At 37.8% G+C, this 259293-nt stretch overlaps 1 protein-coding gene across 4 annotated transcripts; it reads left to right on the top strand.

The window, feature by feature from the left end:
* Positions 1-88842: 88842 nt before the first annotated feature.
* LOC121394257 (muscular LMNA-interacting protein-like) lies at positions 88843-220688 on the top strand. Of its 4 annotated transcripts, XM_041564728.1 has the most exons (13): positions 88939-89010; positions 124883-124996; positions 148793-148939; positions 152857-153243; positions 157460-158887; positions 164797-164868; positions 166295-166363; positions 166438-166521; positions 166743-166808; positions 168176-168220; positions 176828-176872; positions 179040-179159; positions 203444-204351. In XM_041564728.1, exons 2-13 carry the CDS (start codon positions 124991-124993, stop codon positions 203483-203485), a joined length of 2511 nt encoding a protein of 836 aa, XP_041420662.1. In that variant the 5' UTR covers positions 88939-89010; positions 124883-124990; the 3' UTR covers positions 203486-204351. The 4 variants fall into 4 exon arrangements, with proteins under 4 accessions (XP_041420661.1, XP_041420660.1, XP_041420659.1 ...); XM_041564727.1 differs by lacking the exons at positions 124883-124996; positions 203444-204351 and adding an exon at positions 220510-220688 and having other exon boundaries at positions 88843-89010; XM_041564726.1 differs by lacking the exon at positions 124883-124996 and having other exon boundaries at positions 88843-89010; positions 203915-204351.
* The last annotated feature ends 38605 nt before the right edge of the window (positions 220689-259293 follow it).

Raw genomic sequence — 259293 nt, 5'->3', positions numbered from 1 at the left:
CGAAGCAATGCTAGCGTCTATCTCCGACGCCTGCTCCCGTTAGGGAATCGGCGTAGTTACAAAATGGTGTTTCACTGGTGAATTTTCGCTAGCGTTAGTCACTTCGCCCTTTAGGGAATCTGCCACTATGTATGGTCCAAAAGGCCATGGTGGTTATTCACCGAGTAAGAGAGTCAAATAGTCATGAAAAGAGTCACATGAAAAAAAGCATCACTACAGTTTAATTATTGCATCATTTTTATACCATATAGTGTCATTCCATGCACCAGTTTTATAAATTCACTGTACCAGTTACATATCACACATATCTGTCAACTTACAACAATTAAAGCAATTAAAGTCAGTTGCAGTTTTGCTACTATGAGCAAATTATTAGCATTTTTCGCCCAGGTTTTGAAATTAAAAAACATTTTAGCATAAGGGTGGTGTAAAACAAAATGAAACTTGGATTTGGCCTTCAGTGATATTCTGATGTAAATGAGCATTTGACTTCACTACATCAATCTTCAATCCAAGTTTATGAATTCAACTCCCCCCCTCCCATGACTACCTTGATATTCTACATCAATGATACATATTCTGTAGATTGTACTAGGTTCTACTAAGCCAAGTAATCAATTAAACCAACTGGTTACAAACCAGCCAATATATTGATTGCTGAACTGTGGATCCGCCCATCCGACCAAGGTTTTAAGGGGCCTTTACAAATGTTGAATCACAAAGGGCTTTTAAACTGAAAGAATATATTCGTATCGTCTAAAGACTTTTATCATTGCCTCGCTAAATACTGTATATAAGTGATATGCCAAATCTAAAATTTTAGAGAACTGGATATAAACTGTTTGATTTGTGTTCATTGGAAAGAACATTACATTTCACTATGCTATAAACATTCTTGGGTGGAGGACCACCCTTTAATCATCAAAGACCTAGTACAAGTGGAAAAGCAATAAACCACACCTTGTTCTCTGGTTGCCTGAAATGGACAAAATAATCTTCTCAAACCAATATTGTGATGCAGAAGTCTGGCAGATGTGTCATTTTTAATATATCTTCTAATCTAACTATTTATAACCATAAAGAGGAATTTAAAAGGGCAGTTAATTCTTAAATTAGCTTTATAATCTAGACCAGTGATCTCCAACCAGTGGCTCTTGAGCAACATGTTTCTCACCAACCCCTTGGATGTTGCTCCCAGTGACCTCAAAGTAAGTGCTTATTTTTGAATTCCTGGCTTGGAGGCAATTTTTGGTTGCATAAAAAACACGTGTACTGCTAAATATAGTATCCTGTAGGCTGCCAGTCCACATAGGGGCTATGTATAGTCAATCACAGGCCATATTTGTCACCCCGGGAATTTATTGCATGCTTGTGTTGCTCAACAACTTGTTTCTACTTTTGAATGTGGCTCACATTTTGGGGAGCCCTAATGTAGACAGTCACAATTTGCGTTCAGTTTTCAAATTACATTTTTTGTGGTTTTTAAATAATTTAGGATTTTTTACAGCAACTCGGAACAGTTATCTGTTTGCTAGGAACCAGTTGAATGAAAGACTGAAAAATGGATAGTCGAGTTACTACAATATGATGTAAAGACACAGAGCGATAGTTTTTTTTTTTTGCTGCCGGGGTGACAATAATGAAAAAAACTACGAAGAAAACAACCAAATGAAAAGCTGCTAATAAGAGGACATGTTCTAACACACTGAAAGTTGACTTAAAGGTGAACTACTCCTTTATGACAGAAAGAACGACATTCAGATTTGGCAGATTTGGCATAATGTGTAAAGTAGAGTAGTAGTGTTACATGATCATTTTCAGCTGCAATCTTTATTTTAAATTTTTCCGGATTTCAAATGATTTCTAACGTTTTGTTGTCCAGCTCACTGGTTTATCATTTCAAATGCTACCCGGTTGCCTTTTGAAGTAGACGTATATCTCAAAAGTCCCAAGATTAAAATGACACTTTCAGAACAACAGCAAAGTAAGGTCATGTTCAGCTGAATAAAGTTCATTCAAAGGGAAACAGCTAAATATACTTCTTTATTATTCCTCAGATCCCCTTTATACTGTAATTCAATTTATACAGGATGTGTACAGAACCTGCAGTACTGCTCTAATCTACTCTACTGCCGTAATCTTCTGATTTATGAGTTCTTTTCATCGCAGCCATATTTAGGATTTGTTTCTTGTTCTAAAGATGGTACAGCTTGCCATATATTATTGTTTGGTAGAAATGCAGACACATTTCCATAGTACGTACAGTATCATAAGCAATTGGTGCAATTATAGCTGTTGCAGAACTTTAACTCCACTGCTTCCCTCCAATTTCTTGGGGGATGGGGGTTGTAGCATTTTATTGAAATGCCTATAATTGTACAAGCTGCTCTTACAATGTTTATCCTTAAATGACAACAATAGCATTTAGTATATGGTGATTTTGAATTGAAAATTTTGAAAGGGATGTTGATCTGTTCATGCAATGTATATGACTTAACGTATATGATTCCTCTGCTGCCTTTACCTCATGATGGGCAAAAAGTATTCCCACAGACAGATACAATTATAATTAAACATTTCTGAGCCATCTTATCTGTAATCAGTTAATGGATTGTAGCCACATTATGGAATAAAAGCAAGACATCTCAGTATCCAGAGGGGAAATGAAAAGCATAAACATAATACAATTTAATTTAAAGAAGGCTTCTTTCAGGTACTTGTAATCTTGAGCCAGTCATGTAGAATCCCAGGATACCTCTGTGTTATGTAAAAAATGTAAGATTTACCGGTCAAAGGGAAGTGTAAAAATATATCAGAAATTATAATTTTTTTGCATGACTTCATTTTCATTATTAAATAGTATCTAAGTAACATATGTTACATAGCCTCATATTCCTTGCTTATCTCTGGGATAACCCAGCGGACACTATGTATAAATGTACTGTGCAGTGATTCATTATTTAGTTTATGAGATGATCAGTGCCAGGTCGGTGGTGCCATTTGGATAACAGGTCCCATACATATATTACAATAGTTAAAAAGTATTGTATAAACTTCACACAGGGCAGATTGGGTCGCACAGTGAATATATTTGCCCTACACATGGTTATATTTATAAAGCTGTATAAGAGTGTGCAAACAGAATTGCAAATTTTTTTTTACACTGCGAATGTCTATAAGAGCTTTTTAAATATGGCAAAAATCGCAAACTGCGAATACTATGTGCACACTCTGCGTTTGAATTTGGTGGCGGAGAAAATATTCGCAAAACTGGCAACGATATTTTTGCGCACAACAACCTTGCATAGTGGGCTCACTCACGCAAACACCCGTCTGATTTGCAAGCCATTTGCTGAAATCTATTCTCAATGCGATTTCGCAAAAAACAGAAAGACGGGCACACCAGTGCAATATTTTAGCGTTCAGGAAAAAACATGGGCAACACAACCATTTGCAAATAAATATGCACTGCACAAACCTTATAAATGACCCCCAGTGTATATGGATCTCTGTAATCAAAATTTTTCTCAATACAAACCCTCTGTAGCTATAATATCAGGGCTCTATCCTTTGTTTATCATGAAGGAATCAACTGCCTCCGCTTCCTTGCCCAAATGGAATGGCTTTGAATAGTCTTCTAACATCTATTTGAATTGTCTTCTACCCCCCTGCTTGAGTTTCTAATTAAAGGGGGTCTTTGTGAACCTGAGACCAAATGTTTTTTGTAAACAGGTCAGTTCCAAAAATTCACCCACATTACACAATTTTAGGAATTATATCTCTCTTCTTGGGATCAATAACCACATAATCCAAGGCACTGGAGTGGTATAGGCTGTGCACCATTCTACATAGTAATATAGTAAGTTAGTTAGAGACACATGTCCATCAAGTTTAACCCTTTAAATAGATTTATAACCTGCTAGTTGATCCAGAGGAAGGCAAAAAAAACCCTGTTTGAAGCCTCTCCAATTTGCTTCAGAGTGGGAAAAAATTCCTTCCTGACTCCAAAATCGGACTAGTCCCTGGATCAACTTGTACTATGAGCTATCTTCCATAACTCTGTATTCCCTTACTTGCTAAAAAGCCATCCAACCCCTTCTTAAAGCTTTCTAATGTATCAGCCTGTACAACTGATTCAGGGAGACAATTCCACATCTTCACAGCTCTCACTGTAAAAAACCCCTTCCGAATATTTAGAGGGATCCTCCTTTCTTCTAATCGGAAGGGGTGACCTTGTGTCAGATGGAAAGACCTACTGGTAAATAAAGCATTAGAGAGATTATTATATGATCCCCTTATATATTTATACATAGTTATCATATCACCCCTTAAGTTCCTCTTCTCAAGCGTGAACCACCCCAACTTGGCCAGTCTTTCCTCACAGCTTAGATTTACCTTCCTTTGCCCACTTCCTCATATAACTTGCCTTCCACTCTCAATCCCTAACTGGCAGTCTTTAACCCACTTTATGACCCCTTGTCTCCATTGACCTGCTCAGTCCTAACAGAAAATTATATCGTAGTCACGGAGCATCAAGCAGGTTAAAACATCCTTTTATTGAAAAATGATTAAAATATAACAAGAGAGCATAGAGAGCCCATCGGCTCTATGGCTTTGACGCGTTTCGTGGACAAACCACTTCCTCAAAAAGCTTTTTGAGGAAGTGGTTTGTCCACGAAACGCGTCAAAGCCATAGAGCCGATGGGCTCTCTATGCTGATGCTCCGTGACTACGATATAATTTTCTGTTCGAGACAACGCTTCGGGGGCGTACTTCCACGTGTAGCACAGCTGTAATTCATCGTGGGCCGGTGAGTGCTCCCAACTCTCTTTTGTTTACCTGCTCAGTCCTAGACTGGCATAACCTACTTGGATCTACCCAAATAACCAGGTTTGTCTAGTTGCTATATGTCTTGGAGACAGCGCCATCCTGTACTATGACCCTACTCAGAGCCCTCACCACCTGTCCCCAACACTCATGCACTGACTCCTGAGCCTGGTCAATCTGCTGACTCTCACTCAACACCTCAGGCAGTTTGGGTACAGGATCAGGGATCTCATGCTAGAAATCCGTCACTGCATGAACTCTACCTGGCTGCACTAGGGAGACACCTACGGGAAAACTCTACTCCCTCCATTGGGACACCACTGTTCAGGCATTGATTGACACTGTCTCTTGTCTCCTAGTCTTCCTTCCAAGTGAGTTTGCTGTATTTTATGTTTGGCAGTAACCTGTTTAGCCAAACTATATAGAAGTACAAGAACTGTGATTAGGACCAAGTAACTTTAGAGGACAAATCATTTCAAATACACTCGCTCAGTGGTAACATGAATCTGAATGAATAGACTGAAAGAGATCTTCAGAGACTGAACGAATCAGCACAACTTGATATCCAAAACGAGGTCATGGTAAAATAAGGTGATGAAATTGGCTGAAAAATCAAGAACACTTAATAAATGAAAGTTACTGGGCTGCACTGATTACAATATGGATTTTCTAGAAGTGTCCTAAATTTCTCATAAGCCAGCAACTTTATTGTCAAAGCATTTGTGTATTATTGCTTAATTTAGTTTAAAGCTCACCATACAGAAAATGACTGGTGAGGTTGACAAACAAACAGATTTTTCTTCAATTTACCCACTCGTGCTCTGCATCATACAGTGAACCGATTGGCACCTGTCAGACAAGGACCAAATCAACATGTCTATTGATACAGTAAATGTTACTTGTTTCTTATTGTTACTTATGCTGAGGTTGCAACTTGCAAAAAGATTTCTTTTTCTTGACTTGCTTGTATTTCCTTCCTCTCCTGAACTGGTACCCTCTTCTTAAACAGATTGATATCTGTTATCTGTTGATAAACCACTGATTTCATAAGCCTAGTTATCAAAGTAATTTATTTACATGACTTTATCCTATATAGGAATGTAAAAAGTTTCTTAAGTCTTCCAAGAACGGTACAGGACACAATCGGAGTATTGCAGACTTCCAAAGACAGCCACGGCCAAGAAAGGATTGTTACAATTCCACACCTCTTTGTAAGCCAAGTTCAACTGTGGAAAGTCAAAGGGAAGGACGGGTCAGCCCTGAGCAGGAAGCTGAGGAAATGAAAGATCAGTACGATGAAGTAGGTTTTCCATCTGGAGAGAATAATATGTCCAACATAGTGAACCAATTTGAACATAAAACACTACTAAAATACATATTTTGAGCCAAAGTCCAACCTCAAGTATATTTATATGAGTCTAATTTCAATAGCTTTAACGCTGTGATACTGTTGATGGTTCTTAGAGATTGCTGGCAACTGGAAGGACATAATTTAGACATTCATAAATATCCTTAGTTACTGCATAATCACATAATCATTCCACTTTACCCAGTACTGCCTCCTCCATAAATAAATTGAACTGTGCCACTAAAAGCAGAGACCCATAGACCAGAAGCTTGCGTGAACCTTTGTTGAGCTGACAACCACTCCAGAGGAAGCCAGCTGCTCTACCATCTAGGGGCTGGACTCCCATCTGTGTGGGTATCCAGTTTATGGGTGCTCTAGAACAGCTAGTGTTTGGTGGGTGCCATTCATAATTGGTTTGATTCAAAATAATCTATCAAATGCTAGCTGTTCCAGATCATCTGACATAAGTGCAACCAAGGGCTGAGCTAGTGTTACACTGGAAATCAGGTTGGTCTTTTATTTTTACCAAATAGTTCAAACATAGCTTCATGTATGCCCATGGTTAATGTCTTTATGAACAATTAGCATCCAGTTGAATCAGACTATAAAAAATAGGATCTGAAAATATTGATACTGGCAGAGGTTATGAGGTTAGCAAACCAGTTATTGCTAGGGACAATTCTTCCATACTTCTATTCCAATCTGAATGTTGGTTTTTTGGACAAAACAATTAAGTCATACAGAAACAGTAATATGGTGTATTCCTTTTGAACAAATAACAAAGTTACTGATGCAACCATTACAGCTATAAAAAAATAAATATGATAAAATAATTGTATTACCCTTTCTACAGAATAAGAAAAATGCATTGTAAAAAAAATGTTGTGTTGTGCATGTTCATATAGTACAAATGACAGCAATGATTAATGATCTAAAACAATAAGCAAAAGATTGCAATACCATATATATATAGTAAATGTACCTATTGTACATCTTTTCTGCCTGGAAAATGTCATTACTGAGCTTTTTTTATATCGATTCAAAGCAGCACTGCTTTGTGCCTTTCCAAGAATTCCTCTGACTATTGTGATTATGAAGCTCATCTGCAGAATAATTATTACAATTGTGCCAAATGTAAGGCACCTTGCAATGATTGTATTCACTTACCTGATACCCCCTTGGATACATTGCTCCTGTTAGCAGGGTGTCAGGTAAGGGGTTTGCAAACCGAAACAAAATTGGTACTGCTTGATTGAAAATAAATGAGTACTGCCTTACAAAATGTGCCAGACAGTGTTCAAATGGTCTTTCTGTTTTAGCTTCTATAATATACAGTATCATACTTACTTGATAATAAGTGATCAAACCTGGTGCATACTGCATTTGATTCTATTCATATGGTGCTCATGATGAATTTAGTTTGAAGCTGTAGGGCGATGATGGGTGCAGAATTTCAACATCTCTAGGGTATAGAAAACAAAGTGCTACACGCTACTCATTTAATCTACATATATGTCTTTCTATTATGTGCAGGAGCCAATATCCAGTTTTCCACGCAGACTTTTGGGGTCTCAAAATAATGTTAAGGATGAAAAATGCCCTAGTACAATTCGTCATGAAAATCATAAGGATGCAAAGCTAAAGATGATAAAAGTGAATGGCAATCAGCAGAACACTCTTTCAAGGAAAACACTCCCCGGAGAAAACAATAGACAACCTGAAGTAATGGAAGAGAAAGCACAAGAATCTTCCATTCAGACTGCAGCACCACTTAAGGTAAGATTTTGTAAGAAAGGAAAATGTTGTCACATGATCCTAGTTATGTAACACTGCTAGTCATCCTATGATTGCTTTTAAAATATCTCAGCAAGGAAGTAGGCCTGGGACTTCCACAAGACAACAAAACGGCATTCACCCTAAATCTCACTCTTAAGCTGTGCGAACACTATAAGATTTGCTTGTTGCCCAATGATCTGATACTTGATTTGACCACAAACACACTCGGCCAAACAGGATGATCCAGTTGTCTGTACCCTGTGCTAATGATCAGACTATAATGGGGACTCACCTGCGGGGATTTTATAACCTGCATAATAGATCTGTAAAATCTCTTCTGTAAAGTCACTTCTGCAGGGGCATACATTTAAGAGAAACAGGACCCTGTTTTATTTATTTGACTAATAATATTGCCAATAACAATAAGAAAAGGGTCTTATAACATTTCAAATCAACTGGTGGTGCAGATCAGATTTTATTTTTTATTTTTTTTATTTTAGTGTTTTTGCCAGAACTTTACAGGCCTTGCTTTTAGAATTGGTCACTTTATAAAGCAGACACATGTTACAGTACATACCTCCCAACATATTGGAAACAGAAAAAGGGATAAAAAGATTTGCTGCACATATCGCGGTGACATTTTTTGACAACACTCATTTTTGTGGCCACACCCCCTAATTACCATGTCCATTTTACAAAATTTGCCAGATTATGAAAGTTTGAACATATTTCTGTGGTTTTTATGTGCTATTACAGTTTTGCTAATGAAGGTGAATTGCCCTTTAAGATGTGAGTCTTAGTTCTCCCAAGAGACCTGCTTATCTAAAACTGTTACAAAAGAATCTAACTATCTATTCTGGGCTCTCTGCCAAAAGCCAATTACGTTAGAAACGTTGTATCTTTTTCTGGCTGTTCAGTGCAGGAGATCAAATAGAAAGTTGGGACTTTTCAGTACAAATGTAGGACTGCAGGTTGAACTGTCAAAAGTGGGACTGTGGTTCTCAAAACAGGACAATTGGGAGGTATGATGTTACAATTATGTAGGGGATCAGTCTTTCCCCTGTTTTTCTGTCTGTGACATCATCTAGCCCGGTTACAGGTTGGAGAGCCAATCCAATTGGATGGGAGCCCCAGTGCATCTCTGGGAGAGGAGGAGGGCCCAGGGGAGTGCCTTGCTTTGGAGCCAAATGCACAGGGTTACAGAAGCAGGTTAAAAGGGAGCCCCTGCTGCAGCAGCTAGCCAGAGCCAGATCTGTGGAAAAGTGAAAGTGCAGCATGTGAGTAAAGGAGCTGCTGTAACAGAGATACCGTGTGTTTACTCAGCCGGATAGCTTTGAGTTTTCAGTCTAAAGGGAGAGATAACCCTGCATCCAGTTCAGCTGTTGTATGCCTATTGAAATCCTTGTGTGTCCCTGGTAAGAGGACAGGTCTTGCTCGTGTACCTGCCACGTGGGAGCGGCTACCAAATCCAAAAGGGAAAAGTACCTTGGGGCAGGTAGCACTACCTGGGGACATAAGATCTCTTGGGGATAGGAATTTAACTGAACTGTGTTAATCTGCATTTATCCACCCAGAGTGGAGTGTGGGACTGTGGCATGGGTTTGATAGTCCACACAGGTTCTCCAGGGCAGAGTTAATTGTATTTACAGTTTGTGCACTCAATTTTATATAAAGTTAAATTGGTTTACGGCAAAGTGTGTGTTTTATTTTGTGTATGGCATGAGACAAGTAAATACCTTCTGATTTCAGAAGGCTTCACTTTACATTATTTTCTTAGTGGAATTCCCATGAGGTGTGCTCCTCATTGCCCACTAGGTGGAGGCACTGTGCTGTAAATCCCAGTTCCCAGTATCTTTCATATGCAATGAGAATTCAGGGCCCTGGCTTGCAAAGGATTAATTTCTATTTAAGAGAGTGTGATCTGATTCTACAAGAAGTGTGGTAAAGAAAAGGTTACAATTAATTGAATAGATTTTGGAATAGAATTGGATTTCATTGTTTGCTTTTGTAGAGCAAGGTTTTAAGTTGCCTCAAAATTAGGTGATCCTTAGTAACTGTGTTGCCAGAAGCTTTATGTTTAAATGAAGCATTTTAATTAATTTTGTTATATACATTGAATTGTATTTCCTAAAAGATATATTTTTTCTAACAATGCTTCCATACACATATACATCTTTGTAAGCTGTTGTTTGGGGTTTTGGTGAGCATGTAGATTTGTGGGTGTCAAATGCTTCATATATCAAATAATATAAACAGGGGCCTCTTTGGGAATCTAAAAGACATCCTTGTAAGTTAATATATTTATTTATTAAATATATTTAGGCTTTTTACATAAACTAGCATATGGAAAAAAGATATCTACATGCATAACAACTAATATAAATTCATTAATACTACGGCTCATTTACTAACACAGCACAGGCTCTACTTTGTGCCATTGTCTACACCAAATAAATGACACGTTATGCGGGTGCAATTTTATCACTATTAGACAATAACTACACCTGGATATTGTTATTGTCCATCCACCCAGGGCCATAGTTACCTTATAGGAATCCAAGGGCCCTTGTCTAGAGTGCCAACTTTTAGGCTTTCAGGTGCCTATGGCAGCACAGCACTGTGCAGATAGATTAAAAACAAAATAAAATACAGTATGTGTAAATAAATAATAAACCTAGTAGAGCTAAATATGAATATACTCTAAAAATCTATTTTTCTTGCTGAATGGTTATTTTGCATTCAATTTCTACAGCTCTTGCAAAACAAACAAAAAACTGTAAAGGTTGAGCTATTGACAGTTCTGTCGGACGCAGAGGAGGGTACCAATACCAATGTTTAAATGTAAATTTAAGCTTTGTACTGTAAGCCAGGGTCAGCATTTTGTGAAGCCAACAGAATAATCCAGAAAGTTTTCAAAGCTTTGCTTTGGCCACAAGAGTGGGACAATCATTAATTTAGAAAATGTATAATCTAGATACTCACAGTTGCTTATGTCATGCTGAGAATAGGAAATAGAAAGGCTATTTCCTTTTTTCTTTAATCTGTTTGACATCCTAATGTAGCTTTAGACATGGCCTACTACTGTTCTCTAGTGTGGTCATTGCCAAGGGAATATAACATATGTAAGAAGCTTAGGGATGAACTGAAAACAGCTTTAAAACATGATACACGTAAACACTGAAATTTCCAAATGTTACTCCAAAATTAACAAGATGATCTTTCTAAATTATGTAGTATGACACCCTATAAATCTACCCACTCATATTATGTATGTATATTTATGTTAGTACAATTGCAAATAAAATGGCTTACGCATTTTTCTATCCTGTTTACTTATTGTGGTGCAAGACCATGCCAATCAAGGAAGGAGAATTCATGCATCGTGAAGTTCATTTATATAGTGCACCAGTTTTTCAGTTTATACTGGGAAAGTGCATCCATTAATTGCATTTATGATTGCATATGCAATGTGCACAGAGCACAAATGAATGGAAAAATTGGTTGAAGGGGCCACTGTCAAATGTACTATGGGATTATTACAAAAAGGCATATTCCCCCATGTGAGCAGGTGGTCAGCTGCTACAGAACAAGAACTTGGCTGAAGCTTATTCTTGTTCTGTTACAGCTGTACAATTGTACATCAAGAGGTGGCTCTCCAGTGTAAGGGTATAGGTAGTTGTTGCTGGCAGCAGGTGGACCACACCATACCTACTGCTTGTAAATTAGAGCGATGGGAGTAATGAAGAGTAGTAATAACAATAAATGTGTAAGCCTTACAGAGCATTTGTTTTTTTAGATGGGGTCAATGACCCCCTTTCAAAAGCTGGAATGAGTCAGCAGAAAAAGGCAAATAATAAAGCTATGAAAAATAAACAATGAAGGCCAATTGAAATGTTGCTAAGAATGGGTATTTCTATAACATCGTAAAAGTTAACTTAAAGGTGAACCACCCGTTTAATTGTATCACTACAATATAACCTGAGACACATATTCCACAGCTTCACAGCCCTCTTTTCCTTTGTTCACTTTTATGGGAAAAAAGATCCCCATCAGCAATCATGTCCACACCCAAATATTACTTCTTTAGAGAAAACATGCCCAATACTTATCAATATTAATCATCTCCCTCAATAACTTTAGGCCATGAGCACACAAAGAGTTTGCTCCTCTTCTCTCCAGAAAATTGGTCTGTTTATCCCAGCCTCCAGAAAAAAAATCCGGCTGAGAGGAGGAAATGCTCAGTGTGTGTGTGCCCATGGCTTAACAGTTCCATTGATTTTACCAAGAGTTTACCAATGAAACTTATTTTTAGGAGATTAAAACCTTTCAGCAATGTGGCGCTATATATTGGACAACCATGCTATAAAAATGTCGGCCTATCCCCACCCTAATAACAGGTACAAATTGGACATTTTTATCTTTATTATTTTTTACATAAAATTTTTTAGCAAAAATTTTTAATTTTTAGCAAAATAATTTGCAAAAAGTTTTAAAAAGTCTTGAAATAAGAATGAAGAGAGACAGTCCAAGTTCATAAAAATCCAATGGCTAGACAGATTTATTAAGTCCGGGTATCTGATGCTGCAGCAGTCATTGGACAAATGTAATAACGGTAGTTTGCCTGTGCCACCAGTTTGGATCAGTAGTTGCCACTGCAGTTGCCAGGCCAGCTTTCAGGACCTCAGATCTCTGGCCAGTCCTGCTTGCAGCCCACTTTACAGAACTGCACCTTTACTGGTGTGCATGCACTGGGGAGGATGCCGGAGCAGACATAGCCATGAGCCAGGGTGAGGCATCTAATCAGCACCACTCTGCCTCCACCACACTGCTCTGCGTTCATGGTAAAACCCACACTGCTGTTGCGTAGGTCTGCTCGCTGCTTCTTCTGGCTCTGTACACTAGTGAGTGATGCGGGCGGCGGTGGGCAAACTGCCCAATAACACATTTACTTGCACCACGCCACCAGTGAAACTAGAGGGCATAGGGCCCACAAGTTTTTTATCCGGTGCCCTGGTGGGCCAGTCCAAGCCTGCTAGTAGGCCCCCGGAAAAGTGCCTCTTTTGCCCATTCATTTAGGTTACTTTGAGGATCAGCTGAGTTTATAAATAAGACAAATACATACAGCACATAAACCATTGGAGAATATTAAAATCCATAGTCAAAAAAGTGACCAGCTGGGTGTAGATAAACTTCTCTATTAGGGGAATGTAATATTGTTTGCTAATGCAAAAATCATTGCAATGCAAATAAATGTTTGTAAAGTGAACAATTCTGCCTTTGCGAGCACTTTGCCCCTGACACGACAGTAGGATAGTGATTGCTAATGTTATAGCGTGCACAGTATATGTAATGAAACTTCTTAATGAAAAAGTTGTTATGTTTGCTCCAAAAGTGTATCCACCTTCAAGCAGGTGTTAAAGATCTAATGAAAAATATTACATTGCGACATGCAATTTGTTTTTCTTATTTGTGTGCAAATTTGTTCTTGTTGTGAATTTTATTACATTTCCCCAAGGTGTTTTTTGGGGGTATGCAGTGCCCCCACAAAACACCCCCACAAACCCCCAACTTTGCTTCTAGGGATCAAAGTAATGGTGTTATACTGTATATAATATTTACCCAACAAAGTTAACCAAAGACAGGGTTGGTCTTAAAGGAGAAGGAAAGGTTAAAACTAAGTAAGCCTTATCAAAAAGGTCCATCTAAATATACCAGTAAACCCCCAAAGTAATGCTGCTCTGAGTCCCCTGTCAAAAGAAACACTGCAGTTCTTTCCTTCTATTGTGTACACATGGGCTTCTGTATCAGACTTCCTGCCTTCAGCTTAAACCTCATTGCCCTGGGCAAGAGCATGCTCAGTTTGCTCCTCTTCCCCACCCCCCCTCCCTTCTCTGCTGTAATCTGAGCCCAGAGCAGGGAGAGACTCAGACAGGAAGTGATGTCACACCATGTTAATACTGCAGCTCCTATCCTAAATAAACAAAGAGTTTCTAGAGCTTTTTACTCAGGTATGGTAAAGCATTCTACAGAATAAATATAGCATTCTAGCTTGCAGTATTGCAGCTAATCTATTGGCAATCAAATGCCTCCGTAGCTTTCCTTCTCCTTTAAGGGAAAGTCAGATTTTGCTAAAAATACTTTTTAAGGGAAAACAACAACCATAGTTAATTCAAAGAATGAGTTCCTATACTTTATTCGATAAAAGCTTAGCACTCAAAACTAACTGAAATTATAACAGTATGTGAGTAATACATAATACCAGGGATTTATCTTGTGTCTGTGCAGGGCCTGACAAACAGGAATTATCTGCAGTGACTACTGAAAATGCAAACATTTTGATTGAAATCATGAACTATAAAAGTGGAACCTGTAGACTCCAATACATTTGACAAAATGTGTCTTATTTATTTGTCTCCAGCTTTTATTCGTTCCAGATGATATTTCATGGTACATAGCACCTTTTTCTCAGCCTTTTTATTGAGTGTGACATGGGGTGTTAAGAATATGTGATGAGATATTCTATTTTCTCACCATGGGATCCATACCAGGCATGCTGGCTACAAGTTTAAAAGTGCAATATTACAAATAAATTGCATGTTTTGGCCATTTCAAATTGTGAAAGAATAAAAAGAATGGATACCATCAAAAGTGCATGGAAAATACTTACTTATCTTACCTATTTAACTAAACTGCTGTGGTATATGTTTCCAGTTGAAAACACATTTGTCAAACCTTTCTCATAGACAAGGCCTGGCAGCAGAGAGGTATTGGGGGATGCAGGTAAAATAATTTTCAAAGACATATTATCTTCTGAAACAATTGTTAGATGTTTTTATATACCAGGGAAAGCTACCAGTGGTGCTGGGTGTAAGGGTATAGGTAGTTGTTGCTGGCAGCAGGTGGGCCACACCATAGCTACTGCTTTAATTGAGACTGTAAATAAAAGTGATGGGATGTGCTATAATAGCTGATAATGGAAGACAATTGATTGATCCCTATCTTTAGAATAAAACTGGCCATAAACTTGCAGACTATAGCACATGTCGATGAATTTAGTCTGTTGCAATCTTCTGACCTGCTGCTAAGTGGTAAAGAGAACAAATCAGACAATGTTCTGGGCATTAATTGACAGACAGCAATCATAGGAAAGTTATGTCTGACAAATAGTAGTGACAGTCATCCATTTATATTGTCAGATTTAATGCAGAGGTCTTATCTGTTAACATGATCAACCAAACGACCGATCTCCACAGCACAAAAAATTTTGGAACACTCCACAGACAATCCAAAAATCGTAGAAAGGAAAATTTATACGACTGAATCTTTGCGTCTATGGCCAACTGCCAGATTCTGCGGATCTTGGCCTGTGGAGAAACAATGGCTGAGAATCCACCCCTTTGCTGCTGATGTCCTGATTGACGTACCTGCACCCAGAAATATTACCTCTGCTAGGGTGCAGGCAGATGCGTTGTATTTCAGCATGAAATGCAAAATCTCCAATTTTTTTGCCTGCACCCAAGCAGAGGTATATTTATTTAATATTTCCTGGTGCAGGAACAGCTATCAGGACAGCAGCAGCAGAGGAGTGGATTCTCGGCCTACATGTAAGGAGGCAAAATGTGAATTGTTAAATTAATGGTTAATGTATAATTAGTTTGGTCACTAGGTGGCAGTGAGTCCTAAGTAAAACTGTGAGGTTTAAAGTTGATGGTAGTGAAAGGTGAATAAACCCAACAGGAAATACGTTGGCCATTTTAGCAGTGATAGAGCAAAGGACAGCAGTGTATGTCAGGCAAAGGTGAGGAGAAAGAATTGTGATGCAATTTACCTTTTCAGAAGAAGTCACCGCAATAAACTAGAACTGTTTATGAGAAAGTCTTCCATACCTTGTGTTCCAAGGTTACATTTGGTGTAGCGCAGCAGCATGGAAGACTCTGGAGATATGACTTCAGCGGCAGCTAGGCGCTTCCTGCCGGTGAATGTGGCCTTTTCCAGTATACCCAAGTTTGATGGAAGGAACTTGACTATGGCGGTCTGGGCTGAGCGACTGCGAGGGACGCAAGGTGACTGCTGAGCATGGAGCTGACCTGGCGCTGAAGTTGATGCTCACAAGGCAGTGCCTCAGCTACCGGTAGCAGAAAGAGGTTCCCTAGACGAGATAGTGGCCTATCTGGAGGGACTCAACAGAGAAGTTGCAGTTGCCACAGATCTATGCACCAGGTTCATTATGGAAGTACAGAGAGAGAAGGAGAGACACTCTCCCAGTTTGCATTGCAACTATAAGAACTCTCATTTAAAATTGTGAAAGAATAAAAGCAATGGATACTGTGGTGTTTATAAAAATGGCCTGTAGGTGTCACTGTGCACATGAGTTATACTGTGTATACATAGTACTTTCTATACAGCTAGAGTTGAAGTTACTGTTGAAGTGTAATGGCTGCATGAACCTGCTAATAAGGCACTGTTATACTCTACTCATCCTGGGTTATGAAAACATAACAGATACCGTTTTAAAAAAAGTGCATGGAAAATACTTACTTATCTTACCTATCTAACTAAACTGCTGTGGTATGTGTTTCCAGTTGAGAACACATTTGTCAAACCTTACTCATAGACAAGGCCTGGCAGCAGAGAGGTATTGGGGGATGCAGGTAAAATAATTTTCAAAGATATAATCTTCTGAAACAATTGTTAGATGTTTTTATATATCATGGAAAGCTACCAGTGGTGCTGTTAGTTATATTTTACCATCAGCTGGGGGGCTGCAGGTTAGACATCTCTAATTTATGTATTATTCCCTTGTGAGGTGAGGGTTCCAGTCATCCTATGGCCTCCTCTCCAATGTTCCAGGCACTGCTTACTCCTCTGAGGATTTAACTGTTAAACAAACTTTACTACAGCCTAGTGCTAGGCTAACAAGTTACAATATAGGCTACATCATATAACACAAGATATTCAATAATGTATAATAATCATAGTCAAGGACTGTAATGCCCTCACTTTTGATGATATTTAAGTTAATGGACATAACCCTTTTGTAAATGAGCAAAACATTGATAACCCAGTTGTACCGATATTGGACCTGTTATCCAGAATGCTTGGGACCTGGGGTTTTCTGGATAATGGATCTTTCCATAATTTGGATCTTCATACCTTAATTCAACTAGAAAATCATGTAAACCCAGTTAGCTGGTTTTGCTTCCAATAAGGATTAATTATATCTTAGTTTGGATCAAGTACAAGGTACTGTTATTATTACAGAGAAAAAAGGAAATGATTTATAAAAATTTGGATTATTTGATTATAATGTAGTCTATGGGAGTCTGTTGCTTTCTGAATAACAGATCTCATACCTGTACTTGCACTACAACATGATTGTGATCACTTCTCACATTACTGCCTCTCTGATAAATCCACTCTGACATCCACAGATGTTAATTTAATTAAGCATATGACAGCTATATTTAATAAATTAAAACGAGATCAAATTAATAGCTATTCTAGGAACAAACAATCTCACTAATGAGATAAATCAGAACTTAAAATTGCGTGTTACAGAGTTATCATTTTTATTACAGGTATAACTCTGCAGAGTCACATTAGAGGGGTTTTCATCTGATCATGTATTTGTTTGACTGATGTAATGTACAGTCATTTGTAAAATTAGTAAAATTAGACTTTTAGAAAAATGTTAGTTTCTTGTATATAATTATGCCGGGAAATAACAGATTATCAGTTACATATGTTAGCCAACACATGTAGGGTGAAAACACTTCCATTTTCCTTCTTCTTTTAGGACCAGCGCTCCAGGTCTGTGAGACATCCATAAAGTGTTATTTTTTATTTAGATTGTAGGATGAAATATACTTTAAATATTTCCACTCACAAACATCCAGATCGTGCAGAATTTTGATCAATTGCAGTCAATCAATAATAGCACTGTTTCCATTATCTACCAGTTACAGCATTCTCTAGTGATGATCCACAGTCTTTTGACTCCTGAAAGGCATAAACGCTCCCTTAAATTTTCTTTTATTAGACTTAAAGGGGACATGTCTCCCAGTCATATAAATTCTATAATAACAGTACTTTTTCAATTTAACAAGAAACCCAAATATTTTTTATTTTTTTTATTTTATTAAAACATTCATACCTGTTATAAAATTATTTAAAAATCTCAACTGTCAATCATATATTGCCTGCCCTGTATGCTTCATGCATAGAGGTGGGGCAGACATTTACTTTCACTTTTCATTCTACATTTCCTTGATATCACTCCACTCCTCCCTCTCCCTGCTCACAGTCTATACTTTTGGACATGGTGATTGGGTCCCCCATTTTGGCATATAAACAAGATTTTAGGGATGATGCAAAGCTTGTCTTAATAAAAGTGTTCACAAAATTGTGCCTCTCTGATTGCTTTGGTTGAGATTTCTAAGACTGAAGGAAACAAGATATAAATAATTTATATAGTAGAAGTAACGTTTATTTTGCTTGACTAACACAATAGAAAAGAAAAAAATAATCTGGAATTATTTATTATTATAAAAAGATCATTCTCCAATTATTTGCATTCCATATTGCATGCCGTATTCAACTGTGCAACATTGCTCGAATATGACCATATCTCAGTTCAGAATCAACTAAAACACTGATTCAGTCTCTCATCATCTCCTGCCTTGATTACTGCAATTTACTCCTCACAGGTATTCCAACAAGTCACCTTTCACAACTCCAATCTGTTCTAAACGCGGCCGCTAGACTCATTCATCTAGCTCGCCGATCAACATCAGCTGCTCCCATATGCATGTCCCTTCACTGGCTCCCAATCTCTTCTAGAATCAAATTCAAATTACTTACACTCACATTGAAGGCCCTTAATAAAGAAACCCATCCCTATATTTCATCTCTAATCTCCAAATACACTCCTTCACGAAACCTACGCTCTGCTTCTGATCTTCGCCTCACTTCTCCTCTGATCACTTCTGCCCATTCTCGTCTACAAGACTTCTCTCGGGCTTCTGCTTTTCTCTGGAACTCTCTGCCACAAGCTGTCAGACTTTCTCCTTCTTTCCAAACTTTCAAGCGCTCCTTAAAGACCCATCTGTTTAAAGAGGCTTATTCGATGTCCCTTAATTTATCATTGCTGTATCAAAAATGACAAAATGTTTATATAATCCTAATATCTCAATTGTACCCTAACCTTTTAGTTTGTAAACTCTAATCTCTAGGTCCTTCTAACCCTATTGTACTTTGTAATCCTTGTTTGTTATCCACCATTTATTCCCTGTTTGCTATAACTGCAGTAAAGCTCTGCGTATCTTGACAGCGCTATATAAATAAATGATGATGATATTCTGATAACAATATCAAATATTTGTCCAGCTAAAATGTCCTTCTTTTTGACTATAAGATTATTTAAAGACGTTACACTTTCTGCTTTGAACTGTCTACTTCTGCAGTTACCTAGGATTAAAAGAGCTGGTCTTTGCAGAATGATGTTCAGTAAGTCGCAAATCATATTTTTCTGTGACTTTTGACAAAACTAACCTCACCCTGATTGTCCAACATCTATACTCTTTTGAATTGAAGGACTCAGCCCTTTATTTATTGCTCTTATTTTACTTGGAAGCCTAAGTATATACTATGGGTTTCAATACATTATTTATGTTGACTTCTGGATCTTGATACTCACTGTTGCTTAGCTAATGACCATTCTAACGTGCTAAATTACCTAGAACAAACATGCCTAAAGCTGATTAATGTAGAAAATACTGCATAATTCTTTGATTCAATATGGACAAATGGTAAATAGAAATATATTTGTGCCCTTGTCCTTTGCCTCCATCAAATGTATTTGCTTTTATAAAGCTTTATAATGGGTCTCTATCTGCTGAGTCAGGCATGGAAAATCCCTGATATGTACATGTAATGCCCACTTGGCCAACCCCCCTGGTGCCAAGTTCGTACCTGCTTACCAACTCGAGTCCTGAGACCCTTTGCAAGGTGAAAGGGTAGTGGGAATGCTTCTCTGGCAGTGCCTCCACCTAATGGGATCCGGGAATACATCTACCGTGGCCCCCATAAGAACAACAATCACATGCTTTATTATATAACAAATATAACTTTTATGAAAATTTAAAGGGGAAGTAAAACTTTACATTCTCATTGATAAAAAATGCCCACTACCCTAGGAACCTGAAGCCACACCAATCCAAGAGCTCTGCCCTTGGAAACTCTAGGAAACCCCACTCTACCCTTCGGGTCTCTACATACAGGTAATATTGACCTACATCTCTAGGTCTCATTAGCTAGCAATTGGATTTTAACAAAGAATAAAAAAAAAAAGAAAGATCTGATTGATTGCTGTGTTTGTAGATCAGTCTTACCGTTTCAAATTGATCTATAGGGAGAGACCTATATGGTATGGTGATTCTTCCAGCGAAGTTCCACGCGTCCATCTTCTGCGTCCTCGGTAAGCTGACTGGGAGATCGGCAATCTCTGTGTAATTCTGCACATGCACAGAAATACCTCTCAGTCAGCTTACAGAGGACGCAGAAGATGGATGCGTGGAACTTCGCTGGAAGAATCTGTGGCGAGGGGTAAGTATGGAGTATTGGACATCTCCCGGGGGGGGGGGTTAGTTAGCCTGGGGGCAGGAGGGATGGGGGTCTACCTGGGTTGGGTGGTACGGTTGTTTTTCAGGACAGGTGGAATTCTCCTTTAAGGCAATTTTAAAAAATATGTGGTTGCTACACATTCAGATGGCTACTTATTGGCCCATAATAGGATAACCTGTGCTAACGTGAATGATATCTATCTTTCTTTGTTTTTGTCAATAAAAATTTAAAATCCCTCATTTACAAGAGTAATCTCAGATCTTTAATTCAGACTTGACTGTTGACTGACATTTTATGGGGTACAAATAAATGTAACACAATACCTTCTGACTTTTTTTCTATTTAGTATCTAACTGCTCTTTCTACCTAGATAAAATCCTTTGCAGAGTAAGGCTAAGGCCACACTAGGCGATAGCGCCGCGATTTGACTCGCGGCGACTTTTCGCGGCGACTTTTAAGCCGCAATCGCTGGGGAAACTTTTGCGCTCGCGTCTATGGGGAATCGCGAAAAATCGCCAGCGTAAAAACACACGCGGCGATCTTTTTTCTATTGTCGCTCGAAATCGCCTAGCGAGGCAATTTCGAGCGACAGTAGAGAAAAGATCGCCGCGTGTGTTTTTACGATGGCGATTTTTTGCGATTCCCCATAGACGCGAGCGCAAAAGTTTCCCCAGCGATTGCGGCTTAAAAGTCGCGGCGAAAAGTCGCCGCGAGTCAAATCGCGGCACTATCGCCTAGTGTGGCCTTAGCCTAATATTCCAGCACTATTGTTATGGACTGTTTCAGTGTAGTGATCTGACAGGGGAAGCCTTTCTGTGTATCTGAGAGTTCTGCATTAATAAACATTTCATTGTGTACCAATCCAACTGATCTCAAAGCCATTTCTGCTGCAATTTCTTTGACTCTAGGGATAAGCAAATGTTTGTGCACCGAGTTCTAGTATTTATGGAGCATTTTAGATTTATAGCATTGTAGGAATTTACCTTTTAACTACTCTTGTAATTTTTTGTGGTCACTGATTATCAATATCTAAAGGGGTAGAAGCTTAGTCAATCTTGAACAGAAGACATTGTGCCTATTAGGGATGTGTGGGTTTGCCCAAAACCAGCGGGTTGATCGCTGGTTGGGCAGATTTGAGTTGCAGTTTGGTCAACCACTGGACAACGGTTCTTTCATTTGGCAGCCTGCCTGCTGGATATATAGGGATTTCCTATGCAAAATAAGTTATGCCAATAGGGTCCAACACTAGCAAGCATTGCCTTTGAAAATCATTGTCTACTTTTGTTGATAGTTCTGGAAACTAAAAAGACTTAGGGGAAATAGAATATAAATGTGATATTCAATACAAGCGTTAGTTGTTTATTCAGCAACAGCACAGGCAACACTGGGTTTAACATTTGTTTACCTTTTGTCTGTATACAATACCTCCCTCATATGAAATGTTCAGCTGATGCTTCTCAATCTAATTTCCATATTTAGTATTCAGAGAGAAAAGCATAAGCAGATGTTTTCTTACCTGTGCAATTCTCTCAATGGAACTGTTCAGAATATTCATTTTTTGTTTCCACTCAGAACTTGTTTGTATGTTATTTGTATTGGCCCATTATATCTGAAACTTGTTCAAAACTCCAAGGGGCCGATTCACTAAGGGTCGAATTTCGAAGTTAAAAATACTTCGAAATTCGACCCTCGGATTGAAATCCTTCGACTTCGAATATCGAAGTCGAAGGATTTAGCGCTAATCCTGCGATCGATCGAAGGATTTTCCGTTCGATCAAACGATTAAATCCTTCGAATATCGAAGTCGAAGGATTTAGCGCTAATCCTGCGATCGATCGATCGAAGGATTTTCCGTTCGATCGAACGATTAAATCCTTCGAATCGAACGATTCGAAGGATTTTAATCCAACGATCGAAGGAAAATCCTTCGATCAAAAAATCACAGGCAAGCCTATGGGGACCTTCCCCATAGGCTAACATTGACTTCGGTAGCTTTTAGCTGCCGAAGTAGGGGGTCGAAGTTTTTTTTAAAGGGGAAGTACTTCGACTATCGAATGGTCGAATAGTCGAACGATTTTTCGTTCGATTCGTTCGATTTCGTTCGAATTCGAACGAATTTAACCAATTCGATGGTCGAAGTACCCAAAAAATACTTCGAAATTCAAAGTATTTTTCATTCGAATCCTTCACTCGAGCTTAGTGAATCAGCCCCCAAGTGTTTTCAGTAATTCTTAATATTTCTTCACCATGTTTGTTGCAATGCATTCCTATGTGACATTAAGGGGCACATTTACTAAGCTCGAGTGAAGGATTCGAAGTAAAAAAACGTAGAATTTCAAAGTTTTTTTTGGGTAGGACCATCGAATAGGCTACTATGACCTTCGACTACGACTTTGATTCGAAAGATTCAAACTAAAAATCATTCGACTATTCGACCATTCGACCATTCGATAGTCGAAGTACTGTCTCTTTGAAAAAAACTTTGACTACATACTTCGCCACTTTAAACCTATCGAGCTACAATGTTAGCCTATGGGGACCTTCCCCATCAGTTTTCTAAGGTTTTTTTTGATTGAAGGAAAATCCTTTGATTGATCGATTTAAATCCTTCGAATCGTTCGATTCAAAGCATTTTATTGTTCGATCAAAGGATTTTTCCTTCAATCGTAGGATCTGCGGTAAATCCTTCGAATTCAATACTCAAATTCGTAGGATTTTACCTTGAGGGTCGAATTCGAGGGTTTATTAACCCTCGATATTCAACCCTTAGTAAATGTGCCCCTACGTCATTATAAAGTAACTTTTACAGTTACATTTAACGGTAAGATATAATGCTAAAATTAATACTTTAACAGCAGATAGTTCATATCATGTTATATCATATTATGTAGCCTACTAAAGAATTTTACAAAATGACAATATATATATGTGACAAAATGTTGCCCTTTTACATTTTTTCCCTTTTGCCACCATTTTGTGATGGCCTGTGTGCTCCTTCAGAGATCACCTGACCAGAAATACTGCAGCTCTAACAGTAACTGGAAGAAGCTTGTGAGTAAAAGACAGAACATTAGCTAGTAATTGACTCATGTGACCTAACATGTTTGTATGCACCGTGAATCAAAGGATCCCAGGGACGGCCCTTAGTACTTAAAATGGGAATTTTTTATTTAGGATTACCCAGTTGTACATAAAGAGGGCTGTTTATGAAAATTTGAATTTGTGAGGTTTATAGTTTTTTTTCTACTTCGAATAAGTAAAAAAATGCGTATGTAAAAAGCTTGGTTGAATATAATCGTTAAAAAAACTTGAATGCCTCTAATTTTTCAAGTTTATAGGCTTAAAAAACTCAACTTCAAACTCGAATTATGGGGCATATTTACTAAAACTCAACTTTTTCTCAGATTATGAAAAAAAATGTGACAAAACTCCCAACCACAAATGCTCTTAATTTACAAATAATTATTCCTGATAAAATCGGTGCAAGAAAAAGTCGCACCAAAATCGAGTGTCAATTTGAATTGTGTGACTGTTTTGAATTGTCGCTCCAAAAACTCGAATTTATAGAGTCTTGCCTGAAAACCTTGAATTTATTGGATTATCGAGTGAAATACTTTTTCCTTAAGGTAAAAAACCTCTTCCAATTGTGAAAGGGACCATCTGCCATTGACTTCTACATGATTTTGAAAGGTTCTAGCTTTTAGTTTTTTGCGAATTTGGACCGGAAAAATTCGAGGTTTGATAAATAGGCCCCTAAAACTTGAAAACTCAAATTTAAAAAATGGCTTGAATTTTGCGTACGACAACTGTCATTGACCAAATTTTAGATGCCGATTATTTACATTCAATTTTTGAGGTTTTTTTGCTTTATAAATACTGGATATTTAATTTTTTAAAAAATATTATACACATTTGTGAGTTTTTGTGCAAAAAAATTCTAATTGTGGCAAAAATTTAAATTCAAACCTTGATAAATCACCCACAAAGTGTATTAAAGCCATAGTTTTATGAAAATGGTTTCTTTACATGAAGCTGGGTTTACATATGAACTGTTTAATGCAATACATTTTTTATAGAGGCCTACATTGTTTCAGGGTATAGTTTTCCTTTAATTCAGTTAGACCTTTCCATTCATCATATTCGCAACCAAAATATGTAACAAGCTATAGATTTATTGTTGGCCACGTTGGCAATTTTTTTGACAAACGGCCGTCTATCCTTTCCAGTGTTAGCCTTAGTGTGATCATCTAGACCTGATAGTTGTGCTTTCAAACAAACAAGCCCTAGCATCTCTCAGTCAATCAGTCTAGCAGGTTCACCTAGGTGGGGACACTAGGGGGGTTATTTTTCTAAAATCCCCAAATTTCTCATTATTTTATTAAAACAACTTCGAGCTAACTCGAGTGCACATTTTATTTTATTTATCAATTAATAAATTCTAAAAAAAATCTGTTGAGGGAAAAGACTCGATAAAATGATAAAAAAATCCGAATCGTATGATTTTTCTGGGTTTAACACCTAAAAACTAAAAATATTTTTTTGGATTATCGCCCAAATACCACAAATTAATCGGATTATTGTATGAAACCCAGCGCAGATCATGATATCTTCCAATTGCAAACGGGACATCTGCCATTGACTTCTAGATGAACTCGGCAGGTTTGAGATGGAGTACTTTTTTATTTGGACTTTTAGCAGCACCTGGGTTTAATAAATTACAAAAAATTTAAAAAAAAAATTTCCACAAAATATTTGGTTTTCCTCTTTAAAACTCCGACCAGAAAAAAATCAGACTTTCAGGGGCACATTTACTTAGGGTCGAATATCGAGGGTTAATTAACCCTCGATATTCGACCGTCGAAGTAAACTCCTTCGACTTCGAATATCAAAGTCGAAGGATTTACCGCATTTCCTTCGTTCGTACGATCAAAGGAAAAATCTTTGATCGAACGATTAAATCGTTCGAATCGAACGATTCTAAGGATTTTAATCCATCGATCGAACGGTTTTCCTTCGATCAAAAAAAGCTAGGAAAGCCTATGGGGACCTTCTCCATAAGCTAACATTGATGCTCGGTAGGTTTTAGGTGGCGAAGTAGGTGGTCGAAGTTTTTTTTAAAGAGACAGTACTTCGACAAGCGAATGGTCAAATAGTCTACCGATTTTTAGTTCGAACCGTTCGATTCGAAGTCGTAGTCATAGGTCGAAGTAGCCAATTCGATGGTCGAAGTAGCCAAAAAAATACTTCCAAATTTGAAGTATTTTTTATTCACTCGAGCTAAGTAAATGTGCCCCTATGTGTGGCATGGAGGAAGCTTGAGTACACCGACTGATGCTCTTTTGTCCTGCCAATCTGCCATCTGACTTTTCCCCATATGATATTGGTTGCAGCATCTATTTGTGTGTGTATATATATATATATATATATATATATATATATATATATATATATATATATATATATATATATATACACACAGTATATATATATATATATATATAAAACAAAAAAAATGACATAATGCTAATAAATTCCACTGAGTGTTAAATTGCATCCCATTATATCGTATTACAATAGACCAAGCGTTGGTTCAGTAGTTCCTTTATTCTATTCTAATTGCATTTAATTTAATTTAACCTGTTGCTTCAGATGTTTAATTAATTGCAGTTTTCATACTTAAGATTCTGAGAGGCAATGAAAACTATTTTGCATTGAAGGGAATAATTTGATTATTCGTCTAAATGCCTTCAGTTTTCTGAACAGTAATTCTCTGTTGTTTTCTATTAAAACTCACTGTGCTTGGGTACAGCACAAACCCACTCCCATAAAACTTCTTAGATACAGATTCTGAATCATTGAGTCGAGGTTGTGTGCAATATTATTTTTGTATATTATATTCTACACAGTTATACCCATCAAGAGTTTAAGGACCCTGGATTTGACAATAAATGCACTGTGTTAAAGTTCATAGACAATGCCATCATTTTTTTTTAAAAACATGTATCATGAAAGTTATATTGACTATTAATTTTTTCAAATAGAAATGCGTGTTGCTAATATAAATTTCTCTATTTTCCTCCTGGCAAAAATACTACAGTCTGAGATCATTCTTCATTCTGTGCTCGGAATCAGTGTGACTGTCTCCTGGCAATATCAACAATCGTTTATCTGAAAAACGAACGCTTCCTATTATGTGTGTGTCTTTTGCTATTGTTGATGTTTCCATTTTTTTAGTACTGGCTGGAGAAGGCTAAATATATTTCAGATGCATCGTTGGAAAGAAAATGGCTATTACATTACTACTGAACCGTTAAAATACATACATAAATAAAAAATATTAATAATGTCTGACAGCATAATTTTAATCAAGCATACATAAGAAAGGGGTTTGCAAATGGTCCTTTTTTACTAGTAAGTTACTATTTGAGCAAGTGCATCGTTTATTTTTAAAAAACTGAGGTTTTAGTTACAAGGTTACGATCATAAAATTGACAAGCCACCATACCATGTCAAGGTAAACTTCATATATATGGTGCTCCTATTTACTTTCTATTTACTTTCTTCCATATTTTATAGGCTGGCACCTCTCTGCATGATTTACAATGCTGCAAAATATGTTGGTGCTCTAAAAATGCATGTTAATAATAATAATTATAATAATACTAATACTAATAATGATTACTTTTCTTGGAAAAAGTGTCCTCTAACCTGAGCATTAGTCTTTTAAGCTGATCCTCCCCCCACTGCAGCTTTTATAGAGGAGAGCTCTCCAAGGCTAACAACCATTTTTAAAGGCATAAAACCACCATTAAAGGGCTGGGTGTGGGGACACTGTAACTACATGGAGTTTTATCATCCTTCTTGAAAATAAACTCTACAATACAAAATACAAATAGCACAATGGGCATGCACGTTATTTGGCCAAATGTAGAACAAGCAAACAAAAAAAAGTAGAGGAGTGAACAATGATGACCACCTGGAGTTTTAAAATATCTATTATATGCTTTTCCTTTCTATTCACTTTTTCCATTTGCAACTTTACCGATAACTTACTTGCTGCTTTTAAGGTTAAAATTTCCAAACATGGTTGCCCTGCTATTGGCCACCACTGGGATCACCTGGAGATTCTATTTATCTATCATCTATATATATTACAATGTTCTTAAATATATATATATATATACATACATTTAAGAACATTGTAATATATATAGATGATAGATAAATAGATGATAGATAGATGTTGACAAATACTAGGAAATTCTATTTCCCCCCAAATCATTGCAATGCTCTTAAGTAGAAACTTAAATTTCAAGCACATAAACTGCTAGTGCCCTTCTCACACACTCCTAACTAAGAGACGAATAAGCAAATCTAAGGAATGTATATGTTGGTAAAGGAACGACACGGATTAGCTTGTTAGACTCAAATTATTATTGGTCACAAACATATGCCATTTTGCAATATTTTAGTCCGTTACATGAATTCATATGCCTTTTTTCTAGCGAAGAAATTTGCAAGTTGCTTTTGTTTCCTTTTCTCTTGTTGCAAGAAACAGGGCCCTGTGTTTTTTTTCAGTGTACTGCAGTAAAATGTTATATAATCTTCTAAACTTCCTCCATTGTCCCTTACATAGTGGGAATTGTAGGACGTGACAAGAATCCAGCGAGGGTGGAATGTGCTTATAGTTGCCAAAGTGCCAGAGGCTGCAGATATTATCTATCAAACTCTTCTGGCTACACAAGCAACAGAAATAAGGGGACACATTCTATTTTCAACTGATATATATTGTGTATTGTGGTGATTTTAAATTCAGTCATTTCAGCAACTTTGTGAAAATCATTTATTTTATATAGCTGATTTGTTGCCCGCAAAAGCAGATGATGTAACGGCAATTCATTAGCAGCAGGAGCAGTAGTGACACTCATATCTCTCTCTGGTTCAAATAATACAGACAGAAAATTTTTTAAGTGAGCATTTCCTGGAAGTTTGTCTTATCACTTCCTGACACTTGATTAAACATGGAAATCAGATAAATGTTACTGAAAATCTGAAAAAATGGAAAACATTTATTGAATAGAGAACAGGCACGGAATAAAAAGTTACAATCACTGACAGTGCACATGGGGTGAATTGAAGCAGATCATTTTTTTTTCCTAGCACTATTTACAGAGTTTCATTGTTACGTTGGTTTGAAAAAAGATAATTGAGAGCAAACCCTCCTGTCGCTAATGTGTTAATATACTAGGCCTTTTCTGCAAGAAGTAGGCATCTTCTCAATAAATGTGATGAACTCAAAACTGTTTTATTGTTGTACAGCCTCTTGCAACAGGACAGCTCACAGTTCAGACCAGGGCTTTGATTGCAGACCAGGATCTTAAAAAGGCACCTGTTGCCAAAATATATAATCCCCAGCCAAACGGTAACAGTAATTTTTTTTCAAATGCCCCCCGCCAGTGCTAGTCCCACTGCATTGGGAAGGAGCTCCCGGTTCGAGTGGCCATGTTGAGGCATGTGCATAATGAGAGAAAGCCACAACTTGCCCATTATGTGCATGTGTGTTACGTCAGTGTGAGTGTCTTAGCGCAGGCAGCGGGGCAATTTAAAAAAAAAAAAAAAAGGCTCTGTTGGCAGCAGGTGCTGTTTAATTACAATGTCTGTTATGCACACAGTGTTCTGCCTTCTGAAGCCTCCACTGGCAGGAGTGTTATTAGATGTACAGGGGCCTCCTTTAACTAAGGAACGCTTACCCCTGATTCTCTGCTGTGACCTCACATATAATGACCAGGCTTCTCCTGTAGGCTCTCCGCTAACCTACACCTGAACGGTCAATTCACTAATCTGGTGTATAATCACCTCAAGGGCTCTTCCCCAAACTATTACTCCTCGTCAGGACAACATGAAGAACCACCTACACTGCTTCAAGGGAAGATTCAGTTCTTCAAGTCTCTGGTGTGTTCTTTTCCTTTTTAAAAGGAAAAAAGATCTGTCTAAAATGCCCTCTATGTACATATAAAAGTAATATGGCAAGCATCTTTTCTACAGAGAACACAACCCTAAACCTGACAGTCTACACCCATAATTATCTTTTATCCCTTTTTTTAGTTTAGTTGAGTCTATTTGCACTCTTTGCAGCTCTTTCCTTCTTAGGGTCTGGTCCCTCTTCTTCGGGGCGACAATCACCCCGAAATGCCTTCCCCCTGCCTTCCGCAGGCTAAAGTGAAAATCGCCTGTGGCAATGCACATGTGTCGATTCATTTTCCAAAGTCGCCCGAAGTTGCCACATGAGGAAACTTTGGAAAACGAAATCGCCGCATGTGCATTGCTGCAGGTGATTTTAATTTTAGCCGGTGGAGGGCAGGCAGTTTGGGGAGATTGTCGCCCGAAGAAGAGGAGATTTGTCACTGGGGCAACTAATCTCTCCGAATCTGCTTGTGTGGCCAGACCGTTAAGGACTGGAGCCCAAAGATGCACTGCTTACTTAAGGCTAGGCTTGACTAGGGAACTATAAAGACACAAAATTATGTTTTTATTAATACCCCTTTTAACATTGAAGAAAGAAGCAGCAAAAGTATTTAGTATATACATTAAAAAAGGTATAAACATGATCAGCACCTTTAACTGCCCGGATGCTGCTCATGTTTATTCTTTTTTAATACTAATATATAATACTTTTAATGGGATACTGCATCTTTCTTTAATGTTGTGATCCAAGGAACCTTGTTGGCTTGAACCCAGAGAAATCCTGACAACAATTGAACAATTTGTTTGAGGAGTGTATTCCAATTAACTTTGGCAGTGAGTTTGGAGCTGCCTTTTTCTCTTTTTCACTTTTTCACTACTACTGTTAATGCTCTTTTTTATGCCAGTACTTTATTTGCTTTAGTAGCCACAGAATGACATTGCCTGGAATTAGACAGATTTGTAATTTGCTTCTGTACAAGTACAAATATTATATTTTAGACAAATATTAATTACATTTTAAGCTTCTGTTATCATATGATATTTCATGCCGTGGACTCTAAGGGCCTATTTATGAAGTTTCGATTTTTTTTAGGGGGAAGGAAAAAAAACCTAACATTTTTCAAGATTAACTATGCTCCAAAGCTGCTAAAAATCCCAAAATACTGTGGCTAAAACCTGTCAATATCATGTAAAAGTTAATAGCAGATGTCCCTTTAACAAGATGTTTCTTGCCTTCATGATCTTGGAGGGTTTTGGGTTGGTTTTCATTTGATAATCAAAATAGTTGCATGATTCGATTTGACGCACAATTTTGTTGTGACTTTTTCTTGCACGCGCTTTTCATGTTTTTACGGATTTATTGGTAAATTAAGGGCATTCGGGTGTGGGATTTTGGGCGAATTTTTTTTTATATAGTGAGAAAAAGTTGAATATACATTTAAAAGTATACTGTATACACTTTGTATGTACATTTTCCTATGGCAGTAATATTACACAGGCAGGTGATTATGTCTGAGACATGGAAGCTGAAAATCAGGCCAATGCTCCTTTCAGGACATAAGGGGTTAATGACTGCAATAGGGCTTTGGCCATTTTGTATGTCTTGTAAGAGGGAAGATGAAACATAAAATGATAAGCCGTTTCTCTTAATGTAAGAATTAGTATTATTCTATGCTTTTATTGCTCACTTTTTTATAACAAGTCTTGCCCTACTTATTAGTGTTTAAATCACTTCTTCTTGGATGATAACAACGTGGATACATTAGAAGTGAAGGGTGGACAATAAGATGAAAATGAAAAAGACAAACGACAGTAACCCAAAAAGTAGCTTTTGCTGCTTAATTGTGGTATGGCCTTTTATCTGACACAGAATATTTGAGGCCTGATTATATAGTAAAGGTGGATGTGGCAGTTGTACAACTAGCAAGACAGCCAATTATCTGACTTGGTGGATGGATACAATTTTAATGATGCAGAGATTCAATGTAGATACATGACCGCCCACAACTTCATTCAAAATCACAATTGCAGCTGCTTTTGTTGTCGTCTTTGACCTTTGAATATTTAAACGAGGAATAAACAGGTTAATTACATTTCTAGTCATAACATTTTCAGTAAGTTGTCAGTTAAGCTTGGCCATATATTATACATGTGTCATATTTGTTATACACTTGTGGTTAGATTTAAAAGAAGCATCATTCTGAAGAGCACCCTGTGGTGTTGTAAATGGTCTGCAATGTTAGCTATGTGATTATAACCCTTGAGGGGAATACTTAAAATACAGATTGATAAAGAACTTAAACAGCTTGACAAGCTTTTAGAAAAAAAAGAAATACTTTTATCACAGCAAGACATTTATTCTAAACAGCCTAAAATACAAAGGCTACCCACGGGAAGTTCATAAATGTCTAAAAGGGAAAAGCACATTGAGATGCTGCCCAGATGCTTCTTCCTAAACAGGAGCCAGATAACTGATTGAAGGCTGACAAGAGAGTTGGGTATTATCCTTTAATTCACTAGCCCCAACCAATGGCTTGTGATAATATGTTGCTCACCACCCAGTTTGACATTCCCAGGGGCCTCAAAATGGGTGCTCATTTTTGAATTCTTGGCTATAGGCACATTTTTGAGGTTTAAAGACCATGGGCACTACCAAATGAAGCTTCATGTAGGCCACCAGTCCACATGGTGCTACCAAATAGCCAATCACTCCCTATGAGCTTTTTGCATGCTTGTGTTGCTCCTCCAACACTTTTTACATTTGAATGTGGTTTATCAATTAAAAAGGTTGGGCCTCCACTCTTATATTACAACACATCTTGTACAGGTATTGGACCTATCATCCAGAATGCTTGGGATCTGAGGCTTTCTGGATAATGGATCTTTCTGTAATTTGGATCTTCATACCTTAAATATACCAGAAAATGATGTAAACATTAAATTAATTCAGATTTTTATGATATACTTTTTATTTCTAAATTACACTGTTTACACTGCAAATAATTTACTCTATGATATAAAATGTAATTCCTGAACCAGCAAGTGTATTTTTTTTAGTTGTAATATTGGTGTGTAGGCAGCCATTGTAGGTCATGTTGCCTGGTCATGTGCTTTCAGAAAGAGCCAGCACTTTAGGATGGAACTGTTTCTGGCAGGCTGTTGTATCTCCTACTCAATGTAACTGAATGTGTTGCAGTGAGACCTGGATTTTCCTATTGAGTGCTGTTCTTAGATCTACCAGGTTGCTGTTATCTTGTGTTAAGGAATTTTATTTAAAATATTCAAAGAATACAGTGATCACAAATCAAATTACAACACAGATATTTACAATTCAAATTAAATATCAAACATTAAATTTCAACAGAAAGAAAAATGAATAACATCCCACATTCTTTTTTTTATATCAGTAAAGGCAATTTCTTTGGTTTTGATATATACAATGTCCCGACAGATTGCATTTGTAACATTTGCTACTGACAGGTGGAGTTGACTGGTGGTCAGTCGGCATCTCATGTGCCACAGATGGTACTTCAATACTGCAATTATTATGTACAATGTGAACCTGTCTTTCCCTGCTGCCCTGTCCACCACTCCATACGAAAACTCAGAAAACTCAAGTAACACAGTCAGATCCAAACACCTCGCCACACTTTCCCTTAAAGATGATGTTGGGCATTCTATGAGAAAGTGCTGCTGTGTCTCCTCCGCCCCACACCCCCATGGGCATTCTCTATCAACAATACTGAGATATCTGAGATTACCTCTCACAAAGGGGCAAATTCACTAAGATGCAAAGTTGCGCCAGGCGCAACTTCGCCGCACTTCGCCAGGCGTAGTTTCGCCAGCGCTCCGCAAATTCACTAAAATCCGAAGTTGCGCACAGGTGTAGCCTAAGGTTGCGAAGTTGCGATAGCGTTGATTGGCTATGTAAAGCGAAGTTACGCTAGCGAAGGCTAATTTGCATACGGCGCGAAATTCAAATTTCAATGGAGGAATACGTATCAGCACTACAAATGCCTAGAAAACCTTCAAATCAGCAAATAAAAATTTTATTTTGCCTACACATGTGCCCACTGTCTAGGTAAGTTGCCATGAGTCAGGAAATGTAGGGGGGAAGGAGGGGAGCCCCAAAAATTTTTTCGATCTTTTTCAGCCTATCACCCATAATGTAGAAAACACGCCAGCGTTTTTTGGGACTTAGAAAAAATGTTGACTTTTTTTGAAACAATCCCTATCTACTCTATTGCGCTTCGCCAGTTCTGAGGTGGCGAAGGAAGTCTAGCGTAAAAGGTAGCGTTCAGTACACTGCGCAAGTTAGTGAATTTGCGTAGTTACATCGCTAGCGAAAATTCGCCTGGCGTAAGGGTGCGAAGTAACACTAGCGAAACTACGCCAGCGTTCGTTAGTGAATTTGCGCAGTAACGAAAATGCCAAACGCTAGCGAATTAACGCTAGCGTTCGGCGCTTCGGCGCTTAGTGAATTTGCCCCAAAGAGTTTGCCTTGTAGGGACAGCCAAGAAATGTCCCAGAACTTTCTGGGAAACCTTTTACTTGTGAGGAAGCGAATATTTTCCTCTAGTATTTTCTCTGGGCAGTCTTTGACACAAATAGGTGAAAGACCAGCACTTTCCAATAAATGATTTTTCTGTGAAGGGACTGCATGTCTCCTGCACTAATATTCCATTTCTTAAAGATTTTAACCACTTGCCGCAGATAAGATGGGGTGTAGCCTCCTCTTATCCGGACCTTTTTCACCCTGCCGCTGAGTAGCCAATCTGGGCGATGCCCAGTCTTTAACACTGATTTTCCACACTCTCTCCCCTGCACCACCCCTCCAAAGTTAAACTTCAGAAAGATGGTGCAGAAGAAAACCACTGGACATGGCATGTCCAAGCCTCCCCTTTTCTTCTGCAGGAAAGTGATCCCCCTTTTTACCGGGTTGAGCCTATTCCCCCAAAGCATTTGGAAGAACAAGCTCTGGATCCGGGCATAGAGAGATTCTGGCAACAAAAAGACATAAGAAACAAAGAGAAAAAGAGAAACCAGGAAAGTCAATGTCAATCCTTTCTCTATAGTTCAGCTTCCATGATTTCCACCGCTGAACATTTGCTAGACCAGCATTCAGTTTGTCTTCCCAATTTGCCTTAGCGAGGTCTCCCTTACCAAATTTAATGCCCAGAATTCTAACTAAACCTGGGGCCACTGGGAATTTCTCAAGCCCAGGGGCATAACTACAGAGGAAGCAGACTCTGCGGCTGCAGGGGGGCCCAGGAGGTACAGGGGGCCCCATGAGGTTCTCATTAATGAGCAATTTGAACATATATTGGTAAAACAGGACAAACACTGGATATGTTGGGGGCCCTAAAATTAATTTGCTGTGGGGCCCAGCAACATCTAGTTACGCCACTGCTCAAGCCTAAAGCTTTTTTCACCGTCTAGAGTCCAAAAAGCTTCCGAATTTTCCTGGTTGATCTGAGACCCTGAGGCCTCAGAGTAACTTCCAAAGCACTCCAAAACCTTTCCCTTCTCCTCAGGTTTTGATATTACCAGAGTGATATAGTCTGCGTAGGGTATGGACTTAAAGGATCAACCCAACGGAAACTAAACACCCCTAAGTCCACAATCCTGCAGTCTCAAGAATGGGTCTAATGAGAAAACATACAGAAGTCGACTCAGAGGACAGAGGACATCCCTGCCTCACGCCAGCTCTCACCAAAAAGTCCTCACCTTTCCAACCATTAATCAATGGGAAGCTCTTTGCCCCGCTGTACAAAATTCTAAGCCATCTAATGAATTCATCCGGAATGCAGTATCTTTGCTAAGCAGCCCATAGATACTTGTGATTGACTTTATCGAAGGCTTTCGCTCGGTCTAAAGAGAGAAAGTATTTGCCCCACTGCCAAGCCTTGCACCTCTCCAGTGCTTTCCTGAGAGAAAGAACAGCACCAAAAATGTCCCTTCCCTCCAGTGAACAGAACTGAGAACTAGAAAGAAGAGACCCAGTGTCACGGTCGGCACCCTACAACAGAACAGAAGACAAGCACCCTGGTCTCGGCTCGACTTCACCAGTTAAGTGACCGCCTTTGGCCTCGGGAGGAGCCCTCGGCTTACTCAGATGCCACCTGGACTTAACGAGAGGTGCAAGGCGTAAGTTCTGACAGGCAATGGGGCACGACTGTTTACAAGGATACTTGAAGACAGGAAGCCACCAGGAACCGGCAGGCCGGGCCAGCACAAGCAAATAGAATAGTCAGACAGGCCAAAATCAGGATAGAGATTGTAGAATAGTCAGAGGATAGTCAGAGGACAGGCAAAGGTTTCAGGATTGGAGAGGTCAACGTAGTTTCAGACAGGAGGATTGGAGAGGTCAGAGTAGTAGCAGGTAGGCAAGGGTCAAACACAGTAGATCAAGACAGGAATCACAAGAATAACACCCAGGAACAAGCTAATTGAACCTAACAACTGGCAAGGTCCTGTAATCTAAATGGGCCTCCAATTCTCAATGTGCCTCGAATCCTTGCCCTGTGATATCAGAACCAGAGACTGCATAGATGTAGGAAGGCGCCCCTTTGCCAGACAGTCATTAAAAACTTCAGTAAGAACCAGAACCAACTCCTCCTTAAACGTGCTGTAAAACTCTGCAGTGAAACCATCTGGCCCAGGGGCCCTCCTTTTCTGCTGTTTCTCAATTGCTTGCAGTACTTCCTCCTCTGTTATCTTGGACACCAAAGGGGAAAAGTCCAAATTGTCAGCATTTGAAACTGGGGTTGCCTCCAGGAAAGCTTGAATCTTACCCTTATCCAAAACCCTTTCTTTGTAAAGGTCAGTGTAGTAGGACCCCACAACCTCCAGGATACCCTCCCTAGAAACTTCCAATTCACCCTGAAGGTTGTAAAGGCCACCAACCCGCTTCCTCTTAACTGTCTCCTTACAGTTCTGGTAAGGGTCCGGGGAACATGAAGTTCCATAGTCCCTCTCCAGAACCAGGGACTAGACAGAACTGCCTCGACAATTACTTAAGCCAGTTAACTTTTTATAGGATAGAATAGGAACTGTTTGACTTCCTTTCTGCGATTGTGTGAGGCCCATATATCTTAATGAGCCGTAGCATCTGTCCCTCAAATAAAACATCCACGTCTTTTTTACTCTTTTTTTCTACTGGTATCTTGTACCTTGCTTTTTCTCTTTTCCCTTTCCTCCTCTATCCTATCCAGATCCTCTGTCTCTTCAACCATCTCACCCCAGGATCCACCTCCAAGCACCTTAAATCTATTTTGGTCTTTGAAAACCATTTTGCCCACAATGTTCTTTTTTACAGTTTTCTTCCTGGCCCCCTCTTTCACAGTTCCCCATCCCTCTTCCTCCTCTGAGCCACCACCTTCACCTGAAACAGAATTTCTTGGGGGGGATGTCTGTCACTTTCCACCTGAGCACCCCCCCTTTTCCTGAATGACTGTCAAACTTTCTGTCATCTCTTCCCTCATTTGCGCCTCCAAATTAGGACAAGATTTCTTAACATTACGCCAGGCTTCGGGGCAATTCCTATAGGCGTGACCTGTTTTTAAACACAAATTGCACCTAATCTGCTTGAAGCAATCTTTGCTAATATGCCCAGTTTCACCACAAAATGCACATTTCTTCATGCTGCATTTCCCTGCCAGGTGAGCTCTGGCTCCACATTTGAAACACAGCCTGGGCTGCCCAATATAGTAGCACTCACCCCTATCTTTACCAATAAAGAAAGAGGTTGGCAGGTGTTTTTGTGAGTAGCCCTCTGTGTTTAACTTCACCTGCACCTTATAACCCCCCCACCCAAAAATCCTCTTCATCATATATTTTTACAAGGGGGGATAACACAGTGCACTGCCTGCATAACCAGATCAGAATGTCCTCAGGGTGTACAGACTCATTTTTCATTATAATTGTCACATTCTTTAATTTGAGTTTGGAAACGGGTATTACTTTAAAATTGTGCCACTCTTTAGCTCCCTTTTTCAAGTTATAGCGCCTCCAAAATTCCTCCAACCCCAGGGGCAGCTTAAAACTTAAATCAAACTCAGTGGCAGTAAAGCTGAGCAGCACATACACATCCTCTGGGATAAAACCAAGAATTTGTTTAATAAGATTTCTGGCAACAAATCTCCTACCCGGAAAGTCCTCCTTCTCACCAACCCACTTTATTTTCACCACATTGCGCCTTTTGCCATATTCTTCCTCTTCTTCATTACTTTGCACATAATCAAACAGGTTTTTCTTTCCCCACACACTGCCCCCTGTCCCAACATTTTCACTGGAGCCCTGAGCATTGGCCCCAACTTGCTGCACATTTGCACTGGCATTTGTAGGTTTATCATTTGCACTCACACCCCCAGGCTGCGCCTTATTCACACTTGAAGCTTTTGCACTCACACTTGTAGGCTTTACATTTGCAGGCTGCATCTTACTTCTCACATTTGCAGGCTGCACATTAGCACTCACACTTGTGGGTTGTACATTTGCACACACACAGCTGCCGGCTGCACATTAAGTGCAGGACTACATGGCCGATTCCGCCGCGCTGCGCAAAATTGCAGGCGTCACGTCGGATGCGATGGAAATAAGGTAAGTAATTCAATTTGTCGCATCGTGTCGAAGCATTGATGCGAAGCGACATGACTGTCGGATGCAGACGCTGCGTCTGCATTCAACAGTCGTGTCACGTCACATCAACAATGTGCCACAATCCGAACTGCCATTACTTACCTTGTTTCCGTCGCATCTGACGTGACACCTGCGATTTTGCACAGCTCGGCGGAATTGGCCATGTAGTAAAGCTGCTCATTAGCATGCGTGCTGGAGGACTGCTCATTAGTATGCATACCTGAGGGCTGCACAGCAGTATTAGCATGATTAACCTGCTCAGAGCAGAGCAGCATTTACACACACACAGAAACCTTTTCTTTCTGCAATGGAATGTTCTGATTCTGACCCAACACAACAGAAATAGCAGCAGTATTAGGAGCAGCAGGAGACCAATCAGAACCCACAGGTGCATTTTCTTTAAGCAGTTGAGCAACTTTAGTGGATCTCAGCACAGCCACATCCCCTCCCCCCCTCCTGATCTCATTAAACCGCTTTTTGCTATCATACAGTTCCTTCCATGGCTCCAACACAGTAAGAACAGATTTAATATGAGCCTCAGTCTCCTCCAATTCCTTATTCAGGTAGGCCAGTTCCCTGATAGTGTCAGTCCTTTCAGAAGTTTCAGGTCCCTAATGAGCAAATCAATGCCCTTAGCCAGAGTGCAAAGCTTAGTCTCTAAACATTTCAGTTCATTTAACCCTTTAATGATGGTATCATATTCAATAGTCAGACTGCCACTGGCCACATTACAGGCTTTAGCTCCAGTCTATCCAGATACAGGCTTAGCTGAAAGCACAGTCTCTGTATCCACAACCCCTTTATGAGAGGAGGGAAAAACAGATTTAAACGTAGTAGGTTTCCCCTCAGTCACATCCTCCCCTAGAGGTAAGTCCCCAACATCCCCCTCAGCTTCAAACAAGTCCTCACTCACCACCATGCATCAGGAGTCTTTGGATCATCAGAGCCTTGCAGGGCACATCCAGCCACCCTGCGTGCAGCAGCACTCTCTGCACCAGCAGCCATTTCCAGATCACATGACTCCCTTTGACCACTCTCAGATGGACTCGCTTTCCTATCCAGCTCCATAGCATCCACAGTAGCACCACAGCTCCTCGTAGCTCCTCCTGTATCAGCACCTGGATCCAGTCGGCCATCACAGTTCTCCTCTGCATCACTGCTAGGGGAAGCACCACTTCCTTTCCTCAAATGGCTTTGTGCTGCCTTAGACTTGCAGGCTCTCATTGCTTCATGCTCCTCAGACACTGCCCGCAAGGGCCTGGGGATAACCACACTCCAAAGAGCTCACACAACCTGCGTCCTTACAGTATGAGGGAGGGGGGTGATATCACTCCAATTTGCAGTCCAGCAGTAAAGAGTGACCAAAGTTTATCAGAGCACAAGTCACATGAGTGGGGCAGCTGAGAAGCTGACAATATGTCTAGCCCCATGTCAGATTTCAAAATTAAATATAACAAAATCTGTTTGCTCTTTTGAGAAATGGATTTCAGTGCAGAATTCTGCTGGAGCAGCACTATTAACTGATGTGTTTTGAAAAAAACATTTTTTCCCATGACAATATCCCTTTAAATAAACCCAGTTGGCTGGTTCTGTTTCCAATAATGATTAATTATATCTTAGTTTGGATCCAGTACAAGGTACTGTTTTATTATTACAGAGAAAAAGGAAATCAATTTTAAAAATTTGGATTAGAAAATTTGGATAGAATGGAGTCTATGGGAGAAGCCCTTTCTGTAATTCGGAGCTTTCTGGGTAACACGTTTATGGATAATGGTTCTCATACCTGTATAAGCTAAAGCAGTTATGAGAATAAGAGATTAAAGAAGACAGTAAAGGTCAAGTAGTTATTCTCGCACAGTACCCAAGATTGGTTTTTTGGAATCAATCACAGCACATCCAGAAGGACATTTTGACATTCTGGCCTATATGTTTTCAATTTTTTTATACTAATCATAGAGGATTTAAGATGTCAGAGGGTGAAAGTAATATGTATATTCCTATGTCTGCTTTACATGGCTTGAAACTCTTTCCTAATTTCTGTAAATGCAGTTAAGAATTGCAGTACACCCACAGGACTCAACTTATTTTTTGAATACCTGATTTGGCATCCAAGCTGACTGTCCTGAATGGATGATGAAATGGCAGCAGCTTGATAAGAATACAGGTATGGGATCCGTTATCCAGAAAACTTCAAATTATGGAAAGGCCACCTCCCATGGGGGGGGGGGGGTCGCAAGTTGGACAGCACTTGTTTATGTTATTAAAAGTGTATATTGAGACTTACACTAATAACTGCAGTAAAATGAAAGAAAGGAGCAGTATCTGCTTTGTAGGTTGCTAAGTCTAGAAGCCACTAGGGGCCAGTGTGATCTAATTATTAGCTCAACATAAGAGAAGCTTGATAGTAACTTATAATAGATCCTATGGAGACCCAGGCAACATGAATGAACTGAATAGTTTACAATGACCAAGCAAAGGCTACAATCCCTTCAAATTTTGTACTAGGAGTTGATACTAATCAAATAAGGTTTGCAGCCTCTACAGTTCAGCATTGTATAAACAAAACTTACCATGATGCATTATGGAGTCATGCGGCTCTGCACTTCAACAATTTATACCAAGTATTTGAAAGCATATGCCCTGAGCCAAATTTCTGGGTTTTAAATGGAAAATTCTGCTTTCTAGTGCAAGAGAGAACAATTGTGCGCCCCCAGGGGAGGGAATTGCAGGAGCCTCCTCGCCGGCCGTTAGCTTAGAAATGGAACTATTTGAATGAAGCACAAGTAAGGGAATATTTAGGGGGCGGGAGCTGAGTACAAAGTGCGGAAAATATAGCAGCTTCTGCATTTTAGCAGGCCGGACCCTGCCCCACTATCAGTAAATAGTAAAGAAGTTCTTTTACATAGGTGTTAAATTGCACAAGGGCAGTAGCTAATTGCAACCAATCAGGAATTTGTTTAATCAACAATGAATTAGAAAATGAAAGCAAAAACCAAGGCCATGCAGCATTTGGTGCCTCACTTAGATGTATTTCTGATGCACATGTTAGGGCAAGGGTATGGATTAGGCCTACACACAGCACTGTATTCATAGGGAGGAATGCAGGTTCCTGCCCTGATGGGCAGGACAAAATGCAGAAAGCCTGCCAGCATATGCCTGTATTTTGCACTTTGCACCCTGTCCCCAAAAAACTCCTAATATATTCAGATCAAGAGAATCTTTTAGGTGCTGTTTAACAAACATAGGTACTAAATTTCAGTGAAGAAGCTAATTACAACAAATCAGATTTTTTTTTTGTAGACAAAGAGTTGCACCTACTAGTGACAGAGTCACGGGCGCTATGGAGTCTTTAGAAATTGTACATGTGTCTGTATATAATGTGTGTAGTCAGTGGCGTAACTAGATATTACTGGGCCCCACAGCAAATTATTTTTCAGGCCCCCAAAATGTTTAGAGGTTGACTTGTTTCTCCAATATTTATTGAAATTGTATATGAATTAGGGCCTCATGGGGCCCCTATACCTCCTGGGCCCCCCTGCAGCCGCAGGGTCTGCTTCCTCTATAGTTACGCCCCTGTGTGTAGTGTAATAACTGGTACATGTATTCCTTGTTTCAAGGTGCTTTTCCTTTAAACTGAGGCATTTAATTTCAGTTTTAAAATAATAAACAGAAGAGGGAATTTTTAAAACTAAGAATAGTTCAGTAAAAAATAGTGATTCGTCATAAATTCACCCTTTTTAGCAAGTGAGGGAATTTTTCACCCTCTGAGGCAAATTGGTGAGGCTTTAAATGTTGTTTTTGCCTTCCTCTGGATCAACGAGCAGTTAGGCAGGTCATATATATAAAACTTAAAAGGTTGAACTTGATAGATGTGTTTCTTTTTTCAACCTAACTTGCTTTGTTACGTTTAGTGGACCTTGAGAGCCTGTGCCACATAAACTAATATAGTCATAAATGCTAGGTGCATACCCAAATTGTCTTACATGTTTAGCACCTATGATGTGCAAGGCCACCGACCAGTCATAACGTATTTGGCTCCCTTTGTACCAATATGTGCTATTATTATGTGCCAAATAAACAGAGAAACAAGAAAAGCATGTGCACCTGCCTTTGTGTTATATGTTTTGTTCTTGGCCCAGTTATACACAATTTAGTACAGGTAAAGGACCTGTTATAACAGAATGCTTGAGACCTGAGGATTTACGACTTAGGGATCGTTCCATTAGATCACCATGCCTTAAGTCTACTAGTAAATCATGTAAACATCAAATAAACCCAATAGGCTTATTTTATCTCCAATACAGATTACATATATATTAATTTGGATCAAGTACAAGGCACTGTTTTATCATCAAAGAGAAAAAAGAAATCATTTTTAAAAACTTGTAGTTATTTGATTAAAATGGAGTATATGGGAGATGGCCTTCCCGTTATTCAGAACTTCCTGGATAACTGGTTTCCAGATAACAGATCTCATACCTATAACTGCTACAAAATGTTGAGACCAAATAAATGCCAGTGAAATGGTCAGGGCCATGGCTGAATCATATGCATTATTCTCAAAATAAATGTGTTTGTCATACTTGTGTGAATTATTTTGTCTGTATTCAACTTTTCATTTCATTTTCTTAAGATCCCAAGGATCATCTTGACACGTCCCTCTACTTCTGATGATGATGTTGAGCAGCTGACACAAGACCAGGAGGATCTTGAGGAAGCAGATATGGTTGAAGATCAACTTTTCCTGGAGTGTGTAAACAATGGCCCTTAATATTTCAGACTGATAGAAACAACAACACAAGTTGCTCTTTAGGAAAGAAAATTTTGTAACATTTCAACAAAAATGTCCACTTTTTCAGAAGTTGAGACGGGTACTTTATTGTTCAGAAGATGCAGGAATATGGTTTTCCAATGTATTGTCACTTGTGATGAGCAAATCTGTCCCAGAATTTTTTTTTACATCAACACAATTATATCAATGAATATTTTTTTTGCGCATTTGTTTTCATGCAAAATGCATTGAAGTCAATGGATGTTTTTTCTTTGCATTTTTGTTTTCATAGCAAATGTTGCTATGGTTTATCTGAATAATTGGCCTATGGCAAAACTAGGAAACCCCACAAATCTATAACTGACGAAAATATTCACTAATCACTTATAGTCAATGGCACTGACATATTCCTGGCATTACATTTGTCCTAAATTGGCCAACTTTTAAACTCACATTTGCCTGCAACACACCTTTGCAGTCAGTATAATGTAGAGCTTTGTCTTTTACACTGTCAGAAAGACAACAAAACTGTAGGGTTTTTAGGAAGGCTGTGAGCAAAGTGCAAAAAATGGGCACGATCTGCCATTTTATTTGCATTTTGCACACTGCCTTCCTTGTTTTAATTGCTGCAGGTCTCTGCTTGTTTCAGACCATATATAACTGCATCATACAGATGTGCAGGACACAATCTACAATAGGGCCCTGTCCTTACTGCCTGCTAACAGGACTGTCCTGCACATGCTAACACTAGACTATGGACCTTGTGCCAGAGAGGTGCAGAGTGCAGCCATGCTCTGTGCATGAGCAATAAGGGTCACTCAATAGTACCCCTTAGTGTCCTTGCTCTTTTACCCTGGGCCTTGTTAAATGCTTTTCTGTTAGCTGGACAGGGACCTGTGTCTTCATGTCTTTGTTCCACTAATTGTTTTGTTTCTGTCTGTCATCCCCTCATGGTCTTCCTAATGCTGTGTACAACATTCTGGAATATGAATGCACTGTGGAATATGATTATAATGCTACCTGTCTGTCAGGGCAGAGTGCTGCCCACAATCATTTCTAAAAGACAAAGCTCCACTCCAGACAAAGGTGCAAGTAAATGTGGTGAATCAACTGCTGCCGTTGATTGTGACAAATCAGCAGCTTTTTAAGGTTTAAATCACAATGTTCTAATGTTATTTAAATGCTACAAAGAAATGATAGAGGCAATTTTTTTCCATCTCCTTTATCATTCTCTCCTGTCACACTGCAAACTGCCAAGTGATACTCAAGGGGGTTTGCTGAGACAGGCAGCTTGGGGTTTTTCCTCTTTTCATACACTTTTTTGGGTGGTAACTCATGATTGTTGATTAAAATGCTTTACTGAGGTGCACAAAAGTTCTTGATAGAACCCTCTATGACTTCAGGCAGGTGCTGACATGCACACTTCACTAGAAACCCTAATTTGCTGCAGTAAAATCTGAGCTGTCAAAATGTATTGCTGTACATACGCCATAACAAGGATATTTTGTAGATCTATCAATCTATCACACTGTATCCTTTGTATTATTTTGTCTGGACTACCAAGACATTTTATAGCCACCAGGCCCACTAAGTAGACTGCTGTAGGGGTCTGGAGAATTTTATTTCTGGGGGAGGGGTGAACCGTAACATTTTATTTTCATGATGCAATATCTGTGTAAAAATAAAAACTGGGCAAATAGATAGGCTGTGCAAAATAAAACATGTTTCTAATATACTGTAGTTACAGTAGTTAGCCAAAAATGTGATCTGTAAAGGCTGGAGTGACTCGATGTCTAAAAGAACAAAATTTCCTTAGAATAAAAATAAAAACTGGGTAGAATATAGAAAATGTTTCCAATATAGTTAGTTAGCCAAAAATGTAATGTATAAAGGTGGAGTGAATGGATGTCTAACATAATAGCCAAAATACTACTCTCTAACTCTGAGTTAGTCAGCGACTTGAAGGGGGCCACATGGGACGTAACTGTTCAGTGAGTTTGCAATTGATCCTTAGCATTCAGCTCAAATTCAAAAGCAACAGTTATGACCCATGTGCCCCGCTCAAGTCTCTGATTGGTTATTGCCTGGTAACCAATCAGTGAAAACCTAGAGAGCTGCAAAGCAGGAAGTAATGTTCTGGTTATTATGTGAGGCATCCAGTCACTCCAGCCTTTATACATTACATTTTTGGCTAACTAACTATATGGGAAATATTTTTTATTTTGCTACCCAGTTTTTATTTTTACACTGAACAATGCCTTTAAGGAAATTTAAGTGGTAAAAAGTTAATATTTCACAGCATATGTTGTATTGCACTGTATATTTTCTCTTCTCTTGGTAACGGACACTGCAAAATATATGAACATATTTCTGAATGCTACAACATGTTCCTCCTTATAAATGAAAATGTTTTATGTCAGTGTTAAAATAAGTGTCTGAATATGGAATCTTAATGTTTTGTTTCTTATGTTTGTTAAGTACTTGAACCATACTGCCTTATTTCTACATTGAAAGAAAGCACAGTGAAATCTGCATTGACCTTTAATGCGATCTCAGTATTGGCAATTTATACATAATACATTTTTAAAGTACCATAATATACATAGACCCCACACCAATAGCAATTATTATAGAAATGTCTGCATCTTCCATATAAATATTAAAATGTTTCTTTATTCTGTGGGCTTATTTTTGGCTTCCATAAAAATGTATCAGCCAAGTAGCACTGAAGTACATGGAGAATGGATGGGGGCTGACGGATTAAATTGAGACTGATATATTACAAATGCAACATACATCAATTACTGTAATTCATTTTGTATTATTGAACAATACCAACAAGCTACTTGCAGTCAGTTTTAAGTAGTTCAGTGTTATCTGATCCTTGCTACTTCCCTGCATAAAGTAATGGTCATCAATATACCTCCAGGAAGTCATAGCTCAAAACCCTTTTAAATAAAATGATGATTTTATTGCAGCTAAATGATCATACCTGATTATTTTCTAGTCAGGAATGTTGAGAAACATTTGTACTGATGATATATCAGTATACTGTATACTGTCTGCTCTATCCATATGTCCCAAAATCCCAACAACAGCCAGATACTGCATCTTTTGAGATGTCTGGTGAACAACACACAGGCAGCATCTTAGATTTTCTCAATAAACTCTTCATGTTGACTAATAAGGTCCAATGCAGCTCAAAAAGAAAATGGATTGAAAGAGAAGCATGGCCAATGCATGGACAGCAGTGATGCTGAGCTCCCATGGGACCTGCACACCTCTTACAAAGCATGCATAAATATGCTGATCTTGTAGAGGTAGCAGATACTCCTGGTAAATTTGTGCACACATTTCAACAATTTAACTATAAATTCTAGTTAAATAGAGCCCATGTACACTGCCAGCAGGCCCTGCACCCCATTTATTCTCACTGCTTAGGTGAATATAGGTATCATCATCGTTAGAACTGGCACTGTATATGTCTAGCTGTGGCTTCTAGGGGCACCATCTGTGTGCTATACACTGCCTGGCCTATGCTCCCTGTGTGTGTGTCATACTCTGCCTGCCCTATGCTCCATGTGTGTGCCATACTCTGCCTGACCTATGCTCCCTGTGTGTGCCATACTCTGTCTGCCCTATGCTCAGTGTGTGCCATTCTCTGCTTATCTTATGCTCCCTGTGTGTGCCATACTGTGCCTGCCCTATGCTCCCTGTGTGTGCCATACTCTGCCTGACCTATGCTCCCTGTGTGTGCCATACTCTGTCTGCCCTATGCTCAGTGTGTGCCATTCTCTGCTTATCTTATGCTCCCTGTGTGTGCCATACTGTGCCTGCCCTATGCTCCCTGTGTGTGCCATACTCTGCCTGACCTATGCTCCCTGTGTGTGCCATACTCTGTTTGCCCTATGCTCAGTGTGTGCCATTCTCTGCTTATCTTATGCTCCCTGTGTGTACCATACTGTGCCTGCCCTATGCTCCCTGTGTGTGCCATACTCTGCCTGACCTATGCTCCCTGTGTGTGCCATACTCTGTCTGCCCTATGCTCAGAATGTTATTGAAATGGTTACACTGCACACCTGGAATTTTACTCACTTTTTCTGCTTTAGTGGTGCTGGTTATCCTTCGGCCTGACGTGGCCTTCCAATGGCAGCAGTTTCAATTATGGATCCGCACACACCAATTTTCTGCAGTTTTCTTTTATTTGTGTTCACCACCAATATCAACGTTTCGGGGGGTACAACCTCCCTTCGTCGTTGTACCCCCCGAAACGTTGATATTGGTGGTGAACACAAATAAAAGAAAACTGCAGAAAATTGGTGTGTGCGGATCCATAATTGAAACTATGCTCAGAATGTGCCATACTCTGCCTTCCCTATGCTACCTGTGTGTGATACATTTACCTACTTGTCCCACCTTGAAAAAAATTCTGCTGACACCCATGCAGATAATGCTCTTAGATAGAACTAAATCTATAGTAATAGATTTGTGATTTGAGACTTCAACTGCAGTCCATCAGGAACTGCTGGTATTTGTAGTTCATAAATAGCTGTCAGTCAGTAGTAGTATAAATAGTCATTAGTAGTTTCTTTTTCTTCTAGGACTCCTGTTTTCCAGCATTTCCATAGCCCAGCCATCTTAACTCTGCCCCTGTTGTTTTTGTAGGAATTAAATTAAAAATGCACGTTACAGAACTCAAGTACCAAAACTCCAAATACAGCTTAGACAAGATCAACATCATATCAAGTGGATACTTGTAATTTAATCAGAACTTGCTTGTTTACTCAGACAGAGTTGTAAAAGTGCACTGTCTTTTCCATGTACAGTACTTGATTAATTATTTCAGTGAATACAGAAGGGCACAGGACAGCTGTTCATTTTAAGCAGGATGCACTTAATTTCTGTCCCGCTGTGAAAATAAGCTTTGAACAGTTCTGTTTGTTTAACAATAATTTGGTGATTTGACTTCTTCTCAGAGGTTGATTAGGTTTGAAACATACAATGTAATAAATAATTATACCGACTGCTAGTAAATGGAACAAAAATGAGCATTTAGAAATTATTTGTATCTATGTCTCTCTAATAGGGCTCTAGCTGTTACTGAATTACAACCTCTAGAATAGTTAGAAGCTAAATAATGTATGTTGCAAACTCTGAATCAGGTCTAATAACTCAGGCAACAAAATGTGTTTCTCTGTTTTGCTGTTTGCATTGCTTTGTAGTATTAGATCAGCTGAAAACTTTGAAGCTTTTTTGATATTACCCTTAGCAGTCCTCTGCTGTCAACTGTCAGCTCTTTGTGGTTTTATGTATCTTTAAAAATGACTGTAGCTTGGCAAGAAAATGATTTGATTACTGGACAGAAGTGGTGGCATTTGGGATATATATTCTACAAAATCTAGTTCCGAAGTTTTATGCCTCGTTAGCGTGCAGGACTGGAGCTGAAAAGCCAACAATGCATTTGGAGTAAACCTACTTTCGGAGCTCTGTGAATTAAATACAATAGCCAATGTGGATTAGAAAGTATAATTCCTGCTACTTTTAGTCTGTATTTTTTTCATCAACTGTGCTGGTCATGAAAAATCGGTCAGTATGAGAAAAAACCCGAAAATGTATAATATATGGTTTTTCAATTTAATGTTCTTTATTATGGAATACTTCCTACTTATGCCTTTTTGTATATTCCCAATAATAATAATTATAATCATTATAATAATAATAATATTTTGTAATATACATTTTATTTTCTTGTACCAACAAACTTCAGCATTGAATCATCTATTAATATTATTATAATTATACTAATAAGGTGGCAATCACTAAGGTATACAGGATTCATAAATCTTAAAATGCCCTGTCTTGGCAGAAGGTCATTACTTCCCTTAAAAGCTTCTGGAATGAAGATTTATATTCCTGACATGATATTTATTATGTTTATATTTTAATAAATTTATAGTCTTAAATATTGTATAATTTCTGTTTCCTCTAATGAAAACTTGCTATCGATATTTAAATATGTATTTGTATGCCTTGAGCTACTGAAGGACAACACAGAGCAGTTTAATATTTCTATTCTTTAATCTATAATAGTGTGCTGCAACAATTTTATATATAAAAAAAAAGACAGTATTCCTAGGGGACTGTTTAATTATGATTAAATATATCTACATATGTGAAAAAAGATCAAGTGTGTCAGATGACTTCATCACCAATTGACCTGCATGCTACCTAGCATGTATTTAAACCCTGGCTAAAAAGTATGGATTCGGCCGAACCCCCGAATCATTTGCGAAAGATTCAGCCGAATACCGAACCGAATCCTAATTTGCATATGCAAATTAGAGGTGAGTAGGGGAAAACCGTTTTTACTTCCTTGTTTTGTCACAAAAAGTCACACGATTTCCATCCCCACCCCTAATTTGCATATGCAAATTATGATTTGGATTCGGTTTGGCTGAATCCGATTCCTGCTGAAAAAGCCCGAATGCTGGACCAAATCCTGGATTCGGTTCACCCTTACTAAAAAGGCCAGTATACATGAAGCAAATGTCATGTTGCAAAATTTAAAAAAAAATTTTTGTCTAAGATTAGTACAGTGGATAACAGAGCTATACAATGAAAAATATCCTACCTCCTGCTAGTGTCAGTGGCTTATTTTTTAAATGCAGTATGTAAATAAATGGAATTGTATTTTGTAAATCTCTCTGCCTTATTCGGAGATTACAATCTTTTCTGTTTCTGTGTTCAACACAAGCTCAATTAATAATCCTAAAGAATAACGAATAAATTATATTTCTGTTGAATTCTAGCCTGTTTCTATTTCTATTATTTTCTAATTGTTGTCTGGCACAACCTGTGCCTGAAATTTGACTAATTTAACAAAGCTTACACAGGTTACGTTTATTTCAGAGGTAGCACTGTCTTTACTGGGGGAAAGTCCTGCAAGTGCTGGTAAGAGAGGGATCCAGGGAGCACTGAGGTCTAGTCCCACACCTCTTTTATTTGCTGTTCACCTGCAGCCTAATCAGACAGTTAACTATAGCTGAGCAGCTGAAAACACTATATGGAGAATGGAATGGAGGGCCCACCCTGCTCTCCTCCACTCACTCCAGGGACCTATTTATTCGTACTTGTCATTCATAGATAGATATATAGGTGTTGCTCCCTGCCACACCCTCCAATCTGGATCTAGGGATCAATTAGTACATAACTTTTATACCCACTGCTCTCACTCACAAATACAGTAGGTACAGTTACATCCACCATTCACATTTTTTCAGCCCAAGCTACATTCCATAATACCACTCATTCTGCCACACACACATCTACCTCTGCCCGTGGCTTCACTATCATCTAAGAAATTCCATACTGCAGCTGTATGGTGTTTATTGTTTCAGATGAAAATAACTTCTTTGTGTACAGCACTGTTCGTTCCTGTCTTGGTATGGTTTGTTTTTAGTTTTTTTTTTTTGGTGATGAGGATTTCTGTTTCATCTTTTTCACCTGATTGCAGCTGACATGTTTAATTTAACAGCTGTCAAAGTTTAGTGCAGTATAAGCATATGCAGTAAAATTCCCTAGAAATGAACCGTGCAGACTTTAAAGAATCAAGAGTCCTCATAAATATTCATCCCAAAGAATAAGCAATTTCCACAGAGCATTCATATTTATCCTTTAAACCAGTTAGTCTCATTTGCTAACACTTACACATACAATACCTGTATGTTAGAAATCACAATCCTTTGATCTTTCCCCCAAAGAGGGAATCATAACAGAACAGATTTGCTCAAAGAGAACTTTTAGGGGCATATTTATTATGCTGTGTAAAAAACAGCTGGATAATACACAACATATCACCAGGCTTAGCCATGTAAAAAATGGCGTACATTTTTACGTGTTTTTTCTTAAAGCGACTTCAGCTGGAAGCAATGTAAATTATGCTAAACAAATAATGTTTTTTTTCTTATATTAATGATGCTATTGTCTTACTTTCACTTTAGTCTTGACAGGGGACTCAGCAATCGTCTCTTCGCCCTCAGCCGTCCCACTGAACCCCATTGTTACATACTTTAATGAAACACCAGGAGACAGAAATTTGGTAAAATGGCAACAGCATTTATTCACATTTTATCAAATAACTAGGTCCTTCTCAGTCTAACCCAAGGCAATGTTCAAAGCCAGAATTCCATAAGAAATCACTACTATTCTCTGCCATTACTCAGTGAAGACTTGAGATCAGCACTATATCATTATATCCACCACTGAGTAATAAACTGCCTGTACCTTCAGAGAGGATGGCTCTCCGAATCTGCTACCAGCAGGAGAAAAATTCAGCAACCCTGCTGGCGGTCCTGAATCTGCATTGTCTCGATGATAGGAAATCCAAGCAGGCTGTCACCTAGCACAAGCAGTAGTAGCGTCTGTATCAATCAATCCACTGTGCAGTCACAGGAGAGAACCTCCTTTCTCCCTCTTTACCTGTTCAGTACTCTGGACCTACTGCTGCTGTGAGAAATAAAACTTAACTACATTATCATATATCCATTGTTTTGATCCAGAGGGAGGCAAAAAACCCAGCCTGAAGCCAGTGCCAATTATGCCTCAGGAGGGAATCATTCCTTCCTGGCCCCAATGTTGATTGGAAACATTCCCTGGATTAAACATTAGGAATTAACATGAATACAATGCTGATTCTCATATTTAAACTGTATAAAGGTACAGAAATCACAATATAACAGTGCATTCAGGGAAACGTCCACATTTATTTTATTATTATTTATAAAAAAATAATATGAGAACAAAATAAGAAAAACTCCTGATATTTCACAAATTTTGCAAAAAATGGGGTATGAGGGTGGCTGGGACATTTCTATCTGCTCAGAAAAGAAGGAAGTGAACTGCTTCTTCCCCTGGCATCACATCTTTCTCTTTCTCCACCCCCAGCCCAGATTTCCTCTGCCTTAACTCATTCCTTCCCTCTCAATCACAGCTACATCTGATTCTGCCAATCTTTAAACATAAACCAGTAAGCTGCTGATCATGCAGCCTCTGCACTTAAAGCTCCAGGGCTTTCGTTGACCTGAACTTGTGCTTGCTCTATTGTCAACATATTTTTTGATGCACTGCTTTAGGGTTGTCCAAATAAAGTTTTCTAAATGCAGCCTTATGGGTTTTGGAATAGAGGCAGTATACCCATGTGTTCAACAAAAGTTCAATAAAATCAGAAAAGTTAAATGCCCTGGATGATTTCTTGAACAAGGCTATTGGGATCTTAAGAGCTACAACTAGTTACTATGAGTAGTGGTATATATGGATATATATATATCTACTACAAGAAGGTCCGCACTCTCAGGACTTATGAAAATCATAATATTTATTAAAAATGACTAACGTTTCGGCTAGGTCCCTAGCCTTTCTCAAAGTAACAAACTGAACATTAAACCGCCTTAAATATACACTGTAGCGGGAACAAACAGCTGGTAAAAGTCACATGATCAGTAATTCAAATACTATTAGTACATTCACTTTAAATACTTAAATTATCTAAAATCCATAATATAAAACCAAATCTAGACAATATATATCCCCTAGTTCATTTCAATTACAGTTAAAAACAAGACATTTGTAACCACTGATGTTTAACTATTTAGTTAATTTAACATGAAACAAATTAAAATATTGTTACAATAATGTACAAAACTTAGAGTATATTTGGCACTATGTATCAATCTACCAAACTATCATGGGCTATTGCATCCATAGTTAATTTAATTTAATCCTATTATAAAAATTCTATTTCCCCATTCTTTGGGAGCTCTCTATAAGATAAGATGTCAATGGTTGGACTATTACAGATCCTTGTTTTAACACACCTGTTCCTATTTTGCTCTCTGGAGAAGGGAACTGAACTGCTAGTTAGTGGGTCTTATTCGACATATCGTCAGACAAACTGTGTACAAGGAGACTGTGTTTTATGCATATTGGATCCATTTATAAAACCTATAGCATGCAATGTGATCTCATAGGTAAAAGACCAGGGTTTGGAACCCATAATTTATACAATACTATTCATGTGTGGATGGTGAGGGAGTATGTCCCACCTATAAATCTTCAATGATATAGATATCGTCCCACTTATATGAAAATATGTGCATTAGCCCCATGTGTAAGTTAGAATAACCCCGTGTCAATATTAATAAAAGGAAAATGTGTGCCAATATATCAAACCTGTACCATAATTACTTACTCCCTAAACCATACCTCAGGGTAAAAAAATTGGACTTTAAATAAGTGAAGACAAGGATAAAAAATACTAAAAGTATATAAGTATGCAACACCGTGTAAGTGGTTATAACTCCCTCTGTAAATGAAAGTTCCATTCTTTTAAGTAGTGTCCGCCTAATCATCCAGTGAAATTTTTGCCAAAAAATCTAAAAAAATGCTGAAAGTATATAAGATTATGCAACACCATGTAAGTGGTTATAACTCCCTCTATGAACATGGAAGTTCCATTCTTTTAAGTAGTGTCCACCTATTCATCCAGTGATTAAATTAAATTAACTATGGATGCAATAGCCCATGATAGTTTGGTAGATTGATACATAGTGCCAAATATACTCTAAGTTTTGTACATTATTGTAACAATATTTTAATTTGTTTCATGTTAAATTAACAGTTAATAGTTAGTTAATAGTTAAACATCAGTGGTTACAAATGTCTTGTTTTTAACTGTAATTGAAATGAACTAGGGGATATATATTGTCTAGATTTGGTTTTATATTATGGATTTTAGATAATTTAAGTATTTAAAGTGAATGTACTAATAGTATTTGAATTACTGATCATGTGACTGTTTACCAGCTGTTTGTTCCCGCCACAGTGTATATTTAAGGCGGTTTAATGTTCAGTTTGTTACTTTGAGAAAGGCTAGGGACCTAGCCGAAACGTTAGTCATTTATAATAAATATTATGATTTTCATAAGTCCTGAGAGTGCGGACCTTCTTGTAGTAGTTATGGATAATTTATTGGCACTGCACCCAGGCAAATCTAAGTAACTTTATCGAGAGTGCTGGCAACCCTTGGACTTGCTTGGACTTGTATGTAATTATATAACTAGGTTATAGGGCTTGTGCTCAATGTACTTCTTTCTGACTGTGTTAATGACAAAAATTGTCAAAGACAATATGTTGCAATGTCAAGATTTTGTTGAAGAAAAGGGCTGACAAATAATATAATAATAAAACATTATTTTAAAAATATGTTTTTTGTTAATTCTTGAGCTAAACAGAGTAAACTGGGAGATTTAACCTGCTCCATGTTTAGTCCTCGCAAGGCAGATAATTTAATTACGAGTATAAAACTCCCTGTCTTCATCATGTGTTAGCAAGAGTCCATTATATATTATCTGTACTGTATCTACCTTACAAGGACCAAACATTAAGTACATGTAGTTTCCATGTTTGCTCTGTTTATACCTATTGTTTTAATCACATAATTAGTTAAAGTATATTCAGAACAAGCCCTATTCATTGAACTCATCTTGAAAAGAGGTATACTTTTCCTTGATTAGCTGAATCTGACTTTTCTTGCCAGTCGGTTCAATGCTGAGGAATTGGTACATTTTAAAATGCTCAAGAAAGGTACTTTCTTGAAACCCTTAGTAGGGGTTATTGCAGGAGAAATATATAATGACCACATATTGGTGTTCCTCCATTAATTTATGGGATTATATTTTTTTATCAGAAATCACTGATCTATATACGATCATTTATCTCCCAAGATGCTGCCAAAATTCTTATTCACTCTCTCATCATATCACGTCTAGACTACTGTAACTCTCTTTTAACTGGCCTTCCCCACCAAACTGTCACCTCTCCAGTCCATAATGAACACTGCTGCGAGGCTCATACACCTCAGCAACCGCTCCTCCTCTGCCTCGCCACTCTGCCAATCCCTGCACTGGCTTCCGCTACCTTTCAGCATAAAATTAATATTAATGACCCTCACATTCAAAGCACTTCATAACTCTTCCCCACCCTACATCTCTCTGATCTCATCTATATATACTCACCCAATCGCTTACTACGCTCCTCTACTGACCTGCTACTCAACTCTTCTCTCATTACCTCCTCACATGCTCGCATTCAAGACTTTGCAAGGGTTGCACCCCTCCTCTGGAACTCTCTCCCACGGTCTGTCCGACTTTCTCCCAACCTTTCCGCTTTCAAGAAATCTCTTAAAACGCACTTCTTTAAAGAAGCCTACCCTCACTCTGCTTAACTACCAAATGCAATACCATATACAGTACTACATCTCTCACTTAATTCTGATCCTGCCCACTCCCACACCTTGTGTCCTATTCTTTTCCCTTTAGATTGTAAGCTCCTTTGCACAAGGCCTTCCTCACCTTTTGTACCGGTATTGGTTGAGAGGTATGTAACTCCATATGTTCTATGTATATAATTCATGTGATTTAGTTGTATGAACACATTTACTTTACAGCGCTTCGAAATATGCTGGCGCTAATGTTAATAATGTTAACATAATAAATGTTAATAATAATAATAATATATCCACCCCCTCTAACTCTAGCTCTAAAGGTTTTACTTCTTTTTTATTTATAATTTTTATTCTTGACCTGTGGTGTCAATTGATGATCCCCACTGTCTTTCATAATATCAAACGGCTAACTAACAGTGGTGCTTGATGTGTGGACAGGATACGCTGAATATATCTATATAATACACAAAAGCCATGAATATCTTGTAAATTATATCCTTATAAACGGTGAGTAGTGATGTCATCAGTTATAAACGGTGAGTAGTGATGTAATTTCTGTCACATGACTCACTAAAATTTGTGTATTATAATAAATAAAGTACCCCCAGTTGTAAAATATGAGGATATTATAAGTTACCTCGGAGTTCCATGACTTGTATAAAAACACTCGGCCTTCGGCCTCGTGTTTTTATATGGTCATGAAACTCCTCGGTAACTTATAATATCCTTATATTTTACAAGAGGGGGTACTTTATTCACTATATAATACACAAAAGCCATGAATATCTTGTAAATTATATCCTTATAAATGGTGAGTTCTGATGTCATCAGTTATAAACGGTGAGTTCTGATGTCATTTCTGTCACATGACTCACGGAAACTTGTGTATTATAATAAATAAAGTACCCCCAGTTGCAAAATATGAGGATATTAGAAGTTACCTCGGAGTTCCATGACCTGTATAAAAACACTCGGCCTTCGGTCTCGTGTTTTTATATGGTCATGAAACTCCTCGGTAACTTATAATATCCTTATATTACATATATATTTTACAATAGAGGGTACTTTATTCACTATATATCTACATTTCATTATACACTTTACAAAGGGACTAAGTTTTACCTGCAACTTACTTGCTGCTTTCAAAGTAAAACTCAAACTTGGCTGCCCTTTTATTAGACACCAGTGGGATCACCTGACTATAGCTGGGAAGGGTGGGAGCTACAACATGGAGCTGGTCACTGCTCCTGTATAACTATAACAAACAAGGGAAAGTTGTGCTCAACACTAATTTTTAAAAACCATTAGGCGGGGGTGCAATGAGACTGTGACCATAATAAATCAGATGCAATTTGAGTGTAGCCAGATATGGGATTACTTTGACGTAGTTGACCAGCCTAAATATATTGCAATATATGGACAAACAATCCCTGTTTTGTTTAAAGGTTAAGGCAGTAGCAATATGCACAAAATGTTTCAATGTCTTAAATATATTGATAATGGGTTGAGTGCAGGTTTGGACTGGGAGTCAAAATAGGCTCTGGCATTCCAAGTACAAAGAGGCCCAAGCAGGTCCCAGCAGCCCACTAAATAGTGACTTTCTATTGCACCTGATAGCAGCCCCTCTGGCATTTGCCAGAACCCACAGATGCAAGCCAATTTGGAGAAACCGCACACCTCACAAAACCCAAGCAGCATGTCCTGGTGCTCGGTGGTAGGGGAATCGGCAACCACCCAACCAAGGGCAAGCCCTTGCAATTTTATTAATGCATTAATGGCATTAATAAAATTGCAAGGGCTTGCCCTGCTAACTGAACTCCTGTGTGCCGGTGATCCTTCTAAGAACCCACAGATTGCCAGCCTGGGCCTTCTTAAGTGCAGAGGACCTCTTGTATTTGTCTATATGTATTTCATGGTCACAGCCTCATTACACCCCCACCTAATGGTTTTAAAAATTAGTGGTGAGCACAACTTTCCCTTGTTTGTTATATATCTACATATTCATGTAGAAGTCCTGCAATTCCAACAAAGTACCCTTAGTACTGTAAAAGATGTACGGTTACATTTAGGGTGGATGTGGTTTTGTACATCAGATATGAGACATTGCTTTCCAAAGCTTTATTTTTATAACAAATTAAGATTTATGATCTTGATGCCGTCTATATTTTTACCATCTTTGTCATATTTTTATATCTATCCTAGGGATAAGTTTCATTTTAATTAATCTGTATTTTATATTTCAGTGAATTTCCGTACTACTCCTATAGAGAGCAATGGAAAGATGCATTGTTAATCATCATTGTGAATAAAAGAAAAAACGAAATGACTGCAACTTCAGACAATCGAGGAATGTAAATATGCTCATTTCCCCAAAATATGCACCTTGACTATAATTTTCTTGGAACAGTGAATGTTTCTAAAAAATAAATCTCTCTCTCTTACTGAAGCCAACAGAGCATAAAGCAAACTTCACATCATCATCTCAATTCAGTGATTTCATTTAGTGTGGATCAAAAACGCTAGAAAAATTCTGTATTTACTGAAAACATCCATCAAAACTTCCAAGCTACATATTTAAAGGAGTTTTATAGGAAAACATATCCTATTTCTAAACAGTCTGTATTGTTTTCTGTAAATGTTTAATTTACAGATATTGGTATTGTTTTTTCATGCACACAAACCTTATTTATTTCCATATTTGTAATTATTTATGTTCATGGTTGTTGCAATACTATTATTCACAGCAACTGATGGATCTATAAATCAGGGGCATCTGATGAAATGTAATTTTTAACACAGAGAAAGTGTTTCTGTCAGTATAAAAGAAAACTATAGCCCCCAAATAATGTAAGTCTATATAAAAAATCCATCACATTAAACAGCTAATACGTAAAACATTGATTCATCTAAATAAACCATTTTCAATATACTTTTTTTAGTAGTATGTGCCACTTGGTAATCCTAAATAGAAAATTAACACTTTAAGAATTATGGGCTGCCCCATGGGATCACAATTTATGATGCACACAAACAAACCTTACATGTTAGGTCACTTGAGTCAATTAATGGACACAGTTCAGCTCCCCATCTTTTTTTCTGTTGATTCACTGCACATGCTCTGTGCTGCTGTCACTTACTGAGCTTAGGGAATGACTCAAAATATAAAGTAGACATAGGGGGCTATTTATCAAACTCCGAATATACGAACCTTGAATAATTTGTGGTTTTCGGAGGGAAAAAAAAGTAAGAATTGTTAGATTTATTAAAGTCCAATGGACTAAAAACTCCGAATCCAAAACCACGGCATCTAAAAGCTCTCGAGGTCCTGTATAGGTCGATGGGGAAGGTTCCATCGTCTGCACTGATGTTCATACCAATATCCAATTAGTTCATGGTTTCTGCGTAAAAAACTTAGAAAACTATGAAAAAAACTTGCACAAATTTCCGAACAATTCAGAGTTTTCGGGGAAAGCTCTGAAGTTTGCCTGACCCTATTTTTTCTGGCTTTTTTCTTCATAAATAAGGTCCATTCGGGCAATCGGAGTTGTTAGGATTTCTAACAGAAATACTGAGATAAATCAGACCTTGATAGCCCACATAGAATATAAATGTCCCATTATAAGGCTGATGAGTAATTCATACACATAATTACTACATGGCAGCACAGAAACCACTGCAATTTGCATCAGAATTTAACAATCTACCCTGTAGCATTAGTTTATATTACAGGCCAACCTAATTTTCTGCTTGATAATTTGTGACAACCCCTAAGCTTAGCTTCTCAGAGCCCAATGAGCATGTGAGTGTCACAGACACTTTCCAAGATGGTGACCCCTGTGACAAGTTTGAAGTCCTGGATCGTTGCTGCTATTGAGATGCTGAAACTTTAGGCTGGTGCAATAAGTTCAGTATATAAACATGGCATTTTTAGCCATATTAATTTTTAGGCTTTACTTCTCCTTTAAATGGTGTGTGGGTCTTTATAGTAAAGGAGGAGAGAATAGAGCAGAAAAATGGGAGAAGGAAAGAGAAAAATATACATTTTAAACTGGAGCTGGCATTCTTCTAATGATTGTCACTTTTATATAGTTGTAAACAAAGATATATTACAATATAAATACATCTGGTACATTTGCTACAAGAAGCAACCACCCTATCATCATGATAATGGATCACCTCAAGTACAAACGAAGATAATTTACCAGGAAGGTCAGATAAGTTCTCCTCTTAAATTCAGTCATAATGTAATAGCCAGGGCTCTACTAGAGTCAATGCTTAATGCTAGAGTTTAGTACAGTGATGGTTCTTTACCATGATGCTTACTTTAAGGAAACTTTTTAAAGCACAAAAATATTTATGGGCATTTCGAAATTCTCCCATATTTAATGAAAACACAAAGTTTTTAAACAGGTGATCAGGAAATGCTACTTGCTAATTATGAGGCTTTTGGACTAGTTAATGTTCAGGGAACAAGATGACAAATCCAAGAATACATGTTGGAATATGTGGTACAGTACTAACCTCAACCAGCAGACACCCTGGTAATCTAATACTGACTCTTACAATGGGTTTTGCCAGTAGTAAGACACGACATCTTAGTCTGAGATTTGTACAGGCAAATAAAAACTTTTAAAATAGCAATACCTTATATAAGGAATTATTTACAATTGCATATTTGTTGGCTTGTGCCTGAACAGTAGGTGGCAGCAACATATTCATTTTAACCGATAAACTCTCAAAGGCTGTATTGGTAGCATAACAGTGTGCATCTGCCAATAAATCTTATTATGCTGTGTAAAAAACAGTGGGATATACACCACACATCACCAGGCTTCCCACTGTAAAAAACGGCATACTTTTTTTTACGTTGCCGGAAGCAATGTAAAATAACAGAGTCAGATCTGGTCAGGCCCGGACTGGGATTCACAATAGGCCCTGTCATTTCAAGTACACAGAGGCCCAAGCAGCCCCCCACCAGCTGTAACAAACTTACCTGTGGGACGGCAGGGACGCCTGCCGCCCCCACGGCGGGGACGCCCGTCACGCCGAGCGGCAGCCGCCGCTTCTAGGCCTCAGGCGCCGGCTCCTTAGGGAGCGCGCGGCGCGCATGCGCCGGTCTTAAAGGCGCAGGCGCGTTCGCGCAGGCGCGCTGACGTCATGGCGCAGACGCGCTGGCGTCATTGCGACGCATGCAATGGCGCCAAAATTTAAAATAAAAAGGCAATGCACAGTGTCTGCATTGCCCAACGTAGGTTCTAGTTTTTCAGTTCCTGGGTGCGATTCTGTTTGATTTCTCCTGACCTTCCGGATAGTCCTGACTCCTGTAATTGATCTCTGCCTGCCCTGACCCTTTGGCTTTCCTCTGACTACGCTTTCTGGATCCCGATTTTGTACTTCGCCCAAGACTGTTACTGACCCGGCCTGTGACCTCGACTACTCTACTTCTTACCGATTCCGTACCTTGTTTCCGATTGGTTTTGACTTGGCCTGTTTCTGGACTTTGATATACGTTTACGTAAGGTTCCCTTGCTCGCTCAGAGTTGTAGTCCTCTTAGTCCCCTCACTTTAAGACCTGGCGGCATCCGAGTAGCGGAGGGCTCATCCCGAAGTGAAAGGCGGCGGTTTGAGGCTGAAGCGCGAGCCGAGCCCAGGACATTGGGGTTAACTCTGGGTTGTGGGATACCGAACGTGACATTACGTTGGGCCAAATTAAAAAAAAAGAGAAAGAAAAACTAAGAAGATGGAGCCAGCTGACGTTACTGCTTCCACCACTCCTTCGGACGCAATCCTGGCAAATCTTCTGCAGAGGCTTGGAGAACAAGAAGACAAGCAAGATTATATTGTCCAATGTCTTCACGGTCTTTCTTCCAGGCTTGATATGATGCAGCAACAGCCTGTTCCTGGTCCGAGTACTGCAACTCCTCTGGCAAGCTCTTCTCTACCTCCACCTACAGGTAGCTCCTTCCATGAGCCCAAGGTTCCTTTTCCTGAGAAGTTTACTGGGGATCGTAGTAAGTTTTTTACGTTTCAAGAAGCCTGTAAGCTACATTTCAGTTTTTTACCTTATTCTTTCCCCACCGAGGAATCTAGGGTAAATTTTGTAGTTACCTTGTTACAGGGCGATGCTCAGCTTTGGGCATTTAGTCTGTCCCAGAGGGATCCAGCTCGTCTCTCTCTCGAAGCTTTCTTTAAAGCCATGGCCGTAATTTACGATGATCCTGATCGTGCCGCCTCTGCCGACGCAGCCATACGTGCTCTTAAACAAGGCAAGAGGCGGGCAGAGGATTATTGTACTGAGTTTCGGCGGTGGGCTGTAGAGACGGGCTGGAATGATACTGCTCTCATGAGCCAATTTAGGGTTGGTCTGGCCGCAGCTATCAAAGATAGTCTTGTTAATTTTCCTACACAGTCCTCCCTGGATTCTCTTATGCATTTGGCTGTTCAGATTGATCGTAGGCATAGAGAGAGACTTCAGGAGGAACAGGTTGCCAATATCTCACCTCCTTCTGTAAATGTTTCCAATATCCCGCAAGTTTTTCCTCAACCCTTTGAAGAACCTATGCAGATTGGTTCTACTCGTCTTTCTTCTGCTGAGAGGGTCCGTAGGAGGAGTAATGGGTTATGTCTGTATTGTGGGGATAAAGGGCATTTTCGCAACACCTGTCCCAAAAGGCCGGGAAACGACAGAGCCTAAGCAGGTCTGGGGAGTCTTGCTTGGGTGATGTCGTTTCTACTCCCCAGTCTTCTCAAATTTTAATTCCGGTCCGTTTGAATTGGGACAGTGGTTGTGTGCAGAGCTCTGCTTTTTTGGATTCGGGGGCTGCGGGTAATTTTTTGGATCTTGGGTTTATTAAAGAACATGGTGTCCCTTGCGAACCACAGGTTCCATCATTCAGGTTGTCTGCCATTGATGGTAGATCTTTGGGTTCTGGGTTAGTTTCTACCAAATCTAAAGTCATCTGTATGTCCATGTCTGATCATTTCGAGTCTCTTTCTTTTTTCGTTACCGAGTGCCCTCAGACTCCAATCATTTTAGGCCTTCCCTGGTTACAGAGTCACAATCCCCAGGTTGATTGGCCTTCTGGTAAGATTTTGAATTGGAGCCCTGCTTGTGAACATTCCTGTATTAAGGTTGGTCAAACTCTGGCTGCAACTTCTTTAAAAGGTCTCCCTCCCTGTTATGCTGCCTTTTCTGATGTTTTTTGTAAAAAAGCAGCTGAGTCTCTACCCCCCCATAGACCTTACGACTGTGCCATTGAATTATTGTCTGGGTCTTCTCCCCCCAAGGGTAGGACATATCCACTTTCTCTTCCCGAGTCCTTGGCCATGGAAGAATATATTAAAGAGAATTTGGAGCGGGGGTTCATTAGACCTTCTTCCTCTCCTGCGGGGGCGGGTTTTTTCTTTGTCAAAAAGAAAGATGGGAGCCTTAGACCCTGTATCGATTATAGAGGGTTAAACAAGATCACGGTCAAGAATCGTTACCCCCTCCCTTTAATCTCCGAACTGTTTGATCGAGTAAAGGGAGCTGTTATTTTTTCCAAGTTAGATTTAAGGGGCGCCTATAATCTAATCAGGATAAGGGAGGGGGATGAGTGGAAGACAGCTTTTAATACCCGGGATGGGCATTATGAATACCTGGTTATGCCCTTTGGCTTATGCAATGCCCCCGCTGTCTTTCAAGAACTAGTCAATGATATCTTCCGTGATCTTTTGGGCCGTTTTGTCGTGGTATATCTAGACGACATTCTCATTTTTTCTTCAAATTTATTTTCTCATCGGGCCCATGTTCGTGAGGTTTTATCTAGGCTAAGGCAAAATCATTTGTATGCAAAACTTGAAAAATGTTTATTTGAGGTTTCTGCTGTACCTTTCCTTGGATACATTATTTCTCAAACAGGTCTTGAGATGGAGCCCGCTAAGGTCCAAGCAATTCAGCAGTGGGCACAACCTCTTTCATTGAAAGCAGTCCAGAGGTTTTTAGGATTCGCTAATTACTACAGACAATTTATTTTAAATTTTTCTAAGTTGGTGGCTCCGATTACTGCCTTAACTAAGAAGGGGGTTGACCCGAGTATTTGGCCTGCTGAGGCGGTTGAGGCTTTTCATCTTTTGAAAGAAGCCTTTATTTCTGCCCCAGTTCTCCGGCACCCTGACTCTTCCTTACCTTTTATTGTTGAGGTAGATGCATCCGAGATTGGTGCTGGTGCTGTGTTGTCTCAGCGACATCCTGTCTCCGGTAAGATGCATCCTTGTGCTTTTTTTTCAAAGAAATTCTCTTCAGCGGAGGTCAATTATGATATTGGCAACAGGGAATTATTGGCCATTAAATTAGCATTCGAGGAATGGAGACATCTCCTTGAGGGTGCCAAACATACTGTTTCTGTGTTCACTGACCATAAAAACCTATTATACATTGAATCTGCTAGACGGTTAAATCCTCGGCAAGCCAGGTGGTCATTATTTTTCTCACGGTTTAATTTTCTCATCTCCTACAGGCCAGCAGATAAGAATGTAAAAGCAGATGCCCTTTCTAGAAGTTTTGTCTCCAAACCTAGGGAGGATTTGGGGCCAGTCCCTATTGTTCCGAAGGAGGTGATTGTGGCAGCCCTGAGTCCGGATCTCTTTACTTCTTTGTCAAATGCTCAGGTAGATTCTCCTCCTAATATTCCTGTGGGCAAGTTATTTGTTCCGAGTAATTTACGTGAAGCTGTCCTTCACGAATCCCATGATTCCAAAGTGGCTGGTCATCTGGGTTGTGCGAAGACTTGTGAATTATTGTCTCGTACTCTCTGGTGGCCGACTCTAAGACAAGACGTTGCCAAATATATTGATTCATGTCCAATTTGCCAACGTTCTAAGCCTTCTAGATCTTTACCTCAGGGTTTGCTGCAGTCACTTCCTATTCCCGAGAAACCTTGGACTCATATATCCATGGATTTCATTGTGGAATTACCTCCATCTAAGGGTCATACGGTCATCTGGGTAGTAGTGGATCGTTTTAGTAAAATGTCCCATTTTATCCCTCTCCCTACCCTTCCATCTGCCAAGACCCTTGCTGAACTTTTCATTGTCCATATTTTCAAGTTCACGGGGCTCCTCTTAATATTGTGTCTGATAGGGGGGTTCAATTTGTGTCCAAATTCTGGCGGGCCTTTTGTTCATTAATGGGTACTGATTTGTCTTTCTCTTCCGCATACCATCCTCAGACTAACGGTCAGACTGAGAGGACAAATCAGACCCTGGAACAGTATCTGAGATGTTACGTCTCCTGCAATCAGTCACTTTGGGTTAATTTTCTTCCGTGGGCCGAATTTGCCTATAATAATGCCATTCACTCCTCCACTGGCAGGTCTCCTTTTTTCACTGTTTTTGGTCTCCATCCCAGGGTTTTTTCGTTTTCTGATTCTTGTGACCTTCCTGCCGTCAATTCTATTACTCAGGACTTTTCTAAGGTTTGGCAGGAGGTTCAGAAGTCTTTATCTTCTGCAGTAGCTGCTCAGAAGAGGGCTTCTGATAAACAGCGAAGAGAGTCTCCCGAATATCAGGTTGGTGATCAAGTTTGGCTGTCCTCTAAGAATATTTCTTTGAAAGTCCCTTCGGCCAAACTGGGTCCCAAATTTGTTGGTCCATTTTCTGTATCTAAGATTATTAACCCTTGTACTTTCAGGTTAAATCTTCCTCCCGAACTCAAGATTTTTAATTCCTTTCATGTCTCCCTTTTAAAACCTGCTAGAGTGGTACGTCAGACTTCTCCTCCTCCTCCTGTTTCTGTTGAGGGGCAATCTGAATATTTAGTTCACAAGTTGGTTGATTCTCGTATCTCTAGAGGTAAACTACAATATCTGGTTCACTGGAAGGGTTATGGTCCCGAGGAAAGGTCTTGGGTTCCTGCCTCGGATGTAAGGGCTGATCGCTTGGTGAGGCAGTTCCACTCTAGGTTTCCCAACAAGCCTAGGGGTCCAGTGGCCCCCTCTGGAGGGGGGGGTAATGTAACAAACTTACCTGTGGGACGGCAGGGACGCCTGCCGCCCCCACGGCGGGGACGCCCGTCACGCCGAGCGGCAGCCGCCGCTTCTAGGCCTCAGGCGCCGGCTCCTTAGGGAGCGCGCGGCGCGCATGCGCCGGTCTTAAAGGCGCAGGCGCGTTCGCGCAGGCGCGCTGACGTCATGGCGCAGACGCGCTGGCGTCATTGCGACGCATGCAATGGCGCCAAAATTTAAAATAAAAAGGCAATGCACAGTGTCTGCATTGCCCAACGTAGGTTCTAGTTTTTCAGTTCCTGGGTGCGATTCTGTTTGATTTCTCCTGACCTTCCGGATAGTCCTGACTCCTGTAATTGATCTCTGCCTGCCCTGACCCTTTGGCTTTCCTCTGACTACGCTTTCTGGATCCCGATTTTGTACTTCGCCCAAGACTGTTACTGACCCGGCCTGTGACCTCGACTACTCTACTTCTTACCGATTCCGTACCTTGTTTCCGATTGGTTTTGACTTGGCCTGTTTCTGGACTTTGATATACGTTTACGTAAGGTTCCCTTGCTCGCTCAGAGTTGTAGTCCTCTTAGTCCCCTCACTTTAAGACCTGGCGGCATCCGAGTAGCGGAGGGCTCATCCCGAAGTGAAAGGCGGCGGTTTGAGGCTGAAGCGTGAGCCGAGCCCAGGACATTGGGGTTAACTCTGGGTTGTGGGATACCGAACGTGACACCAGCCCAATAAATAGTGACTGTCTATGGCAACTTACAGCAGCCCCTCTGGCATTTGCCAGAACCGACAGATTGCCAGTCCGGGCCTGGATCTGGTGTTCGCATGAAATAAAATGACACAGACCTTGATAAATTCCTCATTACTTTTACACAGCTTTTTAACACTGAATTTTGTTTTACACAGCATGATAAATATGCCCCTTAGTAACACACACACTAACAGAATTACTCCTCTAGGAAATGTAGAAAATCTGCAAGCTACAGTATTACAATTTAAGTGTAATAATTGGTGGTGCACACCTGATTAAATTAAGGAAAAATTGTCATGGTCCTGTTGATGCCTCTCTCACTGTATAGTCTGCATAGGTCCCCTTTCTGATCCAATAATTGCCCCAGAGCCCAAATAATTGTATCAGCCCGATTGGATGCAGTATGTGGGTGGCCAAACAGTGCAAAGGTCCACTCTTTCAGCAAACCTTTCAGTCATACTGAGATAACTATTAAAATGCCCAAGCTCTGATACTCATTTAGATCCTGAAGGTAGATTTATCATAGCTGATACATCCATTGCTGGCAAAAACCTCCCAATTGCAAACTAATATCCCCTTAATTTGTGAAGCAAGTAGAAGAAACAAAAGATAGATAAACAAGATTTCAGTTTTCACTGAACTCAGGAGATATGTCACATAAATTTTAGATGCAAAAATTCATTCAATTCTCATATTGGATCAAGTCCTGGTCCTGCTAATTTTGGCGCTGACTCACCCATACAGGGCATCTTATCACTGGTGATTCCTAGCTATTTAAATAAAGATTTTTGCATCATTCTTACAAAGTTTATCTATAAAATTTATGGATGGCACTGGGTTGGCAAAATAATCCTGTTGCAAAACTCCAACAAAAAAAATAAAAAAAAGGAACAAATAGGAGAAATTTGGAAGTCAATAAAGAGCCTACAATCAATTAGGCTCCTTTACATGGAAAATTTACTGGAGAATATTATAAAATATTGAATGAATGGTTATTTGCCCACCTACATATTAGGCATCATAACAGTGGAAATCTGGTCATTGCAACATTATTTGCCAAAAAAGCCATTTACTCAATTGAATGGACTTTCTTATGGAAAATACTGAACTTTTTTTTGTTGGTCCCCAGATCCTCCACAAGCTGCCCAACTGGTGGTTTGAATCTGACTACTCTAATTCAGCTACTGTACTTGAAGCCACTATTTTCAAGAGTTCAAGTTCAAGAGAAGTTTTGCCATTGTTTGTTGTATAGGGGAATGGAGGCACATCCATTAACTAAATCTATAAAGACTACTTTAAGGGTTAGTTCACACGAGGAGATTCGGGGGGATTTTGTTGCCTGGCGACAAATCGCTGCTTCTTCTGGGCCACAATCTCCCCGAACTGCCTCAGAGTGTTTTCCCATCCGCTATAATGACAAGTCGTCTGCGCTAAAGCACACGAGGTGCTGCGTTTTCTGAAGTTGCCCGAAGGAAAAAATAATGCAATAAATAATGCAAAGTAATTGAAAAAAGTCTTTATTTCTGGGGAACAATCTGAAAACAACTGAACTTAAAAAAGTGTTTGGAAGGTGAACAATCCCTTTAAGGGTTTACACTGTTTACACTCTTGTTTATTTTTTCCCTGAGGAAGATCACTATGAGGTGATCTAAACATTGGAATTTATTTTGTTTGTTTAATAAATTAGTTACTCTAGCTGAGCATGTTGAGTACTGCATTTTTTGCTATTTTGTACACATTTTACCTGCACCCAGGCACGCTGTGTTGTTATATGGCGAGTGCTCCTCCTAGCTGTAATATTGCACAAGATAGTTTATAGTAGACTTTTGTTGATTTGGTTAGCTAAAGTTTTACTAGTATATAATAGGTGTAGCTATGTAATTTATCCACTACACAGACTTGGAACTAATTGCTTACATGGGCACTCTGCACAATACATGTGTAGGGCTCATGATGAGCAGTCTATTAATTATATAGTTAGCTGTAGTAAACTACTACATAATTGATATAACAACACCACAGCCTCTGTCACTCCCACTCCTCTTACTTGACAATGGTTTCACTGCAACTGCAATGTAGAAATGTTACAAAGCCAGTGTTCTTAAAGGTAGCAGCTTACAGTATATAAGATCATTATGTAGTGTACTCACGTATGCATTTATAAGTGACTCACTTACTGCTATAAATATATGTTTGGCATATCTTACTATAGGGAGGGGGCCCTCAACCATACATAGTTATGCTCTTAATTTTAGGGTGATTTTGCTATGATGAAATAAAGATCTTGTGATTTATTCACTTGAAACTTTGTCAGATGTGATGATGGAATATCAGGCCTATTATAACGATGGATTATGTTGAAAAGTAATGGGAATAGCCATATTGCCACAAACTGTAGGATTTATGGTTTGCATGCTCTTTTTTTGTAATTCATCTACAAAATGACTAGAAACATCATTATATCAGTTTGGTGTCGACAGAATCATTATATTTATCATACATATCATACATATTGTAAGTCCCATTTAAAACTGTAGAAATAAATCCAATAAATGTAATCCATTTTATGCTTGTTATTGTCTAACAGTTATGCTTGCTTCTTGTTTGTTTAGTAATTTTACTGACAGAATTGTTTAACAGAATTGATTTTGTGTAAATGACGTATGAGTTTTGTGAAACTGTCATTTTGTTAACAGAAATGATTCTGTGATATATAATCTTCCTTCCTGTCATTTCTGTTCCTGTTGCTTTCTTTTGTAATTTAAATCTTGCAAATCGAGTTAGATATTGATTTTAGTGCTTGCCATATACTTGTCATAAACACTAATACTGTATATAGATACTGCAACAAGTGTTGTCGAGCAGCAATCAAGAAGACAAAAAATAGAGATTGAGGAATGGATTGCTTCACAGACAAAGCCTAGTCCCACCAATTCAGTAGTAAAGTGATGTGGGTTGAAAGTGTGGATATAATTTGTATAAAAGGAACTTTAAAAATGCAAACATCTAAGTAAGGTTCAGCTCAATCAAGTAGGTGGCTTACACAGTATATGGCATCCAAAGGTCCTGCAAAGCTTATTGAACAGAGTAAAAATTAGTGAGAAGGGTTATTTTTCCTTTTAACAAAGCACCAGTAAGACTCTATCTGGAATATGCAGTGCAGTTTTGGTCTCTAGTGATTAAAGGGAAATATACTGGCATGGAAGGTCACAGTTATGGTGAAAGACTGGTAAAGTTAGGATTGGTTACAAAAGAGAAGAGACACTTAAGGGGAGCTATGATCATTATGTATAAATGTATAAGGGGACCTTACAATAAACTCTTAGGGGGTTATTTATCAAAGTCTGAATTTATCTCAATATTTTATGCTACAAAGTCCGATAAAATCAGCTGGGGTTTTTTAGGCTTATTTATTATTACGTTTTCCCAAAAATCTGCTTTGCGAAAAAAAAAAATCAGACTCTCACTTTTTTTGTGATTTTTCACCCGATTTTCATGATTTTTTTCGGGTCCTTCATCCGATTTTCATGATTTTTTTGGATTTTTCACCCAAAAACTCAGATTTTTGTCCGAAAACTCAGAAAACTGGGTATTGCACAAAACCCAGCACACATCAAAAAATCATTGGGTCTTCTCCAATTGATTTATATGCAACCTCAACAGGTCTGAGATGCCGGATTTTCTGATTCAGACTTTTCCATCCTCAGAGTTTATTAAAGTCTGAATTTTGCCTCTGGGTAAACAGACAGGTTTAATTAATACAAAAGTTTGAATTTGATGGCTGTGTGTGTCATTTTTAGACCTACATTCCTGTGTATGTAAATATGTATGTCATATAAAGGGAGAGCTGAACAGATTGATCTTTTCCAAGGACATGCTTTTAAAACCAAAGTAAGTGTAAGTGGCTGAGAGTAGAGTTTATCTCTTTCATCTAGGACTATAAGAGATCAACAAGAGACATTTAATAGCTACATCAACCAGTATCTACTGCTAACATTAATAGCAAGCAGTGCCCTCATGCATGAAATATTGGCTTTATGTGTAAAATGGATTTACAAATGTATCTAACTAATACAAAACTTATCCTACATAGAAACTCTGTAGTTTACGTCACCCTGAGGCAGGGGGTAAGGACAGGGCTGACGTGTGCCCACCTCCACTGTTCCATGCTTCTTGCTGTAGCTTTATAATCATGTATAGCTAGTTTTACAATTTTCTAAATGCATTTCTTTGTGCTACTTGTCCTTCAGAAAAGAGCTTCTGAGTGTATTACATTGGAAAAAATATATTTTTTATGTGTGTTTTTTGCAGATGGGTTTTATTTTACACAAAAGGGTAAAGAAACATTTCTGTTTAGTGCTTATAGCAACCTTTTTCATTCTTATAGATACGTTTTTCTTCTTTGTGCTGTTATTTTTGAAAAATAACTATTTTCTATCTTCAAAATGATAGCCTTATTTACTTATAGTCTGCCTGCCAAGGTCATTATATTCTTCTCCTAAAAGAAGAAGATGGTTTTGATCAAGGAGCATATTTACAATTGTGTGTAAAATATTTTATGCTAAAAAAATTGAACAAAAGTTGGTGTAAAACATATGGTGCCCACTTTGAGCCTCACTCAATGCTTCAGTACTTTTTCCTGGTTTCTTGCATTGATTGATAATCTCATGTCATGTAATATCATGTAGTTGTCTTAATAACATTACTGTGCTCTAAAACATTGCAGCATGACAACAAGACTGTTTTGGCCCTGCTAGCCAGAGCATATCAAACATTAACAGCATAGCAAGAAGAGGTATGCGTCCTTGTAACACAGTATTTAGTGCACAGATGCTTGGGTTAGTGACAGACAGAACCAGCTGCTCTGATAACTAAACACTAGGGAACACACAAAAAACCTCTCTCTCCCTCTCTTAGCTTTGGTGTCAATTAAGCAGTGATTATTTTTAGTATTACTTTGGTGGTGAAAGTAGTAAAGAGAGAGAGAGTATATCAAGTTCGTGTGACAGTGTTGTCAGCCTAAATCTATATCACAAAGAAATTCTATTCCATTTCTAAATCTGGCTTTCATAACAACTCTTAAAACTATCATAGAGACAGAACAACAAAGCGACATATTGTAATCTAAAGCCAAATTAACAAAGAATGCAGTTGCGCTGAATTTGAAGAATTAATGCAGACCAGTTTCTTCAATGGGAACTCTTTATAACTATTTTTACTGTATCAATCTAGCTACCACTTGAAAGGACTCATTTCTACATTCTACATTTCTACAAAATCAGGCCCGGATTTGCGGCAAGGCCACATAGGCCCGGGCCTAGGGCGGCACATTTTTGGGGGCGGCATGCCGCCCAGCTGCTCTGTGGGGAACCTGTGCTCCCCAGTGCACCGGCGCTCGCACACTGGTGCTTTTGTGCCAGCGTGTGGTAGTGCGGGCAGACGCTAGGACCGCGCGAATCGCACGGCCTAGGGGCGCCTGCCCAGCAAATCCGACGCTGTACAAAATACCTTGGCCCGGCCCTGGTGTCTATACAGGTTCCTTGCAATCTGTGCCAGTTCAGCCTGCTTTTATGAAGTTCAAACAAAGAGCAAAGCATAGGGTGCACTGGTACAAGACATCCAAATGTACAAGAGAACCCTTTCAACACCCCTTCTGTCAGTGTTACACTCCACGTGTGGCGCTTACCTGATGACACGGGACAAACCTGAGCCACTCTGCAGTGGTATTGGGAGAGATTGGGTACCTGGTAATTACCTACTGGTGGCCCCACTAGGAACACAGCAATAATTCACACACAGTATTTGTGAACAAAATAACTTTTTATCTAAAACTCTCTAACTAAAGAAATAAAGTCCTTTCCTCAGTCCCAAAAAACACAGTCTCTTAAATCTCCTTTAATAGAAATGATGACAGTACTCACGTCTCTTAGAATACTTTGAAAGAAATCTTCAGACGAGTCAACCACTTATAGACACGCAGTGCAACTCCAGCCCCTTTGGATACTCAGACGGAATCCACTTCAGATGCTGATTCCTCCAATCCAGACTTCTCTCACACTCTCTGTCTCTCTAGGCACAGTATCTGGCTTCTCTGTGCCGGCCTGATCCAAATAACTGCTTTAGGTGGTGCCATCCAGCTGTCTGTGCCCACCGGCAGCTCTCTCTATCTTGCGGCTTTCTTCTGCCAGGCTCTCCTGCTTCCTCTTCCTGCCGGCCACTCCCAAGCTGCTGTGTAACTTCCTGCAGCTCTGAGATCACTGTGCATCTGGTTGGTAAGCAACAGCTTACAGCACATAGAGAGATACTCCTTTCAAAAACAATTACACTTACAAATAAAACTTTGAAATGTTTGAACATGATATTAATCGCAATGTTCAGACTCACATTTTTTACCATCTGTATTTTTCTAACTGGATTAAGGATAACAGGGTTGTGTTCAAAAAAGACTTTTTTTTCTTAACATATATATAACCTTGTTGTCTTGTTTGCCTGCTCTAAGAACAAACACCTTGTATGTAGCTATAAAATTATGTGTGGTAATCAACAAGAAACTTCGAGGCACTGGACAGAAGACAAAATGAAAGGCTTCAATAAATGGGTATTAAAAATGTAGATGAATGTTTATCTTGTGACACTGATGTGTAGAATAATTGCATTTCATTCAGTTAAATATTTACCATCTCTTCTGAATTCTGGGATGTGCTTTTCCATCTGCTCCACATGTGGTCTAAAATAAGTAGGAAAATGTGAAATTAGGTGAAGTTTCTTCCTTTCTTTTTCATTTTATATTTAAAATGTTAACCATAGAAATGTCTGAGCTTGAAACTGACTTCAGAATACATTTACTGTTGTTGGGGGTTTAATCATTTATGGAGTCTCTTCCAATATATGACTGCAGTGGTTTAATGAGCTTCATTTCTTATACTGTGGTTGGGCGTTTTGGCATGTAGTGTTTTTTCTTACAAAATGCATAGGGATTTTATTCAACTTCAAACCCTGTTAATAATTCTTGTTGCCCTTTAAAGGTTTACCCGAATTCACACCATTGAATCTAAGTGGGAAATTTACTAAAGGGCGAAGTGGCTAACGCTGGCGAAAATTCGCCAGCCTGATGTAATTTTGGCACTTCACCGATTTACTAACGGTCACTGGCGTAATTTCGCAAAGAAGATAGACCGGCTCAACTTCGCACTCTAATGCCAGGCGAATTTTCACTCTGGTGAAAGAGCATTACTACACAAATTCACTAAGTCTTTGATTTTACTGACTGTTACCTCTATCGCCAGACTTGTCTTCACCACCTCAGAACAGGCGAAGTGCAATAGAGTAGAAAGTTGAAAATTTTTCTAAGTCCCAAAAAACGCTGGCGTCTTTTCCTTTTTACAGGGTGATAGGAAAAAGATTGAATTTTTTTTGATACATTTGATAACATATGGGAACTAAACAAAACTGTGGGCACATGTGTAGGGCATTATAACAATTATATATAATTTTATTAAGGTTCCCTGGCCTTGTGTAGTGTAATGTATTTGCTGTAACATATACGTCCATTGTACTTTAACTGCACGCCGTATGCAAATTAGCCAACGCTAGAGTAACTTCTAAACTGCTAAATGTATTTTCACTAGCGCAACTTCTCCAGCGTTCTGTACTCTGTCCTCAACTTCGGATCTTCGTGAATTAGCGTTGTCCAGGCAAATTTACGCCTAGCAAAGTGTTGCGATGTGCATGAAGCCAGCGCTGGTGAATTTGCCCCTAAATGTGAGTGTAGCCAGTTTTTAAAGATATCCTTGTCAAAAGAAGCAAGTTTCATGAAAAACAAATGGAATTTTGTGTTAACAGTACATGTGCTCACATGCATTTAAAATTATGTAACAGTAACAGTAATGGCTCATGTTATATTCTTTTGGTTCATGTTACCACCAGGATGTGTTGTTTATTGCAGACAGTTATCTGGTATGCTGTTTCTGTTGATAAACACAAAAACATTGAAAAACTTTGTTTATGATTGAAGGCTTATGGTTATAACATATGACCAAAAAGCAAGATGGTTATGAAGCTGCTCAGTGGCACCGTCATAGGCGCTTCTTTACTCGATGATATGAGCAAATTTTTTTGCCAGGCATGAATTAACCACAACAAAAAAAATCACCAAGACAAAAAAAGTAGCTGCAAGAAAAAACACCTTTTAACTTTAATGCAATTGGACCGAGAAAAAAAGTTATGTGCATAAAAAAAAAGAAGTCACGAATATTTTGACCCCCATTATTTCAATGCGTTTCGCAAATTTTTCAGCAATGTTAAACAGGACATATTCCTACTACAGGTGTGGGATCCATTTTCCGGAAACCCATTATCCAGAAAGCTCAAAAATATGGAAAGGCCGTCTGCCATAGTCCATTTTATCCAAATTTTTATAAATGATTTCCTTTTTCTCTGTAATAATAAAACAGTAAATAATCCTTATTGGAACAAAACCATCCGTTATTTAATGTTTACATGATTTTCTAGTAGACGTAAGGTATGAAGATCCAAATTATGGGAAGATCCATTATCCATAAAACCCCAGGTCCCCAGCATTCTTGGTAACAGGTCCCATACCTGTTATTTATATCTAAACCAGACTTCTGTGTCTAATGTATTCATGACTTACTACCAAGCTCAATATTTTTAATATACTTTACTGTAACCAACATTTCAAAGAAATACAGACACTGCATCCTTTATACACCTGCCTTCAGAGAGTATATGTACTGTAATAAAAGAATGTACTAGATACTATAAAAATACAATGAACAGTAAGTATGGCATTAGAAGTTCCATTCTATTGCAAACATTACGCTTTCATGGATTTATTCAGCACTTCACTATAATAAGTTGGCTGATGCACACTTGTCACAAGCCGTTATAGCATGCTTATAGTATTCAGTGGTTTAGTACAAAGTTCAGCAGTGATAATAAAGGAATGATCTTTCACTAGAAAGATTTAATAGAAACAATGAAATTTCATTCTTAAAGGTAGTATATTTAATATGGGAATATTTTATGTGAAGTCACAAAATGTAACAAATATAGTATAATTTACTAGAAAATATGCATATTACTTATCTGTGCTCTGAAATATCCACATTAGGTTGCCATTGTTAAAAGAGTTCAGTGCGACATGGTGTAATTGACAAATATTCCCATTTAGCCACTGATAATGTAAGGGTCTTTTGAGTAATTTTGTACAATGTATTTTAGGATGCAAGGACCACACCTGCTACAGGGTGCTCTGCAACTTTGAATTTGGCACTGCTGTTTTTAATGTTTCATCTAATAGTTGAGTGAGTGCAGCCTCCTAAACTTCCTTAATATTTCCTATCCATAACAACTACACCTGCTGACAACACTCTACCTGGATTGGAAGGGCTGGAAAGACACCACCACCCACTAGAAAGCCATGTTATTATAACAGAATAGCTGTAGTGCTATGGACTGCTATAAGGTGAGTAAAACATGGCTTTTTGGTGAGGCATGAAAGATATGTGTTTAATTTAAGGGTATATCTAAACTAGTATTTATTTGTTCTTAAAAATCAAGACTCGGTATATATTAATTGTTTGATGTTGGGAGTTTTAAAAAAATTACAACTATGTTTTGTTTTATAAAACATCCCCCCCCCCCAAAACCTAGTTACGTTTTTGGAAATCTCTGGAACAAGTGTAATTGTGAGCCCCCATGTAATTGCCTCTCGCTTTTCCCCTTAAAACTGGTTAATTTTATAGTGTGACTATTGGATCCAGTATTCTGACCACTAACCATGCTGTCGGATCAGTTATTTTGTTATTGTATTGATTTGCCTGATTGTATTTGATTTTTGTGATTTTATTACAGTTTTAAGCTTGCATTGTTGTTCGTTACATTTTATTTTTGCCTAGCTTTGCAGTTTGCTAGTTTGGAGTAGAAAGACATGTTTAGAGATTTTGTAGAATGTGTACTTTCCAAAAATATATGGTTTCAGGGGTCTTTGTACTGTTAGGGGGGTCTTATGACACATCATACGAAGTCAGTTCACAGAAGGTGAAATGGCAACTGAGAAAATTCATACAGTATGCACTATATTCATTTGGGTTCTGTACAGGCCACATACTTTGGTATATCTATGCATATTGGGAATCAAACTGTTCATTAGACCCTTGGCATTTATAATTATGGTGATATACCTTTGTATGAAAGAAATTGGGTAAGACAAATATGAAAAATTCCAATATTTCAGAAATGTCATAAAAACCGCTGCCTTTAGTGTTGCTTTGCAGTTTGGTAGTTTGGAGTAGAAAGATATAATTACCAGTTTTGGATTCATCAGGGGATTTGTCTGATTGTATTTGATTTTTGTGATTTTATTGCTGTTTTATACTTGCATTGTTATACTTTTTTTTGCGTAGCTTTGTAGTTTGCTAGTTTGAAATAGAAAGACATGTTTAGAGATTTTGTATTCGTTAGACTGCGTACTTTCCAAAAATGTATTCATTAGAATATGTACTTTCCAAAGTTTTCAGGGGTCTTAGTACTGTTAGGGGGTCTTATGACACATAATATGCACTCAGGGGATTGGTTCTCAGAATTGGCAGCCTTGAAAATTTATATGCACTACTTTCATTTGGGGTCTGTACATGCCACCTGATTTGGGATATCTATGCATATTGGGCATCAAACTGTTCATTAGATCCTTGCTGTTCATATTTTGGGTGATTTACCTTTGTATGTAAGAAATTGGGTGAGATAAATATGGCACATTATTAGAAATGTCATAAAAAACGCTGCCTGGTTTTCAGAGGTCTTTGTACTGTTAGGGGGTCTTACAACACATAATACACAGTCAGGGGGCTTTGTTCGTATAAGGTGATTTGGCAGCGGAAGAAAATTGGTATGCACTATTTTTCATTTTGCGGTCTGTACAGGCCACATGCTTTAGTATATCTATGCATATCTATGCATACTGGACATCAAACTGTTCAGTAGACCTCTGGAGTTCAAATTTAGGGTGATTTACCTTTGTATGCAAGACAAAATATTTTAGGATTGCCATCAACACCACTAATTTTAGGAAAGCTTTGCAGCTTGGTTGTATGGAGTAGAAAGGAACATGTACTCATTTTGGATTCTTTAGAATGCGTACTTTCCAAAAAGATATGTTTTTCAGGGGTCACCATACTTTTTTGCCACACATTAAACTGGCGGTGTGTTTCTGAATTAGAGTAAATGTAAGCCATGAAATATGCATGCATAAGGTATATTATGGGGTCTTTAAATGCCATGCATCTTGATAAACCGATGCACATTTGGTATCATACTGTTCAGTGGCCCTCTGGCTTTCATATTTAACTTGTTTTATCTTGGTACCTAATGATATGTGGGAGATTAGATGCTGCAAATTGGAAGCTTTGAGATGATTTTTGGAAATGCCAATTTTGAGAAAGCTTTGGAGCAGAAAAGACATGTGTACCCATTTTGGATTTGGGTGAATATGTACTTTCCAAAAATATATGGCTTTCTGGGGTGAGCAGTGGAGCAGTGCTTTGGAAATTTGGTAATGTACTGCTGGGAGTTTTAGAGAAATTTTAGATTTTAGAGAAAGCTCCGTAAAATTATACATATTTGGTATTTGCGTGTTCATGAGACATGGAACTTTCCAAATCTGTTGTATTTTCATGCATAAAATAAATTATGTTTATGATATATATGTTTAGGTTATGGGAAATAAGATTTTTTGTCATGTTTTAGACATTTAAAACTCTATATCTTGCTACAGAAGTGAAATTGCACCAAAACTATAGTATATTTTGAGAGCTTAGATTGTCCTGTAAAAAACAATATATCATTTTCCTGGGTAAGCTAAAAGACCCCCCAGGAAAGGCCCATAAATTGAAAGAGCGCTAAATGTTAAAAATTGGTCTGGCAATAAAAGTACCAAATTGGCCAAATCTGCTGGCGGTAAAAGGGTTAAATAAGGACTCCCTGCTGGGAGCTCACTAGGGTAGGCTGCACCTGCCAGTTAATACAGAGCAGCTGAGTATAATTAACAGCACTAGGGAAAGCCATATGAACCTCAGAAAATGGTAAGCCTATGTTTTAACCTGCCTGGATAGAGAAGAGGTAAGGCAACAGTCCGCAAAATATGTGATACCTGGTTCAAACCCTGCAGAGGAATGATATCCTACAAACTATACATTCAACTGTTTCAAACTGTTCTCAACTTTGTTTAAATACAAATAAATAATAATAATATAACGCATGTAGACTGCCTGCTTTGTGCATGCACCATTAAGTTAGCATAGGGAGGAGTGTGATGGCTTATATAAATGCTCAAAACTAAATATTGTATCCCCGAAGGCCCCTGCTCTGCCTATGCTCTGCTTTCCACCAGATATGTAATAATATATTGAAGGAATTTTCTTTATTTGTGTATTTTTTAAATCATTCTTGAAAGGCAATCTCTAACTACATGATGCCAAAAGCAGAAAGGTTACTTATTTATCTATGTAAACCATTTGTTTTGCTTGACATGAGTTTGATAGTATAGTTTTTATTACATAAATCCAGTTAATTTTCCATATTATTCAAGGAAAAAAATCCCTGTTGGCGATATCAGAAATACTGAAACAAGGAACTATACACTTTAGGTTCATCGTATAGCTTTTATCCTCAACATTAACTATGCATCACAAGCTGCTGATTCTGTCAGAAATCCCAGCTTTACCCTGCAATAAAGAAAGAAAGATTACTTCTTCCACAAAAGATCTTAATGTTACAATATCTTAAAGTCCTTTGTAAAGTGGTTGGTATATATATTTGGTACTGTAAATTCTTTATCTACCAAGAACACTGGATTTGCGTACATATAAATCCAGCACTCCTGCCTAAAGCATTCTATGAGAATGAATACATTCTGATTCAAGTTGATTAATGCTGAAGGTCACAAATGCTTGCATATTCATGGAAATACAACATTCAATTAGAGAAATCCTACCTATTTTGTTTGAGGTACAAAAAAATTAATTATTTCCTGTTAAGACTTCATCCACAACAACCCCTTCAGGTTCCGTATGGACTGTGCCAATTTCCAAGAGTTTAAATATCCTTTTTCTCTACACTGGAAGAGATGGCTTATGGGTAATATTACATTCTGCTTTATATCATTATTATGTATTGAATTCATGACTAACAAAACAACGCCCTTCAACTATAACTAGAAGCAGCGTGTACCAAGGTTACTTCATTTGAATTTGCAATAAACTCCTAAAAATGGTAAAATAATTTACATGTTGAACAAAAAATCTATGCCAAAGCCATACCATTGTTTACTTGCCATAAAAAGGTCCTTCAAAGCAGTGTTTTCTTAGTTCATAATACATATAACCAACCTTCTTGAAATACATTTGCAGAGGATACTATATTAGCCATACATAGACAGAAGTTAAAGTTATTTGAGTATTTTGTGCTAACATTATATATTTAAATACACCAATGCTCACTTATTAAAGTTCAACAAATCACCCATCTCAAGGAAAAGGGAAATAAAAAGGTCTTGGCTTGCATAGGGATTTACTTAGCTATTTTCTGCAGATGACACTGAATTTCGATTGGCAATTATAGAAATAATTGATTGGCAATTATAGAGATGATTTAAACAATTTCTATAATTGCCAAATATGTGGTCTACCTTATTCAACGTACCTGCAACTTATTGTATATAGGGAAAATGATACAATATATATATATAGGGAAAATTGTTTGCCCACTAACAAAAAGAATTAGGGGACATATGAGTAATATAAGGAGAAAGAAAACTGGGGAAAAAGAGGAATCTGCTTACTTTTATGAACACTGTATATCTGTTCATGGGGGAACTGAAAAGATCTTAAATTCATGGCTATAGACGGGGTTCCGACTTTGAAGAGAGGAGGAGATAGGGATAAGGTCTTGAGATGTAAAGAGCAAAAATGGATATTTAATTTAAGTACCCTTCACCCAAAGGGACTGAATAGTTTGAGTTAGCACCTTTTCTGTAATGTAAATATTGTTTCTACTAAGCTTTATGTAATAATTATAAGATGTGGTATACTTTAGAGCCAATTATGGACATGAACCCTTTAAGAGTAGGGAATATAAAGTGAGGTAAGATACCGCTTCCTGTTTGCAACTGCCTGATAAAGCCTTATAGAGGTGAAATGCGTTGCAGTATCTAGGTGGTGTGTCACTCCTAAGGTTGAAACTACATTTTTGGCGAATTTACCCCAAAATCGGGAAATCTTGAAAATCGCCTATCGGAGCCAATGCTAACTGACCTGTCACTAAGTGATCATGCCCAACTGTACCTTTGAAGAAAGACTGGAATGCAGGATCTGGTGAGATCAGTACATTAGTGGGGGACACATGTAGCTGGAAAGAGAGGGGGTGTGGGAAAGGCCCCATTTAACTTAATGTTAACTTTCTCTTCATATATCTCCATATGATAAGCCTGGCAACCCAATTGGGAAAATGACCTCTCACTTGATTGGAGAAATTGGAGAACTATAACTCACACCAGCTTTTTAAGACTGGGGGAATCACTCAATACAACCTAGGAGATTTTGGAAAATTCCTATTATTGTTATTTTAACTAAGTGACCTACCTACCTGAATCATTTTGAAAATAATCTTTTATATATCTATATTGTTATATGTTTGGTTCCTGTCTGGCTAGGTTTTAAATGGATAATTTTTCATGTAAAATAAAATTTGTATACCTTCAGAGTAACTTGGTCTCCAAATACACCTTCGATCCATTTCTTACTGTTTTTCTATCCTCAAAATTCAAGATTCCTTTATTTGTCAATACCGACTATATACAGTTATACAGCGTATTGAAATCACGTTTCACTCAGGGTCCCCCCCCATGGTGCATTTGCATAAATAAAAGAGAAAGAGCATTTGTCGATACATATAAGGTGACAGTTTTAAATTTTTTTTATCTTACAATGTTATTTCATTAAGCACTCGAATTGCTTGTGGAAAGAAGCTTTTGCAGTGTCTAGCAGTTCAGGTTTGAATGCTGGAACCTCCTTCCAGACAGCAAGAGAGAGAACAGATAATGAGAAGGGTGAGAAATGTATTTTGCTAAGATATTTGCACGGCGCATAATGTGTTTCTGGTAGAGTTGGGAGATGGGTGGGAGAGGTTCTCCTATGATCCTTTCAGTAGTTTTCACAATCCGCTGCAGAGATTTTTGTTCTGCGACTGTGCAGTTTCCAAACCATAGTGTGATGTAGCTGCAGAGAACACTCTCAATGGCGCCTCTGTAGAATATTGTTAGAATTCTCAAAGGGACCTTGGGGATCTAAGGTGTGTTTCAGACCAGTTAAAGATATTTATCCTTAATGCCATATTACCTCAATCACTTCCTTCCTCTAGCAGCAGACTGACTGATAGCAAAAGGAAGAAGGTCCAGATGCAGATGTTTATAGTAAGACACTACTTTATAAGCCTCAAGAAAATAATAGAAATCAAAATCAATTAACTTTTAAACATTGAAAAGCTAAATGTTCATAGGTATTAGTGTAGTTTCACCAACTAGCATCTTTGTGTATTTTATACATGCTCATTATAGTTGGCCCCAGTACAGGTATTTACAGTACTGATTCAATTAAATGAAGATTAATGATCCCATTTTGTAATGTTTTAACTGTTCAGGTATCTCTAGGTGTTGTGGATAAAGCACTTTGTGAACTAACACTTTCACTGTGTTTAATTAGGTAAGACATTAATTTGATAAAAGCAATACACTCATCAGCACATGATAGATTCCCTTTCATAAATAAATGAAGAAACAACATTTCTAGATGAAGACGTTGCCTTATTTTCTTTTAGTTGAATTTGAATGTACTAGTGTTGCAAGCAAACATTGCCCTGTAGACAACCTGCCTCATCTTATGTTGCCATACAATTTGGTTATTTCTCTTCTGTTGCCTTCCTTAGAAAATTAATGCATAATTACCATAATCCCCAGTTAAACAACTTTTAGAATGTATACTTATAGCATTACCTGACAGACTCTGGTATTTATCACATTTAAACTTATACAAATATTAAGTATTCTGGGATGAAGATGGAAAAGTAAACTACATTTAATGGAAATAATATGACATGGATTTCTTTTTGTTATGTCACATGACCTCATCCTATGGTATCAGCTAAGCAAAGAAAGTTGGAACTGATAATGTAAAAGCAATTTGCTGCTGGAGAATTCTACTTGAAATAGTTTTACAAAATTAGAGCATAGGTTACAAAATGTTTATTTTAAGGGTGAACATTTAAGTATCTAATAGTTTGAAATTATGGCGAGAGAAGTACATTTTATTTTATTCGGAATTTATAGCAAGTAAAACTATTGCTCTAGAGACTTTGCTCTGTGAGCTGAATAATAAAATGCATGTATGTTACATGAACTGTGATTAGGCAATATAATTAGTATGAGCTTCTTGCAAACATGCGGCAATGTCTCTGCATTGACACTCAACTCCTCGCCATTCTGATGACATCTGATGGAACTATATTATGTCTGCGTATCTAATTCTAGACTTAAGAGACATGTATATAGTACATTATTGAGTGTAACCATTGAATCACCCTGCTGTTGTTAGGGTTCTCTATGCAGGGGAATAAATGGATAGAATGTTATGGAAGGACTGCAAAAGGGCTAACAGTATTGGTTTTAATCAATAGAAGGAAGGAGATTGAGCGATGTTAGCTCGAAAGCAGTGGGAAGCAGTAAAAATAAAATGCAATTCAAATGACAAATTTATGCATATGGCAACCAATACAACCTATTCAGGATAGAGGTTAACTAATTTAATGACGGCAAAGTTTGATGGGGGGTGAGAGAATGTGCATCAATGAAGCATATTTGGATGAGTTTGGGAAATAGTGCCGGAATGTTAGGCCAAATGGAAAGGTTCTGCAATTGCTGATTTTAGTGACCATAGAGAATCTTTAATAGATGCAGGTAATACAGACTAATGGAATGATGGCAGTCAGTGGTTTTATATAGAAGAGCTGGCTAGGAATAGTAGTTTAGGTGGTATGGGGAAACTAGAAAAACATGAATTGGCTAATAATAGGCTATGGTATTAAACACATGCTAATGACAACTTGGTCTTAGTAGTACATTGTTTTGTATTGAGCTTTAGCAAGTAATTTGTTAGAGGGTTCCTTCCTTGTAATAACTGTCAGTAATTAAAGTATTAAACAGTGTCTTATGCTATTTAACCCTCTTAAACATAATTATAGAAAGAAAGTATGATGCTTTGTAGGTACAGTATAAAGGTAAGAAAGAGAGTGTACTAAAAAAACTCAAATTTTTCAAGATTTATTAAACCCAGAGGCTGTTTAAAAACTGAAAAAAAAACAGGCAAAGTAAGTACTTCATCTCAAACCTGCAGAGGTCATGTAGAAGTCAATAGCAGATGTTCCATTTACATGATCTGCACTGAGTTTCATACAGTAATCTGATTAATTTATTTTTGGGTGTAACTAAAAATGTGTATGGGAGTTTGGTCAAAGTGGTTTTGAGAAATTTTCAGGTTTTAGTAAATAACTCCCTAAGAAAATTTTGAGGTTATATTAAAGGGTTTCAAAGATAAGAGCAGGAGCCTTCTCCAATGTTTTTATTTTCGTAACAACATTTTTAACGTTTGCTAACTCACAGAGAAAGCAATACACATATTACTAAATAAATAATGATGAAATCCTTGGGCCATGTAAGATGGTCCTGTGTGAGCTGAGAGAATTAGTCGACATGCCCATTTCCATTTGTCACTGCTTGACATATTAACAGGCAGACCTCCGCTCAGAAATTTTTAATCAAGTGTATTGGAGCTTAGACCACATGTTGCTGCTACTTTTGCTTCAGACACAGCATGTTCCATACATTAATGTAAAAAGGGGTGGCAGGCAGAAAGAGTTTACCATCAATATTCTCTGCCTGATGAGAGTCGTAGTTAAAATGGTTGATCGGACGTCTTAAGGTGGCCATACACAGGGAGATCTGCTCGTTTGGCGATGCCACTAAATGAGAGGATCTCTACCCGATATGCCACATTGAGGTGGGCGATATTGGGCTGATCTGATCGTGGGCCCTAGGGCCCAATGATCGGATTAGAATGGAGGCGATACAGGCGGTCAAATCGCGGGACCTCATCAACAAATAGATGCAGCCACGAGCCGAAGGGATTTCTTACCTTGGCCGACTTTCGTCTAGATATCGATGGAGGACGCCCATCGGATGGCCCCACACATGGGCCAATCGGTCTGTCGGCAGCTTTTATCGGCCCGTGTATGGAGGCCTTTAGGCTTGATGCATGTGTTGTACGTATGTTAAATATGGAGCAAATCCTAACCAGTTAAGTTTAGACTGAAAAATCTGGGATACGGGAGAAATAAAAAAATGGAAAATTCAGAAAGTTAAACTAAATTCACTTTCGTTTGAGGCAGATGTACTGTAAATAATATAAGCAAGTGGTTCAACTAGCAGGTGGTCTCTTGGAGGATTGTTTCAGCATAATTATGGAGAGAATTTTGCAAAGCTTAAACACCGTTATAGATTACTGCAACTTGCATAGAGGATTTTAATCAGAGTAGATATGAATTATGGATATGACTTCTGAGCACATTTCTTTTTACTAAAAACTCCTCTGTAAAAATTAAAATTTCTAATTTTTAAGGCCATTCCCTCTAGCTTTCAGGATTTATTAACTGGCTGATAAATCCACTGTCAATTTCCGAAACATCACCTTTTGTATACATTCTTATTATTCCTCTATTTTTTATTTACTTACTTACTGGGTAGAAACAATGCAATATAAATGCAATGCAAACTGAAACCCAAATGTGGTTTATGCTTTAAAATGTATATTGTACTAAGGTAAGGTAATTGATAACATCTAACTTCAGTTAATAACCAAATGCCTATGGTTTTCATATTGATACAAACATGGAAAATTAAGATACTCATGTTTGTTCTTGCAATGTAGATCATTAGTGCACAGATAATCCCCCTGCATAATGGATTTGTGCTTATCTGAACGTCAAAACAGTCACAACTAAGGAGGAAAAGGGGAGGGATGATACTGGGGTTCTAATGACCATTCAAGAAAAAAGTATGACGTAACTTTAATTAACTTTCTCAATCCCCTGTTAGCAAAAGCGTATTTCTTTATATTGCTCATAAATAGGAGAAGGAAAGGCTAAAATGAAGTAAGCTTTATCAGAATGGTCTATATCAGTGCTGTCCAACTTCTATGGTACCGAGGGCCGGAATTTTTCCAATCTACATGGTGGAGGGCCGATAACGGAAGCCAGTGTTAGCCACTCCCTGTTTTTAGACCACACCCACTTTAAACCACACCCATGTTACCGCAAGACCATGCCCACATTAATAGCACACCAAAAAACCAAATGGTTGGTGCTCATTGCAGGGATCAGGGCTGGAACTAGCGGTAGGCAGAGTAGGCAGCTGTCTAGGGCCCATCATTGAGGGGCGCACTTTTCAAGCGTTTATTTAATAATTTGTTTCAGTAATCATGGTCACCCAGTTGGGTGGAATCCATCTCCTTCCCCTTCTCCCTCTTGCCGGCAAGTAATAGCTCCTTCTGTGCAGTGCACCTTGACGTGCGTACACACGTCAATGACGTCCCTGATGTGATGACAGAGAGAGGCAGAGAGCTGGCGGCCTGCTTGGTGTGGCTCGCACTTGCTGGTCTCAGCCTTGCACAGTTGCACTGAACTGAAGACATTCTTTCTATTACTGTGAAAGTTCGAAGCTTCCTGCTGACACAGCCAGGTACAGATTTGGGGGCCATATGTTTACTGTTGCTGCTGGGCTGGGTGCTGGCACAGGTACATAAATACTTGGGGGCAATATGATGTGATCAGATTTATTTTTGTCTGCTGCTGACACAGGTAAAGATTGGGGGCAATATGATGGCTGCAGGAGGGCTGCATGATGGATGGCTGCTGAGCTTGCTTGCACAGGTACAGGGGGCAGTAATATAAATGAAAAAGTGTTGTACATTTTCTTGCTCTCTTTATTTCAAAACCATCATGGTAATGAGGGAAATGGTAATGCACGACAGGGGGCACTGATTGAAGCGCTTGCCTAGGGTGCCAAACTACCTTGTGCCTGCCCTGGCAAGGATGTCACTCATATGTGAAAAAAGCGAAGTCATATTAAGACATACCCATAAATCCATATGCCTCCTCCTCCCCTGTGTATAATACAGTACCCCAGCATATAATTAAACACCTTAGGGGCCACTAACAATAATTTTCAAATGCTAACAAACCCCCAGAACAAATACCAAAGTATGACACACACAGGGAGTAGGGATGTAGCGAACTGTTCGCCGGCGAACTAGTTCGCGCGAACTTCGACTGTTCGCGTCCGCCGAAAGTTCGCGAACGTCGCGCGACGTTCGCCAATAGGCGTTCGCGTCAAAATCGTTCGACCATTCGACCATTCGATCGCTAAAATCGAACGATTTTCGTTCGATTCGAACGAAAATCGTTCGATCGAACGATTAAAATCCTTCGATCGTTCGAATCGAACGATTTTCGGATGTTCGAAGTTCGCGAACAGTTCGCGAACAGTTCGCATTTTTTGCCGGTGTTTGCGAACGGCGTTCGCGAACACATACTCGGCGGTTCGCTACATCCCTAACAGGGAGCATAGGGAAGGCAGAACAGAGCAGGAGACAGGAATCAGGAGCAGTCTAATATGTATTACATACAGTGACACAGTGCTGTGGCAACATTAGCATTTTGTGTAAAGTGTGAACAGGAGAACAATGTGGACAGTTTCAGTCTGGGTCTCAGTTGTGAACAGTACAGGACTTTAGGGGAGTGAACAATAGAGGTGTCACAAGTGTGAACAATGCAGGGGAATCATAGGTGTGAACAATGCAGAGGATTAGTCTGAATTTGAGGTTTAAACAATGCAGGGGCCAGTTACTCTCTGTAGTGATACCTTTTAAATTTTACATATGGTAAACAGACACAGCAGGCAGACTTTGATATGGAGGGCCACATGAGGGGGGGTCCGCGGGCCGCCAGTTGGACAGCCCTGGTCTATATAAATAGACCAGTAAACTCTCAAAGTAATGCTGCTCTGAGTCCTCTGTCAAAATAAACACAGCATTTCTTTCCTTTTATTGTGTACATATGGGCTTCTGTATCAGACTTCCTGTTTGCAGCATAAACCTCCTTGTCCCAGGCATGAGCATGCTCAGTTTGCTCCTCTCCCCCTCCCTCCTCCCATCCCTGCTGTAATCTGACCTCAGAGCTGTAAGTGAGCAGGGAGGGACTCAGGCAGGAAGTGATGTCACACAAAGCTTATATGGCAGCTTCTATCCTAAACAAACAGAGACAGTGTCTAGAGCTGTTAACTCAGGTATGGTAAAGCATTCTGAAGAATAAATATAGTGTTCTAGCTTGCACTATTGTGGCTAATCTGTTGCCAATAAACAGTCTTAGAGCTTTCCTTCTCCTTTAAGCCCAATACATCAGGATAGGGTTTCAGTGATTTGCCAGAAATGAGACGTCTAACCCCAAAATCACAAAATTACTCTCCCCAGCCCCCTCCTATCTAAGGAGCTGTCCAAGCACTGTGAAGAAATTAGCAATGTGGGGGCCTTTCTTTCCTATGAAGAACAGTAGCATATTGCAGCTTTTCTAACAATATAGGGAAATGTATCTCCTTGCAGAGAAAAAAATTCCTTAACTGCAATGTAATTCTACTCCATAGTTTGCGTCGGGCTATCCTTTATAACACATTTCAGCAGGCCCTGCATCGAATGTACTACTGAAAAAAGCCTATTATCTTTCTGTTTTCAAAGTTTAATTTGCTTTAACACAGTTTCCCTGATTTTACATTTTCAGGGACTGAAGAAAATTACAAAATTAGGGTTCATATGAATGCCAAGAAATGTATTCCTGGCATTCAAGTGCCAATAATTTCATCAATAAAGTGAAACCTTTTCCCTAATACTGCACTACTTAATACAATTATTTCAAATTTTTTTCCAGGCACTATAGTATCAATTTAATATAAAACAGCTATAGCTAAAAAACTACTCGGAAATGGAATATGGATTGTTTTAATTCTAGACAGAGGGTTTTTGGTGATATTCTTCATGTATTAGGCATTTTCTTTCTTTATATAATTTAAATTATATTTCTCACATGAAAGCCTGACCCTGGTTTCCTTAAACAAATTTCTCAACAATATGAAAAATACTAGGATTATAATGAAGGACTCTTGCTAACAATTTCCTCTCTATTATACAAAACCAGATATTGCAATTTCCTTTTTTACAAATAGAAAACCACATGAACATTTAAAAAAAAAGAAAAGTAATTGGTTGTAGATTCCAATTATATGCTTTTTATGAAAACATTTTCTTGTGCAAGTCTATGCCATTTTTGAGTCATTGTTTTAGAAGTCCTTTACCTTGTTTTAAAATCTAAAACATGCAAAGATCTTCCCGCTGAGAATTTCTGTATATAAGTTTTTACTTTCAGGACTAAATAGGGTTAAAACAAACTTCTGTTATAGACAATATTAGATTTTGTATTTTAAAAATGTATCCTACAGTTTTTTCATTCAGACAGTAAGGTACGGTGGCATTGGTTATTGTATACACAGTATAACATAATATATTCTTTCCCTGCAAATGGAAATACAGCATTAATAGCCAGCTTGGAGCTACAGGAATTGTTATCTGAAGCCAGCTGCTTGCTTTCTCCAGGGAAGACTATTTGCGAGTTTAGGAGACCTATAAATGGAAAGTTGAGTTAACGAGAAGTTATCTGTAGGGCAGACTGAGAGTGTATTGCCGTAGACTGAAGGGAACTGTGGTTTCCAGCTAGTCAGAAGATGGTATTAATTTACCAAGGATCTGTCTCTGGTTTATGGATTTAGAAAGACATAAAACAGAAATCCCCTCAAACAAGACTTTAAGAAAGAAGATTATGGTAAGAGAGACATCACTTTCCTTTATTCAGATACTAGAGTCAAGCGAAACAGCTGTTTGGCTTCATGAAACATGTTTTTAGTTTTATGTCAGTGACCTTGACTTTATACGTTTACCAACAAAGTGGCTTGAACAGTGTGACTAATCCAGAAAATTTATACTGAAATAATGAAATGTATATGTCGTACTGGAGTCATGCCATTATAATGCTTTGTGTATTACATTTTACTTACTTAGGCTTGTATTTGGCATTTTAATGTTTTTATGAATTAAATAAAATGTAAATAGGATGTAAACAATTATAGACCAGTTATATGGCAAAGTGGGAACCAGAAAGAAGCATAATTAACCAGAACCAGTTTTCTTGTCTTCATGCATGATAAAAAGACGTTCAACCATTGAGACTCGTATTTTTAAAGATAACAAGGATGTTTTTGACGGGACAAAACATGTCAGTAAACTATTTGTCCATGAAAATGAAATTAACTGTAAAATGTTTACAGCAAATGTAAGATATATATTCATAAATGGCAGCTTGTTTTTGACAGGGCTGCTCAAAATTCTAGGCCCAAATCACAGTGCAAGTCAGTTTGCTTTTTTCTATGAAAGAACACAGCGTAATGATTTCTTAGGCATTCCTTAGTGAGACGGCCAAGGATTAACTAACTGAATATCCCCAAGAAATAGTGATATTCCAATTAAAGTACTTCTAAAAGTATCTATCTATCAATCAAATTGTTTTATCTATATCCTAGACTTATGATGTCTGCAACACAGAAACATAAAATGACTTTTGCAAGGTCGCAACACTGGCGTCATACCAAGTTCACACACCAGTATCTTTACATAACATATTTTATTTCCTGTATCAAAGTGCATTTTGTCTCATTTTCAGTTTATGAAAAAATGATCGTTTAATCTTTTATTTAATATTCGGTTGTAGAAAAAGTGCATAAGCATCCTCTTCTAGAAATATAATCTTTTTTAGACAGGCATCCAGTCTCCACAGACTGAAAGGAAGAAAGGGTACTTGTATGAACCATTTCCCAACCCCCTTAGACTCACAAGGCACATGTAGGTATGCAAATGAGGGGAACATAGTGCAATTTCAAGTGCAGCCCCCATGTATTTTTGTCCACAATGCAGAGTTGTTTCCAAGAATTCTGCCATCATTAAGGGGCCGATTCACTATGGGTCGAATATCGAGGGTTAATTAACCCTCGATATTCGGCTAGGAGATAAAATCCTTCGACTTCGAATATCGAAGTCGAAGGATTTAGTGCAGATAGTTCGATCGAACGAACAAAGGAATATCCTTCGATCAAAAAAAGTTGCCAAGCCCCGAGATGGCGAACTAGGGGGTCGAAGTTTTTTTTAAAGAGACAGTACTTCGACTATCGAATGGTCGAATAGTCGAACGATTTTTACTACGAATCCTTCGATTTCGAAGTCGTAGTCGTAGTCGAAGGTCGAAGTCGAAGTAGCCCATTCGATGGTCGAAGTAGCCCAAAAAAAACATAGAAATTCGAAGTTTTTTACCTTCGAATCCTTCACTCGAAGTTAGTGAATCGGCCCCTAAGATATAAAGTAAAGATACACAGATTCCCAAAAATAAATGCTACTGTGCGTGCAATTTGGCAGAAATCGGATTAAATTGCACTAAATATTTTCAAATATCCCTCTGCTTTTGAGAAAATCTGTGCACCATCCTTTATGGAAAGCCGTGGGACTTCAAGTCTCAGAAGCCATCACTCCACAGTGGAATAAGGTAAGGGACAGGTTGCATAAATCTGTGGAATCAGGTATTTATATTTATTTCTGGAAGTGTTTATGCACATTTTCTACATAATCCACTCAAATGATCTCATTTTAAAAATGGGGCGGTATATCTTCCCTTTCTTTAATTCTTTGATCTGTATGTTAGTGGGTATTAAGAAAAGATTCCAATTCTCCTCCAGATCCTACACAAACTAATTTAGTTTCATGCTCAGTGGACTATATACAGTAGCTAAAAGCTGCATTTGTTCTTGTGCATCACTTATTGATCTATTGAGTCTTTCTATTGATTTTAGTCATGTGCGATTTCAGTCCATATCTTCTATGTGCACTTCTCTCTTGGAAATTATGCCATGTCATTTTGAACTGAAGTGGCGATGTAGCTGCATTTACTTTGCTATGTCTGTAATTAGCTGCAAATCCTCCAGTGTCAAATTACCAGACCGCAAACTGATACCCATTCCGAAACTCATAACTTAGGAATGACTATCATTCTGTGTGTTGTTTACAGAAAAAAATAGCTGTACGAAAGGTATGAGTGACTAATACATTTTAAAATAATTTTGGTAGTCATTTCTAGATTATTAGAGTTTGCACTTTATTATTTATTAATAAACAATTTAGAGAATAAAGAACTAATATGTGACTCACATATCCATCACATATACACAATGGAAACAGCTAAAATGTGCCTATACTTTCAGTAGAACAAATAATTAAATACATAGATACAATTATAATAAAGTGGCAATGTTATATAATAGTTTAAAAACAAAACAGGTTAAGTTGTTACATCTCTTTTATAAAAACTGAAAAATGCAGAATGCTTAGATAAAATGTCTATTGTCTAGACCTGTCATTAGACCCAAGCAAAATACAAATTTTTCTGCTTTATTCCATTAAACTGCATGGATGTGGTCCTTTGAACTTCAGATTTTCCCCATCATTGTGTTGTGCTTCAGTTCATTTACCAACAATAAGTTTGTGTGTAATAGATCTGTCCCTGGGTTAGCAGTATTTTTATTTTACATTATACTACAGTGATATGGCATTATTTTTTTTTTACAAAACACTCATTGGCATTTGTGCATGTGTCACTTTTTATTGCCGTAAAGTGATAATAGCAACTGTAAACAAAAACAAACTGAAGTGAGTGCACGTCTTGCATTTTAACTGGCGGACAGTCTATTCAGGGTTCCTTTTTTCCTGCCATTAAATTCATTTGCATAGGACTCAATTTATAGTAGCTTTCTTGCTGTGTTAATATCTTATTGATTTTTGCTTTTGCACTTTACCAGAAAAAGGGCCAGGATTTGTTGTATCGGTAAATACTGTACAAAGGGCAACTACATCAAAGTAAGCTTATGTTTAGTTAAAAATTGTACCTCTCCTGGATTTATCTTCTGGAAGCAGAGTCTGACACCCTACACCTTTTCATTTAAGTTGCTAACTAAAGCCCTTGATCCTCTCCTTGCTAAGTGCTGTTATGTAGGTCTCAGAACTCCATTGCGTGATTTTGACAGGGATTTTAGTCAAACATTTCCATCATGGCATTATACGTGCATACTTGCTCAAACAGTATTTCTCCAATACAAAATGAAACATTTATATTAAAAATAAAACTTATGAAACGCTATTGGAGTGTGCGAAGTGGTGGCTAAATTAGTTTTTAACATTGGTATGTTCAAGGTGACATAATCTATCTGCTTGTTTTATATGGGTGGTGTTGGGACAACAAAGACCAGCATGCTATAAAGTTTTGAGTTAAACAGTTCTATATATGACAACAGCTAGAGGCAAGGGCATGTTTGCCATTTTTTTAAAATGCATCAGACGCTTTAAAGGTACTGTAGTTTGCACATTCCGTTCCATTCTGTATTTAATTACACTGGTAGGTATTTGCTAACAGGTTTTACAGTATCATCTATGATGACATATATTGCTCTGAAAAAATATGGTTTTCGTAAAGAGAAATAACATGCAAGTAAACCTTATCTGAAATGACACATTTTAACATTGAAAGCACTGATTACCATTTTAGCAAAGCTTTAATTATGTAGTTCAATGCCAGTTTTTCTTTGGTGGGTCAAAATAAAAAATAGGAAAACATAAAGGGCATGTTAATTCGCTGTGCTAAAATAAGCTGTCATTGAAAATGTATGTTCTATCAGTTGACAACTGCATTCATCTTTATACTTTAAACTCTTTTCTGTCTCTGTTTCTTCTTCATCATCATCATCATTTATTTATATAGCTTCATGTGTTGCAAATCCTTCCAGCAGAAAAATAGCTCAGGCAAGAAATGCGAATATGTTTTAGAACAAAGCAAATCGTCCCAAACATTTGTTTTATTGTTTCTAGACATTTTGGGGCACATTTACTAAGCTCGAGTGAAGGATTCGAATGATAGCCTATGGGGAAGGTCCCCATAAGCTCTCTAAGCTTTTTTTTGATCAAAGGAAAATCCTTCGATCGATGGATTAAAATCCTTCGAATCGTTCGATCGAATCATTTGCGGTAAATCCTTCGACTTTGATATTCGAAGTCGAAAGGATTTTACTTCGAGGGTCGAATATCGAGGGTTAATTAACCCTCGATATTCGACCAATAGTAAATGGGCGTCAAAGTATATGACATTCATTTTAGATATAAATACAGACCACTACGGGAGGTACAGGTATATTACAATACAAAGGGAGAGGTTAAATGAGAAACACACCTCAGGCCACAGGGGGCATTTGGGATAAGATCATATGCAGAATTTAATAGAAAAGTTTCACAGAGAAGTGTCATAGAGAGACAGTAAGTTTGCTGTAACAGTTGTGTGCTGTGACTATATCATTACTGCACAACAACAAGCAAAATTGTGTTTAGTCTTCTCTACTGAGGCCCCTCGGGGGAATTTGTAAAAGAATTGAAAATACATGTTTAACAAGTGACATGATCCTCAAAACATCACTGTCCATAACATAACGGCAACTGTTCATTATCTATAATTCATGCTTTCAGAGTCCTTTTCCCCAGTGAATAAACAAGATGATATAAGATATTGGAGTAGTTTAAGATCAAGAAAAAAGTTCCCACAGCTCAAAAGACATTCATTCTCATGTTACTGTCGTCTGCCATTACTGCCCTAAGCGATTTGCTTGCTTAGTTATTTTTCCCAAGACATGATGTGATATAAAACGTCCCCAGAATATACCTATAACTGAATCCATTTTTATCTTTCCAGTATATGGCAACATTTTGGGGGCTATTTATTAAAGTCTTGAATGCTAAAAACTTGAAAAATTGAATCTGAATTTTTAGTGGAAAAAAAACCTAAAATTTTTAAATATTTAATATCCCCTGAATCCAAAAATCCGCCATCTCAGACCTGCTGAGGTTGTATATAAGTCAGTAGGAGAAGTCCCTATTCTAATTAAAGTTAGTTTTCTGCACTGGGTTTAGCCTGAAAATAAGATCATTTTGGGCTTTTTGGGCAAAAACCTGAAATAAATCATACGATTTGGGGAAAAACATGAAAAAAAGGTACAATAGGATTTTTCTTACAATTTTTTGTATTTTTCTCTGAACCGATTAATTTGTGCATTTTAAATAATAAATAAGGTCAAATTGTGAATTCTAGTTTGGTCTGACTTTTTTTTATTTAAAAAATCTGAAAAATTTCTGATAGAAATTTTTGATACATAACCCCCTTAATGTTTAACAAGTTGATCCAGAAACTTGACCGACTGCCATCTTGGAGTCAGGTAGGAATTTTTCCCCTTCTGTGGCAAATTGAAGAGGCTTCAAATGTCTTCTTATATAGAAATGTTTTTTAAAATTTTTCACTGTTCTACTCCCTTCTAAAATTATACAAATTAAAAATATGGCAACACAGCAACTACCCAAAATGCAACCAAGAGGGCGCAGATATGAGTTAAGAGATTTTTCTAATGCAAATCTCCTAAATTATACATCAATATCCCCAGAATAGGCTACTTTAGGCCTCACAACATGACTTCCATCCAAATTGACTAAAGGTAGTAAAAGGCTATTAATTATAATCTCGGCTGTAGTGCAAAAAAAACTATTCAGGACTCAAACCTGATCAAACCGCAACCTCCATCCATTTCTCTCAATGTCAAAATTGGCTCATATGTTTAATATGGATTGAATTGATTGAATTCTGCCTCTATGCAGAAAGAAATTCTTTGAAAGATGGGAGAGCTACATTACAGCACTACCTGATAAAAAACAACATATGCTGGGCAGTGCTTCCAAGGGACCTCTTGGTATACAAAGAGAATAATTCTCCAGGATACGCCAATTGTACTATAATAGCTCACACCATGCATTATTAAAAATCAATAAGACAAGAGATATTTGCCATATATATATATATAATTCATATTGAATGAAATAGTATGTTGTCCCACACAAGAATTACTTATAATGTATACCGTTTGAGCCATGATGACGCTTATCCTTACTATGGGGCAGATGTATTAAGTGTCGAATATCGAGGGTTAATTAACCCTCGATATTCGACTGGCGAATTTAAATCCTTCGACTTCGAATATCGAAGTCGAAGGATTTTGCGAAATTCATTTGATTGAACGATCGAAGGAATAATCGTTCGATCGAACGATTAAATCCTTCGAATCGAACAATCCGAAGGATTTTAATCCATCGATCGAAGGCTTATCCTTCGATCAGAAAAAACTTGGAAAGCCTATGGGGACCTTCCCCATAGGCTAACATTGACTTCGGTAGCTTTTAGGTGGTGAACTAGGGGGTCGAAGTTTTTTCTTAAAGAGACAGTACTTCGACTATCGAATGGTTGAATAGTTGAACGATTTTTAGTTCGAATCGTTCGTTTCGAAGGTCGAAGTAGCCAATTTGATGGTCGAAGTTGCCAAAAAAAAAACATTCAAAAATCATTCCTCTATTCCTTCACTCGAACTTAGTGAATGGGCCCCTATATGTACCATTATCAAGACCACAAAGGTCTTAGAGGGAGACTGAAACATCGGCTTGTTTTTAAATGGATTTAATAAATGTAATAATTTCTTAATATTTTCAAAGGTTCCCGGTGTGCACTTAATCATTTTGGAAATTTGTTAATACAGCTTTTTGTGGGTAGAAGGCAAAATCGAAATGAAATATGAATAGGAATTTGCTTATTTACAAATACAATTTATGCACAGTAATAATTTATAGACTGGGTCTATTGCACAAGATATAAAAAAATAAAATAACATGAATGTTGTGAATTTGTGAAATTTTGGTATACTGAAGAATTGGAAACTGAAAATGCAGGTTTGATTTTTGCACATTGATTTTTTGCTCTGTGTATTGCTATCTTGTCTTTGTTGCAGTATGTGTTTTATAATGTATAATATAATATGTGTTGTATAGTTTGGGCCTGGAAAATTTAGAAATTGTGTCCCACTGTATATGTTTTTGCAGATGAGATGACATTAAATCGGACTTGACTCGACTTATATGGAGTGAGAACAAGGCTAAGCTGCAGATCTGTGCTGCAAATTTACTTATTTTGTGTTTCTTATTTATATTCTGGCACTGTAAATGTAACTGTCTCTAATCCTTCCTTGCAGGAAACAGCAAAAATAACCTGAGAAATTCTGGGTAAACAAATCAAATTGTCTTAATGATAAGGAATAAGGATAAGGATTTGAAATCATTGGTTGTGCCAATTTACTAGCAATTTGTTTGCTCTTGAGCAAAAAGTTAATCCCTATGTAATTTCTTTAGCTCCAAGGTATTCCTTGCATAGACTTGGAGTGAGAGCATGCACAGTATTGCAATTCTAGGAAATGCATGCACCCAGCCCAATCCTAACTAAGGAATACCTGGAAGCTATAGAAAGATAGTGGTGGTGCACACCCAGTATAGTACCCCAGAGAAGTTACATTTTTAAAAAGATATGCAGCGCCAAAGGAGAGACAAAGTGACGCTCTGAAAAATCCATAAATATTGTACTGAAATATGATGATAATGACAGTTCACCTATAATGTTGACATTTAGGTATCACACCTAAAGCTGATGCACACATACTATACAATGCATTTCAACTGACTGAAAAGCACCTGTGAACCAGTATTCATTCTGAAAATTGCTCATACCACCCAATGGCAACCATGAGAGGCCATTGCGGCTGCTTATCAGCTAGCTGGAGGGTACCAAGTGAAGAACACAACTAGTGCTATTACCCCAACAGCCCTTTAAAGAGTTAAAGTTGTGAGTAGATGAATAAATACATTTATATGGCAGCATTGCTTTTGATCCAGAAAATACAAAATTTTGGCTTTGGTTAGATTTGTAAACAATATGTGGACGTACTTCTGTAAACTACTTGTTACAAAGTATTCAAAAAATAGAGATACAAATAAATAGCTCTGTGCATTTGCATTCATTACACCAGCATAATTAAATAACCCAGTTACTTTCCAGAACATTTTCCATTTAGGAAACAAAAAAAAATATGTTTAATTTAATGAGCATGTCTCCAGTGCTCCTGTGGAAGGAGATTCAGAAAATAAAAGTTATAAAACCAAATCCCAGTTATCAAAAGGTCAATTCCTCAAAGAAAAAAGACCTATTTGTTCTCTTTTAAGAATACTTCAGCGACTCTCTGACTTATCCATTAATGAGTACACTCTTGTTTACAAAAAGATAAAAGCTTCTGTCCATGAAATAATCAATACAGTGTTTTTTGTCATTCCAGTTGACAAAGCTAATTAATGCAAAGTCAGAATCCTGTTACAAGAAACCGTCTGTGTAACAATCGTTACATGAGAATTGTTTGTACAGCTGAATTTTACTTGAAAGGGAGCTCAGTAATACCTGAGATATTGTCAGCTGAATAATAAATTGAACAAGTTAAGTGAACAGTGCCATACGTTATAAATTTCATTTGTTTACCTGTTTCTTGATTTGTGTTTTGTAGACAAACAAACACAGTATATGAATCATCTTTAAAGTGCTAGAATGCATACAAAATAAATTGATGTTATAAACAAAGCATGACTAGATTGTGTGCAATGGTGAGATAAAAAAAAACTGGTTGGAAAAAATAAAGACCAGTGCAACAAGAAGGTAAATCCATTAGACTGCTCCATTTCTTGTAAATTCTTCCCCCTGGTTAAAGAGAACAAGGGGAGAAAAAAGGGGAGGCAGAATAACACTGTGGTTAAGGTGCTTTTATCTCTGTAATATTATCTGCACTGCTATACTATAAGATCCTTCCCACTATGCTACAAATGTTTAAGGTTCCTATACTTGGCAGTGTAGTAAGTAAAAATACAGGCTTTGCATGCAGAGAAGCTAATCTGATCATTGTGCATCTTGTTCAAGGCCATGAACAAAGTCTCCACCAGTAGGAAGCCCATTTCTAGGCAAGATGCTAAAAAAGATTTAAGACTCTGCAAAGAATGCCAGATTGGATGTGATGATACAGAAAAAAAGAGGGTAGAAAGATTTTGACATTTTGGCATTCTAAGCCACACTGTTGTTTAACTAATATTCACTGTCTATAAATAACTACATATCTAGATCAAAGGGACCATGGAGTCAAAGATAGTGGAAATGGGAGGGAAGAGTTATGCTTGTCATGTAAACTATTTTGTTGCTTATTCTGTGTTACTTAAGCTGGATAACATTGGATATTTATTGTTTTAATTTATGCCTAGTGTGAGAATATAGTGCAGGCAAGCTATTTAGCTATGGACCGTACAGCATAAAGTAGTATGAGTTATGTATTTACACATTTCACATATTCTGAATGTTTGCACCCAGGGATGGGTGAATTTGACCCATTTTGTTTCGCCAAAAATTTGCCGCCGACGAAATGTCGCTGACGCCCACTAAAGTCTATGAGCGACAAAATTTTTTTGTTGTGTGCCGAATATTTTTTTGACGTGCGTCTTTTTTTTTGTCGCACAATGCCATACAAGTCTATGGGCGTCATTTCCGTGGCGAAACAAGGCGAGAAAATTCGCCCATCCCTATTTGCACCTGAATGCTAAAAGGATGTATTCACCCCCTTGAAGAGTTTCATGTTTTATTGTCATAAAATATGAAATCAGAGCATTTAGTTCCTTTGGTAGAAATTCCATCCTTGAATCTGTGTCAGTATGTCTCTACCAGCTTTTCACATCTGTACACATTTTCCTCCATTCCTCTTTGTAAAACCCAAAACCCCCATTGACTTTAATCTGTTTTGTAAAACAGGAAATATTTACTCACCACTACCTGCAACTAGAGAAGCATCAAGGTAACAGTTGTACACAAAGGGGCCTATTTATTATGCTGTAGAAAATGAAAATCGCCAAAAAAAAAAGTGTGTAAAATGCTGTGTAAAACAAATGGTGAATTTATCAAGATTTGATTTATTTTACACCGTGTGAAAGCCAGATTTTCAGCCATTGTTTTATACTGGTTCAAACCTTTGTAAATAAGTTCAGGGAGAAGTTGCTTGAAATAAAAGCACTAAAATTTTTTTTTTTTGTAATAAGTCTGCTCCAAAGTCTCCTCAATCTCAGATTCTGAGCCTGTAACTCTGTCAGAATTGTCATAGGCCTTTACAACCAAATCCATCTGTGTGTGGGGGGTTAAGACTTTACGCCGAGGGGCCTGTTTATGATGTCTCAAATTTTTCTGGACAAGTTTTAAAGAGGAAAAAAAGAAAAAAAAATATTCTGATTTTTTGAGATTTATTATGCTGTGAAGCTGCTAAAAATCTGAATACAAAAATACAAAAATTCTCAAGCTAAAACCTTTAGAAATCATGTAAAAGTCAATGGAAGGTTGTCTCTTTAACATTTGGATCTTTTTTGCCTTCATGATTCTCAATAATTTGGGCTGTTTGACACTGGTTTTCATTCACGTTTTTCAGGTCACAATTTGATGAAGTTCTCCGGGTGACAACTGAAAAAGTTGCAAAATTCGAATTGTAGGACAATTTTGTTGAGATTTTTCCAGCACTGACAATTTTCAATCTGAATTGTCAGTAAATTAACCCAGATCGTGGTTAGGAGTTATGGCAAATTCGTATTAATAAAAATAAGAAAAATACGAGCTATGGTAAATATGACCCCAACTTTGTCTCGTTCTTTTGTCTCCATGGTGTATGTTAAGCCACAATACTGACTCACTAGAAGTTGGACCTTCCAGATAAATTTACACTGCAATCACTAAAAATCCATTGAATACACAGATTTGTTTAAATCACTTTGCAGAGATCTGTCTTCATATTGACATGAAGGAATCTATTTCTGTTAAACATTTTACTATATAACTAATGATTTGTGACTTGTACATGAAAATGGAAACATGGAAGTTAATAAAATTAATATCAAGAGGTCTTGAGAAAGTCACTCTTGTGATGAAAAGGCTGTGGGGGAGTCCAGTACAGGAATGGGAAAGGGCCCTTGAATGTAGACACAGCTGATTGGATACACCATAAAGGAGACTTTTACTTAATTAAATGCTACACAGACTGACTCTTATGTCAGTTTTTGCAGTACTCCTTGGAACTCTCCATTAAACCCATATAATGATTTAAAGCAATATGATACCCAATACCAACTAATAACTTCACAACACCAGCTACAGATAATAAACAATGATTTAGCAATTTTCCCAGGTCTTATGACCAGGCCATGTATGGGCATATGATATATATGTATTTACCTGAGGACCCACTTCAAATGCTGTGCTCTATTTTTATGGCATAGTTTATTTTAACATGGAGCATATAGTCAATTACTATGCTGGGATTTCCAAGAGGAGTATTGGTTTAAAGTTTTGACATTTCCAACAACAACATATAAGAATATTTTTCTGAAATATTATTGTGTCAAAAAGTTAATATGGAAATAATTAATAGGAAATAGTGCAATAAAAAACGTTTTGCATATTTATTGAACTGTGCAATTCTGCATTAAGACATAAAAATATTGTTATTTCCATTGTGCCGATTTAGCAAGGTGGCAAAAGAGAACATTGAGCTTGGTTAGACACTTTGTCATAACAGAACAATCCAAAAAGATTTTCTTGCTTCAGGTAAAAATTAAATTCTATTATCTATCTCCTCATCAAAATATTGGTATTTAAACCACAGCATTTACAAATGCCAAATACATTTCAAATAACAGGTGACATTTCATCTTTCCTAGATGCTAAATTTAAACATGTTCCAAAAGTATTTATTAAGAAAAAGACATTTTTATCTGACAAACAGCACAAAAGTACAACCTCAAAGCAGTTTAAAGAGTGAAAATTCTCTTACAAGCATTATGTGATGAAATATCATTATACAGGTATGGGACCTGTTATCCAGAATGCTCAGGACCTGGGTTTTTCCGCCTAACAGATCTTTCCATAACTTGAATTGCCCTACCTTAAGGGGCCGATTCATCAAGGGTCGAATATCGAGGGTTAATTAACCCTCGATATTCGACTAGGAATTGAAATCCTTCGACTTCGATATTCGAAGTCGAAGGATTTAGCGCAAATTCTGCGATCGTACGATCGAAGGATTATTCCTTCGATCGAACGATTAAATCCTTCGAATCGAACGATTCGAAGGATTTAAATCCAACGATCGAAGGAATATCCTTCGATCAAAAAAAACTTAGGCAAGCCTATGGGGACCTTCCCCATAGGCTAACATTGACTTCGGTAGCTTTTATCTGCCGAACTAGGGGGTCGAAGTTTTTTTTAAAGAGACAGTACTTCGACTATCGAATGGTCGAATAGTCGAACGATTTTTTGTTCGAATCCTTCGATTCGAAGTCGAAGGTCGTAGTCGAAGGTCGAAGTAGCCCATTCGATGGTCGAAGTAGCCAAAAAATCCTTCGAAATTCGAAGTTTTTTTACTTCGAATCCTTCACTCGAATTTAGTGAACCGGCCCTCTACTACTAAATCATGTAAACATTAAATAAGCCCTATGTGCTGGGTTGCTTCCAATAAAGATTAATTATATATTCGTTTGGATCAAGTACAGAAGTTTTATTATTACAGAGAAAAAGGAAATCATTCCTTTTTAAACATTTTGATTGCTTATAATGGAGTCTATGGGAAATGGCCTTTCCGTAATTTGTAGTGTCTGGATAAAGGGTTTCCGGATAACTGATCCCATACCTGTATAATATACACATCAAAATAAACTTGTATATGAGTTATAAAACTCTGAATAGTGCTTCATTGCCTTGTTACACAGTTGATGTTTCTCTGACAGCAGGAAAGAAGCTGCCAGGTTCTTTCCTTGCAAAGACATGTAGGTTGCACGTAAAACTTTCAATGAAGGTCTTTCAAAAAAATGCACTCCTCATACTTCTGCATAGCTGACCTCAGTGTTGTCCAGTAGTGATGGGTGACTTTTTCCCGTTTCACTTCGCCGGAAAATTAGCAAACTTCCCACGAAATATGCGAAACGTCGAAAAATGTAGACTTTTGATTCCGGTGTCAATTCGCGGGCGTCAAAACCGACGTTAGCGACAATTTGGTGCATGCCTATTTTGTCCAATTGCATTAAAGTCAATGGTCGTGCATTAAATTGACACCCAGCACTGAATTTTCATGGCAGTTTGGCAAATCACTATTGTCCAGTCGAACCAGCCAGTGAAGTGAGTGCTGCTGCTCCTATTGACTTAGGGGAACCGTAGAGCTACCATCCCCTCCATACCTGGTGCTAGCTCCAGGTTTTCCTCAGCGTGTGTTGTCAATCCCTGCAGTTCGGTTGTGGCAGAAGAATAGGGTGCACATGTTACTCACACGCTAAACGCCGGAAATTAAACCGGTGAGCAATAGAAATGATGGCAGGCAGACATTGTACTGTTTGTGAAGAATAGTGGTAAATGCATCACCCCTTTGTGACTGTGAATTGGATGCAAATGCCATTTTAAACTTGGATTCTGGAAATGATGCAAAAAAAACTATAAAAATGCTAGACACCAGTGATGGGCAAATAAATTCGACAGGCATGGATTTGCGGTGAATTTCCACGTTTCACCGCCAGCAACTAAATTCACAAAACTGCTGTGAAAATTAGTCAGCAAAAAAATGGACACGGCAAAAAAAAATGTTGCACAGCAGAATTGTCTCGCACATAAACTTGTTGCACGTCAAAATTATTCGTACGCCCATTGACTTTAATGCATTTGGACAAAATAGTCGCATCAAAATTATTTTGACGCTCACCGACTTCAATGATTTTTGAGAATCTTTTTTTCGTGAATTCTGCGGTAAATTCAAGAAATTTTCAGGGAAGCGAAACGCCACAGATTCGCCCATCAGTACTAGACACAATATGAGCAATTGTGCTCATTTAGATATTTAGATTGCAGCTGATGCAATTCACAATTTTGCTGGGATTATGGATAGAATGCTGCATCATAAGTAGAAACATGGTATGTCCAATATTGCACTTTGCACACTTTATTTGCAGTTGTAAATTACCCATATATTTATTTCTGTTGTGCAGGATTCCTACAAAATTTAGGTTAAACTTTTTTCCTGACAGTCGGGATAGTGTTGAAAACTGGTAAAATCTAATTGCTGGATGTTGGTGCTGTTTAGTAGACCTCTGAGTCTTTTTTATTTCTTGAGAAATGTCTCTTGTGCAGGACTGACACTTTTACTGTAATAAAAGTTTATTGAAATGTTTTCTCAATTCCTAGGAGTGCATTTTGCTTTGGACTGTGCATACACTTTTCTAAGGCAGCACCCACGTAATGCTTAAATGTTTGCAGTTCTATACCATACAGGCTTGCTACTATGAAGTAGAAACAGATGCAATCAATAGTATAATTAATACATTAATACATATAATAATTTCCCAGCTTGTTAATGAACAATTGAGGCAACTGAGTGAAAAAGAGATTAAGCAATCTAAATTTTCTGCTGCTAAATGTTGTGCTCTTTGTGTTCATTCAGCACAGCCATGTGCTGAACAAAGGAATCAGACTTTATAGTGACCCTTTAAGCAATCTGCACTCTAAGTTATTTACTTTTGTTGGCAGAGGAAACTTTAATGTGGCATATAAAGGTTAAGTGACACATAATGCAGCAAATACCCATCTGTCTCCAATGACTAGTTATTTAGCCCCTGGCTTTCATTCTGTGAGAAGTGATTGCTACATAGATCCTTAAATGATGTACTGTATTTGAAAATAACAAAATGTCGAAGAAAGGTTGCAATAATAATGCTCCAAGTGGTAATTTTGAATAGCTAACAAACACATTAGATACAAAAAATAGGCCTTATAAATAGGACTAAATTAATTCTGTAATGTATAATCTGTGGATGTTACTGCTCATCTACTGCCGGCAGCAAACAGGGTCTGCTTGAATTTAAACACAAGGGGCATCAAGGCACTCAAAGATTCCACAAGAACTGCAAACGATTTGTTATAAAGAAGTGTTTATTGAAACTTACATTAAAGGATCAATATCTCCAGTGGACAATGAAGATATTGATCTTTTAATGTCTTTTCAATACACTTTTTTTTCAATACTGATTTTTTTGCATCCCTTGTGAAATCTTTGAGTGCCTGGATACCCCTTGTCCAGGCTCAGTATACCTGGACCACCTAATCTACGTGGTGAGTGTTTCAAACTGTTTCAAAAGTGATCTCCTCCTGTGTTCCTCATCTTTCTTGTATTAGTTATGCTTGATGCAAGGTCATTAACCACTCTGGGCTGGCTCATACCATCCTCTGCATTCAAACAATTTGATCTGGAAATTTCCTGAAAAACAGTCTTCTAAGTTAGCCTATTCACAGCTCTTCCAATCAGTCCATAAAGATCACTCGAATTTATTAAAACAAAGATTGAGTCAAAATGAAATATCTGTGATTCCAGAAAAGGGGATTCAACCAATATCAACATTCTGTTATCTTTCAATATAACTATTAATTAAGTCCACTTCAGTATATAGCCTATAGCCTGTATAGCGTTTATATTAACATAACAACAACCCCATAGCTTTTATAGATCTTCTTTGCTAATGTACATATTTTAGGTTTGAAAGTGATCACTGGTATCACTAATTGGTCATTTTTACTTCCTATACAGTGTTATTTTGCTTTATTTATCCATTGCCTTTCCTAAAATATTTCTTGTACAGTACACCAGCAAAACTGCACCTGTGAGCTGTACCCTTTTATTTAGGTTCTACCCAATCAAATCAGAATTGAATTTCATTAATCTGATTAAATGTATTTACAGCCTCCCCAAATGTATGAAAATGTGAAATAACCGGCAAGTTCATAATAATTGTTTATTAGCTAGCAGTGCATTCATAGTGAAGTAGATGCAGGTCAGGTTTTGATTAGGAATGCAATGTGGGAGTTTAAAAGGCTTTTGGAAATGGCAAGGTTCTACTGCAAACAACTATAATGCATTCACTGGTCAATTAATTTTGAACAATGGTGTGCTCAAGAAGGAATGAGCAGGTCATGCAAGGAATGAGCATAGACAGATAGGCATTTCAATATAATGGTCATGGGTTTCAACAGGTCAGGGTGTGGACATGTAGAGCAACCTCAGATGTCAATTCAACAAAAAAAGTCTAGAGGGATATTGGCTTATGACTATGTCTGCTGCTTGATCCAGTTAACATCACTGACAAATTATAGGACTGGACAGAAATAAATTACACCACCCAGATCAAAATTTTACTTGGTCATAGAGATATATCAGATGTTTAATGGAAACTTATACATCAACATTGCATTGCAAAATCCATTTTTGTATGGGTTCAATTGCAAGGCTGATCTTTGACATTTTTAAATGAATGAATAGGGCTAAAATGCTGTATTTTATATACTGAACTTATTGCACCAGCCTAAAGTTTCAGCTTCTCAATAGCAGCAATGATCCAGGACTTCAAATTTGTCACAGGGCGTCACCATCTTGGAAAGTGTCTGTGACTCTGACATGCTCAGTGGGCTCTGAGCAGCTGTTGAGAAGCTAAGCTTAGGGGTTGTCACAAGTTATCAAGCAGAAAATGAGGTGTGCCTGTAATAGAAGCTGAAGGCCGATTCAATTCTGATGCTAGTTTTACTGGTTTAATCAACAGAAAAGAAATTGGGGAGCTACAGGGGCATCTTCAGAAGCACATATCTTTACATATGTTTACATAATGTACAACATTTTTAGCCTACTTCTTTAGTTAAGCTTTCGTTCTTCTTTAATTTATGTCATCCCAGTAAATTGCATCCATGAACTGAAATGCAAGTATAACTCTTTTTTCAATTATGTGATGATTTCACTATGTAAAATGTGATTTGTGGGACCAAAACAAAAGAGATAATACAACAGGAAGAGAGTTCTAATGCTAATATAATACATCAGGGTCATAATGCTTATATAATACACCAAAAAGAGAGTTATGAAACACTTGAAAATAAATAAAAGCTCAGTTTTATTCAGCCACTTGATAAAAAGAAAAATAGATCTCTACAATGAAGAAAGGACATAAAGGACAAGGATTTCTTTTAACATTAGATAAAATCATTCTTCAATGGAAACTGTACATTTTTCAACTGTTATGGCCTTTTCTTTGTTAATCCTTTGTTAATAGCACAATGAGAAAACAGAACGCTTTGCAGACAGAACTTATTTTGGTATATTTAAACATAGTTTAGTCTTTGATATTGTTGTACAATATAGGCAATAGAGTTGCAAATAGTTTTTTGAAACCACAATTAAACAATATTTTTCGAAAACCATGAATGTCATGTCATGACAATTAATAGCAACAAAAAAATCTCTAAAAGGCTGAATGGCTGAAAAAAAGGTTCAATTAGATCAGTACAGCTTCTATAGGACCTCAACTTCTTTTTCTTGCCTAAGTTTTGTATTCGAGTAATTGTGGTTTTTACGCTTAAAAAATCTTGAAATTTTAGAGTTTTAGAGAAATAAAAAAACAAATGTTAAGATAAAGAATAGGATAAATAGGCCCCATAGTTTCCTAAGGAAAAATTGTTAAATTCTATTATTGTGACCTTGGCCTAATGTAATTTCACCTACTACATTCTTATAGGAAATGTGCCTATAGGGGGTGTAGTGTTTGTTATCTTAAAATTGCATCCTCTCCTATTATTTGACAGGGAATGAATTGCCATATCTGTCACTATGATTGTTGCATTACAATGGTAGGAGTTTGGGAAAGAAATGAATATGACAAAAACAACATACATGATTACTGTAAGAATCTTTAATAGGTCATGCAAAAGTCTAGTTACTTTAGAAGTGTCAGGATATACTTTGGCCAGGTGGAAAGAAGAAAAATACTCTAATTTGCTCTGCTGTCATTTTTAGTCCACCGCTGCATATTGCTGTAGATATATTAAATAATCCAGCTCTCAGTAGAAGTTATCTGATTAAATGAAAAATAGTGCATGGGAAACTGGTCCAAATAAATGAAGTGAAAAGGAAAGCAGTCTGTCTTTCCTGAAAAGCAAGGAGCAAGAAAGTATTCTTGATAATAAAGCAGCAGATCACAAAGCATAACTAATTTGCCATATACTTTGCCATATATATATACTGTACATCAAGTTGGATGTGTTCTGTTGTTAGGCTGGTGAGGGGTTGGAGGGAGGGGTGATATCACTCCAACTTGCAGTACAGCAGTAAAGAATGACTGAAGTTTATCAGAGCACAAGTCACATGACTGGGGGCAGCTGGGAAACTGACAATATGTCTAGCTCCATGTCAGATTTCAAAATCTGCCTGGTGGGCAAAAATATGGTTTAATACTGCCTACTAGGTATATAGTACACCAATGCTTATTAATGCTGTTTGTGAATGGGAAAAGAAAATGCAGTACCATTTATGAGTTGTTAAAGGATCAGGAGCTCATGAGAGTCGGCTGTTGCAAAATAACAGTCAGAGGTGACAGCTGTCTCATAGCTTGTAGAACAATTGATAATTATTGTTTTGCCCTGACCCTCTGCAGAACAAAATACAAACCAACATGCCCAGTGGTAAATTTAGGACTCCTTCAGTCATGACACAAATTTAAAGTAGGGATGCACGAATCAACTATTTTGGATTTGCTGAACCCCTGAATTCCGCTTAATACCGAACCAAATCCTAATTTGCATATGCAAATTTGGGGCGGGAAGGGAAAAACATTTTTTACTTCCTTGTTTTGTGATTAAAAACTCACACGATTTCCCTCCCCATCCCTAATATGCTAATTAGGATTCGGATTCGATTCGGCCGGGCAGAAGGATTCAGCCAAATCCTGCTGAAAAAGGCTGATTCCTGGATTCGGTGCATCCCTAATTTAAAGCAAGAACTACTGAAAATGGTGTGAATGCTAACTAAATAAATAAATAAATATTTGTTTCTTATATCTTGATCACTGCATGCGTGAAATGTAGTTTGAAGGCACAAGCTTTTTTTTTACTAGAAATCTAACATAAAATTAGTTATGCTAAAGTTTACTAAAACATGAATAGTTTTTGGAATGACTTAGTTTTATTGTTCTATTAAATATAATGTATCTGCTAACATAGCTTCTAGCTGTAAGGCAAATATAACAATATTTATGGCTCATTTACTAATTTTGCAGAGGTGACAGCTGTCTCATAGCTTGTGCAGCAACTTATAATTATTGTTTTGCCCTGATCCTCTGCAGAACAAAATACAAAGCAACATGCCCAGTGGTAATTTTAGGACTCCTTCAGTCATGATCTGATTTGCCTTTTACCCCACACAGAAAAATAATATAGCTGAAAAATATTGTACAATGGAGTTATCCCTTGAGGACATCATCAATGGGGTCATCTGTTTGCACTTTTCAAATCTCTAAATATTTGCATGTGTCTGGAATTCCTAAAGCTTTGCATGTTCAGATCAGCTCTGGTCCCTATCAAAGAATTTTTTACTGGGGCCTACATACATACTTCTACATACATACATTATTTCTATATTATTTTGGGGGCAATTTTTTACTCACTAATGTGTTATCAGCTCCAGCTGGAGGCAAATGTTTGGACACAGGCAATGTTAGTACTTCAGTGTCAAGTCTGTGTCCCAATCTTTTTATCACAGGCTTTCATACTGGCTTCATGGGGTGAATAGATGATTAAATTGTCCCACTTTAGCTGATGATATGTTTATTTTAAATGACAGATCTAGCTATTTTTATACGTGTTTAATAAAATTATATTTATGGTATGATTCTGTCCTAATCTTGTATAGATTGCCTCCTGACTACACTCCCAGTATTGAATTGCATTGGAAGTGGTGGGAGGTAGTGTAACATATCTACTGTATATAATGTTTCTTGTGTCCCTATCAAAGCAGTCCTGCTTAAAAATCATCATTGATGTGTCTGTTGATTCCATTAATAAACAGTATTTAATGAGGAAGACCATACAATGATCATGATTCCTGACATTCTCCAGTATTTAAATATTACATTATTAGATCCTAAGAGCAGTGTTTCTAAAGCTATGTGACCATTCTCATGCAATTTTGGTGAAACCTTTGTATGTTCTTCACATAGCTCATAAACAGTAACACCAAAAAAAGAAAGTGTTTTAAAGGAAAGGCAATATAATATAGTGTTGCCCAGCACTGGCAAAACCAATGTGTTTGCTTCAGAAACACAACTATAGTTTATATAAACAAGCTTCTATATAGCCATGGAGGCAGCCATTCAAGCACAGGAAACACAAGTTCTGTAGAATCCCATTGTATACTACAGAGCTTAGCTGTTATCTGCTGTGTATTCTGTGCCTGTTCTTCAGTACATTATATTACCAATACTTTAGTACACTTTCATTTTTTGGTCTTACTGTTCCCTTAACATATATGGCCCTAGGTACACTATTTTGCTTTTAATGTTAAAAATGGCTATTATTTTGTGCTAGTTGTGCATTGTGTAATAAGGTTTATAACACTAATACAGGTACTGTACTTGCTGACACGTTAATCCTGGACTGTAACTATAGTATTGACTAGTTGCAGAGACACACGCTCATATTGGGCAAGATTAGTCGCCTGGAACTGCCTTCCCGCCAGCTAGAATGTAAATCACCGGCAGGGTGGCACTCAGAGTGCTTCATTTTCCGAAGTCGTCCAAGTTTCCTCATGAGACAACTTCAGACAAATTCGGAAAATGAAGTGCTCAGAGTTCTATCCCGCCGGCAATTAACATTCTAGCCAGCGGGAGGCGGTTTTTTGTTACAGAGAAGACTAATCTACCCGAATCTGAGCGTGTGTTTCTGCCCCCTATTTGTGACGCCTGGTGAAAAAGTTTCAGAAACGTCTGATCTTCAGACGGCACTTGGTAAACTAACCTTTACCATCATACTAGTCGGTTTCATTTACATGCTATATTTACTCTCATCAAAACAACTGTAAGCTACATCTTTCTACACGAAAGTACATCTTGTCTTCTTTAGACTGCAGATTTTCCTAATGCTTGAGCAAACCTGCTCTTGCAAGAATGCAATGTAGAGATCTGTACAGTAATGTAATTCACACTGACAGATTGCTGGCAAGCAACACTTCTGCTGCACAAAGCATAATTAGCAGAGCATAATATTCATGTAACTGCTAAATGAGCATTTTAAGTTTGTTTCTACGATTTGCATTATTTTATGGTAATGATAACACAGTAATTGTTTTATATACATCATATCTGTATGGCATATTTAAACAAGATGTTTAGACCCCAATATCTGATACAGTGACTATATATACTAAATAGGGTATTTTTTTTATAGTTTCACTCCTCAAAGTATAATACTGCTATGCACCGATACATGAGTTGTTTAGCGCTTATTTGTTAGCTTTTATGCAGTGGAAGGGTTAGTGTGCAAACCAATGACTTAGCAATACACATCCTACTGAAGCCAAGCAGGTGGAGACAGAGGTATGGTACCTGGTCCTTCCATGTTTCCTTAGCCTCCTTTTTCTTTCTTCTCTTTGAACTTTAAACATATATTTTGCTCCACAGTTTAAGGGCATACCTGTGTGCTGCACCTTGCACTAAATAAAAAATCTGACACAATGTGCAGAGCACAGTTCCAGCAAACACAAGAAAGCCCTGCCTTAATAACCAGCCATAGAGAAGGTGGTAAGTACAAGGTTCCTTGCACCCTGCACTCACCAGTACCCCCTTCTCTTTTCTTCTCAAGAGGCTTGAGAAAGGGTGCTAGCCCAAAACGTTGCCTAGTTTGTTGGCACAATAAACCACTGTCACAGGATTCAGAGTGCTGCAACGTGTGTTCTTTGGAGTTATATGTTGGTCCTCGGCAGGGGAACCAGCAGCTTGCACCCAACACTTCAATAAGCGTCTTCTCTATTTCATTGTACAAGGCTCCTTGCACCCTGCACCACCCAGGGCCCCATATCTTTTTTTTATGGAACAGCCTTTAAAAAGTATCCATCTAGCCATGCTGTAACACACAACAATAGTTTTAAAAATGCACTGAAATGGCAATCATTTCTCACAAATATGCCTAGCAGCTGGCATCACTTCCTGCATGTAGCAAATTCTCAGTTAGAATGCACAGTACATGATTTTAAGTTATAATGAACTGTAGCTACTGTACGTCACTTCAGTGAAATTACAGCTATAAAATGTAGTAGTGTAAAGAACATAAATGATAAAATACAAATTGCTTTTATATATTTTATAAATAGAGCTGGCCCTTTATTCCTGGATGTAATGGCTCAAATTAAGATTAAAATATGTAACTACCCTGGGAGGTTAGGATATTGCAAGGAATAGTACAGTTTTATGTATATTTATTGGGCCTTTAGAATGCACAGTGCTCTACAGACAAACAAAACAACTAGGAATTCAATAACTATAATTTAAAACAAATGATTATATTGAGGTCATAGCGCAGTGATGAAATAAAGAATAGGGTTGTGTTAAGCAGGGGTTTTTTTGCTATTGAGAAAGGGTTAATAAACCACAGAGAGCTTCAGAAGTCTTGAGAAAATAATATATTCTTATTTTGTTTAGTCAATACATGTAGGCATTCACATGTACTAAATAAAGCTTGCTTGGGTATAGTCCAGTCTTATGTAGAAATAGAAATATCCCACGGATACCACAGGACTTATGGTGCCAGGGAGGACAATTAATTGGCAAGAGACTTATGTTTCCGCTCTATTCCCAGTGTTTATCAAAGTGAAAAAAGCATGAGGCTCTCAAACAATATTTGAAAGGAATACTACTGAAATGCTGTCAAAATTCTGAGATGTCCAACATCCACAGACAAAAACAACAGATAACCTAATACTACAAAAAGGTAATGAAAAATGCAATAAACTTACAGTATAAGCATAGCCAAGTAAGGTGAGCTAGAAGTAATAACATTGTATAATAAGAATAGCTTAAACAATGTAAAGACAGCAATTCTAGTATGTGTATTTTATTAATAATAGCAATACAATGAACAAAGTAACATACTTACTTGAAGTCATGAGATATTGCAAAGAACTGCAAGTTAAGGAGTAATGGGAACATAACAATAACATAGTGATGTTATATTCAGTAGTTAACCCTTGCCAGCACCCCCATAAGCTCATGTTAATAAAGAAAGGACCAAAGCACAAAGAACTACCATTAACAGCGAGACATAGGAGGCATTATTCGTTTTAATGAAACACATCCGTTAGTATAAAGATTGGTTAATGGAAGGTCACACAGCCCTGATTACATATAATGTGAGAGTGCTAGTTCATTGCGGGGTATGAAGTACTTACTCTTTTGTCATGTAACATTAACCATACAACATGAGCTAATACAGAGTTCATTCTAATCAGGGCCTTTTTACCACTGTTTATTGTGGAAAGGGGCCTAGTGTTGAGATCTCTTAAGTTTGCCACAACATAGTTTATTGACACACTTAAAGATCTTGAAAATATGTTTTTAAACGTCTCTGAAGGGTAAAAATACCTTCATCATCAATCTTCATCATCAACCTTATCTTTTCTGTTTGGCCTGTGGAAAAAGAGGTGACAGGCAAAACATGTGTTGGGTATGAGTGGTTTATAGTTACTATATGATGCAGCTCCCCATTCACAAGCCAAAATTTGTGGCCAGACCACAAAGCCCCAGACCTAGGGTGGCAAAATTCTATAGGTGGTATTCCACCTGCTTGCTGCATGTGAACTGGTTCCCCAGTGCTGGTGATCAGCACCAGAAGCAGTCGGCAATTGAGACAGCAGCAGTCATGAGTGCCAGCAATCTGTATCAAGGGAGAACAGTTTTTTCAAAACACAACAGATTTATTAAAATTGAATTTTTAATTTTGTCATGGGGCAAGATATTTTGTTAGTTTCCCAGGTTCCCCAAAGCATGTGATTTGTTCTCTAATAAACTGCAGTCACACTTTACTGCTGCACTGCTAGATGGAATGATATCACCCCCTCCTTCCCCCCCAGCAGCCAATTAGCTGCCTTTCAACAGAACAATGGGCAGCTAACCAGATAGCAGCTACCTGACACCTCTGCTAAATGATTCAGCTGCCTGTACTGCCTCCAAGGGCTAATAACACTGCTGCTACTGTCCTAATTTTAGCAAGTGGGTGAACAGGCAAAACTGCCTATACTACCTCCAAATATTAATAATCATTAAATACAGTGAGAAGCAGTGGGGACATAGCTCTGTATACATTTAATACACTAAGAACTTTAGGCCCAAATACATTAAATACAATAAGAGGCAATGGTTTATCATATCCCAGCCCCCCTTACCCTTCCACAAAGCAGGTTTCCCGAAGGCTGGAGAACATTTGAGCATTGTAGAGATAAAAATGCAGTCAGAAATCTTTGCATTGCAACAAGTGCTCCCTAGCCCTACCTAGTAATGGACATGAGAATAGTACCCAAGCAGGAGAAATACCACAACCTGGGTCGTATTGAAGTACAATGAGAAGGGGAGATTCATTAGCTGCCTCGAAATAGTTCCATCCTGTAGTACTGGCTCCTTCTCAAAGCTCAGAATCAGGCACAATGCACTGGGATGACTGCCTCCACACCAATATTACAGCTAAAAAAATACATTTAATGGTCAAGTATAAAATTTGGTAGAGTAAATGGTAGAGTGAATTATTGGTAATGTAAACAGTATAATTTAGAAATAAAAAGTAAACCTTTAAACATTAGTTTATGTACTTGTCTCCATCCAACATGCTACACATATTGTAGCACCCATTGATACAAAATGTATATTGCTTAATACACAAACATTGGGATGGATGGTTAATTGTTTACTCAATTATGCCTGTTCTAAATCTTAAATCAATTGTACTGTAGAAGGTGACACATGAAAGCTTTGACACTGTTTAAATCCACTTTGCAGAATGTTCTTTAGAGTGACATTTCAGCTGCTCCAAATAAAGCATCAATTAACAGAAACATAGTTGGACTGCATTAGGTTTAGGAAAATCTGCCCTTCCTGCGTATAAACTGGAATCATCTGAATTCATTTTAGACAGCTCAATGCTCTGCATGTCAAGCGAACAAAACAACTTCAGAAATTCTATATGAAATAGCTTTTGGCACCTATTATTATTCATTTTAACAGTTCTAATGCACTCAAGCATGCAGGACTGAGTCAGATGACGTACACCGTAGCAGCTATGTAGTCAATATATGTAGCCAAGTATAATATTTAAAAATAACCCCCATATTTAATACAATGCAATGCTAAGAAATGAGCATGGTCTTGGGCAGTTACAGTAATGTGTTAAGGGTGCAGAGGGGGGTTATAGTAGTGAATTAAATGTGGAAAACAGTCATTGTGGTTTAGAGGATAGAGAGGAGATTAAAGAAGAGAAGTACAGTTGTTTGGCAATTGATAGAGCTTGATTGTAGCAGGAGAGCATGAACTTGAAGTGGATGAAGTCAGGATCAGTTTGTGAACTGTCATTCAGCTGATCTACCTCATCTTCTGAGGTACTGAGTAAAACTAGTGTTCCAGAGTTGACGTTTAGCTGGTCAGCTGTGGTAGAAGGAGTAAGGGAGTCTTGAGCTGTTGAAAGAGCATTGCTTTAGAGAGAAAGTCAGCTTTGACTTTCTCTGCATCTGTTTCTTGATTGGTCTTTTCACCTAGGTCATAATTTATCATCCACAGAGGGAAATAATGTTTTACAACAGGAAGATTATACCACAGGCATACAAAATATTGAACACACACCACAAACGGTCTTTTAGTAGGCCTGGACTGGAGTCCAAATGGTTGAAGAAAATTAGGTGCAGGAATTATGTCTTAATAAGATTATTGTGTGTCTTAATTAAAACAGGAAACTGATACTACAGAATAGATTGTTAAAGTAGTATTAAAGGAGATGTTAACTTCAGACCATATTCTACATTTGAATAGTGAAATTCTTGCAGATCATCTTTATTATTTTAAATGTTCCGTTTTGAAACAACAGATTTTATAAGCCACAGATCAGCCCTGCTAAAGTTCTCTCTTCTTTGCTCTCAGCTCTCTGTAGGGGATTTCCCAGCCTGGGACTAGGCAGGCAGCCAAACAAAACATATTGTAAATCACACTGAACTGGCTCTACGCATGCCTTCCTTCTCCTGTAGCATTTGCATATCTTTGATGAGATTGAATTGATGGGATTAAATGCGAATGAAGCAGGCGAGGGGAGGCATGTGCAGTAACAAGATCAGTGTCAGCTTCCTGTATGGGCAGAATGGACTTCCAGTGTCATTGATCCCTAGCCGAGAGGCAGCAGATAGCCTTTTAGCAGCAGCTGTCATAGGACCTGTTTTTCTTTTTAACGATTTAGATAATCAACAATTTGAGAGTGCAGAACTGTGTGCCCAACCAGCCATTTGGGTAGAAAACTGTTGATCTCTTCCTGCACTCGGTGATGTGCTTCGCTCGCATGCTGGTCCAGACTATTGCTTTTATGTTAAATAACATAATTTTGGTCAATCCACTACTGTAGATAACTCTCCACTTCATAAAACACCCATTCTGGGGCACACAGCATAAAGAAGCCTAACCGTCTGTGCACCTCAAAGTTTATTTTCCTTTGGACTTCTTGGGGGTGCCTCTCCTGGTAACACCCAAAATGAAGTTGCCTCAAAAGGGAGGGTGTATGATGAATCAATTTCTGTGGTTACTGCTGGAAAACATGCCTCCGATGGTGAAAGAGTGCCATAGCTACTACACGTATTGTTGCTCAGCATCCCTTCTCCAATTGGCTGGGACCCACTCTTGGTGTAAAATGGTTGCCAATCTTCCACACAAGTGGACTCAGCTGTTTCCCCCTGGGAAACAAAGGCGATACCTGGTACAGTCTCAGTGGGGATCAGCCGTACTTGTTCTGGAGCAGAGATGGCTTTGCCTGCGTGGCTGGTATAGCAGGGGACAGGTGATCTAACACATGCACCTGTGTAGGCTTTGTCGACTGCGGTGGTTCAGGTTCATCCTCTATTGACTATTGACTTTGGTGGAACATTACCCGGAGCAGTTGATGCTGCAGTCTGTTTGTGCCTAGGAGGTATCTGCCCAGTCAGAAGCAATAGCTGAAGCTCCGCGACCGCTGCATTGGCCTAACCATCTAAAACAGTGATCCACCATAAAATAAATAAAATGGGCCTATATAATACTTGCACATGCCTGTAGCACAGCTCCCATCCACGTCCAATATGGCCCAGTGCCACTCTGCGCCACAACTGCCACACGTGGGAATCAGTCTGCCATGCTCAGTTAATTTTTGGGCAAAGTCCACTAGCTCCATAGCACCAATTGGCTTTGCCATGCATCATCGTGCATTCACTTCTGCAGTTCTGTACCAGTGACACTCTCAGCACTGCAGCTTAAGACAAAATGGCACCGAAACAACTTCCAGCCCCACCTAGTGTCAATGGTGCATCAGATGATCTTCACAATATGACAGTCCTCTTTCCACTTTCTGTTTCCTCTGCAGTGTACAATCCCAGCTGCAGTGACACATTCAAAAATGCATATTCAGAAACTGTACGCCAGCCGTATTACTCAACTAGGTAATCCAATAAAATGCTTTGTGTCCTAGGTTTTTTTTAGTTAAAAAACACAGGGTTCCCAGTCAGCGCATACTCTTTCTCATCCTGCCAACTACCCCAAAATAATGTAGGTGGAGCTACCATTCTGACCTTTGGAAGTAAACAGTCAATCCACTTCACAGTAACATTCATTATTCCAACAGGCAACCAGAATACCAAGTTAGGCACACACTTTCACTTATTTAGAGCATACAATGGCGACATGATCAGTTCAAATCTTTCTCACAAGATGCTTTTGTGCTGCCTTCCTTGGGCCGCTCCCGTTCCACCGCCCTCGTTGGGATCTCGCTATTCCCACCTGCCCTCAGCAACCTGACACTCCTCTTTGCCACCCCCTTGCTATACCAGACAGGACTTTTCACGATGGCCAAGGTCTCATAGATATTTCCTACAACTTTTTCTTTACTGTCACTTTAACCCTGACCGTATCTACCGGAGTATCTACCGGAAGGCTACTTCCACTAAGCTCCTGGTTTTGTCTATTAACTGCCCTTACCACCTGTTTCCTACCTATCTTGTACACCTAGGGGCACATTTACTTTACTCGAGTGAAGGAATAGAATAAAAAATACTTCGAATTTCGAAGTATTTTTTTTGGCTACTTCGACCATCGAATTGGCTACTTCGACTTTCGACTTCGAATCGAACGATTCGAACTAAAAATCGTTCGACTATTCGACCATTCGATAGTCGAAGTACTGTCTCTTCAAAAAAAACTTCGACCCCCTACTTCGCCACCTAAAACCTACAGAACATTAATGTTAGCCTATGGGAAAGGTCCCCATAGGCTTTCTAGCCAATTTTTGATTGAAGGAAAATCGTTCGATCGATGGATTAAAATCCTTAGAATCGTTCGATTCGAAGCATTTAATCATTTGATCAAACGATTATTCCTTCGAATAGCGCTAAATCCTTCGACTTCGATATATTCAAAGTCAAAGGATTTAACTTTGACGGTCGAATATCGAGGGTTAATTAAGCCTCGATATTCGACCCTAAGTAAATGTGCCCCCTAGTGCACACTATCACATTAATCGTCTGTCTCTGGCTTAGCCTGTTACCTGAACTCCAAAGCTGGGCAGGTGTTCTGCACTGGACCACGCCCACATACAATCTACCCCATATTAAACATTTACCATAACCATAACCTCCTAAAGTACAATTTTCCCAAAACTGAATAGTTTCAACATTCAAAACCCCACATGCATTCATAACAGACATTTGACATTTACATCCTCCTATACCACACTTTCCACATTACACAATCTTCAGCCACCTTACAGGCTAAATAAAGCAAATGAGCTCTTGTCATCTGATACAATATTCATTATGAATTTACCTTTAATGTAATGACATTGCCAATGTCCTTGAGATTCACTCCTAGCACAAACGATTGAAGTCCCAAAACATGATTTTTAGACAATTGGCCACAATTAACTATATTTAACACAGTGGGGGTCATTTATAAACTTGGCACAGGGCAGATTGGTTCGCAAAGTGAATATATTTGCCCTGCGCATGGTTATATTTATAAAGCTGCATAAGAGGGTGCAAAAAGAATTGCAAATTTTTGTTCACAATGCGAATGTCTATAGGAGCTTTTTAAATATGTCGCAATTCGCAAATTGCGAATATTTATGCGCACACTCTGCGACTCAATTACGCCACAGCTTTGGTGGCGGATAAAATATTCGCAAAACAGTTTCGCAAACTGCGAATTTAAGTTACAGTCAATGCTATTTTCACGCACAACAGCCTCGCACATTTGGTGCGCTCGCGCAAACTCCCGTCTCATTTGCGCGCCATTATGAAAATTTATTTACAATGCAAATTCGCAAAAGATGGGAAGAGCAGTGCAATATATTTGCATTCAGGAAAAAACATGCGCAATACAACCATTTGCGAAAAATATGCGCTGCGCGAACTTTATAAATAACCCCCAGTATCTGTAAGTGTTAAGTATCATACTTCATCAAAAGCATTTGGAATCCAACTGTGTGCATCTGATTTGCGAGCACTGATGGCATGTTTTCTGCAGAGAGTTTTGGTCATTGATATCACTACAGCTTATTTGCTCATAACCTTCTCACCATGAGTGCATATTTCCTCACCATTTTTTGAATGCATTTCTTCTACCTGACTGAAATCTGTCTCCACCAACTTACCTTATCGCTAGCCATCTCAATAGTTTCATTCCTCTTTACTATCGCATACATACATTATGGTGCTTATTGCCTCTTCTTATAAGCATTTCTTCTTCTACAGAGACCCATATATTCATACTGTATTTAATGGTGACATAAGCCCTGAAAAAACTAAATATCCTTAATACAATTTTAGACAGTAATTTGTATGATAGACCCACACTCCTTTCCATGAATTAAATGCCAGATGCAACAAAAAATTCAGAGTTCAACAAACCATTTTTATATCAAGTGGATTCTCTAATGAGATGTCCCTTTGCATATACAGGTATAGGATCCCTTATCCGGAAACCCGATATCCAGAAAGCTCCCAATTACCGAATAGACTCCATTTTATCCAAATAATCCAAATTTTGAAAAATTATTTCCTTTTTCTCTGTAATAATAAAACAGAAGCTTGTACTTGATCCCAACTAAGATATAATTAATCCTAATTGGAAGCAAAACCAGTCTATTGGCTTTATTTAATGTTTAAATTAATTTCTAGTAGACTTAAGGCATGAAGACCCAAATTACGGAAAGATCCGTTATCCGGAAAACCCCAGGTCCCGAGCATTCTGGATAACAGGTTCCATACCTGTACAAGCACTTCTGGGTCTGTTTTAACTAAGGGGGTTATGTAATAAAAGGCACCAAGTTTGCCCGGGGAAGTAACCCATAGCAACCAATCAGCAGGAAGCATTTACTGGTCAGCTGTTTAAAAGCAAAATCTTATTGGTTGCTATGGGTTACTGCTCCTGGGTAAACGAGTGCCTTTTATAACATTAAAAGGTTAAAGTGTAAAGAAAATACAGAGGTACCAGCAAAAAAAAAAAAAATCAGCTGGCAGCAGCTCTCATTTTGAGCATTTAACTGCAACTCAGGGAGAACTAGAAATATCAATAAAAAATGGTGGCAGCCTAAAAGGTTATTTGTACAGATTTCCTGCTATTGTCTGCATATTTAAATAAATGTCAGTCAATCACCTTGGAGAACCTTGGGAGTAATTAACTACAGATTTACATACAAGTTGATGGGGAGCCAAAAAACCTCTTACTAGGGAGGAATTAAGTAAATGGAATTCTACAAGACAATAATATGTTGCAATGTCAAGATTTTGTTGAAGAAAAGGGCTGACAAATAATATAATAATAAAACATTATTTTCAAACATATTTATTATTGCCCTTCGGTGATACATGGGATCTCATGGAAGAGCAAAAAGAAATAGCTCTAGCTGGAATATGTATAGACTTATTATAAAATAGAAAACCTTTAATATATTTTGGCATTTCAGTTATAGTTAGCAGATGAATTTGCTAACAATTGCCGCGTGACCATTAAAATGTGCTTTTTGTAACCTCAGGGAAGAGGAATAAATAAATTCAGAAAATGAGGGAGTTAGGCTGATTGTGATAAAGTGGAAAGAGGAAACAAATGCTTTTAACCAAATTGAGTGAAGAGACTGCCCTCACAGTGGCAGGGCAATTAATAATAATGAGGTAAACATCTATCCAACTAAAAAAACAGAAATAAGGAATAGAAGTAAAACAAAGAAGAGAAAGAACATGTCTTGTTAAGGTGTTATAGAGTCATGGGATTTAGGAGTAATCCATGTAATAATCCAAAATATGGTGCTAAATGTACAATGGGAAAATGGAGAAGAAAATAAGACTTTCCTGTAGGGATAGAAAATCAAAATCAAAACCAATTTGAATTCAGAAATATTCAGCGGTTTTATTCCAAAAACTTTTGGCGCCGGCGACAGTTCTGACGCCGGCGACAATTAAACAGACGCCCATTGACTTTAATGTGAGTCAATTATCACCGGCTTCAAAAAATCCAGTTTTGCAAATTTTTCGCCTGCGAAATTCGCGAAACAGGTGAAAAGTTTGCAACACTGGGATTTTTCGTGGTAAAGCGAAACGGGACGAATTCGCCAATCACTACCTATTATCCAAATACTCGGGACCTGGGGTTTTCTGGATAACCGATCTTTCTATAATTTGAATCTTCATATCTTAAATCTATTAGAAAATAAATTAAACATTATATAACCCTAATAGGCTGGTTTTGTTTCCAATAAGGATTAATTATATATTAGTTTGGAGCAAGTACAAGGTACTGTTTTATTATTACAGATTTTTATTATATTATTTAGAAGTCTGTGGCAGACATCCTTTCTGTAATTTGGAGCTTTCTGGATAATGGATCCCACGCCTGTAATATTTCTCTTACCGTATACTGTGTTCCAACTCTGAGAGGATTCCTTGGGATACTACAGTAGCAGCTTTGTTGGTGCTGAAGAAGACTTCACTATTGTAGTGAGAAAATAGATTTCAATACCAATGTCAATGCAAGATCTATATAAGATCAATTCCATAAATAGCAGATGATAAAAGTATAGATGTACAGCGAAGGAAGAAATCACAGTTGACTTTTTTAAATATTTCTTTCATGCAGGCTTGGCCAACAGTGTCAACAATGCTCATTCTAGATAAATGCAATAAAATGCAAGTGTATGACTGAAACCTGTTCACATATATGTTCAATTTAGAACGAGCTGCTAGTGTTGTTTGAATTTCTATTTTTCTCTTTTTCGGTTTGAATTTCTCTCATACAAAACAAAATATGCCATTGCCAATTTAACGACACTGTGTGATACTTTATTTTTCACTTATAACTATAACAAATGCAATCATATCTACCATTACCTGAGCAGGAATCATAGCCGTTTAGCTTCATACTGAACAACAGAGACCACATTAACACTATAACAAAGGTATTTGTAATTTCTTGATTGGAAACACTTGGGAGTTCATTAATCTGACAAATGCTACTTTGCAGCAAGCATGCAGAGAAAGAACACATTATCTCATTAGTACACATGCCAGCTGAAGAAATCATCAATATCATCAGCAAGGTGTGCTTCAGGGAAAGAGCAATATTTTCTTGTGGTGTTAGGGGCTGCTTGAGAAAGATAAAATATCACTTGCTGTTTAATATTAATATAACAGAAGACATGACATTTATTTCAAGCAAAACTAGCACATTGTAGATTTTTACAGAAACATACTAAATTCTGGTTACGAATACTATAGCTATTTTGAATTGAAGCTAAAAAGCTATAAAACAAGCTAAAATTGAGATGAAACGGGTATTGCGTCAAAATTGAAAAATAATCCAAAATTATTTTTAAATATGTAAATAGTAAAAACAAATGAAACAGGAAGGGGAGGGACCCTTAGTGCAGATTTATCAAAGGTCGAATTTTGAATTCATGGGAGTTTTTTTATAACTCCCATAAACTCCCTCAACTCGAAATTCGATCTAAATTTATTAAAAAAATATATAATTTTCTAAACTCAGGTGAATAGGATCGACCCAAAAACTTGAATCAAATTGAATTTGTTCGAGTTTTCTCAAAAAAAAAACTTGATTGTCAGAAAGAATGCAAACATCACCTCTCCCATTGACTTATACAGCAATTCTGCAGGTTTTAGGTGGCGAATAGTCAAATTTGGATAACTCCCTAGTTGAATTTGACAGTTTTGGCCATAAAAAAAATTGAAATTTCGAATTCGAATTTTCAACCCTTGATAAAAAGGGTCAGTTGGTCAGTGAGTACAGAGAAAAGAGATTCTGAACTGGTATCTTTGTCTATCTACACAACTGAGGAACCAACTAATTAAAGTTTTCTATTTTTTTCCCAATTCTATTAATGCAACTACTGATCTGTGGTTCACGCAAGAGGAAATCGAGACTAGAACATGTAAACATAAAAAAAGTCCGGGACCAGATGGTATTTGTCCCAGCAAGGTACTAAACTCTGGATCTGTGACTGCGAAACCTCTCTACTTTTTTCAGGATTCATTAAAGTCTGGCATGGTGCAGAGAAAATGTTGAATTGCAAATGTGGTGCCGCTATTCAAAAGGGATCCCACTATCAGCTTCAAAACTATAGGCCAGTTAGTTTGGCGTCAGTGGTAGGAAAGCTTTTTGAAGGGGTATTACTGCATAAGACACTTAAAGGAACAGTAACATCCAAAAATTAAAGTGTTTTAAATTAATAATAATATAATAATATAATGCAGTGTAGACCTGCACTGGTAAAACTACTGTGTTTGCTTCAGAAACTCTATTATTGTTTATATAAATAAGCTGCTGTTTAGCAATGGGGGACTCTGGGAGAGCTGTGGATGTAAACTACTTGGACTTTGCTAAAGCTTTTGATACAGTACCATACAGAAGGTTAATGGTTAAATTAAGGAATATTGGCCTGGAACATAGTATTTGTACTTGGTGGTGGTAAATGGAACATTTTCTAATTGAACCAGTGTGCGGAGTACTGCAGGGCTCTGACCTTGGTCTTTTGCTGTTTAACTTTTTATTAATTACCCGGAGATGGCAATTGAAAGTACCATTTCTATTTTTGAAGATGATACTAATTAATGAGAACTATAAGTTCCGTGGAGGATGTTGCCACTTTGCAGAGTGATCTAAATTTAAAAACTGGGTCACAAACTGGAAAATGATGATAAATGCAAGGTTATGCACGTTGGCAGAAATAATATAAATGCGAGTTATACACTAAATGGCAGTTTATTGGGGGGTTTCCTTAACTGAGAAGGATTTGTTTTTTTTTGTAGATAAGTTATCTAATTCCTTGCAGTGTCATTCTGTGGATACTAAAGCAAATAAAGTTCTGTTTTGCATAAAAAATGGCATTAACTCAAGGGATGAAAACATAATTTAGCTTTTTTATAGGTCCCTGGTAAGGCCTCATCTGGAGTATGCAGTGCAGTTTTGGGGTGCAGTCCTTAAGAGGGATATAAATGAGCTGGAGAGATGTGCAACTAAAGGGATGGAAGATTTAAATGTATTGGGGTCAGAAACCCATGTCTCAATAAAGGCATTTTAAACAAAGCGATCTATGGCTGGTGCTGTCGATATCTGCAAATTATGAGGGGACCCAACAGGTGGCAAACCTAATCCCTCACTGAAATATATTGTCTGTTGACTGTAAAGGCATGGCAAGATCAGATAAAATTTGACACACAAAAGTTGATCATTGTCTCCTGTGGACAAAATACGCTTGGGAACATGATTACTCTCTATAAGTACATTAGAGGACATTATAGACAAATAGCAGGAGATCTTTTCCATAAAATGGATCACCGTACCAGAGACCACCCCTTCAAAATAGAAGAAAAGAACTTTCATTTGAAGCAACGTAGGGGGTTCTTCACAGTCAGGACAGTGAGGTTGTGGAATGCACTGCCGGTGATGTTGTGATGGCTGATTCAGTTAATGCCTTTAAGAATGGCTTGGATGATTTTTTGGACAGACATGATATCCAAGGCTATTGTGATACTAAAATCTACCCAACCCAACTATTTAACTATGTCAATACAGCATATTTCTAATACCTCAATTTTATCTCTAAGATAGCTGATATAAAGAGATGAGAAAAAAAACTACCAATAGTAGCTAAAACCAATGTAAAGTATTTATTATATCACCGTAAAAACAATGTCTCATATTTCTTGGTTTTACATGTAAAGTTGCTGTACCGTGTTGCCCTGTAACATTGGTTTTACATGGTACTACTAGAATGGTATGCACAAGAAAAATAAACAGTATATTTGATAAATAAATGGGGATGTGTTTTTTTTTTTAAAGCTGTTCTATCATGGAAACTTCATACAGTACATTTAACAAAAGAGCTATCTCTTGATGAATAATGAATATATTTAAAGTATGCCATCACTTAGATGCTAATGGATACACACAATGGATACAGTCTGATTCACTCTTCCTTTTCTGTATCTTTTGTCTTTCTACTCATCGTGTAGGAGACATTAAGATGACACTTTCACTAATTGAGGCAAACATCGGGATTCAATTTAATAAACAGAGCATTCAATGCTGGCAAGTCGCTGAATAGTCAGTATGCAGAATTAATGGAGGTAAGAAAAGAGGAGGTTAACAAACATTATATGGTGATGAAAATAAATACCATTACTAAAAATGATCAAAGGACACATTTACTAAACATGGAACAGTGAAAAAATGGCCATTTGCATCTTGCCTTCTGATTTGCACTCTAAGACACAGGTCTTTGAACATTTAGAACTACGAAGAGTCATTCCTCTTGTTCATTAGAGTAGAGCTGTATTCAGAGGAGGCAGGGGGTGCTGGGAAATGACCATTCCTTTGAACACTCCATAGCTTCAGTGCCATTCAAAGGGAAGGTGCAAAGTGTAGCCATTGCCCCAGGAGAAATTTAGCATCCCTTATTGTTCTGGCACTTGTGTTTTTAGAAATTAATAACAAAAACTGGTAAACAAATGAAGAAATGCCCTATTTGCCATACACCTCAAACAAGTTTGTGTAATGAAGTATAGAACAGCAATAACAAATACAGTTAGATGCCAAAACAATTTCTTTAAATTCTATCTATATATTATATTTTCCACTTAGGCTAGTTTTTAGTTTCCAGAAACTCATGTCATTGAATTGAGTCAACCTGTAGGTCTTATTATGCCTAGAATATATGAGAAGGTGTATCAATCTATATTGTATCCCATTACCTATACAGATGTTACAGACACAAACATCAATTCAGCAATGATTTTGTGAAGGACATATGTGGTTCTAATCTAATTGGTTCCTTGTAATAGCAACTTGGACAAAAGAAAACAATGTGAAAGCAATTTTATTAGATTTTGCCAATATTTCCCCATTGTAGGCAATTGACTCAAATAGAGGAATACAGTCTCAAACACAGTAACAATTATTACAGTACATTCTGTAGAAAATACAGTTCCATGATATTTAGGGGAAATACCTTTAAATAGGTTATATAAAAGTAGAGGTTACATTCCCTTTTTTTCCATAAAGCTTCTAAAAAAAATGGGTTATGTGGTAAAAACAAAGGTGTATCTGTTAAAGGGATGTGAGCCGCAGCTCAAATGACCTGACACATTTCCAGCACCTTCAGTTTCAGTTAATGATCACTCCTAGGATTTCAACAGCACTGCTGATCTGTGCATAGGCCAGAGAATGTATTTGCATTCCACAGAAAACACTCACCATACAGCGCTTCATCTTCAATGAGATATTTACAGATAAAAGTTATACTGCTATTCAAATAAGGTGCAATAAGTACATTGTATTTGACAACCCATTTTGGGAAAAGTGTAGTAAATGTCACAGTGTTTGATATTTACAGGTAATGTCTCTCTGTTTTGGTACAACTGTAATAGACTTTGATTGTTCGTTCCTTGTAGTGTTCGTTGAATGATATGTGTTTATCAGACTTTCCTGGGCAATGTAGCCATTGCTTCTTTAAGTGGTTTATGATTATAGAGCTGCCTATTCATCTTTTCTTGGCTCCAGACTAATGTATGTATTTTGCTGTACTGTGGTTGCCATTACATCATTACTGTTATATAGTGAAAACAAAACACTGTACAAAATTTACCCAGGTGAGGGATATTTCAGTGCATAATTACTTTACTGCTATAAACATAATTAGTCTTTATTATTGTATTACTGTAGCTATCTTTTGCTGTGTTGTATAAATTGCTTTAAAGAACAGAAAACACCTTTTCAAGGCTACATAATTACTCGTTTATTTTGTGTGTTTAATACACTGTTACAAACAAGGGAAAGTTGTGCTCACCACTAATTTTTAAAAACATTAAATTCACATAGACAAATACAAGAGGTCCTCTGCACTCAACCCATTATCAATATATTTAAGACAGAAACATTTTGTACATACTGCTACTGAAAAATGCCTTACCCTTTAAACAAAACAGGGATTGTTTGTCCATATATTGCAATATATTTAAGCTGGCCAACTACGTCAAAGTCATCCCATATCTGGCCAGTCCTATGCTTAACTTTCATCTGATTCATTAAGAATTCTATTGCTTCATTATACATTTTACAAATGCAGGTAAGTTTTACCTGCATCTTACTCGCTGCTTTCAAAGTAAAACTCCCAAACTTGGCTGCCCTTTTATTAGACACCAGTGGAATCACCTGACTATATCTGGAAGAGGTGGGAGCTACAACATGGAGCTGGTCACTGCTCCTATATGAACTATAACAATGACTTTGACGTAGTTGGCCATCTTAAATATATTGCAATATATGGATAAATAATCCCTGTTTTGTATAAAAGGGAAGGCATTTTTAGTAACTTAAGGGACAAAATGTTTCATACACTGTTGCCAGTTTGCATCATCTCTAGCCTTTCAGCAACCACGTTGTGTTATACAACATATGTCTTTCCAATAATTGAATGAAAATGTTCCAAACTAGATATTAGAGGCAGTGGCAGGCCAAAACAGAGGCACACCCTAGTATTCGACTGGCCACCTTCCACCCCTCTTGCATGTGCACTGATGATGTGGTGGCAGAAATGACAAGTGAGCAGTGGGGGACATGGGCCTGCAACAGGTGACGGAAGAGGTACATGTCTAGCGTCCCCCCCCTTTGCACCCAAAGGGGCAAATTCACTAAAGTGTGAATCGGCTAACGCTAGCGCAAATTCGGCAGTTTGACGCTATTTCGTTACTTCACCGATTTACTAATGGGCGCTGGCGTAAATTCGCTAGTGAAGTGGACCTATTCTATCGCTACTTCGCACCCTTAAGCCAGGCTAAGTTGCGCTATGGTGAAGGGACGTAACTACCCTAATTCACTAACTTGCACATTTTACTGAAGGTTAACTCTTGTGCCTGACTTGCCTTCGCCACCTCAGACCAGGCGAAGTGCAATAGAGTAGATAGGGCTTGCTTCAAAAAAAGTTGAAATTCCCAAAAACGCTGGTGTCTTTTCCTTTTTTAAGGGTGATAGGCTGAAAAAGATTGTAAATTTTTTTTGGGGGCACCCTCCTTCCCTCCTACATTTCCTAACATATGGCACCTAAACTATACAGTGGGCAAATGTATAGGGCAAAATAACACCTCTATTTTATTTTATGAAGCTTTCCCACGCTTGTGTAGTGTAATGTATTTGCTGCTACATATACGTCCATTGTACTTACCTTGACGCCGTATGCAAATTACGTAAATTCGCTTTGCTTGACGAATTAACGCTAGCACAACTTCGCTACCTTTCGCCTCCCTGAGTGCAACTTCGGATTTTAATGAATTAGCGGCGCCCTGGCGAAGTGCGGTGAAGTGTGGAGAAGGCTGTGCTAGCGCAACTCCGCAGGTTAGTGAATTTGCTCTTCTGCCTACTCCTAGTTTCAATTCAACTGTAGCACCAATGAGCACTGATCCAACTTCTTGCAGTCTGATTGATATGTATTTCATGAAGGGAGAAAGGATTCAGAGAGTGTTTATAAGGACAAACATACTAAAGTACATTTAAATAAAATTTAGAATTTTAGTTCAAAAGTTAGTGTAATATACTAGATATAGTAGATATACTAAATACAGATGAAGTCACTTTGTTTTGCGTGTTTAACACAGAATAACTAAACTCAATAAACCCACATCCCATTTAACACAGAAAAATGGGTCACAACATCCCATCTAATTATTTGAACATTGGAAATATTGTATTGTTCTTGGAAAGGTTAAAGGAAAACTATACCCCCAAAATGAATACTTAAGCAACAGATAGTTTATATCAAATTGAATGACATATTAAAGAATCTTACCAAACTGGAATATATATTTACATAAATCTTGCCCTTTTACATCTCTTGCCTTGAGCCACCATTTCGTGACTCTATCTGTGCTGCCTCAGAGATCACCTGACCAGAAATACTACAACACTAACTGTAACAGGAAGAAGTGAGGAAGCAAAAGGCAGAACTCTGTCTGTTAATTGGCTCATGTGACCTTACATGTGGTTTGTATGTGTGCACAGTGAATCGTACGATCTCAGGGGGCGGCCCTTATTTTTTAAAATGGCAATTTTCTATTTATGATTACCCAATGGCACATACTACTAAAAAAGTATATTATTATGATAATGGTTCATTTACATGAAGCAGGGTTTTACACATGAGCTGTTTTACTCAGTATCTTTTAATAGAGACCTACATTGTTTGGGGGGTATAGTTTTCCTTTAAATGCATTAAATACGTTTACATGACTTTGGACAACACAGTTTCTTTCATTGATCTTGAGTCATGACACATTTAACACACAAATCCAGGTGGCTTCATCTATATATACTGTATATCTTGTGTATTTTTATCAATGAGGGAGTTTAGTTTCCTTTTGGTGGTAATTCATATGATTTTGACTTGAACAGTGACCTAACTATAGATGAAGCTGCCAGAGTTGCTTGGATTGTGGGGTTGACTTAATTTATAGCATAAACATCCCCCCTTCCCAGCCTTCTTTTCTTCTGTAGATATTTGTGCACCTGCAAGGGAGCAGGGTTGCACACACCAACAGTGGGGGCTGAGAGATGCAGGTAGGAGTCCTTGTCCTTTGAAGTTCTCCAGCAACTCAATAGGCAGATATTTACAACATTAGGATGGCACCAGACATTGCCTTGCACTGCAAACACTGTAGCTCATTAGGTGCAAGTCAGTTGTGTGAGTAGACACACAAAGGGAACCCAGAAAGTAACTTCTCCTCAAGACTGGAGTTAATTCTGGGCCTCTCTTGGGCTATGATTCATAATCTTTAAGCCTTGCATGAAATTCTTCAAAGAAGGTGGAACCAGCAAGAAGCATGTGTAAATGCATGTACCTTTGTGAAGTGAACATGTACCACTCTTTTTGACATGAGTTCATTTAGTTGGGCATATGTACAAAAGGTACATAAACACTATATAACCTTCCCAAAAAAATATACATTAATGATTCCACAGACTGAAAGGAAACAATTTCACTAGAAAGAACCATTTCCCAGCCTTCGTTCAGGCAGACAGTGTAATGCAACCCCACCCTCACCTTCTTCCATTGTGAAGTGATGGATTCTGTGATTTGGAGGCCCTCTGCTTTTCATAGTGGGTTGATCATAAATTTTCTGCAAAGTAGAGGGACTTCAAGTTCCATTATCCATCACTTCACAATAGAACAAGGTAAGGGACTGGTCTGTGAGCCTAAGGTTGTGGGAAACAGTCCCTGCAGCACAGGCAAGCTATCATGGTTTCTTATTAGTCTGCAGAAGCAAATGAGTCTGTGGAAAGATATTTATATTTATTTCTGGAAGTTCAGACAGTGTTCATGCAGTTTTTTTTTATAGAAGCCCAACTGATTGAGCTCATGTCAAAAGGATATATTGTCCCTTTAAAAAAGCACAGCATTGTGTTATTTGTATATATTGCTAAAAGGAGTGAAGAGTGACTATAATCATATATTTGTTTTCTAAAGGGTGACCAGTAAATATAGCCTGCTGCTGGGAAATTTGAGATTTATATTTTATTAGCTAGATTGTTACCATTATAAAAAAATACTAATAAAACATCTGAAATGATTGGAAGTTTGAAGTTATTATGAAGAGTTTGGCGGAACATTGCCTACAACTAAAAAATTGCAGTCATTCTTTGCTTTCAACCACTACACATCGATATCTTGAACTTGAGAAGTCAAGGAATCAGCTGTAGCCTCAAAGCTCATAATTATGTTCAAGGCAGCTAACAATTCATCAAAAGGGTGACTGAAAGATGTGATCAAAAGTGGTCAAAGTACATCAAAGATGTCCAATATGGACACAGGCAAGAAAAAATGTATTAGCAGCTCCTGACTAAATTAGCCCTCTATGCATTGCCACTAACTTAAAAGAGGGGTTTTCAAAAATAAGTGGCTCAGCTGCAGAAACACAAAGCACTCAAATGAATTTACTCTCAAAGTTCCAAACACCTGAATCATTGAGGAACAGATATAGAAAATGCAAACACAAATTATAACCCACACTTTTCTTTCACGTGAAAATCAGAAGCAGAATAGTCTGATGATTGGGAAATTTAAATATGTTATTAAAGGAGTAGTCTAAAAATGGCACTGAAGACAATGTAGGAAATGATTTCCACACATTTTGAAAACGTTATACACTATAATGTTTGCTTAACAATTTTTCTACTCTACATGCAACTATTGCTTTATTCTCTAAATTAAATGCCTCTTATACTGACAAATTATGAGGTCTACTAATGGAATATGGTCAGGACTGTGTTTATTTGTAGACACTGCAGATTTAGTCTGGAAGTATCTGGCAGTGGCGGGTGGAGATGGCGGTAATGGGCTGCGACAGGCAGAAATGATGTAATACAACTCAATTTACATCACTTCTGCGCCTGCTCATTACTTCATTACTTTCTGCACATTCACCAGTGGGCCACTCAAGTCCAGTCCCTAGAGTTGCCAAAATACAGCACTGAATATGGCGCCATTGCTAGTTATTGGCAAATGGCACAGTAAAGCAGTAGGGCACCTTGCACAAACCTTGAACAAACCCTTTTTAAATAGGTTGACATGATACTATTTTCTATTATACTATTATAGAATATTATCAGTGATGGGCGAATTTATTCGGCAGGCGTGAATTTGCTGTGAATTCCGGCGATTCGCATCGAAAATTCGCTGGCGCCAGAAAAAAATGGATGCCGGCTTCTGTTTTTTTGGTCGCCAGCGCATTTTCACCAAAAACAGATGCCAGCGTCCAAAAAAACGACACTGGCGTCAAAAACTAGACGCTGGCGCAGTTTCGCAAATTTTTCTCAGTGAAACGGCCCAAATTCGCCCTTCACTGAATATTATATATTCTACTATTTTATTATGCTACATTTGGGGATAAAGTTAAAGGAATTTTCATATATCGCTATCATAATAGTTGATGCAATTACTTTAAAGAGATACTATCATGATTTGTATGGTGTCGTTTTTATTTCTAAATTACACTATTTATACTGCAAATAATTCATTCTACTACAGTATGTAAATTTCTATTCATAACTAGGGATGTAACGAACGTCGGAAAAAAAGTTCGCGAACATATTCGCGAACTTGCGTCAAAAATGCGAACGGTTCGCGAACGTCGCGAACCCCATAGACTTTAATGGGAAGGCGAATTTTAAAAGCTATAAAAGACATTTCTGGCCAGAAAAATGATTTTAAAGTTGTTTAAAGGGTGCAACGACCTGGACAGTGGCATGCCAGAGGGGGATCAAGGGCAAAAATGTATCTGAAAAATACATTGTTGACACAGCGCTGCGTTTTGTGCTGTAAAGGGCAGAAATCACACTACATTTCTAAACTTGTGTAATAAACTGCTTTAAAACGTCCAGCGTCTACATGCCAATCAAGTCGTGTAAAGGTTACAGCCTGTTCACACGCAAAGACGAAACGCGGCGCTTACTGCAACGCAAAAAAACGCAAAGAGCTTTAATGAATGATACCATCAAGTGAGCAAATAATAGTTGTTAATTACTAGTTGAGCTTGTCACCTCCAGGATGTTCGTCCTGTTGGTGGCAATATTTCTGTAGTGGTGTGTTTAGCAGTCACCGTGCTTGTGCGCACGTGCACGGTCAGGCAGAGGTAATTCAATGTACAGTGAAGCAAACCAAAAAACACAGATTCTGCAGTGTGGGCCCAGTTTTGGTCTACTTTATTGATCACCTGCGGTGACCATAAAAGATGCGATTTTGCCACTGTTGCAGAACCCTGAAAAATTAGGCATGTGTACTTTCCTGAAAAATTATGTTTTTTTTGTCGCAGCCACTGAAGCACAGAGGCCAGAAACAATATGCCATATAAATGCTGAAAATATTAATTTTTTTTTGTCGCAGCCACTGCAGCACAGAGGCCAGAAAAAATATGCCATATAAATGCTAACAATATAAAAAAATGTTGTCACAGCCACTGAAGCACAGAGGCCAGAAACAATATGCCATATAAATGCTGAAAATATTCCTTTTTTTTGTCACAGCCACTGAAGCACAGAGGCCAGAAACAATATGCCATATAAATGCTGAAAATATTCCTTTTTTTTTTGTCACAGCCACTGAAGCACAGAGGCCAGAAACAATATGCCATATAAATGCTGAAAATATTCCTTTTTTTTGTCACAGCCACTGAAGCACAGAGGCCAGAAACAATATGCCATATAAATGCTGAAAATATTCCTTTTTTTTTTTGTCACAGCCACTGAAGCACAGAGGCCAGAAAAAATATGCCATATAAATGCTGAAAAAATTCATTTTTTTTTGTCACAGCCACTGAAGCACAGAGGCCAGAAAAACTCAGGATTTACCTGCATTCAAATTAAACCAGTAGGGTTTGCACCCTAGTTTGTAACGGTGGTGGAGGGAGGAGGACGCTAAAGGACAGCTGTGTGTGGAGTCATGAGGCGTGCAGAGAAGGACAGCTGCATGGGGAGTCAGAATCAGAAACTCAGAACAAGTCTTCCGGCGTGCAGTAACCCTCCGAGATCCACCCCTCATTCATTTTAATAAAGGTCAGGTAATCCACACTTTTGTGACCTAGGCGAGTTCTCTTCTCAGTTACAATCCCTCCTGCTGCACTGAAGGTCCTTTCTGAGAGGACACTTGAGGCGGGGCAAGACAAGAGGTTCATGGCAAATTGTGACAGCTCTGGCCACAGATCAAGCCTGCGCACCCAGTAGTCCAGGGGTTCATCGCTCCTCAGAGTGTCGATATCTGCAGTTAATGCCAGGTAGTCCGCTACCTGCCGGTCGAGGCGTTCTTTGAGGGTGGATCCAGAAGGGTTCTGCCGCTGCCTTGGACAAAAAAACATTTGCATGTCTGACATTACAGAGTGGCCAAAGTGCTTTGTCCTTGCAGGTGCGCTCGTGGCAGGATTACTGGCACCTCTGCCCCTGGAATGTTGATGAGTTCCTGAAGTGACATCACCCTTAAAAGCATTGTACATGTTTTGCAGGCTGGTTTGTAAATGCAGCATCCTTTCAGACTTGTGGTATGTTGGTAACATTTCTGCCACTTTATGCTTGTACCGAGGGTCTAGTAGAGTCGCGACCCAGTACAGGTCCTTCTCCTTAAGCCTCTTGATACGGGGGTCCTTCAACAGGCATGACAGCATGAAAGACCCCATCCTCACAAGGTTGGATGCAGAGGTATCCATCTCCGCTTCCTCGTTATCAAGGACTGCATCATCCACGGTCTCCTCCCCCCAGCCACGTACAAGACCAGGGGTCCCCAAAAGGTCACCACTAGCCCCCTGGGAAGCCTGCTCCTGTTGGTCCTCCTCCTCCACAAAGCCACCTTCCTCCTCTGACTCCACTTCTGACACCTCTCCCTGCGTTGCAGCAGGTGCCTGGGTTCGTTCTGGTGATTCCGACCAGAAATCGTGCGCTTCCTGCTCCTCGTCACGCTGGTCTACAGCCTCATCTGTCACTCGTCGCACGGCACGCTCCAGGAAGAAAGCAAAGGGTATTAGGTTGCTGATGGTGCCTTCGGTGCGACTGACCATATTTGTAACCTCTTCAAAAGGGCGCATGAGCCTGCAGGCATCGCGCATAAGCACCCAGTAACGGGGTAAAAAAATCCCCAGCTCTGCAGATCCAGTCCTACCACCCAGTTCAAACAGGTATTCGTTGACGGCTCTTTGTTGTTGCAGCAGACGTTCCAACATGAGGAGCGTTGAATTCCAGCGAGTCTGGCTGTCGCAAATCAAACGCCTGACTGGCATGTTGTACCGCTGCTGAATGTCAGCAAGGCGTGCCATGGCTGTGTAGGACCGTCTGAAATGGGCCGACACCTTCCTGGACTGCCTGAGAACGTCCTGGAATCCTGGGTACTTCGAGACAAAACGTTGGACTATTAAATTCAGAACATGTGCCATGCAGGGCACATGTGTTAAATTGCCCAGTCTCAGTGCTGCCAACAGATTGCTTCCGTTGTCACACACCACTTTTCCGATCTTCAGTTGGTGTGGGGTCAGCCACCGATCGGCCTGTGACTGCAGAGATGACAGGAGTACAGATCCGGTATGGTTTCTGCTTTCCAGGCACGTCATCCCCAAGACAGCATGACAACGGCGTACCTGGCACGTCGAATAGCCTAGGGGGAGCTGGGGGTGCAAGGTGTGGAGGAGGAGGACCCAGCAGCAGAGGACGAAGAAGAGGAAGAAGACGAGGTAGAGAGCGAAGGAGGAGTAGAGGTGGTGGCAGAACCGCGTGCAATCCGTGGCGGTGACACCAACTCCACTGTTGTTGTTGAGCCACACATTCCCTGCTTCCCAGCCATTACCAAGTTCACCCAGTGGGCAGTGTAGGTGACATACCTGCCCTGACCATGCTTGGAGGACCATGCGTCAGTAGTCATATGGACCTTTGGCCCAACACTAAGTGACAGAGATGCGGTGACTTGGCTCTGCACATGGTGGTACAGGTGTGGTATTCCCTTTTTTGAAAAAAAATTGCTGCTGGGTACCTTCCACTGCGGTGTCCCAATTGCTACAAATTTGCGGAAGGCCTCAGAGTCCACCAGCTGGTATGGTAAAAGCTGGCGGGCTAAGAGTGCGGACAAGCCAGCTGTCAGACGCCGGGCAAGGGGGTGACTCGCAGACATTGGCTTCTTACGCTCAAACATGGCCCTCACAGAAACTTGGCTGGGGGCAGATGACTGGGAATGGGAACTGGTGGTCAAGGTGGAAGGCGGAGTGGAGGGTGGTTCAGACGGGTCAAGGACAGCAGAGGTAGAGCAGTAAGATGCTGGACCAGAAGGAGGGTGGCTTTTAGTTTGCCTGTTGCCTTTGAGGTGTTGCTCCCAAAGTGCTTTGTGCTTGCCGTTCATGTGCCTTCGCATAGAAGTTGTACCTATGTGGCTGTTGGGCTTCCCAAGACTCAGTTTCTGACTGCACTCATTGCAAATGACAACGCTTTTGTCAGAGGCACACACATTAAAAAAATCCCACACTGCTGACCTTTTTGAGGCTGGCAATCTGGCGGTAACAGTAGAAGTCGGCGGCGTTGGCGGCAATGGTGGGTGCGTTGGCCGGCTGACCACAGGTGCCGATACATGTTGTTGCCCTACTGTTCCCTGCGAGCTGTCCTCCCTGCTTCTTCTAAGTCTTATTCTCCTCCTGCCTCTCTGACTCTCCGTCTCTCCATCTGAACTATCCTCCTCTTGCTCTCTTCTACTGGGCACCCACAAAACATCAATCTCCTCATCCTCATTCTCCTCAGATGCATCAATTTCTTCTGACAGCTCACAGAAGGAAGCAGCAGCGGGGACCTCCTCATCACTCATTATGTCCATCTCTGTTGTGTTCTCTGCCAGAATTAAATCTGGTGTAACGTCCTCATCTCCTTCATCTTCTTCTGCGAATAATGGTTGCGCATCACTCAGTTCAAGAAACTCATGTGAAAATAACTCCTCTGACTCCAGTGAAGAAGGGGCGCCGGTGGTGGAGGAAGTGTTACGTGGGGTGGCCATAGCAGTGGAGGATGAGGATGTTGTGGTAAAGTTAGAAACGGTAGAGGATGGGGTGTGCTGTGTAAGCCAGTCAACTACCTCTTCAGCATTTTGGGAGTTCAGGGTCATTGCCTTTTTAAAACTGGGCAATTTCCTAGGGCCACAGGATAGCATAACAGCACGGCCCCTAGTGCCTCTGCGTGGCGGCCTGCCTTTGCCTGGCATTATTTTTAAAACAACAACAACAACTCAGGTGGTGTTTCTGGAGACGGTATTATTATTGATATTTAGACAGAATGTGAACAAGCTCACACAGCTAGATGGGAGTTGTTTGAAAATGAAGAACACACTGGGCAAACAAGGCCTACAAGGTCAACGTATACACTTCTACAGCAGTGGATACGGAATATATTATTGCTGCCTGAAAAACGTCACTCGGGTGGTGTTTCTGGAGACGGTATTATTATTGATATTTAGACAGAATGTGAACAAGCTCACACAGCTAGATGGGAGTTGTTTGAAAATGAAGAACACACTGGGCAAACAAGGCCTACAAGGTCAACGTATACACTTCTACAGCAGTGGATACGGAATATATTATTGCTGCCTGAAAAACGTCACTCGGGTGGTGTTTCTAGAGACGGTATTATTATTGATATTTAGACAGAATGTGAACAAGCTCACACAGCTAGATGGGAGTTGTTTGAAAATGAAGAACACACTGGGCAAACAAGGCCTACAAGTTCAACGTATACACTTCTACAGCAGTGGATACGGAATATATTATTGCTGCCTGAAAAACGTCACTCGGGTGGTGTTTCTGGAGACGGTATTATTATTGATATTTAGACAGAATGTGAACAAGCTCACACAGCTAGATGGGAGTTGTTTGAAAATGAAGAACACACTGGGCAAACAAGGCCTACAAGGTCAACGTATACACTTCTACAGCAGTGGATACGGAATATATTATTGCTGCCTGAAAAACGTCACCCGGGTGGTGTTTCTAGAGACGGTATTATTATTGATATTTAGACAGAATGTGAACAAGCTCACACAGCTAGATGGGAGTTGTTTGAAAATGAAGAACACACTGGGCAAACAAGGCCTACAAGGTCAACGTATACACTTCTACAGCAGTGGATACGGAATATATTATTGCTGCCTGAAAAACGTCACTCGGGTGGTGTTTCTAGAGACGGTATTATTATTGATATTTAGACAGAATGTGAACAAGCTCACACAGCTAGATGGGAGTTGTTTGAAAATGAAGAACACACTGGGCAAACAAGGCCTACAAGGTCAACGTATACACTTCTACAGCAGTGGATACGGAATATATTATTGCTGCCTGAAAAACGTCACTCGGGTGGTGTTTCTAGAGACGGTATTATTATTGATATTTAGACAGAATGTGAACAAGCTCACACAGCTAGATGGGAGTTGTTTGAAAATGAAGAACACACTGGGCAAACAAGGCCTACAAGGTCAACGTATACACTTCTACAGCAGTGGATACGGAATATATTATTGCTGCCTGAAAAACGTCACTCGGGTGGTGTTTCTGGAGACGGTATTATTATTGATATTTAGACAGAATGTGAACAAGCTCACACAGCTAGATGGGAGTTGTTTGAAAATGAAGAACACACTGGGCAAACAAGGCCTACAAGGTCAACGTATACACTTCTACAGCAGTGGATACGGAATATATTATTGCTGCCTGAAAAACGTCACTCGGGTGGTGTTTCTGGAGATGGTATTATTATTGATATTTAGACAGAATGTGAACAAGCTCACACAGCTAGATGGTTGTTGTTTGAAGAACACACTGGGCAAATAATGCCTGCAAGTGCACTACTATTGGTGCACTACTATGAAGAACAGCAACAGCACTGTACACGTTAAAGAACAGTAAGATAAGTAAAAGAAAAAAAAATATATGTATATTAAAAAAAAAAAAATTCTCGGGTTGCTGCTGCTGAACTACTAGGAGCAGCACAGCAGCACACCAGTCCCACTCCCCAACACAGCTAGACTAATAGCACTGGGCTGTTAAAGTAGCAAAGTAAAACAACAAAAAAGAAAATAAAAGCAGTCCTTACAAGGACTATTGGGTTATTACAGCAGTCAGCAGATGAGATCAGAAGAGATCAGTGCCCACAGCAGGCAGCTACTTACAGAGCACTGCAGTAGAAGGTAGATTACTAGCCAGCAAAGCTACCTAACCTAAAATGTCCCTCAAATCCCTGCAGACTTCTGTCCCTCCAATACAGAGCAGTATCAAGTAGATTACTAGCCAGCAAACTTACTATCAACTGTCCCTCAAAGAAATCAGTGAAATCAGTAACAGCTCTCTCCCTACACTAGCTCTTGCAAGCACACACAGGCAGAATGAAAAAACGCTGCAGGGCTTCAGTTTATATATGGAAGGGGAGTGGTCCAGGGGGTGTGGGGGTGGTCCAGGAGGGAGAGCTTCCTGATTGGCTGCCATGTATCTGCTGGTCTGGGGTGAGAGGTCAAAAAAAAGCGCCAGGTAAGGCGAACCCAAAATGGCGAACGTCGCGCGACGTTCGCGAACATTCGGCGAGCGCGAACAGTCGATGTTCGCGCGAACAAGTTCGCCGGCGAACGGTCCGCGACATCCCTATTCATAACAAGTATCTTTTTTTTTAGTTGTAATATTGGTGTGTGGGCAGCCATCTTAGGTAATTTTGCCTGGTCATGTGCTTTCAGAAATTGCCAGTTCTGCACAATGGAACTGCTTTCTGACAGACTATTGTTTCTCCTACTCAGTGTAACTGAAGGAGTCACAGTGGGACATGGATTTTTACTATTGAGTGCTTTTCTTCCAGGGAGCTGTCTACCAGGGAGCTGTTATCTGGTTACCTATATATATATATATATATATATATATAGAGAGAGAGTAATGGACGCACACCTTCAAAATGGTGTAAATGTGGGTGCCAGTCTAGAAAAAATCCAATAGGCAATGCAAAATGACGGCACACCAAGGAGTTGCAACAAAACAAAAGATTTGAAAATAAAGGAGGTTTATTAGGACTGAACCAACGTTTCAGTTCCTCACAGGAACTTTCATCAGGGAGTGAAAAGCATGGTGCACAGTGGGACGCTTATATTCAACTTAAGGCGCCAAAATTGGTTGCTAGGCAACCCATGTGTAAACAGAAACCGCAATGGTGGCACCTAGTAGTGAAGTGTGGGGAATTAAAACGAAACCGCATAGCGATACTTTCCAATATCCTACCTCATTAGCCATGGCAAGCCGCCTCTACATTGCGCTGATCGTGATTCTCAATATGTGGCTATGGCAAGACTTGGTCCTCGTCCAGGGTCCTGTAGGTTGTGTGCGTATCGCGGCTGCAGGCACTGAGGGGGCGGGGCTAAGTACGTCATGCGCCTACTTGCGCGTCCTTGTACATTGCAGGCCATACAGATTGACAGCAGGGAGCCGTAACCAACATTGCTACATGGTAGCAACGGTGGCGCTCCCCTGCTGCTCTCCCAGAATACGGACACAGCAAAATAAGAGTGTGTGAGCTGCGAGTTAACGCAGGACAACACATCCATATTGCATTTAGTCTTGCTGGGTATTGATATGCCAATATTTGCCCCCACTTAAACCTCACGCTCATCAGGACAGGATAAGGAACCAGAGTTAGCCAATAGCAATTTACAGTCTATCGGGGGTATTGCCCATGGGATCATAATGCCAGGCTAAATCATGGGACAGGTGGAAAGAAAAAATACATCTAGCGGCCAAAAACTGTGAACATAAAAAATTTTGATGTTAAAAGATAACTAACACAGTGACTAGAGACAATAAGATACAGTTTGTACAAACATCCAAGAACTCCCATACTATACACATTACCCAAAATTCATAAATCCCTTTCGGCCCCACCAGGAAGACCAATCATCTCCGCCATCGGCTCCCTCTACCAATCTATTTCTACCTATGTAGACTTTCATCTACAACCAATCGTACAGTCTATGGCATCTTACACACAAGATTCCAGTCATGTTATCAGACGATTGCAGGAACTACAGTGTATTCCCCCTAACAGCATATTAGTAACAATGGATGTGAAGAGTCTCTACACTGTCATTCCACACGATCAAGGGATCCAAGCATGCAGAGAAGCACTCATCACTGCACCATCAAAACTTGTACCTACAGAATTCCTTATACAACTCCTTGAATTGACTCTGTCTAGGAATTTCTTTAGATTTGAGAAGTCCTTCTACCTACAAGTATCCGGGACGGCTATGGGAAGTGCACTAGCTCCCTCGTATGCAAACATTTATATGCTAAATTTTGAACGTTTGCACATTCTTCCAATGATTGGCTTGTCTATACTTACCTACTTTCGGTATATCGACGACCTGTTCATGATATGGGTCGATACACAGGAGGCCCTCCAGTCATTTCATCAACACCTGGATGACCTAAATAGTCCAATCAAACTTACCATCAATTATGACATGGAGAAGATTGACTTTCTGGATTTGAACATTTTTATCAAAGACTCTAAACTAGGCACCAGGCTGTATAGGAAACCGACGGATCGCAACTCTATACTGCATGCCTCCAGCAACCATCCGCCAGCTACAATCCGGGGCATCCCATACTCCCAATTTCTCAGAGTGATACGCAACAACAACATAAGAGAAACAGCTGAAACACAACTTCGTGACATGTTTAATCGGTTTCTTGAAAGAGGGTATTCAGAGGATCTCCTATACAGACAATTGGACAAAGCTCTACAACATACCCAAAGGGACCTCCTGGCAAAAAAACAGCAAAGGATGGTTACAGATACTCCATTGATATTCACCACTACTTTTTCTGCTGCATCTAAACATCTCACCTCTAGTATTAACAAACATTGGCCCATGCTCGGTATGGATGAATCTCTTTCACTATATGCAAACAAGAAACCAATGATGGGGTTCCGAAGAGGCAAATCTCTCAAAGACCTATTGGTGCGGACTGACTTCAAAGGCATTAAGACTTCGGCAACAGATTGGCTGTCACAAACAAATAAAAAACCAGGATGCTACAAATGTCCAAACTGTGTTACATGCAGAAGCTTACTTACAGGCCCCGACTTTCCTCATCCTCACACTGGCAAGAGGATTAAGATAAGAGAGAGATTAAGCTGCACCTCTACATATATTGTGTACATCATTTCGTGCCCTTGTGGCAAATACTATGTTGGGAAAACATGCACCACTCTCCGTGAGAGAATCAGCAACCACCGTTCCGCCATCAGCAAAGCATGGAAGGAAGGAAAAGCCATGCAACCCGTGGCAAAACACTTCCTAGTGGAAGGCCATACCCTACCGACATTTAGGTGCATGGCTATAGACTACCAACCTCCTTTGGAAAGAGGAGGGGATCGGGCGCAAGCCTTACTGAGAAGAGAATCCAGGTGGATCCATTCACTAGACACTGTATCTCCTCGTGGCTTAAATGAAACACTCCCTCTGGGATGTTTCTTATGAACTTATTCACCAACACCCTACGGACTCCGTTATATTGACTGTCATGATATCATCTGTTTGTACAAACTGTATCTTATTGTCTCTAGTCACTGTGTTAGTTATCTTTTAACATCAAAATTTTTTATGTTCACAGTTTTTGGCCGCTAGATGTATTTTTTCTTTCCACCTGTCCCATGATTTAGCCTGGCATTATGATCCCATGGGCAATACCCCCGATAGACTGTAAATTGCTATTGGCTAACTCTGGTTCCTTATCCTGTCCTGATGAGCGTGAGGTTTAAGTGGGGGCAAATATTGGCATATCAATACCCAGCAAGACTAAATGCAATATGGATGTGTTGTCCTGCGTTAACTCGCAGCTCACACACTCTTATTTTGCTGTGTCCATATTCTGGGAGAGCAGCAGGGGAGCGCCACCGTTGCTACCATGTAGCAATGTTGGTTACGGCTCCCTGCTGTCAATCTGTATGGCCTGCAATGTACAAGGACGCGCAAGTAGGCGCATGACGTACTTAGCCCCGCCCCCTCAGTGCCTGCAGCCGCGATACGCACACAACCTACAGGACCCTGGACGAGGACCAAGTCTTGCCATAGCCACATATTGAGAATCACGATCAGCGCAATGTAGAGGCGGCTTGCCATGGCTAATGAGGTAGGATATTGGAAAGTATCGCTATGCGGTTTTGTTTTAATTCCCCACACTTCACTACTAGGTGCCACCATTACGGTTTCTGTTTACACATGGGTTGCCTAGCAACCAATTTTGGCGCCTTAAGTTGAATATAAGCGTCCCACTGTGCACCATGCTTTTCACTCCCTGATGAAAGTTCCTGTGAGGAACTGAAACGTTGGTTCAGTCCTAATAAACCTCCTTTATTTTCAAATCTTTTGTTTTGTTGCAACTCCTTGGTGTGCCGTCATTTTGCATTGCCTATATATATATATATATTTATATATATATATATATATATATATATATATATATATATATATATATATATATATATATATATATATATGGAACCTGCTATTCGGAATGATAGGGACCTTGGGTTTCCTGGATAAGAGGTCTTTTGGTAATTTGGATCTCCATACCTTAAGTCTACTAAAAAAATACTTTAAACAATAGTTAAACTCAATAGGATTATTTTGCCTCCAATAAATATTAATTATTTCTTAGTAAGGATGAAGTACAAGGAATTTATATTTTAAATTTGAAGCCTTCCTGTAATTTGGAGCTTTCTGTATAATGGGTTTCCAGATAAAGATCCCATACCTGTATGTGCATGTATGGGGCCCAAGGTAAAAACCCTCAGAGAAGCCAATATTCAGACAAATATACTCATATATTTTTCTTTTATTATTTTCACAATATAATATAATACCAATATTTGGCTATAAAATACGTACATCATCCTATGTATTTACTGTTAATCCAAATGAAAACCCAGCACTTCTTATATTGATTGAATAGTTCAGTATATCAGCTGATGAACTGTGTGAACCTTCTACATTATTCCATCTTCTAGTATAAGGTAACATAATAAAGTTATTTGGCACCTTGTCATTGTATAGCATTATCCATCAATATAGGATTAATTCTATATAGTCAGCAAACTGTTTAATGTCAGTGTAAATATCAATGTTAATAATGTCTCCTGTTGGATCACACATGGATATTAGAATGATCACCAAGAACCAATGGATGATAGACTATAACGTTAACATTTGTAATTAAAATTGCACCAGGGCTCTTGTTACTGTGCACCTACAGTATGACTAAGATTTAATGATTTTACTGTTCTTCACCTTTTTAACTCTTTTATTTTCCAAAACAAGAAATGTCTTAAACAAAGCCTTTTCTGATTTTCTTGTATTGTCTTTAAATGAACAAACTCCTTAGCCTATAATTAACAACATCTGCATTTTTATATTCTGATTAGGGTCACCACTGTATTATTTGTAATCTTGGTAACAATGAAAGATTAATGGAGCTTTAGTGTTCCAACTGATGTTGTGTACAATAATTACATTTTAATACAGTATCTCTAAACATAATCCAGTAAAAGCAAAAATGTAATATATTCAAACATTTTGTTTGGAATGTCGGAACTCAGCTCTATCCCACTGACTTTCTTTCAACATTTTAATATTTATTTTATAATCTTTTTGTGTGTGTGCACAACTTGGTGTGCTTGTGTGTTGTAATCAATCAACAGAGCTAACGTCATTCTTCTTTCACTCCAGTGGTATCCTTTTGTGTTTTGTACCTGGAGAAAATTATTTCAGAAAGGTAACATATCAAAGTAAATGCTTTTTGTTATAGTAAATTTCTTTGAAGATGATATGTCTTTGAAGATTTAATAATAAAGGTTGTAGATACAGCATGAAATCGAGTACAGACCAAAAAATTATAAATATGCAATGAGGCTCTATTTGTTACATGCAGATTTAGACCAACTAATTAAGTTTCTTGTTTGCATAACTATATTACATTCATAGTGCGTTATACAGCAATGTCTGTGTTAAAAGGAAAATCTGCATTTATTTTTTCCATTTTCATTTTTTTTGTAATTAACAAGAATTAAACATATAATGATTTTTCTATTGTAGAGATTTTTCTTTCTTTTGCTTTTATAGTGACATTATAGGAAAATCTGAGCTTTGCCCGCAAAGGTAATTTTCAGGAAAATGTAATAATAAATAACCATTAAAAACCCTAGTGGGATAGATCGGAGTTTGTAGCAGCCGATATTGAGATAAATTCGGACCTTGATAAATAACCTCCTAAGTCTATATAAAATCTACCTAACTGCTAGTTGATCCAGAAGAAAAACATCACCTTTTGAAGCCTTTCCAATTCCTTCCTGACTCCAAGATGGCAATCATACCAGTCCCTGGATCAACTTTTACTATGAGCTATATATGTGTGTAGCGCTATAGTAAACTGACTTGTGCTAGGACAGTTTAGCTACTTTCCTTGGTGGGCTGAGACCACCGATGAGCTCACTTTCTCAGGGGTAAGCCCTCGCAGCGGGGTGGAGGCAAGGGTGTAGTGTAACTGTAACCTGATGCGATAGCACAATGATGGGCGCCAGTAGTTCTTTAACAGTTGAACAAAGAACAGTATTTATTGAACAATAGCACAGAGATCATTTAGCACATTGATCCACTATGGAGTATAGAACATACACAGCAGCATAAAGGAAGCATATACTCACAGCACGTATAGGCTGAATCTCCACAGGCTAGGGAATATACAGCAGAGAGTAAGTTGACAGAATGTGATGGGTATTGCCCAGTTTTCAGGATAATCACAGTTGAATGGAAGAGAGCAGCACAACACCAATTTGTTGCAGGTGGGGAGCTTCCCCATTTATTTTTCACCACCAAAAAATCCATTCAACTGTGATTACTATGATTGACGTGTGCCGACCGTCTAGAGAGTTTTTGCACCATCTAGCAGGAATTGTCATAGGAAAGGCGAGGGAAGTGCGGAAATTTACACATTTGGACACCAGTTTTCAGGATACCTTCCAGTGGCAGACTAGGGGAACTCCTGACATCCCTATCTCAACACTTGGTTCCTTACTCTGGGTCAGTAATACCCTGGGATCTTAATCCCTCTAATCTCCTCAGAGGAGCCTTGAGCTGCTCAACTAATTAACCTCTCTATCACTCCTAGAGTGATCTATAAAACGAGTATAGCTGTCTAATTACTAGGGCCAAGGCACCTAGGGTCAGCACTACCCATTCCCTTCCAGCCTGCTTGGTTGGGCTAAAGCAATGGACCCAGAGCACATGGTTCCTAAACCTTTTATACTCTGGCACAGTGCCTCTAGAGTACACTGTGTGAACTGCAGGGGTTACATAAGCACAAGGTCCCCATAAGGACCCACTGAGGTGTCCATATTACTAGGGATGTGCCTGTCTGTAAAGTGTAAGGGTGTCTAAGATTTTCACATCCCTACATGTGCATAACTTTACATTTATCAACGTTGAATCTCATAGTTACCTGAGGGTGTATTCCATCCAGTCCTACCTGACCCAAACTTGGCTGGCACCTTCATTTATAAACCTGAGCCTGCTCCACCCCATTCTGACATCATGAAAGGGGGTGGGGCAGGCAGGCACCTATAGATGGAGGCTGCCGGAGCCAAAAGACAGCAGAGTAAGATTGCATACAGGAATTGTGCATGTCCATTTGTATTTATCCTCCTCCTCTTAGACAGTAACCTTTGATGGAGTCCTTTCAAAACCCCATACCTCAAAGTGATGTGAGGGTTGACAGAAATTCGATCCGCACCCGACCCTAACCCACCTGCTGAATCCACCCCACTGTGAAATCATGAAAGGGGGTCTGCAGGTGTGCGCCAATAAACAAAGGCTGCTGAAAAGTAAGGGAAGGGAGAGCAGAAAAAGAGCTCAACCCAAACCCACCCGTAATATGTTTATGGAAATTCGCCTGAACCCACCTGAGCTGCAGGTCTGCACCCTGTCTCAGTTTTCACATGAAACCACTACCATCAAAATGCCAAGGCACCATCTAGTACCTTTTGAGTAATCCTATGAATAATAAAAAACAAAGATATGCCTAAAATGCATATACTGCTAGGAAATACAATAAAAATGAAATTCAAATGTTAAGATTGTTTGTTCAGAGTAGAATTTCCAGCGTGTTGCACTGTTCAATAATATTGTACCAGCATACAGTAGAGTAATTATTTGAAAATAGCAAAGAAGCCAACCCCAGAAAGAGAGTGGAAAAATTTCTATACCTTCTGTCTAGGGGTAGGCAGAAGAAGTAGCTGCCCAGCACCCCCCAATTGTTGTGCCCTAAGCAGCTGCCTCTTCTGCCTACCCCTAGTTCCAGCCCTGATCTGGAACCTTCAGCTGTTGACTTTTGTGAGTCCTTCTACTAATTATAGCAGGCCAGGCAAAATAATCACATAATCACTGTATTCTTTATACAATATGTCTTTGTAAATCTGTGTAAGTGTTATCTGTAATAATGCCTCTGACAGCAACTATGTTATAATGGAATATAAGATTAAGTAAAACCCTGTTTGATCTGTTGTTCTGAATATTTTTCTCTGATTTAACAAGAAGAAAATCATAAGCGACAGAAAAAGGTGAGAAAAACAAAACTACTATCGGTGATTGTTAGTGCTGGTTATCAGTAATTACACCCCTCAGATGTTATATATAGCATCAGTAAATATGATGATTAGAAAGTCCCCTTCCTCTTTTGCAATGTATTCTTTTGCTACATCCTCACATGAACGAGAGGCAAGCAATAGAACACATGCAATGAGATGCTAGCATGTTATAATTAGATGTTTACTCAATCCTATTGTCAGTAGAACAAACTAAATGCTAAAAGGCTATCCATAATACTATATATGTTGTATGGCATTGTAGGCAATTAACTGAACATAAGTCAGCTAAGAGAAGAAAGAGAGAATAGACACAATAGAATAAAAAAAGCAACACATCGCCTGCTTGTTTGCTGTGTTTCCCATTGGTGCTGTAACATACAGTATACTGAAAGGAAGAATGACAGAAAAAAAACCCCCTCCCCATTCTGTATAAAACATTCAGTACAAATCATTGCTTTAGATTTTATGCTTGTTGGAAATGTAACATTTTTTGTGTGAAGTTTAAGATATCAGAGTATGTGCTTGTGTGTGTACTAGCTGAAATTATGTAATTATTATATAGACCCCTTTTATGTTAAAAAGAGATAAAGTTAAATCTGGCCAACTTTCAAATGTCCTTCGTTTTTTTCTTTTTTATATTGTTTTTACATTTTTTACCTTCTTCTCCTGGCTCTTTCCAGCATTTAAAAAACGAGTGCTCTGCAAGGCTACAAATATATAGTTATTGCTACTTTTTATTACTCATTTATCTATTCAGGGCTATCCTATTCATATTTCTGCCTCTTATTGAAATCAATACATGGTGCTAGAGTAACTTGGACTCTAGAAACTTGATTGCTAAAATTGTAAACTGGAGAGCTGAAGACTAGAAAACTCAAAAACCGCCAAATAATAAAACTAGAGCTCATCTATAGTAATAACGTAAAGGGGTAGTTCATCTTCCAGTTAACTTTTCAATTGGACTGCATTATTTATTTCTAATAGTTTATGAATTAATTGCCTTCTTCTTCTGACTCTCTCCAGCTTTCAAATTGGGTCACTGACCCCATCTAAAAAAAATTGCTATGACATTTTTTTTGGATTTTTTTGTATCTTAGTAACCAAATAGCTCAAATTGCAAACTGGAGAGCTGATGAATAAAAAGCTAAACAACTCAAAAACCACAAATAATAAAAAATGAAAACCAATTGAAAATTGTCTCAGAATATTACTCTACCAGTTCATGTAAAGGTGAACAACCCTTTTAAAGGAAAACTATACCCCCAAAATTAACACTTTAGCAAGATCTTTCTGTTAATTGGCTCATGTGACCTTACATGTGGTTTGTTTGTGCGCACAGTGAATCGTACGATTTCAAGGGGCGGCCCTTATTTTTTAAAATGGCAATTTTCTATTTATGATTACCCAATGGCACATACTACTAAAAAAGTATATTATTATGATAATGGTTCATTTACATGAAGCAGGGTTTTACACATGAGCTGTTTTACTCAGTATCTTTTAATAGAGACCTACATTGTTTGGGGGGTATAGTTTTCCTTTAATGCTAACAGAACGCATAGAGTATTAGGCTAATGGCACATGGGTCGGTTTCTCCATTCAGTGTAAAAAAGCTGATCAATGGTCACAGCGAGGAGGTCTAATAAGTATTATAAAATTATGATATAAAATATAATCCACTATTCCTTCTTTTCTTAAAGATTTCATTGAATGCACCTGGAACGCAGTCTATGAATTTTACCTTTATTCCAACACTTGGCACACTTCCCTCCGAAGTACTAGTTGGAAAAGACCACAATTACAAGCCGAAAGTTGTCAGCTGTAGAAGAGAAGAAATTTCAGCAAAGGTAACCTAAAAATAACCGATTAATACCAAAAATTACAGCAAAGTTTCTGTAAATTGAAACTAATTTTTTTTTTTAAATAAATTAGCATATACTGCTTAGCCTTTTATGCTGTTCCTGTCATTACAGTCCATTTAATGCTTCATACTAATACTATAAATACAGTGTACTGTACTGACTTGACTAAATAAAGAAACAGTTCTTATTTTACCAGAAAGTAAATGTTGATTTGTGGCATAAACTTAAGTTATGTAACATCTTTATATAAAAAATTTTCAGAATATCGGGGAAATGTAAATGTGAGTTCTCTTAATATTTATTTCTCACATCTTTACTGAAACTGTATAGTAGTTCTAATGATAATTATTAGTGCTTATACACTGTAAAACATGGAAAAGCCATTTATATTTTGATAAAAAAAATGTAACAATATGTAACCTCTTTTTGGGCAGCCCCCCTGTGCCAAAGGTTATACATCACATATCTCTTACCGATGCAGGTCCTGAGTCCCCTTTGCTAAGTGAAAGGTACTCCTCTCTGGCAGTGCCTCCACCTAATGGGATCTGGGTATACACCTGCGGATGGCCCCGTTAGGAAAACATTCAAATACACAAAGTACTGTATAACAAATAACGTAACATTAAAAGCAAAGTGAAACACATTTACATTTCCATTACCCATTCCCCTGGGAATATATGCAATCCAGGATCCTGGCCCTCCATGCCAGACACAGTCCCGTAACTCCTTTGGTAGACATGAGTCTTAATTCCCTTTCCCCAAAGAGTACATTGTTCCCAGGTAGCGTTACCTGCCCCAAGTACTTTTCCCAACTGGACAAAGTGCTGTTCCCACGTGGCAGGCACACACAAAACCTGGGTCAGAACAGAAGACATCCTGGGTCCTTTCTTTACCTCTAACCTCCCCAGGCAGCATCCCCACCACACCACTGCAACACCAGGCTTAGTTTTCTTCGTTACAGGCTCAGTGTGTAGAGTAAGCCGTGCTCATATGCTGATCTAAACATAAAGAGAAAAACAAGGTGAACGCAGAAGATTCTTATGAATACAGTATATTTTTTCACTTTAATAAAGACTGACTTGAAAATGAGGCTGTAAATGTTGAAAAAGAACATGCTTGTATGCATGAAAAGGCCTTAAATATTGATTAACTCAAGAGTAAATCTATTTAACTATTAACTTGCAAAATTAGAATGTTCTTATTCTGTCAGGAAGATAAATCACAAAGTAAACTGGCTAGAACAATATAAATAATGTTTGATAGCAAAGAAAATATTTGATAGCTGTGTAAGACAACTGACAATGTATTGGTACTACAAAGGGAATTTACATTAAATGGGAAAGGACAGAAAAGGACAAGCTTTGCAGCTTACGTTGCTTGAGGACATTTGTATATAGAAAATGCGAGTCCACCTTCTCTCGAATTGCTTTGGATATGCTGTTACCAAACTTAGAGCCCAATGTTCTCATCATGGGATGAATAAAGGCTTATTAAAAACATGATCCCTATATACAGATACGAATTGTAGTTAGACAAAGTTGTGTTTCTTCTCACTTTGGTTCAGCGTGTGTCATAAAAACAAGTGTTGGCATTGGCTGATTATATTTTCACCTTGGCTAACTGGATGGCATTGTAGGAAGGTCTCTTGAAATGCCCATTTGCACAAGTTGTAAGGTAGAAATAGCATTACAGGTGAGCGAGCAACTAATTAAAGGACCAGTAACATCAAAAAATTTAATTGTTTTAAAGTAATAAAAATTTAATGCAGTGTTGCCCTGCACTAGTAAAACTGCTGTGTTTGCTTCAGACACTACTATTGTTTATATAAATGAGCTGTTGAGTAGCCACGGGGCAGCCATTCAAAGGAGAAAAGGCTCAGGTTACAGACCAGATAGCAGATAAGCTCTGTAGAACATAATGGTGTTACCTGTTATCCATTATTTATCCTGTGCCTTATAGCATTTTTTCAATTTTCCGCCATTGCTACTCAGCAGCTTGTTTATATGAACTATAGTAGTGTTTCTGAAGCAAACAGATCAGTTTTACCAGCACAGGGCAACAGTACATTCTATTTTCATTACTTTAAAACACTTTTGGTATTACTGTTCCTTTAAACACACCACTATAGAAAAAAATATTACAGCTTCTACAAAGCTCTGTTTAATACACATGAAATCTGCAGTGTTGAAATGCAGCCAAGGCAGTTGTAGCAACTTGAGCAACATCTCTGACAAATCAAAACAAATCAGAGGTGCACATAAAACATGGGGCTTATTTATAAACAATGGACACATTTGCACCTGGACAGTATCCCATAGCAACTAACAAGATCTGAATCAGATCTGCACATAAAATGAACAATCAAAGGTGCACATAAAACACGGGGCTTATTTACGGCCCTAGGCACCTGGACAGTATTCCGTAGCAATCAATTGGTGGCTGACTTTTTCCCAGCCACTTGCAGGTTAAGAAACAAAAGAAGCATTTGATTGCAATGGGTTACTGCCCAGGTGCAAATTTGTCTAGTGTTTATAAATGAGACCCAATTGTGTAGTTTTGAAAGGTTTAGGACAATTACATCCATTGAATTACAATATCATAAAACTGACTTACCGTACTTTATCTGCATTATCATCAGGGTCAGATTGGGCTAGTGGGACACTGGAAAAAACCTGGCCCCTTGTGGCTACACTGATGCAGACCCGATCCTTGCTTGACCACTGCCGTCGATCCCCCTTCTACCCTCCCCCAATTGCAACAAAAGTATAAAATGTGCATGCAGGGAGGGAGAGGCTGGTAGTGGGTGAGCGGGCAGATGGTGTCTTGCCCCAGAGGGGTGTGTGGTGGCCCTAGGGTGGCAGCCCGCATGGGCCTCACACGCCCTAGTCAGACCCTGGCTATCATATAGGAATATCAATAGTGTAAACACCAAAAAATCAGTTAATAACCTTGTTATTAATTTCCAAAATATCATGTTCTTCCCAAAACCATAAAAACCATAAAAACAATGAGGACTGAAAAATGAAGGGTCTTTTATATGACACAAAATCACGCATGACATTGAAATGCTGTACTGTAATCAAAGGAGCTGTTACTGTTGCAGTTTTAAATTCCTAAAAAATATGGTTGAATAAAATATATGTGTGACTTTTGGTGATTAATTAGACACATAGCACTCCAACCACTGAGGGTAATATGTCTCATTAATCACCAGGAATATAAGTACTTTTTACCTTGGCATTTTGGATAGGAAGAAAGCAGTAATGCTTTTAACTGATTTTAGGTGTTGACACTATTGGTATTCCTATATGATCATTGTAAGGGTTAGTCCGTTTAATGATATAGTAATTTGATATTAGAGGGTAACTGACACACCCCACAGAAGTTGGCAGGGTATTTTAAATTGAGTTGTATCCTGCTGTACAAGTATATGCACTTCCCTTACTTTTGATTTGAGGGAAAAATATAAGCCCAATATAAAAATTAAGAGGTTATTGGAAAAAGTAAGAAACTATTGATGACACCATGGGCCTTGTTTATAAACAATGGGCAAAACGAGCCCCTATGAATTTTGATCATAATGCTTTCCAAATATACTGCAGCTATCAAACCACATTGTGTGACATTAATGCTTAAACATTTATATGGCATTGGTTTTGATTGAAATGTTGGAAGTGCCTTGACTGTCACCATTTATAAACTTGAAAGCACCTCAATACAGCTTTAAAACCTGCCTAATACGTTAATGCTGAGGACAAATCATTTAAATAACTTTACCATTGAGACATTTGGCTGTTTCTTCGTAAGTATAGTGCTGCTGCTGCATATATGCTTATATTTATTTATTTATGAGACTGTACAATATTCTCTAGTGTTTATTAATTTACCACTTTTTTTGGCAGCCTGAAGGAGCTTCTGTAACAGAGAAAAACAAAAATGCAACCGGTGGCAGAATCTCAGATTCGTATCACACATCCAGCATTGAACAGAATTTTCCAGGACAAAGGGTATCCGCAGGTCAAGCACAAGATATGCAGCAAAATGATCTATTCATAGCAGAATTTGTCCTTGTTATGGACTCTGATGAAGGTGAAGATGAAGTGATGAACAAAAGCAAAAAAGCCTTTACTTTGGAAGAAGCAAATTATAAAATCAGTGGAGCACAACTGCGAGTTGTAGAAAAGCCTACAGCATCTCTATCCGAAGTGACTGTTAATGAGATATGCATCCCTGAAGCAAAACCAAATGACTTATCGCGAGATGTAAACTGCAAAGAAAAAGAACTGGAGGTATGATATCAATGAACCAAAACGTTTCTGCATAGTAAAGAAATAGAGTTTTAACCTATAACTTTTTTGTAATTTATTTAAAACGACTTGCATCTATCTATCTTAACTATTTATTTAAATAGTAATCCAGTAAAAGTGAAACGTTTTCATAAGATTTCCCCAGCTATGGCCAAATCTCTGCTCGCATGACTGTAGGCAGAAAGCAGAAAAAAATGCAGTGCGTTGGCTCTACACCTGTATGCTCCCAAAAACATGTGCTTTCTGCTTAATATTAAATATTAATATTCAAGTATGGGGTCTGTTATGCAGAAATGCAATAGCCAAAAAAAATGAAGGCCATTTTTAGCAAATAATTCTAATTGTTTTGAACAATTTTCTTTCCTCTTTAATAATAATACAGTAACTTTAACTTAATGGTAACTAAGCTGCACGAATCCATATCTATGTCAATACAATCCTATTGGGATTATTTAATGTTTAAATTATTTTCATCAGAATAAAGATAGTCTTATATCTAGAGTGCACTTAGTATAATTTTGACATCAGCAGAACATTTCTAGACTCAAGAAAAGTAGTTAAAGCACTTGGCCATCTACAGATAGAATAACAAAAATTAACAAAAGAGAGTAAAAACATGTACAGACATTCCAATTAAGCTACCATCTTTGTCACCTGATCATATTGATAAGTATAAATATACAGATAAATAATCTGCTCTCTGTTTTTTTTTAAAAAAACTAGAATGTTTGCTAATTTATTAAAAAATCCAAATATAAAAAACATGATTGAATACAATTCTGAAAAAACTTGATTTGATTACAAACGCAAAAAGCTCAAATGTGTGTATTTTCAAACTCAAAAAACGTTTACAAGCTCAAAAAAACTTGAAAAACTTGAAAATGTCAAATTTAAAAAATGGTTTGAATTGTGCCTAGGACAGCTCCCATTGACTTCCACCTCAACTCACAACTTTTGGATGCTGAAGTTTTGCATTGAAGTTTCTTGAGTTTTTTATTAATGATGGGCGAATCGGTGCCATTCGCGAAACGTCGGAAAATCTGCAAAACGCATTGAAGTCAATGGGTGTCAAAATAATTTTGTCGTGATCGACAATTTTTATACGCGTGAGTATTTGGTCCAAATGCATTTAAGTCAATGGGCGTCTGAATAATTTTGACGCAAAACAATTTTTATTCACGACAATTTTTTTTTGATGAGGCAGATTTTTCAAAGGCTTATTTCCAAAGGCTAGTTTCATGAATTAATTTACTGACGTCGAAATACGGAAATTCTCTGTGAATTCGCGTCTGCCAAATTTATTCACCCATCACTATTTTTATGCTTATTAAAAAAACAAACATTTGAGTTTTTGAATATATAATTTGAATTTTTCAGTTTTTTGTGCAAAAAAAAAAAGAAACATGGCGAAAATGTAAATTCGAACATTGATTAATCACACCTTGGGGTGTTTGATGCTGTTTTTCGTTCTAAAAGTCAAATAATCGTAAAAGGTCACACAATTTGAATTGACACTCAATTTTGTTGAGAAAAATTATTAATAAATTAGCCAAATTCCTGGATGGGAGTCAGGTTGAGTTTGTTTTATTGAAAAAAGTCACTTTATCAATATCTTTAGTTTTATCATTATTCTCTTTTCTGGGTATTAGTGAAAATAATTAATTGTTGATTAAAAACATTTTACAGCAATCTCCTGGCACCTATTTCACAACCAGTAGTGATGGGCGAATTTGCGCCATTTCGGCGAAAAATTTGCGAAACGGCGAAAAATACGCGAATCGGCGCCGGCGTCTAGTTTTTGACGTAGGCGCCCATTTTTGACGCCGGTGCCGGTTTTTTTTTTGACGCCGGTGAATTTTTGCCGCAAATTTTTGCGGCCGTTTTGCAAATATATTCGATGGCGGCGGCTAAATGTTGTGCTTTAACGGTGCTGAACAAAAGAACAATGCATGTTTTGTATTATGCATGATAAAATAGAAGGAAAGGATCCCATAAATCTTTGTTATGAAAAGCAACAAGAATATTTCATTGTGCTGCACAACTGTGTGGGGAATAAAAATACTAAAGCATACATTTCACTATTAACTAGTACAATTTGTTTAAGTGACATGATCTGCTTTTCTTATTCCAAAGCCTAATGCCATATACTTTAGATATAAGTACCGGTAGATAAAGCAGTCATGTGTAAAAAAAATTGCACAGCATGTACTATGTGTTCTGAAAAATAGATTCTGTAACTATGGTGTGAATGTCACTTATATCACTTGTTTAAATTATTTTTAAAATGCAGGGATTCTTCACATGTTTTCAGAGTACAATTGTTAACTGTCCTTCTGTGCCGTTTGCCTTTATACCTATGTGAGTGACAGGGGATTTGCCTGCCAGTGTGAGAAATGATTTCCAGTGATATGAAGTGACAAAATGAGGCCTGGTTCTAAAGGTCTCTATAGCATGTCAATTATCTTGCTTGAAAAACGAACAACAGGGACGAAAGTTAATTTGTGACATCACACATTAATTACCTATATTTATTGACGGTGCAGTGTGCCATGAGAAATAAAGAAGATTTTTTTCTGTAAAACATACAGTATAGTGTATCTTTTTTTTGGCATACAGAATGTTCTGTTTTACTACCACTTTGACATACTGTATTTTACCATGAAGGTGAAACTTGAACATTGCAAGTGCTGAATTCCCGTATCAATTAATTTATCTTACAGTTTCTTACAGGAAAACTTGCATCACTTAAACTTTTGGCTGGAGCATTAAAGAGAAGTCAGAAGGATATCTATCCATTTTTATGCTATTTGTATTTCACAAGACTGATATTTAAAAGCACATATATTAATATTAGATTAGTGAATAGCTACATACATATTGCAAATACAACAAACAAAAACACATTTGCATTATATACATATATATATATATATATATATAAAAATAAAAATATATAAAACCACGATTGTCATTGAGTTTATTAAAAGAGCCGAACATAAAAAGTATGAATAAAAAAAAAACACTGAACGGTGCACTTTATAAATACTTTGAGAACATCTAAAATTTAGTTTTTTTGGACAATTCCTAGTGAAAAAAATCTGAAAACCTCTAAAAATCCAAATTAATTAAAAGTGTTCCAATAAGATCAGCGCAGCTTCCATTGACTTCTATAGGACCTTGACAACTTTTAGTTTTTTGCCTTAGATGTTTTCATGGTTTTTATACTTAATAAATCTCAAATTGTTTGAGCTTTTTAGAAATATAGAAAAACCACCAGAAAAAAACGAAATGCGATTGTATTTTCTCCAGTCTGCTAAACAAAATTTTTTTTAGCCTCTGTTTCTATATGGTCCACATTATGGATGCTCCGAATCCACTATTTTGGATTCTGACGAACCCCCGAATGCTTTGTGAAAGATTCATCCAAATACTGAACCAAATCCAATATTGCATATGCAAATTAGGGGTGGGAAGGGGAAAACATTTTTACTTCCTTGTATTGCGACAATAAGTCACGTGATTTCCCTCCCCGCCCCTAATTTGCATATGCAAATTAGGGTTCGGTTCAGCCGGGCAGAAGGATTCGGCCAAATCGAATCCTGCTGAAAAAGGCCGAATCCTGGCCGAATCTTGAACTGAATCCTGGATTCGGTGCATCCCTAGTTCACATAAACACAAATCATACAAACTTATAAATGTGTTTTCATAAGTTTTAAACCTATTCAAGTACTGAATTATTTGTTTAATTTAAATATCATTTGTCTTTAATCCTAATCCACTACAAAAAAACTAAATTAATTATTATCTAGTTTCATTGTGAAAAGAATCCGAAACCTGCTAAAAAAAACGAATCCTGGCCGAATCCCGAACCGATTCCTGGAATCTGTGCATCCCTAGTCCACATAAACATAAATCATACAAATTTATAAATGTGTTTTCATACGTTTTAAACCTATTCAAGTACTGAATTATTTATTTAAATTAAATATCATTTGTCTTTAATCCTAATCCACTACAAAAAACTAAATTATCTAGTTTCAAAAAATATATCAGTACCGGTGTTTTTAATCAAATGATCAAATGATCACTGAGCTTTTTTATAATTCATATTTATTGTTCTTAATTCTAAATGAAACCTTTTGTTGCACTCTTCTGTTTCTGTAATTATATTTTAATGTTGTCTTTCTTCTTCCTTTAGCTTCACTCTACTGTACCTTCTACTGGCTCTGTAGCAAATAAACCTCAACTTGCAAATTCATATTCAACTAATCCAAGATTAAATCATAAAAAGCCACTCATACACTGTATTTCTGAAAGCCGAGAGTTTTTGTTTAGCTCTGCTCCATACAATATTTGTGATGAACAGACTTTAGAAGAACATACATCTACTCCTAATAAACCCTTTTCATCACATGTATCTAAATTATGTACTACTCCAGTAAATACGCAGCATACATTAATACATGGAATAGATGAAACCTTTATGAAAGCTTCACAATTTTCAAATGAACTAGAAATGCAAGATACAGTTGTTATAGATTATTCTACTGCTTCTTGTGAAATGAGAAACATTCCATCCCCTTTCCAGATAAATGTTATTAGATATCCTCTTTGTGCTAGCCCTAGCCCACTCCAGTCACCATATCATGGCTCATCTTCAACAATATGTAGCATGGGTGAATCTGGCAATCCCATCTCACCTGCCTCCAGCTGTGAAGCAATATCTCCAGTTTCATCACATCTTTCTTTTTTAACATCAGTACTGAGATCCAAAAAGACAAGCTATGAAAGACCCCATTCTCTTAATTCGAGCCAATTTAATATAACTTCTCAGCCTACAGCAATTACTAGAAAGGCAGTTTCCTGTTTCTCTCTCAGTAGCCAACAAGAATCCAAAAGAAAAGACATTCATAGGCAAGCTAAAGCAATGCCCTCTGTTTCAGAATCAAATATTTTGCAGACTAAAGGTTCTTTCCATCAAAGGTCCATTAGGACTCTTTCTCCTGATTCTGAATATTATACAAGTGTTCTAAATTCTCCTAGAACAGACATGTCCTCATTTCCACCTTACTGCTTCAAAGAAAATAGTTCACCAACTAAAGTAAAACCCAATTTAAATAAACCCTTTAAAAGGTATCCTCTTCCTGCAAAATATAGAAAAGTTGCATCATTACCTTTAAATTTGTCACATTCTAGTCCCCATCTTACTAGTCAAAAACGAGCAACATCACCACATGCACAGAGTTCTACAAGGTCTTTTGGTGACAATAGACCAACAAACTACACACCAGCCAAATTTTCAAATTTAAATTACCCAGATGCACACTATCTGCTACATTCTATGCCTCTCCCTTCAAATACAGAATTGCAGACCATATCTCAATTGAATACCAGACGTATTCAGATATCCCCAAATGAAAACAAACAAATAGTCCCATCCATTTCTTTATCACTGCATCCAAATGAGAAATGTCAGCCCAACACATTTGGCCTTGAGGAATTATCAAGGGAACATGAGCCAATAACTACATCACTTGATAGAAATCTGTCATCTCCAAAGTCATCTTTGTCAAGATCAAGTGAATTGCTATCATTATCACAGTGTTCTGACCATGAAAATAAAAAGGTATCTCTTCTGTGTGCATGCAGATATGTCAGAGCACAATTTCAAGTTGAATGGAAAATGACTAATGCATGTATTAATTTAATCTATATTTTTACTAGAACTATTAGGATGTAGCAGTCAGTCCCTGAAAAGTTTTGTTCGCTGGATAAAATATTAAATTCTAGTCTTTTTCACAAGGTTGTTTAGCTATAGAGATGCACTACTACTTCTCAATTAGTTGGTGTCAGAGGATATGTTAATATTGCATGGTGCCCCGCATGATAAATATTATGGAACAAGCTGCAATCAGTGCACACTAATAATAACTTGAGATACAGTGGGATCTTTCGTTGTGTGGCCCTAATGAAACCATTTGCTAAAATGCCTTAAAAATGATTATAAAGATTTTTTGAGTCACACTGATTTATTAATGCATCGCAGCGCACAATTGGATGCAATTTGTAATTGAAGATAGGAGGGATTTATTACCACTGATCGCAACTACTGTATATGGATGTATGCTAAGCAAAAGTAATTTCACAAGTAATGAAAGTGGTTTCTGAGCTTAGGGATCAACTTACTCTCTCTATATTATAGAATATAAAAGTCAAGATATAAGCTAATTAGTCCTTGTAATGCAATTTTGGACTATATTAGACCAATAAAGGTCAATGTCCAGCTAATCAGTTGAGCAAGGTTTACATTCAACTCTAACACACAAGGCAGGACCTTTCCTATGTGGAAGGTATGAAGGAAAAGTGTAGTAAAACTACAACTCACATTATACTGTGCCTACAAATAAAATAAAGGACGATAGGAGGTTCTTGCAGCAAACAAACAGAATAACTTTTATTGTCCAAGACAATAGATCCACAGGGTATACTCAGGAATCAACAGAGGCAATGGCAGGCAATATGTTAAAATGCCAGGACAGTTATGCAGATGGAGCCCCATGTGGAAGCAGTTAGGGTAGTTTGAGGTATACCTCTAGGATGGAACGGTCAGGCATGGTCTGGATCCCATACAATGATGAGGGATAAGAATCTAAGCCTGATTCCCTATCCTGCTGCAGTCCCTTCTGTTTAGGCATAATATAACGTAAAGGGCACAGGCCTCAACAATATTAAAATTAATCCATTATTTTATTACATAATGCATAAATACAAATCAAAAATAACCCAACGCATTTCAACCCTTAGCTGGGGTCTTTGTCAGAGGAACAGGCCAAAAACATAAATGCAGGCAACTTACAATTGGTCCACAACAGAAATATATTCCCTCAAAAGGTTCTGAAAAGGCACGTCAAAATGCCACATTCCCCTCTGCAGAGTTGACAGCAGTGTGTGCATGGCCGGAGGTTGCATCGTCTTTAATACGTCACTTGTCCATATCCATGTGTAGCGCTAGACAGTGCATCTAGTAACCATGGCAACCCATGCACTTTTAAGGGTGCTATACTGTTCTCATCTGTCCGCCATTAATACGAGTAAGTCAATATATAATATAGCGAAGAGGCCAGGTCCTGTAGTTCATTCTTCTTACAATAAGAATAACAACAAAATCTCTTCTCAATAGATAATGTTGATCTCCATAACTTAAAAGGTGGCAGGTAACAAAGATATGCAGAGGAAGTATTAGTCTTGTAACTATTGTTCATATAATAAGATTAAACAGCAATTACCGAAAAATCATTCATTGTGGAAATTTCCCAATATATGTCAGCATCAACAGCTCAATTCCATATGACTAAATTAGAGAAGGCTCAAGGTACCCGGTAGGTTATTCCAGACCCTGGTTAAGTTACTAGTTAAGAATAATAATATGTCCAAAAAATGGATCAAGAGTAGAAAAATCTGCAAAACACATTGGGGCAGATTCACTTAAGGGCGAAATGGTCAATGCTAGCATCAATTCACCAGAAATCCCTTCTGCAGGGGCATCGCTAATTTACTAACAGGTGTAGGCGACAATTCATTCACACTCTATCGCCAGGTTACTTTTTGCTCTTGCGAACGGTCGTTACTCTGCAAATTCAGTAAAGTGCAAATTTTACTGGATGTTACCTCTTTCACCACAGTTGACTTTGCCACCTCAGACCAGGCAAACTGCTAAAATGAAGCTAGATCTTCCTTAATCTTATGTCAGTTACATCACATCCTGTCTGCCAGAAATGCATTAAAGTTGTAAAAAAACGATGAAGACGTGTCCTTTTTTTAAGCAGGATTGCCTGAAAAAGCCTAACTATATTGGGTTGACATTTTTCCCCAGACATTTGAGGTGCATGGAACATTTGTTTTAGGGTGGGCTCATGTGTAGGGCATTAGAGGATCTATTTTGTCTTTATTAAGGTTCCTTGGAAATGTGTAATAAAAAGTGGCCACGTCAAGCATTTGCACCAACATCTCTAATAAAGACGTCCATATGACTTTAATGTACCCGTCCTGTTCAAATTGTCCTAAGCGTCGTAAACAAAGTTTTGCTAGGCAGAGGCGATAGCCAGCGTCATTTCGTTTTAAAACAATCGCACTGCCAAAGTAACGGTAGCGAAAAGTCACCATCGTTCGGCGCCCAGGTTGCAACTTTGCATTTTAGTGGATTAGCTTAATGGTAATGAATTTTCTCCTGGCGAAGTTGTTTCTCAATCCAAACATATTAAAGTCAATGGGTGTTTTTCTTGTGGAGACTTTTTTGTCTCTGAAACTTTTTCGTCCAAAAGCATTAAAGTCAATGGAAGTTTCTTCGAATGGCAATTTTATTGTCTCTGCAACAATTTTGTTTTGGTGGATTTTTTGTCAAGAAGGATTTTTGTCGCAGTTTAGTGAAAAAAATTGCAGGTGGTGAAATGTGGAATTTCACCGCAAATCCATGCGTGCCAAAAAAAATTGCTAATCACTAACCAAGAGCAGTTAAGAGAACAGTATTTCGCCTATTTGTCAGACAGAGTTAAGTTCCAGCAATTTTGGTGCAAAGCCAGATCCCCAACACAGCCAATTTCCTATATAAGAAAATAAAATCATCTAGGATGTAGAAGAAGAAACATGTAAGGCTGAAATCATCATTCAAACCCAAAGGAAACCTAGTTTGTAACCGATACATTCATTCGACTTTGCGTAACAAAAGAGTGTTGAGATCTATCCTACAATTCCAGTTAGGGATCTTATTAGTCTCAATGATGATGCATTGTGTCTGAAAACGCCAGCTAAGAGGTTGTGTAATAAAATATGTAATAATGTGTAAAAAAAAAAAAGTGATACATTTTTATACTAGTGTGTCCCGATCCCTTTACTATTTTCTGAACATTATGGGGACTGTCAGGCTACCCCTGCACATTGAGCACCCAGTCTTTTACTAATGATAAGTGGTGTGCCAAACTAACACACTATTTTATTACCTTCACTTTAGACAGACTCAGAGCCTAGGGCAGAGCTACCCCCTAGTACAAATCCTGATTGGAGCACAGGCTGCTCTCTCTATCTTACTCTTCTAGAGAGTGCTATGAAATGATCTAACCTGTCACTGGCTGGCTCCATTCATGATGTTCCTTCTCCCCGACTTATAACTATAGGTATGGTCCCTCTAGGGCAGAACAGCTTTACTGGTCCTGGGTGTATTCAGGCTCCCTGGAACAGATGCAGCTGGGTCAGCAACAAGAAGCCAAAGAGAGTGATTTGCCCCGAACCAGACACTATGTTAATGTGTCAACTACAAAAGGTCCTCTGCACTCAACCCATTATCAATATATTTAAGACAGAGACATTTTGTGCATACTGCTTCTAAAAAATGCCTTACCCTTTAAACAACACAGGGATTGTTTGTCCATATATTGCAATATATTTAAGCTGGCCAACTACGTCAAAGTCATATCTGGCCAGCCCTACGCTTAATTTTCATCTGATTCATTAAGAATTCAATTGCTTAATTTTACAAAGGGACTAAGTTTTACCTGCAACTTACTAGCTGCCTTCAAAGTAAAACTCCCAAACTTGGCTGCCCTTTTATTAGACACCAGTGGGATCACCTGACTATAGCTGGTGTTTACTATGTTAATGTGTGGCAGGAAGTTTTCATGGGGAAAGTGGGCCAATAGTAGAAATATGTAAATTAAATAACTTGCTGCATAGTCATCTGCCCAGCAACTAAGGAGATAAGGAAGTGTAGGGATTTAAAGTCATAGGGAAGTTATGATCCCACAGAGTAAGCGTCAGGATAGCAAAAGTCTCAAAGAAAAATGGCTTTTTATTTCAGCCAGCAGCAACAGGTACAAAATAAAGGCAGTTTACTTTCCAAACCAGTTTCAGACTGGGACACCAGGGGCCCATCCAAAAACCTTTGACCAGGGGCCCACCAATTAATCTAAGACCAGGGGCCCAAACTTAGTACTATTTTTATTCCTCTCCTCACTCAACCTCGATTCTCCTAGTCTCTTTTCTTTACATACTATAATCTATTATTCAATCTATTTAGTCTCTTTGTTCTCATAGAAATAGGGAATGGCAATGAAATAGGCCAAATGTTTAGCAGCATGAGGGTCCACTGACACCTGGGCCCACCGGGACTTTTCCTGGCATCCCGGTAGGCCAGTCCGACACTGTTCAAACCAACAGAACATTAGCTTTTGGATGCAGTATAAGTTCAATAATAACAAAAAGCAGTGCAATTACAGACCTTCCATGCAGTGACTGTGTGTGCACAGGCACATAGGATCCTTTGTGTCAAGATCCTAGACACTCTCTCCATGTCAGACCCAACTGGTCAGTCAGTATCACGTCACTCTGGTACAGATCCCTGCATAATTATTCAGATTCTCAAAACAATGTAGCTCAGAACCAGTGCAATCAGCATCAGAAATGAATTATCAGCCCTGTAGCATCAGCTTCTATGACAGGGGAACCTCAATTTATGCTTAAGAATTTGTGACAACCCCTAAGCCAACTAAGCATCTATGTGTCATTGATATGTCTAACAATATCCAAGTTGGTGAGCTCCTATGTGCAACGTAACTCTCTAGATCAGGGATCCCCAACCTTTTTTACCCGTGAGCTACATCCAATTGTAAAAAGAGTTGGGGAGCAACATAAGCATGAATAAAGTCCATGATTGGCTGTTTGGTAGGGGGACTGGCAGCCTACAGGAGGCTCTACTTGACAGCACACCTCATTTTTTTGCAATTAAATTTTGCCTCCAAGTTAAGAATTCAAGAATAAGCATCTTCTTTGAGGCCACTGAGAGCAACATCTAAGGGGTTGGTGGGCAACATGTTCATGAGCCACGGGTTGGGAATCACTGCCCCAGATGCAGTGCAATATAAAATATAGTAAAAACATATTGCATAATTGTTTTTAGGGATTAGTTAACCTTTAAGGCAAAATTCAAGTTTAATACAATATTATTTGCAAAGTTACCTTCATTTACTTTCCATATAAATACAAGGCAGTTGAACTTTCTGAGTGCACCTAAGTACTGTAAAATCAGTATGTTAGTAAGTTTCTCTACACAAGGAAAAATAGGAATATTTAGCTGTGGATTGGAAAATTCTGGCAGATTTGCTGTTTATCATTAAGAAACAATCATTTCCAGTCAAACCATAATGCTTAGTTGTACTTATTACTGCAAGGATTGATCAATAATTAATTGAATACAATCACAATTGATGATACCTGACTAACCTTACTCGACAACAAATTCAATCAATATACATATTTTATTAATGCTGATCCAATCCACTGGAAAATAAACTATTAACAACAACAACAACAAAAAATTGTACAGTAGGGATGAAACTATAATGTGACATACCTCAGCCATAATACATAACCCTTGCAAGTTCAGGGAAAATGTTTGGTGTCATATCTTTCATATTGCACTCTTACCTATATATATTTAAATATACTGTTGCCTCTTATTAAGTATACTAAAATGTTATATTTCAGCTATACAGGATCAAGCCAAACTATAAAGTTTTTGCTGCAATTCCTACAAACAAATTGCTTCTGGATCAAAAGGTGAGTGAGATGTTTTATAAGCTATCTTAGTTATACTCATCAATACACAGTGGAGGCACGTGATATAACTGTTCTATTTCTTTTGTTTCACTTCACTGGCATCCCTACCTACACATAGTGCTAGCTGGATGGTTCTGGCTAGTCTATGTCACATTTCTAGAGGATGATATAGCATTACTATGCTATCCTGTAATTTACTGCAAGCCCTCATTCACAAAGTTCATTTCCCTGACTTCTAATAAGCTGACACCCCTGGGCCAATAGGAACACATCCCTTCATAGGCATAGCTTATTCTACACAAATGACTTCTAACAGAAGAGTAGGTCAGTATTTTCTTTTGTCTTATCTACATCTAACAAATACAGTTTGTACCAAACAGAATTGGTTCTCAAAACTCTAAACTCAACTTTCATATTTTATTACTTACTAGGTTAGCTCAGTTTTTTATTACCAAACATCAGTTTATTACGTTGGCTTCACTGCAAGTTGATAGCACGTGGGTTTAAAGTTCACCAAACTGGAGAAATATTTGTGAAAAACAAAAATATCCCCATAAACTTTAGGAAAGTTGGAAAAATACATGATAAAATGCAACCAAAAGTCATCCATTAAATATGACTACACTGAACAGTATCTCTATAGTGTTCTAGTGAGACTATGATTTACAATGTATTAACCTTTGAACTAGTGTGACTGTCATAGCAGGTATATGCCCCGAATAACATTGACCCTTAAATATGACAGAGGTCATAGTAAGCTTCATTGGGTCAGAGAGTGATATGAATTGGAACTGTAGCCAAAGCTTATAAAAAATATCATATAATTAAAGGGTAAGGAAAAAGGATGTAAAATAGCCAATGTTTATTTATGCCTTTAGTTGCTATTTGTCTAGAATAACAAGGAAACACAAATATTTGGAATGATTCTCTTACTGATGCTAAATATATCAATATCATCTCATTGAACCTGTTTTAAGAAAAATGGATTTGTTGCATTTAAAGCAAGGGCATTTCAAGCGAGTCCTACATAATGATGAGCTGCTGGAATTGGCACAATGTGCTTGATTGAGGGTAGCAAACTAGCACAATATCTCTTGATTAACTCTAGCTGGGGACCAAACTTGTCTGCTAATGTATAAAGCTGGAAAACAAACTGTACACCTCAGAAAGCAAATTCATAGTTCAATATAATGCTCTGACCAACTTCATCCTGCTGGGATAGTCATTCTTTAGGAATTGATTATTAATCTTTCAAACAAAGACATGAGCAGGTACTGGATGTATGTGAAAAGTTAAATAATTGATGCTGATTTGATCTGAGAGTTTCAGTGCATAAATAAATTAGTTTATTCAGATGTATTTATTCAACCGTGAGTTTTAGTTGACCAAACAGAAAAGATAAAGTTAACCAAAGTGTTTTGCTCAGGCGCTTGATGAACCTGAAATGAATGAAGAAACGTCTATGTTTGTTGAAGCAACAGAAACACAGCCAGAGGTAACAATGCAGTCTTTTCTTTTCTTCTGATGAGATATTTGCAGAACAAAATATTCAGATGTTTTTCCCTTCAGGTGTATTCTCCGGCTCTGCTAAGGCAACAGACAGAAGAAGTTTGTGCTGTGATTGATGAAGTCTTACATGAATCTCTTCCCTTGGTAACTGCATTAAACTGTTTAAGGGTAGTGTAAGAAAATATAGGTTTTAGTGCTCTTTTAATTAACCTGTCCTTTCATTCAAAAACTACCCCTTTTCAATCATCCTTTGTTGTCAGAAATATCAAAAAGACAATCCTGTCCCTTTAGTTTAGTTTTGTCAGTTTTGCCCATGTCTATTTTAGTGTCTAATAATTTCCTTTTGTTTTATAATATTTTGTTAGCACTGTGACTCATCAAGGCCTGGAAAAAAAGGATGGGATTCCAAGTGTTTCAATCAAAGTTCTCAGGTTTGAAGAATAAATCATATAATGTTATTGTTGAAGAAAGCTTACAAAATCCACTTTAAAGTGCAAACAAAAGGCTGCAATCAGTCATTTTTAAAAATGCGCACACTGTGTTCTACTCTCTGCTGCAGCTATTTGACCTCTGTTTCAAAGTGCGAGAACCTGCTGCTTTCCCAAAAAATACATCACTGACTGCATTAGTCAGTGCTGTAATGTGGAACCTACCTGCCCCCTAACTTGTGCATCATTTAGATATGAAAGAAAGGAACAGCAGAGGGTAGCCACAGTGGGGTCCTGTTCTTGCGCCCTATAGTGTTTTATTACTTGTACCTCTGGGATAAGTAAATGACCCCTAATAGACAGAAGGTGTTACTAGCCCTGTAGCAGGGCTAAAATAGGTAGAAAGATGTTACTATGTGTTCAGTAAAAAAAATTTAAGGTTACTATAGATATACTAGACATACAGCATAAAGTGCATAAGCTAAAGAAAACTGTTATCCAGCTACTGTATAAGCACTAAGCAGCACCCCCATAACCTTGCCCTGTGTGTGTGTGTATTATTGCCACAGTTTTCGAATTCTATAAAATTAAAACATACACTTGGCTGTAATTTAAGGTTGATCTGCTTAAGTTTAAATTGAGGTTGTATTTTATTCATATTGGTACAGATAGGGAACCCATGCAAACCTACTTAAATACTTTTTAAAGGAATTTTTTTTTTATCTCTACAGTTAAGGGATCTTTTAGAATGCTTGGGACCTGGTGTTTTCTGGATATTGTTTTTTTTTTTCGCGTTTTGGATTACCATACCTTAAATCTGCTAAAAACATTTAAGGGTTTGTTTACAATACCCCACGCAGTGCAAAAAAAGGCTGCACTATTCTTACAGAGGAAAACAATCATTAAGAAAAATAAAACTGGTTCTATATTCATGAGGGACAAAAGGGGGAATACATGTTAATGTCTCTGTTCCTGCTCTTTACGAGTCTCCCAAATGTGTACATTATCCAGATGTACACGTAAGTGTGAGGATGCTGGGTACAATGGATACTGTCCATACTGCTGTACCCTCTGATGCGGAGCACCTGCATTTTTAATCCAAGAGGAGAGTGCGTCATTCCCTGGGGTGCAAGCACCCAAGGAAAAAGAAAATTACACCCAATGTACCACATATAGTAAAATATCAGTAGTGGGCAAGTATCATATAGTGCAGAAGAAGAAGACAAGACTTATTTTTTGTTTCAATTTACTGTATACTGTTTTCTACACTTGGCAAACAATAAGCTCACAATCTGAGTTTGAACTATCTCTGACAGGATCTTGTTAACACATTGTATTTACAATGTTTTGTTTTTAATTTTGTGTTCTAGAAGCCAAAGTCTTCATCAGGATCTGCTGGAAGAGAAACAAAATACGTAGGTTTTTTTAAACTCTATAGTAAATTATTTTATTTTTTATAAATATTGGCATGTTATATTGAATACTTTATTTTGCATACAGTGTTTTTTTTTTTAAATTCATCACGAGGAAACCATAAAAATCCAATGGCATGTATACAAATAGAATAAAACTAATGTGAGCTTCTCTAGCATAGATAAGGTTTTTGTTTGTACTAGGGATCTATATTTTGTAATTAAGTTGTATTAAGGAAAATTAATGTTTACCACAGACCATTTTTTCTATACAGAATATGTATTTCCATCTGTAGGATATTAAAGGGCTTATTTACCTTCTGAGTTGAGATGTATTCAGATGTTCACGGGCTTCAAAGACCTTTTTCCATGCCATCCATGTTTTATTTTTTACTGTTTTTCCAAAATTGAAGTTTACTGTTTAAGTGATATAGGAGCAGAATCTGAACTGTTACAATTTGCTACATTTAGTTGATACATTTCTCAGCAGCATCTGTGGAATATTAGCTTTTGTATTAATTAAACTATTAACTATTGTATTAATTAAAACAGCTGCCTTTAATGGAACTCAGTTTGCAGAGTTGAATACCTGTCTTTATAGCTTGGTGTTGGAAGTGTTGGAAGGCGAACAACCCCTTTAAAAGGTTGGACCTTTGTCTGTTGCATAGAATGTGTTGTGTCCTTAGCTATCACTTCCATGTTACTTCCTTGTATCCAGTGGAGTAACTGTAGAGGAAAGCAGAACTCTTAGTTGCAGGGGGCCTAGGGGACAGGAGGCCCAGATGGAGGGTCTGATTCTATAGCCGTCGAGAAACCCCCCCCCAACACTGACCAAATGCAGCTGTGCTTGCTGCTGACCAATGTCCCTTGAAATAATAAAACATTCCAATTTCAGTGCAGCAACGTAAGGGTGAACATAAATGAGCAAATCAGGTACTAGTTTGTTTCAATATATCAAATAGTTGCACACATTGCGACACTACTATTGGAAAACATTTGCTGTGTAAGTATATGGCTGGACAAATAACACAAATAACACAAATATTCTGAATAATGGATGCTACCAGCAAACAGTTATGAATTATAAATATACTTTAGGAACAATCATTTGCAACCCCTTCCTAAACCTAGGTAATTAGAATGTATAACTGTTTACTGAACAATAAGGTTCTATAAGTATAATACAAGGAAAATGTAATAAATAAATAAAAATCAAGTATTATTCTATTAATGTTCTGCAGTGTGCTGTATGTAGAAGGTGTTGTTTCTGTGTTCCAATTAGGCAACCGTACAAACTTTTAGGATAACAGATTTTAATTACGATCCTAATATCGGAATTTAAAATAACTAGACGAATAAAGTTACCATCTGCTACTTAATACAAAAATATAGAAATCTGGAACTGATTCATTAACATAGGGCATAAGTAACATCAGCTCTGTTTCTTATCTTAACCAATTAAACATGATGTCTGATCAGTATAGTAAAATGTAAGGCTCTGACTGGTTGATAAAGTTAATTAATTGTACAACTATAATCTGAATAATAATAGTAGGAGACATTTTACTAAGCGTCCCCCCTGTTGCTATTAAAAAATGTGTCCAAGGTCTCACTGCCCTACTTAATTCATGTATGGAATTAGAGTCTCTGGCTATGTTTTAACTTAAATTCAAAGAGCCAAGGCAGGTTTCATAGTAAAGAAAACATGGTGAATTGCACCTGGTTTTTGCACTTTGCGCCCATACAGGGGAATGTAATAAAAGTCGCAAAGAGCAAAACAATTCGCACCAATAAGACTAAAAATCCACATCTCGCAATGTAATATTGTTCCTTAAACTGTTATTGCATTGCGAATTTTAATTGCGCATTGCGAATTTTAATTGCGCACTCATAAGAAGTGCTTGAAAAATGGTATTTAGTTTTTAATAATTTTATGCCATTGTATCGATTATAACTTGTCTTTCATCTGCATAAAATTTGCTGTCATACTGTTATTATTTGTTTAACATGAAAATCAAATAAAATATTTTCAAAATAAATAAATAAATAAGAAGTGCTTGAAGGTGTCGAAACTTTTGGAGCAAACATAACGACTTTTTCAGTAAGAAGTTTTATTACATTGACTGCGCATTGGCGCCAACTATAACATTCGCAAACGGTCTTTCACTGTCGGAAGTGGTCGCTAAACAGTTTCCGGGCTCGCAAAAGCTATATTAAATTCACACAAAGCAAAATTTGTTTGAGCAAAGGCATAAATTTTCGCATTGCGAATAGTTTTTCAGTTAGCGATTTTTATTACATTCCCCCTTTTGTGCACTAAGTCTATGACCCCAGTATCACTTCTTTAGCATGCAGTATTTACCATTTACTTAATACCCGAGTCCTTCTAATCTTACATTTATTTATTCCATAAAAGTCATGTTGTATACTAAATGTAACTACTGCATACATTTTAAGATTAGTGAAGATGTTATGTAATATCAATTTTCTTTTTTTAACATATGATGAGTTGGAGGAGATGATACAACAGTAATTGTATCCATACCTGATATGTGGCAATTTAATTATTGTGAGTAGGAAGGAGATGAGCATGACATGGGAGTGTTAAAAAACCAACTTCCTGGTGTCTGTAGGTTATTTGAAGAACCGCATCAACTAACTCAAGAAAATTAGAAAAAAAAAACAGAGCCGCACAAAGACAGCCAGCACTAAGCCTTATAACCAGTTACCCTTTGCTTTGTGCACAAAATGACGTAGGTTCAATTATATATAAAGCATTGGCATGAGTTTTCATTACTGTACTGTATAACATTCAGATTGACATCAGATGTCAAGATGAAAATCAGATTTGGTTAGTGAAAACATTTTACAATATGATTTTCAAGGACAAAATCAAGGTTTATTTAAACTGATTCATTCATCTCTAATGGAGATCTTAGCAGCTTTAACAATCCTGACCAGCTTTTTTGGCAACTTTTAGCTGCCGTGCTTTCCATAGCTATAAACTATAAATTTGGATGCAACACATAATACACTCCTAAGCCTGTTGTTGATTCATGTCACATCATATTTGACACAAACTGTGTGACATTGAGTCTCTTAAGAGTTACAATAATAGAACCAACTCTGATGTGACTCTGCTGTGCAGTCATAAAAAAAAAAAAAATACAGGTCTTCATGATGCCTAAACCTGAAATAAAAAACTTTATCTGAGCAAAAAGATTGTCCTTTTGGGTCCTAGAAAGTACTTTCAACTAATGATGGGTGAATCTGATCCATTTTGCGTCACTGAAAATTAGCAAAATGGAAAAGATTTGCCAAAATGCAAATGGGCATCAATTTTTGCAATGAATATATATATAAATTTTTTAGGGTTTAGTTGTCTATTAAATGCTTTTCTGCAGCATTTGTGTAGTCCTGTCACTGTGTTTGTATCTATCTGCTATGTTTTTGGCAGAAGGGGAGGGACATTCTGTATCAAAATATATTCATTCACCCCCCCCCCCACTGATATTCTGATACTCTGATACTCTGATATTCAAATCTTCTGGATGTATCACAGCTCAAATTAAAGGGGGTGTTCACCTTCCAACACTTTTTCAGTTCAGTTGCTTTCAGATAATTCACCAGAAATAAAGACTTTTTTCAGTTACTTTATTTTTTTCTATTTGTGGCATTTATTTATTACTCAAGTTTAAAAATAAATTTTTCACCTTCTTATGTCTTTCTGAAGCAGCTCTGGGAGGGGGGGGGGGGGTCACTGACTCTGTAAACTGTTCTAAACTTAAACATTAGTTAATATATTTGTTATCTTTGTCCCTGCTGAGCTGAATCCCTGAGTTTCATTAAAGGCAGCTGTTAGAATTAATACAATAATTGCCAATAATCCACAGATGCTGCTGTGAAATGTATCAACTAATGTAGAATCTATTTGAAACAACTAATGTAGCAAACTATAACAGTTCTGAATCTGCGTCTGATCCCAGAGATGCCAAACGGAGACGTCAGAGACAGGAACATTACACTTTTAAATTTAATAAAGAATAAAAGCAATGGAAAAAAATATATAATTTCTGTTGAACGATTTGAAAAAAAAAACCTCTCTCTACTCATTACTTACTGATAACATATTTAGGATGTTGCCTGGGGGTAATACTTGACTCCTCACTCTAGTCCTGTCATGACACATCTGCACTCTTTCCTACGTATTATTGCATACATTTGTTCCTTTCTAGCTCATGCAACAACTTTAGCACCGTAAACACCATAACACTGTCCTAGTTAGATTACTGCAACCTTCTTGAAATTGGCCTCCCTAAATCCCATCAACCCCTCTTCCAGTTTGTCTTTGACTGAGATGTACCTTCACACCTAAGGGAGAACAGGCCCCTCCACCCTTAAGCAAAAATACATCCAATTCATGAAAAATACATCCAATTTATGAAAGCTTCAACCACAGAAAATATTATACCTATCCACTTCAATTATAAACTAATTTCAGCAGATCTTCTGCTTTCCTAAGCCCATGTTTTGTATCCAGACAGAGGAAAGGGGATCATTTGCTACTTTCTGTAGCCTCACTGACATTGATACTGACTACATTGCTGGTAATTGTAAGAGTATATTTGAGTGCAGAAAGTTTTAGGTGGGATGACAGTGAAAAATATAAGCAAAGAATGAGAGGGAATTCTATAAAGAAGAGCAGAACACAAAAGTGTGGGAGAGCGAATGAATTCAAATTTTAACAAGAAAATTAAAGCCCTCTTTCTGTCATATACTCATTAGAATAAATGCTAATTTCCATCTTGCCTAATTTCTCTCTTCCTTCTGAGACCAGTGAACAGGAAGATTTGCTTACTCTGAAAATTATTTTTATAGTCAAAGATGTTGCTTACCTCTAGCTTTTTAACATTTACAGTTTGACTGACAAAAATAATTGGATTTAGTTCCTTTCCTGTGTCTCAATGTGCCAAAAATTCACAGGTGTTTCTGAGAAAGGGAGAATTGCAATAAGTTTAAGCAATGGGCTGTTTCTGGGTTTTATAGCATTGAACTGTTCAACAAATTTGTGGGGGGATGTGTGGTTGTCCTACATGCAACCCCACCCCAACTAGATTGTTATTGTTTGCATTATTTACTGCTGATGAATAAATATTTGATAGTATAAAGTATAACCTGACACCCAATATATTGGTAAATCTATTTTGCTTTTTAAAATACACATACATTCATATGAGTGGGAGATTTTTTGTTCTTCCTTTGACATTATATCAAAACCATCCCTGATCTCTCAGGCTTACAACCATTGATAGGCCATTTTGGGAAGGGAAAATATTGTATGTTATCCAGAATGCTCAGTACCTGGGGTCTTCCAGATAATGGATCTTTCCATGATTTGGATCTTCATACCTCAAGTCTACTAGAAATCCTTTAAACATTAAATAAACCCAATAGGCTGCTTTGCTTCCAATAAAGATTAATTATATCTTAGTTTGCATCAAGTATAAGCTACTGCTTTATTATTACAAAGGAAAAGGAAATATTTTTTTAAAAATTGGATTATTTGGATAAAATGGAATCTATGGGAGACATTTGGTAATTCGGAGCATTCAGGATAACAGGTTTCTGTATAACGGATCCCATACCTGTACTCCGGTTATGTCCCTACAAAAGGCTCTAAATAGAGGTCCCAAATATACATACAAGTATGATATACAGATGATTTTCATGTAATTTTCATTTAATTTATTATATACAGTATTTACATATACAGTAATCAGCACTGTTTACATAGACATAGAATTAGTTTTTAATAGAAATATGAACCAATATGATCTACACATTTTCACAGAGTAGATATAGTGACAATTCTTGGACCCTTCTCCATTGTTATAATTCCATAGGGTGAATGTAGTGTCCACATTTGACCTGTGGAGCATTATCGTGGGTGGTATATCATAATTCTGTGGTTAAGCATTAGATCCTCCTAGATTATTAACAAGAGATTTTGTGCCTAATTCCACCCCCCCCCCACCACACACACAAAAAAAAACTTTATTGAAAGTGGGTGAAATTGGGTCAAGGTATAACATCCTTTTACATTCAAATGGACAGATTTACTAAAGGGCGAAGTGAGTAACGATGGTGCCGATTCGCCAGTGTTACTGCTTTCAGGAATTTTGCAGATTTACTAACGGGTGCAGGCGTAACAGACGCTAGTGGTAATTCGCACTCTATCGGTAGGCGAATTTTCGCTCTGGCGAATTGATGTTACTCTGCAAAATCACTAAGATGCAGATTTTACTAAACATTACCTCTTTTACATGACTTGCCTTTGCTCAGCTTTGACTTTGACCAGGCAAAGTGCATTTAAGTGCATAGATCTTCCTAAATCTTCTGTTACTTACATCATATTTTTAGTGGAAAAAGTCCCAAAAATCGCTGGCGTCTTTTCCTTTTTTCAGAGTGATAGCATGCAAAAGTCCTTAAATTTTTTGTGGGTAACTGGGAACATAAACTATACAGTGGTCTTATGTGTAGGGCATTATAACAACTCTATTTTTTTTTATTAAGGTTGCTGCAACATATACGTCCATTCAACTTTATAATTTCCCGCTATATGCAAATTAGCCTGAGCGAAGACCTCTAAGTCAGTTGCGCTAGGCAAAATTGAACGCTAGCATATCTTATCTGTGATTGCCGAAGTAACGCTAGCAAAAATTCGCCAGCGTTCGGTAGAGTCCTGCATCGGGTCGGGTTCCCGCGGAATACCCGACACCTGGCAGGATTGTGGGCAGAAAATCTTAACCTAACCTTAATGCGGGTCAGTTTTCGGTCACAACCCCCCTATTCCGTGTGACCCACTCATCGGGTCCGGTTCATGTGGGAGGCTGGGAGCGGTTTTACATATTTCTGCCTTGCCTGGCTGACTTTATGCAGGCATGCCAGCCGACCGTTGCCTCTTGTGTGAGTCTCGCAAGAGCGTGTGTTTTACTGTGCTGTGATGTCATGACGCACGGCCACACAGCGCAAGGCGCACGCCACACAGCGCTACTAACAACTTCACTCACGGATTTCTTGGCGCGTACGTGGGGCTGTGTGTGCGTGTGGCTGTCTGTGTGTGGCTGTGTGTGTCTGACTGTGCCATTTTCACACTGACTCCCCAATAAGCCCGTTTAAGGCTAGGCCTAGCAGGAGGCACCACTACCACCATGGCACCACCACTCTGTCTGTCTCTGTAACCAGGGCAGCCATCAGGGGGGGACAGGGGGGAGAGTTGTAGGGGGCCCCAGGGTAAGGGGGGCCCGGCCATGCCACACTTACTTGATTAGCCGGGCCCCCCATCTTTCTGAGAGCTGCTGACTTCGGGAAGGCATGGACGTTTAAGGGGCCCTCGCCACCAATTTTCTCATAATGTGGGGGGGCCCTGGCCACCAATTTTTCTTTTCTCATGCGGGGTCCTAGCCACCAATATTTTTAATGGGGGGGGCCCTGGCCACAAATGTTTTTTTATGGGGGGCCCTGACCACCAATATCTTTTTATTTTTTATTAACATGTGGGAACCCAAGCCAATATTTTTTTTTGTTTTTTTACTGTGTGGTGGGGGGCAGACTTGTGGGGGTGGGGAGGGCAGACCTGTAGGTGGGGCTTGCGGTGGGTGCAGACCAGGGGGCCCAGGAAATTTTGTTGTATGGGGCCCTGCAATTTCTGATGGTGGTCCTATCTGTAACAGTCTGGCTGACGTGGCGCTCACTCAGCCTCACAGACACAGAGAATCATTCTCAGTGCACACAATTCAAGCCTCTTTCTCCATTTTATTTTGTTTCCTTTTAAAATGTCCTTTTTAAATGGAATTTATTTTGCAATAGTAAGTATTGAAATTCCTCCAGTAGGGGGCGTTGCAGACAGACATCCCCGCGGTTCGGGAGCATGCGGGTCGAATTGCGGGTACGGGTCCAGGAAGTAAATATGCTGGTCGGGTGCGGGTAGCGGTTCAGTGTGGGTCAAATCGAGGGTTCTGGGTACGGGTCCCAAAAAATGGACCCGCGCAGGACTCTAGCATTCAGCGCCCTGGACGCAGCTTCGCATTTGAATAAATTAGCATTGTCTGAGTGAATTTTTACCTGGCGAAGTGTTGCGATGGCTTCGAAGTCCTCGCTGGCGAATTTTCTCCAGTTAGTAAATTTACCCCATATATGGGAATGGGTGAAAAACAGTGACTTTTACAAGCAAAAAATACATTTAAATTTAAAGTTGCTGTCTACTGGAATTGCAACTGTGTTTGTATATGAAGTGCATAAGCATATCTGGCATTCTGTATGTGGCAAGCAACATATTTATTTTATAAAGGTTATGTACAATTCACATTTTATGAACATATGTGGCAGAGGCTATCAAACTCCATGGAATTTGTATTTGTAGAATTATTTATTATTATTAAGTGTTTGTTGCCTAGTTAGGGGTACCTGTTTGTATACTTATATCTAGAACAACAGGAAGATGGGACATCATGCCACAGACATTCCACAGTGATTTGTAAGCTCTAAATAAACCACAGCAAAAATAAAAGTGACATACCCTTACATGCTCATGCATCCCTTTTTTTACAGGCTTCCCTTCAGTCACAGACAAATGCAGTCACTGACTGTCAACAAGTGAGTGCATAATTCTTTCTTCCGATGAGCGTACATTTTCTCTACTGATACTGTTTAGATATTTAGTGCAGCTAAACAGCATACAGCCAATATGAAAGGTAAATATTATCTTGTAAAAAAGCACTAAGCAGAGTGTTAGCATCTCAATAATTATAATATTTGATGTATGAATGAGTAATTACAAATGTAAAGGAAATACCAATCTTCCAAATAACTCCTTTGCACTCCCCAGAAGGATTCACAATCATAACAAAAGAACATGATTTAGAATGAAGTCTACCAACTAATATAGAGGGCTGTCAATACTGAGCTGTAGTCTAACATTTGAGAAGTAGACACAGTGCCATTTAGATGCAAGAAAACAGATGTAATATAAAGAACTGAAAAGCCGGGTGCAAACTGCAAAAAACCCTTATGATCTAGAATGAGGTGCAGATCACAGAGAGACAGAAGTGTTCTTTGCTCTTGCAATCTCTAATGCTCTTGCACTTCTTCCCAAGGTCTTAGCAAATAACCCCTAATGTTTCTGCCCCAGGGGCAATCACAAGAACATGGAAGAAGCTGTATACAGGGCATTAGATGATTCTGTTGCATTGCTGCTGGTTTTTGAAGGCAGTTTTATCCTTAACCGGTTTGTAATGAACAAGTTGATGTATGTAAAAGCATTTCAAGTGAGAAGATCCTCTACTACTTATAAACCTGAAGAAATCCTTGAAAGGAAACCACATTTTTTAATATGCCCACTGGGCTTTACATCCACTGCAGTCCCTGCATTTCAACGACAAGCCCCAATAAGAGAAACATTTTTTCATGCCTGGAATTCCTGAATGAAATTCCAAATTGTGGAGGAAAATAGCCCTTTAAAACTGCAGGTTACTTACTGCACTTGCAGTGGTAAATGACTTCTAATAACCATTTAGCCATATGCGTTGACTACAGAACTGATTGATCAGTGGGTTGAATCAGTTCAATACTGTTCCCAGTTGGTTGTTCACTGTTTATACAGCAGGGTCATGATTTGCCCTGTTCTTAGTTTTGTCCACTAAATATTGGTGAGTTTAGTCATTTAACCTACATTTAAGGTCTACACACATTGGGTTCAGAATTCCGTTTGTTTTCTTAAAAGTTAGCGTCAAAACAGTAGATTTGTGTAGACCTTAAATACATAGTAACATGTTACACAAATGTACTGTTTTGATGCTGTTAAAGCTAACTTTAAAGAAAATAAACTGAATTCTGAACCAAATACATATCAGTTCACTTCTTTACTTCTCCTTATAGCTATCTAGTTGATGGTAAATTTTAGAAATATGTATTTTTTAGCTTGTACTGCCATTGGATAGTCTGCTTAGGGGTTTGAGGCTTATTTGTAAGGCATACTTGCTCACCCTTACCTTCCCACCAATTAGAAAAGCCCAGGGAACAATGATAGAGGAATTTGCACCCTCCAGAAAATGGGATAATTAGGAAATTCACTGGTACAATTTCTACAAATCAAAATTGTAAGGGTTCACCCTACTGTTTCAGCCTTGTGTGCCAGTATTCTGGTCGACAGTAAAACCATAACGAATATCTAATATTAATAACATGTAATACAACTACTATCATTTACAACTGTCTGCATTGAGGGGTTGAGACCAGTCTTGCTTTGATTGGCTAAATATGCCTCCTGGAAATAGAACCTTGAAATGTTCTTTTATTAGTTATTGCGAGTGCTACACAAAGAAATCCATAATTATTATGGATTCCTGTGAATTTAGTATTGTTGTGAATGGCAGAATGATACTAGTGTTATGAGTACAAATAATGTCCCAGTGTTATAAACATATCTTCATCTGGACGATTCAGTGTTAGGAACAACTGAATTTTTAAAAAATCAGCAGATAAGGCTAACAGGTGCCTATTTAACTCTGAAAAGTTGAGTTTAATATTTTATTATGACCTGCACTGTAGTCTTTGATGCCTTTTGTCTTAGTACTTACGGGTAGGATCTCAGCATTACTTGCAGTGTACTTTGGATTTCAGATTTTCCTTTTGTACATTGTTTCTTTCAGAAGGTAAAGTCCTCTAATAACTGACTTTTATATTATTACTTTCTGAACTCTGCTACAGCAATGATGCTTACACCCATTTTAATGTGTGTTATTGTTTTTCTGTGCTTGTCCAGACCAGGCCTGGGGTGATCAGGCCACTTGCAGCAAAAGTGACTTATACTGAGAAGAAAGATGATGATTGCAGTTCAAATCCATTCTCACATTTCACTTCCTCCAGAAAAGAACTTAATGATGTAAGTCATTGATACAATATTTTTTTATGGGAAAACAATGCACCAACTGCATTATTTGGAAATTTCAAATTATTTTAGTAATAGTAATAGTAATAACAGTAATAGTAATAACATCCTAAATTCCTAATTTCCTAGTAACATCCTAACATCCTAATTTCTTTGTTAATTTCATGAGTATTCATGAATTAATACAATTAACAACCATCATTTTTGTTTAGAAACAGTGACTGTATGGGGCAGATTCATCAAGTTTTGAATTTCAAATAAAAAAAGACCAACTAAAATTTATTTTAAAAAAAAAAAACAGTTTTTTTTCCGGGTGAATATGTCGTTTTAGTTCGAATTCGAATTGTACGAATCAAAGTTTGATTTTCAAAGTCCACCAATTGACTCTAAATAGGGAGGTCCCCCATAACGAAAACAGCAATTCGGCTAGTTTTAGATGGCGAATGGTCGAAATTGAATTTTTAAAGAGACAGTACATGATAAATTTAGATTTTCTAATTTTCACATTTTTTTTCAAATTCGAATTGAATTTGGACTATTCCGAAGTACACAAAAAATAACTCGAAAATAATTCGAATTTTCACTTCGACCCTTGATAAATCTGCCCCTATGTGTTGAACACATAGCATTTCAGATACCACTCTGTCCCTGATCAAGGAGAGATAGACTTGTCAGGAGGGGAAAACCATTTCCCACTTTTTTTGTTAGAATAAACCATTGTTTGTTGAAAGCTTTTGTTTTTGTACAAGTTACACTACATCAGACGTTTGTATAACTTGTTGATTGACAAAATCAATGTCCCTACCAATGCCAAACTGATGAACTGTTGAATAAAAAACCCATAAAACAATGTAAACCAAATAAGATCTGTCTACATTATACTAACATTATTTTCAGAGGATCTTCCCCTTTGTAATAATGGATTTTAAATTTATCATTCTTCCTTATATATCATATCAGGTAGATATAGTACAGAGTTAACATACCGCATTTAATTGACAGTATAGAACACTCTGAAACAGGATGTATTATTTGTAATCAATAAAATGCAGGTGTCCCATTTACATTCATTAGCAAGAAACTTTTTTTTAAACTAAAATTCCAATGTTTTTATAGTAATTAAACTAGAGTGTAAAGCTTTTGGAGGGAGCAGGGGGTTTATCCAATTGATTAAATCTAGCAAAGCTAGAGGGACTGCAGTTTCCTGTAGGTAAGAGCTAGCAAGATCAAAGAAAATCCATTAATTGTGGAGCAGCAAGATATTAGGAGGAGTCTCCAGCCGGCTTGGGTTGTAGTAAATAAAATAACATGGCTCATCAAGCTTTTATAAAACTCTAAATCAATTAAATCATTGTGCTAGTAGTTAACCACATCTGTCTTTAAACATTCTTTCTCAGTAGGACATAAATAATCAAAGCGTTTCATAATCCTAATACTGACATTCAGAACACTTCAAGGAACTTAATACCAAGCTGTCTTTAAGGCTATATCTAATGACTCTTGGCTTAATTGTAGCCAACAGAAGGTCAGCATCCTTTGGCTATTTTTTTTAACCATTGGAAAGTCACCAAACCTGAAATACAAGGTGATGACAACTGAAAATATGGTAACTCATAATCAGCAGCAGTGGTCATCTGTCTTTGGGAGGCAGCTCAAAATACATGTCTTCTCATAGACCACCAATGTAGATTGCCAGCTATTGGCTGATATACTATTGATAACAGGTATTTGTGATTTTTATTTATATTTCAGAAAGTGTTTCCTCTTAATATTTAAGGATATGACTTTGTCAGTTTCTAGTCATTATTGTGATTATACTCTTAGAACTAAAGTAAACCGTAATGAGCAGAAAATACCACATTTAATGTGATACTGACACGTTAGTATAAAAATCATAGGAAAGTGTTAGTATAAAGTAGTTGCTGCAGCCGCAATATCTTCCCTGAAAGCCCGTCTCAATGCCGCCCCCCAGCCCCGCGAAACTTTGCGCTGCCGACCCGCTCACACTACTAACGGATATTCTGCCGTGCTTCCATGCCGCTGGGCTGGGGGCGGAGTGATCCTTCCATAGGCTTAAGTCCTGTTTTCATTTGTAATTAGCCTAAGGAAGGATCGCGCCGCCCCCAGCCCAGCGTCACGGAAGCAAGGCAGAATATCCGTTAGTAGTGTGAGCGGGTCGGCAGCGCAAAATTTCGTGGGGCTGGGGGGCAGCATTGAGGGGGGCTTTCAGGGAAAATATTCCAGGTGCAGCAACTACTTGATACTGACACATTCCTATGATTTTTATAGGAACGTGTCAGTATTGCTTTAAAATGATGTATGGCTGAAAAGGCTAAAATGTTACCTACTCTGTTTTGGTTCCTAATCAGGGTCAGACTGGACTGGGCCGGCGGGACACCAGGAAAAAGCCCGGTGGGCCCCGGCCCTCATGGTCTCCTGCCGGCCCAGACCTGCACCCTCCAACTGCCACAGAAAGGAAAATTGTAAACGCAGTGGATAATAGTGTATTGCGCATGCAAGTCGGGTCTACTTAGGATGCTCTGTGTGTCCGTGGAGTTGTGCGGTGTGGGCAGGGGTCTGCCACTCAGGAGGGGGCCTGTTCCTAACCAATGCTTTCTGTAAATGAGATAAACTGAATAATAAGGTCTAACAGTGAAACAATGAAACTAAGGTAATAGCATTTTATTGTCATTATACAGTAGTTTGCCATCTGTGCACACTATTGCTGTTTGTTCTGAAAGCACTAATATATTGTTATTTCTTTCAGTAATACAATTACACTCTATTAAGGAGCCTCATTTTGGCGTATTACTGAGAAATCTAGTTTTTTTTTCAGTATTTAGCTTAGAAGCAACAATAGAATTAAACAAGTCAGTGTAATGCTACAAAATCTTGGCTAATTGAAGAGAGCAGAGGTTCTGACAACAGTCACAGGCAAAGTCTAGTACATTTTCAAGTAATCGAAGTGATCAGAAACCAACTTTGAAGTAAATTTAGAAAAAATGTGTATTATAAAAAGCCTTGTAATTGCTTGGCGCTTCAGCTAACTAAAGTGTTCTGGGTGTTCATCTAGATAGTTTTCGCCGAGGTCGGGATGGTAATAATTCTCCCCAGTCACGGCTATGTTTGCATATGGGATGGGATTACTGCTCCCTGGCATGGTTAATAAACTGCCCGTGAGCTTGGAGATATTTTGTGATTGAAAGTTATACATTCAAGCCTCACCTTTTGAAGTCATACATCCTGTAAGTGCTCGGAGTTTGTATAGAATCATGGACTGCACCCAGGCAAGCTTCCATTCATACTTGAGTCTGACTGAACTATTAATATAAATTATATATAAAATCTTTAGTTTTAATATTTTTAAAATTATTAAATTATTTAAAATCATTTCCCTAATACCACAGCATTTTCCCCTGCCAATAGTGAGTATATGTAACAAGAAATCTCATGGGTAAATCAGTTATCAGGATATTAGATTATTCGATTCATTTCCACATTATGGGGAAAATTTACTAAAGGGCGAAGTGGCTAACGCTAGCGAAAAATCGCCAGCGAAGTAGACATACTCTAGAGCTACTCCGCATCCTTATGCCAGGCGAAGTTGCACTCTGGCGAAGGGATGTAACTAACTTGCAGATTTTACTGAACGTTACCTCTTTACTTGACTTCCCCAGCTCAAACCCGGCGAAGTGCAATAGAGTAGATAGGAGCCGTCGCTAGCGCATATTCGGCGCATAGTGAATTTGCCCCTATAACTCTGATTTTAGACACCTTTTTGAAGTGTTTCACAGAATAATATGAAAACTAGAGACAAGTCAGTTGCATATTTATATTGCTAGTAATGACTGCCAAATATGGCCAGAAGCCAAAAAAGCTATAAAACTGCTCGGAGGATAGGCAACACTGCACATTTGATTATTATGAATAGAAAATCCAGTATTAAGGTGATACACTTTGCTCTGTGCCTTTAGTCATGTTATGGTAGTGAGTGCAAAGGGCATATGGCACCTGATAATCTTGACATTGTTTTCCCTAAATTATTAGTTATATTCAAACCTGTTGGCTTGGTCATTCCCTTAAGGAGAAGTAAAACCTTGCTACTAAGATCCCCTACTCCCCTGCCCTACATAGACCCCCCTAGCCTAGGTGGAACCTTTGCTAAATGCCCCTAACTCTTTACTTACCCCTCGGTGAAGATTCAGGGCATCAGAGTTCACAGCAGCCATCTTCTTCTCTTCGTGAAGTGCCATATCGGCGCATGAGCAGTTTTCTGTTTCGCGACAACTGTGCATGTGCCGAAAGTCATGGAAGCTGCCGAAGCGCTGGAAGAAGACCAGAAGATTACTGAAGCATCTGAAGACAGTGCACGTGAACTCAGCTGGACTGAATCTGCACCGAGGGATAAATAAAGAGTTAGGGGCATTTAGCAAAGTTACGACCTAGGCGGGGGGAGCAGGGGTCTATGTAGGGTAGGAGGATAGGGGATTTTAGTAGCAAAGGTTTGTTTCTCCTTTAAATATTTTAAATCAGACATGGATTTAAAATTGGGTTTGTACTGTGTGTATATATATATATATATATATATATATATATATCCCAAATAAGGCATGCGCTCACAGGTCTTATCCAAGGTGGAATAAATAAATAAATATATATATATATATATATATATATATATATATATATATATATATATATATATATATATATATATATATATTATATATATATATATATATATATATATATATATATATATATATATATATATATATATATATATACAATATCAAAACAGGGGGGTTGTGGGAGCACTCTAAAGGCTTTAAAGTATATATAAATAAGTATAATAAATGCTATTGCATATGTACCCAAATAGGGGTTATTTTGTTACAAAGTTATGATCATAAAATTGATAAGCCACCATACCACGTCAAGGTAAACCCCGAATGGCGGTCCCTAACTTGTTTTATTTTTTATGTGCATTTTAGCATTACCTGTAATCAATGTCCATTGAACGCTGTTTTTTCACTGAGGGCTAAATCCTCCCCAGCCAGCAATCAGGCTTTTAAAGGAGAGATATTCCCAAAACAAACGCCCAATTTTAAAAGCATAGGAACACCACTAGTTTAAAGGGGGGGTATGGGGTGCTACAACCACTGAAGCTATGCCACAGCTTCCGGCTAAATATTCAATATCAAAACAGGGGGGTTGTGGGAGCACTCTAAAGGCTTTAAAGTATATATAAATAAGTATAATAAATGCTATTGCATATGTACCCAAATAGGGGTTATTTTGTTACGCTCCCACAACCCCCCTGTTTTGATATTGTATATTTCGCCAGGAGCTGTGGCATAGCTTCAGTGGTTGTAGCACCCCATACCCCCCTTTGAATTAGTGGTGATCCTATGCTTTTAAAATTGGGCGTTTGTTTTGGGAATATCTCTCCTTTAAAAGCCTGATTGCTGGCTGGGGAGGATTTAGCCCTCAGGGAAAAAACAGCGTTCAACGGCCATTGATTACAGGTAATGCTAAAATGCACATAAAATATAAAACAAGTTAGGGACCGCCATTCGGGGTTTACCTTGACGTGGTATGGTGGCTTATCAATTTTATGATCATAACTTTGTAACAAAATAACCCCTGTTTTGGGTACATATGCAATAGCATTTATTATACTTATATATACTTTAAAGCCTTTAGAGTGCTCCCACAACCCCCCTGTTTTGATATTATATATATATATATATATATATATATATATATATATATATATATATATATATATATATATATATAGTAGACAAGAAAAAGGCAGCAGTCGTATCAAAAAGTGAAAAAAGTGTATTTAAGTTAAAAGTTCATTACAAGACCTGTTAGTGGCAGCACATCTCTCTGCCTGCGACGTTTCGGGCCTGCAGCGTGCCCTTTCTCAAGCATAACAGGGTAAAGTCAGTAACACATGCCAAACATTTAAACATCTCAACAGGAAATGACATCAGGCTCATTAGCTATCAGCATTTTTAACCCATTCTCTGCCATCCCTGTTGTTACATAGAGTCATAAGCAATTCACCTCTGGGAATTCCAAAATCAAATCTAACACACCTACTTCATGTCATGCTGCTACATTGTATCACAGAAATAAATACAGATCATAGTCCCTATTTAACCCGGATGGTGCCAGTGTCTTCAACCTGTGAATCCACCACACCTCCCTTTGCTTTAATTTTAATTCCCTATTGCCTCCAAATTTGAGGGGTGGAATTCCCTCCAGAACCATGTATTTTAATTGGTCTGCTACATGGCCAGCTTCTAGGAAATGTTTGGAGACAGGTAGTCTCATGTTTCCCAAATTGATGGAGGATTTGTGTTGAGATATGCGTGACTTGACCATCTGTGTGGTTTCCCCAATGTATATGAAACCACATGGGCAGGTCAACGCATATATCACATATTTGGACACACAAGTAAAATGTCCTCTCAATGATATCTTTTCACCCGAACTGGGGTGTATGAAAGCTTCTCCTTTAATAACATGTGAACATTGTACACATCCCAAACAGGGATACATCCCTAATTTTCTCCTTCCTAGGAAGGCATCACTCCGCTTGAGTTGCGTTTTAACCTCAGATGAAGTGACCATACCACCGATAGTTTTACCCCTTCTGTATGACATGACTGGAGGAGCCACAAATTCTCCTATTTGAGGATAAGCTTTGCTTAGAATGTGCCAATGGCGGCGTAAGACTTTCCCTATGTTGTCACTGGAATTACTAAATTCAGATACAAACGGAATACGACTGTATCTGTATTCTTCCTGCCTGTCTGTTGTGTTACATTGCTCGCAATCTTCTTTTGTGCCATTTGAAGCACTTTCCCAGGGTATCCCCTATCCATAAATTTTTTGCACATTAATTGACGTTGTCTCGCCCTTTCTTCAGTGTTGCTTATAATTTTGTCAACCCTCATCAATTGGCTAATAGGTATAGACTTTTTTGTATGTGGTGGATGGTTACTATGGAAATGGAGAATCTGGTTACGGTCGGTGGGTTTTGTATATACTGATGTCTCTATCCCATTCATGGAATTCCTATAAACAAGTACATCTAAGAATTGTATCTTCTCAAAATCATAAGACAACGTGAAAGAGATTGAAGGATGCATCGTTTGCAAAAAAACGTGAAACCGCGATAGGGACTCAGCGTCACCCCGCCACAGCAAAAAGATATCGTCAATGTAGCGCCACCAGGCAATCACATGCCTGGTGTAGTCTACATTGCAATATACATGCTGTTCTTCAAGTTTAGGGATGTATCCCTGTTTGGGATGTGTACAATGTTCACATGTTATTAAAGGAGAAGCTTTCATACACCCCAGTTCGGGTGAAAAGATATCATTGAGAGGACATTTTACTTGTGTGTCCAAATATGTGATATATGCGTTGACCTGCCCATGTGGTTTCATATACATTGGGGAAACCACACAGATGGTCAAGTCACGCATATCTCAACACAAATCCTCCATCAATTTGGGAAACATGAGACTACCTGTCTCCAAACATTTCCTAGAAGCTGGCCATGTAGCAGACCAATTAAAATACATGGTTCTGGAGGGAATTCCACCCCTCAAATTTGGAGGCAATAGGGAATTAAAATTAAAGCAAAGGGAGGTGTGGTGGATTCACAGGTTGAAGACACTGGCACCATCCGGGTTAAATAGGGACTATGATCTGTATTTATTTCTGTGATACAATGTAGCAGCATGACATGAAGTAGGTGTGTTAGATTTGATTTTGGAATTCCCAGAGGTGAATTGCTTATGACTCTATGTAACAACAGGGATGGCAGAGAATGGGTTAAAAATGCTGATAGCTAATGAGCCTGATGTCATTTCCTGTTGAGATGTTTAAATGTTTGGCATGTGTTACTGACTTTACCCTGTTATGCTTGAGAAAGGGCACGCTGCAGCGAATAAATTCGCGAAATGGCCGCGAAAATTCGCCGGCGTCAAAAAAATTTTTACTCGAAAAAACGGACGCCGGCGTAAAAAAAAAAACGGTTGCCGGCGTCAAAAACGGGCGCCGGCATCAAAAACGAGACGCCGGCGCCGTTTCGCGAATTTTTCGCCGTTTCGCGAATTTCATGCGAAATTCGCCAATTTTTCCGGCGAAGCGAAACGGCGCAAATTCACCCATCACTAGTCGCAGGCAGAGAGATGTGCTGCCACTAACAGGTCTTGTAATGAACTTTTAACTTAAATACACTTTTTTCACTTTTTGATACAACGAGTGCTGCCTTTTTCTTGTCTACTCTGTATTTGTATGGGAAGCCTACGGAAGTCTCCCTAAAGGCGCTGCACCAACCACACTTGTTAAGCTGAAGATACAGTGAGTGCTGCTAAATACTTGTCTTTTATATATATATATATATATATATATATATATATATATATATATATATATATATATAGTTTTCCTTCTCATTTCCGTGGCACATCTTCTACTGTCTCCTACTTCTGTTAGCATTTCTGATGCAGTAACTATAGTTTTAAACCAGTCCTATTCATTCACTATAAAAAATGGATGTTCTCTTCATGCCTGTGATGGAACTGACACATACATTGCAAAATAATCATAATACAGATACTCACAGTGCTGAATTTTGCAAGACTGAGGCAGACATATAGTGTGTATTAGATCCAGATATAAACACATTATAATTTCTCTCTCTCTCTCTCTCTCTCTCTCTCTCTCTCTCTCTCTCTCTCTCTCTCTCTCTCTTACTATTAAAATGTACGTAGGTGGTCATACCTAACCAGATCTAATTACCTATCTATCATATCTGGGAATGATTTCTGTTGGATGAACCTCATCAACGTGATAATGGGTCCCTGTTTGATCACATTTTTAAATCTCCCCCAATGATATCTGGCTGTTTTTCATCCCAGATATCATTCAGGCAGGGCTATCAATAGGCATCAAACCTTGGCCAAAGAGTGTGAAATGACATGTATACTTGGTGAGCAATCATTGAACTTGATCATTTTTAATGATTACTCAGCAAGTCCAGTTGTTTTTGATTTACCTATACTAGATATACAGTGATCTGGATCAATGAAAATCTTCATAGTCATACATATTACATGTTATATAAACATTATACAATCTATGTTTGGAAATTTACATCGTCATATATCATTATATCTTATAGTAAGGCCAAATTGTATTTTTAGTGGAGTATTCTGTTCTGATTGGAAAGTAAATGTGGAATACCAAATTGGAATACCAAATTGATTTCTGTCCCTAAAATGCAGCAACAGAATTCTATGTGTAGAATGAAGCATATAGATGCTTTCTGTTATAAAAATGCTTTTGATTGCATTAATTGCACACTGGACACAGCTTCTGGCTTGTTTTAGTCCTCCTCACCCAAACCTTTGTTTCCTTTGTTCTGTTCCTAAAACAATCAAACAATATTGGGTAAACAAGGCTATGCTTCTTTTTAATTATCTTGTTCCACCCTTAGAACAAAGAGATGCCGGCAAACAGAAATACCATTCTTCCTCTTGCTTCCATACTGTAAATGCTATTTTATCAAATGAAAAGTCTTGATGGATTTAAAGGAGAAGGAAAGCTATGGAGGCATTTTATTGCCAATAGATTAGCTGCAATAGTGCAAGCTAGAATGCTATATTTATTCTGTAGAATGTTTTACCATACCTGAGTAAAAAGCTCTAGAAACTCTCTGTTTGTTTAGGATAGGAGCTGCAGTATTAATGTGGTGTGACATCACTTCCTGCCTGAGTCTCTCCCTGCTCTGGGCTCAGATTACAGTAGAAAAGGGAGGGGGTGGGGAAGAGGAGCAAACTGAGCATGCTCTTGCCCAGGGCAATGAAGTTTAAGCTGAAAACAGGAAGTCTGATACAGAAGCCCATGAGTACACAATAGAAGGAAAGAAATGCTGTGTTTCTTTTGACAGGGGACTCAGAGCAGCACTACTTTGGGGGTTTACTGGTATATTTAGATGGACCTTTCTGATAAGGCTTACTTAGTTTTAACCTTTCCTTCTCCTTTAATTTCGTATTTGATGATATGTAAACTTCTATGTGCTGTGCCCTGCAATGTTCTGTTCTGAGGAGTTACTGTAACCACAATCCATAAATCTTTCACTAAGCTCCGTTGCTCAATATTTAAACATCTGTACATTTCAGCAATTATGCTGTAATTTTACAAATTCATGACATGGAAATAATGACTAGAAAGTTAGGAAGTTCTGTTTTGATATAGCCTATCAAATGAAAGAGAAAAAATGCCCTTGCTTTCTTTAGAATACAGTACAAACCAAATTTTATGTTTTTCAGGGGATCAGAATAAGTGATGTAAAATCTGGGAAAAAATTTAATATTAATTAATATATATTATGCATTATATATTGGTCGGACTACAAAAAAATGGTGTAAAATACAGGAAACCATAAAATCAGGTTATGTAAAACTGAGGTTACATCTTTTGACTTTTATAGCAAAATATTATTTTGCTTTAGTACTCATTTATTCATTGTTTTTGTTTATTTAAATAATGTTTCACAGTGAATTTTCACAGTGAAACAATAGAATGCAATAAGTTGACACATCATTTTTGTAAAAATATTACCATGATTTTGAAGTAATTGTAGCTATTTATATACATTATTGTGAATAGTGACTGATGTCAAAATGACTTACATTACCCATTGCCAGCAATGTGAATTGCCTGAAAATATCATTACATGTGATTTTCAAGTGATTTGCGGAGGAAGAAATTTGGGAAATTGGATATAGTTTCAGGTATTTTACTGGAACAGTTTCGGTAAGATGAAACATGGTACAGTGGTATAGAAACAGCATGCTGCGCCCCCTGCAAGAAAACCTTTGGAGGGTCCCAGTCCATAGCAGCTCCCACCTGTCCCTCCCACAATCCACTTGCTTGCGTTTGCCACTCCCTGGCTGTTTACACTGGATGAGGTAAGAGTGTAGCTGGGGGAGGAGATTTCTTTGAATTATAGAAGCAGACTCCACGGTCTAGGGTCTGCTTCCTCTATATTTATGTGGCACTGACATGGTGTCCTTAACATCTAAAATTGCCTTGTGTTCCTTTAGCCTTGCAGAGATTCCCAAAATGAATTTTGGCCCCAGTAGGAAAGTCCCAAATCTGTAGATTAGAAGACACAGTCTAAAGACTAATTAGGGTGAGAAAACGAGGTGAAGAGCCGGCAAGATCACCCTCTGGGACTTTACAGCAATACAATCTGAGCTATATGCGACCTACCCATATGAGTGAAAGAATACTTAAAGAATACTTTTATTAAAATTCTATTACACTATATTTGGATTTTATTCACTTATCGTGGTCAAAGGATACGTGTGTGTGTGTGGAGGGAGACCATTGTGAGGAGTCATTGTACAAGCCTTACTAAATTACCGGTCTGTAAGTAGGCAATTGGTGAAATCATCCTTGGACTGAGCACAGAAACATTTAATTGTCAGCACAAATCTGAAAACTTTTTCTTGAACTTACATATGTCTTTCTTAAGAGTGTAAATCGTACACTTTTAACACAATTCCTTTAAATCACTGGGTGACGCCCATGTAATCAGGACCGCCATCAGAAATCCCAGGACCCCATACGACAAAATTTCCTGGGCCCCCTGGGCTGCGCCTACCTTAAGATACACCTACAGGTCCGCCCTCCCCACCCCACAGGTCCGCCCCCACCACACAGTAAAAAAAAAAAAAAAAAATATTGGTGACTAGGGTTCCCCCAAATTTTGCATTTGGAGACTTCTTTGAGCGGAGAGACTGTAAAGGGATCGGCAGGAATCAAAACCTAGACAGACCAATTTTGCTAAGTTTTATAAATATTCATTTGCTTGAGGGCAGTCCTGTTGCAAGGGACCACCAATGAGATCTTTACCCTTGGACCAATGATATCTTAAAGCAGTCCTGGCTGTGGTGACAACAGCCTTCCCACAAGTGTACCTTTTACACCTAGGAACTCTTATATACAAGCTTCAACTGCCCTAATCTATTTTGTCTGATCTGATTTATGCAGAGTTGCACATTATACAAGTATACAGATGTTCAATGCTGAAATACATTTACTGTATATACATTTCACTCAATTTAGCATCTAGAGGTTCTTAGATGAATTAACTGAGATGACTCCTGTCTCCCCTAACTAATCTAATACATAGCTGAAACATGTTGGTTGTACACATATGTTCACTTAATATAGAACTGTTGACCCACAAGACCCTTGGTTGCTGGTCATTTCTGTATATAAATAAACACGTATGCATACATATATATTTATTGTACTCACTTACTATAAAGTATGTATACATTGGTCATTTCCAGGGCTTCCAAATACCATATTACCACCTACAAACTATTGCAGATTGTCATGCATTGCAAGGATTTAATCGTTCGCTCGAACAAATTGAGGTAAATCCTTCAACTTTGATATTCGAAGCCGAAGGATTTCCATTTTGGCAGTCGAATATCGAGGGTTAATTAACCCTCGATATTCGACCATAAGTAAATTTGCCCCTACATGTTTCGAGCCAAATTGCCCTTTATCAAGTGAGCATTTGAGGTTCCAGCTCTTTAATCATATTGTATATTTATTCTGCTTACTATGGATTTGGGACTAATAGATATTTGGAGAGTTGCCTGTTAAGTTGCCTGTCCTTCTCTTTCCATCCCACTGGTTTTACAACTACTATAACTAAAACTGTGAAAAATCTAGATTAACTTTGAGTGAAGGATTCGAAGTAAAAAAACTTGAATTTCGAGTAGTTTTTGTGCTCCTCGACTATCGAATTGGCATAAATTCGCCTGAGTAGAATGATTCAAATCGATCGAGAGCAAAAACGCTGCGACTATTCGCCATTCGATAGTCAGAAGTACTGGATCGAGCGCAAAAATGCTGCGACTATCTGCCCATTCGATAGTCAAAGTACTGTCTCTTTTAAAAATACTTCGACTGCCTACTTCGCCACCTAAAACCTACCGAATTGCTTTAAAAGCCTATGGGAAAGTCCCATAGGCTTGTTTTCCAAGTTTTTGATCGAATAAAAAGGCATTCGATCGAATGAAAATCCTTCGAGCGAATATTCGATCGAGCGCCTATTCGCCTGGCGAATATTCGCCAATTCGACTATTCGCCAGCGCGTAAATTCGCCCGAATTGCCTATTCGATTCTATTCCCCAGTCGAATTTCAAGGGAATTAACCCCTCGAAATGCGACCCTTGATGAATTTGCCCCCACGGGTGCAAATCATAAGGTTTCATAGATTTTATTGTTATAGTAACTACAATTACTTTGAGCTCCAGCAAACAAGGTTTCCATGTACACCATTTGAGCAAGGTAATCGAATTAGGTATTATACAAAGAGAAAAACTTTCTAAATGACTTTCTTATTTTTTCAGAGATGTTTCTAAATAACACGTTATTTTATCAATATTATATACATAACAAAACCAGTCTAAAGGGATGTCTGCCTCAAACCTGGTCAATAATAAGGAAATGGTTATGCAGTTTTATTTATTAAAGTGGACTTGTCACACAGACATAGAAGCTGTATAATAAAAGTCTTTTTCATATTAAACATGAAACCCAAACTTTAAAACATTGAAATATCTCAGCTGTTGATCAGATAGTGCCTGCCTCACCTCTATGCCTGAGGCACACCGATTACTTTTACTTTCATTTCTGCACTTCCTTGCTAACTGACTCATATGCCCACTCCCTCTTCCCCTTCTATAACGGTGTAGCCTAGGCATGGGCATTTGTATCAAGTCCTCCTTTCTCATGCATGCATGATATTTTGGAAAGATGCAAAGTTTGCTGTGCTTTAATTGTTTGACATGCTTTTATTGTACACTCCAAAACAATGAAGGAAACAAGATGTAAATCATTTATATAGTATAAGAAGTTTATTTTGCTTGACAAACATGATAAAACAGAATTTGTTATTATTCCTTTGAGTGATAGGTCCCCTTTAACAAATCTTATTAAAGTTGTTTGGAAGAAATAGTTCAGGACAAATAGTTCTAAATTGATCTAATTGATCTGATGATTCATTCAATCATAGAAAAAAAAAGTAAAATAAAAACAATGAAAGAAACTGTTCTCATGCCCTACTTTTTATTTTAACTTCTCAGTAGTAGTTGTTTTTGTTATATCTAATGTCTGCAAGCTATGGATTATGGTAAATTGTAATCATATCAATTGGCATCAACAGGCCATTCAGGAAAGATAAATGGCTAGAAAGATTTTGACTACTTTTCCCCTGAGATTTTAAAATAAACTACCTTTAATGTTAACTTTGTAATTAAATATTTTCTTGTTGGTGATTCAATGTATTTGATCCAACGTATTTGTGCAGTCTTCAAATACATTACAACTATCTTCTCAGACAATTCAGGGTTCACAAAATTCACAAGACATAAACAATGCACATGACGTACCATTCATTTCATTGGGAAAATTGTTGGGTTATGGGCAATATGCTGCAGTAAAGTATGTTCCATTGGAACATGTAGACAAATACAAGAGTCCTCTGCACTCAACCCATTATCAGTATATTTAAGACAGAGACATTTTGTGCATACTGCTACTGAAAAATGCCTTACCCTTTAAACAACACAGGGATTGTTTGTCCATATATTGCAATATATTTAAGCTGGCCAACTACGTCAAAGTCATCCCATATCTGGCCAGTCCTATGCTCAATTTTCATCTGATTCATTAAGAATTCTATTGCTTCATCATACATTTTACAAAGGGACTAAGTTTTACCTGCAACTTACTAGCTGCTTTCAAAGTAAAACTCCCAAACTTGGCTGCCCTTTTATTAGACACCAGTGGGATCACCTGACTATAACTGGGAAGGGTGGGAGCTACAACATGGAGCTGGTCACTGCTCCTGTATAACTATAACAAACAAGGGAAAGTTGTGCTCACCACTAATTTTTCAAACCATAAGGCAGGGGTGCAATGAGGCTGTGACCACAAAATACATATAGACAAATACAAGATTCCTCTGCACTCAACCCATTATCAATATGTTTAAGACAGAGACATTTTGTGCATACTTTTACTGAAAAATGCCTTACCCTATAAACAAAACAGGGATTGTTTGTCCATATATTGCAATATATTTAAGCTGGCCAACTACGTCAAAGTCATCCCATATCTGGCCAGTCCTACACTTAATTTTCATCTGATTCATTAAGAATTCTATTGCTTCATTATACATTTTATAAAGGGACTAAGTTTTACCTGCAAGGTAAAACTTAGTCCCTAAGGGCAGAGACACACGGTCAGATTCGGGGAGATTAGTTGCCCAGCGAAAAATCTCCTCTTCTTCGGGGCGACTAATCTCCCCAAACTGCCTTCCCCTGCCTTCCCGCCAGCTACAATGAAAATCGCCCAAGGGATGGCACTCGGATCGCTTTGTTTTCTGAAGTCGCCCGAAGTTGGCTCACAAGGAAACTTAAGGCGAATTCAGAAAATAAAGCCCCCCTAGTGCCATCCCGCTGGTGATTTACCCGTGTTTTTACACATAATGCGGATCCAAGAAAATTCACTGGCACACAGGTGATGCTAGCAGGATAAACCATGCTAATTTATTAAGTGAATGGCTGCAATTCACTTAATAAATTAGCAAGGTTTATCCTGCTAGCATCACCTGTGCCAGTGAATTTTCTTGGATCCGCATTATTGGTAAAAACACGGAGAATTGCCCTTTGCACAATGCACTTGCTGTAGTAAATAAACCATTCATTACCTAGTGCAAGCACCGGCACTGTCCCTCCAGGGTATTACCTGCTACCGGTAAGACATAAAAGTAATCTTTAAACTTCTTAATTGGGGCTCAGGAGCAGAATCTGATAGTAAAATGTAACATAAATATAAAGTATCTATGTATTACAATGCAAATCATGAAAACCAACATTGACACAGGTAAAAGTGGCAACTCACCCAGTCCCAGGGCTGTATTTTCTATATAGAAACCACAGGATTAGTGGATAGGGTGGCAGTTTCACAGTGCCAATAAAGTAAAACAAAAATACTTAAAAAATAAAATTTCCGCAGCTCGTCACAAATCCGGGGCCAGAGACTAATGCATAAATGATGCAAACAGCTGGCGGAACTGATGTTGCAAATAAAAAGCAAGTGTGCATTAGGCCTTAAAGAAAACAACATGAAGTTTAAGGGCTCTTACACATGAGCGTTCTGACCTGCGCTCCCCTGCGTTCCGTTTTTTGGCGTTCAGCCGCAGGGGAGCGCAGGAATAGACGCAAGTCATTATTTGAAATGGGGCTGTACTCACTCAGGCGCGTGTAGGCGCCGAACGCAGGAAAAATGCAGCATGTTGCGTCTGAACCTGCGTTCGGCGCCTACACGCGCCTGAATGAGTACAGCCCCATTTCAAATAATGACTTGCGTCTATTCCTGCGCTCCCCTGCGGCTGAACGCCAAAAAACGGAACGCAGGGGAGCGCAGGTCAGAACGCTCATGTGTAAGAGCCCTTAGAATAGCATCAGCAAAACCACGTGACATTGTACAGCTGTATGAACTCAAAGTGAATTAAAGATATTCTTAAATTATTTGAAAGCAATATAATAACAGCACTAACAGGAAAAAAAGATTTTTATGCTTTTAAATATTAATCACCAGTCAGTCAATTCTGTGCATATTTTCTTTTACAAAGATAATACCCTGTAAAAAAGCTTTTCCTAAATAAAAGGTAAAAAAAATTGCATTTCCAAATGTTCGTTAAGTTGAAATATATTTGAAGCAATATAATTAAACTGCCAATCATTTGTTCAAACACAATTATTATGAAAAATGAATCCTGAATGAACAATGCTTCAAAATCATATTATCTCATTTGTCTTTATCGAAAGGATAGAGTTAAGCAATGGTGATGGGCGTATATATTCGCCAGATACTAATTTGCAGCAAATTTCCGCGTTTCACCGCAAGCATTAATAATAATTATAATAATAATCATAATTAGTGGTGGGCGAATTTGGGGTGTTTCGCTTCCCGCGAAATTTGTGAAACGGCGAAAAATGTGCAAAACGGCGCCGGTGTCTCGTTTTTGACACCGGCGTCTGTTTTTGACGCGGCGTCCATTTTTTGTTTCAGTAACAATCCAGGACTGCAGGTTGAGCTGTCAAAATCAGGACTCTCTCACTCAAAACAGGACAGTTGGGAGGTATGCATTTAGCAGTGACAATTTGTGAATCAGAATATGCCCCCAGTACCTCCACGTTTTCTTTTTTGCTGATTTACAGCACAAGCTCTCTATACAGAATGTAACATTTTTTTAGGACTATGATTGCTAGCTTTATTTTGCACAGGCAATTTGTGCTTTTCACCAATCCTGCAAATATATTTTTGTTATGTATATACTGTTTCTATTCTAAGAATGCCAGCAGATAAAGAAACTGATTAAAGCCTGAATACCAAATAAAAAATACTGTTTCTGTAATTTTTTTCTCTGTGTTCATTAAGCACAGATTTAATCGATGGACAAACTGCTTGCACAAATACTTTCAACATCTGTGTATAAATATAGGACTCAGCTGAGTGACTTCTAAAGCTGTTGGTTTCTGCATTAAAACTCAGTTAATTACAGTCTTTTCTGTTTTCACTTATTGTATCCAACACTTTTAATGGTTAGTGTAGGCGCTAGTAAGAGAGTTTGCTTAAACTATTTAATACCGTGTTTATACAAGTAAAAATTACTTTCTAGCATCCAGAGGAATCTTCTCTCATCTCCCTTCATCTCCACAACATATTTAAAAATATATATAAATATAGGTTTGTAGTGTTGGGGGTACTAAAGTGACCATGTTCATGAGACCCCTGTGCTTTGGGTATATACATATTGTAATGTATTGACTGTGAGGGCTTTGGATTAAGTCCTATGTAGTGATGGGTGAATTTGAGGCGTTTCACCAAAAATTACGGCGCTGGCGCCTCGTTTTTTTTCTATTGTGGGAATTCGCCGTGAATTTGTGCCTGGCGAATAAATTCACTCATCACTAGTCCTATATATGTATAAAGAAGAAACAAATACCTTGAGTATGCAGCAAACGGGGTGATCCCAAGTTTATTCCATGGTGCTATTGACACAATTCAAAAGATCAAACGTTTTGGGATTGCATGGCCATGCGGTCCCGAAACATTTGATTTGTGTCAATAGCACCATGGAATAAACTTGGGATCACCCCGTTTGCTGCATACTCAAGGTATTTGTTTCTTCTTTATTACTGGATTCACTGCTGGCGTGTGGCTAGGCCAGTGTAAATACCTCCACCCCCTCACTTTTACTGTGTTAGATCACTGGGTCTACACGATCTGGGCATAAAGGGGGGACTGTAGCCTTCACACCTTGAAATTGCAAACCATAAACAGAGGGTGTCCCTATAACCTTATTAGAAACACAGCCTGTATAACCACAACCACCAATGATGTAAGACCTAACGTGTTTTACAAAAATTGTGATAAATATATTTCAATCATACAGTGGGACTTAAAGGAACAGTAACACCAACAAATGAAAATGCTTTAAAGGAAAGACAATATAATATTGTTACTGCATTATAATATGCCCTGCAGTGGCAAAACTGGGGTGTTTTCTTCAGAAAAACAACTATAGTTTATATAAATAATCTGCTGTGAAGCCATGGGGGCAGCCATTCAAGCACAGGATACAGTAGAGATAACTGATAAGTCATGTTGTTTACTGCAGAGCTTATCTGTTATCTGTATCCTGTGCATTTTCTGATTTTCATCTTTGAATGGCTGCCCCATGGCTACACAGCAGCTTTTTTTTATATTGACTATAGTAGAGTTTCTGAAGCAAACACATCATTTTTATCAGTGCAGCACAACAGTACATTATATTTTCATTCATTTAAGACACTTTCATTTTTTGGTGTTACTGCAACTTTATCTTTACACATATACCTCAAATGCTACTCAAATCAGCTTGTTGGATAGATTTATGGCATACCACAGTATGACAATAGACCATACAATAAAGACGTATTTTATTTAACATTTCTAACCCTTATTTACTAAATATTAATATCAGTAATTAAATAAATAACAAAACAACTTTTTCTAAAAAAATCTGCAGTCCTTAAGGAAGTGTTCTTATACTAATTTCATTTTAGTTACTGTCTCCAAGGGATCCATATCCTTGTGAAGTTCAATGAATAGGGATTGTGCTGAATGTACTTTTTTTTCTAATGTTTTAATCATTGAAAAAAAATCTATGATTGTTTTTTTCTAATTGGGAATACTAAAGCTACTCCATGTTTGGTTCTTGAGAGGTAGATTATTAGATTTCCAGTGCACAGATAAACAGAAGTCCATTATGAGATGGTTTCGCTTGCATGGACCATTGTGTTTTTTAAATCTTCAGCTGTACAAAATGTTCTATATACACTTTGCATAGTGGTGTAAATGTTCTAAAATGACTTCCAATGTCTTCTTATTAAAAAGGCTCTACAGAGCAAGACCAACCTTTACCAGAACTGCATATTTATGGACATAAGCGAAGTTTCCATGCAAGCGAAAAAGCCTTCTGCCTAACTGATACATTAAGGTCACACAAGGCTTCTCTTAAATGACTTTCTGCCTTATGGTTTGAATAGAATTCTAAATGAAAGGTTCAAGAATATTTTATTTTGACCAATGCAAAGGGGTAAGGCAAAGCATAGCAGAAGAAGGCATTTTTTTGGGAATGGGAACAATGACATACTATTTTTACCCATGTTGTTGCAATGTTGCAATTATATCATAACTGGTACAGCAAATTTTGGTGGCTCTGTTAGGTTAAGATTTGTGTTACACAGTATAATAACTAATAGCTAATACACTATCCACCAGTCTAACATGTTTACAACAGTTTGGACCTGATTTTATCAGAATCATATAATTAAAAAGCCTTTATTTATCTATTTATTAACAATATATTCTCACAGACCATAATCCACAACATTTTAGGTCTACCTTACCCTTATATCACACTTGATTTAAGGCAGAGGTGGGCTTGAAACATTGCAAATCATGGTGTATACCAATATGTTATTGATAAAGAAGTGCTGTTGAAAATACATCTATAGAAACAGAATTGACTTTAAGAGGGAATATATTGTTTTAAGTGCAAAACTTCACAAAGAAGCGTAGTAAAGTAGATATTGAAACTGAAGTTTGACAGAATACAATAATACAATACATACAGCAATATAGTAATTTAGGCAACTGGAAGAAAGGCCACAGCATTACAGTTTTATACAGGCAATTATCATTTAATTTATCCTGACTTCTAATATGTTTGTATAATATAGTATCATGGAATGTGTGTGGGTTAGCCAGGGCCCCACTTACAAGTTAAAAATATTGGGGCCCCAGAATATATTTTTTAAAAAAACATTGGCGCCAGGGCCCCCCTTACAAGTTAAAAACAATTGGGGCCCCAAAAAATATTTTTTAAAAAAACATTGGCACCAGGGCCCTCCTTACAAGTAAAAAAAAATTGTGTCACCAAAATTTTCTTTTTCTAAAAAAACATTGGTGCCAGGTCCCCCCTTGCAAGTTAAAAAAAATTGGGGCCCCAAAGAGTTCCATGACCTGTATAAAAAACACTCGTGTTTTTATATGGTCATGAAACTCTTCGGTAACTTATAATATCCTTATATTTTACAAGAGGGGGTACTTTATTCACTATATATTTGTCATATTGCTTAGAAATGCAGTCCAAGTACAGTATAAACAATAGTAATACATAACAAGTAGTAAAATGGAATGTGCTGACACTAGTATTCAGTCACATCTCTCACAATTGCCAAGAGATAAAACTGGGAATCAGAGTAATATTATTACATGCCTCTTACAATGTAATACTGTGTGTAACTGTGACAATGCTTCCAAAAGAGAGAATTGGCTGACAGATGAATGCTTCAAATAATGTTTCTCAAACTGAATGTGTGAAATGGACTGAAAAAAGTACACGAAAGAGTTCAATTTTAATCACTGAAATAGAACAAAAATGAACCACACTTCCTGTACCACACAGCACATAGAAGATTAATACAAAAACTAATATATTTACAGCACAAAATGGAACAAAGCAGTAGGATGACACAGTTGTGGCATAGTGTATGTACAGTATGAACGCAAAATAAGTAAAAATTGGTGTCATTCCAAAATTTAAAACGAGTTTATGCATTTCAGTTAACTGTTGATTATTAGTTAAATGAGACACAGAGAAATCCTTTAAATGAATTCTATTAAAAAGTATGGATCTCAGTTATAAGTAAGCTAGCCAAAATTGCATTGTTTACACTGGAGAAGAGGCATTTTTATTAACATTAAGGTTCAGCCATTTGTGCTTTTTTCCTTAAGGGATATTTCCTGGGGAATTTAAGTTCATCCAGGTTTTTATGCCTGACATTTCAGCTAATGCAAGAGTAAGATGACTCCAATAAACATTTTTTATGCTTCCTAAATGAATAAATATGTTTTTTTACTCCAAAATACCAAACTCAAAAGTTTGCTAAATTTATTGTTGTTTATGACAGCAATCATACAAAAGACAAATAGCAGTGACAGTCACCCATTGATCGCCAGATAGGCAATATATGTAGAAATCTTATCAGTAACTGATATAAATCTTTTGAACTGTCTGATCAACTAAACGACTGGTGCAGATTTTAGCCTTATATTTGATGAATGATCGTACATCGCAATCTCCTGGCTTGTAACTAACCATTCAGATTAAATAAAGTAGTAAAATAACAAATCAGACAATGTTCTGGGCATGACAGCACTCATACGAAAGTTATGTCCGACAAATAGTAGTGACAACCACCCATTGATATCGCCAGATAGGCAATACAAGCAGAGAAATTATCCTTAGCCAATATAAATTTCCTAACCTGTCTGATCGACTAAACAACCGATCACCGTAAAAAATGACGGGACGATCTACACAAGGTCTGAAAATCGTACTTCTTTGGCCATCTTAAGCCATAGATAGTATTGTGGAAAGTAGACAATCAGATTTTCTAAATTCAAAATAGACAAAGATGCTTTTCAACTAACAAACTGCAAAACAATGCTATTGCCCAGAGCTTGCACTTAACCTTAATCCAATCTAATCATTGGATACTGTGGAAAACATCACAATTTTCAATTCAAAGGGTCTTCTGAACATTTTGATGCCCAATATGTTTAGGGTTAAAAAGTATCTTGAAAGTCAAGACACCAAAATTAAAATATTGCTTGCTCAATTTTTATGGCAAAAGCCTTGAATAAAAAAATTAAATTAAAATATAAACAACCAATTACAACAATTAAACTATCGTAGCATGAGCCTAGTTTCACTTGTCCTGCTATACAATTAATATTTTAATGGACAAACACACAGTAGTAGTGGTATCATTGCAGATCTGAAAACACTTTTAGGACAAAAAAAACATTTTTAGGACAAAAAACATAAAAAAGAACCATAATTGTGTTTGTGTATATATATGTGTGTATAAATGTCAGTTTATGTATTTGTTTGTTGTCAGTGTGCAAAAGGTGTGTGTACAAAATAATATGTGTATTTGTGTGTGTTTACCACTTTAAAGTGTGCAGGCAGGGGGTACTGGTGGATCAACGAAGATCATAGGAGGAGTGCAACATTGGTGGTAGCCCATGATGTTGAGACAAGACCCAAGCAGTGGTTTCCTGACCCCCTGACTTTTTCTGACCCAACACGTGGACAGACCACTGCTATAATTTTTTATAAATAAGAATTATCCTTCAATTGTACCTAAACTGGCTTTCAAGATGGGTACACATTTTTCCTATTTGTTATTTCCTCTGTTCAGTGGCTTAAGTGGTCCACAATTATATTATATCTCAAAGGCAAAGGGGAACTCGAGGGAAGGGAACTTCCTTTTATTGCATACAAACTATATTTAGTAAAAATGCAGAATTGGACTGCTAGCAAGAGTGAACCTGGAAAGTGGAAAATTGACACTTCTAATCTAATCGTAATCTAATTCAACAATTATCAGAAACACTAGAGGAGCCAGATCTGTAGGAATGTGGACATTTTTTTACCAGTAGAATGTCCTCTGCTCAGGTTACGTACCTAAATATCTACAGTGGATTTTGATGCAATTCTATATATATGTATTTATGTTTGGTCTTTTGTACTGAATACAAAGCCAGAATGCATTTTCGAAATGAAGTGGCTTTTAAATGTGCTCAGCTTTTAAGAAAAAGATCTTCTGTGTTTTTATGATACATTTCAGCTGCTTTTATTTCAGCTGCCAGAATATGGAATCTTTTTGATTTTGATCACTCAGATCACTCATTTCTCTTGCTTTAATGCTAAATAAAACTGCCTGTATGAAACCCCTTGCAATTGAGAACAAAGGAGGAAGCCTCTTATTAGAAAGACACAGTTACTCTGAACACCTTCATACCATCACAGACACAGGGCAACACAACACTACCGGCATTAATGTAAATTGACGGTGTGAAAAATATGCATCATTTGTGCTGCCCAATGTAGCACCAAGTTGCCTCACAGGCTCACATCCTTTCTTATCTGTTACTATAGCCTTCTTTTGTTTTTATATATATTTACAAAAATAAAAAACAAAATAAAGGGATTGAAGTGAGGTCTGGTGCATAATGGACATGACCACCAAAATAAAAACAAAATTATAAGCATGCTTATAACCTGTGCAGTAAGAAGCCAAAACATGATGACATGTAAAAACATAGACTAAAAACAATTCAGTCTCAGCAATGATACAATATCCTGTGTTGGTGATGTCAAATGGATTACCCTAAAGTTAAAGTTAACCCATAATTGGGTAGCTGCTAGTTGATAAAAATTCATCTAGGTTCATCTAGATGTCCCTGTATTACAGAGGTCATTAATACATAGTAGCTATTTAAGTACCTTACAATTTCTTTCTTTTTTGTCCTGAGCATTTTATTTTCAAGGACTGTAAAGTTTACAGACCATTCCATCTTTCAGCCCTTCTTTATTGTGCAACACTACAATACAGGCATGGTACATCACATCATATTAGCACTGGAATATTTAGTTGTGACAATATTATCCTAATGCATTTGATTGGAAAAATACATGCACATTTTGAATTCATGCTAATTTCAATTTCAACTCGCATTATTTACAGGCAAGAATCAAGAAGAGGACACATCAAAATACAGATTTATAGTTTCCCTATAAATATTGTTTCCATTAAGAAATGCTTTCCTATTACAAGAAATACAATGTACTAAAGATTAGTCTATTCTAACTTATATAATTATTGCCAAGGAACTGTACATAGTATCGAAATGATATTTCCTGCCATAATTGTTTTTTAAGGAGTTTAGATCCTTTGTATTAAGGACATGATGGATAGTGCCTGCACATTTTGGAAAATTGTTTTTAACTAAAATTTGTAATATCTGTAGAACTTCAGATAATCCCATTAAAGACCATCAGTGTTCTAATATAGTAATTAATTATACATAAATGATCTTTAAATGGTAGGATGTCTTACTATTTTTATTATTAGAGTTTCAGTACAATTTCACATGTCCTGTCCTGTTCTAATACATTTTATTGTGAATTAATAGCTTTATCTCTTGTACTATTTCAGCAAAGGGGAGACGGCTAATTAACCTGAGAACCAGTAAGAGCTGAAGTGTGCTCAACTGATGGTGATCAGTCTTTGAGATTGGCTACTAAATGAGCCCATCAGAGTTAAAACGAAGTTCATTACAAAATGTTTAAAAATATCACCTAATGTGCAAGACAAATTAGACATACAGTATATGGTGGTTGGATGTCAATGATGGGAATTATAGCTGAGCAACAAGTGGGAATTATTTTAATTTAGGAAACACTACCATAAGGTATAATTTTCTTCCTTTGTTTAAAACTGTATTATTTAACTGCTTCTTACTTGGTTGTCTGTATCTGCCATAAAATTACTTTGTTGTGTAACAGAGAACAGTATTTTGGTTGATATGCAGAACAATATACAGTGTGTAAGTGTTACAACTATTTTTAATTAAATGGACATGCATAATACCAGTTCTTGATATGCAGAATATTGTTTGTAATAAAAAAAAATAACATGATTAATTTCTCTCACATCATTAAAAGAGATGCAAATCAAACTAATTTGTTGACAGCAAATACTAAACATGAACATCTGTTCTCTTTAAATTATTCACTATGGCTAAGCTTCTCAAACTCTTAAAACAAGAGTATCACTGAATGAAATAAAGCTAGCACAAATTATCTAAATCCATATTTAGTATGAAAAAACAAAGGTGGAAATATAAAACATTTTATAGATTTGTTTGTATTGTGCTGTGTAATCAATCTGTCGTGAGACTTTTCTGTGGATTGTGAATACATGTATTTATACATCAATAATAGAATTAAGTAAAGACAGTTTCTTTTCTCAGTTACCTACTAGACTTAAAAATGAAACAAGGAAATGTTATATATTAACATATACAGACATATAAACAGTGCACTGTATTTATTAGGCCAGTATTCAGTAGGATCATGGTGACCCAACCTAAAAAGTATGGAGAGCAATCTTTAGGTCTCTACCTATAGATCAATAATCCCTATATTGGGCAGGTCATTCCTTCTTATCTTTATTTATCCCAGGGAATAATTTAATGTGTGGGGGGATAGGAGCAGAGGGTGGGTGAACCTAGGTATGCCTAGGGCACTATATTTTATAGGAATCATCCCTGTGGGTTTAAACTGTTGGGGTATAAGTACACATAAATTCCCACCCCACCACTATGTGCGGTGAGTAAATTCTACCCAGCATACTTGGGGATAACAGATAAATCCCTATTCACTACTCCCCACCATTTACCATGTAAAGGTATGTATATATATATATATCAATATATATCAATTTTATGATCATAACTTTGTAACAAAATAACCCCTGTTTTGGGTACATATGCAATAGCATTTATTATACTTATATATATACTTTAAAGCCTTTAGAGTGCTCCCACAACCCCCCTGTTTTGATATTATATATATATATATATATATATATATATATATATATATATATATATATATATATATATATATATATATATATATATATATATATATATTTGTATAGTGCTCCTTGAGGACAAAGCACTGTACAGCAGGACAATAAATTAGTAGAAGAAACAGGAGGTCATTGCAATAATAAGTAAAAATAAGTACAACAAAATCAATATACATAAATATAAAGTATACATAGTTACAAAACATATTAAGTGCTTATTGTCAAGGAGACAAAGGGATGGGGGTCCCTGCCCTACAGAGCTTACAGTCTAAATGGGAGGGTAACGTACAGACACAGATTGGAGGGATGTTATGTGCTGTAGGTTACAGTGGGTGCATTTTAGCCTCAGAAGGCTTTGCCATACTTTGGGCCGCTTTTTCAGATTTTAATTCGCAGCGCATACACTAATTCATCAAAATGCAAAGTTGCGTCTCGCGAGCTAAACACTGGCAAAATTTTGCTAATGTAAATTCATCAGCACGAGCATTTCATAGCGAACTTTCACCAACGTTTATTTCTGCCTAGCGAAACTTCGTTCACACTTAGGTCATATAGGTTCACATATAGGTCATATATTAGTGATGGTACAAATGATTGAAGTGGCCACTTATTATTTAAAATGTCCAAGGAAGGAAAATAAAAAAAAAAGAGATCCACTAATGTCCTACAACTATTAATCAAAATCCCGCCAGCATTTTTTCATTTTTATAACTTTTCAGGATACGAGATATGATGTCACTGACATAAGACTGAGGAGGATAACTTCATCTTATCAGTTCGCCAGGTATAATGTGGTGAAGGAGTAATGATAGTCTGCCTAACCGAGAATTCGCCTGGTGAAAGGACGCAAAACTTCATTAGCTATATAATCTTTCGCTAGCGAATTGCCCTCTACGCCTGTTAATAAATTGGTGATGTCCCTGCGGATTGGATTTCTGGCCAATTCTCGCAAGCAATGGCCATTTCGCTCCTTTAGTGAATTTGCAGCTATGAGGGAGGAGTCTTTTCAGAGAAATTCAGGAATGGCATTCCAAATAAAAGGAGCAGCAAGACAGAAGGGTTTGATACAGAAAACAACAGTAGTATTGGGGGTGCAACAAATCGGAGAGGAGCGGGGGATTCAGAGAATCCCGGCAGCAGTGTTTATTACAGACAGTCTGGATAGGACAAGAGAATTCATGAGAGCCTTGGCCGTAGCAGGTGCAAGAAAAGGAACGGATTTTGGCAATATTGCATAAGAAAAAATGACAAGTTTTGACAATGGTGTTAATATGACCAGAGAAAGCGAGGGATGAGTCAAAGATTACTCCCAGAAAGGATGATTAGTTCAGTTTCTTAAGTTGAGTTTGAGGTGGCGCTGGTTCATCCAGCTAGAGATTGCTAGGAGGCAGATTTATATTTGGGTATCATCAGCATACAGATGATAAGTAAAGCCAAATGAGCACAGGAGATTTCACAGAGTGTACAGGGTGAACAACGGTCCAAGTACAGAGCCTTGTGGCACCCCTATATTAAGTGGAACTGGAGATTAGGCTTCATTAACATAAGAGACAGTGAATGAATGGTTAGATAGGTAGGTCAATTTTTACCCTCAAAATCATCACATGGAAAGGATGAAGGGTTTTAATCATTCATTAACCTACTGGCCACAGCATAGAGGGTGGGTTGTACTTTGCTTATCCAACCCTCTGCTCCTCTATACAGGGTGGGTCTCCCAAAAGCACTATTCCCCTCCCCAAAATCTTCTTTTAAATAAAATAAAAGGCACCGGCATATATTTGCCAAAAATACATATATTTACAGCTTAATAGATGAAAGTCAGATAAAGTGAGTACTTTTAGCCAATTAAAAGACATTTTGCCAGTTTGCCCTTTAATACATTATGCCCTGTAGATTTTTATTAAAGTGCATAACATGAAAATGTGCCAGGTTTGACGAGCCAGTTCATCAAAGCAAAATGAAACTGAACAACTCGTTTATACACAGTAAATAAACTTAATTGGAAGTGACTTAATGAATAAAAATGGTAACAGTTATGCATTTAATATATTTTTATCAGCCTCTGTAGTCAGCACATGTAATATATTGATGATAAACTGTATAAGTCAGTATTATTACTTGCCCTGAACAAAACCAACATAGTTGCTTAAACCCCCTTTTGTTTCTGTATATTGGAAAATTGAAAATAAAGACACTTATTTATTATTGATGCACATGTACAGAGCCCCAGGCTCATTTACTAACACTGGACAAATGTGTACGTGGGCACTAATCCTTAGCAGCTAGTGATTAGATTAGCTCAGCCAGCTACATGAAGAATGATGAAAGTTGAAATTTAGTTGTCATGGGTTACTGCCCAGGAGCAAAGTTGTCCAATGGTAGTTAAAGTAGCCTCAGGGAGATAAAATGACAGAGCATGATATAGACTTGCAGATGTTACCCTTCAGTACCCTGTAGGATATTGATCCATGTGGAAGAGTAGTGTTTTTAAATGGAACAAGTAAAAGGTAATAAAATAATCTAATACTGTGACAGATATGTATTCCCTGCAAAATAACTTTTGCTAGAGGGGTAAAGAGTTCTCTTCAGAAAAGAAAAACAGCATCACAGTGGGATGAGCTTTGTAAGCTCTTGAAACGGTGTAATGAATTTGTAAGCACTCTGTGATTGGCCTGCAAACTGATGTTTCATTAGAAATCTTCCTGTAAGCAAGGTAATGGCAGCGCCATCCTAAATTTGTGTTCCCTGACTGCAGGTTACATTTGAAGGTGACAAATAAAAGAATTTAATCCAATAGTGCTGAAAACATTAATTCATTATTTATTACTCAATATATGTCTCTATACTGGTAAAGAGCAAGGAAGAAAAATTACCTTAGTAAAACAGTCTTGTCTTAAATAGCGCACTGCCCATGTACTTAAAAGCAAGCATTCCTCGTATACATCTAATTGCAGCTTGCTACAAACCAGTTGCTTCCAGCAGCTTTTAACTTCCTCACCTTATCAGCTCAGATCTTTTCATTTCTCTTATAAGTATGCTACTTGTCACAGATAGTATTTACTGACCATGTGTTCAAAAGCAAACATCTGATTGATATATATCTGGTTGCTATGGGTCATTAGATGTAGGCAAATACATTATATTATATTACCCTTATAGGTTTTAAATTGCTTGAATGTAGTTGATTGGCAACTTTAATCAAGTAAGCACCTATGGTAGTCATTCGGCGCTCTAGTTTGTGTATGCTAACACATAGCTGATAGTTACATATGTAGTAAAGTTGACCTATATTGGGATATTCTCTAGAATGCCTCTGCCCATAGACACGTGTAAATTTTAGTCTACTGCTTCAGTGTAAGTGCTTGATCCAGGATATGCATTCATAGGGGACTGGTAAATGCATCCCCATTTACTTTGCTTTAACCCATGATTGTGCCCAAAGGGGATGCTTACTCTAAGTAAGGGATTAATTCCCCATTTCCTGGGTCCCAGTATGACTCATAGCTATCCAAAGTTTTGCCACTAGATGGCAGTGTGCTCTTATATAAAAGGGTTTTTTTGCCAGAAGCTTCTGGCAGTGACTTCTAAGTAAATTTGAGTCATCTGTGGAGCCCTCCTTAGTCAGGACTAGTGAGGAGTAGTTAGATATTGTAATAGGAGAGCCAGCCAGGCGAAGGGTTACCTACATTGAGCAGCTTTGGGCTCCACCAAGAAGTGATAGAAGGGATTAGATCCCAAGGCAGTGCCTAGGGGGCAAAGCTGGAGGTGCGCCAGGCACGCACCTTCTCTGCCTCTGCTATCCCCTAGTTTGGTCCCTGCTCTGGCCGACGTGCGCGTTTGCGCGAAAAATACTAGTGCGCATGCGTGAAAAACTAAAGTGCGCATGCGCACTCATATTTTTTCGCGCATGCGCACTTGTGTCTTTTCTCACATGCGCACTCGAGTATTGGCCGCTTTGCCGGGCCAGGCTGCCTCGAGCGCCTGCCCGCCTTGGCCCGGCACTGTCCCAAGGTCATTCTGGCTTACTTAGGGAACAATTAGAGAGATCCCCCTGGGTATCCCATAATAAGTATCCTCAGAGGAAACAGGAGAAACTCTGGGTTGACTGATATTCCCCATTCCAGCCTAATTAGAGGGAAGATTCTGCTATTGTATATATTGACTACTTTTCAGTGACTATTTGTATGATTGCTCCAATAATCCATGTGGACTTTCATTAATAAATCACTTCTATGGTTAAAGGGATACTGTCGTGGAAAAACATGTTTTTTACAAAATGTATCAGTTAATAGTGCTACTACAGCAGAATCCTGCATTGAAATCCGTTTTTCAAAACAAGAAATGGATTTTTTTATATCTAATTTTAAAATTTGCTATGGGGCTAGACATTTTGACATTTCCCAGCTGCCCTCAGGTCATGTGATTTGTCCTCTGCGAAACTTCAGTCACACTTTACTGCTGCACTGCAAGTTGGAGTGATGTCATTACCCCTCCCTCCTACAAGCTGCTGTAATGTAAATAGAGCCTTGTCTGCTGAGCCTGTCAATTGAACAATAGGCAGGAATCAAGATAAGCTCCCACTGACACCACTTCAGAAGGACTGAAATCCTGCATACAAACATATAAATAATAATATAGTCCTGTGATCACTGCCCCCACTTACGTTTCAAAAATAAATAAATATATATATATATATATATATATATATACACACACAATTCATTTTGGGCACTATAAAAAATATTTTATATAGATAGTTTATTTATATTTGTTTACACAAAAATGAATGGCAGAAACACAGGAGTTCACTCCCAGGACTGATGACGGGGAATAGAAAAAAGGATAAAATAAGGAGGACATACTTGAAAACCAGGAAAAATTAAGAGGAAGTCTAGGAAGGGTTAAAATAGCTCAGGAGAAAGGAGGCAGTAAGTAGTTAATGTAAAAAGAAGTATTGCAGGCAGGAAAGGAACAAGGTGTGTGTGAGGTGGATAGCAGAGGGAACTCACAGCTCCTTTACCTCATCTAGTAACCAGTAAAACAAACTAGGAAGGCAGCAAGGAGAGAAAGTTCCCCCCTCCAAAGGAATGCAGAGAACAAACTTACAGAACAGCAGGAGCTTTGATAGTGTCTGTGGGAGGAGGGGCTGCTAGTGCAGCTGTAGAGCAGGACTTAGGAAAGTGAAAGTAATTGCTTCCCTGCAAACCATGTGACCTCTCTCCTCCAAACATCACACGCATGGGCAGAGAGGGGAGGGGGAGTGTACAGCTAGATTCTCATGTCGTAGTGCGACCTGGCTTTTCATTACAGAGTGGCTGCCTCCAAGCACACAGGTAATGCTGCGCCTGCTGTTAGAGCAGCACAGGATGAATGTATAATGAGCAGAAATGGAAGCCCCCATGACAAAATACAAACTAAAATAACTTATGTATGGATTTGTGGATTAACATTTTATTTGCCAGACAGTGTTTATGGATGTGTGTTTTTTTATAAAAATGCAAAAAAAAAAAAAAGTTTAAAATGACGACAGATTCCCTTTAAGAACCACTGGCACCCTTTCTTTATTAATACCACTGAACTAGTGATGGGCGAATTTATTCGCCAGGCAAAGTCATTGTTAGAGCAAGAAACTTATATTTGAAGATCTTTTATATTTTTCTACTTTAATAGACATCATTTTGTATATATCTGGTTATATTTTTATATAGATTCAATGAAAGTGAATCTATATAAAAATATAACCAGATATATACAAAATGATGTCTATTAAAGTAGAAAAATATAAAAGATCTTCAAATATAAGTTTCTTGCTCTAACAATGACTTTAAGTACTAAATAACAGTTAAGAAGTTACAAATGTTTCCTTTTGCTGATAAAAGTGACAGTGAATAAATAGATTAAATAGATACATGAATATATACAAAGAAATGTAACTTTATACAACATAGTAATATACTCAGCCCTCGTAGGAAATATATTTGCTTTTATAGTTATGTTTAAGTGCATTTAATGTTTTTTAATTATAACAATAAATATACGGTTTACTATAATATTGTGATCTGGATAAGGTGATAGGAAGAATATAGATGCTTCATAATATTTTTTATTTACCTGAAAATAATTTAATAATAACTGTTTTCACATTTTTTGCCACATTTATTCAATTACGTACATTATAATATTAACACAATATCTCATGCTTTATATTTAAACTGCTGTTTGTTTTAAGATATTATATAAATACACAAGAGCAACATGCACTTTTTATAGTAATGTTTTTAGATAAGAATACTAATCACTTTGACAATTTAAATGCACCTGTACCTCTAACACACTAGCTATTTAAGTCTTGAGTCATGTGATGTTTAATGACTCTGAGGAAGTGCCGGGAGATCCGGCAAGAAACGCGTAAGTCAATCAGCCCTGCACACCCACCGCTGTATATCCCAACCATGTGTGTGTTGAAATAAAGCCTACCTTTTGCACTGATGCTGTAGTCTGCTAATCGTGTCCTGGAACAGCGCCGAATTTGATGAGACTATCGAGTGCTTCCTGCAGGTAATCCCCACACTTCAAAATGTGCACAGGCAGTCTTGTTGGCTGTGATAACATTTACAATTAGTAACTCTACTGGGGCTGGGATATAAACATAAAATCTGAACAATTTGCTGCTATCTATATGAGGGATAATAAATACGTTAATCCAATAATTACCCTTACATATATATTTAATATGGTTTATCCCCTTATAAAGGGAGATTATCCTGGAGCATAGAGATGTAAGGTTTATTTGAACAGGCCATCTATCCAGAGCCAGGCTTTAAGTTAATAAAGTGTATTTTTACGTATGCTATATTAAAAGCCTACATTATCAAAGTACTACACTCTTTAGGATTTGTCAACCTCCCAGTACTACTTATATTGATCTTGTTATTGATCCCTGAAAATAGATTTCGAGTAGTTTTGCTCCCGCATTGATTAATCAGAAACTTTAAGAGTTTCAGAGGTGACTTAATGGATACTGACAAATTAGTGTTTGTTTTTAATTTCCTTTTCTGTGACCTTCAGTGTAGTTTAGGGGCTGCATGAGAGGATACTACCAGCCACTTCACTGATATGAACCACCACCGGAGTAGAAGTCTAAGCAATGTACTACAGAAGAAGAAGAAACATATTCCTCTATGACATAGTGTAGCACAACACAACATATCAAAGCATTAATGTCAAGGAAGAAAAGGTTTGAAAATGTAAGCTTTATGAACCAAATATGAAAATGCATTTTACTCCTTCTTAATTTCGACTTCATGCCAAAAAATGGCTTTGCTTTCTACTGATAACACTTATAGCTTAATACACTTTACTCCTTGTCCATATTTTGTTAAACTGTGATGAAACAAATACACCTTAAGAGCCTTAAAGGCATTAAAAGCTTTAAAGGACCAAGCTTGAGGAAGAATGTGACAGATGAAAGACACATACACAACCCTAGGAGCCTCTACAGTATCAATGTCATAACAGAAAACTTTACAATAAAATTGAATACTTCCTATCAATAATTAATACTGATTAATCAGTATCACTAACAGAGGAGGTTAAGAAGTTGTATTTTTACCCACGGCATTGCACCTTCCCACTATTTCCGTCTGGAATCCCATTGTAATGAAAATAAAACTTAACTTTTACTTATGACCATCTAAAAAATTATATGTAATTTTATATACCAAAAAGGTATATACATTATACATTAAAAGAAAGTTTAGGAGAGGAAGCTGTGCAGACACGAAGTCAACAGCTTATCAATGGTATATAAGAGGTGAGATTGTAGTTTGAGTTCTAATCACAGTAATAACTGTTCCCAAACTTCATTCACATCTACAATGCTGGTGAAACTTAGTATTCGAGCGGAGCTGGTGGTATATAGGGCTTTATTAGCGCACTAATAATAGCCCAAGTGTGTTTGCCATTCAGCATTAACAACCCAACTCTCTGACTTAAGATGCCCGTAGTAGATCCCCATAATTTCAGAACATCATTATGCACCTCGGCTCAGCCTGTGCTATACTTATAAGTTGCTCTAATATAGTATCCTATAGTGTCCTGTAGCGTCTTAGTCGGGTTATGTGTATGTGCAAATGACCATAACCGTCATTTGCGGAGATTCAAGCAAGGTAACAGTGAGGAGGAATTGACTTAGTATAGTGTCCTGTAGCATCTTAGGTTATGTGTATGCGCAAATGACCATAACCGTCATTTGCGGAGATTCAAGCAAGGTTACAGTGAGGAGGAATTGACCTAATAATATCACCCTTCACATCCATGCCACTCTTTGTGCCGTGACTCTTTTACTGCTAAAGGGCAAGCACGCTTTGGCTATTATTAGTGCGCTAATACCGCCCTATATACCACCAGCTCCACTCGAATACTAAGTTTCACCAGCATTGTAGATGTGAATGATGTTTGGGAACATTTATTAGTGTGATTAAAACTGAAACTACAATCTCACCTCTTATATACCATTTATAAGATGTTGACTTCGTGTCTGCACAGCTTCCTCTCCTAACCTTTCTTTTAATATACATATTTTTGGTATATATAATTTTTTAGATGTAAAAGTTAAATTTTTTTTTTCATTACAATGGGATTCCAGACAGAAATAGTGGAAAGGTGCAATGCTATGGGACATACTTTTTTCTTCTTTATTTCTATTCCATATACTATGTGACCCTGCACAACACTAATTTGTATGTATTTCTCTACCAATGGATGGTGCTACCTACTACTTTTTTGACATATACTTTTTGAACAGTATGCTTACAAAATCCAACAATAGTTTCTGCACAAAACTTTCCTCTGTGCAATTGCTGGACCTTTCCTATAATGGCCTAGTCATAGCCCATATCTCAAACCAATTGAGAATTTGTAACTCTTTTAAAAATGAAGGTACACAATGATTATCCAAAGTATCTGTAGAGGGATCCATTATCTGGAAACCCATTATCCAGAAAGCACCAGATTATGGACAGACCTTCTCTCCATTTTAGCCAAATAATCTAAATTTTTAAATATGTTTTCTTTTTTCTCTGTAATAATAAAACACTACCTTGTACTTGATCCAAACTAAGATATAATTATTCCTTATTGGAAGCAAAACCAGCCTATTGAGTTTATTCAATATTTACATGATTCTAGTAGACTTAGGGGTCTATTTATTATGCTATGTAAAACAAAATTCACTGAAAAAATGGTGTAAAAAATGTGTAATATTCAGTTAATGGTGAATTTATCAAGGTGCGTTATATTTTACGATGTGCGAATGCCAAACAAGTAAGCGGAAGTTGCTCACAGAAAAAGTGCATGAAAATATTACTTAATTTTTATGCAGTTTTTTTACATGGTGAATAAACAAAACATCAAAAAGTAGAAAGAAAAAGGAAATCCAGCAGATTACTGCAAAAGATTTAATCCAGGTTGTGGCAACACTAAGGGGCAAATTCACTAAGATTCGTAGTTGCGCCAGGCGTAACTTCGCCGCACTTCGCCACACTTCGCCAGGCGTAGTTTCGCCAGCGCTCCGCAAATTCACTAAAATCCGAAGTTGCGCTCAGGGGTAGCGTAAGGTTGCGAAGTTGCGCTAGCGTTGATTTGCTAAGAGAAGCGAAGTTACGCTAGCGATGGTTAATTTGCATACGCCGCCAAATTCAAATTTCAATGGAGGAATACGTACAATCACTACAAATGCCTGGGAAACCTTCAAAACATCAAATAAATTTTTTTTTTGCCCTACACATGTGCCCACTGTATAGTTAAGTTGCCATGAGTTAGGAAATGTAGGGGGGACGGAGGGGAGCCCCAAAAAATGTTTCGATCTTTTTCAGTCTATCACCCATAATATAGAAAAAATGCCAGCGTTTTTTGTGACTTAGAAAAAAATTTGAACTTTTTTTGAAGCAATCCCTATCTACTCTATTGCGCTTCACCTGGTCTGAGGTGGCGAAGGAAGTCTAGCGTAAAAGGTAGCGTTCAGTACACTGCGCGCGTTAGTGAATTTGTGTAGTTACGTCCGTTGCGCAAATTCGCCAGGGATAAGGGTGCGAAGTAACACTAGTGAATTTACGCCAGCGTTCGTTAGTGAATTTGCGAAATAACGAAAATGACCAACGCTAGCGAATTGACGCTAGTGTTAGGCGCTTCGGCGCATAGTGAATTTGCCCCTTAATGTTTTGGGTCAGAACCCTTTATCAAGTGTACAAGGACCATAACTATGTGATGTGTTTCTATTTAAAGCAAAACTGACTTTAACCCATTAAGTCCAAAGCATTCTGGGTAGACTATTAAGCAACAAAATGGAAGTAAACACATGTTCACATTGTGGAAAAGCTACAGTGTCCTATGTTGAAAAGTGTCATATATTTACAAAACATCAGGTAATAATCCATAAACCAAACATAAAATGATAATACATAGATCCAACATTAAAAGACCAAAACATTTCTTTATTGTGCTGGCTCTTAAAATTTGTAAAAATATTTTGTTAGCATGGTTATTATTTACAAGTTTGTATAATGCCTTATATTTCAGTTAATCCTTCACAATTTTTCTACCTTGCATGACATGTTTAGGTTTCTTTATCTAGGATAGGCCTTTAGGGGCAGTTTCCTATCATCTAATAAGGTTAGGTTTTTTTGCAGTAGCCTCTAGAAGTGTGATTCCTGTTAAAAAAAACTTTGTAGTTGTAGTTGGCAGAGTATAGGAGGGGGGAGGAACATAGGGTATAAGAGGTCTGGGCCAGAGAGAAGGGGCAGCTATTTTTACCTGAATGTAGAGACAGCTCCTCACCCTCCTGCCCTGGTGGCACGAGGAATAAGGGGACAGAAGGTATAATGACAGTTGTGTTGTCGCAGCGCAATCGGGGGCATGGGGGGCTGCAGTATGGGCAGCCAAAAATTGAAAAGAAAATGCAAGGAGAAGTTTAAGAGGGAGAGAAAGGCATTTGGGGGCTAGGTCCGGTTAGGTGACACAGTATGTGGGTGTGTTGGAACTAGCCTCAGGTTTGATAACTGTCACATTGTTTCATTATACTGTATGTAGTGATATGCAGCCAGCAATGGTTTATGTATCTTATAAAGACTGTGAAAGACTTTATTTGGATACAGCTTTGGATATTTTGGCCACACTTTCTGGATATTCTGGATTATCGTATGATGAACTCTTACGCATAAAAATGAGTCTTTTACTGTTGGTTCTATGTATTATCACTTGATGTTTTTTTATGGATTATCACCTGATGTTTTGTAAATATATGACACTTTGTTTTTGTTTTGCAACATAGAACACTTTGGCTATACCACAATGTGGACATGGGTTTACTTCCATTTTATTGCTTAATCATTTAACTTCGATACTTTGAGCTTGATTGGCTCTTACCTTAATTGGTTACCCAGAATGCTTTGGACTTAGTGGGTTAAAGGTCAATTTTGCTTTAAATAGAAACACATGGTTATGGTCCATGTACACTTGATAAAGGGTACTGATCTGAAACATGTTGTGTTACAACAATCTGGACTAAAGGTTTTGCAGTAATCTGCTGTAGTTCCTTTTCCTTTCTACTTTTTGATGTTTTGTTTATTCAACTAACGTGCCGTACAGAGCAACCAGAAGGAATTGTACATATGAATATATTCATTGTTGTGTACAGATCACCAACCCTATTTTTTGCTTTTACACAGTGATGCCTGGCAATGTGTGTCAAATTATTGCACCATGTTTTACACCACATAATAAATCTCATACTATGGGGCAAATTCACCAAAGGGTCGAATATTGAGGGTTAATTAACCCTCGATATTCGACTGGGAATTAAAATCCTAGACTTCGAATATCGAAGTCAAAGGATTTTAGCGCAAATACCTCGATCGAACGATCGAAGGAATAATCCTTCGATCGAACGGTTAAATCCTTAGAATCAAACGTTTCGAAGGATTTTAATCCAACGATCGAAGGAATATCCTTCGACCAAAAAAACGTAGGCAAGCCTATGGGGACCTAGGCTAACATTGGGTTTGGTAGGTTTTAGATGGCGAACTAGGGGGTCGAAGTTTTTTCTTAAAGAGACAGTACTTCGACTATCGAATGGTCGAATAGTCGAACGATTTTTAGTTTGAATCCTTCGATTCGAAATCGTAGTCAAAGGTCGAAGTAGCCCATTCGATGGTTGAAGTAGCCAAAAAAATACTTAGAAATTCGAAGTTTTTTTACTTCGAATCCTTCACTCGAGCTTGGTGAATTGGCCCCGTAATGTATGAAGATCCAAATTATCAAAAGATCCATAATCAGGAAAGTGCCAGGTCCTGAGCATTCTGGATAACAGGTCCCATACATGTACCTAAAAAACCTGGAGCAAATACACTTACATAATGGAATAAACAAAATCACTGTAGAATACAGTGCAAAATCTGGTATATACTGAATACTTCCACAAATAGCACAGTTTGTTTTTTCACAAAACAGTGTTACAAATACTCTAAGGAGCATCATGTGCAAGTGTGGCATCTGATATTGCTTAAATGAGAAAATTGGTCAAGGGTCTGAATAATTTTATAAGGCAATGAGTAGCACCAAGGGGCACATTTACTTAGTTTAGAGTTTTCACTTTGGAAAGCTTGGCCATACTTCGTGCAACTATTTTAGACATTCAATATGACTGTGTATTCAACATGTATTTCTGTATCAGCAAAAGAAGGCTGGCGTACTTTCGTCAGCAAAGTTTAACTTTTTTTCGCTACCATATCCTCCTTGGTAGGAAACTTCGCTAGCGTCAATTTAAAATTAATAGGTATATAAAAGTCAGACGGAGAGTTTTCTTTGTGATGCTGCTTAACTTGGTGGAAGACTTTTTACTATTTTCTCCAAATGTCAAGGGAACATAAAGGAAGACACAGATCCTCTATTGTCCTACTGCACGCGGCACTCTTCTTTTTTGACTAGTAATGTAAACTCAAGCACTCTTTATTCTTCAGATTTTAATCCTACCTCTGACCCTGTTGAGGGTCCAAGTTCAGCAGCACGTTCTTCTCCAATACCCCTTAGTGATAATTAACCTGATTTTTCTGAAAAGGCCTATTAGGGGTGTTTCCTTTTCTTTTGCAGAAAACAGTGAATTAGTATATAATGTTGTCAAGCACTGGGCCAAACTTTTTAGGAAGGATTCCTAGCGCACCTCCGTGGCTCAAAAAAGAGTCTGAAATACAATCTGCGGTGAATGCTGTGGGATGTCAAAATCGAGCCATCAAGACTTGCCAGAAACATTTGGCTGATAGTAAAAGGTTGGTGTATGGAACATCTGCTATGTTTCTAATATTTAGATTAAGCCCCCTGATTTTCAAGCATCACATATTTCTCTAAATTACCACCCCTTAACATATTGCCTGAGATCAGTTAAAAGTACCGTGATGTTGCTATGGTACATGTACCATAGCATCTACATACAAAACTTGTAATTACCTAATCTTGAACATTGTGTGGTCACATGGTCGCAGGGGCGTAACTATAGAGGAAGCAGACCCTGCGGCTGCAGGGGGGCCCAGGAGGTATAGGGGCCCCACGAGGCCCTAATTCATGTACAATTTCAATAAATATTGGAGAAACAAGTCAACCTCTAAACATTTTGGGGGCCTGAAAAATAATTTGCTGTGGGGCCTAGTAATATCTAGTTACGCCACTGCATGGTCGCATTCATTTTTCATTAATGCTATTTATATATCAGGAAAATTTATACGTATTGCTATCTCTCTATTTCATTGAATTTACAAGTTGAAAATTTCTAAAGTTTTAGGGGCAGATGTATCAAGGGTCGAATATCGAGGGTTAATTAACCCTCGATATTTGACTGCCGACTTAAAATCTTTTGAATATCGAAGTCGAAGGATTTTGCGCAATTCGTTCGATCGAACGATCGAAGGAATAATCGTTCGATCGAACGATTAAATCCTTTGAATCTAACCATTCGAAGGATTTTAATCCATCGATCGAAGGATTTTCCTTCGATCAGAAAATTGTTAGCAAGCCTATGGGGAACTTCCTGATAGGCTAACATTGGCCTCGGTAGGTTTTAGGTGGCGAACTAGGGGGTCGAAGAAATTTTGAAAGAGACAGTACTTTGATTATCGAATAGTCGAATAGATGAATGATTTTTAGTTCGAATCGTTCGATTTGAAGTCGAAAGTCGTAGCCGAAGGTCGAAGTAGCCAATTCGATGGTCGAAGTAGCCAAAAAAAACATTCGAAATTCGAACTATTTTTCCTCTATTCCTTCACTCGTACTTAGTGAATGGGCCCCTTAATGTTAACATAATTACTACCAGATACATTTTGCTTTTGATGTCTTGAAATATCTGTTTCTAGCTTATAATTTACTAATGTTTTCATGTCTGTGCCTTTTTGTATTACCATTGCAAATATATGTTTCCCTGGTGCCATAGTTAACAATTTTTAACAATGTTAGTGTGCACTGTGAATCCTAGGATCCCAGGGGCAGCCCTTAAGGCAATTTTCTATTTAGGATAACCCAATGGCACATACTAGTTAAAAAGTATATTATTATTAAAATTGTTTATTTACATGAAGCAGGGTATGAGCTGTTTTGTCTAATATCTCTTTATAGAGACCTACATTGGGCAGGGGGTATAGTTTTCCTTTAAACATCAGAATCAGTTCATTGTGGATCAAAACCATATACTGAAGCAGGAACAACTACACCAACAAAGAAATCCTTATTTTTTACGGTAACCAAACACAAATGGTGATTCAAGTGAAGCAAAACCCAACAATCTTCCTAACCCAAACTTTAACCCAAACAGATTGTGTAATTAACAAATTACATTTGAAGGTCCTAAAAAGATGAATGGTTTGTAATGAAGGAAAAACATTTTTTAGATATTTTAAGTGAAGTTACTGATATTTAGTAAAACTTACTACTGCCCTGTAAGTGAGGCAATTAGTTGTGCTCTCACATGACTTCCAGCTTCAGGGGAATCCCCATCTGTGCCAATTTGGAATTTCTGCCATAAGATCTTCTGCAATCTCCAGTGGCATTCAATGTTTTTAATGAAATGTTATCAAGATGCAATATACAATTATCATACTGTCCATCTTTTCCAGATCATATAATAAGAAGCCACCAGACTTGTCAAGACAGCAAAATCTGGATTTCAGAACACCAAATGTACATTCAATGACACAACAGGTTTTCATGTGGGAAACGTTGTAACGCAACTCTACCTGGTTTTGAGGATTAAAGAGTAGGATGAGCATCCATGGCTGACTACCATATCCTGCACTCCCTGAAAATCTTAGAAAAGGGAAATGTAATGTCTAGTGGTGTTAAAATAACTAAAGACCAACAAAAATTTTTAAAGTTTTTGTTGCAAAATCATTTCATACATGCGTTTGCATTATTCCTTAAGGTTTATAATATATACACACATACACAAACAATATTATGTTATTTTTTGGTTATTAACACAAGAACAACTTACCCCCAAGCCATCCCTCAAGCATATGTCCAGACACAAATTTTTGACTGAGGCCTGATTGCTGTAAGATTTAAGAATCATGACAGATACCTGGAAAGCCTGAACTAACACTCATGATTCTTAATTGTGAGTCACATAACACCTAAACATTTTGGGAATGTGTGTTTTTTCTATTTCAAAATTATTCCTCATTTGCCCTGGGTGTTATAATAGTAACAACATGTGTGCAATATATGGCCTCCAGGATGATGGGCATGCCACCAAGTTGATTGAAGCCTAGCATTACCTGTTGCCAGTCTTGGATAGAATTTGGGAAGGTATGGATTTGTTTAAGAATAGCCTCAAACATTCAGGAGAAGGGTGGTTGGCTAATTTCCATAACTTGTGATATACGTGCTGGAAGCTTCCATTAGAAAGAAAATATAAGACTGATAGCAGCTTACACATGCCAGGCACATCATGACTTCTAGCCATCATGGGCTCAAGGTCATCTCTTATATGACCATATAGATCAAGAATCGCCTGACGGCTCAAGTGAAACATTCCAACAATTTCTTCATTAGAAAAATTATCCACTAATGTGAATCTTTCATGAAAAATTCTTGGCCTTCTGATGTTGGTAATAGGTCTTACTCTCTCCAAATTTCTCCTATGCTGCTGCAATATTAGTATTCCAGCTGCAGCACATAAAATATCCTCCTGCAAATTATTCATGTTGTGTAGCAAGGACATACAGATATCAGACAAAAAGGAAATCATTCTTGGCAAAGGGATGGAAAAGTCTTTGGCAAAATATACAGTATAAGCATTCTGGGAAACAACAATTAATTAACATCAATTAATGACTGATTAGCCTCACAACTTTGACCCTTGGTGAACTAGGACATCAAATTGGTTTCTAGAAACAAGCTGTAGTGGTTTGTCAACATGTCATAGAAGTTTCCACATTAATGTTTTTCAAGCATTTGGATAACAGATCCAGATACTTGTACTTGTATTTACTTCATAAACAAAGTCTACAGAAAATGCTAAAAGGCTTTTGTCCAATAAACTTATTATATACCTGTAAACAGTTGTATAGTTGTATATACAGGTGCATACAGTAATACATACATGTATGTATATTTTTTTTTTTTTATTACACATTTTTTGCCCCCATACACAAAATCTGTTTTTGATTATCTGTTTTTTTATGATTTGATCTGTTTTCGATGATAGTGCTGTCTTAAAGATGGTATGGAAAAGTACTTTCAGCCTTAGTTAAATAGACAGTGGGACTCAATTAGCTGTAAAAATAAATGTATACGTCAACCTGAAATATTTTTCATGTCTTTAGGTAACATTGTCACATGTTCTTTTAACTGAATAGATCTATATCTCTGTATATTAATTAATTTCAACTACATATTGACGTGATGTGCCAGAAAATGAATTTAAGAACTCAATTGTCTGCTTTCGTTTTTCCACAGTTCTTGAGGAATGATAAATAGGCCCATGTTTAGCCCTTTCAACACCAAACATTCTTAGCAAATGGATAATGGGTAATCATGACTAATAAGGCGCAGTAAACAGCATTAGCACCTGCATTAGAGCCACATTTGGTTTACTTGTAGGATATACCTATGACTCCAACAAAGGCAATTCTCTCACTTAAATCAGGCAGACAATTCTTTTCTATGCAGCTTTTCAGCAGTGATTTTTTTTTACTTCTCCTTTGCATTAAGAGAACACTGAATTGTGTAAAACTCTAGTGTTTTTATTCCTGTAATCAAAATCCTGCAGGCTCACAGCTGATGTACTTTGTACTCTGCTCTATGGTACATTTGCAATTATGCTGATGTACTAGTTAGCTTCTAGGCTAAATATATCAGTTTCAAGAGAAATAAAGTCACTCACGGGCAACTATGTTATGCAATAATGTATGTATGTGGGCACATTTTCTTTAAATGGCTAATATATCTTTATTTCAGACTTGTCCAATGACAATATTAAGAATAAAGTGTGTAATTATTGCCATTTTGCTTTTTTCACAGGCTTACATGAAGATGTTGATGACTCATTACAGAGTTGTAAAAAATTACAGGTATGGGACCTGTTATCCAGAATGCTTTGGACCTGAGGTTTTCCAGAAAATGGATTTTTCCATAACTTGGATCTTCATACATTAATGGGCACATTTATCAAAGGTCGAATTTCAAGTTCATTCATCGAAATGTATTTAAAAAATTGAACTTTCAGAACGAGAATCAAATTGGATTCCATTTTTAAAAAATCTATTTGAGTTTTTTGAATGTCAGGAAGGCTGGAAACAACTTCCATTGACTAAAACAGCAATTCGGCAGGTTTTAGGTGGCGAATAGTCATTTTGAGTTCTTAAAGGGCCAGTGTATGTAAAAAAAAAATTTAACAATTCCCTAGTCGAATTTGACAGTTTTGGGCATAAAAAAATTCTAATTTTTATTTCAACCCTTGATAAATCTGCCCAGAGTCTGCTAGTTGGGATTAAGTACAAGGTACTGTTTTATTATTACAGAGAAAAAGGAAATCATTTTTAAAAATTGGGATTATTTGGATAAAACAGACTCTATGGGAAACAGTCTTTCTGTAATTTGGGGCTTTCTGGAGAACCATCCTATACCTGTAATATGACAATACAATAAGGGTAACATAATTTGCTTTCTTATGAGACAGCTTCAAATAACACTCTTGAAATGAGTTTAAATTCTAGCCTTTGCCCCATGTTAATGTGTCTCTTCTCTATAAAATTAACTAGGATGGTATTGGCACATTGGGGAACACAGTATTGATGATTTTATTGACCTCCCAGGTATACTTTGTACTAGCTTGGAGTGGGCACTATATGACTTGTGAGCTATGCTCATGGGGATATAAATGAGCTAAAAAATCTGGGCATAAATACTTTGTCCAGTCGATTTATTGAGACAGGGTCAAGGCAATGTTTTGGTTGTACCATTGTCTTATTTTTTTAAGGGGTGGATAACATGTAGGAGGCAAATAATTAGCCATCTAATGAATGTTTCCCAACACGATTGCAGTGGGACATCTTTCTATAGTTACCCCTTTATTTGCTGGTATAGTTTGACTTCTTAGACTACCAGATGCTACAAATTTTAAAACCACTCTCAGTATGTGAAGAATATAAAATTAATTTATAATATGAAGAAGCTATAATAGAAAAGAATAACTGTGAATTTGTCTCACAGTTATGTTCGTTTTTATGTAGTTACTAAATAAAAGGCATCTGAAACATTACTGTAACTGTAATGTGGAGAATTTGTGCTTACCAGTTTAATTTAGCAAATTCAAGGCCAGCAATCTTCTCTTTATCACTTGTTAAAGAAACATTTGGATTCCAGCTACGCTTTTTGGCCAAATAAAGAAAACAGTCTGGCAGTGCAGCAATGTTTTACATCTGATTCAATGTAAAAATCTAAATGCAAGCATGGGAAATCAGCTGGCCAGCATGGGTTGTAAAACACCAAGGGGGGAATGTAGTTAAAGTCGCAAAGAGAAAAACAATTCGCACCAATAAGAATAAAAAAATCCACATCTCGCAATGTAATATTGTTCCTTTAACTGTTATTACATTTCAAATTTTAATTGCACATTGCAAATTTTAGTTGCGCACTCTTAAGAAGTGCGAAAATTTGCGGCAAAAATTCGGGCGCCGGCGCCAAAAATGGGCGCCGGCGTCAGAAAAACGGGCGCCGGCGTCAAAAACGAGACGCCGGCGCAATTTAGAAATTTTTTCGCCGTTTCGCGAATTTTTCGGCGAAGCGAAACGGCGCAAATTCGCCAATCACTACCCGGCAACTGTCTTAATCCTGCACTCTTCTTTTTAGATGTTATTTTATATTTCTTTTTCACAACAGTGGTTAATACATATAGCTGAGTCAAAGTGATTTTTCCTTTGTGGCAGAGTACTTATTCAATAACCGTTCTAATCCAATAACATTCAATGGCTCCTTCCTTTTCCTGTAAAATAATTTGATAATAAATATCATAAAAATATTTACTTAAGTCTTACTTAACCACAGGTAAAATTGATGTGTATATTTTTGACTGCTGTATTATATGCTAATACATGAAAATTGGTCAAAACAGGCAACAAACTGCAGTCTTGCATCTGATACAACATGGTGCACCCAAACATCATATAGAAGTATTGGACCTGTTATCCATAATGCTCGCGACCTGGGGTTATCTGAATAACAAATCTCTTTGTAATTTGAATCTTCATACCTTAAAGGGGTTGTTCACCTTTGAAATAACTTTTAGTGTGATGTAGAGAGTGATAATCTGAGATAATTTGCAATTAGGTTTCATTATTTATTATTGAAGGCTTTTGAGGTATTTAGCTTTTTATTCAGTAGCTCTTCAATTTGCATTTTAAGCAATCTGGTAACAAGGGCCCAAATTACCCTAGCAACTATGCATTTATTTAAATAAGAGACTGGAATATGAATAGGAGAGAGTCCAGTGTTGCACTAGCCCACAGGGATACCAGGAAAACTCCCGGTGGGCCCAGGTGTCAGTGGGCCCTCCTGCTTCAAAATATTTGGCATATTTCATGGGCATTACCTATATCTATGAGAACAAAGAGACTAAATAGATTCTATAATAGATCATAGAATGTAAAGAAAAGAGACTAGCAGAATAGAGGTTGCGTGAGGAGAGGAATTATAATAATACTAAGAGTGGTCCCCGATCTAAGGTTTTTGGGTGCGCCCCTGGTGTCCCAGTCCAACACTGTGAGAGTCTAAGGGTCAGGGCACACAGGCATATTCTGGGAGATTAGTTGCCTGGTGACAAATCTCTTCATCTTCTCCCCAAACTGCCTCCCCGCCGGCTAAAATGAAAATCTCCGGCGGATGGCACTTGGAGTGATTCATTTTCCGAATTGCCTCACGAAGAAACTTCAGGCGACTTCGGAAAATTAATCGGTCTGAGTGCGATGCCGCCAGCAATTTTCATTTTAGGCAACAGGAAGGCAGAGGATGCATTTCCGGGAGATTTGTCGCCCCGAAGAAGAGGAGATTTGTCGCCGGGCAACTAATCTCCCTGAATCTGCCTGTTTGCCCTAATCCTAAATAGTAGGATCACTAATAAAAAGCAGCAATATCAATACATGTGTAGCCTTACAGAGAATTAGTTTTTAAGACGGGGACAGCGACGCCAATTTGAAAGCTGCAAAGAATCAGAAGAAAAAGACAAATAACTATAAAAAAAGAAATAATGATACCCAATTGAAAAGTTGCTTAGAATTGGCATTTCTATAACATAATAAAAGTTACCTTAAAGGTGAACCACCCCTTTAAGTCTACTAGAAAATCATGTAAACATTAAATGAACCCAATGGGCTTTACTGCAATATAAATAGTATGCATGATAAGTGATACTGTATAAATTGCTTTCTTGCACCCCTGATCAGGCTGTGGAAATAGATGCATCCTTCAAACTTGACCTGAGGTGTTGTTGTTTGCCCCTTTATACACTGATATATATGTGAAGAATAAGATCATGCTTTCAGATAACAGAATTTGGTAAATGATCCAGTCTCTTAGGAGGTGATTTATTAGAATTGGAATTTCTATTATTTTCACTAATAATATTTTTTCTCTAAAAATATATATTTTTTTTTCAGAAAAAATCTCCATAAGTTTAAAAATTTGAGATTTATAAAGTGTAAAAACCACGAAAATCTGTAATACAAAACTTCATTGTGTAAATGTAGTTGAGGTCCAATGGGAGCTGCGTTGATCCATTTGGACCTTTTTTATCCATTCAGATTTTTTCTCTAGTAAATGTTCATAAAACTCAAGATATTATTATTAGAGATAATTCATAATTCAAAGTGAGTTAAGCCCTGGTTTTAAAAACCCCTAAAACCACTAAAATGAGAATGCTGATAAATACGCCTCTACTGTATATGAACTTCTTGAGAGTGCTTTGTTATGCCATGTAGTGTTACAATTGAGGCTGCCTTTAATACTAAACATACCAGTGGCATCTAAGAATTATAAATCTAACAACCCCTTCCTTCCCCCCTTTGTGTGGCTCTTTTGAAAGCAGGAGTCCATTACTGTAAGGGGATTATCTGTGCATTGGTAATTGAACAAGGATAAAACATGGTGTATCTATAATTTCCCTGTTTGCCCTGCTCAGCTAAAAAAACCATAGATTTTCATAATTAAAACTTTGGTGTTTATACAAATGGCCTGTAGATGTCACTGTGCTCAAGCCTTATACTGTGCATACTTACTATACAGCTTGTGTGTTAGAGTTGCTTCCTGTTGTGTAATGGCTGCATGAGCCTGCTATTAAAGCACTGTTATACTCTACTCATCCTTGGCTACAAAAACATAACAAATTGATGACGAGATGGCTCTTTTACCTCTGCAGCAGCCTGCACCTTTTCTTCCAAACCCTGGTGAGCCTACCATACCTTTTACTGCTTGGATCAGTATGTTTAAAAATTACATTATTGCTGCTGACCAGGGGGAGATTTCTGCTGCTAGAAAGCGTGCTTTACTTATTCACAGCCTGGGAGCAGAGGGACAGCATATATTCTATACATTACCATTACCTGATGATACTTATGAAACTGCTCTTACTGCTATAAAGAACTTTTTTTGTGCCAAGAGTAAATGTGGTTGCTGAAAGATATAAATTCCACCAACGTGGACAACGTAATGGCGAATCGACAGAACAATTTGTAGCAGCTTTGAGAGAGCTGGTTGTTACTTGTGACTTTGGGAATCTAACAGAGGAAATGCTAAGAGACCAAATAGTGTAAAAAACAAACTAATCTCGCTTTAGAGAGAGACTGCTCCTAGAACAGGATTTAAACCTTGCACAGGCTATTACAGTTTCTAGCCAAATTGAAACAGCAGTGGCAGAGGCTAAAACTCTCTGGGAATTTACAGATTGTGAATTCAACACTGTGGCCTAATAATGCACAATGAATATAGAGCACTGGTATAATTACCCTTTAGCTGTATTCTTAAAGGTATCTTGAACCCCTGCTTCCATCCAAAGCAAAATCCAGTAATGCAGACAAGTTTGGGGAAAGAATACCAACAGGCGCAAAGCTGCTGCACAGGTGCCTTTATTCACACAACATGTTTCGAGCTAGTAGCTCTCTTTCAAGTGTAACCCAACACAGAGTGAAACAATCATTAAAACAAAGTCTCCTCCCACCACCATTATCATTGGTTCAGAGACCATTGCTATGGGGGTTTGTAGCCTAGCCATCCCACTGACAATATTAACCCCTTGTGGAATGTCCATCCAAAAATACAAAGTCCAATTCATAGATCCAAGCCGGTGTGTTGTGATTCAATCAAAGTCTCTTGGTTCCATGTGTTTTGTTGGCTAAAATAAAGTCAATAAATAAATACAATAATTACACTTCACCCCTACACTGCCCATGATGGGCCTGCAAAAGCTACAATTAGCCAAAACACTTTGTGTCACATTTTCTCTCAGGAGCTAAAATTGCTACATATCATTTGTTGCAACATATTTCATAATGCTTTTGACATAGTTACCTAGCTGCCAGCCTTATATGTAATGATAAATGTATCTTACCCATAGTAGGTTTCAATTTTTCAAAAGCCAGTACTATCTGTCAAAGAAAGAGGAAATAACATTAGCATTTAAGTCATTAAAAACTCGCAACACTCCATTGATCATTAAGGCCTTGCGGTTCCATAGCACACAATTTTTTAATCCACAGGGCCTCTTTCTGTAACAGGATTCTCTTTTTATCACCCCCTCTCTGTGGTACCTGTACTACTTCTAGTACCTGCCATTTCAGTTGTGACATATTATGTCTAAATTCATTGAAGTGGCGAGAAACTGTGGTGTCTGTGTAAGTACTTAATTTAACATTTTTGATGTCACCTCTATGTTCCTTTATTCTAGCCTTTACTTCCCTCACTGTTTGGCCCACATAACCTTTTCTCCATTGAGTATGGGCCAAAATCTCTTCATGATTTTCTCAATTGGTTTACTCTGTTTAGCAAATTTGCTACAAAAGGAATTTTCTTTGGTTTCCCTACTACCTCTTTGTTCATATTATTAGTTAGTAATGTGTTTCTGGGGACCTCCCCTATTGTATTAGCAGTGTTGAGTAGAGATTTTCTATTGTATCCTTTTACTTGAAATCTATCAATAAGTGAAGATGCTGCTTTGAGCGAGATTTGAGCGAGATGCCCAAGACTATTGTCTAAATCAAGTCTATATCTGGTGTGAAGATAGAAGGAAACAGTGCCAGCAGCAGTATTCTCCTCCACAACAGCACGGCAACCTAAGAGGGCATCGCTATCCAAGCAGGAGCTACGGGGAACAAGAGAACCACACGTCCCACTTATAACAGGAGAAGCAAATACCCGACTTAAGGAGTTACCCGAAGGAGTTCTCCAGTAGCAGTGAACTAAGCGGCGCTGGTTTTTTAGACCAGGAGGCAGCGTACCAAAAGAAAAAGAAAAACCCTCAGGCTCCAATTCCAAGAGAGCAGTATCCAAGCAGGCTGAGGAATCAAAGGTAACAGAAAATATTATTATAAACATTTCCTCATATGAATTTACCCCAAACTAACTTAATCTGCTTCACCCCGCTCTGGGCTTTATCCCCACATACCAAATAGATTGTTGAGTGGGAGATTGACTTTCAACGATTTATATGGAACCTAGAATTAAAAATGTGTTTCCCTGACAATCCAGAGGCCCCCACACCTACACCTAATTTACATGTATGGAAAAAGAGAAATACATATATGCCATCAATTGATGATGCCTTAATTGCGTTTGAACTAGTGGTCACGAATGAAGTCAGAAAATTGTGGGAACACCCAGTTAGGAATATACCTAATATATCTTATGATGAGAAATGTGCCTTACAATCCTTAAAAAATAACGAAGAGATCATAATTAAAAAAGCAGATAAGGGTGGGGCAATTGTGGTTATGGATAAAGAAGGCTATGAGACAGCTAACTACACCTGGACATTACCAAAAAATTGACAAAGACCCTGTACAAGATTTACTTAAAGAAATCTGTATGTTAGTGACTGATGCCTGGAACAATGGCACAGTTAACCAAAATACAAAGGAGTATCTGATAAATGAAAATCCACGTACTCCGGTGTTGTATCTGCTACCAAAGATACACAAGTCACTTGATAATCCTCCAGGGCGGCCAATCATCTCAGGTGTAGGTTCTGTCCTAGAGCCTCTCTCAAAATATGTGGATTCATATCTGCAGCCATTGGTTCAAAATATCCAAACATGCTTAAAAGATACTAATAATCTGCTACAGCGGTTAAACCTTTTACCAACCTTGGATGTAGATTGTACATTGTGTAGTATTGATATAGTAAGCCTTTACACCGCAATACCACAGGACGAAGGGTTAAACTGCATAGAGGAGGCGCTTTTAGAAACTGCATTGCCCAATAATCTGATTTATTTCCTACTAGATTGCCTAAATGTTGTCCTTAAAAGGAATTACTTTGGGTTTGAAGGCGATTTTTACTAGCAAAAACAAGGGACGTCGATGGGTGCAGTGGTAGCACCTTCATTTGCAAACTTATTTGTTCATATGCTAGAATCTAATTTTTCCTTAAACATAAGTACAGAGAACACATTTTACTATACTTAAGATTTGTGGATGATATATTGGTTATTTGGAAAGGAGACGTCTCCTTGTTTCATGAAATGGTGTCAGAAGCTAATAGCAAACACCCTACAGTTAAATTCACCACAGACACCTCAGACCAGTCCTTAAATTTTCTTGATGTTAAATTGACTGTGGTAAATGGGGAATTGACAACAGATCTGTACAGGAAAGCTGCTGACAAAAACAATTTACTTAAGGTAAATAGTTTTCATAATCCCCAGTGTATCAAAGGGATACCAAAAGGACGATTCCTAAGGGCCAGGCGTATAGCCTCAAGTAATGAGAAATACTGGGAAGCAGCATCTTCACTTATTGATAGATTTCAAGTAAAATGTTACAATAGAAAATCACTACTTAACACTGCTAATACATTAGGGGAGGTCCCCAGAAACACATTACTAACTAATAATATGAAAAAAGAGGTAGTAGGGAAACCAAAGAAAATTCCTTTTGTTAGCAAATTTGCTAAACAGAGTAAACCAAATGAGAAAATCATAAAGAGATTTTGGCCCATACTCAATGGAAATAAATCCTTGGGGAAGATATGCACTCATACTCCAATGTTTAGCTACAGAAAAGGCAATACATTAAGTGATATTCTGTGCCCCGCCGAACCACGTGCACCTAAAAGAATTTTTGGATGGACATTCCACAAGGGGTTAATATTGTCGCTGGGATGGCTAGGCTACAAACCCCCATAGCAATGGCCTCTGAACCAATGATAATGGTGGTGGGAGGAGACTTTGTTAATTTAATGATTGTTTCACTCTGTGTTGGGATACACTTGAAAGAGAGCTACTAGCTCGAAACATGTCGTGTGAATAAAGGCACCTGTGCAGAAGCTTTGCACCTGTTGGTATTCTTTCCCCAAACTTGTCTGCATTACTGCCTAGTAATGCACAGTCACAGGCAAAATACAGTGCTAAGGAAAGGGATTTACCTACATTGCAAAACCGTGCAGCAAATGCAAATAAAAAATACTGCTTTCAGGTGGTTCAACACAACAAACTGCAAATTATGCTACATGTCCTGCAAAAGCTGTACAGTCTCGCAAATGCAAAAAGGTAGGACATTTTGCTAAGATCTGCCGTAGATTTGCTAAAGATGTTCATGAAGCCACTACTACAAATGTCACAGTTTTAAGTGTGGATAAAGCTGGTACATTTATTCCAGACAAGTTTATATGCACTGTCAGTGTCAATACTGCTTCTACTGACAAGGGACACCCCATTAACCTGATGCTTGAGACAGGTTCACTATTTCTATACTACCAAAGGATATTTTCTTGAAATACTTTGCAAAAGATACACTTGTTGCACCTGCTCTGAAACTGGTCAGTAACTTAAAGGTTCCAATCCCTGTGCTTGGTTGCTTGCCAGTGACTGTACAATTTGAATCAAATACTGCAAAATCTTTCTTTTACATTGTGAATAAGGGTACTGCTATACTTGGAAGAGATTTCTTTGCTGCATAAAACCTACAATTAGTTGATGGTCTCATTACTACAGCACCAGTGCCTGCCAGTGTCTTAAATTTCACCATAAAGCAACACTTCACTGGGCTGTGCAAAGAACTTTGTACACAAAGTTAAGTTGAGACCAGATGTAAAACCGGTACCATTCCCTTATTCAGCATGGGAAAAACTTGCTATTGATATTGTCGGTCCTTTTACAGATGCTCCTATAGACTGTAGATTTGCTATAACCTTAATAGACTATTACAGTAAATGGCCTGAACTTGCATTTATTTCTCATGTAACATCTGCTACAGTAATAACATTTCTGTCTACAGTCAGATTTCAGCAGAGAAGGTAATCCAAAGGAGTTAATATTAGACAATGAAACACAGTTTGTCTCATCTGAGTTTGAATTCTTTCTGAGAGAGAGGAATGTTGTGCATAGGAAATCTTCAGTGTTTTATACACAAGCAAATGGAGAAATCGAGCGATTCAACAGAAGTCTGAAAGAAGCACTACAGAAGGCAAATCTTACTGGGAAATCTTGGAAAGTATTTACAACAGAGTTCCTACATAACTACAGAGCAACGTGCCATGCAACAACCCAATCATCTCCAGCTGAATTATTACATGGCAGACAGATGCGCTCTAAGATACATGTTGCACACATCAAACTTTCACAAAATACTGTGCCTACAAAATCGTCTAGTGCTGACATTGTCAAACGTCAACAAGCCAAATGCAAGGCTTATACGGACAGAAAACGTGGTGCAAGAGAAGTACACTTTCAGCCTGGATCTTTAGTCAGAATTAAGAAACCAGGAATACTGAAACAAGGACAATCTAAATTTACTAAACCACTTGAAGCGAGGCGTCAACGAGGACCATACACATATAAACTGTCTGATGGACGCATATGGAATGCAAGTCATCTTGCTCCTGTTAGGAATAACTTCATCTGTGATTTCCCACAGTTTACTCAATTTAATTAGCAAGTGGCATGCTTATAATTGCTATCTGGATGCATAATTTTACTTTTTCTGTTGAGCTTCATCTTCCATTTTGCTGATGAATCGGCTCAGTGCCCTAATATTTATTTACAGGAAAATGTCCTGTTCTAATTAAATAACTCTGCATAAATCATCTTCCACAATGGTATTTACAGACACATAGGCCATTAAATAGTCAATACTAACTTGTGTTTGAATAAATAGGGATTGTCCTCTCTAGTTGTTTAATAGAGTACCCACAACTATGCCTTAGGTGCTTTAGCAATAATAACTATTACCTATGAAATAAGAAGCATGTAAGTGGATGCTGTGTACCACCTACATGCATATTCCTCAAAAAGTAGGTGCAATTTGTCTAGGAATTACTAGATTACTAGGTACTATGGCATTGACAAGAGGATAATATAATTTTGCCATTACACATTTTGACTTTATACATCAATTGTAAAGCCTCCCATTGAGTAGTCAGTGTCTAGTCCTTAAGAAGGATATTAATGAGCTGGAAAGGGGCCAGATGCATGCAACTTAACTGTAAAAGTAATGATCAAATGAATGGATCAATGAAACTTAGGGGGTTATTTATCAAAAATCGAATTCTGAAGTTATGTGACTTTTTAATTCTAATAAATTCGAATGTACTCACAACTCAAATGGGAGGTTATTTATGAAAAAACTTGAACATCTAATATTCGATCGAATAGGAACGAGCATTGAAATTGAATAAGAATTAGATTTGAATCAAGTTTTCTGCCCAAAAAAATGGAATGCCATGAAGGCAATTCAAATGGTTCAACATACCTCTGCCATTGACTTCTACATAGAGCAGAGTTTAGGTAGTGAATAGTTGAATTAGAACTATTTCAAGGGTCAAGGTGTGATAAATCTCATATTCAAATTCAAATTCGAGTTGGTGGTTTTACATTTGAATTTGTGAGTTTTGACTCAAAAAAAAAAATTTGAAAATTTAAATTTACCATTTGAACCCTAGTAAATATACCCCTCTGGAGAAGAGACTCTTGTGAGGGGACATGATTACTTTTTACTAATTCATTACAGAATTTTATAGACAGAGGGAGCTAAAAGGACATGAGTTCACACCTTTAGGTCTAAGGACCAAAAATTTTACATCCTAATATAACACCTAAAGCAATGTGAAGGTAGTGAGGCTGTGGAATGCCCTGTAGGGTAATGACAAATGTTCTTTCAGTTTGTGATAAATTGCAGGAGTATGGTTTGGAAAAAAAGTTCTACCACAAAATTTCTGGCACTGTTTCCACCAGAAATATTATATATATTATAAAAGGTGTTTAAAAACATAGAGTTAAAATTCTCCAAATATGGACACTTTAATGCCATGGCTTAATGAATTTTGGGCTATGCGCAGCTTAGTTTAAAATTCTGTTATAATGTCAGATGTTACCTTGATTAAAAAAAAAAGATAAAAGCAAAGCTCTCGGCACCAACACTTGTTATACCAACTGTTATACCAGAATATTTTTTGGTTTAGTTGGGATATAGCGAAATAATGAAAAAAAAAAGTATAAAAAACATACAATCCTATACATAAAACAATATCCTGTATGGTGTTAATTCACACAAAAGCACAACACTGGGGTTTTCTAAATGTACCCTTTATTTTAGACTACTAATGGTAGCTGTTTGGTTGTGTGATATATTTTACATACGTATTTATAAATGTGATCCATAATGTCAAAATTTGCAATGACTAAATTACTTGAATTAAGTAAAACTTTATCTTGTTGCAAATTGCTTTATCAGGCAAATTTTGCTGTCTTATTCTCAGTGGATGAAAAATAATTAATTAAAAGGAAGAACAAACTGACATTTGAATAAAATAGAAATGAGCGAATAAGCCACTGTTAATTTAAAAAAATACATTCAGTTGTTGGATGGTCAGCACATTGTTCACTGGGACTGTTCACAACTTTGAAGGCTATTAATAGCACAATAAATGTCAGCATATTAAATAGGTCAGTTTGGACCAGAAATCATACAAATTAATTATTCTTTTTCATGCTGTGTTTTACTGCAGAATGCGTTTAATCAAAAGCCCTTTTGTAGCATAAAATCTCTAACAAGCCTCATCAGCACATTTAAAAAATAACTAGTGATGGGCAAATTTATTCGCCAGGCGTGAATTTGCGGCGAATTTGCCGGCGTCAAAGATAATTGTCGTTGGCGCCGTTTCGCGAACGGCGCAAGTTCGCCCATCACTAAAAATAACTCATTTGGTTAAAATTTGCATTGTTGTATTGGGTGTGTCTGTAGTTGAATAGACACACACAGTCCCAAATGCCTGCTCTTTATATTTATTTTGTTCTAATTCAGTAATTTTATAGTTTAGTCCTTGATAGATTTCTACTGCAAAAAAATACAGATGCAGTTATGTTGTTAAAGATTCATATATATCATAAGAGTCTATTTTATTGCATGCCTAGCACATAAAGTGCAATGTAGATAAAAAACTTGGCTGTAGCAAGCAATGCCAGTCAACAGACAATTACTTTCACTTTCCATTCAGCACTTCCTAGATGTCACACATTTCCCCGTTCTCTTAATTGTGTAGCCAGGTCATAAGGATGGACATTGGGTCCTCCAATCCAAGATTCTGAGATGATACAAGGCTTGCCTTAATAACAGTGTCCAGAAAATGGCTCCTGCCTACTTGCTATAATTATGAATTCCCAGACTGAAGGAAATAATATCCAAATAATTTATTAAATTATGTAATTAAAGTTCATTTTGCTTGACTAATGTGATAAAATAGGATTTTAAATAATTTTTTGGGTGACAGGTCTACTTTAAGAAGGGGTTGGATGGCTTTTTAGCAAGGGAGGGAATACAGGGTTATGTAAGATAGCTCATAATACAAATTGATCACGGGACTATTCGTATTTCTCCCTTAAAAAGAATGCCATCTGCTTCTCATCTCTAAAATTCCAGAAGTCTCTGGTATCTCTGATGGTATTTGATTTCTTTTCCCTAGCCATCCTGCTTCTACTACCACTTATAATTTTTGTAATGTTGCATCACCTTGTTTCTTTCTTCTAAGGTCAGAAACTTTGGTAAAGTTTCCAGTAACATATGTTCTTGAGCTTCAATTTCTTCTGATGGATCTTCTGTATTGGGTAGATAAGCTCTTGATAGCATGTCAGCAATATACATTTCCTTTTACTGGAACATATTTACTGATATTTTTGCAAACACATTATTATTATTCTCTAAATTCTTGCTGGAGCACTTTCACAATACCCTTGAGTGGTTTATGATCTGACTCAACTTAAACTTCTTTTCGATTTACAACTGATGAAATCTTTCAACTATAGAAAGACTATAGAAACTCTCTCTTTTTCTATCTGTGAATAATTATTCTGTGTGGTTATCATGGCCTTTGAAGCATAAGCCACTGGCCTGTTATTTTGAACAGTTCCAAGACCACTTTAACAAGAATTAACAGACAGAGATTGTTACTGGTGAATTAATCAAAATATTTAAGGACTGGAGCTTCTGACAGCAACATTTTCATCTTGTTGAATGCCTGCTGATGTTCTTCTTCCCATGTCCATATTACATCATCTCTACTAAGTTCACAAGGTGTCAGTATTTTTTGAGAGATTTGGGAATAGTTCACAAGGTGTCAGTATTTTTTGAGAGATTTGGGAATAATCACCACTCTCCACATCTGCTTTACATTGTGAAGCAGGGATCTGTCTTATAGCTTACACTTACCTTGGGTCCGGATTTAACCCCTCAGTTGATAAAATATGTCCCAAATATCTGATCTCTTTTCAACCAATATTGCATTTTTCCTTATTGAGTTTAACATTCTTCAGTCTAGACCTCTCCAGCACTTGACTAAATCTATTGTGTTATTCCTTAATCGCTGCCCAGATTATTATATCATCAATATAGGTCTCCAAAACTTCAAACTGTTGCTTTACAGTTATGAAAAACTTATGGAGCAGATTTCCTGCACATCTTTCCCTGCCACATGTAAAAAGAGAGACTATACCTAGATTTCCTTGTACAATTTCTAGACCTGCAGCTGGTTTAAAATTAGCCATGGTTTCCTTGGTTTCCTCTGCAATCACACTCTGACACCATGGAGTGATATCATAATACCTTCCTTACATCTAAAGGGATGACCAGTCAAGTACTGTTTTAATTGAAAGATAACACTTTCATCTGCACTATCACAACCATCTCTCGCTACGCACACGTACGGAAACCTTAACACAATTATTAACCACAACAATTATCAACAGTATCAGCACAATCCATCTCTCACATTAACAATCATTCCTGTCCAAATAGGGCAGCTTCTCTCTACAACAATGCTCTTTCAACAGCTCTTGAATCGCTTGCTCCTTCAATCACCCGTCACAGCCGAGCAGCTAAACCCCAACCCTGGCACAGTAGTGTAACACGGTACCTCAGAAGATGTAGTAGATCAGATGTAAGATACTTGATTACAATCATGTAATAAACATCCTTTGTGCTATAAGCCTGGTCCCCCTCTTTCCTGCTTAATTTTAAACCAGAGGCTATACTGTTCTAATAGACATGCAACATTGAAGATAAATATCTGCAGAGATTTCTGGAGATAGCAACCAATCAGATCTTTGCTTTTATTTTCTAACTTATAGGTGGCTGTTTAAATCTAATTACTGATTGGTTGCCATGGGCAACATCTCCAGAAATCTCTCCAGATATATTTATCTCCAATGTTAGTAAACATGCTGGTATGAAGGGGAATGCTGTTGTTATTAATATGGTACTCTTATAGATTGATACTTACTAAATATTTGGTTCAGGCACATAATTTTCACAGGAAAATTCTCCCATTGTATTCCATTGATATTTTTAGATTTCCTATACATGGAAAATAACATGAATACGCTATTAAGTATTTAATCTATGTTATGCTAATTCATTTAATTAAACATTAACTTGTTCTTGATAGTAACTAATCTATGTGAATCCATATTGGGGGCAAAACAATCCTATTGGGTTTATTTAATGTTTAAATGATTTTTGGCAGACTTAAGGTATGGTGATCCAAATTATGGAAACATGCCTAATTCAGAAAACCCCATGTCCCAAGCACTCCCAATAACAGATCTTACACTTGTATAGGGGTCATGCCTTAGGCTACATGCATGTATAACACAGTTCAGATTTCCTTAATACACTATTATACTATTCAGCAATTCTTTAGTTGTGTAAAAAAATCTAATTTCTGACCCAGCATGCTAATTTTGTTATATTAATTAGCTGTATGCAACTGCAAATTTAATTAAAATTATTTTACTGTGCTCAATATGTGTTCTTCAATGGATTTCATAATCTACAGTCAATACTGCCATTTAAAACCACTATGTGCTTCAGTGTAAGCAACCATGAGATATACAAGCTTTGTTCAGCTGTAGGCATAAATGATTTTATGCTATTCAAATTGAAGGAACCTTGTTCAGTTTTGATTTTGTATTGTTATTAAAAACATTAATGGCTTACTGTTGTTATTTATTTATTATTATACTTTAAATTAAAATATACATTTGGGCAGGTACAACAGAACATAAATAAAACCCCTAAACATAATTGCTTAAAGCATTTTGTACAGCACCCTTGAATTTTGAATATCTATAATTTTCATATCCTGTTTCACAAACACATACACACGTATCACTCTCTGGTGTTTACTGCTCTCAGTAATCCATTTCATTACACAGTGACGTAACTACAATACACCAGACCCCCCCCCCCCAAAAAAAGTAATTGGAGGACCAGTGAACTACAATTCTCGAAAACCATCCCGCCCATTCGCCTGCCCACTCCTGGTCTCATGCCCGCCCCCTCCCTGTCTAGCACCGGAGCCACCTGCATTCCCCTTCCCTGGCCAAAGGTAAGAGGATGGCTGGGGAGCGGAGTTCCATGTAACTGTAGAGTCATTACTGTATTGTCATAGAAAATGTATGTATTGTAATACTCTCCTATGTGGATTGTATACAATATGGTCCCATATATACACAGCCATATTACACTAATTTATATCTAATCTGTTTTGTGATTGTACAATATACTTCCTACACATGGTAATAAGCAGGGATTTACAGACTACTGTATAGTATCAGTTTCAAGCTATCACATCTTAGTGCTCTAGATCCAAAAAATGAACCAGTATCTCCAAAAAAAGAAAGGGTTGTTCTGTCAAAATGGACATCCCTATTGGTATGCATACCTAGGCAAATGGACAGCATGGTTGAAATTTACCCTTCACTTCTACAAACTGCCTGTTTGCCTATAGTTACATACAATACATAACGGGGAATGTAATATCGGTCACTAAATGTTGGCTAAAATGTTGCCTTTGCCAACACTTTGCCCCTCAGTAAGAAAGCGAGTTCTTGGGAAGAGTTGCAGGGGCCCTGAAAAGATACAGCTAGTCAAACTATATTTAAATCAAATTCACCAAATGTCTTGTAATGTCTTTGGAACCTTAATTGACATTTCCCATCAATAATAATGATTACTCAATAAAGTCATCAATAAGTGTTACCCATTAGAACCTTCCAGATTTAAATTTTAAAGGATTTCTTAAAAACTGTTCAAGGTGGTAAAGGTTAGTTCTATTGATAGAGATATAGTATTTGCATAAGCTGGCATATTAAATTTACACGGGTTAAAGGTTTTTTTGGCTTCTTGCATGTATAGGAAACGTGTATCTAATCTATATTGCACACTGTGCAGGCTATTGTGTGTATTTTCTAAAAACAAAGACAAACAAATATGTTTTATGACTTGTGTTTTCTTGCCTTGTTTAAATGTGCACATTAACCAGGCATAATTGTAATAAATGCACTTGACCCAATAGACCAGAGCATCCACAGAAAATTGATTTGTGGACATATACGCAACTAAAATCATTAGCTATTAAAACTGAAACATTGCTATTTAGTATTTTCTAAATTCTACCAGCTTTAAATACTGATGGGAAATCTAAATTTCTGTAAGACCAGTCCCAATGTATATGTATAGCAATACCTATCATGTAAATATACAATACTATGAGGTGTGATCGATGCAATTACTGACAACAACCTGTAGAAAGACATACTGTAAGTCTGCTGATTATTGCTAGTAGCAAATACACTGGCATGATTGAGAATTGAGAGATATATATCCTGTATAGGAGAGATCACCCAGACATAACAAGCTATATAATTAAAGTCCTTTTCAAATTTAATATGAACCCCCAAATATTTTTTTAAAATGCCCATAACTGTTATAAACTCTTTTACAAGTTTCAGCTGTCAATCATATATTGTCTCCCCCCTGCCTCTATGCCTAGGCATAGAGGCAGGGCATGCAATTACTTTCACTTTCCATAACGAGAATAACATGCCTAACATTTTACATATTCACACAATGTTACCCCCACATGCTGAAGTCAGGGAGAGAACACTACATTGTGGATAAAAAACTGGAAGGCGTATTTATCAGATATTGAATTTTTGAATTTTAGAAGTTTTTTTTCAACTTGAATTGGAAAACTGCCTACATTTTGCCTAGGGCAACTGCCATTGACTTCTACATAAAGTCGTAAGATTTTGGACTCTCAAGTTTTGTATTCTTTTGGAATTGTTTTAGCTTAATATATAAGAAACATTTAAGTTTTGCAAACCATAATTCTAATTTGTGCAAATAAATTTGAATTGTGGAAAAATTTGAATGTATAGAAATTAACCTATAGTGACTTTTGTCTAACGTTGCCCTTTTCACATTGTACATATGTAAATAAGTGGGCCTTTTATATTTTGGGTAAGGTTTGGGTTTAGTGCCAGTATACCCCTTTTAGCTCCTCCACAGTAAAATAATAGTTATATTAGGACCATTGTACTCATTTGTGGCCCTTCACAGTAGATTTCAAAAGTTTAAATATTTAATAAAATTTGTACTAAACAGATTGGCCAACTTACAAGTTAATATTATGTTCTAGGGTAAATATTAGTGTAAAGTACTCACATGCACATAACTATTACCTCTTCTCACTAAAGCTATAGGCTGGCAGCTGAAGGGCTCATTCATTAAAAATCACTATGCTAGTGCCAAAAAACTATACATACAGTTAAACACTTGCATCTACATCTATTATCAGTGATCCTGTTACATATGTTACTGTGTCAGAGGCACAAGACTCACTACTAAGGTTGAAGGTGGCCATCTTCTTTTACACCTGTTATTGACCAAGTATTAGGTACAGAAGTTGCCTATATCATCTGCATGCAATGTAAGTGACCATTTATAATGGTTTAAAACAGGTGCACGTTTTCTGCCTGTGTGCTAGCATACTGTACCTTATGCAGTACCCACATCATTTTGTGCTGAATTTTGTGCTGAAATGGAGGATTGTGTTATTTTTTCACTTGTTATTGTACCTCTTTAGTTAATGAATTCATTCTCGCAACAAATTCAGAGCAGTCTGACAGTGTACCTCCTATAAATGTTAAATACACAAAGCCAGCACTAAAATGAGATATATCCCTCTCCTAGAATGAAAGTAGACAGATGTGTTCTTGAAATGTATTAAAGAATATTCCTATATATATCCATACGGAAAATGATGACTATGGTCAGTACACTGATTCATTATCCAAACCCAAAGTGCACCATTATTAAGCAACTTGTGTACTTATACCTAAAAACTGTAAGTAAAACAATGCTTAGGACATTAAAAAATACAAACTAGGTAGTAGTAAGCATATTAAATAATGCAGTAGGAGTACTAAGTACATTACTTCACTGGTACACAGGCTTATTGCTCATCCCCACATTCGAACATGGGACCTTTGCATCCACTACCTTTGCTTGCATGATATTTGGCCTGTCAGCACACTGTGTTCCCATTATACTTGTTTGGGTTAAATTGCAGACCATGGCAGCCTCCATTTTAGTGCAGAGAATCACAATAGACAAGAAGAGGTTTCATATAAGTTTAGCAATCACAATAAAATGTAATGGCAATAAAAGTAAATCTTTGCCATTACAGAGGCTTAAAATTTTCACTTAACAGGCAATATCATACAGGCAAGTGGAAATTGGGATGGCCACGTAATGGATAATGGGGTGAGCATGCCTTGCAGTCCTTTTAGTTGTAAATTACACGTTATTATATTTGTAAATCGTAAGTGAACATAGTGCTTGTAAAGTGCTTTAGTAAATGTCCCTCTTAATTTTCTCCTGCTCAGTAATAACTTGTACTGCTAATTCTAAATATTTTTTTTTATTCTTCTGAATCAATATAAATATAGTTTAGCTCCTACTAAATTACTATGCAATCTTTGTACCATTGTAAGTATTAGTAGTTTATTCTATCATAACATGTTTATGAGTCAACGGATAAACTGAGATCTCATTGTACAGTAATGTTTTTATTAGGTAAGCAGAAAGATTCTTATTTTTTAGCTTGACTGTTTTACTGAATTCCTAATATGTTTGTTTATGTATTTTATTAATCTCAACAAGCAATATAAAAAATTGTATTGCCAATATACTAAGAATGCTCTGTGGGACAAAAACGGATGCATTCAATAATAGCTCCAAATTTAGTCAACTATTTTGATTCCTGTGCTGACAATACAAGGCAATATTAATTTGTCCTTAAAGGAATTGTTCAGTATAAAAATAAAAATTGGGTAAATAGATAGGCCATTCAAAATAAAAAATGTTTCCCATATAGTTAGATAGCCAAAAAGGTAAGATGGAGTCACTGGATATCCAAAATAACAGAACACTTCTTCCTGCTTTTCAGCTCTCTTGGGGGCAAATTCACTAAGATTCGTAGTTGCGCCAGGCATAACTTCGCTGCACTTCGCCACCTTCGCCAGGCGTAGTTTCGCCAGCGCTTCGCAAATTCACTAAAATCCGAAGTTGCGATCAGGGGTCGCGTAAGGTTGCGAAGTTGCGTTAGCGTTGATTCGCTAAGCGAAGCGAAGTTACGCTAGCGATGGTTAATTTGCATACGGCGCCAAATCCAAATTTCAATGGAGGAATACGTATCAGCACTACAAATGCCTAGAAAACCTTCAAAACATCAAAAAAAAATTGTTTTGCCCTACACATGTGCCCACTGTATAGGTAAGTTGCCATGAGTCAGGAAATGTAGGGGGGAAGGAGGGGAGCCCCAAAAAAATTTGCGATCTTTTTCAGCCTATCACCCATAATGTAGAAAACATTCTACATTTTTTTGAAGCAATCCCTATCTACTTCTATTGCGCTTCGCCTGGTCTGAGGTGGCGAAGGAAGTCTAGCGTAAAAGGTAGCGTTCAGTACACTGCGCGCGTTAGTGAATTTGCATAGTTACGTCCGTAGCTATAATTTGCCAGGCGTAAGGGTGCGAAGTAACACTAGCGAATCTATGCCAGCATTCGTTAGTGAATATGCGCAGTAACGAAAATGCCAAACGCTAGCGAAGTAACGCTAGCGTTCGGCGCTTAGTGAATTTGCCCCTTGGTTTCCACTGATTGGTTACCAGGCACTAACCAATCAGTGACTTGAGAGGGGGCCACATGGGTCATAACCGTTTGCTTTTGAATCTGAACTGAATGCTGAGGATCAATTGCAAAATCACTAAACAGTTATGTCCCATGTGGCCCCCCTTCAGGTCGCTGACTCAGAGTTGTATTCCGAGTTGTATTTTGTTCTGTTATTTTAAACATGTTCATTCTAGATTTTATAGATTACATTTTTTGCTAACTATACATTTTTTATTTTGCACAGCCTATCTATTTACCCAGTTTTAATTTTTACATTGAACTGCTCCTTTAAAGGACCACTCTACCCTAAGAATTGAGATTGTGCACATTGCTAATGATTATGCTGGCTTAGTTTTATGGCATATATCTGCATAGGCTATTATAAATTTAGGTGATCATTCCTGCTATTGAGTATCTAATTTATTTCCTAGTTCTTACATAGTTAATTTGGGTTGAAAAAAGACCAAAGTCCTTCAAGCTTAATCCCTCCAAATGATTCCCAGTGCACATACATACACACACTCACAGTGACCCTTCCATACACTCCATACATAAACTATATATGAACATATCTATACTAATTGTATATTTTTTGGTATCACAATAGCCTTAATATTATTCTTGTTCAAGAAATCATCCAAGCCTCTTTTAAAGGCATTAACAGAATCAGCCATCACAACAGGGCATTCCACAACCTCACTGTTCTCACTGTAAAGAACCACCTACGCTGCTTCAATTGAAAGTTCTGGGGCCAATTTCAAACTCACTGAATAGTTATGTCCCATGTGGCCCCCCTTCAAGTTGCTGACTAACCTAGAGTTAGTTGAAAAGCAGCAAGTTGGGTTCTGGATATTATGTTAAACATCTGCTCACTCCAGTCTTTATAGATTACATTTTTGGCTAACTAACTATATTAGTAACATTTTTTATTTTGCATATAATATGTATTTACCCAGTTTTTATTTTTACACTGAACTGTTCCTTATAAAATAATTATTACAAAGAATTAGCACCACACCTTGGCCAAAAGCTCACGTGCAACAACAAGGCCCCTCAATGTACATTACTCCTACACTACCATTAGCATTCTAAATTTGTGGTGCATTTAAAATAAAGTCCATCAACAAACAGTATAACTTAGTAAATTATTCCCTGTTTTAAAGGCTGAATGGCAGCTATAGGCAATATTTGGCTACAATTCATACACAAATCACAGAAAGAAGTTGCCAGCACTCAGTCTAACCCATTCCGTGGCATTGACCAGTTGCTAGAAGCACCCATGTGCCAGCTCTTGGTCTAACCGCATTTTGGAGTTGACTATAAAAGAAAAAAAGCCAATATTTGCATACAAAGAGAAAGAGAAAAATTGCTCCAGCATGGTTTGCCTTTTATTACCAAAAAATTAGGTGTTGGTACCATTTGAATAGCCTTTTTTTGGAGGAAAACTCAATTCAATTTGAATTTGATTAAAATTTTTGGGCCGTTCCTATTCAATCGAATGTTATAAAGTTTTTTCATAAATAACTTCCTATTCGAGTTGTGAGTAGATTCAAATTAATTCACATAACTTTGAAATTTGACCTTTGATACTGTAAATAACCCCCTTAATAAGATCACATTATGGTCACTATAATCCAGGGGTTTAATTACCTGCATATTGTCTATACTTTCTAGGTCATTAGAGATCACTAGATTCAGTATAGCATGATTTCTGGTTGGCTCCACAACATCCTGTGCCATAAAATTGTAATGCAACAAGTTAATAACTTTGCTCCCGATCTGGCAGTACTGTTGCTCCAGTCAATATCTGGGTAATTAAAAATTCCCCATCATCATTACTTTCCCCAAAATAGTAGCCTTTTCTATTGCATCATGAGCTTAGCCGCCTCATCTTCACTTACATTAGGGGGTCTATAGCTTAACCTTACAATAAATTTGCTGGACTACTTACAATCAGGGAAACACTACACTCATAAGACTTCTGCCCCCTCATTTTCTAACATAACCTCCTCCTTTATAAATATTTATTTTAAATCCTGCCTAACAGACATACCCCTCCTCCTTTCCTATTGCCTCTGTTCCTCTGAAACAAAGTATAGCCGCTGATATTTACTGGCCTGTCATGTGACTCATTCAGCCATGTTTCAGCAACGCCAATCACATCACATATTTTCCCTCCAGCACCAGCACCTTCAGCTCTGCTATTTTACCAGCTCCTTGCATTTGAAAACATACATTTTATACCGGTACCATATTGAATATATGACATGTGGCCCTCCCAATCCTTAACAGTCTCCCCAACCATATCTCCTCCCCATTTTCCCTTACTACTGTATGTCTATTATCTTATCTAACCTGTCTTCCAAGAAATCCCCTACTCCACCCCCACATCTAGTTTGAAATCTCCTCCAGTACCATGGAGCAGGAGACCAATAAATTGAACACAGAGAAGGCTTGTTGAAGTCTGTCATTGCGGGTTAATGTACCTCTGTAATAAACTCGGAAAGGCTTAACTATAGAATAGCTTCAATCATTTTTATCCTTTATAATGACACATTATTCTGTAGCTTTCTGAGTGTTGAAATGCATCCTATGCTATTAGTGTATGGAAAGTTCCCCTGTGGCATTCGCTAATGGTAATAACAGAGAGTAGATTTCCTAGACTACTTAGAAGCATCAGTAGAAATTATTTATAAAACTGGAACAGTACATTCATATTATGGGCCATTCAGAACTGAAGTCTTGTCTAAAGTTCTGTTTTTGTCTGCATTTGCTGTACATGAAGCTTATAATGTTGATGCTTCCATATTATTAATTTTGGTGAGCATATGTACTTATATCCTTAATTTGTATATAATATTTATTGCATACCTTAGAAAATTAAGGTAGAGCAAGAGCTTTAATTTTATGTCCTTATTTGCTGATGTTCATATAATGCCCACTTTTTCTATTTTAAATCTGTTATAATGTGCATCTTCCTCATTTATATACTGAATCTGACATTTCTGCTTGTCTGTACCCTGCATAATTGCATGTAATCGTAAGCTAAATTTAAAGCATAATGAGGAGACTGAAAAAACTATAATTACTGACAAATCCTGAATTCAGTGAGACTTAGTCGGAATTCGTTACTGTACAGCTTCTGCTAAATACAGCTCAATCTTCTGTGCTGGTCTGTAAATACCTTTTAGTTAATGGTTGTGTTTTTGACAGAAACCATTATTATTTCAACCTCACTTTTATATGTTCCACTTCATAGAAAGAATTCCTCAACTACACCTCACTGTAAAAAATCGTTTCACAATATTAAAAGCATACTGAATGAAGCAACATTGTTAAAGGGCAACTAAAGCAAACAATGATTATGGGCAGAGGGTGAATTTTGCCCTTTGGGAGGCTACTTAATCTCATAGGGCTGAACTCCACGGCGAGTTGATGTATGTTTCGTCGCCAGGCAATTACACTCATGCGACAACTACATGTAGTTTGTTCACGTTCAGTTCCATTATCTTCTGCACATCCGACACATCGCATGTGTGTCATCCCCTTGCAACGAATCGGACATCAACTCACCGTAGAGTTCAGGCGTTGCATGTCCAGTAAACACATGGCCTGTCATAAATCAAAGTACCCCAGTAATAAGTAAAGTAAATGCCAAGAAACTTCTTTGCTTCTAACAAGTGGCAAGATCGGTATGTCTAGTACTTATTCCCCCATGCTTATCACACTGCTGATTTAAAAACAATGACAACAAAGGAGGTTGCGCACTGGGAATCTGTCTTGCATGGACCAAAGAGCAGGTAGCTTTAATTTCCCTGTTTAATGTTATTCCCATTTACCCAGTCAAAACCCACTAAATGCCTTTGAATATCTATGGGTGTTGAGAAGTATAGTTGAACACCAGCTTGGGGCTGCAGGATGAACCATGGTAGTAGCTGAAGTGGAAGGTTTTGGTAGGATCCAGTGCACAATTAATAGCATAGCATGCCCACCACTGAATAATGTGTGATCAGTTATTTATGGCCCAATATTCAGCAAAAAACACTGGATACTAACACCCCAAGCACATGATATAGTTGGGTTGAAGTACCACAATGATATAAATTATGACGCAGTGGCTCTGGGTGCAGACACAGAAGAATGCAGATGAGTGAAGGGGAGGTTTCTAGGCCTGCATTTATAAAAAGCTTAGTGTGGTATTAGACAAAGCAGTAGCTGCAGCACAGATACACTTTCTCAGGATGGACCCCCTATTCTTGTCTTCCATGTTACCCTTTCTTTTCTGTTGTATTGGGTTCCCTTGTGATTTTCTAATCATGAGCGTCCTACTAACTCTAATGTGACCTTGTTCACATATTTGACAGATAAGGGGCAGCAGTTCAAATTACACAGAGAGGAAGGGGATCATGTATTGCTTGAGTCTATACAGAAGCGCAAACTTCAATCTGGGCCTGGATGCAACGATCAAACCTAGTCGCATTCGCAATTGTTGTAGTTATTATTAAATGCCCATACCTTCTTTTCTTCTTGTTTCTTCTTATTCCTACTGTTTTGTCGGACTCATTAGTTAGCTCTCTAAACACAGTTATTGGACAACTAACATCGGGTTATTTACTGGGTATCTATCTGAAGTATGATGGCTAGGTGGACAAGCAAGACAATGTTATTGTTTGTGTCAGAGCGCGGGCATATATTCTGGCTAATATGGCTAGGCTCACTCGCGGGGAAAATCTTAATTCGTTAAATATTACTGAGGAAAGCGATCGCTTGCGAGACGAGCACAAAATTGGGATTGTAATTCTCGGGCACGGCTGTAGAAGTGGCTTAAGGGTGGAAGATAATTATGTTTGTTTAAATATGTATGGTTTTAAAGTGGTTGATCATGGACTATTATTTAGTTGATCCACTAACAACAAAATAACATTATTTTTCTTAGGTTTAGGGTGGTGATAGGCACTTATCATTTTACTCTTTTAACCTTGGCACGCTAGGGACGTGGTCCTATTGGGTGAGGATAAATATTTTTACTATATCTTGTATAGAGGATGCACACTCGCTATTGGTCAGGTATAATACATATTGTGTATGAGTAAATAAGCAGTGATTGTTCCGCGTGGGTAAAGTTGACCAGAATACTATTTAAGGAATTGTTGCCGACATATTACCGATCTGGTTCATTTTTGATCATCACACCTTAGAATTTCATCCATTTTATACACTCTCGCTATTCGGGTATCTTTGTTTGTACAAGGGTTCTCTTATAGGACAATTTTTCTTTTCGCTGGGAAGGACATCTCGTGAGTTAAATATCATTCCCGGCTGAATACATCAGCTAATTAAGAGGTTAGCTTTAAAAAAAGGTGTTTGTGAGAAGTGTTGGCCTATTTCTTATTTTAGATGCTATTAGAATATGCTAGATGTGTTCTAAGGGGACTATTATTCAGGAGTGTATATTGGACATGAATAGGCATCATCAGACAAAAACTATGACGTTGAAAAATGTATCCAGGGACTAGATATACAGATTAGCTCATATATTATTTTTGAGTCAGATTAGTATAGGATTAATGGCGGTAAATATACTCACGATATTTAGTTAACAAGTTTTTCCTTCAGTGGATAACAACGACGACTCACCATCCAATGTATTTATAAGGAATTTTTATCATCACCATAACACCTGCTGAGGAAATAGTGAGTGAGAGGCGACTTTTCATTTCGGTGAACTGCAGGTTGTGGATTGAATTGTAGTGACTTGTTACAATGACACACTGGTATAATCATAGATACTTAGACCGTAGGTGGAAACACAGGGGTGTTGACAAAACTAAAAGATCTATTAAAGGGACATGAGTTTATATAGCGAAATTATTTGTGGATGAGGAATGCTACATCATAGGACGCTCACTTTCTTGTTAAAATGATAAACTAAGACCGCTCACACGTCATGCTGGATTATTCCCTAATATGGCTGTCACTTCGTTTGGACATTGGAGTAGGGATAGTAGGCTTTGTCTACTCACCACGTATGGGTAGTGATGTCACACAGACTCTGTGCATAGCTAGAATAAAAAGTTTTGAATTTAAACCGAATATACTATAGAGTTAAATAAGTAATGGGAGGTGGTCTGGAGAAGTATATAATGAGGGAGTATGGAAGTGTACTTTGTGGCTGTATTTACTGTAGAACGATTCACATTATGGCTCATGAGAGAGAGTTGGTGTTCAGGGGCATCGCAACAAACGCGCACAAATAGTGCTCGTGTGGAGGAAAGTAAATTTATATAACGTATAAGAGAACAGATGTTTAAATGAAAAATCTAATTGTGACCTTGCCGCAGTCGTTGCGCATCATAGTGCGGTGTTTATTTGTCCTCAAATTAGTGGCTCACAGTAGTGTACAAATGAGTACCTTGTATATTATTCAGATTGTATGCCTTTGCGCTAATAGAACCACTAATCTACAGCCAAGAGCAGTTATTGGAGACACACTGTTATTAAGATATGGTAGAGGACACTTAGGCGGTTTTCTCTCTCATATAGAATTTATGAGGAAATCTTTCAGTTAATAATTGGATACTTCTATATGATAATGGGGTGTAACTAGACACAGTTTATGCAAAGGTATCGAATTTGTCATCTGTATGGGTTGTTAGGGAGTGTTTTAAAAACTGCCCAGTAAATGTTACGACATAAGGCAGACCAATGCAACAGCATGAAATTTGTTAAAAAAAAGACTAGAGATATCGTGAAATTTTAATCTAATTCAATTTAAAGAGTTTAAGATGATTTACCAGGAGGCTTCAACACAACTATTTTTTATGATTACACTGGAATATTCCTCCATTATAGACTTACGAAGCAGCCTTATTGCAGGATAAAACGAAGGGCATCCACCTCCTCCAGGTGTGTTATTTACAGTTTACCGTGTTTTTAATAGCATAGAGTGGTCATGCCTCTTAGCACGAGGGACATCACCTCATTAATCCTGGCACTAGTCATATAACAAATGACTCCACCGGAGCTACAGACGAAAGAGAGTTTTCACGAAAAAAGGTATGATAAATTTGAAGGAAGTTACTATTAATCACTGTTATTGTGATGACACCAATTAAGACGAAGGACATTAACAGTGGGCACTCCATACTAATTATGCCAACAGTGCAAGCTCGTGTAAATGATGGTAGGTACTTTTTGGAGGGCAGAAAGTATATCCAATTTATTGAAATTACCGTTCAGCATTTTCAATAGCATTTGAGGTCGAAGAGGGACAGGTGACATGAACCAATCACGCGAGCACCACAAAGAGAGTATTTCAGAAAAAAATTATTATTAAAAGTTCATCCTGTTATTCTTCCATTTAAAAGCATTACAGCATCACTTTCCAATCAAGCTTAATGCTTTAACTTTAAGAGCAGAATTTCCATTTTTTAATACAGAATTTCAGCTTTGCAAGTGCAGTGAATGCAATAGCTCCCTGCACTAGTGATGCGGCCCCCCCTGGACCCGCCGCTAAAAGTTGAAAGCATGGATCGGGAGGGGTGGTGGCATCGGGGCTGCTGCCTCAGGTGGTAGCAGCCCCTGAAACACCGCTGGGCATAGGCCCTTGAGTGCCTATATAGTAACTATGCCTCTGCCAATAATATGTTTGTGTTTAAACAAGTGACCAGTAAATGGTACTTTGATACTTTCTCGCAAGCTCTCGCATGTAGCTTGGGGCAGAGTGAAATACATTGAGGGAGGTTAGCTTATGGTGATCAATAGGGCAATGAAATTATAAGGGTTGGCTCTTATCACTTTCGAATAACGTTTGTAAGCTGAGATAACAAAAGGCATAGGGAATCAGTGGTATGTCCTCATTTAGGAGGAACATCTAATACCGCACAGACGCATGTTTGTCTCCAAATGGGTTACAATCAAATATGAATTATTATTTATTATATTATCTCTATGCACCTTCAGTGTATATCAGGCCTACGCAAGGAAACCATCAATCTCAAGTGGGAACTGCCCCTCTTGTGGGAGGGGATCCGCGCGACACCGCTATAACCGTGGATGGACAAGGTTTTACGTGAACGCATTAAGTCCTGTTGGACTAGAGTGAGACTCATACTCTGGAATTGTGAGAGCAGTGGAAAGAGAGTTACTACGGAGATGAGGGTAAGGGTTCTTGTGGTCCTAGTGCCCATAGTTGACAGTGTGGGGTTAGTAACCACCAGATAACACACTCCTAGTAAAGGGACCTAGGAGGTGTCAACCCTGTTCCTAAATTTATGCTTTCTGTCTACAGTATTTTCTGTATTACAGATTATAGATTTTACAAGATCTTTATGGTTTTGTGTGTTAAAGAGTATATAAAAAGTCTGATGTATAATAATTTATATGATAGGAGATAATAAAAAGATTAACTTTCCAAATGTCTAACGTCTTGGCAATAATGTAATGTGCTTATTACTTTAGAATATGTACATTACCCCCTATGACACATTTTAGAAGAAGACTAACCTTATATACATATTTTATGACTTATGTAACATTTCCTTTAAAACCTGCATCAAGGCCATTGGGAGCAAATTCTAAGGGTGCTGGTGGCACATGTTGCTATGACATGAGCCTAAATGGTGTGGAGTGTGAGACACTGAAATAGAGTTCACATGTTACAAGAGGCGGAAAGAGGCCCAGGGTAGCATCCGAAGACCCTGACCCACGCCATTACGGGCAAGGGGAAGGGACTGTGGTATACCACCAAAAATCTGTTTGGATCAGAGCACTCAGAAAATGAAGTCTCTCAAAGCGCGAGGATAAGAGACCGTCGTTCTGACCTGCTCACCACCATACTTTAATAAGCTGTTATACTAATCCTGTAGTTCTGCCGGCCTATGAGGAGTAAGCTCTACGACATGGCGCACAAGGTCGTGATTCGCGGCGTAGCCCATATCAGGGTCACATATATACGGAACAGGGAGGCGGCACGCTGCCGGTTAAAAACTACAACGCGGTATTTTTGTATTCTGTGTAGGGCTGGGCAAGGGATATACGCTTTAAAGGCTCGTTCACCGCGGATAGTTACCGGTAACACCCTTCCCATTAATCAATAGGCATGCCTATGGCTGAGCTTTCAAAGTAGCAACTTCCTTTTAATATATAACATGCCTTATGGAAACAGTAATATTTCAGCAGTGACATAAAGTTTATTGGATTAAGAGAAAATATGTAATATGCATAATAACAAAATTAGACAGGTGCATAAAATGTGGACAGAGATATTAGATCAATACTTAGTTGAGCCTCCTTTTGCAAATCTAACATCCTCTAGACGCCTCCTTTAGCCTTTGATGAGTGTTTGGATTCTGGCTGGTGGTATTTTTGACCATTCGTCCATACAAAATCTCAGCAGTTCAGTTAAATTTGGATGGGACAGAGATTCCTGTGTCTTTTCAATAATTGCCATAGGGATTTTCTTGCAAAATGGATATGTTTCCTCTAAGCGGATTTGCGGGACTATGACTGCCATTTCGACGACCAGGAATATTGGTGATTCTTCTCGTCATCATGCATTTGCCTTTGGTACGATTTTGCCTCTAATAAGAAGTTAGGATTTAGTCCGATCATTGGACTTGGGTTGCTCGGATTATATATGACCTCAACATTTACTCTCGGCTCTCGGGTTATTAACCTTTTTCAACTTATTGTGACGTGAATTGACTTTGAAAAACTTACACGAGCATTTGTCTCTTGAAGGATTTTGAGTTGATATTGCAGAGCGGATGAATAAGAAATTCTCGATATTCAATACTCCGTATTTTTTTATATGTGGGCACATCTGAACCCGGGTTCGCTCCCTTGTGTAAAAACGTAGCATTGACTAAAAGCATAGAGTTAACGCAAAAATAATAAATACAATAAAGTTTCTCGTCACCGACAGGGCATGGACATGGAGCCATATCCATCACCAAGATTATTTGATCAGTTACATAAGTGTGTAGGATCGGTGTTATGTCCTGTTTGGTCTGTTTGGATGGATGATTTGGGTGGTCATTTTCACAATCATACTTCAATCGTGCAGAATCGTGCCTTGTTAGTTTGCTTTAATGCATAATTAAGCACTGGTTAACTGGTATCACACTTTGTCACGCTTTCCATTCGATGGATCGTTCGACATAACCACATATTGTGGTAGCGCTAGAGGAAAATTTGAGTACTTGGGATATGGCTTAGGTTCGAACAGTTTTGGAGCGCGAATATTTGTTACTCAGAGTTACAGCGGACTGCAACTGGGTTCAGCACGATGGTAGTTCGGTGAACGTGGCAGAAACTGAGGACAGTTTTCCCTGTATTTCTTTTGCCAATCGTCCAACGGTGACGTTTGCTTCTTGTGGTCCTACTTGGGCCGGTACAGATGTTTTCTTTTTTTGGCTCGTCTCTACGTTTGTGTCGCATTTGAATTGTAGAACAATTGTACCGATCAACAGGACACACATCACAGGTCTCAGCTGTAAAGTATGTTCTTGCAGGGTCTTTGGAGGGTGAGTTTTTGAGAGAAGGTTTGCTCTCTGGGTAAACTAATCTGACTACATCTCTATCTTAGCTGCGGACTCTAATGCGCGTGGAGGTATGTTCGAGCTCTAGGTATTGAAATTTATGCTCTGCGTATACGTGGTCTCTGCGTCGATCAACCACTGTGGCTTTTTACTACCGGCATTATGTTTAAGTACATGGCTTGGAACTAGGTTCTCCAACTTTGCCATTTCTTTAGCGCTGGAAGCTCTGACGATACTAATTATTATGGGCGACAGTTTAAGGGGCTGGGTGAGAGACTGAGAGGGACGTTTCTCTCATATAACTTTTTCTGCATATGCTATATAATGTTATCAGGTATGAACCTCAGGGTTAAATTGTAAGATTTAGACTCAAATTTAGTGTGCGCTATATAGAGAAATTAACGACGGACTTAAGAATTTTTAGCAGTAATTATTTTCGTTGATCACGGCACTCTTCTTCTTGTGAGAATTTTAGCTATCAGAAAGTAATCCACAAACAGTAGTCAAACAGGTAGTTGCAGCTTGTGATCTGATACATGTGAATTTCCTGGCAAGACCATACTATACTTTAATGCATACACTATTCATACACAATGTTTTTATTCAGATACGGCATAAGTATCACCTTGTTTTACTTCGGTATAATTTTTATCCGCTGGTTATGACTACATTATCTCCGTAGCCTTTTAAGTTGTTCAGTCTTGTAAACAGCTAATAATACATATTAGTTCTTGCTTATGGCTTGCCCGGCCCTTTGAGAGTCTTATTACAAGTTTTATGATGCAATTTTTACGTACACTCTTGTTCAGTTACTCTTTAGATGTTTTTCATGTATATATTATCTTTTCAAGCGCGATTGGGTTCAGTCTGCTTGTTCCGCATTTTTAGACTGTTCTTCCACTCATAACTATTCGCAGCAATTATGTTGTATGAGGATCATTTTACTTGACACTCTTAGAGAGGTCAGAGTAGGTCGCTGCTCTAAGAGAGGAAATTCACGCTTGATTGATTATATTGCTGTTGGGATTATGTATATCAAGAATTTAAACTAAAAGTTTTGGACGCTTTAGGCAAAGATAACACGAAAGGAGGATATTGTTGTTAGGATATAATTTGTTGGTAGGTGTGAGATAGAACTAGGTTCATAAAGTCTGTGTGGTAAGGATAGTAGGTTCATTACTTATTGTGATTAGTCGGTAGTATGCAGGTGGTTTGTTCTAATAGCTTCTCCGTGGTTATGGCTCACCAGGAATGTTGATCATATTTTCTTGGACTGTACTTTGATTCTGGATGGATCTTTTTTTTTCAAGAACCTAGTACATTTGATTATGACATATTTTCGCTTATTTAAATCCAAAGGTATGTACCTTTGTAGTACAAGCCAGCAGGACCATAGGAGCTTGCACCAGTAAATGCAACCAACTAAACTGGATGCAAATGCAAAAAAAAGAAAACAAGTAATGATAGCATAGATAAAAAGAAAAAGCTCTAACTGGTTTAAAATTGTGCCTTCAGTAGTTAACTTCCAAACAGCTCATTTGAATTTTAATATACCCAGTCGATGAATGACTTGATATGTGCACATCAATCTGCATAAGTTCTGCTTTATGGTTAGCCCCGCTGGTATGAGATTGGCAAGCCAACTAGTGAGCTAAGCCAAGTTACTCGTGTTTAGGCTATGTGGAGTGGAAATAACATTAAAGATTGTGATTAGGAACAAAAATATATAAAACAGACAGTATTGCAAATTATAAACATCATGTGCAAAAATCACAACAAAACACACCAAAAACTGCCACAATAATGCTTTCAAGCCTTGTGCAATACCCTATGTATTTATAGATCCGTATGATGATTTCATGCGTACATGTAGTCGAGTGTATCAAAAAGGTTTGCATCAAAATTTTACTTGAAAAAAGTCTCATAAAAACGTTTTACCCACCTGTATGGGCCACATACACAACTTATTTTACAGTACACAAACATTACAAATACCTTACACACACATTTATAAACATGTAAGTAAGCCTGAATAAGGGAGCACCACCCCTAAATCAAAGAGAAACAGACAAATGGTGTGCAGGGTTATATGGGATAAATTAGTAGCAAAAAGAGAAAAAGGATTATACCCTTAAAGTGGCAACTCCTATAACCACTACCCGTTGAGCAATCATTCTAAATCCGAAGTCTAAGGAAAGCAATATTAACTTAAACTGTTTAATGAAAATAAAAATTTTAAAAGAAACAGCGCCGGGAAGTCCCAGAGGAGGAGGGCGTTAGAAATAAGGTTACGGAGAGCCGGGAGGACAAAGAACCCAAATCGAAAATGGGCAAAAAAGTACACAGCATACAGTGGGGGTATGTGGCGAGAGATGCTCAAAGAGATAACCCAGGCGCAGCCTACAAATTGGATAGATACAATCTGGGTTAAACTATCAACCATACATCATTTAACAGCATATATCGGAGTAAGCCTTTGGTATAATGATGTCTTGTAGCAAACTTTAAATAATCGTCGACCACCATCGTGATTTGGCACATATGTAGTGGTATGTAGCCCGGCTATGTAGGATATCATACCTATTCATTGAGACTCTCTGTTTGGCAGTACAGGATAGACTACTGGTTTTACATAAAATGTGATGTGCAACGTAAACTTGTGCTCCTGCCAAGCCTGGAATATCAAAATGAATTGGCACGGCTGCTTTTTGAATGCACACTGGAGACAAAGCATCCAAGAGGTTGGATGGAGCAACTTATGTTGCTCAGGTGCCGGGGAGCTTGACTGGTTGGTGGGAGGATGCACTTGGCTTTAATGGAAAGACCAGTTGTATAACGAAATCCCTCACCCACTTAGGCACAACCTGCCATTGGTCAACAGATGGAGAGGAGCCAGTGGTATTATGGCTGTGTATGTCGATTAGCCCTGATTTAAAATTTCAGGTAAATTAAATACATAAACTGCCAACCCTGGCATGCGAGTGCTGGGGTAGGCGCAGCAGAGTTCAGTTTAATAAGCGCATAAGACTGAGATAGGTATGATTAACATAATAGCGCAAGTCAGGTCTGGTGGCACCACCCTAGTTCACCGCTCAAAGACGTACGCGCTCCCCCCCCTTATCCAAAGTAAGGCAAGCCAAAGTTCAGCCCAGTGATTCAATTTATGGTGCACAATCTTAAGAGGGTGATACTTGTAATATTCACTTCCTTTGTGTGGGAACGACTGTACTTATTTTCCATATAACCTGCAGCGATGCGCATCTCTGTAGTCTGTTTCTCTTTGGGATTTTTGTTAGGGGTGGTGCTCCCCAGTTATTCAGGCTTACTCTTACGTTGTTTATTAAATGTGTGGTGGTAAGGGCGCAGATAAGATTGTAGAGTGTTTGTGGTTTAATGTGTTTATGCTTTTTCCTCTTTAACTCTAATTCTTGATTTAATGACCATATAGGACTACCTCGCAACCCATTTGTCTTTTTCTCTTTAGATTGTTTAGGGTGTGGTGCTCCGATTATTCTCAGGCTTATTACATGTTGTTATATAAATGTGTGCTGAAGTGCATTTTGTAATGTTATGTGTACTGTAAATCAGAGTTGTGTATGTGGCCCATACAGGTGAATTTAGTGGGTAAAACATTTTTATGAGACTTTTTTCAAGTAAAATTTTGATGCAAAACTTTTTGATACACTCGACTACATGTACGCATGAAATCATCATACAGATCTATAAATACACCTTCATAGGCGGAGGGTGATTTTTCTTGTTGGGAAGGCTAAAGTTGCCCATACATGGGAGGCCTTCAAATAGTTGTTCACTTTTAAATTAACATTTAGTATCATGCAGACATTAATATTCTAAGATCATTTGCAATTAGTCTTCATTTTTTATTTTGTGTGTTTTTTTTTAATTATTTAGAGTTTGCTCAACAGCTCCTGGAATTTGGTATTTCAGCGGCAATCGGGTTGCTAAAGTCTTATTTGCAGCAACCAGGCAATGGCTTAAACAAGAGATGGAAATATGAGTAAAAGAGGGTCTAAATAGAAATAAAAAGTAACAATCGCACCAGGGCCCACCGGTCTGCAGCTTCAGTGCCCCCCAAACCATCCCCTGTGCCCCCCCAGCCACAATACACCCTCTCTACCCCCATCCCAGCCGCAAACCAGGGTAAGCCCCTGCTCTTTTGGGCCCCATCGGCCCAGACCCGCTCCCTGCACTGCCGTTTACCGCCATGCGAGTGTACCGTTTCTACACACCGTGTGGTCATGGAGGTAAGTGGTTGTGTAGGGAGCGGGTCTGGGCTGATGGGGCCCAAAAGAGCTGGGGCTTACAGAGTTTTTCCAGGTGTCCTGCCAGCCCATTCCGACCCTGAATCTGAACCTCACAGAACAATAATTTTTAGATGCCGGGGTCAGTGACATCAAAATATTAAGGGTGTAAAAACAAAAAGACAGGGTAAAAGTAAAACACATAATATAGCAGAATAATTAAATGCTAATTTTACATACAGTCGCCTCACACACCAGTTTCATGTACAAGTCCCAATGCACATAAATGGTCACTAATCTACAACTTAGGTATTTTTTCCAACAAAAATGTTCACATATATTCCTCTTTCCTTTTGTTGTCTTTTGACCCTACTCCCTTCACTTCCCTTTCCTTATAAGCCTCTTTAGAATTCTGTTATTCCTCCATTTCTGTCACTCCACTCTCATCACATTCACTTCTTTTCATATATTTTTCTTCATGTTGTTTCCTTATAGCTTGCCTTTTCCTCTCACTCCACTTGTTTCTGTTATGCACTGTTTTTTCCCTTCAGCCCAATCTTAACCATTTTAGCTATATATGTTTCCCAGCCATAGTGTCATAAGTGCTTCCCCTGAACAAACACAAAATGAAAAGAACAAATAAAATAAATAAAAACTACATGTGCATACAGCCCCTCAAGCAAAAATCAGTGAAAGGGTTAATTTAGGATTGGGACATGGGTGACTGAGATTACTAGAAGTATTTCAGCTAATGAAGCAGTTTGATTTAAGTTGCCAAGCAACAAATATCCTCTTCTTTGGGCAACTAATCTCCCCAAACTGCCTCCCCTGCCTTCCCGCCGGCTAGAATGTACATCACCGGCGGGATGGTATTCGGAGCGCTT

Source organism: Xenopus laevis, chromosome 5S, assembly GCF_017654675.1.
Source record: "Xenopus laevis strain J_2021 chromosome 5S, Xenopus_laevis_v10.1, whole genome shotgun sequence".
Taxonomy (NCBI): domain Eukaryota; kingdom Metazoa; phylum Chordata; class Amphibia; order Anura; family Pipidae; genus Xenopus; species Xenopus laevis.
The sequence above is the reverse complement of the archived record's forward strand: the minus strand, read 5'-3'. Positions and strand labels throughout refer to the sequence as shown.

Bases quoted from the DNA above. Each gene is read 5' to 3' on its own strand.
- LOC121394257 (XM_041564725.1), top strand. From the start codon at position 88,948: ATGGATTTAGAAAGACATAAAACAGAAATCCCCTCAAACAAGACTTTA. The intron at 148,940-152,856 runs GTAACCTAAAAA...TTTTTTTGGCAG, and splicing joins GAGAAGAAATTTCAGCAAAG to CCTGAAGGAGCTTCTGTAAC. The intron at 158,888-164,796 runs GTATCTCTTCTG...GTTATATTTCAG, and splicing joins CTGACCATGAAAATAAAAAG to CTATACAGGATCAAGCCAAA.